We start from the raw sequence: 206,168 nt of genomic DNA on the forward strand, positions 1-206,168 counted from the left end.
ATAGGACTCTTCTTGTGAACATGTAAGTGACCATCTTGAGTTGAATCAAGGATGGGTTTGTTCACACAACACCGGACTTTTTGTGAACTCATCATGGCTTTCACTCTGTTACCCACCACCCTGCCTTCTTATCAGGTTGGATGGTGGTAATTAAAGTCAGGCCAGTGGTTTAGGAGTGGTTCCAAGTTTTGGGTCTACCAACTAAGGATTGGGGGGATCTTGAAGTCGGTGGAGCAAAAGCAGCTTCCTATTACAGGGGAACATGCTCTCACTGACTATTGTGTTCGTGTGCAAGGACAAACAATCAGCCATGTCATAATTGACCTGGTGCCACCTCTGATTGGAGCATTGACACCATTCAGTGTGTATGTGGTGCTTTCATGTAGCTCAGGCATTAAGACTGTCGCGAGACTTCGATGAATCGTTGTCCATGCGGCCTGTGTGCAAAGCCTTGAATGCACTAAATGCCACCGGAGAACTTCAGTCAGTTAAAGGTATGATGATGGTGATGACAACCATGTCATGACACAATTCATTGAATAGTCACATGCTATTGGAAATCACATGAGAAGTAAAAGTAATATAAACACATTTTTCCCACGCAATTGTGGGTTTGGAAGTGACCTTGCAAGCAAGGTAATTGTATGGTCACGTTCATTTTGAATTCTTCCTGAGTTCTCGCTCTGGAGACTGAGTCGCTCTTTTAGACATTTTATCAGAGAGAATCTCTGTGAGAGCTTGAGACCAAAGGCAGATCCGATAGCAATTTTGCGGATTGTATCTGGCATGCCCACGCGAGTCAACTGTGAGAGATCGAAACTGTGTTTACACTTGTTTGTGCCGATGATATGATCGTCTGGACTACCACACCATAGTACCTGAAACGGCACGTCACTGTGCCTAGAGCTTACGCCCTCATGACTCGCAACTTCCATACACCCATGACTATCCTGCGCTTAGAGAAGTCCTCCATATTTCACTTCGGAGAAGCATCTAAGCCATTTCTCAAGGGTGTGAGCTTAGAAATGCAGCAAAACCAGTCTTGGGCTATTCTAGGACTACAAAAAACATCGCTCCTCCGGGTTCGTTATTAGGAAAATCCTCTTGGATGATGATTGGCGCATCTCACTGATAGTGATACTAATGGCGGTATGAAGGCGTTTCTTGGACAACATCGAGTTGTTCCAGCGCTTCCATCAGGAATATGGCCATTCCTGTCAAATTTAGAGCCCCCAAAAGCTCCCGACTCAGGAATTGCATTTGTTTCTTTCGCTTACCAACAACGGAGGACAATCCCGACAGGAGGGGCGTTTTATGATTACTCCGCCCGTTATGGGGCAGTAAGAGAGGAGGATAAAGTCACGCTTCGAGAGAGTATCCCCATTTGTCACCCTAGGACTGGAGCAGCCTTGGATACGAATCTACTAGAAACTCTCGCAAAGAGTTTGGCGATTGATCATTTGCTGGATCTCCCATTAGTCGTATTAAGCAATGGTCAGACGAGGCGCGCAGCAATTATGCGGCAACTTCTGCTTGAGCCGGAAGTCCTTATTTTGGATGAGCCGTTAAGTTAGTCACATATTTCGATGTCAGTTGAACTCCGACACACGATAGTGATTATTTTAGCTGGCCTTGATATAAAGCAGAGGCCCTCGTTGCTGGAATTCTTGCATGGATTGCATCGGAGAAAAGATCCGTGGATTTTACTTGGTCTCAGACGTCAGGATCCTTTGCCCGATTGGGTGACACATGTTGCTTACGCCCAAGATAACAATGTCATCTCTGGTCACCGGACAAGTGATTCTGTACGCCCGTTTTTTAGAGCTGACCGGTCGTCGACCAAACGAGTGCCGGATGCCCTAGCACCGGAGCGTCCTACAAAACACTTTTCCCCTCCCGGTGCCGCTGTTACTGGGAATCCTCTTATTCAAATCCGCGGTCTGAACATACAATATGAAAACAGGAAGGTATGATGACAGACCCAAGCATCTCGTTTAATTTCGATCTCTAGACTGATTCGCCATCACTGTCACAGATCCTCAGTGAGCTTGACTGGACAATTAGAGAAGGTGAACGATGGCATCTCACGGGTCCTAATGGTTCGTGAATCTCTACTTTCCAGAAACCCAAAATCCCGTGACTATCCACAAAATCGATTATTCCCCCTTCCAACCACCTTGACCTTTTAGGCTCTGGAAAAACGACCCTCCTGTCGGTCCTCACAGGCGACCATCCACAGTCCTACACTCAAAAGAATCTGGTGCTCTTTGGCAAGCCTCGAAGGCAATTGGCCCTCTCCCAGATTCACAGCCGCATCGGGATCTGTTCCCCAGAAATTTTCAATGCTTTCCCTAGACGGTCGGGGCCAGAGGGTTTAACTGTCCGCGATGCCATCGGAACAGGGTTTGAAAGCATATTTTCATTTAGGCCGAGAACCCCCGAGCAAGAACGACGAATCGATGAAGTCCTGCAAAAATTCAAAGGCGCACTAAGCAACGATTTTGATGCTGATGTACACTTTGGTTCATTAAGCCATGGGGAACAGAGTTTCGTGCTTTTTTTAAGGGCAATCATTAATGAACCTCCACTCCTGATTTTGGACGAGGTGTTTTCTGGGATGCCGGGGGAAATGATCACCGTTACGAAAGAATTCCTTCGGACGGGGCTTAAACATGAACAGAGTGTGGTATTCGTCTCTCACTGGGATGAAGAGCTACCATGGCCGACGGAGGTTCGGCGGTTGGTTTTGGGGGATAATAATTGTGATCATCGCTAGGATACGTCAGCCCCTTTCCAGCTATGATCGATTGAATCCCTCTACCCTCATTCCCCCTTTCTTCTGACGTAACGTGATATCCTCACGGTACCTAGGATTACGTCGGGTTCAGGACATTGGTCACACGCGCTTCACCATAGCTGCGTAATTAAAAAATATTCTCCGAAATCTGCAGGCAGTTTGGCTCGAGGAACGACAAGATGCATCACGTAATGTTATCTCAACTATGATGTTGAGTCTGTCTCATCACCCCCAGGGGGATTCGGTGGTTGGGTGATCGGGGGAGGCTGGGTAGGTGTTTAGCTGTACAGTGACCCCAGGGACGCCTTTGGCAGAGCAATGTCGAAACAGAGAAAAGTTTTGAGTGGCCCCTCTTCCTCACCTGCTTCGAATCATTTCTGCATTCGGGCCGTCTTCGATCCTCGTGGTTGGTGCTCCCTCGGGTTACGTTTGTCCAGGTTATAATAGTTTTCAGGTGATAGTGACCTTAAATCAGTGCCTGCAGTTGGCTATGTTATATTGTAAACGAGCACAAGCAATTGCATGCAATGAGGGCGGCTGGCAGTGTGCTGCCGCGTCAAGCTTATCAATCATCTGCCTGCGGAAATGAAATCCTTGTCTCCGCCGTCCTAACGTTAGAACTCGCAGTATGCAGATAGACTTGAACTCGTAAACGAGGATCGAAAGGGCGGGGGACGTACGGTAACGTACAGGCTTCAGCTGTATGTAACGGAGCACAAGTGTCGGTCATGCCAACAATAAAACTTTATCAGCCAAAATTAAATGGAAAATTGGGATCGGCAGCAAGCCACTTGAGGCACACTGAATACATAAGCGGTCTGCCCACGGGAAGATCGTACCCTGAACTTCATATACCTGCTCCCTCTGCATCAAATGGCGCTCTCCCGACTCATGCATTGAAGCTAGCCAGTTTGCGGAAGAGAGTGGTACCGCCTAGGCATATATTTCCCAAAATTTAGTTATCCACGATGGAGCTGCGAGGTGGTTTGTATATCATAACCAAAGATTCATCACAGCACTCACGAATTATCCACTACAGCTCGTTCAATGTCCATGACAACATGCAAAATGGCATCACATTACATGACGATGCAATCGGTTTCTGGGATCTGAAAGCCCATTTCGCGTAGCTCTTCTTCAGTTGATTCACGTTCGTTCGCCTTCTGCTTTGCCTTCGCTTCGTCTGGGAACCATTGCATCATGAATCGCTTCAATGCAAGATCCACGTTGGCTAGAAGGAAAGGGGAGCCGTTAAGTACGTCACCGTGGGTACTTGTGCAAGTCACAAAAGGAAGAAGAAAACATACATTTATCTGCGAAGCCAACACAAGGCGAACGGCATAATGGACATTCGTCCTGTTGTCGTTTTTGCATCTGAAACATCCCATCAAGCTACTCTGGCGGTAGCAAGGGAGATATCCCAACCTTACCTTCGCTAAGCAACGAACGCAGAACAAGTGGCCGCATTGCAGCCGAATAGGAATGAAAGCGATTGAGGTGCAGATTAAGCACTCGTAATCTGGCCACGTGGAGGATAAAGGGTGAGTGATAGTTTCCCCTGCTCTAAGGGAGGATCACACCGTCAATAGTAGGTATCACCGGCAACAATGTGCTCGTGAGTTGCGTGAGAAGAATATGCGCAAGACTAATTCCATGGGGGCCAGATGCAGAATCTGCCATCAAGGCGCCTAGCATTGGGAACATCCTTCGCTGAGTCGATTGCGGCAACATGAGAGCCGTCCGTTTCTCGTGCTTCTTTAGGATTTTCCGGGCAGCTTCTGCGTTGGCATGTTGGAACTTGTAGATCAATAAATTAATTAGAGGTTGCTAGTACATCACTCGACGGACACGTACTTTCTTGATATCCAGTAAGAGCATATTGAGCTGCAGGAAACGATCTAAAGCCGCTCGGCTGTCTTTTCCTCTCCGTGAACGACGATCCTCAAGGTGTCTGGTTGCATTGGCGAAGGTTGCCAATCTTCGCTCAGCCTCTTCGGTGTCATGCTCCCCCCTATCCTTCTCGATTGTGCCTTCAAAGATCTGCGCCTCGACCCAAAGACGAAAGATCTCCCTCCAGGCATACAAGTTAGAGTGACCACGCGAAGAAGGGCCCGGAAGTTGAGATATGTCGTTACTTAGGGAGTCGACAGTATTAGTGAAGCTTTCTTGTGTACGGGCTTGATGCTCAGCAAAGGACCTAAGTTTGGCTGCAAAAAGTCCATAGAACTCCGTGTCAGCAGTGAGCTGTATGGTCACTTCTTTCAGTTTGCTATAATGTAGCAATAGTTTAGTTCTCTAGCGATATGCTAAGAAGCAGGACCAAAGCTAACAGTGTATGTGTACGCCCAACATGTGACGGAACTGGTTGCGTGGTCCCAGTGAGCGCGAAACCTTCGTCCTTCAGCGGGTCGGTCGGGGCATGAGACCTATCTGCGTGCGAAAAATTGTCCAAATCCGAGTCACTTGCGGCGCAGAACTCTGCATAACGTTTCTGAAGGGCCCAAAGGACGCCGTGCTTCAAACGGAATGTTCTCGTTGAAGCCTTTGTTGGCGCCTCATCTCCCTCCCCTGCCACAACGCTGTTGGTGACTTGGGATAACATCTGATCCTCTTCATCTATCTCCAAAAACTGCACCATACTCGGTGCAATTCGGACTCGGAGGTGGGGCGACGGGTTTCCATGCTCGTCTGAACATTTGTTAGTACGAGTTCATAATTTGGCGAGGAGTTTGGTATACCTGAGGGCTCGTACGTGACGAAAGAGCCGCGCTGTGCGCTTACGCTTGAATCATTTCCCTCGATATTCTCATCACTCCTGAGATGGTGACCGGCTTGATCGTCCTTACTCGCGGTGAGCTGAAAAATTATTTGAGTGCTCGACGGATCCTCCGGCTCCTCCACGGGGTGAAGGATTTGATGCAATGTATTAGGATCCAAGCCGATTTCCTCAAGCTCTTTGACCGTATTACCGATTATCTTCTTTAGCTGGAAAGAGGGCTAGATACAAAGCTAAGGACGTCCCCAAGGAGTTAGCACTCCTACCTTTATATATTCAATGGCGCTTTCTCGCCATGCTTCAGGCAATGAGGCTAACAGCGTAGTGTAGGTCTTTCCAAACTTCATTGTAGATGTGGCGAATAGGCGTCGTCTCGCGTTAATTGAAGGTGTGAGAGTTGGTCGGGTGGGATACGAGACAGACGAGCATAACACGCCAGACACATATGCAGGGGCCAAGAAAGACAGGAGAAAAGGGGTTTTGGCGTTCGTCGGGGTTACTTAAGTGCTTGGCTATTGAATTAATGCACAACTGACGAACTGAATTGTAATGATAACCAATTGAATCTTATTTGTTGCTCACACGAGCTGGAATAGCGGTTCCATCGGAGTAAAGCGATCAAGGGGCGTAACTATTGGCTATCGACGGGAAACTGTGGATGTTGATAATCTCCTGCATGTCCATGCCCACCTCTGCTAGGTTAGGAACGTGTCACACTTATACAGAAGCAAAGATCTCGTTCGTTCTGCGAAAATTGGCTTACAGCTTGGTATCAAAAAACCGCGCGCCTGATTTTGGGTCGTTTGGTCATCCAAACATACCAGACAATAAATGGTGAGCGCCCACCATTTTCCTAGATAGCCAATTAGCTGGCCGTTCGTCCAGATCGGGCGCGCGGTTTTTTGCTGTATGTCAGTGACTATCGTTCCGTACGAGCCTGTCCAGGGGAATGACACACAGCCATTTGTTTATCGTTTATCCAACAGCGGGATTAAAGCTTGATCGGGTAAGTTCAGCTTCAGTGCAATACATTATATAATGGATGAGTCCACGTACTGCTAGACGTGCTGCCCAACTGCCCAACGACTGGAAAATTCGCGCGCATCGCGCGTGGCTCTGCACCATCGATGAAGCGCATCAGCTAGCACTGGATTGGGGAGGATTCGGCTGGAAGTATGAACCTTCTGAAAATCTAGTCTCACGTTGGACCCCTTTTTACTGCAGTCCCAGAGCCTTGGATTCTTCGCTTGCTTTTAAATTTGTCCTCGCTGCTACTTGCCCGAGCGCCCCTTTTGATTCTCCCCAACCATTCAAACACGTCGTCAGATCAAAGGCCTTTGGGAAATGGGCCATTCATTGTGAGGGATCAGTTTGAGCCTTTTTCCCTTGTTGAGGGTTCGGATTCATTTGTGGACAGGTTAACATCTAGTTTCGCTGCGAGTTTCAAACTGGATCCCACCTAGGTGGGATATAGGCAAGTGACCAGCCTCTATAGTATAGAGGCTGGATACCGGTCTTCATGACTGGCCAACTACCTCTGCACATGTGTTGGTAGTCCGTGCATCCCAAATGGGAAGGAGGGTTATCGGAATTTAACGATAGGGATTAGGGCGGAGCAGCTGTAGCCACTTAGGTAAGGAAATTTCAATAGAGGCTGGTATCCTGCCTAGGTAAGGAACGCCAGCCAGGCTACCATGATTACCAGGTAAATGCTTCCAGTCGTCTTTGCTCAGGATCGAGTAGGGGTGGCATCACGATGGGGGAAGCGAAGGCATCATGTGTGTTGGGAATGCGAGTCACCGGACGCATGTGGAGAATAATGACAACGTGGAGGATTTTACTAAGCGCGCAGTCCGCACAGGAGTTGCCTTACGTAGATTTTCCTCTCGTTGTGCACATATACGCACGGACATTGGCCCTAAATCATTAGTTATATTTCTCCTCTATTTTACATCTACGCTACGAGTGAGCCGCTGGGAGATGGGTTGCCATACTTGGAATGCCGTTTACAACAATGTGGTGAACATGGTCAGGCCTAGGCAACGTGAGTGGAGTCCTTCGGTGGACCGCTTCTACGAATGAAAGTGATTTATAGCTTCTGTGATGCGAGGGACTCATGCCGGATGATCGCAGTATTCGCCACTCCGAGACCAAGGATCGATATCCAGTCAGAGCATAGGGGAAATCGGCTGGTCCTTTATTAACGCTAGAATCTCATATCCAGTGGCGCCAGGATCTTGGAACTGACATAAAGGGTGTCGTAACGTCAGAAGGATGAACTAGGTTGGCGAGGGCAAGTCGCGATTTTTTACGGTTTCCAAAGCGAGGTGGGATCGGTGACTGAGCACAAAGAGCCAATGGAGCGATTAACGAGCCGTTCTATTTATGGTTGTTTGTACAGTATGTATTTGTATGTACAGAACTGGAAATTGGGTGGAGAAGTTATCTGGGTCCACGAGTGTTGTTTCGCCGTGACGCCAAGCTGTGCGACTTGGACGCGACTCGACCAACGCGGACGCAGCGCTTTTGACACCATTTACGCTTCAAACAATGTGACATGCATGTTGAAAGGGTTGAGTGTTCCCACTTGTGACGAAACGTACGTCGCGTGCAGTGCAGTGGCGACGCACGCACTCTATCCTGGAGGAGAGCCTGAAAACTTTCATCCTCTATCACCCCTTATAACCACTAATAAAGGAACGCCAGGAACTTCCTTCATTAGACCCCCCCCCCGGCAGATAAGATCGTAGTTTCTCCCGCAACGCCTCCAATTCTGCGTCCTTCTGTGCCAATCGACTCCGGAACGAAGGTATGACCCGCCTCCGAAGCGAATGCATAAGCTCCGCAACGCGCCCCCATTCCACCTCAGAATCCCGAAAAGTGTTGTGATGTGGCCCATCCCAGATGAAATGGTCATAGAAATTAAACGCTGGTGCCATTATTGTTGGTGTGCGTTGGGCGTCCTGGAACATAGCGCACAGATACATTGCCACCTCGGAGTGATTCCGAACTTGGGACGGCGCAAAGCATAGTGTGGAAAGTGGATGATTCGAAGGAAGGGGAGGGTCGTCGAGGGAGAATTGGGAGCCCGAGACGTCCGTATCGATGTATAGTGAAGCACGCTCAAGACGAGGGCATACGTTCGCGATCGATCGTATCACTTCCAGCGTTAGACCCGGAGGATAATTATTATCTTCGAGGTGTATCTGAACCTCTGTCGGGATCAACCCCAAAACTTCAAGGTTGGGCATCTTAGAGCATAGATTCACCAAATCAGTATTGTTAATCGTCTCAACGCCGTCGGTGCAGACTACCAAATGGGTGAGATTAGGCGATAGTGGAAGTTTCAGCACAGGGAACTTGAGACCAGGGGTGACGAGGAGCAATCCATGTAAGCCTGTACACATTGTGACTATTTGGACCAGCGACTGCTCTGTTGACGGATCATCCTCGTCTGTCAGTAGCATCCTGAGAAAACGCACGCCACCCAAGGGATAATACCCTAGGACAATGACTGCTAACTGGGACGGAATCGCTATCTCGATAGTGTGAAGGGAGGGGAATGGAGTCTCCAATGTAGGGGGTTCGAAACCGTCCCAAGCCGAAGAACCGAATATGTCGAGGCGGAATCCCTTCTGGAGGAATGGTGAGTTGATTTCCCTTAAGCTAGGGAGTTGGGCAATGCATGTCCATACTATTGGGGTAAAAAGAAATTTCCAGTCTGCACTCAAGCAAACAAGGTTAACCAGCTGCTTCAATACGCTCGAAAAGCAATCATTGAAGGCTTCACTAAATCCTGAAGTTTCGCCGATGTGTAGACTGAGGGATGTCAAGGAGGCACCGTGATGATAAAGCGATCGGATGACTGGAAGATAGACGGCTTCGGTAGAGTCAAGGATCGATAGTGTGATGTTGGAAGGGCGTGTAACAAGCCAAACGCCGGAACTCCTGGTTGCATCTGGTCCATAGAGGACGCAATCCAAAGAAACGAGGTGCGGAAAAAGTGGCGAATGCAAAAACTGTACTGCCTGAGTAAACTCGCTGATCAGTCCAGGATGAATGCAGTGGGTTCGGACCCCGGTATGGACAACAATGGATTGAACAAATTTTGCATAAAATTGGAGCCTTGGTAGTGCCCTAAGATCCATGCTGGTGATCATGGTCTGCATATCAAAGTAGATACCGTTTATGCTCACTCATGAGCAGTGGTGTCACGAGACACTCACATAGGGACCTGATTACGGTGTTAATCTCCCCAACCCTCCCCAGCAGCCGAAGGAGAGGTAACGGAGTCTTGAGCTCTCGCCACAGGCTTCGCAGAGCAGGGAGGGATCCTCCATAATTTGCAAGTTCGCGCTGCCGATGCCAGAATTGCGTTAGGGCAACCGTCGAAGAAAACCGTCAAAATGTCCAAGAGCCGTAATGCACGAGGCATTACAGCCATTTGGCCCTCCTCCAATGGAGCACCGTGTGTCTCATAGGCGGCATTCATAGAAAAGCGGCCTATAGTAATCTAGTTGTTTAGATGTTTAGATCCAAGGTACGCCTGAAAGGGGTGCTCAGGTGGTGTTGTGCCCACAGCACCGTAGCCTCAAGGCTTGTCTTTCGAGGACGAGAGGTACTCTCGGGGCCAAAAAATTCTGACGCTAAGAAACGTGACTTTTTCCTTTAGACCGAGGTGCACCATTCCTTGTTAACTGCACCTCCGCTCACGGAGACGATGTTTCCTCCGTCCACCGATCGCAATTTATCCAAGCTATTCCCTCCATTTTTTCTGACGCTTCATCAATGCTGTTCTGGTCACACGAGTCAAATACCTACTTATTGAAATGGTTTCTTGGATACACCCCGATTCTGATTCATTGTGACTCTGTGACTATTCAGTTGTTTGAAACCAAAGGTTTGCTCCATACACTCTGCCCTCTCAAGTGGACGCATTTTAGCCTCACTTTCTTCATGATCAGTCTAACCTGTTGTAGTGAGTGTCGTGCGTGCCGTACAGGGTAGACCCTGTGAGCACTCTGGTTCAAACCCTGTGCTGTGGCAAACTGGCAGTACCGTTCAAGGGTTGCTACGCTGGGGACTTCGCTGTGTGTTTGATCCAGGTCAATTGCATTCCGATCCTAAACCGTAGGGACTCTCTCCTCCGGATGAGCGCTGTTCTTGCCGTTCCACTAGCCATTTGTCCGAGCAGACTCTTTCCATCGGAAAAATTCCCCCCATTTCCAAGTCGCGCTAGCCTCCATTTAACAGACTAGGGCTTTACATGCAAGTCAAAAGAGCCCTTCGCTGCAATTTCAGTCAACAATACTCCTACCGCTGCACAGGCTCCACAACTTTCACCATGCAGCAATACCTTGTTGCCATTGGTAACCCCATGTTCTCCACTTCTGGGTCAGTGCCTCCCGAGGATCCCTAACGGTGCTTTTTTCCCATCGAGTTCTTGGTCGCTGGACCAGGTGATTCTCAAGTAACATAGTTGAACGACGAAATCATATTAATCCAATAATTTGGCACTTATGTAAGGGCGGTGATACAAGAATGGTCATCCGAAACCTCCATTTATAAGCTTAGCTAGAGCATCTGTTGAGACCGGCACCACAGAACTGAGCAACTATGATATAAAGCAGCAACTGTAGAGGGTTCCATGATGCTTTCAGGCGATATCTATCACGGAAGTCAAGTTGATCCTCACCAATCCAACGAATATGCTGAGAGCCAAGATTCTCTGGTTTTTCCAAAACTCACGCCGACGGACATCCCTTGCCCTAAAACCCCTTGGATGCTTAGCGAGCACAAACCGATGATCGAGGCGCAGATTCCACCTACCCTCTTCTAAACGCCCACGCTTGACCGCTTAGGTTATCCGTCTTATCGACCAGCAACTCTATCCTCTCTCCACGACTCAAAATTTGCTCAACATTATGCACCATAATATCTCGGACCTGGTTCAACTCTTCTCGAGTTTGAGTAAGGACATCGGTAGGAGGGGATGTGGTAAACTGATGCATAAGCTCGCCAATTCGAGGGGAGAATTCATTTAACCCATACGGGGGGGCATCAAAAATAGTATCTTGCGAATAGGCCGCATTGAACTATGAGGTCGAAGTTAGAAGGGGCGTGGAAATGTCCATTATTTGAGAACTAACCCACCTGGTGCTGCAGCTCGGCTAAGAAGGAAAATGGCATCCTACGGCCAACAGAATCATCCGCCATTACCATGTAGGTGAGGCCACCTTCCGACACATAATGAAATAGGTACTGCTCCCAAACATCTGAAGTTCGAATTGGAGGAGTCAATCGAGAGTATAAGAACAAATCAACGAACAAGTCAGCTTCGAGTTGTTTGGAGGTATCTTATTAAGGATTGTCTGAACCGCTATAGTGATGAGGGATCTGTAGATGTCCCATAGAAGCTGCGGAGTTGTAAAGGCTGACCATTCGAGAAGTTGTGTGCGCCAGCACTGTGCTCAGCGAGAATAACAGAGCCGCGAGCAGCCAATGCATGTATGAGACTCTAATAAGATGCAATTGTGAGCACCTGGGTGGAATCGGAAGAAGCGTGCAGCTGCTCACCATGTTTGATGGAGTGAAGCAACACCGCCACGAGCCCTGGCAGACCGGCAATTCCCAGCTCAACCGCTGGCACTTTAATAATTCAATATCTGCGTCGCTCCTTCATCACTAAAAGGCCATGGTATGCATGTCCAAGCTCGTGTGGGGGGTAGTAAAGGCTAAACACCATATTTATGCACCTCTTTCTGTGGAAATAATTTACTTAGTCATCTGACGAGTCAAGACCTACTTCCCCGTTGCTGTCTGGGCCTGCACCTCGACCTAGTGCAGCTTCTGCGGCCGTTGCTCGTCCACCCGGTGCCGGACAAGTCAGGTCTGTTAACTACCGCGTCAAAGGAAAGATTAATTTCTTATTGACGAATGCTTTCAACTTCTCCCAGACGCCGCGCTCAGAATACTGTTCAAAAGCCCAACTCAGCACGCGCCGCTGGTGCAGGAGGGTCGAGCGGGACGATGTTGAGACTGTATACGGACGATTCACAAGGGCTCAGAGTGTGAGTCCCTAAATGTGCTTGTTGATACATGCTGGACCTTTGACATGGACATCTTGTTTCCCCCAGCGACCCATTCGTCGTAATGGTCCTTTCAATTGTTTTCATCTTCTCAATATTCTTCCTCCATCTGGCTGCCAAAGTTGTGAAATACTTCACGAAGTGAATTCTGATATATTCACTGTTCTTTATGGTGACAAATGGATGAAAACCTCGCCTCACGACCAAATCCTTTCCATCAGACCCTCTGTCTATGATTCTGACTAAAGATCCACAAAAGCTCCCCACCATCACAGTGACGACTAGGGCCCAACCCTAGTTTTTCCTGTGATTCTGCCCTGATGCTTCAAGAGTCAGCCGTGGCAAGGGTCAATGCCCAGCATAGCTATACGGCAGCGAACGGGAATCGCACCAAACACTGAGCAAATTGATTGAATTATACTGCACAACGAGATCAAAATGTGTCCATCGAGACAGCGCAAGGTGTTGATTGCAAGGAAGACATCATACGAATCGAGAAGGGGGTAAAAAGGAAGGCTCGGCGGCGCTCAGTAGTTTACGCTGATGAGGTAGTCGGCGAGTTTTTCGACGACATTTATGGCCTCTGGGCCTTGGATAGGAGCGAGATAGATAGCGACCAGAATTGCCTGGCTCGTTTGTACAAGCACAATTCCGTCGGGCTAGGGAAGAGAGAATCGGGTAGCCACGTGGAGGGCGAGAGCGTAATAAGGGGTTAACCGACACCACGGTATGAGCCTGTCAGCAAACAGCAAGATCGGATTGTCGTGAAGGAGAGCACTGACCCCCTTTTTCCCATAAATGCTCCGTTCAGTGGCATCCGTGTAGAAGTACTTGACCCCTGCCGCTCGGATGCCCTTTGACTGCACCGACTCCTTGTTAGCTAATGCCTGTATAATCTCGGTTTGCTCTTGCGCCGAGAGCTACATGAGGTCTTCAGCGGGTATTCTGTAAGCATTAAGAAGTGGCTTCGTACATCAAATCCCGCTGAACTGGCCCAGACACCCCCCTGTCTGCCAATAATGGCGGCTCTAGAAACTTTGCCACTCCCGATGAGATGGGTGTCGACGTAAGCTAATTCGATCCAGGCACATCCGTCAGTACGTGCTAAATTTGCCACTCGGGCGGTCAGATATGCAATATCGCCTCACTTTGCCAGGACATCGTGCTTGACTACGGTGTTGAACAGCTGAAGAGGAAACTCCGATCTCGGCTGGATCCGAATCGCAGCCCCTGAAGTTTTTTGGATCATATCGCTGCATTTACACATTCTAGTACTCATTTTCCACGCCATGGCTCGCAAGTTTTTCGTTGGAGGTAATGTTTTGGTGTTTCGCTAGGGGTTGAGTTCTTTGGGATTGAGATCGGCACATCAAGGCAATTTTAAAATGAACGGAACGCTTGCGTCCCTTCAGAAGCTGGTCGCGGATTTAAACAGTGCCCAGCTATCGAGCGACAGTGGTCAGTTTCCCGTCGCCGCCCCTCAGTAATTCCAGACACTCAAAGTGTATAATCTAACGTATCAAGAGGTGGTCATTGCCCCTCCTTCTCTCTACGTCCTTCCACTCAAGGAGCTAGTCCGCAAAGACGTCGCAGTCGGGGCCCAGAATGCACACATCGAAGTTAGCGGAGCATTCACGGGGGAGATATCCCCGAAACAGCTTCACGAAGAGGGCGTCCCATGGGTTATCCTTGGACACTCAGAGCGGCGCTCGCTTTTCCACGAGTCGCACGAAATTGTGGGAAAGAAAACCAAAGCTGCATTGGATGTTGGTCTCAATGTTATTTTGTGCGTTGGAGAGACTTTACAAGAGCGCGAGGCTGGGAGGACTATTCAGGTAGTTGAAAGCCAGCTTGTTGCCGTTGCGAAGGAAATCAAGGATTGGAGGTGGGTGGGGGCTCATATCTGAATCCAATTCACTTATCATTTCATCAGTAAAATTGTCATTGCATATGAACCTGTATGGGCTATTGGTACAGGGAAAGTCGCCACTCCTGAACAGGTACGCATGCGTTGTTTCTAGCTCGGTTTGTGTTTGAAGCTCTGTCTGTGGCGTGCGTCTTAGGCCCAGGAAGTTCACAAGGATATTCGATCTTGGATTGTTCAGAACATCGGGGAAACCGTAGCTGAAAGCATTCGCGTCATCTACGGTGGGAGTGTGACTGCGGCGAACTCCATCGAACTCGGTACGAGGACCCCAAGGATCCTTCATTACCGCCAGCTCACGCCTAAGCCATTTTAGCAAAACAACTCGACATTGATGGATTTCTTGTTGGCGGCGCATCCCTCAAGCCCGAATTCGTCGACATCATCAACTCCAAAAATAAGACAAATAAGCTATGAGTCCTCGGCTGAATGCCATGAGCATTACAGAATTTTAGAGACAAATAAAACACAAATGTAAACTAGGTATTGTAATGTCATAGGTAGTACAGAATGCATACGAACGGAAGAGATTCTAAAGACACCGCCACTGGTTGCCCAAATGCCTCGGTACCCGCGGCCGCTGACAACCTTACCCTGAATCATGAATCATCGGAATGTGGCTGTTTCTGCGGCTCCGCAAGGACACTTTTACTTTGAGCCTCAGCTCGCTTTTCTTCTTTTAATTCACGATACCGCCGTATTACTCTTTCTCGCTCCTCTTCTATGTCTTGCTTATCCTTGAGTGAAAGGACGTCCTTTGCAATATTGTCCCGCTGGGGGGCTTTTCGAGTAGCTGGCTTCAAAGTTGGTGGAGCCAAGACGACATCGTTTAGTCGCGTGAATTTCGGCAGAGTATCAAATTCAGTTTTTCGAGGTGTTTGTGAGGGAAGGGTGATTTGGGGATTTGAAGGTGGGGTCGATGTCGTTGACTCAAGTTTAGAGTTCGAGTTCTTGGATTTTTTGGAAACTTCTTTTTTCGTTTTTATCTCTGTCCTTTTGGCTTTACGCACAGCCTGAAAATCACCGCTCCTAAACGAATCTTCTACCCGTCTGTGGTGCGTTCATATCAGATATCGGTACCCTGAGAAGCAATAAACCTACGAACCGGTCAAACGATTCTAAGGACTCTCCAGGCTGGATTGGAAGTATGATTCCAATATGGGTTAGTACATCACAGGGAAAGTCTATGAACGCACCCGGATTTTGAGCTCATTCGAAGTGTCTTCTTCCTTCCGACGTTTACTCTTCATAGATTCCTCAGCCTCTCGTCCCCTTTTTTGCCTTTCTCGACGCTCTTGCATCATTTTCTCGGCTCCAAAGATCCACGCGGCACGCTTAGGTATGTCGTTCACGTCATTGCGTGGCGGCAAGTCCGTGCCCCTATTGATAGGTTTCATAATAAGCACTGGCGAGTAAGATACTCAATGCTGATGCTACCTTTTCTTTCTTTCCAGCTCCCTTTGAGACCTTTTCGGCCGTTTGTGGGGCATTCTTCAACGCTGAGGAAACTCCAAAAAAATAATTGGGCATAGCCACAGCAGAATTCACACGCCCATGATGACAACCGACTTGAGCATGCTGGCTTGTCAACCCCAATTTTAATTTTAATTTTATCTGGGCTCGGGTTCAAATTCCGAGCCCCGCCTGGGGTATGGCTTGGCGATATACAGAGATGCAAAGAGTGTTAGGATTAAGAACCAGCTAGGAATGTTAGTAAAAAATACCTCAGTTCAAGACTTCAGATAACACGAATTGGGAAAGCGTTTCCGTTTATGAGGCTGCGCTTACAAGTGCGCATAAGGCAAGGGATTTGGAAACGTAGGAGGCGCCACACTTCACGGCGAGACTTGTTTTAGCGTCGCCATCGGGAGCCTGACTTCGAACAAGTCATCCACCTGCTACATGAAGTTGCGAGACTGTCAAGTTGATAGCATTGTGAATTTGGGATGTATATTCCATTATGTAATGTGGGACTTTAGTAAGATTCTACATTAGATAGCGTTCATACGGGGCGAATATGGCGTTTCGTTAGGTGTTTAAAATCTAGGAAGTTTCAGTATTCCACCGTTCGAGCACCAAGCTTCTAACTCCTTCGTAGAGGTGATCTGGCATCCAAGCCTACTCCTCTTGTCGTCGCGAAACAGGGCATATTCAAGCATATCCTCTTCTGTTTCGGACATTGGAGGTATCGGTGCTTCAGGGCCGTTTGCAGGTGGTACAACGTAAAGATGACAGGTGGCGCACTTGACAGATGCAAAAAGATGAATGCTTCCCGGCTTTGCAGGAACTAGTTATAGACTAACCTCAAGGTTCCCTCCGCAAGTCCCTTCGATGCCGTCAACAGAGTTGGCCTTTGCTATTTGCATGATAGACTGCCCCTCCTGCGCCGAAATAGAGAATGTTTTTCCATCGTGGGTTTCAAACGTCAAGTTCAAGGTCACTGGATGGGCTGGTCGATGCCGTCCCATTGTGCCTTCCGTGCTTGTGCCTTCGGAAGAAAGGCGACCCAGAATTCGTGTCCGCTCAGCATGGAAAGCAAGTTGCTCTTCTTCCGTCAGACCTAGCCTTCCCCTCCATTTACTGAGCAAGAAACGCTCCTGATCGAGGCTTCGTCGACCAACACCGAGGGGTTCTACGGATGAAGTAAGTGCATCGAAAAACTTTGAGGCTTCATTGGGAGAGAGAGATCCATAGACATCTCCTGGAGGAAAGTCGAGAACATTTGCAGCGTATTTGTGACCGCCAGCGTGACCAATTTCTCGGACGGTAATTTCGGTGGGCGTTTCATCTGCATCGTATGCCGGTCGTAGAGATGAAGCCAATGAGCGGAGGGTTGTGAATACAGCCTTCCCCGTTGTCCCACAGCGACAATCCCTTGACCCATGGGTACACACATAAATATGCCGTTCCCTTACGGGCGGCTTGGCTCGTGGTATTGATGCGTCCAGCAGTTTGCCCAACGAATTTGCACCCCCAACGACTTGCGGCTGATGACCAGAACGGTACAACGTCGCAAGAAACGTTGAGGAGCCATCCGATCCATCCCTCAGCTCATTCAATGGATCAAAGAAATCCACTTTATTGTTTGGGTCGTGGGATACATTGACCACTACCCCATGAGGCTTGAGCTTTATTGAAAGATCTCGCATGAAACGTGAATGTACCAGAGGGTGTGCTGGCCAAGTGGATGAGGGCGAAGGTGTACGTAGTACTAACAAGTATGGATTGGAAGGTGCTGTCCCTGGCCGAGCTCCAGTTTCGTTACTGGATGTCGTGGGCCTTAATGAAGACTGGCAAAACCTCCGTGCGCACACTGGGGTAAATGAGGTCGGGTGATACACACTCCAAAAACGCCATGATCCAGAGGCACGGATAAATGGCGCCAAATTCTACATTTCCAAAAGATTGGGGACTTCGATTGTAATTTGGTCGAGGCACACACATACCATTGATGTGGGACGCGAATCTTTCGGGGTCAACAAACCGCAACACAGTCTCCGGCGCGACTTTCATGAACTCGCCGCGCTAGATTCCTTTATTCTAGCTGCTGAGGGGTTCAGATCCTTGCGCTCGAAGACATTCTCCTACTTGATTCAGGCTTTTCATCTCATCGATGTCAGCTGCCCGTCTTTCGTCCATATCCGCCCAAACTCTTTCAGCTCTCCTCGAACGAACCCGCCTTCGGGAGCTGGGAAAGACCCCCCCGTCATCACAACTTAGTAATATTAAGAGAAATTTGGAGGTACTTAGACTTGGTATACTTCAGCTCGAACAAAATCAGGAAGGAGAGAACGCCGCAGCCAATGCCCTTAGGGGACAATGGGAGAGAGCAAAAAGAATGCTCGGGGAAGACGCAAGTGGCATACCTGAGTACGTATACTGCATGAAAACCCCATGCTCCCCGGCACCGATGTGATTCCATGCCGTCATTTAGTCTTCCTCCACCCCAGCAACAGCACACCCACCCGTCTCCGACGGTACAATTGCGTGACGCGATGTCTGGTAGCGATCCCGTCGCCACCCCGTACCGGGATGACCCTCTAGAGGCGCCAACGCCCGAGTTGAACTCGGTGGAGGAGGTTCAAGCACAAAGACAGATGATGGACGGTATGGCTTTGCTCCATATACTCATGCCAGTTGTGTATGTGGCCGGTGATGCTGATTTTATTCCCTTACTAGACCAAGATACCCAGCTTGAATCGCTATCGCACTCCATACGGCGTCAACAGGAGCTTTCTGAACAGATAGGAGAGGAGTTGGATGTTCATCATGGTCTTTTAGAGGACCTTGAGGCAGGTATAGATAGGACGACATTGGGTCTAGGAAGCGCAAGAAGGAGACTAGGCCATTTTGCGCGAGGCGCTAGGGAAAATTGTGAGCATGACGTTTACTCTGATTTCGGTTGCGGTCATGAACTGAGCCCACCGGAAGGTTCTGCATTCACCATAGGGACTCTCATAGTTTTGCTACTTATGCTAATAATCATCATCAAGACATAGGCTGGCTCATTGTTGGTCATGTATTTTTGCTGTCCTGTTGGCGGTCTTCCCGACTCTATTTTGCGGATCAAACATGATTCGCCCTGGTCTGCTTTTCAAAGTTATGGCGGTCAACAATTCTATGGCATCACAACTATGCAGCGTTAGCCATATATGCTCTCTATGCTTTAAACGGCAGTCCTCTTCATAGGAATTCGCTTCACGCTGCTATAGCCTTTTATGCTCGTTACCATGGTTCGACTCAGCAGTATTGAGCACCTTGGCGTTAGCACACCCTAGACTCCTCCACGTTCATCTCTTGAGGCGGAACTTCAATAGAAGGTCGGGTATGGGATGTAGATTAAAACAGGAGGTGCGATGCTCGGTGGGAGGGATAGTGACGAGTACACCTGTGAACTCGTACCATGACCTTGGTGTCTCCACTTAAGGAGAATACACCTGAAAGGCGGGGAACCTCACAAATCGCACGGCTCTGGTGACATGGTTCGTCTGATCAGTGCTCTCGCTCAATTGCACTTCCACCCCGCTGACATCTGCATCTCCATGGAGCCGTGCACCCGACGTCCATGCTACGAGTGGATTCCAGCATTTGATCTCTCTTACGCAGTATAAAGAATTGGAGGGCAGGATCCTGAGTTCACACCGGTATGCCCTGATTCTTCTTTTTATTCACGCCTTACCCCTGCAGATGTCTGTTGGGGGGATATCGAGTGCCACACATGGGAGACTGCTGACATCGCACGACAAAACACCCTCCTGTGGCTCATTTCTCTCGAATCCCTTAGATTGGTGCGTTTGGTTTAAGTATCCCGGGCGCAATGCTTCGTAGCATCTCTAATTGGTCTAGAGATGTTGTGGCCTCCAGTGCTCTCTTAGAATATGTGTGCTATACACACGGACATCGTATAGACCTGACACTTCTCGAGCGGGGTTGTTCAGGAGTTTGACACCGGAAATAAAAGACTAGTTCCCAGCGAGGGGACTAGAATACTCTACTTAATGTCACTGACAGAAAGTGAGTGTGAGCTTGATAGTATGCGTCCCGTCGGTTGTTCTCGATCGCTTACATGACCTGCGCAGTCATTGGTGATGTCACTCCGGACATGATCTCCATATTTGGACCCTCTGGTGGGTCTCAGATGCTTCCGCCTCCCGTCTCGCCCCCTTCTTTATTGGTAGGGTATGGCATCCCAACAAGTTATGACCTAGGAGGAGAGGGAGAAAAGAAGAAAAGATTGAAATGTTCCTCGTGTAGGCGTAAGCTGTCAGCTCTCCAGATGAAGTGGAGGGGATCGCAGTGATTATGGTTATCTCCCCAATCACCAACAGAGATGAGCGCTCGTTTCACTCAATAGTTTGACTGTCCACCAGAATCTACCACCCTGCCAAGCAAGCCCGTGGAGGCCAAGCCTACGGCTGAGGCCACCTGCCCCAGAGTTCGACCTTAATATCTAATTCAATGTATTGTTACCTGGGTTGAAAAATGCAGTTTGTATCGAAAATCAGATTGCAGAACTATGAAATTGATACCCTAATGCCACGCATCCTTGCGTACACGCTTAATTTTCCCTCTGACCGCGACCAGCTGCTTCGCCAGCCTTTCGCGGCGTTTAAGGTCGGCTCCGGTTGTCCCCGTAGTAAAGTCCGCCGTGTAGATCTCTCGCCTTTTATGGCTTCCCAGAGTGCCTCCAATTGTGCCCATTCATTTCCCCTCGTGTTCTCCAAGTTTCTCCACCAATCAGTACCGGTTAACATAGGGTGGGTACAATATTTTGTTTGTTTTCCGTGATTTCCTTATCGATCGATCGTTGTCTATCAAGGACATCTCCAACTGTGGCGGGCACTCCATTTTCAGATGCAAGTGTCTCTTATTTTTCACAATAATTGCAGTGTTGAATTGTTCCTGTGTCGCCAATTGTAGGAGTCAAGTAGAAACGTCGCGTCGTTTCCTTTGGGAAGGGCAACGGGATATCTTGTTCACCGAATTTCCCGCATACAGCATTACCAATAGATCAGTCAAGAGGTTTTTGTCCAAGATTCCAAAGGGCGATTATGGTTGGTGTCCTCGTTGCCTCCATGCTCTAACTCTCTGCCGTTCTAACGTGTCTCGCAATTAGTTGGGGTTGCTGGCGCTTACTCTCCTGGAGATCGTAAACTCACGCATCTGGCTTTGTCGTCGTTCGATTTGGTGGTCTGCATTTCACTTAATCCCAAGGATGGGGATTCCTCCCAAAGAGTCCCCGAAGAGACAACTAGAATCCTTTCTGAAGTCTTGAACGACACTTTCGGCGAGCACTCGAAATTCAAATTTCTCGCTTTCGATGGCGAGAGGATAGCCGTGGGACTCTGGAATGACTGGGGCGTCCGCACCAACCTAATGTTACATCTTCAGACACTGGCGGGGGGAGGTGGGAAGAAGACGTTCGTTCGAACTATTTTCCACCTCTTTGAGCCTGGAGGCTACGTAGAAGCCGACCGCGATGATCTAACAGATGCTTTCGAAGACGATAATAGTCTTCCTGATTGGAAGAAGAGATTGAAGTTTCGGGCATCTTCATCGTATTACATGCAGCGATTGCATGCTGAAGCGATTTGTGGTGCGTTTTTAACATGTTAACCGGGTTGAGTTCTTCACTGTTCAATTCAGAAGCGTTCGAGGGAGATATGTACATTCGAACAGCAGGCGTATCCGACGCGGTAAGTGGTGCCATGTATCTGCTTTATTCTGCCGGCTGGAGGAGATTTCCCAGAACTTGAGCAACGTTGCTACTTCCGCCAGAACGACGGAGCGCATCGGCTCTTTGCAGCCTGCTTTTGTCGCTAACGACCACCGTTCTGCCGACATAGACCGTGCGACTGGGGAGGTCAAAATTGAGTTGGATCGCTTCAAGACCCGAACTCACTCCAAGGAGGACGATCAGGTCAGCTATGCGCTTTGATATGTTCGTTGTGTTGGAAATGTGTCTGACACCTCGTCAGCGAGTTGTACTTGGGTACAAAGATGCGTCTGGAAAAGTCAAGCAAGCAGTAGGGAGGATCGTGACTCAGATGGGTCGCAACGCCACATTCAAAGCGTCAAAGGCGACCGACACAGCCAAATTGAAGGATGCGAAGGAGATCACATCAATTGTTACATATGGCAAGGCAGCGCCTACTCATGCTGACCAGCGATTGCAAAACATCGTTTCCAAAGTCTTGCGCGGAATTGACGCGAAAGTGGTCGAATCCAGCGTCATTCTACAAATCATACTGGCCCAGTCTCGACTCGGATCGCAGGTAGATGACTCATCAGCGGACTATGATCCTCTTTCCCATAGCATCATTGACCCGTTGCCTGCTGCCGTCTCTGTCCTGCTTAATCCATCCCAGACTGAAGCAGTACAGTCTTTTTGTGGTGGTGAAGCTACACCTAAGAAACCCGTAATTCGAATTGTGCAGGGACCTCCAGGATCGGGAAAAACGACAATGATCGCCGCCATGGTTCAATGGTTTACCTTCCTCCATTCTGCCCAGGGCCCCAAAAACAGGAGTGGCATATATCTCGTCTGCCAATCAAATGTCGGCGTCAAGAACATCGCAGAGAAGCTGGAGTCGATCGGATTTACTGATTGGCGCCTCATAGTTTCGAATGAGTTCAAATTTGAATGGTAAGTTAGGCTCTAATTCTCCATCCTTCAAGTTCATAACTCTCCCACAGGCATGAGCACTTATATGAGAAGATTAAAGAATACGTCATCGAATCGACTGATCTGCCCAGAAGTATGGTAGCAACGAAGAAGCTTCTGGGCGAAGCGCGAGTCATTCTATGTACTTTGAGCATGTTCACTTCAGAGAAAATGGACAGATGTGGAATTACCCGGGCTCTCGCTGTACCCGAGGTTCTCATTGTTGATGAGGCTTCTCAGGTACTGGTGAATGAGTACATGACGTGCTTCACTAACTTTTGCGCGACGCTGAGACGAGTTTGTTTTGTCGGGGATGATAAACAACGCAAGTGGGCCAAACTACTAAGGCGTGCTTGCTGATGTCAATCTGTAGTTCCACCTTTCGGCGAAAACCAGCTTAAAGATATCGAAAGTATATTTGAGATTCACCATCTTCGCGAGAAGGCAATGTTCCTGAACACCCAATGTAGGTTAAGTCAAATCTCGAAACTTATTTCATCTCTGAACGTGCACAATCGTAGATCGTATGCCAGTACCTATTGGTGACTTCTTGTCTCGCGAAGTTTATAACAATGAGCTACATTCCTGCCACGGGATCACGTCGGTCAACTCTGTCCGCTTTATAGACGTTTCCGATGGCGCAGAGGCAATATCGAGCGATAGCACACAAGTTAGTCCAAATATCCTACCACTGAAGGGATTGTACTAATTGTTGGCAGAATGTCAAAGAAATTGACGCCGTTGTGTATTGCGTTCGCCAGCTGTCTGCTGAGAATAAGGACCTACGTGTCATTACGCCTTATGATGCCCAACGGAATGAGGTTTGTCAATTCACTCAACTTTTCCGAACTGCTCTAACATACAGGCTACCAGATTGAAAAAAGACTCAGGGAAGAGAATCTTAAATGGGAAGAGACGGTTTTCAACGTGGATTCCTTTCAAGGTAAGTGGGCATCTCCGCCGGTTAGCATCACCTTTTGACAGTTTGCAGGCAATGAATGCGATTTCATTATCATCTCCATCGTTAGAACTATTCTTCCCGGCTTTCTGGAAGATCAGAGGCGTATGAACGTCATGTTATCCCGGGCTCGGAAGGGCATGATCATCACCGCCAATAAATCATTTCTGCTGAGGCATCCTGACCTATTGGTTACGAAGCTCGCAGCAAGCTTGGAGACTGAGTGGATCCCGGCTCGTGATTTGCAGACAGGAATCAAGATGTTCAATGATGAGGTACGACCATGAATGAGGTAGGACTAGTTGCGGGCGGCCTAAGCGTGGATTGTCACAGGACCTGATTGCTCGGCAACCGGAACCTGGTTCTCAAGAAGCAAGCGAATCTCAAGGAGCAAACGAATCTCAAGAAGGAAGCGAATCTCAGGAAGGAAGCGAATCTCAGGAAGGGATTTCTCCTGCAACTTCGCTCATTTCTGACCCCGTAACAGCTGGAGGACCTCTTGACCAGGCTCCTGACCTCCCGAACGGTGCATCAACGACAACTAACGAATACTTGGGCGCCTCCGCGGATCCTCCTGGTTCACTTGTAAATGTGGCTAGCTTTTCCGAATTGGACTTATCCAAGATCAGGTTTTTGAATGCGTCGAAGTCAAATGATGTGGAAGAACTTCCAGTCAGTCATTCAGATAAACCGCTTCGCGGAGTTATTGACCCTCCTGCTGTGCGTTGGTACTACAGGGAACCCATGAGCTCCTGAAGGTTTGCGGGATGTTCGAACAAGCCTGGTCAACCTTCCATGTCGCAGTTATGAGTCAGGACAGGAAGAAATCATTGGAAGCATCGCTTCAGCGCACTGGGCGGACGTATGATATCCATGTTATATCGGCCTCCCTCGGTGTGTAATTCAGGTTCATAATTTCACTCATAATTTCTCCCGAACCGTACTCCGTTTAGCACAAGAGGAATATTCAGTCTTGTTCCTTCCCATGGAAGCAGATCTGAATTCCACCTTGGACGAAGGGGTACTTCGAAATGCGCTCAAATCTGGGAGGGATGGTGTGGTTGTGGTCATGGATAAAGACTGCCTAAATGGCAATGCCAACACTCCATCACCGTTGGTGCAGTTAGCTGCCCTTCATGCAGATAGGTGGCTTGTTCTCGATCGCACTATAACCCTAGTTCAGGAATTGTTTTCAACCGACGTACGTTATGTCCAATGATAAGTCAACTGACACCAACCTCTGCCTTCTTCCTCGGACACCTAGGCTTGCTCCTATCCCCCGACTCTCGGAGTGGACGATGTGATGACTATGAATACTCCGTCATCGTGGGGCCAGGAAGTCGCTGGATCTGAGCAACACCGTGACCCAGGTCCTGCCAGCACCCCCGCTCCCAAAAAGCGCAAGACGGTACCGAAGAACGTAAAAAATAAATCTGGTAAAAACGCGCGTTTTGAACGACCTGTTGAAACCAACACACAGCCGAAGGTTGCTTCTGTCCCGTCATCTGTTCCCTTGCCCGAACCACCAGCAAGAACGAGGGTAGCACCTCCTAGACCCACGTCCTCTCCGACTCATTCCCCTAAACCTCCCACTCTTGTTCGTCCCGCTGATGCGTCCACCGTTGTTCGTTATCTCATAGATCCTGAACAATCTGCGGGTGCGCAGCCTAATGCATCTCCCCTTGGACGGGAATTACCTTCTTCGATACGAGTTGCACTTGATCACGACCAGTCTGTTGCTGTTACTAGCATTTGCAATGGTGATGCAACGCCGTCAACTCCCGTTGTTCGCATGGTCGCTGGTCCCGCAGGTTCAGGTAAAAGCAGGGTGATAACCGCAGCAGTGCAATGGCTTTGTTCCGGGAGCAGCTCAGAGCCTTCAACTTGCTACATTGTAACCCGAGACGACTCAGGAATTTTCGGGCTGGCTAGAAACTTTCAATTAAATGGGTTCGAAGATTTCAAGGCTATTATATCTGGAGAAACAGATTTGGTCAAGTTCGTTTTTCAGTGGCGGATCATGACTGTGGTTTTGACTTTCAGTCCGCACCAAATAGATCCACCCCCTAGAGGACAAGTTCCTGAGACGTACCATTTTGGAAGAAGGTCTGCCTAAGCTGCGCTCGACATTCGGCGCTGTTTGTGTGGTTTTATGCACACTCGAAGTCTTCACAAAATTGGGGATGTCCAAGTTGCTGCAGCTCATTCCCCCAGAAATTGTTGTTTGCGAGGACTCGAATCAAATTCCCATTGACGGCCTGTATGAACCATTAGAAGCGTATCGAGATTCGATAACACGTCTGTGCTTCGTTGGGGACGACAGGCAAGGTACGGTCCTGTTTCAATCCAACTTTGATGTGGAGCTGACAAAAAACTTTGACAGGTCTCCCCAGAGGGGAGTATCATACCCCTTTGTACACTGCTTTCGACATCCCACATGTACGGGAAAATGCTGTCAGACTTTCTACACAGCGTATGTTCCCTGTTCGTGACTCGGTATAGGTGTTGATGACCATTGCCCCAGATCGACTACCCCCGGCCGTGTCGGAATTCTTTAGTGCGGCCATCTACGATGATTCCTTAGCCTTCTCAGCTGGCAAGGAGAAGTACTCATCACGTCCGATACGCTTCGTTGATGTTTCGAAAGGAACTCAAGTCGGGACCGGACACAGTTTCCTGGTGCGACAACATTTCCTGTTCGTATTGCACCTGCACTCAGCCACCACACCTAGAACAAGGCGGAAGTTGATACAGCGCTCCAATGCGCCATCTCATTCACGAGAGAGTCCTTGCCATTTAAGATTGTTACTCCGTTTGAAGCCCAGAGATTGGCTATTCAACGGGGTTTGGAAGCCGCAGGATTGGCGTGGAAAGACGTTTGTTACACGGTGAAGACTATACAAGGTAGTCTATTTCAAATCCTGTGAACAAGATACTCAATATCATTGGAACCTCGCCTCTACAGGACTTGACGCACCTTATATCATTTTGAGCGTGGTGCAAACATACTCGCCGGGCTTTTTGAATGACTTCGGTTCCACTGTTACCGCTCTGACACGGTTTAGCAAAGGCATGCTCGTCATTGCGAACAGGTTCTTTCTAACGGAGGACTCAGTGGCCAAGTCTTCTCTGTTGGCGGACATGGCCAAAGTGTTCCGTCAGGGAGGGTGGATTGACCCTAGCGTGCTTACGGGACCCGCTTTCTCAGCCGGAAGCCTTTTTGACGGAGACGACTTGGAGAGTGAAATTACTGACCCCGATTCAGAGTCATCTGTAATTGAACCGACAGTTTGGGGAGAAGAGCCAACCAACACTGGGCAGGACGACTTCGGTTGGGATGATTCGCCTGGTGCCACTTGGGGCTGACCGAACCCCTTTCCTTTCAAGTCCCATTTCACTTCAATATTTCATCCTTACATTGCTACACATCTTGCATCCATTTTGGCACCCCCCGTTGGACATATCCTATACACTATATCGTCCAGAAGGCGATTTTCCTTGGTACCATAATACTATAATTTGATACGCGCATCACATCATTATACCAACTACAGCTGTGATTGGAGCGGCGCTATGCACCAGTGGTCACTAGGCCATCCAATGTTCACGAGCATGATTTTCTTCAGCGTCAGCGGGCGGCTAGCTCAGACATGAAGTTCTAGCTGTGCGGCGCATATTGGCACTTTTGGTTATATTGGCATGGTCATGTCCGCTGAGATCCATGCGCGATTGGGGAACAACCATGAACACTGCTTACAGCGCACAAGTCACCTGCCAATACCCGCGTCCACGCCGTCTCCCGCGCGGGCTTCTATCGGAATATCCGCCCGTCTGTCAAGAACCTGCCATGTTATGCTTTGCGAGCTTCACGGACTTGAATCCAACGCAGCAGGGTCGTAATATCCAATTATTATTCGGATCTAGGAACACGAGGCGTCATGATCAGCGCCCTTCGAAGAAGGGTTTCATGGAGCCCCCAGCAAATCTGCATGAGCGCGCGGGTCGATTAGAGATCAGCGGGTCACGTAACCCGCCAAGCGCCAACTCATCGTGCAACCCGCCGTGGGCGCGGCATTATGGTAATCTCGCCTGCCAGCCAAATGCAAAGCCGGGCCCCTCCCCCTATAATCAATCTTTAGGCGCCCATGTTTGCGAAGATGCGCATGACAGCGCTTCGATACACGCGCATTAAATTGGCGAGAAGCAACATTTGCTGTCAGCCGGGGGATCGGTCCATCAGTTTATGGTTGTCAGCAAGCTAGTAAATGGATAATTACATACACGATAATATTAACATTGTCCTATTAAACAATTAGTCTACAGGATACAAATGATTCCAGAAGATGTGTTCTATAAGCAAATTGTGTTGAGTGTGGCGCGAGCGTTTATATCTGTATCTGAACGTGCGGCATGCGGAAATGTGAAAAAATAACAGTCAAAAAAGTGATGGGGAACGCGCAAGGACCTGCTTCGCGTTCGTCTTCATAATGTCATAATGATCAGCTCTGAGTCTTGGCCATCCTCCTCGTTCTCCTATTTTTCATTGGAGTAATCAGCTTATTTTACTGATAGCGACCAAGGCAGAAAGTACAGCCCACCTTTATACACAATACATGTTCATCATCAATCATGACACCACGACCGAAAAGATCATCGGGCACCTCGAAGCCAAAACTCCTCCTCGAATACGTATACGGCAGTGAAGTTCTAACGTCCGCCGCAAGATGCACGCCTTGCTTCACGATATTATCTCTCTTTTCCCGTATCATTTCCCTTCGTTCCGCCACAAATCCATGGCTACCTGCACTCGCGCATCTCCGGCGCTCCCACTCCGCACGGTAGGGCGTGAAATCTAGCATAATGAAACCGTTCGTTTCAGGGCAAATGCGAGCATAGCGGTTTCCATAGATATGTCTCTGAAAGACGTTCCGTTCGCTCAACGGAAGCTCCACAAATCGGGTATTCTCTGGGCCCCACGCTTCCCACTCATAGGTTTTGTTCAATGTATCTTGAAGTACTATGAGGTTATCGAATGGGTGAACGTCAAATCGTTGGTCAGGCGCGACATCCGGCGTAAGAAGAGAAAATTTGCGCGTAGGACCGTCAAAGTCTCGAAATACGCGCAAGGGAACGAAAAGGTCGAAGGATCGATCGAACGTGTGGAGACTTGGCCCATTCGGCTCGGGACCCACTGCGCGTTCTGGCCGAACTCGAACGGAACGCAGTGTCTGCCAATGAATGCGAATCAGCCGGTCGTCCTTTGAAGCATCGAAGAGCTTCGGACTGGTTAGGTCTGCATCGTCACCCTCCGCCATCGCTGAGTAAGTCCCCGCAGCGGATTCGACATGCCCTGGGTGTCTATACGGTAAAGGCTCGGCAAGGATCTCCATGGAGCCATTTACGGAAGGAGCAGTAGGTGGAAGTAGAAAGGTGGCTCGTGGATGAGCAATGAAATCATCTTCACCACTCGGCGAAAAGTCGTACACTTCAATCTTTCCCGAATCGCGCGGTAGGATAAACGATGTTGGACCGATGAAGGAGAAGGACGAGAAAGTCCCAAAGAAATGACCATATCTTTCTGGGAATTCTCCAGTTCCTGTAGTCAAACGGAGTGAGAACCAGGAATCGGCTCTGATGGAAGTGACGCAATGAATAAACGCTTACAACAATAAGTCTCCCTTCTCTCCAATCCCATATTTCGAGCTGTGAGTTGGCTCCTAGTGTATCATAGTAGGCTATTCCCAATAACTTTCCCATGATTTGGATCTGAAATCGAACCCTGTGCGAGAAATTCTCGATGCCATACAAGATAGGCCCAAGAGCCTCGTCGTGTGGACCATTATCAGACAAGGAACGCAGATGCAGCCTCACTGCATGAATCATTCCAGGTTTGTCATCCGGCTCCGGCCGCCGTTCTTGTCTTGAATTGTCCCAAGGAACAAAACAGGTAAGAAATCGGTCACACCACAAGCGAAAGGTCCGGTTAGATCCCAGCATACACTCACAATTGGACGAGCACCAATAGGTCCTGCTGAGGATCCATAGCGATATCCTTAGGCCGAAAGCCCAGATTATGAGTCCATTTACAGGCGGGTGTACCCTTCACGTGTGATGGTAACCGAACACATGTCAAAAATTCTTCATATACCGAGGCGAAGACGCCCCCGGAAAGCTCGTAGATCTCAGCCGGTGGGACTCGCACACGCGACATTTGCCAATCAAGGTCGTTCCATGAATCAATATGTTTCGTCAGGCGCTTCAAGCGGGTTGCCGTTGTTGAAGAGGTAGCAAGATGACGAGGCGATCGGGTTCCATCCGAATATCCACATAGAGTAAGCTTGATGTGATACTGGAGCACTAAGGAGGAGTCTATAACCCTTTTGAGCTTTTTATTGACCTGAGGGCAGACCGAAGAACGTGTTGCAGAAAGGCACGACGTAGAGCGAAAGCGAAAAGACGAGTTAGGAATAGGCGAGATAGAAGCACAACTCAGAATACGAAATGGGACAAACTGACCACGGTGCATCTGACGAGCTGTCTTGCAGGCAAATTTTGGAGAACGTGAATGATGATTTCTTGCGGAAGACGGAAGAGATTGCTCTGAGACCGGAAGGAGTACATGATGGTCAGTGAAGAGTGAGGGGAAAAGGAGAAGGGAGCTCTGTCTCCTGGCGGGTAGTGCTTGTATATATGGTAAGTCAATTGATTTATCAGAGAACGCCTTATCAGGGTCGTTCGGATGCAACTCAAGAGAAAGGCGAGACTGTGGATGAAAAATAAACATAATTAATCTGTCCTCGTAGCGATGAAACAATCTTGTGCGCGCAACGGCAGCAAGTTGAACAAAGGGAGTCTCGTCGCAAGATATATATATTACTCATTCCGGGCAAAAGCAACTAGTTAGAAGAGGCAAGGGATCACGTTTTTGCTGTGGGAAATCTATAGCAGAAATACACATGGCATCGAGGCCAACTCAAATCGAGCAAAAAGAGAAACTGTAGGCATACAATTTCAATTTGACCAACCCGAATCCATTCAGGTATAAAGGATGTGTGGGTAGGTTTTCATAACGAAAGAAGGGAAAAAATGGAGGGCAATCTCAAGCACTCATAACCGCGAGAAATGTAATCCGATAACGACGTAGAGAAGCGTGAGAGGCGGTGTGAGGACGCAATATGCCCAAAAGATAGTTCGGCTAACAAGCCTTTCAAATGCGTCCCCTGCGGCTGCTTGCGTGATCTGTGCAAGTGTGAGTGCAGGGGGAGCCGATATGAGCAAGACGCTTGATACCACGAATACGGGGCTTGCAGGAAATGAAGTAATGTCAGTGACTGCATAGTCAACCCATTTCGGGACCCAAAACAAAAGGCCTTTACGTACTCTTCGAACAAAGGATATACTTCATACAATGCCAATGCACCCATTGCCGGGAGCACAACCATCGGCGTCACGACCATCCTGGCCAAGCACGACACGATCACAGTCGTCGTCTCACCCGACCGGATTTCGCTTTCCGACGAAATTTCCTTTGTGCTTTGGAACCCCCGTCGCAACGTATCCATCTTGAGCGCACTCTTTACAGAACCCGCCAGAGTAGTAATACTAAGCTGCGATGCGTCAAGCCGGGCGCGCAGCGATCTGGGCGATTCACGCCCCTGTTCGATATCTCGATCTTCCCGCACAAGAATCGATGAGCGCTCGTCTTCACTTTCCGAAGCATCCATGGTGCGCGACACCCTGGTCACGGCGGGAGAGGGGGGCGGCTCGGTTGCTTTCAGCGGGGGTGGAAGTTGGTAAAAGTACGCCCCCAAGACGACCATTGTGATAGGAATTGAACAGGCGCCTGCACTAACTAGGAATCCTTTAACGGGTGCGACATGTTCCATCATCACGTGTTGTAAGGGTGGAATGAGCGCGACGACGAATGAAGCCAATGCCGCGTACAGTGGAACAGTCATAAACCGGTGCACCGCTTTAACCGTCTTCAGCAGGGCATTTTTTGTTCGGCGGGCCCGCGACTGCAGTCTGCTTGAGGAGGGGGGTGTGATAGTGGAGAACGACAAATAAGTAGACTCGTTGCCCCATTCATCATCCTCGCGCTCTTGTACAGATGCGTCATCATTTCTTGTTGGGGTTGCCGCCGGGCTCAATGATCGAACTGGTGTGTTCGGAAATGAGTGATAGGACAAATTTGTGCCTTTGCGAGGACCTATAAAGAATCGGCGGGGAATGCTTTGATTTCGCGGGAGGCTCGGAACATCTCGCGCCGGAAGAATCGTGTTTTCCGCCAGAGTAGCCTGAGAATGTGAACGATGGAATACATCGCTGAACGACCGATCGGACTGTCGGATGCCAAACCCTGGCGGTTCAGTTGCCTCCAGGGATCCCCCTCCAGCCTGGACATCGAGGACGGGGGCCTCATCAGTGGCAGGAAGACTGACTTCTTCGTCGGCCTGCGACAGCAGATGAACTCCGTACGACCACCGAAGCTGGCAGAAAGGCACAGAAGTGATAACGGGAAAATATTAAGTGAGCGGAAGATAAGAAGCTGATGGCACGCGCACCATCATACCGAGCGTTGAATAGAGAACCAGATATCCTAACGCTCTTCCAAGCATAGCATCTTTAGTATCGTCGTCTCCCCATTTCAGGCCTTTGACGGTAACTACCATACTTTGCATGAGGGCAATCGGAAGCGAGTTACTGTTATTGAACATGGCAGCCGCCATGCAAAAGTTGCGCTGGGACCTTTTGAGGTGAAGGAATGTGGCCATAACCCATGCAACTATAGCGGATATGACAGTGACAATCACGAAGAATATTGGGATGATCCACAACTCCTTCAGTTTCTGGGGAGACAGAGAGAATGCAACTTTCGAGAAAAGGAGACAGGGAGTGAATAGGGATACGTTTATTATGTTGAGCTTTCTTTGAGTGGTTTTATCAAGTACTCCTCTACGGGCCAGCACCCTGTGGAGAGCGAGCAGTCAGTTCCACTAAGGGGTAAAAATTTGTCCGCAAAGACGCACCATCCCATAAAGCACATGATGAACACCTCGAAGATAGACTATCGCCGTCGGGAATACTCGGTGAGCATAATTGAGAGATGCGAAGATGCATGACTCACCTCGAGGACGGTGCGCAAGAGTGGGCCATACGCATTGTGAACCATCTTGCGCTGTTGTCGAACAGAGTGAAAGGGGATGGATTTGGTGAGAGTAGACTCAGGCCGGTTTATGAACTGCGGAGGCAAACAAAAAGAAGGGAAGGTTGCTCAGGTGTCGCACTGGGGCTCAGCCTTCGCGCATGAAGTTCAATGGCGTGTTAAGGGTTCGGAAACTGAATTGATGAACACGTGATGACTGGTTCCACAGCTGATCTGCGTGACTTGCACAGTGCCAAGACACAACCAAGACCAACACTCCTTCATTTCAGGTGTCGTCGATTCCGGAGCAAACGTGTGAAGGATATCTAAGCCCATGGGACCTGCGATCACTATCAGAACCGCGGCTTCCGTTCAGAACAAGCCTGACCAGGCTCCACTGCTGCCAAGCCATGTCCATCACACCTACGGACTTAAGTCTCCGCCTGTTCGTCTTCCAGCGATCCCTGCCCGGAGTTATGGATCTGTGTCTGAAGATGAAAGCGGAGAAACGCAAGAGGCCACCCATCACACCTCCAGAACTGGAACTGACTCGCGGCTCCCAAGCCTACCTAAACTGAGCCGTGAATGTCTCATTTCCGAGACCAAATGCTACGGGCGGTATATACTCGCGTGCCTTATAGTATTCGCTCTGGGAGGAGTGCTTCTTGCCTCTTATCTCTCTGCTATCCTCTCCAAGGGGCACTGAGGGATCCATCGCGTCTGTACGCTGAACGGTCCGCAACACCGTGAATGCGAAGCACGCGCCCCTGCTATAGGGGATGTTCGGTCTAGCCGAAAGTGGGTGTCATTCAAGAGAAAATATGATACAGAGTGTTGACGCAGAATGAGATACAGTAGTAGGAGCAGGATAAATGCCGTGCCAAGAGGAACAGCAATCAGATCAAGACAAACGCAAAAGCCGCACGGAGACACGAGGTTGCAGGGCGATTAGAGTTGTGATAGAGTTGGAAAGGTGATACGCTAATAAAGGGTTTTCACGGTCAGATTGTGCCCTCCGCGAATGAGCCTGGAACTTACTGTAATAGCGGCTATTGTCAGAGCGTGTGCTTCACCGGTAACCACGGGACTTGTCTTGGATGTAACCATTCCCTGCAACGACGTCCGTTACCCGGAGGACAGTATGACCAGATGTCCTGAAACGGTTCGATCAGCCGGCTGTATAACACTTCCTGCCGCAAACGTCATGCGGTACTCACCAAGGTGCAGGTCCGAACTTGGCGTCAGCTGGACCTCGAGGATATCCTCCCTGCTGGGGCGCAAACGTGCCCATCTGATGAGAAGACGGAATGGGTTGGTAGCCAGCCTGGTCGGGGCGGCTGAAGACGTTTTTGGTGCCAAATTGAAGCGTCATCGTGTATTTCTTTTATTGGAAAGAGTGCCTCAGGTTAAATTCAAACTGGTCATCCGGGTGCGCAACTTACGACGAAGGAAAGCGACGTTTGAGCTGAAGGCTGAATTGTGGAAAGTAGGCGAGAGCGAAGACGAAGATACGAAGGGAAGATAACTGCACAAAGCAGAAAGGAGTAGAGGAATTTGATGCCCAGAGGGATGGAGAACGGTGGTGGCAGCTTTCGACGCCGACTTTTATAGCTTGCGCATTGCTGCGTGAGCCGCTCATACTCCGGTAGAGTGAATCATACGGTCTCCTTAGCCTAGCACTCTCGCTCCCATCATCCGCGGAACCCCAATCACATTCCGAACGTTTTTGTGCCCAAAAATTCTTGAGGTCCAATTTCGGCGTTAGAGAGCGGGTAAGCAAGGTGACAGCTTGCCAATTGAATTTCACGAATCCCTCAAGAACCAGACCAAAATGGCGATATTAAATAAGTCACTACCTCAAACTGCCGCAAAATTGACAGTGTCGATTACGATTTTGCGCAAGGTTTCTCAGCTGTTCAGCCTAGTAGAGAGCGCGCGGGCGCTAGTCCGGGGCGGAGAGCTCTGGAGTTTGATCGTCTATTTGAACCATTGCGGCTACTACCGAGCATCTCGTTGCCACCGCCCCTTAAACTAGATGGGATTCCCCAACGCCCTCGGCGCTACGATTCTCCCCTGAGGGCCCTCGGACTTTGAGAGGACCAGCGTTATGGGTAGCTACGGTACCGCAGAAAGATTTGATCTCCCAATTCAGTCAGTGCCTACCGGACCTGGCCCCTCCTTGCCGCCCTCACGTTAAGTAATGATGTTTAAGTTCAAACCGAATCAATCGCGCTCCTCTGTCAACGTCGGACTTTGTGAGGTCTTCCCGTTTTACAGGGCCATTCCTGCCCGCTTACTGGTCAGCTTCTTGCTGAGTGTTCAGACGTGATGTTACAACCGTTCAGTTAACAAGGTGACCATTCACTTGGCGTTGCTCCCAGCCAGCACCTGGGCCCTGTAGCAGCTTTCACTCTGTTCCCAATGCCCTTGCATGGGATGTATGGATTCATGCGATTGTGATTCCTGATGAATGGAGACGCGGGAATATGCTCACGCATGTGTGGACCCCCTTTCTTTTCTGTGCACCGCCATAGTTGGCCCCGCGGAGGTAGATGTGATGTCTAGCCTGATTCGTGTTATGCGCTACCAGCGTAGTTGAAGACCATCCTATCACAGATAACGGCAACGCTCGTTGTCCAAATTGGTGGACTCTGAAATGGCAAATGACAGCTCGTTATGTGATACGCTGGATGTGTCCTATCGGTTCCACCCCTAAGTCATGCGCTGTGCCGCATGACCAGAGGATGCGGCTGTTGTTTGTTTCTCGACGTATCCGGACATGCGAGGAGAGTGATCAGGAGAGTCTGGCTACTTTTGATCGTAATGAGCCAAGACCTATCACGTTGCGGAAACATCCCTGACAGCGAAAAACATCGACTTCAGGAGATCATCTCAGGGCCTTAATACCTTCATATGCCATTCCTTGGCGGTTTCAAGTGCATCGTCGCATGCGGTTACGTTCATCCACAATCGCCTGAGTGCTTGGCAGGTGGGACTTCTCCAAGATTCGGGTCTCTCCACAACTCGTCCGAGGATATGACCTTGTTACATAACATGTTAAGTAGGGGTTTCTATGATAGGCTGATGGGGCCCCAATACCTAATCTGAATTGACGCAACTGATTGACTTTATGCGAGTTTTTGGTGGCCTGGGGGCCCCTCAGTATTGTTGCTCATCACGAGACGCGCCCTTCCTCTGTTCATTCGCAGTCTAATGCCTGCCTGTGGTATTGCTGGTCCACAATATTCAGTTGCGCCCACCCCTTCGGAAAGAGCAGTGGCTTGAGAGGTAGATCCGTGCTTCCTTGGCATAAACGAAAACGAAAGGCGTGGCGGCCTCAGTGATTTTGGAAGTGCAAACGCAAGAAACATATGTAATGGGGAACTGGGTATCGAAAAGAGAAATCCAAATTTCGCAACTCTTCTGAAGCTGAAGAGCCAGTACACACGTATTCTCCGAAGATCACAGCTATCTACATCAGCCCCCGCCACTTCTGCCGTGGAAGTTGGAAGGGGGGCATTTATGGTAGTTCGGCCGATCGCTTGTAGGATCCGAGAGGACTCGATTTAGCCATTAGCATGCAATCGCAATTGAATCGGTTTTTTGTTTATGACAAGATGTTATCGGGCCCACGGCGCCTCTCATTATCGCGCTACATCTGTGCATGGCGTTGTAGTCGGAAATCCTCCGCGCAAACAAGCCTACAGCAGTCGAATCGCAAAGTTAACAATGAACAACCTGCGCCCGGTCCGATGGTTCTACTCCAATAGAAGCTGGTAGCCTCAGGCTGCCCGTCCGATGGTTCGCCTTTACAGTCTAGTTCTGTCTTCATATGGCGGTGGACGAACAGCAAAGTCCAACACAGTGTTAACTTCCCGCACACGCAAGCATTAAGCTTTCCACTATTTTTATTTTTTCAACCTAGAATGGACCATGCAATTCATATCTTCCCATCGCTAAGGTTAGAATCTTCTTAGGACCCTTATACCGAATCCTCACGGATTCTGCTGCGGCCCCATACCGAGGTGGTACGATAGGTCGGTGCCAACACTTCCAGGGCTGGTCATAATATTGCTTGTGGAGATGGATGTGCTAAGCTTATGTGTTTCTTCAATTGCATGGATAGCGATGTAACTGGATATCTTGTTCTCCGGAGCACAGCGTGCGTTAACCTCCCTGCAGCTAACCTTGGGCCACAGGGTTGACGGATGCTCCCCTTCCTATTGGCATTCCTGGCCGAGGACTCTGGATGGTCCCCTTTCCGCCGGTGGTCAATGCCAGCTTAGCATGTTATTATCCTCCCTCCCCTGCTAAGTTTACTGTAGTTCTATGGGGACGGAACCTCATGCACAAGATTAAGCATTGTCACGACACCAATGATTGTTTTATCACGTCCAATAAGTACTCCTAGTCCCGAAAAATGTTCGCCCGACATTATTTGAAAGCCGAAATGAGCCGAAAGTTAAAATCGTGGCCTTGAAGCCGCGGAAACTACATTATTACACCAGCATCACAGCCAGACCCAGTAAAATAAGGACTACGATTAAAATAGCGATGCACCACCCAGATCTCGTCTCTGGTCAGAGGGAATAATTATCATTCGATCATCGAAATATTTCAATTGTGGTGCTGACCTTCAGTATCCCGTATAAATTTCTGTATCCTCTTCATTGCTCCTCCTAGCTTAGTATCTGTACGATCGACGTTCTGTCCAAGGTCGTCCAACAATCTGAAATCGAAACATCAACTACGGATACATTGAATGGCGCAGTGAGCTAACTCGTTCTGCTCCTCGGTTTCCTGCCCAATGAGCCCTGCCTGTTGAGCTAGGGTGTTGAGGGATCCTGATATCGATGATAGTGTTTTGTCTTGTTGGTGCAACATCATCTTTGCGCAGCATTGGTAAATTTAGTTGTGATGCAGACTTTTCATACCTGTTGTTCCTCTCTAGACCACGTCGATTCTTCATCTATCGGAGTGCTGGGAGTATCCTGGCTCGGAGGGACCCCATAGTTTGGCGTTCGTTGGGGCCCAGATCTTCTAGCTGTCGCATGTTGCTGCCATGCCGTCAGTTATGTAGAGAAGACAACCAAGTGAACCCACCTGAGGGGGAAGCAGCTCAGACCGAATATTCTGGAAACAATGGACGTTCGATTTAACCCAATCTACCGAAAAAGAAGACTGCATTGACGCACCTCGAGCTCTTGCTTAACTTGATTTACATATCGTCGCCTGGACATCACTTCTTCTTCTTCCAGACCGAACAACCGAGGACCAGTTTCCTCCACCATTCTATATTTCCGGGAAATGTGAGCAAAGACGGATGGGATGGGAGGAAGGGGTGAGTCAGAAGAGACATGTAGGGATAACATGATGACAAACTTGACGGATCCTTCCAAGTCCTCAAGGTCAGCCTCGAGAGCAGCCAAAGTCCCTTTGAGCTAACGACCAGGGAAATATCGTAAATAGGTGTAATCATAGTGGGTTGAGACAAGCGAAATGTCCAGTTGGTAGGAAAGGAGAGCGCTGCGCACCTCGTCTCTCGTCCATATCACTTCTTCAGTTTCCCTTCCGCCAGCAGTGCTGCGAATTCTAATGTAGGAGGCCCTCAAATTGGAAGCAGTTTGCAATGAACTCTGTATTTCTGCCTGCACAGCGTGATATGGGTCCTTTGACATGGTTTCCGAGACAAGAGGGGCTCAAAGTGATGAGATTATAGGTGGCTAATGTAGAGCTTAGGACCCCTTATAGTCCCTTGTGGGCGCAAGTGCGAACCAACCAACCAGGGCGTTCTATATCTTCTACGATGTTGAGAAGCAGAAAGCACAGCCACTGTCGTCGCTTCGCACGAGCCAGACAGTGGGAACATATGTGTCCAATAGCAAGCCCAGACGCATCGTCTAGCCCTCCAGGCACTCTTCAAGGAGTGATGATCTCTCGCCCCGTGACATCCCCTATCCACGGTTCGTTGCCCCATACTATGCGGGTCCCCAGAATGACAGTTTTCCTTCAGCAGAATCAATGGTTCAGAAAGGAAAGCGAAAGCATGACGATGACGATGGTCCTGGCGAGGGACTCAGAGGCATGGGGGATAAACTATTAGTTCAGCGGCAAAGAGGGAAGAGGCGTAGGTCCTCGTTCTATCATCACAGAAATCCGATCTTCCCTCCCCACTTGCCCCGGCCTTCCCTTCTTACTTTACCGGGGCTCCCATTCGAACTTCTTGCTGAGATTTTCTCGTATCTGCACCCTCGAGACATTCTATCTGTTGCGAGGACAAATGCCTGGCTGTGTTACACACTCGTTCATCCTTCTGCTTCCTTCATCTGGCGTTTTGCACGCGCGGAAAATTGCTGGAGAGTTGAGGATGGGTCGGTTACATGGGACGCAGAGCCGGTCCCACCACCAGACCCACTGCCAGACCCTCTGCCCGACCCTCCGCCACAACTCACCGAGCCAGCTTATGCTGCTCTTGTCTTCGACGTTGGCAAATGTGATGTTAGTTAATTGTCTCATCGGCGAGTTTGGATTCTTTAAAAGCGTCCATTTCCACTAGGTCTGCAAGGAGAAGACGCACCGTCCACACGTTTCCTATGCCATCAGGAGGCGTGTTTGTTTCAAGGTGAGAGTGCAATTCCTCACTCCCATTCGGAAGTTCATGCAAGTGGCGTGTTGCTTAGGCTCCCTGCCGATCGTCTGCAGAGGGGTGTGTTGCAATGCGACGGGAAATGACATTGACATTCATTACTCTTTCAATTCAGGTTGCGTACAAAGCCAGAGATAAGGTTCCCTCCTTCGACCCTGCCTTTACAGAAAATTTGGGGAACCGTGCCTCATTATGCCGACTTCCTCGGGAAATTTAGGCCCTTCGGTTAGCGTGTGACTTCGAGCCAAGGGTTTTCATTGCAACTAAGCCTCTATTAAAGGCAGACCATCTTTCGAACATGGGAAATGGGTTACCGATGAGACGTACAGGAGGATCGTGGGGCAGATTTCAGAAGCGGAGGGGAATCCAGAACTCGCCGAATTCTTGCGATCTGTATGGTTCATTCCCTGGATCGTATTGTTCCGATTCACATTGGTCTTCCTCCGCTTCGCAGGATGCTGATGGCCAAGGCCAAATACGTTTTCAGAGAATAATGGCTGTATGCCCTTGCATTTAGATCGAGGCTTATTGTTGACTGACAATTTGTCGTTTTCAGTGGGACGTCATCCTCCAGGATTGGAGGAATAGATACGACGATTACCGAGTAGGTATCAAGTCGTTTAACGACACGTTGTGAGCACGTTATTCTAAACGCATTGCTTTGGTACCTGATATTTCCCATCGCTTGGAATTAGCTGGAAAAACAAAGCGGACGAATTGAATGTGGACCGTCGAGATATTGTTAATTCCCCAACACTCTTAGAACTTCGATCACGCGCATTAAGACTGGGAATCAAGCTCACAAACAAGTGTATGTGTACCTTCATTGAAAATCCGGAACGTGAATTTTATGGTTATTTCTGCAGTGTGGAACGACAATGTAGCAGAAATCCTGATTGAGACTGCAAAATTAAACAAACGTCGGATGAACGAGGCAGCTGAGCACACTCGCCAGACGATGCGGATGGAGCTGGAGAAGTATCACAATTGGCTCATCGCTGAGGCGACAAGCGGACACCGATCGACAGGCGCTGGTGAAGGGAGTACGTCTCTCCCAGAATATTGCTCCGACACCCAAATTGTTCCACCGCTCTCAGAGTTCCTTTCCCTACCGGTGATCTCAGCTTTTCTCTCCAAAAGCTTCTCGATGAGCACAAGCGAGTCGTGTGAGAGGGACTTTGCAAGGATCAAGAGAGACCTTTATGACAAGCTTGGAACCGTGAGGCGATTGGTAGATCAACAAATCGAGTCCTGGGTTACCAAAACAAAAGATCGATTAGCTCTCATCCTCAGCGAAGATAACAAGACTCTGGTCAAGAACCTCAGGAACAATACCGTGAACGCGCTTCATCCAGCTGATAACCCTACTGCTCTCTTTGCTTGCGCGTGTGCGAAGGAAGAGCCAGCAGCAGTCGTGTCGGAAGCAGGCGGCCGCCTTTCACTCGAAGCCTTTGCACCAACGTTCGGCTCCGAATGCGTTGGGATGGATTTGCGTGCAGTTTGCGCACACCGGTGCCGGCATAAATCAAAAACTTGGAGCATTGACAGGTTCTTTCCTGATTCTCAAGCGACCCGAGTAATGCATTTGGCTTTGGATGCTGCAGGGATAGAGGCTTCAAAGCCCTCTGTAAAGAACCAACTGGAAGAACGAAGAAAGAGGTTAATTTTCGAATGTTTAACTTGCAATGCTGGCCAACCAATATATCTCTCTATTCGGGATGTGGTGAGTCAGACCGCTCTGTGGGGTACACGGTACCTTAAGGTGCTTTATATCGTCAGATACAGCATGGTCGTCGTCATCCGGACGATCTCAAATTGGTGCTTGTCACTGACTTGGATGTGCTGAGCCAAGTAATCCCTACTTTCTCCAATGCTAATCGGGGCACAGTTGCACGTCTCATCAAGGGACGTCGTGACGGTGCTCTGAAGAAGCAAGCTGATATGAAGAAGTACGAATGCAAGCACTGTTCACTATTTCTCCGAAGAAAGAACCGGATGCTCCTCTCTTTCAATGGTCTCAGATCTCACTTGAAAGCGAAGTAAGCGAACCAAGTGCTCTTGACCGCTGCGGGCTTACTCATGCATCATTGAACAGGCACAGCATTCAGTACGTCCGTGATGAAGATCTTATCGTTCGGACTTGGGATGCGGACAATGGCAAGGCAGGGAGAAATGCCAAGAAAGGAACCAGTCTTAGAGCGGGAAAACTTAGCTTGGAAACCCCTAGATGATGGGTGTGCACGATTGGCCGTTCAGATGCTATGGAGATTGTTTACGAACCATCCAAAACTTAACCACGACTATTTTGTGATGTACTAAACTTGGAACTTCGTGAAGTGTGAGTACTGCTTGTAGTCTGAGGAGTACCTTGGTCTCGACCGTGATACGCCTGGAAGACCGAGGAGAAAGGCAAAAAGAAAGGGGAGGAAGGGATGAGGCTCTGCATAATGTCACGGAGTCATAGAGGCTGGATCGAGTCCTGCCTAGAATAATGGAGCAGCAGACAAAATATGCCCGCTGGCCTCACACGGGCTCACACTGCCATTCCATCACTTTAAGGCAACACGTATGCTTCTGTGTTTCCAATACTAGTTTAATCATTCACTTCCCAAGTGCCAGTAGAAGGCCAGTTAGCGGATGACTCGCGGATGTCATGGCATTAACCACAAACCATCACGACGGATTTTTCCGGCCCAGTTTTTTTTTTTTGCTTTCCCCCAAATTATTTGCAGCTTCTTTTCGTGATTACCGGCCTCGCCATACTCCCCCCACCACATCTTTTTCCCGTCGTAGTTTTTTCATTCCGTACCTTCTCTCCTGTTTCCTTCCTCCACCCCCTCCCAGGTTCTATACTAATAGAGGCTGGTGACGTGCCTACTCCCGGGTCAGGAGTATTTTGCTCGGTGCTATAAAGCGATACAGCAACGAGCGCTGTATATGTACTGAATAACTGGGGAACCAGCATAGCCTGCTACTCTTTTCGCCTTGCATGCCGCGCAGACCAAAGTGGAGAGCCAGTGGGAGTAGTATTGTTGGCAAGCATCAACTTTAGGCGTTGGGCCAGATTGCGATGCCAGGTGAAGAATGCTGCGACGAATTGTACATCCGCGTCAGATTCAACAAGCAAATTGTACTGTGCTACGGACCTACGAAGACATGCGCTGCGGAGATCGGCGGATGCAACAGCGGAAAGGGATTTGGTTTGATGGACGTTTAGTTGTGCAGCAGATAAGGGAAGCGCGCGACAGCGTGGTCGGGCAGGATCCGGAGAGTCAGCGTCAAGGCCAAAGTCACAGGGAGAATCGGCGACGATGTGAGTGAACAAACGAGCACGTAATTGATCTCAACTTAGGTGTTGTGCGGCGGCAAGAAAGGACAATATGCTGCATCAAACGCAAGTATGTAAGGAAGCAAAGTCCAATCTGTGTAGGTATGCATAATCAAAGAGATTGCGCTGAAGGCCGAAGTGAGAAATGAGTGGATCGGTTAGAAGTTAATTATGCATATCTTTGCGAAGGCAACATAACAGCAATCGTTCGATACGACATAGCAAGTAATATTTATTCTTTAAATCGGACAAAGCGTGTAGTGGAATGTAGGAAAGCATTGGGTAAGGGTCAATGGGCCATACACAATTAACGTAGCGTGTCCATGGCGGCCAAAAGGAAGGGGAAAGAACACCCGCAATGGCTTAATAAAGGTGCGCGACGGTAGAACAAACCTTGGAGTAGAAAGACATTACCAATTTGATGAAACGATCGACGGTTAACCTCACATACAAATCTGGACCTGACACGTGCTCAGACCGCAACTCGGAAGATCTTGACTGGTTTTCCCCAAACCACCCCCAACCCCCTTCGCTCGGGCTCGGCCTAGTGTATGGACTTGTCAATTCCTAGAATCCATTTCATCGTCTGCTGACACGGTTCGCTCCTCTACCAATCCCTCTCATAGACCTCTCGTGATTCTGATTCTGATTCTGGTTCTGGTTCTGGTTCAGCGGCGCCTGCACCCGTATTGAATAATGTCCGACATTCGAAAGCGCCCAAGAGAGAAAGTACGGATGAGAGGGTCTGGCGGACGCTTTATTACGCGTTTGGCTACAATTTTCACCTCAAGCCGGCGAGGGATAATCTACATTGCGGTCCTCCTCGGGCTCGCATATTGGCTCTTCGTAGGAGGAGACGAGACCGAGTCTAACACAACATCTCTCAGCGACAAAACATTTCGTCTAACAACCTCCGTTACTGACGAGGAGGTTTATGGGCCACCTGTTCAAGATTCTCAAGTTACGTTCAAGGCACCTGAGACGTCTGCAATTCAGTCACTGCGCATATGGGGTGAAGATATTCCTCTGACACAGAAAATTGCGCAGGCTGGTGGTATGTTTCTCTCGTTTTTCCTTTGTCAATTGTGCTCATGATACCTTCCACAGGATGGTCGTTGTTAGACAACGTCATAATAAGGAACGGCACACTATATATTGTCACGGAAGACCCGTCTTCCTTCTTAGATCCCTACCATATGTTCTCGACAGGTGCACCAATGTTGAGTGATCCAGCCAGTTGGGCAGCCAAGGATCCTACCTCGAAAGAGATTCGAATCGTCACCCCAGCCGAAGCGCTGAGAATCATTGGCCCTCATGCCAGCCGTCTAGAAGGGGTTACCTTTCTGTGTAATGATAATCCACAATGTTCGTATTTACATTCCGGACGTGTTTGTTATGTTGACCAACAACGGATTGCTAGTCGTTTCGCACTATTATCACTTCGTCGCAGAAATCCTCTTTGGCTTGTGGAGGACATATTCTGTCCTCGACCTCAACATCCAGGCAGACGGCAATACAACTCTGGCCGCACCCCGTCGGTTCTTGTTCCCTAGAGTGAAGAAATTGGAGTTCGATGATTATAGCGGACTCAGTTCTCTCATACCTCAAACCATATTTCCCACTATGAGTTTCGAGTTTTCTGACACTTGGGCTGATCGCAGCCAGACCGACCGACCCTTCATTTTTGATCGGGTCGTGATCGCCGATCGTGTCTCTGCTGAACATGCACCCGAGTGGAATGGACTTTACAAGTACGTTGCTCCCGCGTTCACGCTCCCCGGCAGCCCAGGCCCGCTGTGGTGGTCGCCGGTGCGACGAGCGTTGCTCCAGTTCCTTGGCAAATTTCGCGCTATGGAGTCGCCAACTGCGTCAACCGTCCCCGTGATCACCTATATTTCACGGCAAGATTGGAATCGGCGTATGCTTCATCCCGATGATCACAAGGTTCTGGTCAAAGCACTCGGGGATTTGCATCGAAACCATGGATATGAAGTTAATATTGTGAATGTGGAAGAACTCAGCGAGAGGGAGCAACTTTCGCTTGCCGTTCGAACGACCGTATGCACATCGTCTTTTCTTCGGAGTCCTGAAGTCAATTCGGATTTTCCTAGGTGATGCTCGGTGTTCATGGCAACGGTTTGACCCATGCGGTCTGGATGGACCCCCGACGAAAACCCGTGCTAATGGAGTTCTTTGCTCAAGATGGGTTTTCCACTGATTATGAATATCCGAGTGCGTCCCTTCTTTACATACAATGACACTGATTGCTCAATCCGTCGCCTGCCACGCCACAGTGAGACAACTTGGCATTGAATATTATGGTTGGTGGGGCAACAAGTGAGTTCGTCTAAGCTTGAGCGTTAAGTTGGTTAACATCTGAGTTGCAGATACTTTGGGCATCGTGAATTGCCATCCGTGTATATGGGGGGTGGCTTCCAGGGGAACAATATTCGTATTGATGGCATGGCTGTCGCGGCGAAGATTGTGGAACATATCCAATCTTCCGAGACCTCATGAGTGTTACGTCAAGAGATGTGTGCGGAGATAACGATATCATTGCTCGTCCATCACTTTGGGTCTACTTATTTTGGAGAGAGGGGGCGCGCCAACGTTTATATATTACTTTGGGTTCTGGTTGTTGTAATATATCTTAATATGAAGCACTCGAAAGGTTGTTTCGCAACCCCGACCTTGCTTGTGGATCACATGGGCGCTGCTGACCAGTTGTTTTCTTATGGCGCTCACAGCTGGCAGATATAGACGTGAGTTGAACCAGTAATTAAATGACATAGATAAACATTCTAAGTCGAATCAAAGCATGCAAGAAAATTGTCAAGGATAACATGAACTGAGTGGAATGATGACGTGGAGTTGAATCATGTAAAAAATAGTTATCGTTTGCGCAAAACTATATGGCTGATAGAGAATACTCAGCGGTGAAGGTCATTGGATGGAGTGAACCATATATTCCCACCTTATTTTTGGTGCTTTACAGGCGAAAAAGCTGGACCGGAGAATAGGCACTTCGATGATGAACCACCATCTGTGCAGCTGCTGACAAGAGGGAGTTTATGGTTGTAAGTACTAGCGCGCGTCTGAGAAGTGGTGGGAAAAGCTAGAGGGTACCAGTATACGCCCAGAATGCTTTAGCGCGTGGGGAAGGACTAGGGCATGTTAACACTAGTTTCTAGGCGTGAACATACATGAATACCGCATGAGTATGGCCTAATCAACACAGGCGTGCATTTTGAGAGTTGCACACATGTGGGTTGCATGTGGGAAAGGTACCTAGAGCGTAAAAAACGCATCTGGTTGACTCATCTACCTCCCCACCCCTGACGAATCCGAGCTCTCCGTCATTGCCGAGCTCCAGATCACTAACGAAAACCGCACGCAGTGTGGGAACCCAGAAAGCAAGACCCAATTTACTTGGATCTTTCCAAACCAGAATATCAGCATCTTCCGCACCCCAAGATTTGGCAAAAGAGTCCACATCCCCTCTCCGTTCCTTCTTGTGACAACCCGAATGTTGGGCGCCAAGTCAGATAAATTGTCGAGGATCACGGAAATGTTGCGATAACGGCAGCAGGGGCATCTGGTACAACTTCAACGCACAAAGCAGAAGGCGTCCGAGTAAGATTATTGAATTGCATGCAGCGCGGGCTCCTCCAGAGAGGCTCAGGCTCCATAACTGCTTGAGTAACATGACCGACATCTATGGTTGGAGCGACAGTTGGGCGACTTGTTGACTCATGGCAGATCAGGAAGTCAGGTGGGGAGAAGTCCAGTGAACCGCTGTACGATATTTCTTGCACACAGAGGTTCCACTGCATTAAATTGGTAAGTTAGTTTTACTAACGGATGGTCCTCCAGTTGGAACTTCGATTCCAAGCACTGCGACGCTGTCGAAATACCGCATCGTTCTCGTATGTCTCTCCTCAACGAGGGACCCAAAGTCGAGCAATCGGTTAGCAAGGATGTCCTCCCAGAGGAAAGGGGGAAACTTTAGTCGCTCTTGGCAGCTCCGGATAGCGTGCTTGATATTCGCGTTGCAGGCATTGATGTGTCTTCTGAGCTGTTGAGATTCTGAGTTGGTCCAGGGTAATCCCCTCTAATTCAGTAAGTAGGTTCGTTCGGCACGTGAGCGAGCCGTTCGTGATGCAGACCGATCGTAATATAATGGCAGAATTCCCACGAATTGTGAGCATTGCGAGTAGTGCTAGTGACCTTGGAACAAGGTAATTAGTACTATCATATTATTGCAAGGTGCAAAAAAAAACGGCCCATCCAATTTGGATGAATGGCCAAGGGGTCATGTGACCATGCCTATTTAGGAAAATGGCGGACGAGTCTACTCAACACTCGATACGGACTTTGCCGCAAGTGACAACTCGCTGGCATCTGCTCTTCACCTCCGCTGTGCTTACCGAGTTATGAAAGGGCTTGGTCTGATCCGCTCCGGATGCCTCATTCTCCTGACCGGGAACTAGTCCTCGATTGTGATCTCGTCCACATTCAAATCTCGCCTAAAAGCCCTATGTCTAGTGTCAAAGGTTCAGTAGCTATAAATTAGCAGTGACACTCTACTGCATCTCTTCACGCCTCACAGTGCCTGCGCTTGCACTGTAACGACTTGAAATGTTTAACTCTATCACAACTTCGTTCTTCAAGACGTTGGGCAAGAGAAGTGGAGATGCTTCGGCTGAATCTAGGTCCCCCTCTTCCGCCCCTGGTAAAGGATTGAGTGTCTCCCCTTCCGCGCCAACAGTCGCTATCAGCGACGGCAAGGCATCACCTCACTGGACCGACACAAAGAGCACTGCTCAACTTCTCAGGATGATTCTTGAAGAAGCTTCCTCTTCACCAATCTCTCCCTCATCCTCTGATTTGTGCCCGACGCTTCCTCAATCCACTCCATCTACTCCCCGCGGCTGCAGCACCGTCTACGAAATGGGTCCTCCATCTCCTCCAATTTCATTCATTAAGAAGCATATGCCGGAAGACAGGTTTGAGGAAGCACTGGCGCACCAACAAGGCGTCAAACTTAAACAGTCCCGGGTCCCTTCTATCAAACTCGTCGTTAATCCCATGCTAGTTCCGCATTACGCGATGCCTTTTTTTGGCTTCGACGATGATGACGAGACTGAATTATCCGATTGCTCAGAAGAGGGATGGAGAGAATGCACCATTAACTCGGAGGTGAAGTCGAGAGACAATTCGCCGACATCGCAACCAGTTTCTGGCCTTGATAAGATCTCGCATGCGACCAAACCGAGACGAAAACGCTTTAATGGCAAGCCAAGTAATGGCAGAGGGAAGCGATCAAAATTCGCAAGAAAATGAGAGCCACTCAACTTAACCCTGCGCCTACCTTCCCCACATCCACTCCTACCAACGCTGCAATACGCTGCGCCGTGTTCAGCTTTGCATTTGTTTTGTACTCTGCTTCCTTCGTTTTATTGTTTCTGTTCAATCTGTTCTATTGGCAGGTCTCTACGTCCTCTTGGGTTCCCGGACTACTGTTGTAATTGTACCGGTTTATGTTTATTCTGTTTCGACTCCCAGTGCGCACCCAGTGCTTATCCACGCATATGGCAATATTATTTTGCGTGAGTATTGTTGTACGTTCGCCTACAGCAAGAGACAAAAAAAACGGCCGATCAAAATTTGCTAAACGTCACGGGTGGGTCTCGTGATGATCCAAATCGGGAGCAAAATCAGGGTCAAATTAGAATTAGAATACACCGCTGTTTTAGCACACATGACCTATATGGCAACTGCCTACTGCCCGTCTTCTGCTGGGGTCTCTTCCAGCGTTGAAGGTATTTTTACCCTGTTTCACGTGTGCCACTCAATAGTTTTGTAGCTCATGTGAAGCATGGCTGCTTCATCCGTTACATGACCACAGCGCATCCCATGATTTGTTGTATGTCGGCACTGTCGGCACTGTCGGCACTGTCGACGGCACTTCCGAGTTCAGAGGAATTCCACCCGGACACCGCTGCACCATTTGAGGTTTAGAATAATAATGCCACATAAATATTAGGATACTCACCGATCCTCACACATTTGTACAAGATGGTTGGATTTGTGAATAGGGGCATTGTCCATCACGAGGACCGAGTTTGGTTGAGGGAATGGATTCATTTTTGTAAGTAGTGCTTCGATAAAATGATCAAATGCTTCGCTTGTGTATGCTCCGACCTGAATGTCGCAATGCAGAATACCTTCCAGTGACATTGCTGGAAGGACAGAATATCTAGTATTGTGGTTGTTAATTCATAATATGCCATCTAAACCTTAGGATCACATACTTTATGCCGCGAATAAAGAAGTCGCGACGCCGGGCACGCTCTCCACGGGGTGACCAACCATGAGTCCGGGTTCCTGTCTGACGGCTAACACCTGTTTCATCTACAAATACTAGGTGTTCTGCTTGGTAGTTTCCCCCCATGTACTGTCTGAAGTCCGCGCGTCTTCCTTCATCACGCTCGGCAGCTATTCTCTGAACCTGAAATAGACATCAATGGTATTGCCATAGTTAGAAAGTGACTCAATACCTTCTTGTATGTTAGATCGCGACGCGTCATTTCACGGGAAATTGTGCGCTCACTGATTTCAATATGGAACTCATTGATGAGAGCAGTCCGGAGCTCAGAGAGCATGAGGTCGGGCTTCATTTCAATGAGGCTATCTAGAAACTACAGCAAAGAGTTAGAGGGCAGTGGAATCCAATATGTGGATAGCTACATTGATAGAATGGACATTCAGACAGCGATGTCGGCCGCGAGTTTCAGTGAGGGGGCCACGTTGATGTCTTTCCGGGTGTGCAAGAATCTTCCGGACAGTGCGTGCAGGCACTTGTATAGCTTCTGAAATTTGCGATGTGCTCATAGTCTCAGACATGGTAATCAAGAGCTCTCTGGCTGGGGGTTTAAGGTGTTTGCCCATTGTCGCACAACGGGAAATGCGGGCTAGCCATATTTGGCACGGAGGAGTGTCATTGGGACACAATATGTAATAAGTGCTCAAATTTTCCTAAAATAATCGAACAGCTGACTTGTTCCCGATATGTTTAACAAAATCTGATCGGCCGTTTTTTTTGTCTCTTGCTGTAAGTCACTTGAGCCAATATCTATGTCCAATCGCAACCAAAACATCTCTCAAGCGGTCCAATGAATATCGAATGCGATTCTAGTGTCGACCGGCAACACCATGGCACCAGAAAACTGTGCATGGACTGCTGATTGGTTCCGATTATATCAAGCCAACTTTATCTAGGAGTAAGCCACTGCGTCCTCCTCGGTGATAGTGCTTCAAAGGGAGGCCCACGATGGCTTCATTTTTCGCTTACCTTCCTCACCTCCATCTTGGACTATGCAAGCACCAACCTCCGTAAACGCCTCATTGCGGCAACCTCCAAATTATTCCATCAGTCCCTTCTACCGAGACCTACGAAGAAGACATTGGATTCGCGGCCTTTTCTATGCCTCAAAAGAAGCCGACCCGTTACCTTCAACACACTTCCATTCACGATGACACTAAAGTTGTCGGATTATATTCTAGCTGTGGTTCGCGAGCGCTCTGCCCCCCTACCGATTTCTATGTCCATATCCGAAAATCCGCGAGGCCGTGGACTGATTGACTCTAAAGGATTTGAAGTTACACACAGTTTCTCGGTGATGTGCACTTGGGCCTCTGGTTATGGGAGGAGCCAATGAAAGAAGATGAGAGAATGTCAGGTTCAGATGAATCGGCAGGATCTCAACGGACTCTATGTAGGCAGTTGAATACATGATGTCTATAAGGACACATCAGCAACGCTACAAAAACCATCCTTTCTCTGCAGCAGGCGCGCACATCCTATCGCGAGGTGCCCCGAAACAAATTAGGCTCCTTGACGCGGACGCCTTCACACGACACGCCAAGCAAAGAAGTTTATTGATCCGTAATGTACGTGAGGGTGTTATATCCACTAGACATGCTTCAGGTACATTTTGTTATCAGTGCTTTAGGTTCTCCAGTACACGGGTTCTTGCTAATTGATCAGCAGTGCAATGATAGGAACCTAGCGTAGCTTAAGCCCCCCTGGCCAGCTGAAACTCCGTGTAGTAGGAAACAATGATTAATCACTGGTACCAGCAGCAACTCCTCGTAAAGTTTGAACCAATATCGTCATATCACGCAGGTGCTAACCAGTGGGAAGCACAATCCCACCTAAATTGATAAACGCAATCATCCCTCTTTCTCCACCAATGCTTACATGGTTACCGTGTTGCGCGATGGGAGAGGTGGTCTTGAAGTAGTCGGGTAGCCAACAAATGTGCAGGGAAAGATTCCCCCGCTTGGTGCAGAGAGCGTTGTGATCAAGATAAAGAGCGGAGGACGGAGCTTTGCGGAAGGATGTTGAAATTGGATCAGACATGTCACTTAAGTTGGGGATGCTAAGATATTTCGTCCCGTTCCAACCTTGGATGCGGAGCGTTGGGGCGTTGGTGGAAAATGAAATTTCAAGGGGATGAAATGCCCAACCAAGCTCCTCCTGCCCAATACACCTCCTTTCTGCAGCATCCCAGACACATACAGTGCCATGCCGGGAGGCCGAGGCAAGATGACGTCCATCGGGTGAAAATTCCACCAAGAAGACCGACTCAATATGGCCTCTTGTTGCCTCCAGTCCTCCAAGTGGGACTTCCATTGTCCCATCCCAAACATGCACAGTGCCATCCCAGGATGCCGAGGCCAGGTAACAACTATCTGACGCAAAACTCACAGACTGGACGCCACCAGCATGCCCTCTCAGTTCTCGAAGGAGCCTTCCCGATGCTGCATCCCAGATACACACGGTGTGATCCTGTGAGGCCGAGGCCAGGAAACGGCTGTCTGGTGAGAATCCACGGAGTTGACAAAACTGGTATGTCCCTTCAGCTTTCGAAGAAGCACCCCTGACACTGCATCCCAGACATATATGGTGGGTTCCCATGAGGTGGAGGCCAGATAACGGCCATCAAATGAAAATTTCACAGACAGAACACCTTTAAGATGTCCTTTCAGCCTCCGAAAAGTTGTTCCTGTCCCCACATCCCAGATACGCACGTCGCGATCATCTGCGGCCAGGTAACGGCCATCTGACGAAAAGGAAACAGAGAAGACGCGAGCAGCACGATCCCCCAATACCCGAAGAGGCATGCCTGTTGCCACATCCCAAATACGCACGGTCTGGTCGTTCGAGGCCGACGCCAAGTATAGACCATCAGGGGAAAATGCCACAAACCGGATCGAATCGGTATGTCCCTTCAGTTCTTGAAGGTGTGCTCCTGTCACTGCGTCCCAGACACGCACAGTGTGATCATCCGAGGACGATGCCAAATGAAGGCCATCTGGCGGATATGCAACAGACCAGACCTGTTAGGTATGTCCCTTCAGTTCTGGAAGAGGTGTCCTCGTCGCTACGTCCCATATGCGTACAACACCATCCATCCAAGCCGAGGCCAAATGACGGCCATCTGGCGAAAATGCCGCAGAGCAAGCGCCACCTGGGTTGTGGATTATGCACACTTGCGATGGCCATGATTGGCTGCTATCCATTCCACGAGCAACAATCCGGCATTCGACAGGCCGATCCTTCGGAAATACTTCATTCAGCGCACTACCTGAAGGAATAAATGGATGGGTGCCACCAAGGATGGATAAAGGCGAAGCTGCTAAGGCATCTTGGGATCGCTCGACTAGATGATACAAGTCACGAATTACGTGACTAATATTGTTTACAGCTGCATTATCAGATCCCTTCAAAACACCAAAGTAAGTCACAGGCCAATGTTCGAATTTTTGACATACAAGCCATCGTTCCAGTTCTCTCAGGCGTCGACATGCTTGATTGATTTCACCCATGACGCCCATTGCTGCAACCCAGTGAAGAAGCGCCGGGATAGTATGGGAGACAGCCTTCATTATTTCGTCGTCCTGCGAGTCCGACTCACAAAGGAGAGTGACCCAATGAGTGCACGCAAACTTCAGCTCCGTCGTCATTATCTTTCTGACTTCACTTGGGAGGTCGGGAATGTTCTTATCCGTTTGGTGTTGCCAGATTGTTGGCAGATCATCCAGTACCTTGCACTGTCTCACTAATTCCAGCACTGGCAGCACAACCCCGCGTAATATCTTCGGGAAAGGCTTGGGTGCATCAAGACTGGGCTTGAGTGAATCAAAGGTATCTGAGGAATGACCATGCACCATAGGACCACTCCGTAACTGGTGAGGAGATTAGACAGCTCACGGCTACAAACAACACGATCTACACACCGATGACTCCAAGAATTTAATAAGACTTGATATCCTGGTAATAATATCATCTTCTCGAAGTTGTTCTAATTGTGGGAGCATCCGACCCAATGCACTGGAAAGCATGATATTAAAGATAGTCATGCAAAAGCGCTAGTCATGGTGAATAATGGATTAATTTACTAACTCAGAAAAACTGCTCGAGAACGTCCGTGCCCCTTGAATTTCGTGGCATCCGTGAAGATGTTCATGTAGTGCACGGTGGAGTGCAACGAGGGGTCCTTCGGTAGTTGAGAAAGCTCGAAATGCATCGGATGGAGAAAGACTGTAATAAGCGGACCTCTGGTTTGAACCAGGTTAGTCCCCGTGACGAGCAACGACGCATAGACTGTTCTCTCACATTGCGTCTCTTTATGGGGTCGAGGACGGAGCTGAGCGCTTTCATTAGCGTCACATTCCCAATCAAATCGCCAAGTCTCAGAATTGTCTTCAATTTCCGATCCGTCTCCTTAGCGAAGTGCAAATACGTCAGGTGTTTGACACGGCCTCGGCTCCTAGTGCCAATTGCTGGATGGTTAAGGGACCCTTTCTCAAACCGTGCCCCGAACCTCCACGCTAACAATTCCTGAATGGTGGAGGCGAAAAACCAACAATTGTCCTACATGTTCATGTTGTTAGCGGATCGACTGATGATGATACTGCGGCCGATATTGACGCTTACCCTGGTCAACCTGTAACGGGGAGATTCTGCTTCCATTGCATATAGAATTTGCGCGGCTGCGATCAGAGGAGCGGGAGTTGGCAAGACCATGGTGGCTTCTACGCCGGATTTCGTATCGGTGTAGTCAAGAAGGTGGTCAAGTCTACCAGAAACAGCAGCCTATCGAGTGCTATTTTCTAGCTACGGTACAAACATCAAAGGGTCTCTTACATACCGTATCCATAGCGCTCGACGTTCCCAAATCCCGTACCCCAAACAACCACAACGGAACCGTGTGATCCCGTCTGCGATCCAACCGAAGGAAGAACTCCCTTCTGTCGGCCCGGGTGACATGAAGGATAAGAAATCGATGTGGCACCCCACGAATATCGCCATATCGTTGAACAGACATAATCTTAGCATTCACCGCACGACGACTATCGAACAAGCTTTCGCAAAATGTTCGTACAGAGAAAACTCGGTACGGCCGAGAGTCCAAAAATTCAGCGTAAAAAGCGTCTGCCGATGTGAGGCTTGCGATTCTACTCATAAGAGAAGGGCGAATGGACGGGACAGTTGTGGATGAAGTGGATAATGCTGATAATGAGATGGAAGAACGGGAAAAGGAGTTGCTGAGTCGACTGCGAAGCGATGGTGCTTTTATGGAGAACGCATCATTGTCGGGAGGGGGTTCGAGCGAAGGCTCGATGCCCTCATCAAGCTATCAAAGCTGAAATGAGCAAAATGCTGAGGCGTGTTAAGGCCGATCCTCACTTCGAAGAGGAAATCGTCAATGGAATCCGGTTGTGGAAACGAGGGAGAGGGGATGTCGGCAGGGGTTGAAGAGGTTGAGCTAGAAGCTACAATGGTATCCGGGTCATTAGAAGAGTCTCCAGCATTGGTGTGCGCGGACAGCGATGAAGTGGAGACCATTTCTAGCAAGGGCATCGGAGGATTGGACACGGAATATGGGAGGCTCCGGAGACAGCACTCACCGATGGCATCCACCGCATTTTCACCTGTATTCCTAGTCCCAGGAAAGTTTCGGAAGCCTGGTGTTGTTGCGGCAGGAGTGGCAGGGGTCGGGGTTGGATTTGGAAGACCCATGTCTCTGGATGGTGGCTAGATGACTAGGGAACGCTGAATGATCTTTTGGGACTTCCCCCAAGTTGCGAGGTGTTGCAATATCCAAAAGTCCTCTATATTATCGGCCACAGTAGGGGAGATCGGTGGCGTCTACAGAGGACAGAGAGGCGAGGATGCGAGATGTTGGGGACAGCACATTCAGGAAACGGAAAGATTCCTCATGTGCTAGGGATCGATGCGGCCAACTCCGATGCCCTTGGCGCTCCCACGAGCAGCCTAGACCAGAAAAGCTTTGAAAGCAACACTAAGGAGAAAACATTCAAATTGAACCAAGAACAAATCCTGGGTCCTAGGTTGTTTTGTTACATACATGTATTGCAATTTGTTTTTATATAGTTTTCTCTCTGTGTTTGTTGTTTTTTTTTCCCCGTTTCAATCTCGAACCGAAACGTCATTGAGCGCTGTCCTACCTCGAGGACTTTGGACTGCCTTTGATACCAACGACCCAGGCAGGGGGACTGGGTAGGGAGTACGGATGTGAGGCGGATGATGTTCGGAGGGCTGGCAATGTGGGAGATCATAAATTCTGGTTTGAACGAGAAGCAATGATGCCGTCATCACACCCTCCATGCTCTAACCCCATGGGGTCATCCCCAGCATGCAGACTTCAAGAGTGCATGAAAAACAATACATACGAGCCTCAGAAATGCGATTGGTAGATTGGAAAATGAGAAAACAGTATTTGCTTTACAGAGATATGTATGAGTCAGGTGGCGGAGTCTTGATTCCGAGGGTCGTTGAAAGATGGCTCATCCATCAATGTATCCATTGCAGATAACGAGGAGCTTGTTGACGGTTTGAGCCAGCAACCACTCATGGGCACGAGACCTCAACGTTGTCGGGTGATTGCGACCATACGAGCATAAGGAACTCTCCGTCAAGGGATTTCCATAACGGAGAACAACAGTGAGATAAGCCTCCAGACTCGTTTACATATCGCGGGTTCAATTCCAGTCCCCTCTGGAGATTTGCCCATTTTGCTGACGCTTGTTCCTCACAGGGATTATCAATTCATATCTCGCGTTCTGGTAAGAAAATGCATTAGAGTAACAAAGAACGCGTCGAAAAGTGAAACACTGGTTCCTACGCCTCACTGGGGAGGCGTCACGCTGACATGGAGATGGCTGCGCCTCAAACCAAAGAGTCTCAGTGATCTATCGATCTCGATCACTCAGCATGGTGGTCGGACTTTGCCATGCACGCCTCGGTGTTGGCGTCTCTTTTAATACATAGTAGTTCCCGCTTCGTCCCCACTGCACAACACCTCGTCCCCCCTAGCGGACTGTTACCTTCCTAGACCCATATTTACTTGTCTCATTGTCTAAATTTGTCGTCATGCCTAAACGCGCCGCATCCCCAACAGTCGCCAACGATGTGAGGGTGTTGGCAGTATATCGGTATGCGATCCGCCCCCCCTTCACGTCTTCACAGTTTTCTGTATCCACCTCCCCCAACAGCCCTTATCCGGTTTACGCCGATCTCCGATTCGAAAGTAAGGATGCTCCCGATTTTGTCTCCTGGATTGCCGCCTGCCTTGGCGATATCAAGTACCTGGTTGCGATTGGATGGAAGCCAAATGTAGGTGATCCCATGTTACAACAGCTTCCATCTGAGCCATGTTATATAGTCAGGCAGCATCGCCATCGTCGAAATTAGCAGGCGTTTCCAACAATGGGCGAACATTCTCGGGGAGCACAAATGGAAGGACTTCCTCCTTCACCCCGATGAAGCGGTTACCGGAAGGACTTCCAGGATTTACTTCTCATCACTTGCCGATCACCGAGCGTGCGAAAAGTCTGGCTGGAAGTTCAAGTACTTGGACGAAGCCTTTATCAGGACCAACGTGCAACTTGATCTTTTTCGCTATCCATATCCAAAGAGTACGTGGTGCCCCGAGCCCATTGTAGATCAGACAAATGAGAGTGTTTGTCGTCCCCTTCCGGAGAGTCTCTTCCCTGGCTCGGCACCAAAACCCAAACCTGTGCTTGTCCGTACGTACCCATTCTGCTATCTACTCGTCTGTCGACCTGACGAGTAGTGTATTGCTTTCAGCTGGATCTTTGAGCTGGGTCCAACGCGCTGAAACCGGAGGTACCAGCCGTAGTCACCCCAAGTCTCAGCGTGTCGAACCACCGCTTTCTCCTAATCTTGAGAAAGGCACTCCCACTAAACCCAAACCTCAGGTTACGAGTCCTTCTCGATCTTCTTCGATCTCCTCTATTTCTGGTGTTACGGGGCTTGTTCAAGAGTTCACAATTGCCGACACTCTGTCCGCGTATGATGTGTCTTCTTGGGACGAATTCGATGATACGACGGTTGTCGAATCTGAACCTGGTGATCGCAGAACTTATACATTGCCTCATAACCTCCAACTGATCGAGCTCATGCTCATTAGGTGCATTTTCTTCTCTGACTGATTCTATGTCTCAGTCCACATTGTTCGAGAAGAACCCACGCCCCGATATAATAACGAATGAAACGACGGTAGTTCAGCCACAACCTGAGGAAAATCCGCAGAACCTATGGGAGCAGGATAACCTTACGGAACGCAAGGTATACGATGACCTCGAGGTTTGCCCAACCCACAAGGTCCGATGCAAGCCCAATATCTGTGCCGACTTTTCCGATCACATGAAGAGACACGGGCTCGATCCAAAACACTTTCAACTGATAGGTGGACCCAGCAATGCATATACGTTACAGCGAGGTGAGAGCTTCTCGTCTTTGAAACATACGGGGGGGCATATCAAACCCTTTTCAAATAGAGAAAGAACTGCAAAAGCAGCAGGATGGCAGTCGGGAGCCTGCCAACCGTCGCGGACGCAGCCGTGGACGTGGTCGCGGTCGTGCCATGCCACGCGGTCCATTTGCCAACCCGTGGTAAAGCTCTCACAAAACACACTCCCATCGTTTACCTTGTGGGCTAGTGCTCACATACTTATCATTTTCTTGGTCCAGAATCTCTTTTACACACGCCATGTCTTCCCAGCTTTCCTTTTCTTGGTCCCCTCTATTTAGAGCGGGTACTTCACCCTGCATTCTTACTCCATATTTCATCGTTACCCTTCTTTATCAACGCTGTCATCAAACCGGCAATCGTTCGTGAAAGTTAGCTAAATGTGTGTCCTCCGCAATAACAATGTGCCTTCGAATCGCAAGCAGGAAAAATACGTAGATCGTCAATGAGGTCATCAATTTCAGGGCGGAAATTTGAGCAGGAGTTGATCATAATAAATAATACATGAGAGGGTCTTTGGTAGCCTAATCATCTTCGTCCCAGTTTGCGGATTGCTGAGGAACTTTGGGTCCGCCCGCCGGTTTCGACACGATAATGCTGTCGACCCGTAATACAGTGATAGCTGCCTCAGTGGCGAGCTCCAGCGCCCATGACTTCGCTGCCAGCGAGTCAAATATTTGCAATGGTGTGGTATCAAGGACGCCCTCCGATTCACCCTTTGGATTGTAATAAAAAAATCAATTGGAGGTGTTTGTTTTTTGAAAATCAGAAATCATACCTCTACGTCCACGCCCCATGTGTGGCCCTTCGGCTGCTCATGCCGAGCATACAGTTTGCTGATCACTTCCGTGGTGTTCAATCCCGCATTCTCTGCTAAAGTGGTAGGAACCACCTCAAGGGCACTAGCATATCGCTTTACAGCATGTTGATTCAGTCCACTGAGACTCGCACCATACGACTCTACACGCTTGGCGAGCTCTAGTTCTGTAGCGCCTGCCCCGGCCACCATCCGGTTGTCCTTGACGAGGGACTTGATGACGTTGACACCATCGTCTATAGCACGTTCAAGATCATCGAGAAGGTTGGCCGTAGCGCCACGAAGCACGATCGTTGCCATACGGGACTTTTCGCCGGATCCATCTTGGCTGAAGACGGTGACTCGATCCCCACCGATTTCGATGCATTCCATCAGGTCCACGGTACCCGCCTCTTCGGGTGTGGGAGCACCTAGACGAGCGAGAGGGGTGGCACCGATGACGCGACATAATCTACGGAGTTCAAACTTGGAGAGAACTTTGACGACGGCGATTGAGAAGCGATCAAGATAGTGGAGGGCTAGTTCACCGACACCAGATCCAGCAACGACGATTTTCACACCAGAGTCCGCAATTTCTTTCAGAATCTGTATAAACCGGTTAGCGATTACACAAGTTCCGAAACAAAACCTTTGCACCTTTTCCACGTGTTTCTCCTCTCCCGTCGTGAAGTCGAGCAATTCATCCGAACTCTTTAGCAGCACAGTCCCCTTTGTTTCTGTTTGAGATATATCGATGCCACTTGTGTATACGGCAACCTTAGCCTTTGTGGCCTTCTTGATCATCCCTTTAGACAAGCTCAGCGCGACTTTTGGACGGAAGTCACATTGTATTTCACCTTCAGGCTCTCTCCCAAAGACCATCCCATTCACTACTTTACTTGAACTCAAGCTGCCTCCCATTATCTTCACCACTCGGACGTTATCAACGTTAAAGTTTGCTGGTACAGGTGGCATCACAGCAACTGCAGCTTCTGCAACCAATGAAGACAATATTTCTTCGGATCCATAATGCTTCGAGGCGATCGCAGGTTTAAGGGCGGTCTTTAGGCTACCGACCGCAAGCTTTTGTGGGAGGGTGTAAACGGAGAGTTCTAGAGAAGAACGTTGTTGAGGTAGCAAATACTTCGGTCATAATCGTACGTACTCTCTAACTCTTCAGCTGCTCGAGTACGCGCCAATTCGTAACCCTGAATGACTTCACTTGGGTGAAGACCCATCGTTAACAAGCTTCCTGCCTTCTTCAATAATTCTCCGGCAAAAATCAGAACAAAATTCGTTGCATCACCCATCTAAATGCGATTAGTAATGGTACTTTGAAATCCATAATTCGTACTTACCTCCGCTTCCTGGGCCTGAGAAGCCATCACCAACAACTTTGCTGCGGGATGGACTACCTCGATCTCGCGAATAATGGTGGCTGCATCCGACGTCACGAATAACTTGCCGAGGTGATTGACGACGAGCTTATTCCGGCCTTTCCAATTGCACATCTATCAGCTGAAGAGCCACAGCGCTCAACGAGCAAACACACCATTTGGACCAAAGCTTGTTCGTATTAAATCCGATAATTCAGTCACTGCTTGGATGTTGCGCAGTACCGCGTCCTCCAACCCTGACGATTGCTAATACGCGTTGGTTTGAGAATGCTGCGCGGTCAGTAGTCAGTACCCAGGCTCACCTTGTACCCATCTTTGAATAGTTGCGGACCCGCTGCTGTAGGCACTTTTAATGACATCTTTCAAGCTCGAAAAACCTTTCGTCGATTCAATTCATTGCTCCAGTCATCTGATCAGAAACAGGCGTCGTCGAACCTTCGCACCATTTGTCCAACATTCGATCATTTGCGAGGGATGATTCGTACCAACCCTCCGGCGATTTGTCCTCTTGTTGGCGCGGGCTCAGATTCTGCTTCTGCTTCTCATCCCTGCCCTATTTTCCAGTCATTAGATTGCCCTGCTGTGTTCAGAGCTAGTGCATGTTCATCTTCATGTCACCCTGAGTACTGTCCCCGCTCTATTTTGTGTGTGGTATATGGCTTTTATTTTTGAGTAGTAAACATGATGGGTTCCACATTCATTTCCGTCCGATTTCGGCGTCTCGTTCGCACTTTTTATTTCATTCCTTTTGTTCGTTTTGATGTTGCTTGTGTACGTCTTTCGTTACGGACCAACGAAGAATGGGTTGTCAATCACATCTGACTTAGTGGAATTGTAGCGGACTTGGCCGAATGGCGTGTTATCGTGAACTGAGGAAAGAAAATCCCCAACGAAAAACCAGAATAGGAAAGAGCAGTCGCCACCTCCAGTCATTCAGTGACGGGAGTTGTCACAGCGTTAACTCAATAAATTCGACTCCAACGGGTTGACACTTTACTTATGCCTAAACCCAAGAAGCCTGAAGCAGATGGCTCCGTCCTTCTCACTATCTTCAACCCATATTGCATGCCATCAACTTACGGGTCTATCTTAGCAAGTCGCGAATCCTCAAAACAGAAGACCCATCGTTTGAAGGTGGGACCCCGTAATCTGAGAGACAGCCACGACTAATAGCCGTGGGCAAAGAGTGTGATTCGATGGTTGGGTGCTATGGGGGTTACTATATCCGAGCTGTTTGCAAAGCGTACAGTGTGTGGACTTCCCCCGAGAGCCAAAAGGGGTTCCGTCACAATGTGTGATTTACAATGGATACATAGGAGATTGCAATCGTTGTTAATGCTCAGGACACTGAAGACAAGTCCGTCATAGAAGCCGTCATTGGGATGCATAAATGGGCCGAGTTTCTGCAACCCTGTCCTTCTAATTACAAGGACGAAATATCGCACATTTTTCGATGCACCTCCGATTCCATTGATCATCTTGAATCAACGCTCGGTGAGTGTCGAACGATTAAGTAGCAAAATTTAAACCCGCTAAAGAACTTAAGGGTTTGAGATGGTTGATGTAGACGAGTGGACCGACGGCAAAGATGACCACAAACTCATCGCTAATCCATACCCTCCCCCAGTGCTCCCGACGAGTAATTGGCCACGGCCACAAGGGCCCATTCCCACTTATATTCGACCCAAGATGCAAATCCCTCGTCCAGTGACTGAAGTTGAACTTGATGATTTCCTCGCTGGAATCGCTCCAGCACCAGAAACGCTTCCAAAGCCGGAGATATCAGCAACGAAAGAAGGCACGTCAGGATATCACAATGCCACCCTGGCTCATGCGTGATAAACACATGCCCTTCGATCTAGAACCCAATGACGAGCTGACTTCAGCTGATATCGAGTTCGAGTCGCAAGAGGATAGGTTCTTCGAAGGTAGGTGTTCACTCTTACTGCCTGATTTTTACTGACCTCAGGTTAATTCATAGGATTGAATGCGAATGTTTCCAGATTGCTTCGGGAGAAGAGTATCTCACAATTGCCATTGTCGGACGTGCAGGGGTCAGGTATGACACAAGATCGTCAACTCATAAGTCCTTCATGCCATCTCCCATAGACTCAAACGGAAATCCCTCAAATTCAACTACTCAAACCAACGTGGAACACAATGCTAATCAATCTGGATCGAAGATGAACCACAACATAGACAGGAAACCTCTGAAGAGCGAACTCGAAGACCTGAACGTCAAATATGGGAAGACCTATACTGCGGGGCGTAAGCTTGAGTCTGCTACCGCATGAAGAATGCTGCCGCGCGCGGTGTGCTGAATCCCTATCATATATGGCAGAAGAGGAACAAGAAACCAAGCTTTTCGCCCTGAAGCGAGAGCATGAAGGAGAAGACACGCGTGGTAAGTCCCTGGTGGCGCAGTTTCCACCGTTCCCAGTTTATGGGGGTGAACTTACCTCAAGCAGACAGCAAAAAGCATCGAAGGTCACTAAAATAGAGAGCATTCCAGCTATCATTTTACATTTTCAGCAGTACCTGGCCTCCAAATTCCCACCATCGTTATAATCGTACCATTTGTATACATATCTTTCACTCGCATGCCTCATGAAATGAAGCCTTTTTCACTTGGCTTGTCCGAGCATGTGGCTGTGCCGCCTACTTGTGTGTGCGTCCATGCTCTTCGAGCTTCTTTCCCTCCTTGGTGGTGCTGCCAGTCGCCCGTATGCTGTGCCTTTCATTTTAATTTGTTTCATACTTTATGCTATCCGACTTTGGAGCAACGGACCCAGGAACCCTCGGAATCGTAACATGCACGGCCGTGTCGTCGTGATCACCGTAAGTTTCATCCTCCGTGAGACTCTATCAGATTTACAGTCATGACATTTTAGGGTGGCTTCTCGCCTCTGGGTTTGAGACTGATAACCGAACTGGCCAAGCGTGGAGCACAAGTTATTGGGCTTACACCTTCGCTGGACGACCCTGTGATTGACGAGCTCATCCATGCGATTCGGGCGATGACGAAAAATGAGCTTGTGTATGCAGAGGAGTGTGACCTAGATTCGCCGGCGTCTATCCATTCCTTCTGCAAGCAGCTAGTTCAGCTGAAACCGAGCCTTGACGGTGGTTCGCCGGCTGAGCCTCAGCGCGTAGACGCGCTTATTTTTGCTCATGAATATTCTTACATTGCCCGAAGCGGATCGTCGCCGCTGGCTGATTCAGCTGTGTCAGCTGAAAAAGCGGACGAGAGGCGCCTTCGACCCTCTCTAGCTTCATTCCTGCTAACAGCTTCTATCCTGCCCAGCTTGCTGCGCGCCCCTAAGGACCGTGACATACGTATCATACACGTCGTTAATCCATTTTACGCTGCTGCCGTGCCATTTTTCAACCCGTCATCCCCATCGCCCGCTTTGGAGCTCTCCGTTTTTGCCAAAGAAGGTTATCGCTCACTTCGTACTGTCATCTACGGGCGGCATCTGCAGCGCGTTCTAGATGCAATAGCCAGACCAAAAAAGGACTCGGCCCCGGCCGGTAAAGGTGGGCTTGTTGTTCCGCCAAAAATACCAGGCGCATCAAACATCTTGTCCATAACGGTATCTCCTGGCTTTATTGCCAGAGAAGCTGGTGACCCCCTTTTGTCCAGGTTTTGGAACTCACCCCTATCCCCCTTATGGTTAATGCGAGTCATCTTGTAAGTTTGCATCTCGACCGAGGTCGATCATTCATTGTGTGAACATCCCGTTGTTAGGTACTACGTGTTGGTCTATCCAATTGTAGTCATCCTCACCAAATCAACGTTTTTCGCAGTGGAATCCATTCTCTATATGGTGTTTCTCCCACATCCACGCAAGATGCTACCCGCTGTTGACGACGCCGTTGGGGCTCATTCGAATCGCGAAGGGGATGCTGACCGTACGGTGGAAGGTGGGAAGCTGTACCGAGATTATACGGTTGTGCGGCTTCCCGGAGGGGCAGAAGAATCCATAATGGACAATGAAGGCATCGGACGAGCTGTATGGGAACACCTCGAGGCCGGGGTCCAGAGGTGGGAGACGGAGGAGGCGGAGATCCTTGCTCAGGCCGTAAAGAATGCAACCGCTGGCAGTTCAACTCTCGATCCTAGGGTCAGAAATGATCCCGATCACTGAAGTCACTTCTGACTGCTTCATGGATTGCCCGCCGTCTGATCACCATCGTTTGCAATGTGTAATCCGCCCCGTATGCGTGCTCCTCTGATGCTTGTTTGCTCCTGTCCAGGTATCGAGCCGCTAGCTGAAACCGTTTCTATTTCGTAAATTGTCATCAAGTAGTCCAGCTGACCAAGGGTCGTAGCAGGACCTCCGCATGGCTTATTGGACGACGATAAGGGACTCAGTTTGACGTCACATTGCTTTTTACCCGGTATCGGCGTAATGTAGTTGTAATGTGAGGCGCACAGCCGTATAGCGAGCGCATTCACCATGAGCGCTTCCTATGCAATTTCTTATGTTTGGGAATGATCAGCGGCTGGGGCTGATCTGAATTTCATACTACTGGGCGCTAAGCTGGAAAAGCGCCATGATCTTAAGAGGGAATGCCCGGTGGACAAACGTTCTTGTGCGATGACTTGACTTCATTGTTCCGCAATGCCCCATCATACTTCGGAGTATTTCAACCGGCGCTCGTGGATTAAACAGTCAGCCTGAACATCAGTAGAATATCTGAAGGCCATAGTTGCAATGGATTCGCAGAAGTTTGAGGGGTTTAGTGGGCTATTTCCTTATCCGTACATTCCCACAGCCACTAGCCACTGGATCCGTAAGAGCTGCATCTGTTTGTTGAACTTTGTTGAAGGGCCGCGGGCTGCTACCATACACGATACAACATCGCATAAAAGCACCCTAGTTCCCAACAAGACAAGTCCCTCCCCCCAAAAAGTTGCACATAGAGGCTTGAATCCAACCTGAGTCGTTGGCCTGGCCATTTTAACATCGCAATAGCGTGCATTCACACCGTGAATTTACCGCATCAATGCGTCTGTCAACGTCCATGCCCCCTTCGAGCCGCTCTTCTGGTTCTACTAGCAGAAGCAGCCGGAGCGATTCTCCCTCCCCTATTCGGGCTGTTCATGAATATCTGCACCAGCCTCGTGGTTTGCACGAACATACCGAGAGGCCAACTGCACAGTCATCAGCCTCGGCTGACGACACTCTCGATCTCTTCGACATCCGACAACTACTCTTATCTATCCAATCGCAGGTAACGTCCATCAAGGAGGATCAACGAGTGCTCCGTAAGCAAATACTCGAAGAAGTCGTCGCTGTCCGCGAGGACGTTCAACTTGTTCACTGCCTGGTGGACTCCCTTGCGTCCAAAGTGGAAGAGGCCCCAAGAGGGAGATCGCCCCACGTCAGACGATCGGTATCAATCGGGACCAGCTCGTCGGACATTCCTTCTTTGCACGACTCCCCCGCCTTACGATTCCATTCTCCGAGGTTGGTCGTGTTGTGTGCAAAAGTAGAGCCAAGCTGATTCACTTCAGGTCTGTTAACACTTCAATTAGTTTGGACTCGCCTCAGCAGCCCGCACACATCTCCGAGGCGAGCCTCAGGTACGTTTCTTGATCTGGTTATGATGGTCCTCAACCACGTTCTCAAATCCTCCCGTCTGCTTATTGCATCATTGCCATGCTGTCCACACCCTGCCGTTCTTATCTACCTGATGACCAACCGCCAGCCCTCGACCTCAAATTTCTTCGCCAATTCGCTTCTGTGGTGTTCCGTCACCCACACCGTCGCATCCCGACTCTTCCGGAAGGTATTTGAACGCTCACCTTGACTCGACGCATATCTGATCTTTTCTGCTGTCTTTTATATCCGGGTCAGTTCTCCAACTTTTACACACAGGCCATCCACGCCTTTCCTGCGATTCGTCACTCGGTCAGCGTCGCCACGTCCTCGCTTGTCTATTGATTTGGCCAAGACGCCCTCGCCTCTAAGTACTCCTTGCAAACACCCTCTCTTCCTTCCTCAAACTCCCCCCACGCCGTTTGGTGTCGCACTGAGAAATCCGGTCGTGATGCTAGCCTACGCACCCGATTACACGCCTCCAGTCAAGCCCGCATCAGAACCAGTTAGGGTTTATGACATGTCCCCTGATGTAAGCGTGGGACACAAGTCTCCCGCATTCCCCCCTTCGCCAGAATTGCGGGAAACCCCACCTCCAGCGCTGTTAACAGAACGCCCAAGGCGTGGGGTGGTCACTCCCTATGCATCGTCTCCGTATTTGTCCCATGCTTCAACGACGTCTACAGAACCATCCAGTTCGTGCAATCGATGACATTGCTTGTGCGGCTACTGAATCTATCTTAGGCCCGCAGACCATCAGTGATCCTGGATCAGTCGTGCTTGCGTCTCCTGATCCCCCACGACTTGTGATATCTCCAGTAAATTCTTTGGGCTTAGAAGATTACCCCCTTGCACCGAGTTCGTATGCCCCAGTTCATCTCTCAATTTCAACACTAATATGAATTCCCAGGGCCAGATTCCAAAATTGATACGGGGGAGCTGTTGCAAGAAATGAAAGCAATGTTCAATGCGTTCAAAGTGGATGTCGAGAAAGATTCAGAAGCATTGCGTGACAGAATCAAGGATCTCGAAGAGCAGCTATCCCGCGACAAGACGAAATCTAAAGGAGAAACAGACAACTCACAACCGGCTCCGGCTGCAGCGGATATCATTATACCTTCCATCCCACCCTCGATAAGGCTTGATCCACACCGTGGTCCTAACGCAGTCACACCGCGTCCAACGATAACCGTTGGTTCCACAGGGCCTAATCCCTGGATGCCTAATTCACAGTCCTCGCCTAGTGCACTAGGCCCAGGTGCCTTTACGCCTTGGGTTTCCACGCATCCTGTGGACACTGCCGTCCACACTGTCCACCCTTCTGCTCCGCCCTTTCCGCCTTCCCCTTCCTCTAAGATACCTCCGTTTGCCCCCGGAGCAGTTCCTGGTGGGTGGAAGGCTGTGAAGCCCCAAGGTTTGTCAAGGTCTCGCACCACGGGGAACTTGGGGGGCGCTTCATATCCACCCCTATCGCCAGCGCTATATTCCAATATCTATGCGGGCTGCCCGCCTTCAAATTCCACTCCAGAATATTTCGAGCGGATGAATGATCCGATGACAAACCTAGGTTATACCACTCCAGTGTTCGCTTCACCACCATACGGGTACCCCAACCAGGGCCCGCTGAGAAGGAGTCATACAGAGGCAACTATGCTTCCCCCAATGCCGCACTATTCTGCACCGCCCACCACTCAACCATACCCTTCTCAACCGGCGTGGCGCACTTATCTCCCAGCGCCTACCACGGTGCAACCTGCCCCGGCGCATCGCTTTTCCATTAATCACAGCATCCCGGTCACTGGTGCGCAGGAGCCCTCATATCCAATAACCTATGGTGGTGCACACCTTGGCGTCTAAGGTCATGTGGGTTTATATATCGGGCTTATGCCAGCCTTTGCGAACACCGCTTTGTGTTCGCATGGCATCATTCACCCCATGTCGGCATCCTTTTTCGTCAGATCGCATACCATCCTCAAGGACTGTCCTGTTACGTGAAGGTCCACTGCGTGCTGCATCTTGCCGCCTTGATTCGCAATGGATGCCGACAGATCTTAATTTTCTCGGACTGCCTATTGTTTCGATTATCTGATACGGTTCTTCATCCCCGAATGCTTTTCACCCCCAATGGTGAATTTTAGCATATCCGACTGGTTTTTCTGTTACTTTCGACAAAAAATTTGAACTGAAAAATAAAACCTACTTGATTCTATGATTTGGGAGCTTGAAATGAGTGAGTGAGCTTGCGTTGGAAGTTGGCAAAAAGCGAAGCCATCCAACTTACCAAATTCAGGTTATGTCTGTGTCCCGAAATGGTTAGGATGAAATCACAGATGCAGGGACTTCCTGCACTGCAAGACGTGACACACATAATGGGACATAGTAGCCATTGAGACACTGAATTCGCGTCCCTCTTTCCTCCTTCATCCTTGTGCTCCTCAACCAACTAGCTGGGGTAGCAGCTGGACCCTCGAGCAAATAAGCGCTCAGGAGTTTCCAAATAAATACAGCATATCTGACCACGAGCCAATCGAGCATTTGGAATCGTTCGTGGGTATATTCAACCGGGCTCGATTGCTTTCTTGCCAGGTGATTCTTTTTTTTTTTGGTAACAACATGTCCATTCACATGTCCCTTCTGGGAGGTACTGTAGGAACACTCGCACTAATAAGGGGGGCGTTGTGGGTTTGCCACTACTTATGGCCTCACTCGGACACGGGAGGATTTCGGTAGGTCCTAAGCTTGCAGCCTTTTCCAAAAAACGTCCTACAAACCGTACTGGGTGGTGTTGTGATTTAAGCTCCGAAGGGCCCTGTTGGCAGCTGGCGTCGTGTTTTTGGCTTTTTATGTCCGTCGCTTGCCCGATGTCGATTCGGTGGCGGCTGGGAAGATCCAAGCACCTGGGCTTACACTCCCACCTGATGCTGCTGCGAATGCTGCTAGCGTAAAGGCGGCGTTCAAGTCTGCCTTTAGAGATTATGCGAGTGAGTGTTTTTTGGTCGCCACCTCATGGGTGAGCGCCTAGGTCTTGCGGGTTCCAGTGGGTGTTCAGCTGGAGACGTCTTTGTTCTCTTTTTTGGTCAGCGTACGCATATGGACACGATGATCTTGCTCCCCTGTCCAAGTCGTATGTAGACTCAAGAAATGGTTGGGGAGCCACAATTGTGGATGCTTTGGGCACTATGAAAATTATGGGTTTAGATGTGGGTTCTATGAACCATGCAATGGCTTGACATGTGTTGAAAATTATCGTATTGGCTGTTTTTGGACACCATATAGGAGGAATTTGCGTACTCTGTGAATTACACTTCGCATATCGACTTCAGTAGGTCGAAAACCTACGACTTTGTCTCTCTATTCGAAACAAACATCAGGTATGAAGTCGACTTTGCCGCTTTTACATGACCGATTAAGCCGATGATCTGGATAGATACCTTGGAGGAATGCTCTCGGCGTATGAGCTCAATGGCAAGCAAGACGCAGCTTTATTGGAGCAGGCCATCACTCTTGGTGATAAGCTTTCCTATGGCTGGGTGAGTGGCCGTCTCGTTCGGGTTACCGGTTCTGATCAACGTACTAAGTGAGCTTGATTTTCAGGTTGGGAATAACACCATTCCCTTCAACAGGTTGGATTTCACTTCAAATACACCGCTTCCTGACATCGTGCGTTGGGAGTCTTGAGTCTGTTCACCGTTATGCCTCCGACATTTTTGCTACAGAATAATATCGCTCAAGCTGGGACTCTCGTTCTTGAATTTGGCAAACTTTCGCAGCATTCTGGAAACCCTAAATATAAGAACCTTGCAGAGCAGGCCATGCGGCAGATCGCGACATTGGTATGCGGCGATCCACTTAGCTTTGCTAGTGACTCGGTCTTAGTTGCTGTAGACCCCTCCTTTGCCCGGCTTGGCCTCTCAAGGCATCGACCCCAGCACCAATCGATTCGTTGGCGATTACATTGTATGTGCTGACCTTGGGCGCCCTCGCCACTACTAGGTTGAATGTTGACACTGACATTGATTGACGCGACGCAGTCGTGGGGAGGAGGCTCTGATTCGTACTTTGAATACCTTATCAAGTACAGCCGTTTGACAAACTTTGCCGACCCGCTTTGGGTCGAAACCTGGAAGACCGCGGTCGATTCGTCGATCAAATACCTCCTAACCACTTCCAGTGTCGGCAACTGGACTTACCTTACCGATCATACTGGAGGGAGGAACAGGTTTATTGGATCTCACCTAGGATGCTTCGTTGGTGTGTTTTAATTGCCTATCTCCATCCAACTACCCCGTGTATCAATGGGGTGCTGACTTGCGGCAATTGGATTTTTTCATTAGGTGGTAATTGGATCATGGGCGGAAAACTTCTGAATAATAAAACGATTCTTGATTACGGACTAAGTCTTACCGATGCTTGCATCAATACCTACACCAGTGATGTGACAGGCATTGGTCCCGAAGTGTTTGCTTACACCGGAGTCGGCACGGTTTCTGGGAATTGGACTGGCGGAGGTGAACCGTCTGCATTCGACCAGGCATTTTATAATGAGCATGGTTTCTACGTGTACAACAACTACAGTTTTTACGATCTTCGGCCTGAGGTCTTAGAGGTGTGTTTCATTCCGTTCGTAGGCAAAGAAAGAAGCTCCTCATCCGATGATTTCCGCAGAGCAACTTCTATGCCTGGCGTGCGACTGGTGACGTCAAGTATCAGAAAAACGCAGCGGCTGCGTTGCAGTCTATCCTGAAGAACTGCAAGGCACCCCTTGCTTTTGCTCCCATCATCAACGTCCAGAAGCTAGATTCTGTGCGTGATGGTTGTCCTGGGGTGAAATCGGGTCTAACTCGCGTTCCTTAGGGTTTCATCGACGACACTGAAAGCTTCTTCTTTGCCGAAGTGATGAAATACCTGTTAGTACTAAAAATGGAGATACCTTCCTCAATAAAAGATACTCAGAAGGCAGCGGTCGGATAGATATCTCACTTTCGATGACCCGAACCACATCTCCCTAGACAAATGGGTTTTCAACACAGAAGGTCCCTCAGGTTTCCGTCTCGCATCGTATTTTGATGCTGATGTCAAGTGGCTTTCTTTCTCACAGCTCACCCCTTACTTGCTCCGGCTGGACTCCCAGCCTACAAAGTTTCCCAAGGAGCTAAGCAATCTCCACTCTTGACACGTGCAGCAGATGAGGGCAATCTTCCTCAAATTAGCGAAAACCCTCGTCTGCCCAAGCCGCTGCGAGATGTCATCGAGGAAGCCGCCACCTAGTTGTAGAGGCTTACCGATTGGCTGATCGCTGTCATCCATCAAGTGGGGCATGACTCTATCTGGTTTACAAGGGATTAAGTACAGTGTATCTATAGTTTTGCAATTCTCGTGTAGAAACATATACCGCTTGGATTTCCTACCCTTGGTGGTCCCTGTACGTGAAAGTGACAGTTACTCAGCCATGGATCCACACGCGAGACTTAAAAGATTGGAACCCCGAGGTAATCACACGAACATGCTGATGCATCCGAGGCCCGTTCAAAAACCACTTTCCATCTTCTTCAGTAGTGAATGCACAAGAGCAGAGGTCTTGGCTTTCTCAGTCCTGATGGGATCAAAGTGCCGAGTGTCTGAACGTGCAAGCGTTTTCGGTTTGCGAGGAGGGATCTGGGATGCCGGCGTACCATCAATCGTCCTAGAGGGCTGAGACTGGGGCTGAGTTCTGGGAAAGGGGAGGGAGGAGGGAGAGGAGGGAAATGAGGAGGGCGATGATGATGAAATGATAGGGAATTTTTGTGCGGTTTGCTTTCGTACAGGAAGCTTTTCGGCTCTGAGTATCATGCCGCCCATTTTTTGTACCCACTGGTGGTCTTCTTCATTGAATTCCCATTCGCCTTCTGTTAAGGGGTTGGCAGGAATGGTAACATCAGGGAATTTGATATGTGACGCTCCATATCGCGAGGGATCGATAACCGTATGGCTGGCTCGTCTAAGCGACGAGAGTTTCTTCAGCGAAGCGCCCTTGGAAACAGCATAACCTCCCTAAAGGCGGGATTCACGGCTTTCATCTGGGGGTCCATAGATGGATTTGTAACAGCACTGGAAGCGCGAATTAGAGCTGGTTCCGATGAAGGGATTGATGAAGCACGAGGGAGAGGACGAGAAGGGCGCATGCGAAGGGGATAAATGAGAGTACCATCTTTGGTTATACGCCACCCCTGCCGAGGACAAGCAAAGATCAGGCAAGGAGGATAACATACTAGCGAGGAAAGATTACCTTCTTACTCTTGGCACTCCTTTCGGTAACGAGGGCCATATCCGCGGCCTCTCTCGATGCAAAGCGTAACCACTTCCTCTCTCTCTTTGCTTTCAACAGTTCCTTTCGCTCGATCGCACTTCCACGTCGCTTAACAGAAAGCCGTCCTGAGTCTTTTCCAGACCCATCGAGGGGGTGTCCCATTCCTATGGCTTGGTTCTCTGACAGAATGCTGGGCACAAAAATGGTGGGCGTGTTGGCACCCAGATGATGAATTATCTCACCTGTGTTTATAGTCTGGTCGAGCTTCGCCAACACGCAACTTAGCTCCTTTCCAGTACGCGCTAGCCAAAACAGTCGCGCCTAGCCTATAATTTCAGCTCAAAATATGCGAAAGACACTGAAAGTTGCTTACACCTCGCAATTTTCGGCTTCGGGGCTTCCAATGTCACAAAGGCAAACTTCCTCACATCACCTGTTTTTGTCGAACGACCCAGTAGTAATCGCACGTACGGATGAGAATCACGCCGCTCCAAGTATTTGTCGAACTTCGACCGGATTCGCACTCACCGTTTCCATCAAGAGCTCCGACTCCATCCAAACTGTGGACGGTTCCGAAACTTGAAAACCGAGACTTCAACATATCGGAAGTAATTTCAGGCGTTAGACCCGAAATTATAAGCCTTTTTGTCACCACCTCCATTGCACCCAAAGTTCAGCTGTCATTCAATCGGGGTACTCCGGAGTCAGTGAACGCATCGTTTGCCTTATTTATATGCTGCTCTCGGTGGCCTGTATATTTCGGGAGTCTGACATAAACTCGATTGAGCAGCACGATTATTGGTGAACGATCGCAAGCAAATAGGTGGTTTGGGCGTTCATCTGATGTAACGAAGCATGAACAAATCACAATCTGTGTTAGCCAAGCCTCCCTTTTGATCCGCTTGATCATCTCGGAGACGCCTGAGCCCATCGCAAGACTATGGTCCGTCTCCGCGTTCTCGCCAGCCCCCTACCGAATGAAATGACGCCTAAACATGCAAATACTGGTCAATTCGTTGACATCAAAACGATGCAGTTCGAAGGCAAGATTGCAATGTTCGAGGACTTTTCATGAGACAATCCCCCCCCGACGGATCATCCGGAGAGAGAAGAAAAGACATGGATGATTCAAGTGCGGGGGGGTGTCACAGCGAGAATGACAGAACGACGATTCGAGAAAAGTGCGGAGTGTTCATGACGTCGCATGCTATAGCAAGGAGATTTCTGAAGCCAATTTTACCCAACGATATCATGTTTGGGAACGTGTTTAGTCATCCCGTGAAGCTGCAAGTGGGCTCCAGGTAAGGAAATGTCACTTGCACTATGTTGCTGATTCAGTCCAACTATTATTGACTGGGTTCAACTGGATTTGGCTATGTAGCGCTGCGCCAAGTTCATAAAGTCTATAGATCCTCCTTCGGAGTATGACTTAATTGATATAGATAAACCTTGGATGCTATGAATATCCTTTCTGAATCATCTTAGGACGACCTTCCTTTCCACGATGCCCTTCTTGTCTCGTGAGTCATGCTCATGGGAAGTCTGCGCACCCGCGAAAACAGTGCCAGTGAAAGGAAACCACCAGGGACTTGTCCACGAGGAGCAAGCGCCGTAAGCCACACTTCGCCATTATAGGAGGGCTCCCTAAGCTTATTAATCTCGAGACTCGGATAGAATACACAGGATCTTACTTGGCATCTGTAGAACATCGTAAAGCCAAGTTCTGAAGACTGGATCAGCGCGATTGGAATCACGGCTTTCTAACATTCCATGGTGGTCGTTACCGTTTGACGGTCACTTTGACTTGATGAAGTGTTATAATAACAGCATCGCAATCCGACATCCTAAGCACGATCTGAACACGGTATCGTATTATCATTGGGTATCGTGCTCAGCCCACGCATCATACTTATATACCTTTCTGTGCAGTACAAAGGAACAAAGGCTAAAGCGTTAGACAACATAATAACCGCGACAACAAAGGGCATCGGAATGCCACTTTAACATGAAGTATTGGAATGACGAATGGGGCAAGGATGGGGGTTCTGGCAAGCCGGTCAAGAGAGGCTGAATATGATACGGAGGAGCGGTCCTGGTCCTGGCCCGATAGACGACAAATGTGCACCTGGGCATTCTTCCACCAGATCCAGGATATCGCATAAGATTGACGCGGACTTCAAGACTACATAATACCGTATTTTTCATTCAGAGAACTGACGCGGTTTCAGCCAGGCACGAGGATGATGAGTCATTTTTACCTTCGTGACAGTGACAGTCGGGAAAATCGGGAGTGACGTAGTGACAGAGCGGATGTTTTGCTCACCTCGTCCAACTGAACCCACTTATGAACTAGAATGCCTCGCCTTCGTGTCCTCGCTGGGTCATCATTAGACTCTCTTGAAACTCTCTATGCGAACACTGGGCAATTGTTTGAGGTCAATTCCGATGCGTTCGAAGGGAGGATTGCTGTTTTCTTGAAGGATTTCGTAAATGAGAATGGGCAGAAGGTGCACACCGACTATTTTGAATACCCCGATAGACAAGATCGCACTGGTCCATTCAAGTTCGAGGCATGTCCGATATTTACTTGATATGCACTGGGGAGAACACTAATATGGTTTATAATGAGTAGGTAGATTCTTAAAGCCCGTCTCAGCGAACGATGTCTTGTTGGAAACGTGTTTGATCGCAAGCTTCCTCTACCTTACGGCTCAGGGTAAGTCAGTGACTTGCTTGCGAGTGAGACTCAGAGATAAAGTTTCTGAGTGTAGCGTGGCATTGAAATTCATCCAGTATATAGACCCGAGTTTAGATCATGACCTCTATTCAGACAAGCCGTGGGCACTGTGAGTCCTCTCATTTTTCGTCTTGGAGAATTGACCTAACATCCAGTGAGAAAAAGATCGCCCTTAGTGACGACGATGCCCTTTATGGCTCATTCAGAGTGGCCGAAAGCTAGTAACAAACCATCGAGGGCAAGCCCGATCAATGAAGATGTAGCGGACTGGATTCCTGAGGGTGAAAAGCGCCGTGAGCATGCTGCAATTAAGAAACACGAAGGTCGCCCACTCACTCAGAAAGCAGAGTCGTATTTCGCAAACCCAGAGCATAGGAAAGCTCTCACGTTCGGTCCAGACGATTTGATTGAAGCGGACTTCTGTCAAGGATACTTATCCTTTGAGAGCGGATTGGCTTTGAGCTTCCCCGGAGGCATTCACTTTGACTTAATGAGTCACTGGGATGGGAGGCCGTGCAATATGTTTGCGTTGAGCGAGGCAAAGACGGCAGAGGTCCCGGAAAGGTATTCTGGTGTGTATCATTTGAGATAGCCGAGGAGTATAAAGGGGAAGAGACAAAGGATGAAAAAAGCGCTGGCGACTTAGGAGACATCTCCGGGGACGTAGATTAGGGCAGACGCATAAACTCAGTCCTCGTTAAATGATTTCACGACAGTATCCCGGCTCCCCGTCGTTTCTCCTCTGCTTTCCGTTCTAGCCGCTTCCTCCGATCAAGAATAGCGCGTCTATTGAAATGAAAAGTAAGAATTTTACGGATAGGCCAGCCGGCAACGCGCCGCACCTCTTCTGATCATGTTCGACCTTAAAATCATGCAGAGCTTGTTCGCGTGCAGGCAGTTCTCTCTCCCACTTGTGGCCCTTAAACATAAATCTTCTCCCTTCGTACAACCCGTTTGGCTTATCAGGGATAGGCTTCACTTCCCCGACCCACTCGATAGGACATGCTGCGAATACACGCTGAAGGGGTGTTTTCGGAGATGGTGGGGACATCGGAGTGGATTTGGGTCCTGGAGGAAGGTATGCTTCAACCCCTGCAAGGCGGGCTGCCTTTATGAGTTCGGCTTGTCGGCGTCCTGAATAACGCGGGGGATGCCATCGTCCCGTCTCTTCTACGAATCGAGGGAGGAACGGATTGTGGATTTTGGGATACTGGCACCTCTATTTATCTTTATCTCCCTGTTCAAAAAATCAGATAGAAGTTTGGTAAACCTGACGCGCGAAGCGGTCGCCGACATGGAGTTTGATTCCGAGTTGTGGGAACGTGATCTCTCCTCTCGACACGTCGACCCTTTGCGAAGAACTCGAATTTCTCAGTTCGTTTGAATATTGCGACCATGAGCTTTGAGGATGTTGAGGAGCGCGATGGTGAGTTAATTATAGTTTGTAGGATGTCGGTGTGTAGCCTGGGTCTCAGATTACCCGTGATTAGGCGTTCGATTGTCTTGGAATGTATGGCCTTCGTCGCGCATAGAAGCAACTCGGACTGTGGTTCCCATCTCCGCACTGTACACTCCACTGAAAGTCAGAGAGGATCTTCCGCCTGTCCTTTACGAGCCTGTTTCATGCAAAAGCTCGTGCAGAGCAATTCTTAACCCTTATTGGTACTACATCCAACTTTTTCCTAAACCCCCGTATCCTGCTTCTGATGACAATCACTGGTAGTCAAATTGATGTCCGCGGGAAATTATGGATATGTCCGTTCTGCTTGCAACGAAATGCTTTCCCAGCGCACTACAAAGACATTTCCAATACCAACCTGCCAGCGGAGCTCCTCCCCAAGTACACCACTATAGAATACACTCTATCCAGACCCGCACCCGCACCCCCGATCTTCCTCTTTGTTGTTGATACTTGCCTTGATGAAGCTGATCTCAAAGCTCTTCGTGACACCATTGTTGTTAGCCTGAGCTTACTTCCTCCACACGCATTGGTCGGGCTGATCACTTATGGAACAATGGTCTGTCTCCGCATTTCAGTGACCCGATTCACATTCCGGTGTTGATTATCATCCTGTTAGACTCAAGTGCATGAGCTAGGTTACGCGGAATGCTCCAAGTCATACGTTTTCCGTGGAGGAAAAGACTACACGTCAAAACAAATTCAGGATATGCTTAGCTTGGGTGCCCAGAACAGAGCAGCACCTCGATCTGGGCAGCCCGTGCCTCCTCCGAGCTTTGGAGCCTCGCGCTTCTTGTTACCAGTTTCGCAAATTGAGTTCCAATTGACGGGACTTCTCGAGGCACTCCCTCGCGATCCCTGGCCTGTTGCAAACGATAAGCGTCCGCTGCGATCCACAGGGAATGCACTGAATGTTGCTGTTAGCTTGTTAGAGGTACGATGGGAACTCTTTGCTCCGAACTCGGAAACCCGAGCTCACACGGTCCGCAGGGGACTTTCGCGAATTCTGGTGCCCGCATACTACTGTTCACTGGAGGTGCATGTACGGAGGGGCCTGGGATGATTGTTGGGCAGCAATTGAAAGAAGCTATCCGTTCGCATCACGATATTGACCGCGAGACCGTCAAACACTTCAAGAGAGCATCTAAGGTCAGATATATGCGTTTCTCTTCGCGTGTTTAGCGGGGATTCACCAGTTCTTTAGTTCTATGAAGGTCTTGCAAAACGTGCTTCTGATAATGGCCATGCAGTTGACCTCTTCGCTGGCTGCTTGGACCAAGTTGGTCTTCTGGAGATGAAATCACTTGCAAACTCGACGAACGGTGTTATGGTCATTTCTGACTCATTTACTACTTCCATCTTCAAGCAAAGCCTCCTCCGCATGTTCTCAAAGGATGCGGAGGGGCATTTGCAAATGGGCTTCAATGCGACGTTTGACGTCCAGGTGAGCACCAATGCCTTGCTATTATTAAATTGTCCAACCTGACATCGCGTCCAGACAACGAAGGAACTAAAGGTTTCGGGCTTGATTGGTCATGCTGTCTCTGCGCAGAAAAAATCTGCCTGTGTAGGCGAAACTGAAATTGGCATTGCTCAAACCTCTGCTTGGAAGATTGCCACGCTCTCCCCGAAAACGTCTACTGCGGTATACTTCGAAGTAGTGACTCCCGCTGGACAACCTCTTCAAACTGGCTCCCGGGGTTTGATTCAGTTCGTGACTCATTATCAACACTCCAGCGGACAGATGCGTTTGCGTGTTACAACCATCGCTAGGAACTTTGCTGAGGCTGGCGCCCCGAGCATACCTGCTGCATTTGATCAAGAAGCCGCCGCAGTTCTGATGGCTCGAATCTCCGTTTTCAAGGCGGAGATTGATGACTCGCCCGATGTCCTTCGCTGGCTTGATCGCATGCTTATCCGATTATGCCAGAAATTCGCTGATTATAGGAAAGAGGATCCATCGAGCTTTAGACTCACAGATAACTTTAGCATATATCCGCAATTCATGTTCCACCTTCGACGGAGTCAGTTCTTACAAGTATTCAACAACAGTCCCGATGAGACAGCTTTCTATCGGTACGTAGCTCCAACTGATGCCAAGAAGCAGCCTCATTCATTTTCTTGCAGACATGTGCTCAATGAAGAGGACGTCAATGATTCGCTAATCATGATGCAACCCACCCTTATGTCTTACGCAATCGATACCCCTCCGCAACCCGTGCTCCTAGACAGTGTGTCGATCAAACCGGATGTTATCCTATTATTGGACACCTTCTTTCACATCCTCATCTTCCATGGCGCAACAATCGCCGAATGGCGTAAAGCTGGATACCAAGACCAGGAGGGGTACGAAAATTTTAATGAACTTCTGCAGGCGCCCGTAACGGATGCTCAGGTACGTGCACTAGTACCTGCTCCTGGGCCTAATCTTAAGCTCCAAGCTCATTTTTTTAGGAACTTCTTGCCGACCGGGCCCCAATTCCCCGCTATATCGTTTGTGACCAAGGAGGGAGTCAAGCACGGTTCCTGTTATCGAAGCTGAATCCATCTACAACACACATGTCAGGTGGAGTGTATGGGTCGAATGCTGGGTCAGGGCAGGCCATCTTTACCGATGATGTCAGTCTGCAAGTGTTCATGGAGCACCTGAAGAGACTGGTCCGTGACCTCTATCATTCTCATAACCTGAACCGCACTAATCACTCGTCGGATCTAGGCCGTTGGCGCATCGACAACTTAATTAAAGGTTCAATTAGACGTTAATACATGTATATATCATCAACTTTCCTTGGGTGCTTGTGCCGATATCTGAAGCAACATGATTAATGCCTTGCTACTGCCAAATTTGGAAAGTGCTCATGCCAGGCCGTCCCGAGGGGTTTGCCTGATGAGTATACTCCGCACCAGGTGCCTGATTCCCTTTCGCGATGCCGAGCTATACTGAGCAAAGGGGACCCCAATCTCCATCTAGACCTAGCGGTCCACGTCCCAAACCTCCTGTGCGAAACAATCCTACGATCACATTCTCCTTGCCCTATTACTAGTGCAGTTACTGAGGCGCCTCACGACTTGCCCTCAGAGCCATCCGGCGAGACATTCCCGAGAGGGAATCTCTTGCACAAAGGGTTTTATGATTTGTTAAATCTCATACCATCCGTCCTGCAACGTGCCGCTTGGCTCGGAGGCGGTGACAATGGACGCAATGAAATCGAAGAAGATATTGGGGGCCCCAAATACGATGACATACCTATAACAGCCGCTCCCCAACGAGACGACTGTTCGTGGCGCCCATTCCAATGCGTCGAGCCACTTACTTTAAAAGCCTCTTCCCACAGTTGCTCAAGAACTTCATACAGTTGGACTAGTGGGTGCTACGATATCCTCCTTCTCCTCTCCCACTCCGCCGCCTAAACTGTCGCGTCCCATCACGAAAGATATGCCATCCTTGCCAACTGACTTTGTGTGCGCGGTTCGTGAGTCTTAACGACCAATCATGCTGGACCCTATTGTTTGACTAGCTACGCTGTACTGGGCTGAGTCTGTTAAAAACATTCTGCGAAAGCAAGCCGCCATCCGAGATGTGATAATGAACCGACATTTCACTGCTGAGAGCAATGTTGACTTGCAAGTTGGACCAAGCAATCTGCGTGTTGTGAACGGTGGAAGTGCCTTATAATAACGTCCTCCACAGCGGCTTCTAAGCCTTCGAACTATGGAGGCACGAGATTAAATGAGACTTGTGTGGCCCCGGGTCTTGGCACTCGTATCTTTCTCTCGCGTCCGCCGTACACCTGCGATTCTGTCTAACCTCGCGCACGCCATACATGCTTATGGTTCCTCATATACTGATCATTCGTGTACGTTCAGTTTGTACCTTCTTATGATCTCACACGCTCCTTTCTCTAGTTTTTTGTCCTCTTTTTGTCGGTACGTTATCTTCCTCCTTTACTCGCGTTCCGCTGAACGCTTCGGCCTCCGTGCATTCTTTGCGCCCGCTGTTGCGTGTCGGCCCCTGTCCCTTCTTCGCGCCCGCTGTTGCGCAGTGCACGTCCCCTTTTCTGACATCCGCCATTCTTAGCCTCATGCTTTTTCTTCATTTTTTTAATTTTCGATTTTTCTTGCTAGTTCAACCGTGCGACCTTCGAGTACGGTTCCGATTGTAAGTATTTTGGTTTTACCAAGGGTGAAGGTGTTGTGACCTTCGGTTACCGTTGGTGGGTAGGATTTGTACCTTCTGTTACCCTTCACCATCCCCTTCGCCTAAGTGTACTCATTTTGTACTTAACCAGGTCGCTCGATATTTCAGAGGCTTCAACGTTTGTTGGGGTCGTCGCCACGCTACTTCGCTGCTCACCTGCCGCACACAAGACATTCATCATGTCCAAGAGCCCACGAAGATATCCACGGGCGCCGTTCGGATCAGGGATTCATCGAGATTCTGAAAATTTCCCGCTGAGTGTCAACACTTGTGCGCAACGAGTTGTAGTACACTTAGGTGGAGATGGGGATGGTGGGTAACACTGAAAAAACAGGTAGCAGCAACAGATGAGCAGAGAACAAAGCGAAGTTGCAAAGGCCAGAAGGATCCGAAGGATCTTAAGGGAGACCAAAGGGCTAGCGCCAAAGGTAATTGAAGGTCACAACATCTTCACCCTTAGCAAGACCGAATATTTACAACCGGAACCGCGCTCGAAGGTAGCTGGCAACAAAAAACCGAAAATCAGAACATGTCATAAAAAAGTAGACAGAATACAAGACCGAGTATGAAGGCATACGGCGGAGGCCAGGCAAAGAATTGATAGAGAAGGCACAAAAGGCTGATGCGAAGCGTGCAGCAGACCCAAGAAGAGAAAAGATGTGTAGGATCATAAGAGCTGCAAACTGAACATATGTGGATGATCAGCATGCGAAAAGCCATCAGTGGGCATGGCGCACGAGAGGTCAGGCAGATTTCATAGGCGTGCAGCGGACGCGAGGGAAAGGGTATGAGTGCTATGACTCGAGGGTACACAAGTTCTCGTGAACAAGGCAGAAGTCTGGACGCTCTCGAGGCTGACTTGATACGGCTGGTGGACTTCGGCTTCTTAGCGGTTGCAGGCCTACTTTTCGGGTCTTACGGATTCTGCATCAAGGGCCCCTTCGCCTGCACCCTCTGCACTTGCTAGCAGGGGGCTTAAGAACACCGTCAAGCTTCACGACATTCCGGAAGACTCGGACTACACCCCGGGCCAGACTAACTTTGACTTCTCCATCTTAACTCTTGATCGCGCGGTGTCTTGCAAAATCCATTTTGAGAAACCATTCTTCGAAAACCCCTACCTCGTGGCCGAGGGTGTCTCGCCCTGGAGCGCGATCTTGCTACAATGCTATCCCTGCTAAAGAGAAAAATGGAGAAGAAACGAATCGGATTATTTGAGAGACAAGAGGCAGAGGGTAAGTGAGTGCTGAAGCATTCGTTCACTTAAAAATCATTCGCGAGCCTAAAAGACATCCGGCTCTACATCATGAAACAGGTCTGTTCCCACTCCACAAAGTCAATATGTTACGGAAGGGGCAGGAGGGTCACACAACAACTCCATCGCTTCGCGAGGAGCGTCTGCTCCTTGGTCATCGAAGGCTTGCAGGCCGATGTGATGCTTGAACTTTTTCTGGACGGAAGGCGACGTCAAAAATGGTGCTCAGGGTCCCAGTCCGGGTGCGAGGACCACCTGAGCGACTTGTCTATGATCCAATTGCAGTCGGACGACACGAACGTCGCAAAGGCGCGGGGACACGAGGTGGGACCATCCTCGGAGAATGTCTAAACGCGCTGTAACTTATTCCCTAAAACACGGAAGGCACAGCCCCTTCTTCTGTCACACTATTGCCCTCTTCACTTTGGGTGGAGCCGTTGGGGGCATGCCCACCTGAATTTGATACTTAACTCTGGTGCGCTGCCGGACATTGTAAGTGATGAATCGAAGAATGCAAGAGGGGAAAGAGGACAAACTCCTTGCTCGTGCCATGCATTAAGAGGCGCGGCACGCTGATTACCGTAAGGACCAACGTCGGCCATGGTGGTCACTCCCAAAAGTCGTATTTGGCCGGTGCGTTGCGATCATTGTGTGTTGTCCAAGTACCACATATAGACTGACCATTTGACATCGCTGCACTGCAGTAAGCCACCGACCCAGGGTGAACAGCACCCAAGAAGTTAGCAGAGTCAATATGAGCGAGAACACAAGCAACGATGCAGACAGTTAGTTTTCAGTGTCCTCACGCTCTTTATTAGCGATCTTGACTTGGGCATGAAAAGCAGAATCCCCTACCCGACCTGGTGGGGTTTGGGGTTTGGAAGCAAACAGAAGCAAATGGAATCGAGGGCGATATAAATAGATGAAGGTGACACTAGAACTTGGTTAGGAACAGAATGTAGGGACGCGAAAGTGGAGGCAAATTCAGCCGCAAATAAGGAGGATCCTACAGTGTAGGTAGATTATTTTTGACATCTCACTTTGCTTCTGAAGAACTTTCCTTTCTCAGCTTGCAACACATGCCTAAACTGCATGTAAACTAGCGGAAAAGCAGTGTTTTTGGATACTTCATTGATGTATCAGAGCAGTTTTATGTACTTTTGAGTAACGAAAAAATTTGCTCAAAAAAATTGGCAGTGAATTAGAATGTGATCACGTGCCACCCAAACGCCGTCCCTCCGAAATGCCTGCCCTAAATGTTCGCAAGCACCAAGCCTATGAACAGAGAACAGGAAGCTCAAGGACATTTGGGAAGCATCTAAGACTTTGAGGCCGACTCCATATCTGAATGTTCCACCACAAATTGGGATCTCTCAACTGATGTGGGCTCTGAGGAATCTGAAGAGGAAGACTATGTAAGGAGCTTGGAGACATTTTATGATGTTTTTGAGAAGCCAAGCTGCTGAGGAAAAGGAGTTCAGAAGTACAAATCTCATACACGAGTGAAACAACTCTGTTTGACAAGTAATCTTCCTTACCTCCACCTTCCAAAAAAGGAAATCGATTTCCGAAAAAAAATTGGCAGTCTTGCCAAATTTCAAAAACTTGTAGAATAATGCGTTATATGCTTTCTTTATAGTACAATTTTCATTTGAGACAAAGTTGACTAGTAGGATTTTTTGCTGTGGAGTTGTCATGGATAATCTACCTACACTGTAGTAACCTAGCGGTGAGTATTGAGCTTACATAACCCGATCTCTGTGTTTACACCCCCTCTGTGTAAATCGAGTTTGATCTTTGGTCCAGCGACTTTCTGATTGTTTTAAGATTTCGTGAGTCTCTTAACCATCTGAACTCAATCGCCAGCCCAGGAGAGGGTCGACTGGTGAAACCCAGCTCCACAAACCCAGGATGTTTTCATTCCATACCCGGTACAACGTGAATCTGGGTTTCACCTTCGCGGTAAATCCTCTCCTAGGTGGAATGATAGTGTGTGAATGGGGAGTGAACATTGTAGCATGTGTGGTTAGGGTTGATATGAGGGGTTTGGTCGAGCTGGGAGCAAGACCTATCGATATTGGATGTCCTTTTATACGCCCAGGTTACGTCTGACATTGGGGTATTTTCGTAAACCTAGGACATTAGCAATGATAGAGGGCCTCTTGCACGGCCATAGGTTTTTCGCGTTTGCAGGACCCGCTACGGAGTAGTGGGAATAACTGATGAAATCCTCGGATAATCAAACCTTCAGAATGAAACGCTATTCAGTCCATGAGGTACCAACAGATGATACCAGACAATTTGATGATAACATTCCAGCCGAGGTAGGTATTGTCCTCTTGTCGATCCAATCTTTATTTTGTCATGTGTGGTAAGACACTCCTGCCGGCGAACTCCCAGCAAGCTCCAATCCTCAGTGGCCAACTCTATGGAAATGAGGTTCTCGAAGGGCGTAAAAAGCTTGCGTTCATGGGTTTAACACACAAAGCAATCGCTTACCCAGTGTACCAAAACGGTTTGCGTGTAATCGAAAGACCCCTTTACCGCGATGCATCGACCAGGTTAACCTACAGTCAAAACCGTGCGCCGTCATTATAACTTACGTCCTCTCATTGATGCACTCAGTACGATCTGTTAGCCTCACGATTTCTTATGATCGCTCTCATGTGTATCTTTATTACCTCCCAATGTATCATGCTGTTCTAATCTATAGCCAACCACTGCCTTCGATAAGCTTCCGACCTCGTTCTCTCTCGACAACCTCTTTTGGCCGTATCCCTTCCTTTGCCTCGAGGCGCGTAATTTTGCCGCCTACACCGTCGCCAAAGCCTAACGGTGCACTACCCCCTTGTAGCATCATCATCGTTGTCTTCACAACTTGCATTGGATTCCTACTTCCAATGACCTTCGCACTGAGATCGCGAATTCCCGCTGCCTTGCATATCCGGTGGATATAGGGATTGACTGCAAGACCAAACCCGGCAGGACGTGGCCACATAGTTACCTGAGTAGCTCCTAGCTTGTGATGGATCTCAGTGAATATGGTTCGATTTTCGAATCGTTCGACAGTGTCTAGCGATTTGAACGCATCCGCATATGCTTTCGTTTGCGCGGCACCGATATTTTCCGAGTCTTTCCCTTGCCCAACTCCCATTACACCATCACCGTTGCCGACAACAACGAGTGCAAAGAATGAAGCTTGTCGACCTTTGGGTGTTTGCTGTACGACCCTTTTAACGATCAATGGGTATCGATGAAGCTTCTGGAGGAATTGTTTGGGGTAGAGCATACGCGCATTAGCTATTTCCTGTCTTTGCGCGTCGATTTTATGGTCTCCATCTTGCTTTGACCGCCGCTTGCGGCCTCGAATGTTTTCTTTCTCCCAACCCTCCTCAATGGATTTCGAGCTGTCACCGTCTTCAGATTTAGTTATGGATTGTTCTACAGATGTGGAAGGAAAGGGCTCTATGGACGATCCAAATCGGGGCGTGTGATGAATGATTGTAGCTGAGTATGGGTGTTTGACAGTGGGAGAGACGTGTGACACGACTTTGGTGTCAAGAATAGGGTCAGGTTTCGTAAGATCAGGAAAACGCGTCATTTCCTCAGCTGCAGGAAGCAGCTTCGGTTTCGAGTGTTTTGGGGCTATGGTGCGCCATCGGGTGGGGGTGCGAGGGGGGAGGTAGATGAACTGGTGGATGTTGCAGAAGAGGAAGAGGACCGCACCCCATTACCCAAACCTATAACACCTTTCGAGGAGAATAGATTTGCATCGGTAATTAAACGCTGGGGTTTACTGTTAAAGGCGAGGAGCTGTCCCCAAGATGCTCTGTACATTTTGGAAACAGGGCGGAAACTGCCGGTGCCGAATCTATTTCCCACGCATCTTCGATTCAATCTTAATGGCTGACGTTGCCCAAACTGACCAAGAGACGGAAGAGTATGACCTTGGGCTTGATACTTCAACCCTATACACCGTGATTGATAGGGACAAAGTGTTCGGGCTCAACTTAACTGTGCCCGAGGATGCGAAGGAAGTTATTAAAACCTGGAACGATCGAGACTCCGTAGACAAATGGGTAGACAGTGGAGTGGACGATCAAGTGCGTGTGCGCCTTGGATGTGACCGTTTTATTTAGTTCTGTGAGTCCTAACTCCTGGTATATTCTTCGGTCTAGCTTATAATACACGTTCCATTCATCGAGAGCGTCAAGGTACGGAGTGTGCTCCTCAAACCCGGTACGTGTTGGTTCTGTGCACCTGATTGTATTCACTGCCTCGGAATATACATGGCATACTCAGACACTCTTTCGAAACAGCTCGAGGCGAGACGTGTCCGCAAAGACTTCGGATCTATGCGAACCAGCCCTCAGGCGTGGACTTTGCGGACGCTGAAAACATCAAACCTCATCTTGACATGTCAATTCTAGAAGGTGATACAGGCGTCACGGAGTACCCTCTCAAGGTGGCAGCATTCACAAACGTTAGCTCGCTAACGCTCTTCTTTGCAAGTCATGTGCACTTCGTTATTCCCATGTGATAGCTCACCCATTTCCCATATGGCAGTCGGAGTCAGCGTCTGAAGAATGCACAAGGATTTACTTCATCGGGTTCAAAGGCGATACTCGCAGAACAAAGAAAGACACTCGAACGAAACTCGATCTCGCTGCTGCGAATGCGGCTGATGCAACAGTCACCAAGCTCGCAGAGAAAGCCGGACCTTCACAGACAACCATTCGTTGACGGCTTACCATTTGGACTACTATCCTGGACTTTCCCCAAATACTTTTGACAGCGATCGAAATAGAAATTGTTTGTGACATGTGCAGCAGCCAAATCCTGAAACCCCGAGCAGTGTCGCGCGTTCGATGTCATAATATGGTTGATTTTACTCGAGGGGTGAATAGAATGATTGAGATACGAAAGTCTGTAGAAATGACTTTAATGGAAGAGAAGCCGTAGTGAAGAGAAACAGCGAGGATAAGCGAGAAAACCTAAGAGACAAGCACTATATGTCCACCGTTGCAGCTTTGATAACGGAGTACCGGGTCGACGATGGGGGGATGCGAAATTGCGATGGGGCACGACAGAAGTCGATATGACCGAGTGGAGTGGGCGTTTGCTAAGTGGTGCAATGAATCAGAGGAGGTCGTGAAGCAATCCGCATGGAAGACGGGCTGTGAGAGACAGATAAGGGAGCAAACAAGGGGCGTGTGCGGAGTGTTGAACATCCGGAATTGGCATGCAGTTTGTTGGAACGAGGGTAGTATTGGTGTCGGAATGGTCCAGTGCATGACTCTGCATGTCCATTGGAAACATGCATGGCCGGGCGCAACGATCCACGAGGAGCCCAGCGTAAACGCAGAGAGATGGAAGCGACCAGAGGATACCGAGCTAACCCATTGATAATTATAACGAGGGTACGGGTCTTTATTAAGGGAAATGGTAAAGGGGATAGGCTTGGGACCAGATACGTCCAAACCTCGAACTCCGCACCACGGGCAAGCATTCCACTCCACCACGGTCACGCAAACATCAATCAGGCCGACGACCATCCGCAATCTCATGACCGTTGGCAAGGATACACATTCAACACACCCACATCACGAACGTTCGCTGCATCCAGGGTGCCATCGATCCATCCCTTGGCACTGGCCCAACTACGCGCCGATATCAATCCTGAGATTTAAATGTTTCAGCGCGGCAATCCCCTAATTTCCAGAGGTGGCGGATATACCTTGCCGTCCTTCTTCTTTTGTTTACGAGGTGGTGTCATTTGTCGTCCAGCGCCCATTCCACCGTAAGGGTACTTTGCTTTCTTCTCTGCAGGTTTCAGAATCTTCGGGAAAAAAGCGTGAGCGTGTCAGGGGGATTCAAGGGCACCCAGGATGCAACATACCTGGAACGAGCACAACAAAGTCTCATCGACACTCATCATCGCCCCTGCATTATCAAATTCGCCACAATAATTTGGAGCTGAGAAGAGCGTGACCAGCTGCCGCTTTGCGAAGAACTCGTATCCATCCTCAACAACCTGGTGTGCTCTGCAGATGAGATCCATGTCGTGCTTCTGTAAGAATCTCGACACAACGTCGGGTCCGAAAGTGAAAGAAACACCACGATCGTTTTCGCTCCACCCAGTAATGTCTTTGTCCGGATCTGACCACAGAAGATCACAAAGGAGACCTATGTGTCAGTTAGCAGAATGATGCATGTGGAGACGTCGAGATAAATTAGATCTTCGATGAAGTACGCTCAAACAAAGAACTTACCAGTGTCAGGCACGTCCGTCGGTCGCATGACTCGACGTATCTGCTCCATGCTCTGCAAATCAGGACTCAGGCCTCCGTGCATGGTGAATATTTTCTCGTCTATGATAGCAGCAATTGGCAAACAGTTAAAACAATCTGTGAAAGTTTTCCACAGCTTGATATTGTACCGCCGTTTACCTAGTAGAGCGCATAAACTGGAACATCAATGCATACTGAACGACGCTGGCTCACATTCATCATAGAATCCGTATATACGGTTGATGCTTGCACACTCATGATTCCCGCGAAGGATAAAAAAGTTCTCCGGATATTTGATCTTGTACGCAAGAAGCAGACATATTGTCTCCAAGCTCTGCTTCCCTCTATCGACATAATCACCTAGGAACAAGTAGTTGGCCTCCGGAGGGAAACCGCCATATTCAAACAAGCGAAGGAGATCGTAATACTGTCCGTGTATATCGCCTGCACATGGGTTTGTGATAGTCAGAGGTCGTTGGAGTGTGAGGCGTAAAGGAGCCCTGGGAACTTGCCGCAAATCTTTATGGGGGCCTCCAATTCCAACAGGATGGGCTGATTAATGAAAATTTCCCGTGCTTTAGTGCAGAGATACTTGATCTCAAACTCCTGTAGCTGGACGGCTTTCCCAGGCCGATTGCCGCGTACTGCAAAATGATAAGGGTGGAAGATCGGCGATACGAACCGACAGAGTAACAAGATCAGCGAACGAAAGCAACCAAGGACAAAACGCTGCAAAGAGATGGGACAATAATAATGATCTCACCTTCCAGTAACCGATCTATAACGGAGTCAAGGTCGATTTCGCCCGTAGGGTCCGCCATGTGTTATCGTGCTATTGAGATGCGGGCGAGGAATTAAGCGATGAGGATCGGAATGAGCGTTCACGCCTAAGAAGGAGCATCAACCATACCAGATGTATAAATGGGTCAATGAATGCGAGATGGTATCACTTTGCTTCGTTGAAGAGCGGTAAGATGTGCGATGAAGATGCTGGGCCGGGGGGCCGCTGTCGTATCCACTCGTCAAAGTAGTTTCCTATCAGTTAGTAGGGTGAAAAATGTAAGAGGTGTCAGCATGGCGCAATACAATTCCAGGGGTGCCAAAACGAGAAAGTTGGAGGAAGGGTTGCGTGATGACATGGGTTTTCAGTCGGGATCTGGGCTCAAAGATCCATGGAAAAAACGGAGGTCTGCCATGACAGGAACGTAGCGCCCGTTCGTCCTAGAGGCTACCATAGTAGAGGGGAAAAAAAAAATAGGACTGACCAGGAAGCGGAGATGGAAGAAACTTGGAAGATTGTCCCACAAATACGTGCAAGACAAACGCGGGCAGATGTGAAAATATGACGCGTGACTTGCAATGTGGTCGGTCCCGTGACCCCTCTCAGGAAACTCAGTCTTCACGTCCGGATCAGATAACGCCCCCGCGCCCCTGAGGATTATCGCCCCACGATGGTTGATACCTTCCAGCGATCTCCCGGTGCTCATTAGGAGTGAGGTGTTAATGGGAAAGTTCCCTTACCCGTTGAGGCTCACTTATCGACTGATGCGATTAATTCACCGGAGACCCTACAGCTACATTGCCAACATAGCATTTACCCGTTAAAGAAATATGCTCAAGTGCCGGGCACAGGCAACCATTGGTTAAGCTACTATTGTAACTCTATTGGGACCAAACTTTTAGCATCTCAGCGCACCCAACTCCTGGCTCCTGCTGTGGCTTGGCGTTCATGGTTATCTGGCCCAAGCTTAGGTGTCCGAAGATAATACTAGTATATTACACAGGTGGAAAATCATGAAACAAATAGGGGGAGCTGAGCTCACGGGCCGCACCAATGCCCTTTACACGTTCCCTCACCACCGTGTTTAACAACGTGACTTCTAAACCCGCTAAATCGACATTTGCCGCCATATCCGTGGCATAGTAGCAATGTCTCGAGTACTATACTGTGACTTCTGATTCGTTGGCTTTAGAATCTGGAAACGAACGGTCATCTCCTCCGTTCAGGGCGATCGAAAAACATAGATTACTCACTTGGAAAGAACATACCAGCAGCTCATCGACATTCATGATCGCCCCCGCATTATCGAATTCGCCACAGTAATTTGGCGCGGAAAAGATAGTCACAAGCCGCTTTCTCGCAAAGAATTCGTATCCATCTTCGACTACTTGATGGGCACGACAAATGAGATCTAGGCTGTGCCGTTGGAGAAACCCCGAAACAATGTCGGCTCCGAACGTGAAGGAAACGCCACGATCATTCCTGCACCATCCCAATGTGCCCTTTTCGGGATCAGCCCACAGCAGGTCGCAGCACAATCCTGCAGTGTTTCCAGATTAACAGTATGCCTCAATAATTGGACTTTACTGTGAGCTGCTGACCTGCATCCGGGATATCCATCGGGCGCGTCATCCGCCGTATTTGCTCCATGTTATAAAGGTCCGGGCTTAGTCCTCCATGCATGCAGAATATCTTGTCATCGACAACTGCCGCGAGTGGAAGGCAGTTGAAACAATCGGTGAACATCTTCCACAACTTGATGCTGTATCGCCTCTTGCCTATATCATAACGCAGGAAGCACAAAGTGGGGGGTTTCGTCGACCAAGTCCAACCGCCTTTCTATACCAATCACTCTCACATTCATCGTAGAACCCGTATATGCGGTTGGTATTAGCACATTCATGATTGCCCCGGAGAATAAAGAAGTTTTCGGGATACTTTATTTTATAAGCAAGCAAGAGACAAATCGTCTCAAGACTCTGCTTCCCCCTGTCCACGTAATCCCCCAAGAATAGATAATTCGACTCTGGTGGGAACCCACCTTTTTCGAATAATCGGAGAAGGTCGTGGTACTGACCATGAATATCGCCTGAACGGAGAACATCCCGGACGTTGGCATGCGCGAGTTACCCATACACATACGCATACGAAATAAGAGGTCTTATCCAAACAGATCCTATTCCTTACTTACCACATATTTTGATAGGTGCCTCCAGTTCAAGAAGGGTGGGCTGACTGATGAGAATCTCCCGCCCCTTCTGTATCAAATTCTGTATTTCCCATTCCCGCAGGTGGACAGCTTTTCCTGGTCGAAGGCCTCGGACTTTACGACGAGAAAAAGGAGGTGCAACGCGCGGTCGAGGGTTGGAAACTGAGGACCGGAATTGAAGGGGGGAGAACAATATGACGATTCGTACCTTCCAGCAATCGACCAATGATAGAGTCTACGTCGAACTTCAGGGGATCGATGATACGTTGTGCATTCATACGGGTACGAACTGACGCGGGGGAACGAGCTGTACGTCCGGTGTTTGATTCGAAAAAAAAAAAAAAGGGAAACGACGTGAAAGTTGGAGACACAGAGTGATCGTCAACTTGGAAAGACCCCTTCAACGCGGGGGGAATGCAATGGAGGAAGGAAGATATATTGCAGTGAGGATTCGCCGGGTGTAAAGAACCATATATTCATATCACGATCGCACAACGTTTTTGCTCGCGCGCCGCTAGCAATGAAAAATGGCCATATCAGGAACAACTGCTCGATTTTCACCCTATCCCTCAGTTCAATGATCTTGATCTGTGACTTCCACGCGTCAATAGTATAAACATCATTAGGTGCCAAGCATGCATGCCGTGAAGTCGGTGGCCATGTTAGATAACACAGGCTCCCCCTCCCCCCTTCCCTTCCCCCCACCGGATCCGCACACGCACACCTCACGACATCTAGTACAAACGGGTCCCTCTTCGCCTTGCAACATCGTGCAAACCTCACGGCTCTCGCGCTTAAGTAATCCGGAGTTCAACGATGAATTGACGAACCTATATATATCCGCCTTGTCGAATTGCGCCACATACTTACACGCGTCATTCTCATACTCCAAATAACCATGAACCGGCGAAAAAAATAATTTCGATTCGTCCGCTGCAATCGATCCCAAGTTGAATTGAACAAAGAATATTGACAGGTTCTGGAGGGACTTCCTCCGCATTACGGATACTTGATAGCACGCCCCCTGGACGAGGGGACAACATTAAGTTGGAATTGGACCAGGTTCCGGATTACCAAAAAATCGACTTCATGAACATGTGAGGGCTCCCAGCTCACGGTCGACCACCTGATGGAACGGTCACCAAAGTACCAAAGCGGCGGCACTTAAAACGCCCTAGTCGTTGAGTTCCAACAAGCCAAGTTGAAGTATCAATTTACTCCAGAATTTCAGTGAGTAATAGTTCAAGGCAGATATGAGATGTGCATGTAGAGTCTCCAGTGGCGAGATGAAGCGGGGACTGCAACAGAGCTAGCAGTGAGTAAAGCATGCGCACCCATTCTAACTATCGTACGGGCTTACAATTCGGACGTATCCTATCTCCTATCGCCCGGCCCTGCCTGTGCTAAATATAGGGGTGTCACGGTTCGCTTCGGGAGCGATTATTTGGTCCTGGAACGATTCGAACCAACTTTGTAAAAAAATCCACTAATCCAGCAGCACAAAGCTCAGGCTCAGAATAATATTTAAATTACCCAGCGATATGTCACTTGTATGCATCATGAGTCAGATTCGAGGTATCAGGATACAAGACGGGGGTGGGGATTGTCGTATTTCCTCTACTTTTTTGTATGTTGTGGCTCATGCCTTGCAGTTTGTTTTTGTTTGATCTCTTCTGACGTTTGGATTGCTGAACTGTTGTTTTTGTTTGTCCAATGCGACTTGTTCCTTCCTTGCAATCCATGGCCCGGGTTCCGGCCGTTCCCACTAGATGCTTACACCATCTGATTAGACAAACAAATTAGCAAACAAATAATATTGCCATGTATCCAGACATTGCTAGACACTAAACATGGCAAGAAGACTACTAGATATTGCAGATCACGCAACACCAGTGAATGATGAAGAGTAGCGAAGGAGAAAGGGAAAAGGGATGAGGGGGAAAGGGGTGTGGTAGTGCTGAGTGCGCAGATACCGAAATGTTTGATTGTGCACGTATACGATACAGTCAGTTAGTTCAGTTCAGTTCAATGAAGAGGATCGTTAATCGTCGGGGACATTAATCGTACGAAGTGGGGTATCGGTAGGAACTTTGCCGAGGCACAGCGAAACACAAAGGCAAAAAAAAAACCAAGCCAAGAATTCACGAATGACGTGAAAACGGTTAGCAGACCATCTGGAGTCCGTTATTTTTTGTTCCAATAAATAAAATCCATGGGGGTGATAATACGTAGATGATGCAGCCAAGCAAGGAAGAAAGCGATCAAGCTCCGGACGCCTGTTCAGTGACCTCGCCATCCGCAGGTCTTCTTCTTCGCCTACGTCGCCTCGGTAATGGAGGCAATTTCGGCATAGGCCTCTCATCCAAATCGAGAGCCACATTTGTCGCAGCTTGGAACGCCTGATGCAAGCACATGCCAAAAAAAAAAAAGTAATCAGCCAAATGACCCAGAGAGTGGAGAGACACAAAAGAAAAGGAACTCACCTCAACCCAATTCACGACCTCCATCATACTGCTCGCCTGTAAAAGGAACTGTTCCCCGCCAGCCCTAACTCGCATTACATTCCTCCTCTTCAAGTAATCACTTCCCAATCCACTCTCAGCATTTTGAAGCGAATAGACTTTCAACAGCATATTGCTTGGTTTAAAATGACTTGAGAATCCACCTCCACTGCATTGGCGGACCTGTCGTGATCCACTCGAGGATGAGAACGATGACACACGAGTGTGGGGTGTTCGGGTTGATGATGCAGATGATGATGATGAAGGTTGGGGCAGAGGGACGGAGGAAGTAAATGGTGATGCGATAGCATTTGCTACAGAGAGCAACTCGCTCGTGTTTGGTTTATCAAAATTCGGACCCAAGCTATATCCGAATCCCGCCGAAGGAGCCAGCTCCAGCGAAGTAGGCAACGAGGCGGGTGAGGAAGCGGAAGCGATAGCGCTGGATCCCGACGATCGAGACGACGCCTCATCACCGTCCAGCCTGAGTCGACCAGACCCAGACCCTGTAGTAGACGACATCTGACTACTGCTACCAGTCGCAGACCCGGTCCTCCTCCTCGCAGCCGCCCGTTCCCTCTCCTGCATCGCCAACCGCCGCTGATGCTCCTCCTCGATGTGCCTCTGAATCAAAACTTGTTGATTCTGAGTCCGAGCAATAGAGCGGCTCAACTCTATCTCTCTCAACATCTGCTGCGCCTCCGGCGACGTAGCTTCCGCAGGAAAGTGAACATGACGGGCCGTTAACTCAACGTCATATTCTGTCTCTATCCGCCCTTGCTCGATCGTCAAATCATAAGCACCAGCACCAGCACCTTTCATCCCTTGTCGAATCGGGCACTTGAACAGGACCTTCCTCGGATCATGCTTATACACCCTTAGGCTCGTTCCATTCAGCACAAAGAACAATTTCTTCCATCCTCTATCCCTCGCCTGGATACCAGGCGCTGAGAATTCCATCTTCCGGTTGAGCCACCCTTCGACATGGACTTCACAGGAATAAGCCGGCAATTTCTCCTTCCCTTCATCATCTCGTGGCCGTGCCGGGAAAAGTGTCCGATACATTGGAGGCGCAAGGGGGAGGTCAGGCATCGAACGTCGTCGCTTAACCGTAGCCGCAGTGGCAGGTACGTTTTTGCGAGCCGACGCCGAATCGGCAGTGCCTATTGTGGCTGTAGCAGCAGTAGCGGCAACATTCTTATGGGGCGCCCTGTGTAATTCCTCTTTAAGATCCGCTTCCGCCACGGTGTCGGGTCGAACATCAGGGATTCGGTGGGAACCAAGTGTAACCATGCTCTTTGATGCATGACGAGAAAGACCGGGCATTAACCGGGCGCGCGCCCCGTGGCCGAGCGGAGGGGAGATGCCCGCAGCATATTTTTCTGCCGCAGCACCAGCACTGCTATCGCGATCGTTCATCCTGGATGTATGGTTAACAAAGTCGCTGGGCCGAGGTGTGTTTGACGCCACACTACTCCCGGCGCCACTATGATTGTGGAAGGGTGAAGATGAGAAAGAGCAGGACGAAAAATAATCATGCTGTCCCCTATCCACATCACCCGCTCTAGGAGTTCGCGCCCCTATGGAATTGACGCCCTTAATTGCAACTCCAAAGCCACCCACATCCAAACCCCCGATCAGGAACTCTTCCGGTATGGAAAGCCGTGAAGGTACCCAGGCTGCTGGTTCACGGGTTCGAGATTGATCACCAGCTACATCTCGCAACGTTGAAGACGATGGGGGAAAGCACATTGACACAGAGTCAATTCCCCCTGAGGGATGGTGTTCAGAAGAGGTATTATCGCTATCAATATCGTTATCCTCATCCTCGGCGGGGCTGGAAGCTCGGGGAGAAGCAAACCCCTCTTCGTCTTCTCCATCATCATCTGAGCCGGCGACTTCTTCACCCTCGACGCTCCCGACCGACGGACGACCGGTGGTACGATACAGGGGAGGCACCGAACGCCGAACCGACTGTAAGTCTGGTGGTTGCTGTTGAGGATTAACCTGTGAAAGTCACGTGTGAGAAAAATTTGATTGGTCAACGCAATAATTTGAATGCAAGAAGGCAAACTGTGCCATCCACGGTTGGAAGTTTTGGATTAAGAGAGAAGAGGGGCGAAGAGGAGCAAATAGAAACATACCTGTGTTGAGGAAGATGCAACAGGGGGTAGTGTTGGAAATAAGAATGGGTGAGGCCGGCGGAGAGTGAGAGATGGGGAAAGTCGCATGTCAGACTCGGTTCGATTGATAAGGCGCCTAGGTGTAGGTGGGCAAAGAATATCATTGTTAAACAACAAGTCAGATGGGCTATCTGCATGTCGTTTGTGGTCAGCCATAAGATCAGCTATAAGAATCGTCGGTGGGAGGGGCGCCATGGTTGGTGATGGGGTGGGGCCGGAACTATACCCCAAATGCTCATGTGATGACGCGGATGTAGGTCTAGGCGAACTTTGAAGTTGAACCTCCATGGAAGATCGAGAAAGAGATGAACAAGTTACACTCCGAGCGTGGCTCGGTGGTATGTTTTGAGGCAAGCAGGTGGGACCGTTTTCCGGCGATTCACCGTCGTCGTCGTTCAAGGAAGGAGATGTTGATAAAGAAGCAGCCCCGAGATTGGAATAGAGGATACGCTTGATCAGAGAAGAGGGAATGAGGGACTTGCGCTTTTTGGTGGTGGTAGCGGTGAAGGTATCGTCCTGAGAGGCGGTGGGGCCACGAATGATATTTCGGAGTGAAATGACGGACATAGCCAAAGTCGACCACACTTGCGAAACTGCGTGGATAAGTCTGAGCGTGCGTCAACCGGCGAGGGTGATGAAAGAAAGCAAGATCAGATTGATGCCCAATACGAGGATAGAAGGTGGCCGGGGAATTTTCATCTCAGTGGAAACTCTAATAAGGCTTGGGTGAACTTACGAAATGAGGAAATGTAGATTACGCTCTAGTCATTGGTAGAACGTCAAGTAGCACCGTCGTTGTCTGGTTCCACGGGAGGAACGTGTTTGATGGACACCTGTTGTAACAGGGCGAGGACCCTGGTATATATACTCATTTCTCAAGTGTAACATGGAGCGAGCAACGCACCAATGACACACGATTAATTTAGTTGGACCATTTCAAATTGACATCCGGACTGCTTATGAGACCCCAACTCTCAGTCCAAAACCGATCCTCACACTTCGGTCCACGATTGCGGACATAATCGCTGGGGACTAACTGCTGAATCACCTTCGTCTTCCAATCCAATATTGTAGTATTGACCGAAAAGTGTATTCAGGAGCAGCGACAAAACATGGATCTATGGCTGCTGACTTGTGTCCTACTCTAGGCCGGGCCAGATGACCGGGATTCTCGCCTTCATAAACAAAAAACACCATCTAAAAGTCCAAATGTAGCCGATGTCCGCGCCCGGCTCGCAATCTCAGGCAAGTGATATTAAAATAACTAGACGAACGCGTACTCAGACCCGCAAACAAGAACTAAGGAAGCGCAAAGCAAACAAGCGCTTTTATCTAGCGCAAGCGCTACTACTGGCTAAGCCTTGGCCGGTAATAAACATTATGTAGAGTGGAGGTGTAGTAATCGCATCAAGGAAACATATCAACGATCATATCAACAATATTTGACCAACTTCCAACAAGTGAAACTCTGTTTATGTGAACGTGGGGCGAATCTGCCTCAATTAGCCCGCAGCACTTCAACCCCATCTAAAATAATGTCTTCTTCCTGGCGCCATCCTATGTCATCGTCCAATTGTCAGCAACGTTTGGTCATCACACCCGGCATTGGCAGTGGCAATATCTCCACCCTCCAGGATCGAACAGACCCGATCGGAGCACCCTCTAGTGTCTACACCGTGATATTCTACAGGCAGGATCCTTCAAATATTGCCGCTGTTACTTGACACGCCCCTCAACAACTCCTCTTCCCACCACTCTTTAAAACCCTGGGTATCCAAGCTCATTCCCAACCCTCCCTCTTCCACGGGATCCTCAATACTCCGCACACTCAATTGACAATCCCTTGGTCGGCCCACCCTTCCGGGCATAATTATCGGTTCGGTCTCATCCGGGGTGATATGAGCGTGCGATAGAGGTGGGTTGGAAAGTGCAGCCAGAATGAGGCACATCTCGTATTTAGTATACGGCTCAGGTGCTGAATAGTGGAGTATGGGAGGTAGCCGGCGTTGGCTGCTGCCCCCATTTGGGAAGGTATCTGTTCGAGGCACGCCCGCCACGAGTCGGGAGCGAGGCGATGCGTTGTTGAGGACACAATCATGTTGTTTCGTTTTTCAAGAAACCGGGTCATAAGAAAGATGGTTAGTAAGCGCAGGTGCCATGCCAACTACAATCATGCATGGGATGTGCGTATCCCGATTGGAAGAAGCAAATTCATGCATGGCAAAGATTCCAAATGTAACGCACCTGCAAGCCGCACGAGAAAGTCTGCAATGTCGAGAACCTACATTGAAATAATCGTCGAAAATCCGCGGCCCATACGTTTAATAACCAATTGCCGGCAGAAGCAATCAGAATGGAAAACTCACATTCGTTGGATACCTTGTTTGATAGTGATCCATCGTGTACTGCTTTCCGGACTGATCCCTTACCACATCTAATAGAATGTTGATGGCCGAGTCTGAGTTTACTTTCACAGGTCCATAAAGTACGGGAACCCGCAAGACAACTCGTCTTCCGTATTCCGACGTCACGCCAAGGGTAGCCTGTTCACCACCATATTTCGTCTCTCCGTAAAACTGAAGTGGTTTGGGCTTTGCGTCGACTTCGTAGGGCGGTGAAGTTCCGTCGAAGACATAATCCGTGCTGATATAAATGAGCGTGAATGGGTGAGAAGGGGAAGCAGAGAAGGTTGAGAGGGTTAGGGGAACTAGGCCATTTATCTGGAACAACGTGCGAAACGTGGGTTTTTGTGTGCAATGTGACTATGGTGACGTTGAGTTACCGTTCTAGTTGCCTCGGGATTCTAGATTGGAGAGAGTTAATAAAAGGAGTTGCCCCTGAAGCTTGAGAAGAGGACTTTACTTTTGCTGCTACATCTGGCCGGCGTTCCGCCGCACAGTGTACCACCCAATCAGGCTCAAAGGATGAAATCAACTCCTTGACTTTAGCTTCATCCGTAAGATCGAGAGGAATTAGCTCATCGGTAGGACGGGAATGCGCGAGTCCTTTCACTGCGTCACCAACACGAACGGTAACACCACAATCCGGTCAATGCACATCAGGATGGCGCGGATTAAACGGACCTTCATAGTTCGTCGACGATTTCTTGAATGCATTATACACAGCATTGCCCAAAACCCCACTAGCACCTACCGATAATGAAGCTCAGTGTCCACCGCATCTTTCCGGGCCATCCATAAAGCTCACCAGTGACGAGTACCTTTGCCTTCATCGGGTCTGAACACGATCCTGTTTATCCCTATGTACGCCGGGATACGCCGTGATATAAACAAATCAATACAGCCTTCGGGAAGTGTCAGCCTTCAATCGCCAAAGGGCAAGGTTGATTACAACACCGTGTGGGCCTTTCTTCTTCTCTGACAACCATCAGGAGTGATCTTTTCGCGTTCTCTACTCGACCAAGCGTTCACCTACACGTATATTTATACTTTTTGAAAGCATAAATTTTCACATCTCTCTCCTCTGCACAACCATTGCACTTCCCTTGATCTTTGCTGAAACCACTTTTTTTTTCAAAACAAACAATCTTCGCACACACTACAGAAACAATGCCAACGAAAATTCACGTCTTCCGTGACGATGATATCACTTCTACCATCTCTTCTTCACGGGCACCCAGTTCATCTCGTGCATCAAGCAGAGCGCCAAGCATGACACCCGGTCCAACCTCTTCTTCAAGTCGCCGACCGTCCATATCATCGCGTCGCCTTTCTCTATCCAATGGTGGTGGCATCTCTCAAGTCCAAGTAGTCGGTAAAAGTCTCATCTCTACCAACGTTTCCACTGTCACGATGGCTCTCAACAAGGAAAATCGTGACCCCGTCACGGGTGTCTTACTTTCCGAACTTCTCAACTCTCTCGGATGTAGTGGCAAAACTGGCAAACAAACCAGTGGCGGAGGTGGTGGTACCTCATTGGAACCTGCATCAGTGACCACTACTCCATTAACAAAGCAAAAGTTCCTCGCAACCACGATCACGACCACGGTTCTTTCGCCCGTGTTGGACTCCTCGCCTCCGTCCTCAACCCGTGCCACGCCCGAACCCCATTCGGCCACACGCAAAGGAGAAGATGATGATGAGGGAAGTACTAATGATGCACTGGCAACGCCTCGTCCACCTCAACGTAAATCGCGGGTCGTTGTCTCAAGCATTGACTCTCCCGCTTCACGCACCCGTGCTAAAACTGGCTCTTCATCATCTGAACTCGTCATACGCAAAGGTCGTGTTCCCCTTGCTCAAAAAAGCACCATTTCGGGCCGTGGATTGAAGGGTTCTCCATTGAAGTCGAAATCTTCCATGCCTTTGTATTCAGATGACGCTGCCACTACCATGGCTGCGTCTAAACGGACCCGCTCATCACGTTCCGCGAAGAAGACAGCACTAAAAACCGATGTCGATCCATCGGACCTCTTATCCCTCCCACTCCCCTCGTCCGAGAAATCTTCATCCTCTAAGTCCGGAACGAAGTCTAATAAGAAATCGTCCTCATCCGCTTCAAACAAACGCGTAAAAAATACCGTCATGTCACAACACGCCTCCTTCGTTCGATCGACCATACCTTCATTCGCCGTTTTTCAGGATAATATCCCTGCTCCTGCTTCTGCTTCCGCTTTTCTTCCTTCATCTGCTCCTCATCTAGAGATGGATTACCTCCTTCAAGGATCATCCCCTTCAACAGACAATGAGGATGTGGAGATGCACGATGCGAATGAGGTATCAGCCATCGTACAACGGTTGGTTGATCAGAAGTGTCGAGAGTTGACCGTTCGACCTCTGGCGAACGTTAGTGAGGCGTATGGAGCGTCTTCCAGTGCATTTGGATCGTCGGTGGATGGGGAGGGGATATTTTAAGCTGTTTGTAAAGATTAGGGACTGGTTGTGGAGCGCATGCGTAATGGGTGAGTTGACTCGTTGGCTTATCTGCATATCAATTCTTATTGATGCGTGAGTTCGTGTTCGGGTTGTAGATCTCATTGGTTTTTGGGCGACTTGGATGCGAACTGGGGCTCGGATTGAATCAGCAATTGCAAACGACAAATCACAAAAAAAAATCATCGAGATAATGGACCAAGCCGGTACATAACGTACCCCTTACGACCTCATGATGTCTTTCACTTCACATATGCCTTCGATTTGTGTCTTCCGAAAATCTTCTCTCCTCGCCCATGGCGCGTCTACGGAAACACGAGATTGCGTTCGCCCTTTAACCTTATTCTTCTTATCTCTTACCCGCCTACGATATTCTATCCAAATCCGTATCTTTTGTTTATTCTTCATTGCATTTCAACTGATTAGTTCATTCTACTTTAACACACCCACACATCCACACAAAGATATAACCATCAACTTGTTTTCGTGCATTCTCCGCCTTGTCTGATACCTGGCTTAGATGGTTCCTGCATAGTTGGACTTGCATCGTCACCCACCCTCCTCTCAAACACGATATTGACTCGATCACATCCACATTCACATTAACTATTTCATTTACTTGTGGTTGTTGTCCTTTTTTTTATCCTTCAAATTGGTCGAATATTTTGGTTTTGCTATGGCTGGGTGAACGAATGTCTGAGGTCTCATACCTAAAAGGAAGAATGTCTTGTGCTGTGACACATCCTCATATGGCAAGTAGCATGACGTCAGGAAAGCCTCATCCGCACTTCCGCTTTACACCATGACACGTGGTACCGTTACGACTCCATCCGCGATGCCATTGGCAAGGCCATTCGATGAGACCCTCGCACGAATGCCCCGTGCAGAAGACATCAATGGGCCCTTTAAAGTCGAAGACTTTGTGGATCAGCATCTCTTCCAGATAGAGATTCAGAATCTGCCTAACTTTAATGCAATCTGCACCGCGATCCAAGGACTGAGTGGCAACGTTGGAGCCGATCGGTTGACCGAAGTCTTAAATAGCATTAGTGCCAATGTAGGGGGTATGTTAAGTTCCATATAGTTCATCAACTTTTACTGAGGGTCTACTCAGCCTATCTTCAGGTTCCGCCGGGAAACCACATCTGCTTCTTCGTTCACGAGCATGGGGCGGCTTTGAATGTCTCGGAGAGACCAGACATCCTTGGAACACTCCAGTCCATATTCGATGACTATTGCCTACAGGATTCTAACAGGTCCAGAACAGGGAATTTTATTCGTTTTTCTTATTCACAAGTAGAGACCTGCGTCGCAGTTGTTTCCGAAGGTATGACTCAAGAGGATGGCTTGAAGCAGGCGGCTCTCTACGCCACTAGTATACACCACGTTAGATTGGACAAGCCGTGTGTATACGGGCTTTACGCTGGGCGAACGCATTATTTTGTCATCTGGAGCGACCCAGTTGCCGCTTACCGATCAACGCAACAGTCGTACTCGGAGCCCCAAGCTCTCATAAAATACGTCGCGTCCTTATATAATCCACCCTCATTTCACCTCACGTCATCTCCTAACGCTACCCGCGATGGCTTTCTCTTGTTATCACATAACACCATTGACGCTGAACACTTGACGCCACGCAGTGATGACTCCGCCCCTTTATGGAGAATCGAAGGCTTAGAGGGACTTTATCGCTGCATATTCTCCGGAATTCCTCACACTCGCTGTACTCGCGTGTACAGGCAAGTGGATCCTCCCGGAGTCCAGGGAGCCCCCTTCATTTACAAACAGGTTATGGGTCGACTGGATGGAACAGATCCGGTCCACCACGAAATGAAGATGCTCCACCATATCCACGAGGATGGCTATGTCGCAGGGATTGTTCGAGGGGTCGAGTTCGATGGGGAACCCATCGACATTAGCATCTGGGACTCGGATGAATTGAACCAATGGAATGCCGATAAATCACATGGACAAGTGACCTCCCGAAGAAGTTCTGCAATGGTCTACTTAGACACCGGTGCGCCAATCTCGAAAGGAAAAACCGTTTTGGATCTGGTCGCGGGATTCTTCGATTTTGTGGAAGGTACAAAGGCGTCTGATTATCAGGATCTGATGCTGAAATTGATTTCGTTAGAGTTACGTTATATCGTTGAACGCCGTGAAGTTGTTCACCGTGACATCAGCCCCTCAAACATATATACATATGTAAAGAGTGTGACACCCCAGAACCCGACTGCTCTTGGGATTCCTGGGAACATGCTGAATCCTTCGGCCAACCAACCGACCTTCATAAACAAATACCTTCTGCCAGATAACAGGTGAGTGCCTTTGACTAAATAGAGGCGGATATTCAAATCTCGTGATTGCCTCAGAAATCTGCCTAGGGGGCTGGTTGGTGGTCTGCACATGGCCGCTAGCTACCAGCCCGATAATGATCAAGCAGCGGAGATTTTGAGACAGTTTACTGTACGTGATGTTGGTCTATGTCTGTATTTCACTGACGATGGATGTAGGGCACCCCACTTTACTCCCCTCGAGCAATTCTGTCAAGGACATGGATTCCCGCGCCCTACAGGTTCCCGTCCATGCCCGAGCTTCAAGGCGAGGCGCTCCAAGTGTACCATATGCTATTTGGACCTGTTGCATATGAAGCCGGTCATGAGGTTTATGACCGCAACAACACTCATACATCACGTCTTTCGTTACAAGACCCACCACTATATCGCCCGCGACACGATGTCGAGTCTCTCTATTGGGTCATTATCGACATTCTACTCCATGCAAAGCCTGAACGGAGTGAAGATTCCCCATCAAGGAAGCTAACCGAATTCGAAGACACACTCAATGGGAGGACGTACCGTGGTAGCGACCGAACGACATATTTATTCTATCAAGATTTGGATTGGTGGAGACAAACGCTTCATCCCGCATTGGGGCCAGTTCTTGGTGAACTGCTTCATAAAATGACCCAGCAGGTCGGTCCAGAATATGAATACCTAATCGACCCACCGCGCTCCACTCATCTACACGAGGCGTTCCGAAGATTGCTCCTTCAAGCAATAGTGGCCTTGAGGCAGCAACCTCCCATTGCTTTAGACTCGAGTCGGCGAGTCGGTCGGCGTTCCCCTTATGAACCCTTGTATTAAGGATCCGTGAGCCCGTGCCGTGGTGGCACCTATTACTCATCACAGGATCAATGCGACTAGGTGTCATAGTCGGAGGAGTTCTTTATTTGTCTTTATTCCTTGTTGTTATACAACTGTATTTACATATGTATGGCCCGGGGTCGGGTAAAGGGTCCTTTACTCTTCCAGCACCCCAACTGGCCTTACAGATACCTCCTTAGATACCTTTCCTGAGCATGCTCCAAATGCTCTCAGAGTCCCAGTTACATATAAAGATACTTCAATATGAAATCACCCATGCTCCGAATGTCCGCAACGGCTTCAGGTGAATAAATTGATTTCCTAAGTTGGTTACATCTCATTCGATTGTTGGAGCCTCAAGTGTTGTCACTGACACTATCCTTCAAATCGCGAAGCGATCCGCTCAAGCATAAGAGACCTAACAAGTAACGACATCCATGGGCGTAATCCTAGTAGGATATATATAATCATGCGAAGTCTCGAGGGACGTTGGTGGCGTCGACGATGTTGTACATGTATACATACTGAATGGGGCCTCATCAAGTGCTCGCAGCCCAGCCCACGCGCAACTAGATGGATGACCAAGCTTTAGTAAGCCAAGCCTACTCCGAATCCAAGTCGTTCGATTGAGTGTAGTAGAGCCAGCAAGCATATCGTGCGCGGGAGGCTGACGTGGTCTGTAGACGAGCGAGGAGCCTTCACTTCAAGGGTCCACCTGCTAGTCCCATCCATATCAAGCCAGGACATTCGACGCTTCCGCCTGCTAAAAATGTTTGCGTAACACCCAGCCTAAAACGCTAATAACAATAACTCATGAGAACAAAAGCTTTCTGATCTCCATCTTATAACACGCCCGTGTCGCGGGATAGTTCCAGTTGTTGTCGGAGCGTGTGATTGCGAGCTCGGTAGCAGAAGCAGGAAAAGGAAGGATCCATGTTAATGCCAAACTTGGCAATGCATGGCGGAACTGGCCTTCCCAGCAATGCCAGACCTTTACTTCGTTCGTTTTCTGTAATCGCAATATTGCAATGCGGATCCCAGCGTTTCCGGTCTTGATAGATGCAGCATTGCCCTGAATAGTTCTACGAAGATGCTGTTCCTTGTTGAAAGATACCTGTCGATGGCACAGGAGCATAATCTGAATCCTCCAGTGATCGGTTCTCGTCAATTTGTCAAGTCCAATATCAAATTCTGCTTCTAGACAAACCAAAAACCACGGACTCAAGTGGTCAACGATTCGAAGTTTTTTCAACAACGCGAACGGGAGGACAGCGATCCACTTGGGAGGCCCCGGTACGTACAAAAAAGACGAGTATGGGGGTGTCCCACTCGTAATAAAATGCGTTTTCGGGTTGGTGCACGAACCAAAGAAACGCAATTCCCTCACCCCCTTCATTTCCCCACTCCTTCTGATCTTACCGCCCTCTTCAACAAAACATCCGTACAAACAGCCAAAGCCTGGATTTCTTCCGGATTAGCATGACTGCACCCGGCCCACCTAATCTTCCCGTCTTGGTCCACAAGATACACATACCCAACATGTCTGTTCTCCATCCCCATCGGTTCTCGAAAGAGCTCCATGTTTTGATGGGAAAGAATGTAGGTCGATTGAAGATGCTCGGGAATTTGCTTACGGAGGGAACGGGCTGCTAAGGCGATGATGAATGATTTAAGGGGATTTTCTTGAAGGTTGATCTACGGAGTGCAGAATTTGTTAGAATGTTTGAAATGGAACATAGATTATCAGATAGGGAAATTTATCTCACACACCTGAACATATTGGAAGTGAGGATTGTCCTTGTTCTCGCTGATTGTCCGTATTGCGAACGACTCGACATGTTCCTTAATCATTCCCGGACCACAAGTCAGCAACGATATCACGAAAAAAGAAAAAGAAACCGGAAGTCACTCATGCATACCTGGGAAGCTTGTGTAGATAACATCGCAACGAGAGAAACCTTCCCTTCGAGTACCGACGTAGTATGAACAGGCTCTTTGGGTGTTAGCCTAGTCCCCTCCATGTTAGGGAAATATAAGGCTTGCTAATCGAGCGAAACATGATGCTATAACAAAGTCTTTATAATAGCTGGTGATCGTTACAAACCTCCGATTTAATGAGCGTCTTAGGTCCAATCCACGACTTCCCTTGTCGATCTCCTAACCGATGATAATCATTAAAATAACCCTGAGTTGCTTGCTGAATTCTAAAAGAAATAACATCATAAATAACAATAATAATAATAAAGACACTCCACCCAAAACGCCTGTCAGCTCCAAGCTAATGTCACTCATACAAAGCCCAGGCACGAAGAAATAGCAAAAAGCAAATTTTTACAAAGGGGACAGCAATAACGCAACTATAAAGTTTAAAGTTATAAACTACTCACAGAACTCGTCGCTGGTCCATCCTCTTGGACTGATCCATCATATCTTCCCTCAATTCCTCCCACGTGTTTGTATGTGCACTCGGCCTCTGCTTCACGCCCAATGGACGAGAAAGTGATGGTAAAGGCGTTCTGGCTCTAGTTCCTGTTGTTGTTGTTGTTGCTGCTGCCTCTATGCTGTTGGTGGGCTCCGCGCCAGAAAAAGTCCCACGCCTGCTGGAGGGGTCATTTGTTCTTGTTGCTGTCGTTGACACTATTGAAGAAGAGGAGGAAGAGGAACTTGATGCAAGGGCTGGGGTCGCAGCTAATCGTGAAGGACCAGCAGCAGCAGTGGCAGCAGCCTTCTTGGCACTCCGTGAGTTCGATATTCCTCTCGAGACAACAAGAGGCCCCAGAGATATATCATCCCCGTACCATGCACATGCCCTCCCTGTTGATGTTGAAGTCCTCGTTGCCGGCAGACATGATCGTCGAGCAGCAGCTGCAATGCGCACCGTACTCATTTTTTGGCGCTTTTTCCGAAATCCAATTCACTCGGGATCTGCCCTGATTTACTTCCCCCGGTGCAGTCACATCCCGATAGACCATCCCCCTGGATGGATTCTTCTCGGCCCCTGGCTTCCTCGCCTCCGGCTTTTGGAGCAGTGCTTGTTATGTACTTGCTGTGGGTGAAGGCGTTGCGGTGACTCCCCCATACCCGACGGTCAAAGCATTGGAAATTTTGCCGAGGCTTAAGAAAAGTGCTCATCTCATGTGTCAGGAATATTTATCGGTATAGGTTGCACACTGTCGCTCTCTCTCTGAAGTGACCCGTGGTGTGCTCGGTCCGTGGTGGTGTGCTGTAGTGGTATGACCAACAACCCCGTTGTCCGTATGGAGTGGGACGTTTGGTTGGTTTAGTTTGGAAGAGGGTAAGCTTTGCCCATACCACCCGTGTGACCAACTTACCTCGAAATTTGTTGGTGTGCGCTCGAGTTGTGGTGACGTTTTTGGGAGGGGAGAGTAGGGTCAAAAGCACTTCCCCTGACATGACCGTCTACAAGTCGCAACTGCCACGAGGGAGGGCCGTGCGTGGCCCGTTACTCTTGATGATACGGTCCATAACTGATGTCCCCACCCATCCCCTTCTTCTTTCCTTTTTTATTTACAGACACCCGCCCCGTCCGATTAATTATATGGTTTATAACCAGAGCACGTCACCCGCGAGCTGATCCCCTGTAAGATGACATTAACACTGCGTTTAAGCCCGAAATTTCCGTAGACCTTCCTGTATCGAAATCATAAGTTCGGTGTGTTATCCAACAGCTGGAACTAATAATAAGGACGGGGGAAGCTAGCACGAGTCCACAGCAATCGAATATCGTGCTTTCCCTCAGTTAGCTATATGTCGATCGACATGTAGCTTTATTGATACTTTGTTCTTCTAGCCATGACTAATACCGGAGTCTTCCTTTCTCTGCCAACGAATTATCGTCCGCGATCGCAGAATCCATGAATTAACAAGAAAAAAGCTGAACGGGAAAAAAGATGTATGTAGTTGCATGTAATGCTACAAAAACAACAGCTTCTATACACGAGAGATACGTCCAAAGTACCATGCGTACATCGTACAAGAATGATGATCGACAGTACCTTGGTTCTTCCTTTTCTTTTCTTTTTTTCATGGATGAGGGAAGCGATCGATCGATCGATCTGAGGGTATCGGAATGCGTAAAATTGGGGTGTGAATGATGACCCCACGATGAAAAGTTGGGCGCACGTCGGACGTATACACCACGATCGATCACCGTGAGAAGGGGGGAGGAAGTGACAACAATGATGGATTGGATGGTGAAAACAGGGTCCGTATGCGCACACGATCGATAGAAAAGTTATGAAAAAAAAAAAGTGGAGAACAAGTGACAGCGGGAACGGTGACAGGGGTAAGGAGAGAGCGCCCTTTACCCCGAACCTCCCGCAAGCTCTAATATCAGTCGGCAGGCACACTCTAAGAATATCAACGGATTTTGGAAATCGCCATTTTTCTCGTCTCGAGGGATGTCCGGACGGTCCGCAGGCTCGTACCCATCTGGACCATCCGGATCTGTGGATCGTGCACGGTAGTATCCAAGATCTCTGAAATCGACCTAACACACGAGGATTTCCAAGTCAATCCGGCCAATGTAAACACAAAAGGAAACAGTCCCAACTCACCAGATAGTTCATTGAATCCACCTGGTATAGTTGGAGGTCAAATATCAGCTGAAAAGATTGAACGATCCGTTTGTCAATACAACCACAATGGTCACCATGGAAAAAATGAAAATGAAAAAACTCACCACGACATTCCTAACCCTCCACCGACACTCAATAAAATAAATATCCATATCATCTTTCGTCTGTTGATCGTAGCTGTCGCTCGCATTCGAATCATCTGGCAGAGACTTTGACCTCCCCGCACCAGCACCACCCCGACCTCCATCATCCTCACCACCCAGACTCGCGCTCAACGACTCACAGGGACACTTACCGTCCACCAGCTCCTGACTGACAACCGGAATACCTTCCTCATCCCCAAACGAACACCAAACCCCTTGCTTCTCCCTCCATTCCAATCCAAGCACTTCCAACGTCCTATAAAGCTCCAACATGACTTCCATAGGCGGACTACTGGACCTAATACCAAAATGCCACTTGGAAGCTTTATGGTGCGAAGTCGCCGAATGATGACGACCCCCACCAGCAGCATGGTGATGAGAAGAAGAGGCATGGGCATGACGCCGATGGTGAGAACGTGGTTTGGATGAAGGAGTGTTAGAACGTGCTGGTGAACCCCGACCTTTTGAGGCATTCCGCATATTGGCATACGATGCCAGATGATGATCGGCTGGTAAGAAGACCGGAAGCGGAGCAACATTGTCATCACCTGTTGCTACCGTTGTCCCGCCGTTACCAAGAGCCGCCCCTACCATGCTTGTGTCCAACAGCCGAATGTCATGTGCCGAATTCCAATTGATAGTTTCGTCGAATCCGTCATCGTCTTCATCGTCTTCTGTTTCGTCTTCGGCTGGATGTGGTGGTGACCCATAGTCCCCAGGTCCCCGATTCTGAGTGATAAAGATCGTGAATTCGGCGGACACGCAAGTACTGACAGACGAGAGGAAGAAACAACACTCACCCGCGACGGCGGTATAGCGATCGGCCTTGCTGATGACGATGCCGAAGGATTCGAATCATCTTGTTCTTGAATAGGATCCACTGACGAAAAAAGAGCGAAAAAAAAAGCCAGAAACAACCCATCGTAAGTTCCCATCTGCACCCCAGAACGAAGAAAACAAAGAGGAATAACCAGAACAGAACAGAACACCATACCCCCAGCACAACCGAACGCCCCCCAACCAGTGCAGAATAGGGAACCGAAGAAAAAGAAGAACGAAAGAAATAATCGAAGTAAAGACCACCTACACGTCCTCCCCACCTTCCGATCCGCAAAAAGCTGATACGCAACCTTGACACAATTATCCTCGAACGCAGCCAACGCCGAGCTAATAATAGCAGGCTCGACACCCAACGCTGCTTGCAACTCTCCAAACACTCTCATATCCAGTTTCTTCCCTATCCCCGGGTAGAAATCCGCAGGCGGATCGTCGTCCCCCGCATCTTGTCCATCCAAGAAGGGCGCCTTTCCCCCTCCAATACCACCACCGAGGGTCGAACTCGGTGGTGTCAGCAACGACGTGAGCGAGTCTATAGTGGAATGTGCCAGTGGTTGTTGCGCATAGATTTCCCGAAGGTAAAGGGGCGTATCCTTCGCAACCCACGGATGGGATAAAACGTCCGGGATTGTGAACCGCTTGAGTGGATTCGTTTGCAGCATCTTTTCGATCAAGTGGGCCACTTCGGGTGAAAGATGTGATGGCTTGTGAAAGAGCTATATTCGTACAACGGATGTGGGTTTGTAAATAGATTATAATGCGCCAAGAGAAAACCTAGACTTACGCCAGCAGAGATCTTCTGGAAGAGCGTAGGAACGTGCTCATCCTCGAACGGTAACCTCCCACACACCATGACGTACAATATGACTCCTGAACGGCCAAAACGCATCCACCCCCAAATCAACGATCATGAGAATGAATGAAAGATCACCGTGGCAGAGAATCAACCCCAAAAAGTAGGTGAAATCAGTTCAGGACCAAACTGGGTGGATTCAGAAAAGGAAAGGATTTGCAACAAAAGCGCACAAGTAGAAAGAGCCCCGCTGAGCCCTCCTATTTCCCGCGCTGCTCTTCTTGGAAAAGAAAGACCACTCACCTAATGACCAAACATCAATCTCAGGACCAGCATACAATTGCCCCTAACACGATGAATAATCACCAATGCAAAAGTTATAAGAATACCATTTAGCCAGGAGTGCAAACGGAAAAAGGGGGGACGGCGAGCGGGCAGGCGAACGTCTGTGTGGATATGTGCGCGTGGACAAAACTCACCGATATAACTTCCGGAGCAGCATAATTCGGACTCCCACAACTCGTCGATAACCAGTTCCCATCTGTTATCTCATTTGACAACCTAAATTGATGAAAAGTCAGAAGGTCAGGCAATCAATCAAAAAGAAGGTTGTGACCACAAGGAACAAAGAAAGAAGAAGGGCAAGGGGATAGGGAAAAAAAAACGAGAAAACGTGTAGGACACCAAGATGAACTCAGTAAAAAAAAACCTCGATAACAAATACCAACGAGACCCAAAAAAAGGAGAGGGAATCAAAGGTCACGAGCAACCGTCAATAAGATCAGCCAATGGGAATGAAATAAAACGTAAAAACGTAACAATGACCCAACCAACCAACACAAGAAAAAGGACAGAGCACAGAGCAGATAAAATCAGGAAAGAAAAAGGAAAGAAGAAAAACACACCCAAAATCTGCAAGCTTCACATTGAGATTCTCATCCAAAAGGACGTTCTCCGGCTTAATATCCCGATGGACGATCCGATGTGCATGTGAGTACGCAAGGCAGTACCTGTGTGCAATATTCAGGAGGAGCACAAACGTGTTGGGGGGATAGATTTTGTAGACTTACGCGATTTGCTGGAAGAACTTGCGCGCCGCCGACTCGGACAAACGTCCATTATCAACAATATAATTGAACAATTCTCCTCCAGCATACTAAAAAAAAATAAAAGGAAAGGAAAGGCGCGTCAACAAGGAAGGAGAGAAGGAAACAGTGGATGGATACGATGGCTAAGCTTACCTCCATAACCTACATGAACGCGTATTACCACCAACGTCAGGTATTAAGATAATCTCATCAGCACAACGAACAATTGGACGCGAACTCGAGTAACCCTCCGGCATTCGGAAGAAAAAACACCCGCTTACCATTATGACTTCCCTAGGCGTATCTATAACTTCATATCTGGAAATCAAAACGAACAGATCATCACAGTATCAGTCAGTAAACGTTTCAACACCCCATATCAGAAACACCCAAACGTCCCAAAATTCAATGAGAAAGAAGGAAGGTAGGATTTGGGCCGGAACTAGGGTCCTCCAGAGTGGGAGATTACCCCTCCGCACCACTCGCACCACCCCAGCACAATACGACACGACACGACACGACACGATGCCCGAAGGTCATAACGCCATCAGCAACAACGGCGTCCGGGGGAACAAGATGAAATGCGTGCGCGTGCAGGTGCTAGCCAGTGGAAACGAGCGAGGCACGAGGGGAAATAATAAAAATGGATGGGTGCAATTGGAATCGAACGAGCGACGAAAGCAGCAAAGAATACGAGAAGGCAGGTGAATATATGTGGAAACAAAAAAAGTGAATGAGAGAGTGAATGGATGACGATGACGATGACGACGACGATGACGTCGATGTAAGACAAGGCACCACCCTAAAAACGTCAAAAAAGCAAGATGGAGAGGGAAAACGGGGGGAGTTGGATCGAGAAAAAGAAGAAAGGAAGGATAATTCCCCACATACAGTTTAATTATATGTGGATGTTTTAGGAGCTTAAGGTATTCGATTTCACGCTTCACTCGAGTTCGAACCTGGAAAAGGAACATATCAGATCGGCAAGGGTAAGGGGAGGAAGAAGATGAAAAGGAATGCAACACCAACACGACAGCGTCACCCCCCTTGGCAAGGAGAAGAAGAACCCCACCTTGTACGCATTAATGCTCCCTTTATTAATATGTTTCAAGGCGACCTTCTGTCCTGAGAGCGTATGGACGGCAACTAGAAATCAAGGGGGAGGTGAGGTGAAGTAAGCGACAAGAAGAGGAGAGAACGAAAGCGCCGGGATCGGGTTTGAGGCATAGGGGGCGGGAAGAGAGAGAAGTAAAAAGGAGTGACGGTATGGGAGAATAAGACAGAAACGCTCCGTCGTGGTGAATAATGAACGAAAGGAAAGGACAGAAACGAGGTAGCCAACACTACACTCTCCTGTCTTCTCCCCATGGAAAGAAAAGTTGGAAAACAAACATACGTTTAACTTTTCCAAACGTCCCTTCACCAAGACTCCTAATGACGATGTATTCCCCCAACTTTGAAAGACCCGATCTCGGCTTCTTCGCTGTCGCCGTCGCTATCGAGTTCGAGTTTGAAGTAACGTTGGAGGCCAAAGTGGAGGTTGAGGGAAGGGCGGTAGTAGTAGCAGTAGCAGTAGAAGTAGAAGTAGACGTCAAGGAAGCGTTGACCATTTTTGCTTGTCGCGATCCAAGTCAAGTTTGAAGTCGATGGGGGATGAGAATGGTGATGCGTGAAATACGAGACGAGATGGTGCTGGGATGTGTAGGACTAGGTTGTGTTGCAGCGATCACTGTTATTGTTATGGTTGTTCGATCCAGTTCTAGGGTACTTAGACGCGCGCGCGCTAAGATGAGTGTTTTCGTGGGTTGGGATAGTTGGGTGAGGGAGTGATCAAAGCAAGAGGTTGCGATTAAGAGAAGAGTCTCAGAGTGTAGCAAGTTATCCCCCCTTTTCTTCAAGAGTAGTCCCCCCCACCAGGTTCAAAAAGTTGGTAAAGTACTTTCGAAAGAAGAGGACCCTAAAAAAAACTAGTACGAAGGACCCCTCGCGTTATTGTCAGATGCTGTCGGCTCGTGTTCCTTCGAACAATAGTAGCAGCTTTTGTCCCTTTCTCCTTCGGTGTTCTTGTGTAAGGAAGGAGGGGGAGTGATCAAGTTTGCGGTTGCAGTCAGAACTTGATCGTGGGTTCCAATTGCAAATTACAAGCAGGAGGGAAGGACTGATTATCTCGAATGAATTGAACTTGAAAGTTTCCGTCGAAGGAGAGTCAATATTTTTTAAGTGGTAACCCCATACCACGTGGTCTTTTTCTTTTGGACTCTCGTAACACCAACTGGGTCGGACTTGGAAGCAAAAAAAAAGTTGAGCATGGGCCAATCTCAGGGCCCCACGGAACAACCCAAATGAGCAAACACTATAGTGCTATGGGAGAGTGTAACGCGCGTGTTGGATAGATTCCCCCCCCCCTCCCTTTCACGTGAATTCCATAAACTCCGATTCAATCAAGATCAATCCCAAAAAATGAAATTCAAATTATGGATTGAATAGTGGCGAGTCGTCATGAGGGCAGCAGACACGTGACATAGGCAAGTCCCTTCATTCATTCCATACAATTAATCGATTATGTAATCAGCGATCGTTTCCTTTTTTTTTTGGGCGAGGCCAGCGAAAGAGCTGCCAAGACATGATGCTAGTGCGAGACCAGTCGAGCAGTCACAACAATCCATGGACCTTCTAGCTTGTTCGCTTCGATGAACCGTCGACCTAGTAACGGTGTGAGCGGCGTGGAGTTGCCATGGGGCGAAAATAACCGACGACTCCAGCTAGTACAGTACTAGTGGTCCGTGATTGGTTCACCGGTAACTCACCCCACACGAGCAGTAGTACAGCCTCCACCCACATGCACATCTCTGTATATGCATGCATCTATCCATGCCGATATCATCGATCCAAGTACCGACACCCAGCCAGTAGTCGTCCGTCTCGCCTCTCAGCTTAGCTGCCAGAACTACTACGTACTATGTAGTAGCCTTAGCAACTGCTAACAATCCGGATATACGATAGACGATCAGTGGCTTTTGGAAAATCGATGAGGTTCTTGTTCTTGGACACGCGGGATCGTCTCACTCGCAAGCCATCCTTCCAGACATGGGGATCCTCATGCACTCATGACTTTCCACGATCCGTACAACCCCCCGTACCTGAGCTCTCGAAAATGAACTCATTTCCCACCTCTTCTTCTTCAACTTCTCATTTCCTGATCTCTTTTCCAGGCCGCTTCCTTCCTACCTTTCAACTCTTCATCGATCCCTGAATCCCCCAGCCACATCGATGGGGACCGCATGACTTCAATTTACTGTGCGTTTTCCGGATCTAGACCTCCCCCCCTCCCTTTAGACTCTGACAGACCTGCAGTTGTACGGGGCATGTGTGCACAACGACACGTTGCGTGCGCGCGCATATTAATGATGTTAAGAAGTCATTATTGGGTGCGCTACTTACTACTCGTGCGCACATGATCACGATCGATGACATTAATCTACTATGTACTCAAGGTCATGATATGATATCGATGATGGGAAAGGAACAATATCTGCGTCGAGTGAGCCCGGCGTCTCTAGGCATGTTTACGACCATCTAGTAATATTCACATCTCGCACGAGAACTTGCGATTAGATTTATACGCGAAACCTGCAACGAATCTCTATCATTAACTACACGAGTTCGCTTACACTAAGCTATAGCTATACATAGCTGGCGATCGATACTTCATCTCGTATATTACCAATCCAGTTTTACGTCGACACGCGGACTCGCGACTTTTCACAACAGGATATCCAGACTTCCAAGCTCAACGCCAATCCACCTCGCACTTTCCGGGCATGTGCACATTTCCCCGTACGGTAGTTAACTCACCGATCGATCGATCAGTTGTGCTACCACGACCCCAACCCATGCCATAACCCCGTCGCTTTTCAGCCAGTTCTCTGGGAGACTTCGTTCGTTATGAAGAGTGCTTTACTACCATATTTTTTTTTTGGAAAGAAGGCATTGGGTTGGAGAAAATGAACATCTGAATACGTTTTCAACGCTTTCTATTGTATCAAGCACTACCTCCCACCTCGACTTTCGTCCGTAACTGATTCTTCGAATCTCTAGTGATCAGAACTATGGCCAGGCGCAAGCACCGAACAACCGTGCTGACGCACAAGACCCCTCAGGCTGCGCCTCAGAACACAGCCGTCAACGAATCACGTCCTCCCCCCAGCAATGCTTACCTCTTCGATCAACTCGATAGCATTGTCATGGAATAATACGGTACATAACTCCTCCACCGGTTTACACGCTACCTACCAACAATTTCGCTCACTCCTCAATAATGCCTCCGAGCTTACCAACAAACAGTGGGACGAGCTTTCCGGTCGATACATTCGATCGGTCGACTCAATTCAGGGAAGAAGCGATCGCTCGAGGCTCCCGAGCCCGAGAAAACGCCGAACAAAGGCTACCTAACGCTCAGCCACACCCCCGATGATCGAGCCGCCGAAACCGCTGACCGAACCGGGGGCCTCTTCGCAGCCTTCGGAGTGCACCGACGGTGAGACGATGACGACAATGAAGCGTGAGGAGCCAAGCGCTTGCGAGAGGTTGAGGATGATCACGACCCTCGTTACGCCCGAAACTGGGACTACCCAGGAGACAACCGACCGTGGGACACTTACGGTGCACCCACCATACCACAGAACACTCAGCGCCTCCGCAACATCTGCAACCTCGACGCGAAAGCTACCTCCTCGCTCGAGGCCAACCGCCAGCGTTCCCCTACAATCAATGGCGTGACTTCGTTTGCGATAGACATATTGATCTTGCCGCTATCGTTCGAGGGCTATAATACCATCGCACCCCAATACCACGAGGCCATCGACCTCGGAAGTGGCACTGAACTCACACTTAACAAAACAAATGCCAAGGGGAAAACGAAGATCAGGACGCAGGGGGAATGGATGCTGGGTTTCGAGAAATATAAGTGTGCGTTTCTCTATGCCTACCCACACCGACGGCCCCGAGCCCGACATCCATTCCATACATCCTCGACCAAATTTTCGACCTGCGTCGATCACTCCTGTGTCATCAGCGACGACTCCACCGCGCAAGTTTGTCCAAGAACAATATCACCTTTGCTTTACCGACACGCTTTCAAGTATCTCCACAGTGGTGGCGCAGCCCGCAGCGCATATAAGACAAACCGAAGAGCAGAGGTAAACAAGGAAAAGGAGCAGTTCCCATCTGCGGAGAGTTCGACACAGGCGTGCAAGTTGAGTCATGAGTAGCCGTAAATCCGGAATTCGGCAGCGGTCCTGGATGGCGTTGTTAGGGCCCTTTTATAGGCAGGGCCTAAACAACGTGGGCACCTCCGCTTAAATGGTCCGCCCTGCGCATCCGCGCCGAAACATCCAGCCTGCGGGTGAGGCAAGCGTGCCTTGATGCATGCAAAAGCTAGGTTGTGCGAAAACCCACGAAGCGTCCGAGGGCGACAAGAGAAGGCATGTGAGAGCGGCGAGCGAAGGCCCGCGGTGAAATGAGAACATTATATTACAGCAAGGTCGCCTAAAGAGAGGTGTTGAAGCGGCCGGATAGAATGCAAGGTGGAGGGTTGCTCAGATAACTCAAGTGAAGCCTGGTGTGGGTGAAGGGGAGAGAGTGAGGCCCAACGGTGACACGTCGAGGTAACGTATGGCTGCCGGGAGTCAGTTTCCCCCCTCCCTCCGCCTTGGTCAGAATGTTCTAATTTGAAGCGTTTGACAAGCCCTAGACAGGTGAGGCACAAGCGATTCTATCGAGCTCTTGTGTTGGCTCGCGGGAGACTTTTAGTTTGACGCCGAGCCGCTCGTTCTACGCAAAGCCAGTAGGTGACTGGCAGCCTCTATAGTATAGGGTGCGCTTCACCGCGCCCGCAATATACCACTCACAATCACTGGTTACCATCTTCAAGCAATAGAAAGCCACCAGGGGGTTTTGGTGGTTGTCCTGTTCTTCGTTTCTTGAAGAGTTGGCTTACCAAAGGTCCATAGTTTGCCCAAAAACACTATTGATTCGCTCCTATCTGTGAATTTTGAATACGTAGTCCCTTTGTTCTTTATTCAGAGACAGGAAACGGGGGCCGCTACTGTTAGCGTTCTAACAAGCAGCCCTGCCACTTGCAGGCTGAATCTCATGAACATTTGATGACCTTCGCCTGCGACGATCATAATGAGCGGTTGATCACACCTGATGGAGTGACCCGTTCTCCCCCTGGTAAATCTTGTTCATGGCGTTGTTTATGTATTTGTGTACAGGACTTGGATACTCGATCTTGTGTGTCGCGCGTGTGTGCATGTGGGCAAGGTTGCCATGCCGCCTGATCTGTGGCACGCGTGAATAGCTAAAGTATCTTGCTACGATCTTGCTACTGGGAGTCAGCGCATCTCGTAGCTAGATATAAACCGCGTTTTGGGCAATTGGTTCAAGTTGTTGAGCTCTCAAATAGCGAGCTCTTTCATGTGCGCTCTGTCCCTTATGTGCACCCCCCCCGAGCGGGAATTAGGAAACTCGTGCTCGACACACAATTCCCACCAGGCCGAAAGCATGGACGATAGCAGATTCCTTTCAAATATAGTTTATCATGTTCAAGTCATGCTCCTTGACGACTGGGTTGTGCATTTGAGGGCACACCTGGAACGAGTCCGAAGTTTGCACGACCTAATGCATATGACTGCTCGCACCAGCGAGGCGTCGTGCGGCCTCATTGCGGTGGGCCGAATTCAAGTTTGGAGGTCGTTCTCCGAGCGCCTGTAATCAGTGTAAACGGACGAATAACAGCGGGCCGGGGTTGAGCGGCCAATTTCCAACATGCCGGCGGTGGGTGCGCATGACCGGTTCATCGGCCGTACATACATCACTCATTAGGAGGGGCCACACAGGAATGCATGGTGGCTGCATAGGTATCGAGGGAGATATCACAGGGTTATTTTCATGGATGAACCAGCGGGTTATCTTTACTCCTTCCTGTGTGGCTTCATACTGCGGTGTGTGTCACAGCCATCGGCATCGCCGCGCATCCGCAGTACAAGCGCTACATACGCATCAGGCCCAATGACCTCAGAAACGTATGTGGAGCTGTGCAGTTCGTAAGCTTGATGACGATGATCATGATCATTAATTCAAAGTACGTGTACGGTATCACGTGGATGCTTGGCGACCAATTAATTGGCTCCCATCACCATTATATATCACCAGCAATATTTAACCTCGAGCATTCAAGTTGAAAGCCCACACTCGCCATTAAGAGGTCACCTTTCTCTTTCACGATCAGTAACTATGCGTGTAACTCGATTCCTTTCCCTGTCTCTCTTGCCTCTCGCTGCTCTCTCCGCTCCCAACCCGGCTCCACGACCCCACCCTGGACTTGGAGTCGGCCAACCTGGACCTATTGGTGATGAACTCGACAGGCGTTTCGGTGCGTTTCCCCCTTTTTTTCGGTTGTTGAAAAGAAATGGAAAGTTAACTTCTTGGTTGTGCTTTGGCTGTCGTTGGGTTTTCAGATTTTTCGTCTATCTTTGGAGACATCACTTCTGTCTGTACGTTGAGAAAAACCCTCCCAATTTGATGAGAAAGGGCCTCATGGATTCGCTTTTAAATATTGGACATCGATCCCGCACGCCGAAAACACATGCCAACCTTGTTCTTTTGTCTTGATGTGACTGCGTGACTGCTTGTCATCCCTTCCTTGTTGGTCTGGTTGTCACTGTCAGATGGTGCCGTGACAAGCATTGGAGGGGAAGCGTTCACTGTGATCACCGTTGCCGGGGGAGGGGTTTACACTCTAGCTCAAAGTGAGTTTCTGGCGGCTCGTTTGTTAACGCAAGCGCTTCTAATCCACTTGCCTGTCATCGATTGATTGATTTAGGTGCTGGTGGATACGTGACGAGCTTTGGAGGGTCTGTTTTTACCCTTGCAACTGGAGCTGCCGGTGGTCTTTTCACCGATGTCACCAGTACGTAGATATCCATTTTATTCCTTTTATACTACAGCACATTCTATTTCCCATCGGAACTTAGGTATCGGTGGGAAAGCATACACAATCATCACCTCCAAGGGAGGTAAAGCAGTCACGATCGCCGAATCCGGTGTTGGTCTCGTCACGAGCTTTGGGGGATCAGTTTTTACTATTGCGACCAGTTTGGGAGGAGAGGTCTTTTCGGACGTGACAAGTAAGTGGATCAAGCCGTTTCCCCCTTCTTTCGCACTCATTTCCGCAAACCTCTCATTCTTTTTGCGCTTTTTTTTGCGTCTGAATGAAAGGTTTCGGAGGACAAGCGTATACGATCATAACCCAAGATGGAGGAAAAGCGATCACGCTTGCGAAAACCGGTGGTGGCATAGCTACTTCCTTTGCTGGGAGCGTTTATACGGCTGCAACGTCCGTACCGTAAGTCTTCCCCGCTTCTCTTGCTTCTCTTCCGAATTGCACTTAATACCGTGGCGGCTTCTCCCTCTTCAAAAAATCATAGCGGTGCGGGAACGTCGGTGTTCTATTCTGCGAATCCGTTGCTTTCGAGTCAGAACTTCCTTAGTTATTTGGCTGCTTTTTCAGCGATGCTTGTGGGCGCTTGTGCCGTGCTTTGAAGCACGAAGTGGACCATGATCGCAGGCACTGGGTCCAATATGTCTCTTCTCTCGCTTGATGCGGCTAGTGTTGTTGAGCACTGTTTTCCGCTGCTGTGGAAATTTTGTTTCTTTCCAACCTTCAAGCTTTCCTTCCATTTGTTTTTTTCGGTTCACTAGTATATTCCCAAGCCTCTGTTCACTTCGTTTCGTCATTCTTTTGTTTTTGCCATGGACGCTCGACATGCAGCGATGTTTGGCGTTAATTTATGCGGCTTGAGCAATATTATTGGCGTTAAACGATCGATACCTCTCCGCTATAAATTTTCCGGTCTCCAACTGAATGCGTTTGATGACAAGGTCCCGTACATCCTTATGCCGCCGCGGTTCTTGTTGCCGCGCCTGCGTAAGCACGATGTTTTGACAACACGCTCCCTCGAAAAAATCACCAACGGCCGCACAGGCAGTCTCAGGGAATGGTGGACACCGTAATGGTGCCAGCGCCATTAGAAATGCCTTGAACATGCCAACTCGAATTTTTACGAGCACCCCCAAACCACGTTCTAAGAAAGATGAACTTTATCGCAGCCACGATCTTCCTTGCCGTTACACTTGTTGTAGCCCTAATCCTTGTGGCGATCAGCCTGAAAAGAGCTACACAAGAATCAAGGGAGAAACAGGATGTGGTAAGGACATCAGACTTGAACGTAAAGATAAGCTCATAATCTAGCCACGAGAAGACCCTATGTCTCTTCGAACAGTCAAACGAACTATTCCAAGCGAAGTACCCTTATCAGTGAAGGAGTATGTAGAGGAGTTGTACAAGGAAATGGGGGATCTGTCTCTGGGTTCAAGCACGAAGTCAGGTTCCCCCTGGGTTCCAGCCATTGCAGGCTGGTGGACACCGGGACAGGGTGACCTTCTGCTTGACCCAGTCCACTTCTGGGTTGTGGTGTAGGAGCCATGAATGGCCAATTATCACTGTCTGGCGGCCCAATGAATTGCATCAGCATTTGCTCCGACTCTCTATAGTAGCCCAGGTTATGAGCCATTAACCACTTTAGCAGAACGCACCTCGAATTGGCTAACTACTTCAAGGAAACCGCCGATTGTGCCTTTGAGGCCAGGAACAGGGACACCATCCAGGCTTACATGCGCAATACGAAGCACACGTTCTGAACAGTCCCAGCACCTGCACCACCGGGTTCTACCGCGTCAGGTGCCTGCGATTATGCTGGGCGGCAGTCTCCGGCACTGCCACAAGATCACTGAAAAAGCAAACCCGTCGTGTGCGGATCACGACGCTGCCTGAAGCAGCTCCTCATGCACGAATCCCTGGCAGGACCAAGGATGGAGTACTGTATGCAGTGCAGATCAAGCATGCCCAGGTTGTAGGGCTGCAGGCATATACATATAAATCGGTGACTTGCGATTGTCTGACATGGGGGTGTGGGGCGCTTCAATGTCTGCTGCTGTGTATGCGCGTGAACGTTCTGGTCGAGCCCTCACGCTCAGGATGCGAATTCTCGGTCCTCAATGCCACTGCTTCTTGTGAGACACTCTGGAATCTCCTAGGCGAGCCATAATCGCGGGTTCAACCATACTCTGTTTAGTTTGAGTAGTTTTGGCCTACACAGTCCCCATGACGCCCTTTCTGTGTGCTCCATCTATGGGCCCTTGTATATTGATAAAGACTATGTAGTCGCCCGGGTTAGGCGGGGAGTACCTAGCACGCAATGCGCGGTGCTGATGACGCCTTTAATTTCGCGTCACGCGCTGTTGCTCGTACATAGTCATGTTTGGACAGGAGAAGTATCACTTATACATATCTTATCAGAGGAAAAAAGAAGCCCGGGGCTGGGGACGTACTGCTCTTACTCTTATGACAATAGTGGACCGTTTTCTATTGACTGTTGGGCTGGTGTTTCTTGGTATGTTGATCGATGTCTGGGAGGTTTGTCTTCCCGAGATGGGCTTGTGCTCTTTCGCTCTCCTAAATATGGTGGTACTAAGGGTCCACACGGCGGCGCTGCAGTTTGCCGCCGAACACACATCTTATGAATCGCCGTCGAATCCGCCGTTTGGGTCTTAACACCAATCCTCAAAGCAGATTGCCAAGGCTATAGCGTGAGCTCGCCCTTCATGGTACTGATAGTTGGCGAATTCGGAATATCGGTCTGGAGCGTTGCTGACATGTGTGGGGTGAGAAGATCTTGTCGCATGTTGTGATAAGGCCTCTCAGTCCTCACGTAGGGACGGCGGAATGATGGGATAGTAAGGTATGCCCATCAAAACTCGTCCCTGGCGAGCTTTGACTTTGTTCACCTCGATCGTCTCAATTGCGGAGCCTCCATGTCTTGGTGCCTGGACAAATACTTGTGAATAACATTATTACGGCACCAACTTTTTTGGCACATTTTTCATTGCTTCTCAGGTTGGGGATAGTGATCGCACCACCCCCCACTTACCAAAGGGGTTCCAATTTCACACGATGCGGGGGGTTGGCCTCCGTGTCAGCGGTGGCATTGTGACTGAGGAGCGAGTATGTCGCGTTGAATCCCCCTTTTCCAGCTTGTTGTGTCTTAGCCTGGATTATTTCGTTTGGAATGGATATGGACTCTGCGACGTCATGTCATCAATATCTGTGCGTCATGGTAATGTGGTGAGATCCTAGTACTATCATGGTGCCCACTAAACGTCTTTGGCTGATTCCTTCCTTTTTCACAAACATGTATGTAGCGCATCTACGCCGCGATTTCGAAAATAGGAATAACAACACGATCATTGAAATTGGTAGCATATCTTGTCATCTGGTATGATAAGGTTTGTTCGCATAGGCGAGTTATTATGGACGAAGTTCATGGGATTCAGGTTGAAATTCGAATCATGTTGATTATATCTATGAAGCAGTTGTACTTGAGGACAAATCATGTTGCAACTGGGTCGTTCACATGATGCACACATGGGCGCCATATCACACTCATGGAAGAAACTAAACCGAACAACGCGGCGGCGGGGTAGAGTTCATTATCATCCGAATAGCATCCGTGCATAGAGATACACATTCGCACCCAGTTCTATATTGGTGCCCTGCTACAGATCTAGAGTACGTGCAACACCAAGTACCGGTTGAGCTTGCTCGTAAGTGAATACGATTTACATGATTTGCAAATTTGGGAGTGATCAGCTACATCGGCCGATAAAGGCAACTCCCAATACAGGTTTGCTTAGATAAAACTAATCCACACCACGATAGTGCAAGCTCGTACCCTATCCTCCAACCCCTCCAACAACCCTAGCGCCAAGCAGTTGTTCGAATAACTACAAAATAGATGCCTGCTGTTGTGACTGCCCGCATCAAAACGGTCATGGGAGCACCGATCCCATCTCACTTGCCACATGGAATTTCAGTATCGTTGCCAACTTGGAAAGACAATATAGGGTACGAGGAGAGCGATCCTCGAGTTGTCAACCAAATGCAATCCGGCTATCCAAGATTTTTTATCAATCTTCACATTCGGCGTGTAAGTTGTTTCCCAGTGGTTCGATCCAGTGCTAAACACCTCGTCACGCTGTTACAGCTAGAAAGACTTTGCGAGAAAAAGTTTGGCCTTCCGGGAGAGCGCTGCCATCTCTTCCCCAGCTCGAGAATCGCCCAATCATGCAGGGCATTTATGCATGCCCATTCCCCTGGCCCAACCGCACCAATTCCTGTCAGAATTGCACAATTTATGTTACAACCGCCCCCCACTGCCCGGACCGCCCGAACTACTTCGTCTAATCAACCCTCCGTTGAGCTCCACATCGTTCTTTTTCCGCTTGAGCATGCTGCCCTGGCAAAGTCATACTGGCAGCATACAGGAAATGGTATCTCCAGCCGCCTTGCCGAATACTGTCTCTCTCTCCTTCCGGTCCCAGATTTGATCGACCAGTGTGAGGCTTTATCAGGAATACCGATTTCCCCCACTCCGCCAACTAGAAACAGGTTCGGAAAGCATTATGGGAATAAACGAGATTCGCTGCGAGGATCTGGAGCCAGCACTCCCGTCGGATCCGGCACGGTGACACCGAAAACGATAGACGATGGATTAACACCCGAATTCAACACGTACCTCGAAGAGAGATATGGGCGAAATTTAGCACTTTCAAATGCCGACTTGGCCAAGCGGGCTCTCAGGCGGCGAATTGCTGGCATCATTGCCCCCGATGAAAAGACCATGCTTCTGGCACCCGCGGAGGACTTACATGGTCCTCAGAGAAGCGTTAAAGTGACCGAACATGATGTCTTCCTCTTCCCCGCTGGAATGAGTGCAATATGGCATGCCCATCAACTTGCTCTTGCAGCACTTCCTCCTGCCAAAAGTGTCTGTTTCGGGTAAGACATATGCTCTCAGTGAAACGAAAATCTTAGTTGTACTTATAATCCGCGCGAACGGATTCAGGTTCCCTTACACAGACACCTACAAGATTCTCCAAAAGTGGGGACGTGGGTGCCACTTTTTTGGACATGGATTGGATTCGGACATCGATAGCTTAGCCGAGCTCCTCAAAACGGAGAGAGGCAATGGGAAGGAACCTCCTGTTTTGGCGTTGTTTTGCGAGTTCCCATCGAACCCTCTCCTCAGGTCACCAAACCTGCTGAGACTGCGAGAGCTTGCGGACGAATATGGCTTCCTCATTGTTGTCGACGAAACTCTTGGAAACTTTGCAAACGTCGAGGTCCTGCCATTGGCTGACATAGTCGTGAGCAGTTTGTCCAAAATTTTTTCAGGCGAGGTCAACGTGATGGGTGGAAGGTAAGACAACCATCACTTCTTAAAGTAGTCGCAATAATGCCCCCACTTTCACCTCATAGTCTCGTTCTAAACCCTTCTGGGAATCACTACCCAACTTTGAAAGAGACCCTTGCGTCTACGTACGAGGACAATTACTGGATCGAAGACGCCATATATATGGAACGCAACTCTCGCGACTTGCAGCCAAGAGTGGATAAGATTAATCTTAACACTGAGTATGTATGTGAACTGTTACGATCTAGGTCTCAGAAAGAAGCCGGTGAAGTGACCACGGGAATCAATGGGCAACCGATTGCGCCGGTCATAAAAGAAGTGTTTTATCCCAAGTGGGTGACACCGGAGAATTTCGAGGCATGTCGAATCGGCTCCAAGATGCAGGTGAAGAGGGCGGAGAAGCTTTGTTCAGGGCAGTTGCAGAAGGGCGGATGGGGTGGTCTGTTCTCGGTAACGTTTACATCAGATACAGCATCCGAAGCGTTTTTCGACGCTCTTTCGTGCGACAAAGGGCCGAGTCTCGGCACGAACTTCACACTGGCTTGCCCGTACACGATACTCGCTCACTACAATGAGTTGGATTGGGCTGCAGAATATGGGGTTGAAAGGGGCTTAGTCAGGGTCAGTATTGGATTGGAAGATGAGGAAGAGCTCGAATCCATGTTTATGGGGGCATTGGGAGCCGCAGAGAGGGCTGTTCGCGTTTTGGCGTAGACAGGGGTGTTCTGAATGAATTGAGGCCTTTGTGAACAGTGTCCTCAACGTTCGGGAACACGAAAGTTTTCGTTTCCTCTAGAGGTATAGGCCTATCGTATGTCTAGAGAATGTACAATGTAAAGGACCAGTGGAAGAGCGCTCTTTGTCGAAGTCGTCCGGCATGTTTTGGATGCATTACTAAATTTGGGAAGAACAAGGAACTTCCCGGGCAACCTCAATCTCAACCTCCCATCTTCTACATTCCTGGGTAGGCTTTCGCTTAACACCACGAGGACTATTGTCCTTTATAATTCTGAGCAGCCGGAGCTTGGTATATTATCGGAATAGCTACTGAGCGCTCTTAATCATTTAAAAAGCATCTTCACACTTGGAATAAGTTCAATGGGCGATTACTCCCGGGAATTGCGCTATAGCGATCACGACCGTGACCGCTCTGGTATTGACTCCTCCATGCGGAGAGCTTCTTATGCTACTCCTTATTCTCAGGTTCGTCCTAGGGAATACGATCATCTTGGGAGCATATTTTAACTTGGTCAACAACCACAATCATTGTATTGCATTATTCCCAATTCTCCTGTTAAACCTTTCAGCGCGCTTCATCTTACCATGGAGATGATAGATATAATTTGGACAGGAAGCCCCATGCTGCATATGCTATTGATCATAGGGATAGGTTGGCCGATAGTAAATGGGGTCAGCCATCTCATCATGACAGGGATTATCCTCCCACTACACATTCTGCGTCTTCTTGGGACAACACTAGGGTTTCAAACTACTCGCGATCCCCAAGCCCACCGTATTCTCGACGTGTAGGCCAGGCATCATGGTATCCGGATGACCATATGCGGCCGAGCACATACGAACGAGAACGAGCCCCACCTTTATCCCGTGTAGCATGGGATGATGATCGCTCATTCCAGCCACCGCCTACATATCCTCCGGATCGTATTCGGAATTGGAAAAGCGATGCGTACGTAATCGTGATCTTCCACGATTCGAACAACTGAGTTCAGTTTCCTGTCCCAGATATTCTCCACCACAAGATTATTACCGTTCTGGAACATCCAATAGAACGATGGATATTGTACCAACGGATTCTTCAATACACTCTGGGGGATACAATCGCTCTAGGGCTTCCTCTTTTTCTGAAAGACCGGATGGTCGTACGGTTTCCAGACAGCCCATGGACACTGACGTTTATGGGCCTCCGCATGCCTACGGTTGGTCACCTTCAGGCTCTCACACGCGACAGTATTCCATGGAGCCCCCAAGTGGTCACCATCGAAGACTATCGCCCCCCCCTGAGCCCATGTATGCTCGTTCAGATTATTCGGGGCTGCCCAGAACTATGCATCCAGCTATCCCAAGCCCTGTATCCCCCGTGCTATCGAGTGATTTGCATAAGCGCAATAGAGCATCCTCGGGAGCTTCGACGTCGCGGAACTCCTCTCGGTCAAATTCCTTGAGCTTTTTCGATGGCCCTCGCCAGAGACCAGTGGAACCAGTGTCAATGGTCCCACCTTCTCCTGTTATATCTCCAGATTACGTATCACCACGAGGAGACATTGATCAGCGAATGAATCCTCCCGATTCGGCACGTTCATGGCCACTGCCACCCAAAGCTCGAAGCGATTCCAGATCCTTTTCCCAGTCTGGAAATCGTCCACCATTTCCCAGCCCCCCAACCCCTCGTGCAGGTTCATACGAAAAACCAGAAGGTGTTCCGTCCACAGGATTTGTTGAGCCTTCCAACAGCAATCTCGGTGGATCCCGCAGCCGCGCTGGCTCAATACCGTCGTACGATTCAGGTGGACTGGGCAGAAATATCCCTCAAGCAATGTCGCTGGTCGGCGGCTCGAAAGCACCAGAAGTCAATCAAATGTCAATTAAGCCGTCACCAGGGAGTACTGTCGTCAAGCTCGAAGACGTTCCAATGAGTATATCATCTCGTGAGACCTCAACGGCAGTTCATGGTATTCAGAACCGTCATAAGTCGGCGTCGCTGTCGTCAATGGAACGGAGCGACAGTAGTCCGCCTGCCGAGAAATCGTCGCCTCATTCTTCTCAGGCCTACGCTATTCCCCTCAGGATTAGCATGACTGAAGCCAAGAAACGGTCTGCACCAGGTGACAAAGCAATAACTTCATTACCTGCTCCTTTACCTACAATTAACCGAGACTGGCCATCAGAAATGCCCAGGCTATTCCCATCAGATCTAAAAAGCCCTCCGAAGCCGGTTGCCTCGACAGCATCTGCAAAGTCCACTCCAAATTTGGGCTCGAAGCGGGCCGAGACCCCACAGACGCCTCTACACAGCTCGGTTACAAAAGTAAACTCTTCGGATGATGGTACTCCGATGTCGATTACACCTTCAGCAACTCTCTCAGATAATGTACGGCGGATAGTGCAAACCGATGGCGGAGGAGCTGAACACGCAGAGTCGATCTTGGCGTGGAATCAACAGATACCTCAGCCGCGCGAGATTGGAGGGAGGTCGTCAGATACCCAAGGTCACTATGATTCACGCCCTTTAATGAGCGTTTGTTCACATCTGATTGTTTTTTTCCCAGCCCCAGTTAGTGAGCATGATATGCAACTAGATGTGGCACCCCCTTTTTGTTCGGAAGTCGTCGCAGTTGAGCTCTTCCGTGGGGGAGCTATTCCCGAGTCACAAGATGACGACGTAGATCAGATTCTATCTCAGAACCGCAGATTACGCAATAGTCCCGAGCCTGGGCGCCTCCCGGCTCCTAAGTCCGCTGCACCAACAATTCGTAAGATTCCGTGCAGCACTCAACATACAGTTGCTAAAATGTCTCGCAATAGCAAAACAACCAAAACAACAGAAACAAGAAACTCCTACCCCAGCGCCACAGCAAGACCCTCAGACCGTGAACGTTGCGGCTCTCTTTCATCAATATGCAATAGATCTTTTCAGAAGCTGCTTTGAAAATCCACCCCCGCTACAGGAAAACCCCGTTGATCGTCAACCCCAGCCTCAACCCCAGCCTCAGCCTCAGCCTCAGCCCCAGTCTCAGCCTCGGCCCCAGCCCCAGCCCCAGCCCCAGCCCCAGCCTCAGCCTCAGTCTCAGTCTCAGCCTCAGCCTCAGCCTCGGCCCCAGTCTCAGCCTCGGCTCCAGCCCCAGCCCCAGCCTCATCCCCATCCCCAGCCTCAGCCTCAGCCTCAGCCCCTGTCGTCTGTTCCTTCGCTACCCGTTGTGCCTCCGCAAGTGCAACCGGAGTCTGCCCCGAAGCTTGTTTCTGCTGGTGCTGCGTTAACGCCACCTGTCCGCTCCCCCCCCCCTCCGTATGTTTTCTCGTCACCCGTACCAACAAGCGCGTTTCAAGATGCTCTTTGGAAATCGACTCATGAGCTGAACACTGTGGAGCCTGAGCCGCATGCGATTCGTAACATCATGAACCGCAATTGGTCACTACACGACCAAGAGTTCCGCCGAACAAAAGCCTCAATTTCGAGCAGCTTCGAGAATAATGAAGCTACACTGGCTAGCACGGAACTGGGGAGGGAACTTCTAGCCGACATGAACGCTTCGCAAAGAGCGCTTGAGTCAAAACTGGATGCGCTCCGTGATGAGTATAAGGCATTTCATGAGAGCTGGAACACCATCGACAACGGCTCGATCGATTGGCCGAAGTACGAAGTAGAAAGCAGAACCTCCTCAACGGTGATGACGGCCAAGGAAGGTCAAGTCGTCGTGGCGCCATCACCATGGGGGACATGGCGAGGTCCGATCTCGAGTTAGATCAAATAATGGCTTCGCTAGTCAACGAAGACATGACTAATCCGGATATTCTTGCCCGAAAGAATTTGGCTAATGTTCCTGACATGGTATCAGTCACTGATCCCAAGGCTCTGCGGTGTCAATATATCGACAATAATGGGTTGGTTCTAGACCCGGTTGCATTCGCGGACAGTACTCAAGATGTTGGAGATTGGTCCTTTGCTGAACGGGAGATTTTTATACGAGCGTACCTTGCTACCCCCAAGCAATTTGGAAGGATAGCTGAACAACTGCCTCATAAAACTAGGGAACAATGTGTCTTGTTTTATTACCTCAACAAACACTCCATAAACTTCAAGGGCCTTATCGCAAAGCAGAATGGAGGCAGAGGGAGGCGAGGCGGGCGGAGACCGGGTAGGCAGAAAACTAGCGCACTTCTCAAGGATCTCCGACGCCCCCAGGATGATTATGATGATGCCTCCCCCGCTGATTCATCTCCTGCCCCTCCATCTGAGAGCGATGCAGGACCCTCTCGACTTCGAAGAGAAACGGAACCTCGAAAAGCCGCGCTCATTTCCTACCAACAGATATCCACGGACTCTGACATTGATTCCGATGATAGCCAGTTAGCTCGCAAACCAGGAAGGGGACGCACAAAGGCCACCGAAACTGACCTCGATCCTACTTTCACCGGGAAGTCACGGCCGAAGCCCAAGTCTGGCAAAGGATCTTCGACCCAATGGACAGCTGTTGAAAAGAATATATTCATGACTCTGTTACCGAAATATGGGAAAAATTGGGCGTTGATCGCAGACTCACTACCCGACAAAACGCCGATGCAAGTTCGCAATTACTTCCAGAACCATTCTGTGGAGCTTGGGCTTCCTGCGATTGCGGCCCGGGCTGAGAAACCGCCTCGTGGTGCTGGTAACCCTAATAAGGTAGCCTCTCCTCGCGGTGATAAAGATTGCGTCGCGACTAATGTCACATCTCATAATGTGAAGATAATCAAGCCAGACGAATCTGCGCCCAATACTTCGCCCCTCCCCAACGCGTACGACCCACCAGTGTATCCTGTTGTGTCAGTTCAACCCCAACGATCCTTCACGGGCAATCCTAATCCAACCGACTCCAGGCGCGACGCAGTTAATGGCTCGTTCCAATCGCACTACGTTCAACCAGAAAAACCGGCAAAAGACATATTCATTCAACAACGTATTCCCTCCCAACCGTCGTCGTGATTTATTTCGATCAATCAACATTCACAATCGTTCCGGTGTCGACGCCCCACGTCTATCGTTATTCCATAACTACATGAATTTTAACCAGGTACTGATACCCCTCGCCATGTGTATTCTCTCCTCGATGGTGCATATATTCCTACAATAGAAAGGCATCGGATTTATTTTTAGGATTCCAGGAAGAAGTAGTTTCCAGTAGCTGACGCAAGGTAGACGAATCAGCAACAGTGAGGGACACAAACACATCATAGATCTCACTCTTCTGTTCCTTATCCTTCACACTATTGAGTTTATTGACACGGGGGCGATAATTTGTTGGATCACGGCGGAAGGTGATTTCCAAAGATGCCAAGAACTTGTTCATACCTGTCAAAAGTGATTGAGGGCTGTGGGAATTTGCTAAGTCAGCGGCGGTGCCGCCCTGAGGGCAACTGGACTGACGGAGTGGCGGTGGCGGCCACAGCAGGTTTTCCCCCAAAGACAATCACGCGATCAGCAAGGTAAGTTGCCATGATGAAGTCGTGCTCGATGACGAAAGCAGTTTTTTTGGCGTGAAGGATGTACCTGTGCCCAAAGTGTAAGTTCTAGGAGATATAACTGACGTGACGCACGATACGTACCGCTTGATGACCTTACTAGCTTGAATACGCTGTTCAACGTCGAGGAAACTGCCTGGGAGTCAGAGGGAACCCGGCTATGCATACAATAAGCAAGTACCTAGATGGCTCATCCAGAAGATACACATCCGCCTGCGTACTATTTATGAATGCCGATTTGCACCACTCGCAGTAAAGTTCCTTACCGGCTTGCCTAGAGCCAACACAATGGCAACTCGTTGGAGCTCACCACCAGACAAGGTTTGCACATCGTTGTCAAGGATAGGTTCGATGCTCATTGGTTTGACGACATCAGTTTGGAACTGAGGGTGCATGAAGGCCGTCTTGATCTGTTTCAATAACAATGCGCGCACGCTACCAGGGAACTTCGGAGCAATCTTCTGGGGCTTAAGCGATACAAGAAAAGTCTGCTTGTCGGTCTCAATATCAGGCGCATCACCAGCCAGGAGCTTGACAAAGGTGGTTTTCCCAGTCCCGTTCTCTCCCAGCATGACAATTATTTCAGAGTCGGTGAAGCTTCCGGGTTCGACGGTGAGTTTGAAGGTACCAATGGTCTTGGTCATTGCCGGGTAGCTGTATCGGCGCGACTTGTCCAAAATGAGCTCCTCAGCGTTTTCGCTCAGCTTGAATGATAGTGCGTCATCTCGAAATCGCAGATTTTCAGTAGGAATGAACCCGTCGAGGAAGATGTTAATACCTGGAAATCTTCAGTAAGTCTAACGTCACTAAAAGAGGTCAACACACCCTCCCGAACGGACGAAGGCATCGTCACAACGCCGTATGCCGAAGATTTCCCGTAGAGGCAACATATGAAGTCGGATAGATAATCAAGCACAGATAAGTCGTGTTCGACAGCAATGACATAGCGATCAGGACCCAACAAGTTGCGAATGACACGAGCAGCCTGTAGACGCTGCCTGATGTCGAGGTAACTTGACGGTTCATCAAACATGTACCTAAAGCTTGGCTTAAGATTCCCGTATCAGGATCAAGTTGTTAGCCCCCCTTACACGTCAGCTTCCTGGATACATGCAATCGCAATAGCAAAGCGCTGTAGTTCCCCACCAGAGAGTTGGGCAGGCTGCCGCTGGAGAACTTCATTCAGCTCGAGAAGGCCACAAATCTCGGCCTTGTTATCTCTCTGCTGCTTCCCATCCAACATCTGGTCGACGGTTTGGTCGCCTTTAATCGCGCGCGGTATTTGATCCACATACTGGGGCTTGATGAGCGCTTTCAAATTATCTTCCAAAATTTTTGTGAAGTAGTTCTGGAGCTCCGACCCACGAAAATACTTCAAAATTTCAGTCCAATCTGGAGGATCCTAGAGGATTCATAAGCAGAGACCTAATTACCCTGAAATGAAAGACATGCTTCGTATCGCCCCAAGTTTGGTTTCACTTTGCCTGCCAGGATATTGAGAGCCGTGCTTTTCCCGATACCATTGGTACCGACCAGCCCAAGCACCTGTCCGGGGCGAGGAGTAGGCAAACGATGCAATTTGAATGAGTTCGCTCGATAGCGATGCGTGACCTCATTCTGGAGGTTGGTTGGGAGGTTGATGATGGTGATGGCTTCGAAAGGGCACCTGAGGCAGATGTTGGCATAACAGAACAGAAATAGAGCTGATCAAGCTGCTAGCCTCTTGACGCAAATACCGCATCCTATGCACAATACTTCTGAAATGAAAGCGATCTTGTCCGATGGCTTGACCTCGATACACAGACGACCTGCACATCCACTTTAACGATATACCTCCAAAAATTACAAGAGACACACCCATCCTCACGACTGGACACGACTGAGAACACCGATGATGAGTGTTTATGACTCAGTCGACTGTCCATTGTCACTCACCTTTTTGCACTCCTGGGAGCATCGCTTGGGACGGCATTTATTAGAGTCAACGATGGCAATACGTGTGTTAGATTCAGCCATAAAGTTTAACACCTATTCTGGCTTTATCTCAAGCCCACAATGGCCCTCTTCAAAGAAGATGGACCGATCCCGGCAGTTCCCGTCCCCTGGGCCTCCACACTGATCCATGCCCAAGAAAGCTGACAACAAGAAAGGAGGCGAAAAGAAGCCTGCCGATAAGAAGGGCGCAGCGGCTTCTAAGAATAAGAATCTTGAAGATGGGTCAGGAAACAAGGACAAAGTAATGTCGCTTATCCCGCACCCGGGCTTACTGCAGTCGTTCATGGTCGAAATTTACAGCTAAAGGCAGCTACGGTATAACTACATGTTTTCTGAGCGTTAAGTTGGACGGGGAAATCCTCAATCATCATTGACAGGCGGTGAATGTGCGGCACATCTTGTGCGAAAAACATTCAAAGGCTACAGAAGCCCTGCAGAAGATCCAGGTAAGGGAATACTGGTATTCTACTCGTCAGCACTGAAATTACGTGAAAATTTGCGTTGTTTTAGGAGGGTGTGCGATTTGATAAAGTCGCTCAGGTCAGCAGCTGGTCACTGAAGGAGTTGTCATGAGGCTTCATATCGCGTGTAAATCCATTCCAGGAATACTCGGAAGACAAAGCAAAAGCTGGGGGCAGCTTGGGATGGATGGTTAGAGGCTCCATGGTTGTGAGTCCCAAGTTTACTCTGTCATCTTTTGTTGACCGAATTCGTCTGCGCCGCAAAGGGCGAGTTTCAAGACGCTGCCTTTTCCCTGACACCATCCACCACTGACAAGCCCATAACGACCGGGTTAGTCAAAACCAAGTTTGGCTACCATATCATAATGGTGGAAGGACGGCGGTAAAAGGGTAAGAATTACTCTCCATGCCAAATTGCCGCATGCTGCAGGCATTGTTGTTCCCCGGAACCGGCTATAAATGAAATCGAATTCCGTCGCCTTGTCGCTATGTCGGTGGGCCAATAGCAAGTTATGAAACCCCCTTGCAGTCTGTACGGATTCTTTATGCAATCGATCTTATCCATCTATCAGACAGGGCACGGACGAGAAATGGCTACATAGGTTATGCCATCACTGCGTTCCACAGCTCTACATCCCAACTAGGCCAACCCTGTTGTGAGGGTTTCCTTCAAGCGCAACGCTTATGGTGGGTTAAATCGGTGGGTTAAATGTCAGTTCGTTTTAGTCAAGCTGAAATGCAGCAGGGGTGCTGCCCCTTAACCCAAGGACCTCTTGCCGACGGCTAAAGTCTTTTCGCATTCTGGGGCACCATCTCAACGATAATACCTCCCCAGGCACGGCAACAAAGCGTCAATTGAGGCCACTGGCACCCAACTACTGCCAGAGTTTTATCGTAATGTGTGAAATTTGAGGTGGCTACGCCAGCAATCACACGAGCTGTACGCAAATAGACGGTAAATAGAACGGCCTCCCAAATTCGGCTAATTATTCCACCGGTGGCTACGGTTTGGTCATGACAACATCCTCTGTGGCCTTCTATCCTTAACTGTTGCCTGCAATTGGGAAGTCCGTGACGCCCAGCTCTAAATTACAGTTCGGTCAGTGGATATCCGAAACGGGCGTGCCACTCCTAATTACAGGCTTAACTGTACATCACCAAGTTACGTGAACAACCGGGATGCTGGGAATGGGCATCAATCCCGAATATATGGAGATCATATTTATATTTAATCACCCATGCTAAAATGGCCAGGAACAGTCCTCTATCAGTCAAGTGGGTTGAGTATTGAAAGGAACCCCGGTAGGAAATCTAAGGTGGCTAGCAGCGATTCCAGTAAAGAAGGGACTGAGGAGACAACGAATGATGGGAAAAGAAATGCAACCGGCGCGACGGCGCGACGTGGTATTAACGCCCCAAGAAATAGAAAGATAATGTCACCCGTATCAAGACGAAAAAGTTCGTAACAAAGACGTTGAATACAAACGCATCACGGAGTAATATCTCATCAGTTGGGGAAACCGAAGAGTCCCTGGGCATTGGTCGTAAACAGCTCGTTCTTAGCGGCGTCGTCAATCAAAGTGCTGGAAATAACTGCGTTTAGGTTGGCGCCCTGGGCACTGGCGGGTTGTGAGTAGGGAAAATCCTGACGACAAAATTCGAAATAAGTTAAGGCCAGTTCCACTAAGTCAGGGGTAATAGGTACTCACAGAACCAAAGCAGAGCTGCGTGGCTGGGATATCATAGCCTAATAAACCGCTGACTTGATGGAAGAAGGTCGGGCCAGCGGAGTCAAAGTAGAACCTGATTTACGCAATGCGTTCAGGATGTATTAGAGACAATCGCAAGATTCATGACATGCCTTGACTGGAATATCTCCATCGTTGCATCGTAAATTGTGGGGAATCGCTTCAACATGCGATCGATGATGGAGGGGAAAGCACCGCCCTCTACTCACAACGATTAGATGTATCCCAGAATAATGGAAATGCCCAAACCATGAGCCACCATGAATTTTATATTCGTAAAATTGTGAATCGTCTGGGTGATCGTCAGATCTGAATATGCGCGTGCGGTTTCGTAGCTATTTGAAGTCTTAATGCATTGCCTTCCGGACGTTCGTATTTCACTCACTAGAATTCGAAAAAGCCACAAGGAGTCAACGTGGGGTTAGCAGAAAACCATTGGCCATTGATCTCGATCCTGGGGTCGTGGGGATGGACCGAGACTATGTTTTTGTCTGCACGGTTATCCATATAGTTAAAGAAGTCCTTTAACGTGGGGTTACCCAGGTACAGGCCTTCGTGGTTCGTGAGGAGCATAACCCCAACTCCTCCTAACACATCCAAGCAGTAATCGGCCTCGGCTTTAGCAGCTGCCACGTACGGAAGAGGCATTGAGCAAAAGAACGAGAATTTATCAGAGTGGAGGTCGCGATATGCCGCTAGCTGGAGGTTCAGCAATCGAGCAAGAGCTGCGGTAAAAATTCTATTCCCATAAAAAACGTTCGATCCAGGAGTGGATATCGAGATGATGCTGTGGCCGATTCCTTCACCCGTCATGAAGTCCAAGTGTACAGGTAAGCTCCAGCCTATGGAAGTATGACTAGGAACGTTGATTGGCAGGGGAAACGGGAAAATCCGCACCAGTGGGAGTGGGGTTTTGCCCAGTGATGGGTACAAGGCTCAGATACCAGGGCGGAATGACATGACCTATGGTAAAGAATGCGCTGTGTATTTTGGGCGTGCATGTGCCCACTTACTATGGACATCAATGATGCCTGCTCGGCCGGCGCGCTTGTCGAAAACGGAACGTCGCTGCGAGAGAGAAGTGATGTTCGCTGCCAGGAGATCGGATACAATGGAGGACAGGGCAGCATTCGCAAAGCCAACAGCTGTTAGGTCAATACCATCTGTGAAGAGAGTATAGCTTAAACAATGCATGAAACACGCTGACTAAATGCCCCATGCCTCGTTTTGCCTCATCAATGAGCTGCGACGTTAAGTCGCCTTGAACAAGCACTAGGCGCAACAATGTGAGCACCAAAATGAGGAAGGAGGACCTCATGACAGAACAGATGACGCCGTTCCAAGGGAATTGAGGGAAAGCGTGGTTGATATGGGCTCAAGGACATTTCTCTAGGAATTTTAAGGTCGAGAGAGATAATCATATTTATTGCTTCCGGCAGGGACCCTTGCCGAGCAAAAATCTATCGCGGTGCCGAGGCAAGGTGAAGGCGCTTGCTTTGTTGTCAGCCTGAAATCCCCAGCTGATAAAAACCGCTCGTTGCTGGATCAATGAAAATCTTCCTATACTCCTCGGGGGCCGAACTCTGTGTTGGGTTATTGTCTAGGACCAGCCTATATTCGAACAAAGGATGGTCTCGCACCGCAAGAGCCAAAATGATTGGACAGTACCCTACCAGTGGATTACATAGACCGAGGATAGAAATTTGGAATAATTGCCAATAAATGCCGGCTGGTTGGTTATGGAATGTTGGTATACGCCAATGCTCGCTAACCCCATTTACGCATTGCATCTTTTTTCCGTACGCAATACACAGAGACCGCATATGTATGCAGGATTAAAGTATCCTTATTGCAAATTCTCACGAAGACATCCGAGATTGATCCCAGTTCTTTCAGTCTGGCGACCCAATTTTCAGGATACGTAGGGGTTGCTCTGTCTCAGTGGTAGCGTAGTTCTGGGCCGCGGTCTTAAAGGCCCTGTTACTTATAGTGTGCAACCATGTCAAGTGGCCGACACCAGTCCATTCCTTTTCGGCTTCTCCTCACTCCCCTCAGCCATGACCAATTGGGAGTCGCCGGCCGAGGTTCAAAAGGACACCAGTATGTGTGCCAAGCTTGAATGGGTCACATATTTCAGCCCTTGATATTCCTCTCCCACAAGAGGTCTGGGCTTGCTTCGTTGTCGCACTCTGCGGAGTCGCCACATGGGATGTTCTTGTCACATTCTGGTTCGACTGGCAAATTTTATCGGGAAAGCGAAACTGGAAATGGCCCATGGTATGCGCTCGTGGCTAGCCTTGAGCAGTAGCTTATTCGTGTGTTGTCCACTGGTTCGTTTTTAGGCCCTCTATTTCACCGCACGCCTATGTTTGCTATTTCATTTGTGGTTTCTTTCCATCAATCTCAACGCTGTCAGTGAGATCCCATGCCAGGCTTTCTTATACATTCTTAAGGGTATGTGCGCCCATCGCACATATATACATTAGCCACTTTGACCGATTCTGACACCTCACCCATGTAGTAGCCGACATGATTGGGACCACTTCTTCAAGTTCAATCTTGGCGCTTCGTACATATGCGATTTGGCATCAAGACAAACGTGTAGGGATACCCCTCGCTTTGGGGACGCTTGGTCAGCTTGTAGCTTGGTGCCAAAGTCAGTTATTCCAGGAGAGTTGTTTACATGGTGTCTGAAACAAGATACTCCACTATCTAGCCCTTCGCTTCTCCATCTCAAGGTGGGATCCTGTTCGGAAATTTTGTGCTCGCCTACAGACCGCTCCTCCTGCTGTCATGATCACTACCTTCTCATACAGTAAGTTTTAGGTGCCACCCGCTCCGAAACTTTGATTCACTGGTTCATACATAGCAATTGGTCTGGACCTTTGTATTGTGATCCTCGCTGCTTGGAAACTGGCACCTAGAGCTCATGGAGGGGGTATCGGCGTTGTTCTATTACGGGACGGAATTGTGGGTAGCCATGCTTTCCTTTTCGTTTACTGCCCTTTGATAACTGGCTCTCGCCAAACTCAAGATCTACTTCATTGCGGTTTTCTTGGGGAATACACTGGAGACTGTCATGGTAGCTTTGGACCTTAGCCCCGTCATGAACCTTATGGCCGTTCCCTTTGCGCTGACAGTTTCTGTGATTGCCAGCACAACCGTTTTTCGCCATGTATTCATGCACTGCGAATCTTCCTCCCACTTTGGCCCAAGCAATGGCGAGGGCAGAAAGGCATCCTCATTGCAGGTTAAAACCCCCGGTGGCAGCGGTCCTTACGGGCTCAAACGCTCTCAGCGATCTACGACAGACACATTCGCGCTCACCGATTTCAAAACTGCCCCCAACGGGATGGTCGAAATGCCTGTCATAGTCACTCAAACTATCGACATCGAGAGGGATCCGCACAAACCCACCGTAAGTACCTGTCGTTCCGGGCGCCTCCAAGCGACGAGCGACGATCTGAAATCCACTCGATTTATGAAGGACACCTTGGATTATGACCGGCGTGCAACCCGAGCGCAAGCCGTAGTAACACTGGGGGATAACGATATGGACGATGATTCCTTGGCCAGTAGAAATATTCTGTGATCTTACATGCGATGACACTGGGGATTTGGGAGGACTGCGTGCGCTGCTCAACTGCGTATCAGAGTCTGCAGACACCCAGGACCTTGTTACTACTAAGCATTTGCTGGTAACTGGTTTCCAGCTGTCGGCTTCAAGAAGTACTTGATTAGCCCAGATTGATTTGCACAATCATCTATTGTCTACTTATTATCTGCTTCTCTTCCAACACTTGTAGGCGAATCTTTTCTTATTTTGTATAGGATTACGATGTTGGTGTCCGTGTTATAATCGCGGCATTGCAGCCCGATCCTCTGAGTACAGTATCATTAGATATCGCACTCAGCTATACATTTCTGTGTGGCGCAAAGGAACAAAGGCAAAACCGTTAGAACAAGGAAACTTCCCATGAAAGGGAACAATAACCGCAACACAAGGGCATCGGAATGCCACTTCAACAGTCCGGACGAATTTCCAGCCTGCAGACACTTGTAAGTTGTATGTCATCGGGAGGGCCTAAAATTCTGTGAGGTGAAACCTCGTTCAAGTTGCACTGGAAATATGATGGCAGACTGTTCTCGAGACCTTTTCAAAATCCTCATTCCCACAAAAAAATTCGAGTTCCAAAAAGATTTTCAGAAGTGAGACAAAATTAGCATCTTCCTTTTGGAAGCACGACAAATATATTCGGCCAATTCAAAGTACCTAACTTGAGATCAAGTCACGGGATGGGTGCAAGCGCCAGTTACTGGCTTACGGACCGTTGGTACAATGCCCACACAGCAGACACGTACACTGCTGAGTTATGCGCCAAAAATCCCAGCATTTGACGGCAGAGCGGTGTCCGAGCATGAGGCCAAGCTTTATGGCGTCTGGATGAAGTTGAATGGGTCATCAGCAGACAATGTGCCAACTGTTGATGTTCTCCTCGATGCGTTGGAGATATTGGAAAGGTCACCTCCTTCTGTAGTGACCAGTTCTCAACCTTACGATGAGTCTTCGGAGCTGAGAGATGCTATTCTCACCAAGCTTGTATTTGGTGTATATACGCATTTCTCTGAGACATTGCTTAACGAATCAATTGAGGCTGAGGCTGAGGCTTATTGGTGGACGAATATTGAGCGCAATTCTTGGGGCTGCTGGTGCTATTTTGTCCAAAGTTAGTGATCATAATTTATGATATCCTACTTAATGAGTCTGAGAACGCTCGCATTCGTTTGATGATATTTAGCTCTTCCGTTGCGCCTTGTTCGTCTCGGACGCAAAGTCGCAGCAATTGCTAATGAGCAAAATATCCATACTTTCGGCGATACATTCAATCGGCTTGCTGTTCCACACGTTGAAATCTTTAATGCTCTCTTTCCTTCTCTCAAAAAACGATTCATCTTTCCTCGCTCGCCCCTCGCACTCATACGAGAGGAGTGTTCTGAACATCACAGAAAGCTCCAGCGGATAAGAGACAAGCGCGCTGAGCAGCTGGGCTGCCTAACGTTTCTTGGGGCCAATGTCCGTTCCCGATTCGAGACAAGAGCAACGCAGCCCTCAAATATACTGTGGAAAGATCCCAAATTTCTCCATGATCTCCAATTGATAATGGCAGGAGATACGTCGCAAGCGATTGAAACTTCCGACCTATCGGATACCCTGACCGTTCTCCACCAATTTCTTACCCAACTCCTGCCACGACATGTGGAAGCGCATCACACTTCTATACGGTCATACCAGCGCCCCCCAAGGTGGACACGGGCATGGCCGAAGGTCTTTTTCGGACCTCCTCTCTTTCTCCTCATATTCCGCTCGATATACAACAATCGGAGTTCAATTCGTGTGAGTCTCATTGATGCAAAGGAGACGATAAGAGGGTTTTGGGTTCAATGGGTGGTAGAACCTGTAAGGGAAATCCTGAACACCGTCCGAACAGGTGGCGAGAGTGGTCCAAGGGTGACATCGAAGGAAGGGCTTAAATCCGACATGGAGGTGGGTAGTGAAGATTTTCTCATGACAGTACCTGAGCCAGGTGGTAACCGGAATTTCATAGTCGCTAGAACGCATGGTGATCTCACTGGCTACAGAAAAGCAAAATTGGTCGAATGAAGAGCTCAAGGACCTCTCCCAGAAGATCCGGCAAGGGGACTTGACGCCTGTCCTGGAAATGTATGAAGACGACATCAAGAAGCCCCTGCGCTCTGCCGTGAGCGGAACACTGATACGTTCCCTTCTAATTCAGATACAAAAGGCAAAGGCAAGTGAATAGTCAACGCATAAGGCTTCCCTTACATAAATGGGACGTCAACAAGGTGGACATTGACTTCGCTTTGGAGGGCATCGATAAGCTCTTGCGTTCGCAAGAACTCACGTTCGGTTTCGTGGGTGTAGCCCCATCACTAACTGTGCTTTACGTCGTTGGTGGTTGGATTCGGAGTCTATTGGGAAACGGATCTCGATGGAGGCCCGGTGACAAGCGCAGACGAGAGGTGTCACTCCACCTCATTCGGTAAGTATTTGGTTTTAAGGCGAGCTTTTGACCAAACCAACGACGTTCCACAGCCGAATAGAGCGTCTCTTATTGAATGCGGGCATGCCCATACCCCCATCTGAATCGCCCTCTTCCGATGAACCATCAAGCAAACAGCTCCCAGCACTCACACAGGGCTTGCTCATCGTCTCCCTTACTCATCTAAGAAGGTATGCTGAATCCTCGCTCCCTAGGCGCTCAAGACTCCGTGAGGGTTTCCTTGAAGACCTGTCGGACTTAGAAGAATCTTCTTTCGACAAAGAGGAGAAATTTCTAATTGTGCAGCGAATGTGGAGGTCGTGGGGTCAAGACCTTGGTTGGGGATGCTCGGTGCACAGGTGATCCTGTCAGGTAGGTCTCGTCTTAACCGGCATCGCTTATGTAATTACTTCGGATTCAAGATAATCGACAAACTATGTTAGAGAATCACAACGCCAGTCCGTTGGAAAGCAGATACAAATGGAAGCTTGCCTATACGGTAATAATTTAATTTTTGCTCTCCCGATAAATACGAATATTGCACATCTACCACCTTCCCAAGAACCGACCTGCAGCCCAGGTCGTGGTAATGATTCCGAAAGGTAGCAGAACGAGCCAAACGCCAATGTCCCATAGGATTCTCCGCCCAAGTCGTCTTCGCTGCAGACTGCGTTCTTTCCGTCGTAGTAACGAGTCAGCGGAGTTAGGATCACTCGGGGAGACTACCTCGGCGCCATTCAGGTTTTGACGCTCACGATCGCTAGGATCCGCTGCTTCATCAGATATAAGGATGGATAATGGTGGATAAAAATTATGTTCGAAGATATGTAGCGTGGCGGGTAAAGGATACGTGAGGAATAGAATGGCTAGGATGAGAAGGCGAAGAAGAGGCTGGGAGAGTGTTGGTGGCATGCACGCGGCGACGACGATGAACCCCCATAGGCTGTATCGTAACGTGGAGGCACGAGGCGTCGTGCGGGCTGTTGGAAGGCGAGGTGATAGTGAGATGACCCATACGGGGGGTATACTGAAGAGGAAGCAAAGGGTGAATGGTAGCGGGTGCAAATTTCCTCCGGACGAAGGAACAAGGTACCAGGGAAGTAAAAAAAGGAAAGAGATGAATGCGGTCACAAGCATGTGTATCGAGTAGGGGTACACCCGGCGTTTTGGGATGAACGGTTGTGCGCTGGTGACTCGACCGGCGAGATGAGATGCATATAACGGGTATGTGAACAGCGGCGATGCCGAGGTGAAGGCAGTGGTCGCTAGTTGAAAATGTGGTCAGGGTCTGTCCCTTGATTCGGTCCAAACTACATACCAAAAGCACCCCAGTTGATTGTTGCGGAACTCGCGAAGGTAACAGCAGTTCTGCTTTCCGCCGCGCCTGTCCCGGAGTCAGGGCGATGTACCACCATGAGCACAATCAGGACGATGTACGCAGCCTCAGATAGCAGCACTGAGGCTGAGAGCCACTTGGATGTTATGGCGGTCGGGATGATGAAAGGGGTAACCAGTATCGAGCAAATGACTGTGACGACAACTCGGGAGAGAAGGGTGGCAGATTCAGAACTTCGCAGCAGCGCATCAACGGCACCTTCGTGCTGACATTTCAGTGCTGTTACGCCATGATATAACATGTCAGCATCCTCACCTTGAAGGTACATGACACAGATCAACGCGCATATAGACGCAACTGCCACACCAGACACTCTGGATATGCGCTTTCTCCACCGCTCCCTAAATCCGTGCCTCCTTCCATCCCCGCCAGTGAGAGCATGAGCGATAACGTCCTCAATACTATTGAAATGAATAAAAATAACCCATAAATGGCTTTGTAGGACCAGCGCACCTCCACTTGCGTACATAACGGCCAAGAAGTATCCAGATCTGGTTGGACGCTTGTGCAAGTACACACAACAATAGAATCCAAACGGCGCCAAGTGCTTTCGGCTCAAATCCGGAACCTTCCCCCTGTAAGCTTTCAGGCATGAGCATCGCTCCTAGCAGAGGGACAGGGGCAAGGAGGAACAATAGGACAGTTGGAGGAGAAAGAGGCGTCGACAGTCCTGGAGGAAGAGAACCAGATAGATGATACGTCCTTAAAAATGGTGTTGTAGTGCTTATGATATCTTCGGCTTCAGCATCAAAGAGAGACACATTGTCTGTGTCGTCCGGGACAAGTATCAATGCTGCGGACGGCTCGAATGCGGACTCATCACCAAAGTCGCTGGAGAAAGAAGGGCTATGAGACCTCTGGTGTATATTTATTCGACCCGGCTGGAGGCTCGAGGGAGCATCCTCGTGTGGTTGTGGCGTGTCGTTCAAGTTGGAAGACATGTTGATGGTCCCAAACGCAAGAACGTTGTGGCCGTTCAATTTGCTTCCGCCGAGCCCTTCCGCAGAAACAGAGAGAACTCGGATCGCTCATCGTCATCGTACATAGCTGCAGACTAGCAGTGAGATTGAGGGCTCGAAGAATGCATAGCCTCTGCGGGGTTAATGAAAAACAACATCATACCGTCCGGTGCCTTGGTCCGTTCATCGCAACTGTTATTCCAAATTGGCATATTTGAGCTACATGCAAAGCTGAAAATGGTCGAAAAGGATGAATCGTCAATCTAGAGTAGTGTTCCCCATATTCTTTGCAACGTAGGATCGTCGTTTTGTGCTTCTTATATCAGGCAATAGTTCCGCGCGGCATGTTGATCCCGTGCCTGGACTGTGTTGTTCGAGCTATTGGGGAGGCGCAGGGAATTCCGAGTGAATTTAAGTAAGCCTGCGAGGAGGGTTTGTTGCTGTCGGCGGTGAAAAGTGGCGTCATACTGTGGCCATCATCTTGGTGCTTTCACGGTGCCATGGATAAAAGTAAGCCTTTGAGCAATCAATGAACTGATATGAATGCCCCTTGTTCGTGATATCAGCACTAATATTATTGGCTTGGAGCGTGGATATCATACAGAACTATAGGTATATCGCTGGCACATCAACCAATAAGCACTGTGAGCATGGCAAACGCGTAGCAAGGGAAATTTGAAACAAGGCACCTGTCTTGATGTTAACGACGGGAGCGCAAATGGTGCGATCATGAATAAGCCCCGGAGCCGATCAGCAGATTACTGCTGTGCAAAGGAATCGTGTTCAATCGGGTCGGAATTTGTCCAGATGCAGCTGTTTGGTGTATGAAAATAAGCGCCGAGGGGGATGCCGAATTAGGCTAATTTCATTTTCTCGAGAACATTGTTGTTGTGCGTCACATTTGTTGTCAGCCTCGTTTTCTCATTCGCTGGGGCTGCGGGACTCCGCGTTACGTTCTTTCTCGAGTACATGAACGTGCATACTAGCACGGGTCTGCCCAAACTCAAGAATCAATCCATTCACTTTTCTGCCTCTCCTTTGAACCGTCCATCTCGTTTTAGGACACTAAGTTCTCAGTCCAAACCTGGAATAAGAGCACGCCTTTCATCTCTCCACTCCTTACGCCCAAGCCTTAACGTTCGGGTCTGTCTTCATCGTGGTGAAACGCCATCATTACAACTGCTTTCATCGCGTGTTGCCCGTCTTGTCAAACTTACTCGTGCTGAGCTCAAATTGGACAAGAAGTCTCCTGCTAGATTCCTGTACGTAGTCGAGCCAATCCCTCTGGCTCTTTTCAACTCACCCTTCCATCTTCGAATTTAGAGAATTAGCTCGTGCTCAACGTAGGCTGAAAAATCGAGTTGCAATGATCACACGGTACGTGCACCGTCGCCTAACTCCCTTCACGTTTAAAAGGGTATCTGCTCATTTTTCTGCAGCCAACTAGCGCATGTTATGGAAGAGACAAAAGAATCCTTTGCCAGGATTCGACTTGAGTCTGTCTGTAGGAGTAAACTGAATGCGGAAAACTCCCTACGAAGGCGAGTCCTCGCGGCTCGTTCATGTCTTCATGACGCATCTGATCAATCCCTCCGCTCAGGCTTGCAAAATTAAAAGCTGTTGCGGAGGCTGAGCATGAACGCACTCGCGTGTGAGTCGTATCCTTCCCCTTCCTTGTAAAATTGGTCCTGACGATCGTGTTTTCATTGAGTGAATTGCAAGAGACTCAGAGAGAGCTTACCTTATTGCGTTCAGCGAACGCCGTGTTGATCGCGGAAAACGAAAGATTGACGGAAGAACTCGAGAAAACGCGATCATCTTTCTCTCACAAACCGCTTTTCCATGTCCCAGAATTGGCATATGGCCAGTCCGTCCTGCCAGAATTTTGTGCAAGGTGTGTATGGGTTTTGGAACATGTTGCCTCTGTATTTGATCCTAGTTGGGTCCAAGTCACTCCAGACATCCTTCAACAAGCGAATCGGAGCACTCGCTGACTCTCACGCCGCGAAAGGTATGTTTTGCGCTTGTTGCGAACCATTTTGTCCTCATTATCCTTCCAGGCTAGATCCTACAAAAGCTTCGAAGCGTTGGTTCGCCCAACCCCGTGCGGAGTACATTTACCTGCTTTACCTGGTAGTTCACTTGAACCCATCCCCCAATCCCCCGCAGCCCGTGGCCCATATACTGCGCTTACTGTGCCCGCTAACCCAAATCTGGCCAGAAAGGGGTCGTTCCTTAGTGACCTCGAGGGTCATCCAGTCAAAGACATGAATCCACGACGTAACATGAAGGCACTGTATAGCGTTGAGAGCAACAATTCACTGGGAGACAGCTATCGGGCCCCACCTCGGAGGGCGACTTCGGTATCATTTTCGTCTGTAACAACTGAGGGATCTGCTCTATATGAGCCATTCGTTCCTCCACCGCCTCCGCTCCCCATAAACGGATTGTTATTTGACGGTCCTCCGCGTCAGAGGAAGAGGAGCAATGACACGTGGGTAAATTTGATGCCTTCGTCGACGTCTCCAAAGCCTTGTGCTGTTCCTGCCCGGAGATCCAACTCTGCACCTCCATCCAGCCCGCCCTTAGTGCAAGTTCATGAAATTAAGCCAATTCCTCGCCGTCTGCCCCCTCCAATTCCTATTCCTCCCAGAAACCCTAATCGTCCGCTGTCCGCGATTATTTCTGTGGATTCACGTCAAGATGTTTCTGCGAATTCTACCCAAGATGCCACCGTCACAACATCCGACACGTACCATTCCGCGTCCTCAAACTCTACCCCTAATGATTCTCCTGTTGTCCGACCCCTCACCCCACTGAGCCCCGCTCGCAGCGCTGGCAAGCTAGACGAGATGCCATCTACTGCATCATAGGGGCTTTGTGTAGCACAGCTTATTTGCAATTCTCATTTGTGGTTTATTCATTTACGCTCCTGCTTTTCACCCTATCTATTCTGAACCCCCCTTACTTATTTCCTGTTGCATTACCTACTCGACTTGGATCTCTCGCTTCTGAGTGATATCCTTCTTCTAACATTATCTCTCGGTGACCGCCATCTCGGCGATCCTATGTAAATACCCGTCGTACCATATATACCGAGCCTCTGGACTTTTGCTGCTTTCATTTTTCCAACGTGGCTTGGATTGTTTGCACTTATCTTTGCACAATCCGAACGGAAATCGTGTTTAGACGCCGGCCCGGAAACAAGTCGAACGTGTCTAACCAACTGTCCAATAGGAATGTGTTCAGGTTGACACGCTCCCGACACAAACACAAATAACACCCTATTCTTTCGACTCAGTCTCTCGCCCCTTGCAGAAGATAGCTCATATAGGGTGAGACGATCGCGATGGACAACATTCTCCCGTTCCCCCGACTTCTCTGTACTCATCACTGGCCCCATCAATAGCCCTTTGACGCCTCGCGATGTCCCCAGCCACTGTCTCCAATGTCGAGCGAAGTGTCTTGATAGTGGCTTTTGCTACATTTGTAGCTCTATTCGCTCGCATCTCTCCCAGATACCCCTCGACGAAACAGCGATCCTGGATCCTGACGGCATTAGCTAGCTCGGTCATGTCATTGGCCAGCTTGCCCTTTCTCCTTGACTTTGTGAAGGGTGGCAAAGTGTCTTCCCTTGTAGAACGGCGATGGTTGTCTGAGAGTGCTTGTCGATTTTTCCAGGTTTATCTATTCTCGTAAGTCTTATTACTCTTTGATATCCCCCACACCCCCAGCCCCTCACCTCGTGCTACAGCGACCTATCTATCGGATCCTTATACTACCGTGACCGCATCAATCTCCTGACCGGCTGGGTACATCACATAGTTTATATCATCCTAATGCAAGTTCTACTCTCGTGGCAATGGACGCACTTGTTCCTCTTAGCTGCCATAATGGAGCTCCCTACGTTCATTCTATCTATTTCCTACCTCTTCCCACAGACGCGGAATGACATCTTCTTCGCTGCCGTCTTCTTTATAACTCGAATCGCATTCCACATCGTTGTTATCATACAATTACTCAACCCAGGAATTAGAAGGGCCACAGTTAATGGCTCGTTCTGGGCTCCCGCATTGTATATCGTCGCTTTGCCGATGCATGTCCATTGGTTCATTGGATGTGTTCGTGGAATTCTCAAGCGATCCAAGGCTGATAATTCCCCCTCCCCCGTCCATTCGGCCCTTCCACCAGCGGGCGTTGAGATCAACACGAGCATTAGCGCCAGTCAGGCATCATGGGAAAACACTTCAGTGTGGACCAAACCCTATCCACCATCGACCCAATCCCTCCCCACCCGTACCAGTAACGGTCACCGATTCCGTAAGGCACTTGTCGAAATTCGCTTCGAGCCGGTATTCAATCGTCCCATTCAACCTCAACGCCCTCAGTCCTTTGTGGATGCCGATGACGAGGAAGCAATCGGACGGTTGGTCCAACTGGTACATACCGCTCTTGAGTCACGTCCCGCGCGGGTTTCAATTATCGTTGTAAGGAAGGCTGTGGAGATGGGTAAAGGTGTTCGAAACCTGTATCGAGAATTACGAGGATACGGGGCTGATGCCGGAGATGGATTGATGAAAGCCTCTCAGGAGGTCTGGGCATTTTGACTAGACTGAGATTTAGTTTTGTAGAGTTATGCAGAGTCAGATAGGCTCATGCAGTTGCTTTTTCTCGGGCTTCTATAGTTTCTCGGAGTGCTGGTTTGACTGCTTCTCGGATGACTACGACTATCCCTTGGTTTGCTGTTGCTTGTGTTACGAATTTCAAGGCACATACCCAACCCATGTAACATATAACTACCACATGAATCTACCTACCCCGGGACGGTACTTATACAGGAAAACGTACATCGTTCCCCAATTGATCACCGCATTCCACACACCCTCGCCTAGGAGACTCCAGTGGAGACTTTCGAATGACCTGATTTGTGGAGGGTCAATTTGCAGCCGTAGGAGAAGCCATGGTATCAGGAAGTAGCGAGGTTCCAAAAGAGGAGTAGGTAGAAGGGTCGGCAAGAGACATATCGGAAGGAGCAGAGCTTCTAGCAATGATTTCTCACTACGATGAACAATTTGTTTGCTGTGTACCGGTTGCTCGTCGTTGAGGGTCATGGAAGGGGGATAATAGAGGCGGATGAACCATGCGTAATAGCATGTAACATAGACCGGTGATAATATGTACGGGACCAGTGAATGTCTGCGGTAGAGCCGATTCCAAACGTAAAATGTGTAATGTCTATTATCAGACAGAAGGAACGGATGGTGAATTCTAGAGGAAAAAAGAGGTCAGTTCTCTTTCAAGCATATGCTGTTGAATGCATGGCTTACGTGAAGAAGTGAATAATTGTCCCAGTGAGAACGCAGAAGGTGACGTATAACAATAATCGCCTGTAGAGGGTGTCATCACTGGTATCGTAACTCGTAGTTGGAAGTTGAATACCTCCAAGTTCCAGCAATCAAGGACACAATGGCCTTCACAAGATGAATTAAACCCCCAGGCCCCCCAATAAGGACTGGGAACCCCAGGGCCGTACAAAATCCAACAAAGTAGAATAATTGAGGGATATGCATTTGGGGGATATGGTTGGATTTGTCGCCTAATACAATGCCGCCGTTCCAGACCACGAATACAGTAAAAACAAGAGCGAGCAGGGCGTAAGGAATAATGAACGGAAGTAAAGGTAGTATCGCCCTTGGCAGCGACATCACGCTCTTAGCGAAGTCCTCTAAAAAAGATGGCATCGTTCAGGAGTGCCTCTGAAGTGATGCAGTGCGAAATTTACCGATTTTCGCGTCCACCACTACGGGATCGTGTAAATGTTTCGAATGTCCCACCCTTCTCAAGTGTAGCGTCTTGAGCAAGCTCAGCCCAAGCGCATAGAATACCCAAACTATATTGGTCTGCCGGAAAGTACAACTTATCAATCCTAGCTTGAAGAGGACATGAGCTCGACATTCGCATCTAGCACATAATCCAGACTCACAAGTGCAGCCAACCAATGCTTCTGATGGAGCGCAGCAAGCAGGCATGCAAGTACGAAGAAGACACTCCCTGTCTCTGTATAGTACAGAAACGCGAAAAACCAAGTGATGGGAAATGCTGATATGACAATCGATTCCAAGGTCGGTTCCAGCCATGATTGAGGTGCGTCGATACGTCGCAACTTTGCTTGCAGCGATGAAATTAGCGGAGGAAAGAAGGACAATAACAGGATGTTCGTGAGCCTAAGCGTTCCAATGGTGCATTTGAAGAGGAAGATCTTCTTTAGGATCACGGACAGCAAGTACCTAGCTACCACGTAGGAAGTGAGCGGAGTGAAGCAGAAAGTATTGAAGAAGTTCGGAGGCTTACAGGCCTGGTGGTGTTGTTATCTTGGGGTCCCAGGAGTCCCACTCCCCCCTACAGTAAGCCTGGGCTTGAGGGATGTGGAAAGGTTCATCCTGTGATGGGTGATTGTGAAATCGTCCAATGACGTCTTGGAACCGTCTTACCATGTATGGCTCATTAACCACAGTATTCACCTCTTTGGCAACCAAAATGTTGAATGCAGCGAACGCCGCGTAACGAATAGTCTCTTGAGCAATGTCACTCATCGAAGTGGCTAAGCGCCGTGCGCAAATACCTGTCAATAGAAACAGGAAACTCATTTGGCGTCTAAACTGTTGCCTCTTCGTAATAATGAGCGATCTTGCTTTCTTTGACATCGTAGACCGATTTTCGGCACTTTCTCAAACTCTTCTGTCGAAGGCGTCACATCCTTCCCAGACTCAGACAAACTACACACGCGCTGTTCTGACAGACCCACTTATCAAGTCGGTTCGCGATGTGGACGACATCGAAGCGGCTCTATTTGTTGTCCAAGCTCCATCTCCTGGTGTTGAACCGTCTGGGCCGGCATTAGATCTGAAACGAAGAGAGTCGGTCAATGCCACCCCTCTCAGAAAAGCGCGCGAGGCACCACTTCAACTTTGGGACGCTGAGGAGTGCCTTGAATCGGTCCTCAAACTGGGGGAGAAATAGTTAGTTGCCTTAGGCTTATGCTGTTTACCGGTAGTCGTGTGACGCGTCCTCCTGACAGTCAAATCATGCCCAGAGCCCAAGGGCATGCGAAAGAACTGATGAAATATGTTGGAACATTGAGCCAATCTATCTCAATTTTGGAACATGAAGTACGTCACTAACACGCTCTGGAGCACAATATTTACGAAATGAAGCTGGAAAAAGCTAATGCTAGCAAAAAAACCTCTTAAACCAGTAAATCCGATCAGCTCAGCCAAGCAAGAGGAGAAACTTACTAGGGAAATGGAGGCGCGTGTCGCGGCTGCCCGTAGGAAGGTGAAGTCGTCCTCGAACTTCTCCAATATCCTCGTTTAAACTCGATGGATCATTTAGCGCGATGAGCTACTGGGTAAAATCCGTAAACCGAGTGCTCGGGAGACTGGTCACACGACCGAGTCTGATGCATCAATATTCACGTCGCCTTCTACAATTCGAACACTTTTGAATTCAAGCCAGACCGGCGATCCACCACCCGCCCCTCCACCACAGAGGAAGCTCACCACCGCCGAAGCAATCGCCCAACGAAGGGCGGCCCGTCAGGCTACGAGAGATGCCAAGCGTCCTCAGAAGTCCTCGCAGCCCCCGAGCGAAGATGAAGTTGCCTTCTGGAGCGCCACCCCCCGCCCAGTATCGTCGCAATCTAAAGGCCCTAAGGGTGAAAGTGGGGGCGAGGAAACAGAAGAAACATCATCCGCGGGTGGTTCCCCCGTAATGAGCGTCCCAAATCCCTCCCTACGATGGTCACTTGCAGGCCGTAAAGTGGCCCAACCAGAGGAAACAGAGACAGAGCTGGAAAGTAAAGATGAAGAAGAGACTGAAGGGGACGGCGATGCGACCGTGATTCTGGGGGCTGAACCGAAGACGACGCAGCAAGAAGTTGCCCTTCCCCAACGGCGGGCTTTCTCGCTACTCCGCAATCCACGAAACCCACATTCCCGACTCACAGTTGAAGTGCAAGCAAGGATACCTTCGGAAGTGGCCTCAAAAGTCCAGAGCAAACTGCCCACTCAGCAACAAGTCGAATCATCAGAACCCTCAAGTCAAAAGGACCAGGTTGAAACGTTCATCAAGGTGCTGCCCGAGCCGGGGATTCCCTCGCAGCCGTCGACTGGCGTCTCTCCCGAAGGAACGAGTGACAGTCTTCCTCTCCCTGTTACCCCCGAGGTCGAGTCGCAGATAGTATGTATTCCTAGCCTATCTTCTTAGCATCAAAAGCCGACACGCCAGTAGTCTCGAGTTTGGAAAACGGCAGGAGACATTTTAATACCTGACCACAAATACGGTGTTGGACAGCAACGAGTTGGACCGCCGCCACCGGGAAGTCGGGAGACAATGTCAGGAGTACTTTACCAGTCAATTAGGTTGCATGCTGACTCCCCTCCCCCCTCGCAGTAAACTCCTCGTTGCACTGGAAGAAACACCGATATCCTCGAGTAAGAGCACAGACCTGGCGTTGCGATCCGTTTTGTCAGAACACACGGCTACGCCTTCACCAAGTGTCACCACCGTCCAAGTTTTCACAGCGAAGATAATACTTCTGCTGCTCGCTGCTCTCCCGAACAAGGTAGATCAAGTGCGACTCAAAGAAGCGCTGAAGGCCCACCCATGGGCCGCAGTGGGCATCGAGGGAACTGCAGACGCAAGTACCAAAGTGCTTTATACGTGTATGGGAAAAAAGCTGATTGTTATTGAGCGGAGAGAAGGAACGGTGCGTTTCGCATCATGAATAAGTAAACATGTTGTATCCTCAGTCTGTGTCGTCCTCGATATTTTTATGTCCTGTAACTGTCCTTGAACATGGCAAAACATGCCCCCTTTTTGAGTCGCCAGGAAAATTCGTTCATTTACTTGTAATCGCCCGCAATCATCTCGGACGCGAGCTCCGCAATTGCGTAGACTGGAATCTGAAGGTGAGCCGCTGGTATGATTGGCTAACAAAAACCACAACTGGCTAAGCGACGTGACCCAGCAAAGGACGAAAAAGTGTACGGACGAAAACACTAGCATCGACGACGCGAAGCTTCTTAATACCCTTCACGGTTAGATCAGGATTGACAACACCTTTGGTGCTGTTCTTGGCCGAGATGGCAAGACTGCCTGATGGAGGGCAAACCAATCAAATTGACCATCCGCTACCTTGATAATCAGCACGTACAAGAGGGATGGAAAATGGATACTGGAAGGTGAAAGCAAGATATCAGCATCTCCCATATCAATCCGCTGTTCGCACACGTACCCGTATTGTTGCGAATATACTGGATGATCTCTTCGTCAGTTTGCGCTGGAGTTAATGGACCCCACTCCCCCAAAACGTAGCCGTTGAAGATGGGTGCAGTCGCGAATTCTCGCGCGTGCTTGAGGGCTATGGAATCAATAGACGTTCAACCCCAGGCACGCCCTCTGTTGAGGTTGATGTTTGTAAGTGAAACTCACCAGCCACAGAGATGTGGAGGTCGGGCTCCTCTGTGAGGAGTCCAAGATCGATCAGGGGCGTGTCAAAGGGATTGCTTGATCGTAGTTTCACGCTTCCCCTGGAACTAGGAGACAAATTTACTGTCGCGATGCTCATAAAATTCCCCTTCGAGGGTCGAGGATAGAGTGTATTCGTGAATCCATCATCCATGATAAATTCAAAATGGGGTGAGTTTGGACCTGGGGAATTGTCAACGACGCCAGGTTGCGACCAGATGGAGTCATCAGGAGGCAAACGAAAGAATCCAATTGATTGAGCGATCGTGTTGGACAAGCGGCCTAGATGGAATTTAGTGTGCAAGTGCTTGGGACAACCTGGGAGGGAATGACCCACCAGTTCTGTTTGTGTCATACAACCCTTGTTGTTGTTGAGCGAAGGCGGGGTTATTGTAGAGCTCGTCCCTTGTACCATTGTCGTTTATATACCACTGTCATTCCGAAGATTAGAAGTGCGATCTTCCACCCTGCAGAACCCCCAAACACTCCCGTAACTCACATTATTCAGAAGTAATGTGTGATCTTGTAAGTTCTTGCCTACTTCGGGGTGATCTTTAACCACTTTAATCCCCAATGCCTCGAGTTCCGATTTTGGACCAACGCCCGAGAGCATCAAGATCTGGGGAGAGTTGATGGAACCAGCAGAAAGAATGACTTCTTTGGAGGCCTTGACAACGGTCCTTGGGCCTAGAATCCAAAATCACATCATCAGGCGATCAACTCAAACATCTCCTGATGTGGCAATCCAAAGGATCACCTACCATCGGGGCTTCGGGTAAACTCAACGCCGGTGACAACTGGTATTTTGTCGTTAGAGAACAATATTCTTGTAACCTGGGCGTTCCGTATCAAATCCAAGTTCCGTCGAGCTCCAGCTGCTTTGAAGTAGTTGTTTGCACCATTTCTAACACCTGTTCCTATGGTTCCAAATAGTTTGCCAACGCCGAGAGGTTTCCCAGAGTTAGTGTCCGAATTCCAGCTAAAGTCCGGGAGCTCGTGCGCGGCTGTTGGAGGTATAAACATCCATCGACGCTGACTTTCGCATGGCATACCTTGTTTAACCCTTTCGTGGAAAGGACTTCCATCATTAGCGAGGGAGATGAGTATAGGGCCTTTGTTTCCATATATGCTGGGATCATAATCCCCAGGGAAGTCGTGACCACTGGTAGGAAGCTTGCGCGTTTCAGACTGGGGAGAGACCGGTCAGTTCAAATAACGGGTTAAGGCGGATGCAACTCGAACTTTTTTGGAAAACGGGAGGATATTATTCCACGACCAACGTTGATCGCCTGTGATATTAGCTATCCGGTCATACTCTTCAAACGATCCACGAGTGTAGAACATGAAGTTGAACTATGGACATATTGAAAGTGCTCAGCGTAAATCGAGTCTAATTGGGCAAACTCGTAAACTCACAAGTGATGACCCGCCGACTACTTTTCCACGTGGGACTGGGACTGTTCTGTTGTTGAGCCCAATTTGAGGCTCGCTCTGATATTGCCACAAGGCCTCTGTACCAAATGCTGGTTGCGTGGCATATACAGGGACAGAGAATGCTGGAGTTCTCGGCACGCTTTTTACAAGGATGCTGAGAGTGCAGCTTTCCACATAAAACTAGCCAACCCACTCTGTACCAGCTTCAAGTACGAGGACTTTGAAATTGGGATTCTCCGATAGACGGGTTCCAACGACAGAGCCAGCGGTGCCAGCTGCACGGATCATAAACGCGGAGTCTGACAGTGGTAGTGCTGAAGCATACCTCCGATGATAATGAAATCGTAGAAGGTTTTCAGAACACTATATGTTGGGGACATGTTGGCTCGAACCACAGAGCGACGGTTTGTCTCTTGGGGACCTTAAGTATGAAAGAACGAGGTGCTGACCCTGTACATTTTCGGCTGCTACACGCGGCTGATTTGTACAGGAGTAAACGGCATTGAGAGTGATCGCGGACCCACGCGCGTCTGCCAGCCAACAGTGGCACGTATGACAAATCGTTTCAGAAAGGTCAATAGGGCGTCTAAACATATCCCTCGGGCCAGCACTCCGCACCGCCCTCCACAAACAGGAGGGTGGGAAGGTAGATATGTATCATTTGTCATGATATTCCGGCCAATTCCACACACCGCTAGATTTCATGTCATTTTAGAACCCATGCGAATGGTATACAATGAAGGTGAGGAGGGGGGAGGAAGGAGCCCGCCGCCTCGCGCCGTCGAGATTTATCCGACTTCCATGGCCCCTTCTTCCAAAACTGCACCATCGGATTCACGTCAGACATCCCATGGGAAGTAATGCGCGAAGTAATGCCAGATCGCGTAACACAAGAATGAAGAGGACCAATGTCGCATTGCATCACAATGTTCCGAGTGAGGCTTCATAACCACGACAATCAATGACATCTGGCGAGCTCCATAATGGGGGTGCTGTCAAAGTCGTGAACAAATATGCAGACCAGCCACACTTAGTCACAGCGGGGCGGTCTTTTCCGCAGTCCCCTCATCGACACCGAGCTACAGCCACAAGTCACCGATATGCGTTAATAACGCTAAGTATAAATGGCTCTCTAGCTGAGTTTGCAAAGGTACAGATGATATGCTGAGAAACCAATTAGACGCCGGCGGGCGGCGGCCTTGAGCTGCAGATGCAAGAAGCCGAGAATGCCGGGATAATTGTTTGTCGTCAAAGCGATGTGTCTCCGCAGTGATACCGTGAACAAATGATGGGTAGGAGTCTGCGGTTTTATTGCAGTTACCTTGCTCTTCAATTCGTGGGGATCTTAACTTTCCCACCCTGTTGACATTGCTTTAGGGTACAAGCAAGGTCGAGGCAATGCAGCAGCCTTTCTAGTGGAAGCGGCCGGCCAGAAACGCAAGTTCGGCGGGATCGACCTTTGATTGACCCAGGAGATGAGACACGATAAATTCGGCCGACTCCGCTACAATACGACTAAGGTGCTCAAGCCATGCTCGTTCGGAGGTTCAAACACAATATTCAAAAGAAAAACAAAGCTACCCCAGGAACACTAGCAACTGGGGGAGCCAGACATACCAGCATGTAAATCCGAAGGCAATCAGGGGCTAATATAATGACCATATGGCATGCCTTGTATGTAAGCCGGCTGCAATAACAAAAGTTGTTTCGCATCGGCCAGAACTCCGCACCAGTTTCGGCACCCCTATGGTACACTTGGACCGCTTGTGCTCGCGCTCGCCAACCATTCTTCAATCATCCGTGCGTTTAATTTTACAGCTTCGGAATAATTGTACGGAAACATAAAAGGAACGGAGTCCGATTTGGGAATGGTCATCCACTTTCGTCCAAGTAATGGCCAGATTATACCCCGCTGACAAGTGCTACGTCCGACTCAACTTCGGTCTTCGGACTTCGCGAACGATGAGGACTTCGTGCAGATGGAGGCGGTCGGCACAGTGTTCAGGCAGGGCGGAGTGCGCTACAAGCACCCTCTCAAGTATCTCGCCTTCGAGAAGTCGGTTCGTGACTGTTGCAATGTACCGGAAATTTCTTTGTACCACAAGTTTCCTATCATTCAATGTATTCTTGAGGTTTGTCATATCCTTACACAGAAACGTTGCAAGGAACACCAATTCGCGCTCCAAGTGCAGGCAACAATGCGGATGCGGGGCGATGGTGTGCAGGTGACCAACATCAAGTAGACACTCAGAGACGGGATGTGAAAAGAGGACATCACCGACTGAGCTCGCTCCGTGAAGAGACCTAGACAACCGATCACAAAAATGTCCCTTTTCTGCGGTTCGCAGTGTGGGCACTCCTTCGGTTTTCCAACAGCGAGAGTCATCTCAGGGGATGCTGGATCATGGCAAGGAAAATGCCGACGCACAGTGTTCAACAAACAACTTCCCATAGTTCAACCGTTCCCTGTGTTGCACTGGGATCACGCAACCGCCGCTCGTTGCGTCAGAGCCTAACAACATCATATAATCGCTGAGAGGAAAGGGATGCCAAAGAATCGCTGCAAGATTTGTCGAGGTGCTGTTTGCTCGTTTCGAGATGAGGTGGGTAACTCGAGGGATGCAATCACTTGGCACCACTCCCAACACAGCTGACGTATATTGGCTCCAGACACACTCTCCTTCAGGCTCTCAGCCACAAGAGGCTGATTCCGCATTTGTTGTATCATACCAAAGGCAAAGACTTCAGGACCGGGGAATCATCCGAGCCATCCTCACTGGAAGGCCTCAGCCAGTTGGCCAACACGAACCATGTGGCCGACTTCAGCATCATGGAATCCTACCGGTGGGATCCTCGGCGCCTCGCCCCATAGCGCACAATGGGTACCCAACTGGCCCAATGGCCGTGGCTATTTCGGGAGAGCCTGCACCATCCTACCCTCAATTTTCTATGGGACTTGCCTCCGAACCTCATTCATCCTCCGCTGCCATCTTCCCTCATGCTCAGCCGGAGCCATCGGCTCCCGCAACACAGGATGGTGGATGGTTGCATACTCCTACCGAAACCTCGGCGGCTCGAAACTCTGTGGGGAACTCTTTGTTTGTGTACGGTTTCGATTGAACTAACGAGCCATTGCATTGATCAGGTTATTGAGCTAGCTCCGACCATCAGTGGTCGGCGGCCCAACCACAATGGTGCCACAGGCACGCATTTCCCCAGAGGGTAAGCGCCGGCACGTTGGGGCTAGGCCATCAGCCATTGAGCAAGGAGCGCTCTCCCTCCTGGCCAATGATGCGCTTATGCCAGCCATCACACACATGCTGCCGTTACATTCTCTAGCATATCCCGCTTCTCCCTTCAGCGACTGGTATTCTATGAGGATGCATCACTTGCGCACCTATTTGGGACGTTCTTGTCATTGTACTGTATGTTTTCATGCTTGTATGCACCAAAAAACTTACCTCTTCGTCTAATACCATTTTCGTTTGCCCGTCATCTGTGTGTTGAGGACCCGCACCAACGCTGAGGCGTTGCTCGTGGTCGTTGCAAGAGAGTAAGAGATCCTTCCGATTATATTCTGGCGAAATTGCCGCCGACGCCCCCCGATGGATCGTTGCTTCTCGGGCCATTTCGTTCCGGAGGTATATATTCGTCAACGGGTGATTATTGTCACAGACCACTGGTCCTGAGGCTTCCGCAACTGCGATATACATCAAGATCGCTTTGATTAGGTTCATGCATAAGGTGACACACGTAGTTACCATGCGCGCTCTCGACTTTTGTTCGTTCCTGCGATGACCGATTCAGCCACTTACGCATACAACACCCACATATGATTATTGAAGTGGGACCATCACCAACTAGCCAACCTTCCTGAGGAGAACTCTGCGGACTTCAATGCTTCCTTCCACCATTCACGAGAATGTACATACATCATCCGTCTCGACTTCTGGATATCTGTCACGACTCGAATTGTATCATCAATCAACAAGTGGCGAGGTATTCATCCTAACCAATTCCAATGCCATGGGTAACGCTGGCGCTGATTTGTACGGCAGCGAAAGTCACTGGAATCAGTGACCCATGATGCACCGCTATAGTGTAGAATCATTGATCTGGACACTCTCCTTTGCAGTCTAACAAACAAAATGTGCGAGACACACTGCGAGAATGGTACAAGTTGTTCAGCGGGAATCAAACGAATCAAGACTTTCGTTCCCGTGCCGAGGCTTATTGCGTTCACCATAGTAACGGTGTCAAATGTAAGGTGTAAATCTGACCTCTAGGGCCCTCGACTGAGTCCCAATTTTTTCAGGCTCCAGTATACACCCACAACTGAGTTCAGAATCAGATGTTCAGCTCCAACCCCACAATTACGCGGCAAATTTTCAAAAGATGTTGCGCCCGCTGTGTCCCCGTTACTGCATCTTGGAGGCTGGCGAATGCCAAGTATCCTACGACATCAAACCGTAGCTGAAAAAAGTGTGCGAATTCCTATCCTGAGTGTATGTTTGTCCACATGCCATGCAGAGGACCTGACACAATGACAGTTTCCCAACTGGATGCGACGGAACTTCGAATTATATCAAAGGCATGACTTGCGCAAATGAAGAAGGCTTTCATTTCGACGTTGAGATGCGCGGAACGCTTCATTAGGACGGATCTTGACCTTCGAATTCTCAGGCGGAACACAGGCAGTGAAATTTCTCAGGGGGTCATGTCCATGCATGAAGGGCGGCGGCGGGCGAACCATCTCCATGGCTTCTCAAGAAATTTTACATGGAGGCGACTAACCATCGGTAAACCAACGCTTCACCAAATTTGAGGAATAGGGTTCTCGCTCGACGAACCGGTGCGCTCACTTGGACAACGATCGCGTCAATAATATCTTTGAAAGGTTCATTCAGGTCAGTTGCTTGTCATCCCAGCACTTGTAGTTTTTAGGATTCAAATTGCGGACCCCTCCGTAGTCGCTAAGTAATTGCCCAAACGAACGTGCGGCCCATCAAGCGGCAATTCAAGCTTTCACAGGACCTCAATATATGAACATGAAGCTTAGGACTCGTGAGTCAGGGGAGCAACGTTGAAATAGTCACCGAGCTAGGCCGCTGCCGAACCGGGTGTTTCTTCGCGACCGTCAACTAACGCCGAATATTGTCTCCTAGGGGAAAGATCTGTTACTGCTGAGACAGAGTCGTGGATACCAGCATCGCCAGCAATCTTTTTTTGGAACGTGATAGGCGACGTCCGCGCTTCACTAGAGCAGTGTAGGACAGTGGTGAAGGTGGATACCGGTAAGCCGAGAGACAGCGTCAAATATCCCTTCGCATGCCCTTCCCGTGCACCTATCTTCATTTTACAATTCCCATTTCTAACAGATAGATAATATTCTCAAAACCGAAATCTGCTTTGAGCCCAACAGGGATAGATACAGGTACCAAGAAAAAGACTGTTATTGATGATGCGTTTCGCACCATGAATTAGATACACACTCCATACTTCCCACTATATTGTGATCAATATTTTTCCTCGAACCCCCCTAACTGTCCTTGGATACATGACACGTATCCCTCCCATTTAACCCAAGCAAATCGAAGTTTCATCTATTGGTAATCACTGGTGATAATCTCTGAAGCGAGCTCCGCCATTGCGTAGATTGGAACTTGAAGGTGAGCCGCAGGTACGAATGGCTAAATAAGACCATAGCTGGTGAGCCCACGGGGACGAGAAGATAAAAAAAGAGCACGCACGAAAATACTAGCGTCGACAACGCGGAGTTTCTTGATACCCTTCATAGTTAGATCGGGGTTGACAACGCCATGGGGGCTGTTCCAGGCTGACATGGCGAGGGTGCCTGGTGAACAATAAAACAAAATTAACATAACCGTTCGCTACCCTTGATTTTGATGAATGACACGTACTAGTAGGATGGAAAATGGACACTGTGAAAGGTGAAAACGAGCGTCAGTTTCTCAGATCACAACCCCTGTGTCGTGTACGCACCCGTAGTGTTCCGAATATACTGTATGATCTCTTCATCAGTGTGCGCTTGAGATAGTGGGCCCCACTCTCCCAAGATGTAGTCCTTGAAGGCGGGTGCAGTCACGAACTCTCGTGCGCGTTTGAGAGCTATGGAAATAAATAAGCGTTTAGCCCCAGGGCACGCTGACGTTGAAAGCAAACTTACCGGTTACACCAATGTGAAGATCGAGCTCCTTTGTGAGGATTCCAAGATCGATCACGGGTGCGTCAAAAGGGTTGCTTGATCTGAGCGTCAAGGTTCCCCTGGAACTAGGAGCCAAGTTGACTGTCGCAATGCTCATGAAATTCCCCGTCGAAGGGTGGGGATAGATTGTACTCGTGAATTCGTCATCCAAGAGAAATTCGAATTGAGGCGAGTTGGGACCTGCGGAAGTGTCGACGACGCCGGGTTGCGACCAGATGGGATCATCGGAAGGCAAACGGAAGAATCCAATGGTTTGGCTGATCGTGTTGGACATACGACCTGAATGGATGAGTCAGTTTCACAGTGTTTGGGACAGCTCGAGGGGAGGAAGGGTGGGTGATTTACCAGTTTTGTTAGTGTTGTACAATACGCGCTGTTGTTGAGCAAAGACAGGATTGGTGTAGAACGCGTCCACTGAGGTGTTATCATTTATATACCACTGTTATCCCAAATGTTAGGAATGTGCTCCTGCGGACGCCAAAGCTCGGGGATCCCGGAACTCACACTGTTCACAAGCACTGTGTGGTCCTGCAAGTTCTTGCCTACTTGGGGGTGATCTTTAACCACTTTGATCCCCAATGCCTGCAGTTCCGTTTTTGGACCGACGCCCGAGAGCATAAGGATCTGGGGAGAGTTGATGGTACCAGCGGAAAGAATGACTTCCTTGGAAGCCTTGACGACGGTCTTTGTGCCTGGAATACAAAATCAAGCGGTTAATCCGATCATCCCCTGATGCGATCCAAGGATCATTTACCATTTGTGCCTTGTACAAACTCCACGCCAGTAACAACCGGTATTTTGTCGTTAGAGAACAATATTCTCGTAACGTGAGCGTTCCGTATCAAGTCCAAGTTCCGTCGACGTCCAGCCGTGTTGAAGTAGTTGTTCGCACCATTTCTAACTCCAGTCCCTATGGTTCCCCACATTCTGCTCATGCCGAGAGGTGTCCCAGAGTTAGTGTCCGGGTTCCAGCTGAAGTCAGAGAGCTCGTGCGCGGCTATTGGGTACTGGTATAAACATCCATACAACATAGATTTGACCTTCGCATTAGCGTACCTTGTTTGACTCTTTCGTGGAAAGGACTTCCGTCATTAGGAAGGGAGATGCGTATAGGTCCACTGGTTCCGTATCCCTCGGGATTGTAATCCCCGGGGAAGTCGTGACCACTGGTAGGGAGTTCGCGCGTTTCGGACTGGGAAAAGTCAAAATGAGATCAAAAACAGAGGTTTCGATGATATGAGTCCAAAACCTTTTTGGAAAGTGAGAGGATATTGTCCCACGACCAACGCTGATCGCCTGTGACGTTCGCAATTCGGTCATACTCTTCGATCGACCCACGAGTATAGACCATGAAGTTGACCTATAGAGATCAAAGTGTTGAGCCAAAATGGAGATTGGAAGCCGTAAAATAATAGTGCACTCACAAGTGATGAACCGCCAACCACTTTTCCACGCGGGACAGGAACTGTCCTGTTGTTAAGCCCAATTTGAGGCTCGCTTATATATCGCCACAGCCCCTCTGTACCGGATACTGGTCCCGTAGCGAACAAGGGCACAGACCACGTCTGAGTCTTTGGTACACTGTTTGGAAGATTGAGACTGGAATTCAACACGCATCACCTGCCAACCTACTCGGTACCGGCTTCAAGTACGAGAACATTAAAGTTGGGATTCTCCGATAGACGGGCCCCAACAACAGAGCCAGCGGTGCCGGCTACACGCAAGATAAGTAAGCGTTGGCTCCCCCTCCCCCCCTAATTCCGGCATCATTAAGACATACCTCCGATGATAATGAAATCGTAAAAAGTCTTCAGAACACTGTACGTGGGGGACATGCTGGCTTGGACTGTAGAACGACGGTTCGTTTCTTGAGCACCTTTAAATATGCAAAACGAAAAAAGAAACAAGGCACTGACCCCGCACATCTTGGAGGCTTTGGAGTCAGAGTCAATGGTGTGGCGCGGCCCAATAGTCTGAGAGATGGAAGCTCCGTTGGAATTTGCTCGATGTAATCGTCAACTGCCCGTTTCGATGAGGTTAGACAAACTCGGGTTCGCACACCGCCCTTTGATATGGCCGAGGATCAGGGGCATAGAAACACATATAGTTTGTCATGACAAGTCTGCTCAATTAATTAATTGATGTTGTATGGCCCCAAGTCGGCCCGCAAGCAGAGCGGTGCGCCCACCAGAGCCGGGTCCATGACATCGCCCCCGCACGGAACTTGGGTCTTTTGATAAAGTCATAACCAGCAAGGCCGCGTGATCACAGCCGGTTGAACCCGAGTTCATGGTTTCGTCTGATTTTGACGCTGCGTAACTACTCGCCTCGCTTCAGTAGGCATTTGCTGTGTTGTGACCGTCTGCCGTACGGTATCTATCCCCATCAGGTACCCAGGTGAACTGGTTGTTGCACACACACCCAACCTTGGGCTCCCTTGCGTTGTCTCTACCTCTGGCAGGTTACTGCTTGACGTCGCGCCACTTGGCTAGCCTCACTCCGCGGTCTTTGGACTTCTTTATCTCTTTTCACGCTGATGGACGACCATCACTCTGCGATCAATATCACAGGGTCTGACCTTGGTAGCAACAATCAACAGACTCCTGTTCTCCATCTTCGCCACCTACTTTTACTTTAGTCACGGCTTCGGACGCCCGCCTTGTTGAGGCACTGTAACAGTGTCGTAAGGGGCTACTGACCCGAGCCCATTCATATGAGGCAGGCGCCCCATCTCCTGCTCCTGAAAAACTGATTCGCCTTCGACTCAGAGTTTAACCCCCATCCCCGCCCCACAGTGATCCGACATCGGAGGATGAAGCTAGATCTTTCAGGCACCGAGGGATGCACGGACGGGTCAACAATATGATTTTCAGGTCCTTTGAAATCCGTTCATATTTTGAAATGATCGGATCCCCTACCACCCATCCTGAGCTCCATGTTCCGCCAGAAAGACATATGGGAGTGTATGAGGTCAGATGGAGGAATTAAGCACAGTCATGACCAATATATGGGACACAGTGCTGAGTTCCTCCGCGTTAAAAAAGTTGATGCCGCAGGTTCGGCATCGGGGATTTCGCCTTTTTGATGTATTCATATCCTGCTGACGCAAGATTTGTTGCCCCCTTTGAGAAGGGCACCCTAGCAGCCACATCGCGAACGGCGTGGTGTCGTGATGTACGATCCCCAGGGTTTGGGCGCAGTTTGAAGCCAAGGGAAGGTTGAGAGTGGTCAGTAATTCAGTGGCGCAGGCACATACATTAGCATTATCTTCGTCTACGTCATTTCATACATACAAGGTAATCAACAGTGAAATAAGAATGCTCGTATTACGACCTTTGAAACCAGTTGTCGCTCTGAGAGCTGGGGAGGGAACGGTTGGTGCTTGAAAGTAGTGATGGAACAGACGCTAGCGCTGAAGTTTGTAGAATGTATCCTGAAACAGGCGAACGTCCAGATGATAATTGTTTCTTGGAGACGGAATCAAGAAACCTGACACACTGATGCGATAGCTCCGGGTCTCACTGAATCGAAGTGCCCCCTCGTACCTATCTTCAACCTATCTTCCTAGTCTACACCATCAGGCTCACGCCACAAGTATCGCCGAACAACGATGGGGAAGGGGGGCTTTACCCGCGCTCGGCTAGGCCTCATAATAGCACCAATCACTGGCACAGTACTGTTTCAAAAGCCATTCATGCGAATGAGTCAGAGTCATAGCCAGAGTCAACAGTTTCAAGTTTGCAATCTCCGCGTCCCGTGATTACGAGAATTTCTGACGCCGAAATCACATGTCGTGCCTTTCTTTTTTGTCACGTTACTCCGTTCAACTTTCATGACGTCCAGACAGTTTCTGCGGCATCGGCGGCCAGTAGCATTTTATAGGTGCCATTTTCCTTACACAGGTGCCTTTCCCAACTCGCCATGGCTTCTACCTTTCCCATCGTTTTTGCGGTCTTTCTCTCAGCCGCAATCATCCAGTTCGTCAACCAGTTTAGGGGGCTCTGGAGCTCTCGAACCAACGCAGAAGTCTTCTCCCACAAAACCTGCCTCCCCCAGAATCATTGACGCAAACACTGTCGAATTAAGCTCATCTGTTCGTCGTGCGAGCACTCATAAGGCCCTGTTCCTCGTCAAGTGGTCGCTCACCAGGATGCGATGAAACGTTTGTTCCCCGATGGCTGGTCACCTCCACGCAAAATTTCTCGAGAGGCCATGGATGGTTTACGGACCTTTCACCGACACGACCCTGAGACGTTTACCACACCTGTTCTAGCTGAAAAGTTCAAGATCAGTCCCGAAGCCGTTCGGCGTATCCTCAAATCTAAATGGCAGCCTGATGAAAAGCGGAAGGCGCGGATGATTGAAAAGGAAGTGGAATCGAAGAACAATTGGCGAGCGTGGAAGCGGCAGGAAGGGGCCTCTAAGCGTGCGGTGAAGGGGCCGAAATTGGTGGAGATGTACGCGGACGAAGAGAGTGATAAGGAGTTCCTGGCCGATGCTGAGAAATTGAATGGTTCATAATATAAAGTATGGGATGCTGTCATTCTATAACTTGGTAACTCGGGTACTGAAAATGCCTCTTTCCCAGTCCACAGCGAAGCCCTAGACACATCATGGCCTGTATTTATGCCTAAGTTATCACTGCATCGGTGCAAGTATCGCTCTATTAAGTGGCAAATGCAGCTGGGTCTTTGTCTTGGGCTCGGGCCGCTATGATTGTCCGCTTGCACCTAGATTCTACAGTGGACACACATACGCCCTCGACATGTTACACGCGCCTTTACCAGACAGCTTAGTTTGGAGATATCTGTAACTTGGGACTTGGGCTTTGTTCGAGTTGAAGAAATAGGTTTCTTATACCTCTTTCTTCCTGTTTCTTTCTTGAGAAAGGAACAGACGAGTTTTGGATTCAGCAACCGGTGGAAGCCTTAGAGCAGCAGTTCGATTCCGATCAAGAGAGCGTAGTTGCGACACCCTCCTCCACTGGAGCTCGAACAGTGCATCAGTATGCGGTTCAATCCCACGACTTCAGCCCGATCTCAATGATCAGGTGTGGGCGTTTATACGGGCTTTGTCATCTTGGTATTGCTGGGGGTGGAAGGGACGAAACATCGATCCTAAAGTTACCTGCACTGCAGGTCACTCTGCCTCCCCCATAATTATGTAAAACGTGCCACTTTTGCTTACGTGTTGTATTCCGCATTGTATTACCGGCACAGCCGTCCGGGTGAAATTACGCCATTTCTGCCACTTGTGCTGACGTGTTCATTTTCCATTTAGGTTTCATGAACTTGTGACTTTTATATTTATAACGTACAATTGGTAGACAAATCAAGAGAGTCACGCTGAAAATCCAGTGAGATTGGCAAAACCCAATGTGAGCGTCACCTACGAATCTCTGAGGCTTGATTTTGGGCTCTTCTGGTAGAGGAGAATTAGATCTATCCACGTACCGAATTTAGGGGTGAATGCCCAACTACTTCAGGAGTTAATATGAAGAACTCTGCGCTTCGCAATGTCAGCGCTTAGTCCAAGCACACCTGAATGCGCGCCCAGCACTTACCTGGCCAAAATTCCCCTTGTATCTGCACCCCTACCTGCCTTACTCGTCCTGCTGGGCTGCGTCCGATGATACAGCCACAGCCTGCATCTGCTAAAATACTGTGTCGTACTCATGAATTGGCATGTCAGCCTGCGATGCGGCCCCTTCTTGAAGTGATGCAGCAGACACATGCCCAACTGCGCAGCTCTTGGTCCGACCCCCCCACTGCTGCTGCACCCCCGCTTGCCCTGCCGCATGGGCGCTTTGGGCAAGGGAAGGAGATTTATTAGTCGATACTATTGACCAATTTTCAGTGCGCTTGTCTTATCCTCATTTGTACACTTGTCCCCCCCCCCAAGTCGCTGTCCTGATGTCCTCTTTCTGCTCCCCATTTTCCTATTTGTTTCCTATTATCCGGAACACTTCCGCTATTGTCTCCACACACTTGACATAGCCCGATGCCATGATTCGGGATCTCTCCTGAGCATATGCACTCTTTTTGTGTGGAATAATGATTTAATCATGGTTCACTTTTTTCTGTACAACTGACTAGGGTGTTGAAAAGCAGTGCAGGTCAGCGCGTGCGAAGGCACGCACTCTAGTCTCAAATGATCACATGCATTCGTGACAATGCATGGATTTCAGGTGCTAAGCAGGCCATCGGAAATGGACTGCCGATTTGAAATTCGTCTTTGTCCTGGCACGTCGTCCGACGGACAGTATAGTCCGCCGGATGATTTGCCAGAATTGGACTACTTGGGTCTGATGACCATAATTGAAGGAAACCCTTTTGAATAAAGGCATCCCGGAGCCGCCGCGCCGACATTATCACAAGCTAGGAGCCAGGAACTAATGACATTATATTAATGTCGCCATCTCGCGTGCGAACACCCCCACAACGCTGAATTGCGGGGGTGAATACCTCAAGTGTCTAAGAAACAGATTGTTATCCTGTCGTGTGAACTCCGTAGCATGTCCCTTCAGCCTGCACATACATTCTATCACTGGGTTCGTGCAGTCGGGCCTGAGACATTCTAGCTGCGCTAGATCGCTTTCGTACAGGCTAATTGTGAACACTGAAATAAATTGCGATTAGACACTTGCACAATATAGGGATGAGTTGCAAAGCCTAATCATATGATAAACAACGTGTTCGATGACAACTAGTACAGGACCCTGCGGGCTCACAGCGAATGGAATGTCATCGATTTTGGCCCGAAATCTAGGAAATCATTCGTGAAGTTCTGAAGAAGGTAATAGCTATTCTCATCTGCAAATTACTTAAAAAATACCATTCAAGTATGATATTGCATAGCAAGAAATTGTTAGTTGTCTTCCTCAATCTTTGGAGTGACTTTTGGCTTAGGCTTCGCAAGTGCTTCGATAGCACCTTGGATTGCATGGACATCATTAATGCTACTCCCAAGATAGTAACAATAGTAACAATTGAATTCAACACAAAGCGATGAGCACAAATAAAACGGTGGTGGTGGTGACACATCTGATTTATTACCCCGCAGTCCCGAAATGATCTGGCAGTTGCAGCTCTGCCATCGAGTTGCACTGCAGCGTCCATGGGGGGAGGGGTGAATAAGGTATGCTGGTGTGCGATTCTGGTAAATGATCAATCCCCAAAGCGCCCACATGCCAATCATGTGAGGTGGAGGCTTTTCATCCAATTCCGAATTTGATTGCACGGGTTCTGGCTGATTCTAGGGCAGGATTATTCCTTATGTAAAGCCGGGGGGGCAAGTGAACGGTCAAGGTCAAGTCACATGCCAGACGCGGAAACTATGTCAGCTTTGTCATTCCCACGTCGATCACTTACGGGAATGGCCTAGGAAGCGTTGCGGGATCGCAACTGCCAGGCATATGGAGGCCGTCCCTTTTGGTCTAACTCCGCCGCAACACCAGGCGGGATCCGAGCCTCTACTACAACACCGCTAAGCCATGATTCCAAGTTCGGCCAGCATTGTTTGGGCATTTATGTGCAAGCAAATGTAATAGAGGCTGGATTATGCCATGTCGTCAAACAAAGGCCAACCGCCTGCTTACGTTATTCCCTGAGGCTGTCATCAAATAGACGAATAGACGAATAAATCCGGCCAACTCCCTCAGCCTGTCATGGGGGTGTCTGTTACATAACCGCGTGACCAGGCGATCTGATATCGTGGGTGCCAGGGTCCATGCAGCCTCTCGGAACAGCTGCGCCGAGGTTGTAGGGAGGGACCTCACGGGGTCATCGCCCCCGCTCCCCCATATTTAAAGTGCCCAACAAGCAAAGCCCTCATTCTCCAGTATCAACCAGTATGTCCCCGACATACAGTGTCCTGAAGACCTTTTACGATTTCATTATCATCGGAGGTATGTCTCAATGCTCCCGGAGACAGGCTCAGTTATTCATGATGCGCCACAGCTGGCAACGCTGGCGCCGCTGTTGGGGCGCGTCTAGCGGAGAACCCTAAATACAGCGTTCTCGTACTTGAAGCTGGTCCCCCGTAGGTTACATAGCTTTAGCGAGAATCGCACTCTTAGTGTTTTCTAGCCTTCCCACCCAGCCAGCGCCAGGCAGTCAATATTGGAGCACTCCCATATATGCTTCAGGGCCGTCAAAGCTGCCACAGTATATATGGAACTATACGAGCATACCTCAAGTTGAGCTTGCCAACAACAGGGTTGTCTCAATGCTGAGTGGAAAAGTAGTCGGTGGGACGTCAAACGTGAGTGGCGATTTATCGGCCATTCGATTAGGCTCGATTGTGCTGAACTGAACGCTTTCGTGCAGGTCAACTTCATGCTCTATACTCGTGGAACTAAGGAAGAATATGATCGAATCGCGAGGATCGCGGGTGATCAACGTTGGTCATGGGATAATATCATCCCATTTGCCAAGAAGGTTCGACCCCCCCCCCCCCCCCGGGATTGTTATTTTTGAGCTAATATCACTTTGACTTTGCCCAGTCCGAAACGCGTAAGAATACCACCAGCGGTCGCAACTTTGACGGGGATTTTAATCCTGACGCGTACGGAGACAGTGGTCCCATACTCATCTCCCTTCCTAATGATGGAAGTCCTTTCCATGACAAGGTTAAGCAAGGTATGCCATGCGGACGCCGGTTTTTTTTTGTTGTGTGTTTCGTGGACACTTATACCAGTGCCCAACAGCTTCGCACGAGCTCGGAGGTGATTTCGAGTGGTCGTCTGACACTAACTCTGGCAGATCTCTTGGTCTGGCTAGATTGGTCGGAACCATAGGGACAGGAGTTCGAAGTGGATCAAGTAACTACCTTAAAAAACCTCGGCGGAACTTGGAGGTGGTGACGGGTGCCCGTGTTACCAAGATATTGTTCTCCGATGGCCCAAACCCCGCTGTCACTGGCGTCGAGTTCACTAAAGGCACAGATCGTAATGGTAAGTGATTCCTTGGTGGTCGACGTAATCGCTTGATGCTGACAATGTGGTTGTTTCCCTTGGGTTCCAGCCCCAAGGACTATCGTACGGCCTTTCAAGGAAGTGATTCTTTCTGCTGGTGCCATTGGCTCCCCGAAGATCCTTCTACAGTCAGGCGTTGGTCCAAAATCGGAACTGGAGAAATTGGGAATTAAAGTGGTTAAAGATCACCCTGATGTCGGCAGGAACTTGCAAGATCATGCACTGATTACGAATAGCGTAAGCTTTGGTGTCTGCAGGCGAAGGGTCATCTTTCTGATATTTGAGAGAGACAGTGGTATATAAATTCCAACATTTCCAGGGACGAGCTCTTCCCACCTCCTGGCCGTCCTCTCAGTGCCTGGGCACAAGGACAATGGGATCTGTATGATAAAAACAAGACTGGTAGATCACACCCTGTCGGATCACTCAAGTACTGTATACTGAACCATCCATCTAGGGCGTCCATCGAACACGATCGGCCAAACCATTGCCTTCTTCCGTTTGCCTTCCGATGATCCCATTTATAAGAAACCTGGCGTCGTTGATGATTCCCCAGGTCCAAATTCACCTCAATTCGAATTCTTCATAGATGATGGATGGTCGAACTTGCTTACCAATCGGCCCGACGTTGGGAGATTTATAACTATAGCAACGATTGTCTTGTCTCCTAGTTCTAGGGGAAGCGTGACATTGAAGTCAAGCGATCCCTTCGATGATCCTTTGATCGATCCTGCGCTTCTCACAAAGGAGATCGATTTTCACATCCTGAAGACCGGTGAGTCCGCCTACATCATTCCTCTCATCAGAAGGCATGCCCAAGGCTGAACATCTGCCCATTCCATAGCCATCAAGCGGGCACGAGAGCTAGTTCGGGCACCTGTTTTCGAGGGCTACATTCAGGGGGAGTGGGAAAAGTTGGCTGAAGCAAAAACCGATGAACAACTTGACAAATATATCCGCGAAAACACCGGTACGTGTGCGACATTGCATGGTTGTGATCCAGGATGCTGACGTTTTCTTTGCCTTTCAGTTGCTCATTTGCATCCTTCTTGTGTGTGCTGATCATTTAGACACTGAATTTTTTTGATTGGTTTTTCACTTAATTAGCTACTCTGGCTATTGGACCCAAGGGTAGCGACAAAGGCGTTGTCAACCCTGATCTCACCGTGAAGGGTATCAGGAGGCTCCGTGTCGTCGATGCTAGCATTTTCGTGAGTGTTCTCTTTGTACCTTGCCGGGTTTCGTTGCTTAACCAGCTCCGGTCTTGTTAGCCAAATGTCGTCGCGGCTCATCCTCAGATTCCAGTCTATGCGATCGCGGAGCGTGCTTCGGATATCATTAAGAAGCATTATCAGTGGCCTTACTATTTCGACAGTGTGTGGGAAGGCAGTGCATCTGTGACCGATTTTGTTGGGAAGATCATTTTGTCACTTTTCGAATGATGCTTGGACACTAGGATCTCTCTCTCTTATCTGAACATTTTGATGTTCATTCTCTTCCTTGTCCCTGCTTTTCTCTCTTCAGTTCTCTAAGCATGTATGCACGAGACTGAGATCAGTGCTTAAGTTTACAGCTACTCTTGTGTACGCTGCCCAAACCGTGGTGGCCTCAATAGTATTTGGAAGCCCTGTTAACCGCGTGACCAGGTGATCTGACACCGTGGGAGTCAGGGTTCATGCGGGCTCCCGGAATGGCTGCGCCGAGGTTGCAGGAAGCAAAGCTGACAATTGCAGGGGCCCTTACACCTTCGTCACCATTCAATTCCGTTCGAACGGTCCCACAGAGAACCCGAAATGCAGGAGTCATCACCCCCTTCCCCCCATATTTAAGCTGCCCAAGAGACAGAGCCCTCGTTCTCCAGCGTCGACCAGTATGTCCCCGACATACAGTGTCCTGAAGACCTTTTACGATTTCATCATCATTGGAGGTATGTCTCAATGCTCTCGGGAATACGCTTAGTTATTCATGGTGCGCAACAGCCGGCAATGCTGGCGCCGTTGTTGGGGCGCGCCTATCGGAGAACCCTAAATACAGCGTTCTCGTACTTGAGGCTGGTCCCGCGTAGGTTACATAGGTTTAGCGAGAATCGCCACTATAGTCATCCCAATAGGCTGCCAGACGATTCAATTTGGAGCATCCCCGTACTTGCTGCGGGGCCATCCCAGACGCAGAATATATGGAACTATACGAGCGTACCTCAAGCGCAGCTTGCCAACAACAGGGTTGTCTCAATGCTGAGTGGGAAAGTAGTCGGTGGGACGTCAAACGTGAGTGGATGATTTATCCGCCATTCCATCAGGTTCGATTGTGCTGAACACTTTCATGCAGGTCAACTTCATGCTTTATACTCGTGGAACTAGAGAAGAATATGACCGAGTCGCAAGGATCGCGGCCGATACACGTTGGTCATGGGATAGCATTATCCCATTTGCCAAGAAGGTTCGACCCTTCCTCCCTTCATATCTAATCGAGGATTTTTGAGCTAATATGACTTTACCCAGTCCGAAACGCGTAAGAATACCACCAGTGGTCGTAACTTTGACGGGGATTTTAATCCCGACGCGTACGGAGACAGCGGCCCTGTACTCATCTCCCTTCCTAATGATGGAAGTCCTTTCCACGACAAGGTTAAGCAAGGTATGCCACGCGAATGTCGGGTTTTGTGTTGTATGGATGCTGATACCAATGCTCAACAGCTTCGTACGAGCTCGGGGGTGATTTCGAGTGGTCCTCTGACACTAACTCTGGCAGGTCTCTTGGTCTGGCTAGATTGGTCGGAACCATAGGGACAGGAGTTAGAAGTGGATCAAGTAACTACTTTAAAGGGACTGGACGTCGACGGAACTTGGAGGTGGTGGCGAATGCCCGTGTTACCAAGATATTGTTCTCTGATGGCCCAAACCCCGCTGTCACTGGCGTCGAGTTCATTCGAGGCGCAGATCGTAATGGTAAGTGATTCCTGGGCGATCGATGCAATCGCTTGATGATGATGATGATGATGTGATTTTTTTGGGTTCCAGCCCCAAAGGTCGTCGTACAGCCTTACAAGGAAGTCATTCTTTCTGCTGGTGCCATTGGTTCCCCGAAGATCCTTCTGCAGTCAGGTGTTGGTCCAAAATCGGAACTGGAGGAATTGGGAATTAAAGTGGTTAAGGATCACCCTGATGTCGGCAAGCACTTGCAAGACCATGCACTGATTACGAATAACGTAAGCTTTAGTCTATGCAAGCGAAAGGTCATATTTTCTAACATTTGAGAGACAGTGGCATATAAATTCCAACATTTCCAGGGACGAGCTCTTCCGTCAACCTTACGATGCCTGGGCTCAAGGACAATGGAACCTGTATAGCATAAATAAGACTGGTAGATCGCACCCTATTAGACTATCTCAAGTATTGCAAACTGAACCATCCATTTAGGGCGCCCATCGAACACGATCGGCCAGACCATTGCCTTCTTCCGTTTGCCTTCCGATGATCCCATTTATAAGAAACCCGGCGTCGTTGATGATTCCCCAGGCCCAAATTCACCTCAATACGAATTCTTTATAGATGATGGATTCTCGAACTTGCTCTACCCGGCGCCCGGGGGTGACTATGCAACTATTGCGACGATTGTCTTGTCTCCTAGTTCTAGGGGAAGTGTGACATTGAAGTCAAGCGATCCCTTTGATGATCCTTTGATCGATCCTGCGCTTCTCACAAAGGAGATCGATTTCCACATCATGAAGACTGGTGAGTTCGCCTCCCAATACTCATGTCAAGGCGTGTCCGAGGCTGAGCATCTGCTCATTTCGTAGCCATTAAGAAGGCACGAGAGTTAGTTAAGGCACCCGTTTGGAAGGACTACATCTTGGGTGAATGGGGTCCGTTGGCTAAAGCACAAACCGACGCAGAAATCGATCAGTATATCCGTGAAAACACCAGTGCGTGTTGGACAGCCTATATTTGTAGTACGAGATGCTAACACTTTTTTCACCTTTTTCAGTTGCTCATTTGCATCCTTCTTGTGCGTGTTAATCATTTGAACACAGAATGGTTGGTTTTATGATTCGTGTTTCACTTAATTAGCTACTCTGGCTATTGGACCCAAGGATAGCGAAAAGGGTGTTGTCAACCCTGATCTTACCGTGAAGGGTATCGGGAAGCTCCGTGTCGTCGATGCTAGCGTTTTCGTGAGTGTTCCCTTTGTACCTTGCCGGGTTTCGTTGCTTAACCAGCTCCGGTCTTGTTAGCCGCATGTCGTTGCGGCTCATCCTCAGATTCCAGTCTATGCGATCGCGGAGCGTGCTTCGGACATCATTAAGAAGCATTACGAGCCATCCAACTATTTCTACAGTGTGTGGGAAGGCAGTGCATCCGTGACCGATTTTGTTGGAAAGATCATTTTGTCTCTTTTCAAGTGATGCTTGGACGGAGAATCTCTCTCTCATCTGATTCATTCTTTTTTCTTCAGTTCTCTAAGCATATATGCACGAGACTGAGGCAAGTGCCTGAGCGGTATTCCGATTGCAATTACTTTTGTGTATGCCACATAAACTTTGGTGGCCTCAAAAATACAGTTTTTGACATGTGTACCGAGTTGCAGTTGGAAATTTGATGGTGCTTAGCGTAACTTGGGCCGCTTACCATTCTATATCTACAAGGTGGCACTTTTCCTGCTCAGTATGTACTAATAAAACAACCCCAAACCTGCTGTTAATGTCTGTGGTTACGACGTCTGTAAAACTGTATGAACCACGCGTTGTCCCACGCCTCTCCCCTTTTCCTGCACCAAGAACGAGAATGGTAGAATGGTCTATATCTATAACATCGTGGGCTCAGTGACCTTGAATAGGTTTTAGCGCCCCCCACGCTGTGAATAGATCCGAGTGCGGCTATCTCGTTTTCCAAGCTTTTGAGTAACTTCTTCTGGCGTTTACCTGCGAAAACTTGGTAATTTACCAGGGTTTACTTCCTACAGTGCATCTCCATGTGAAACGATACGACACACACACCTTAAGACGCATGAGTAATTAATATAATTGGTTAGACGCGCCAAAACAATCATGATGTTGTTTGTTGCAAATTGAATTGAATCGAACCCCGTCAATGATTAAAGCCACCAGCAAACCCGCATACTACGCTGATGATACAAACATGTGCGTGCGCCCCAATTCTTTCCCAACATATATCCATCAAACAAAAATGAGCGTGGCGGGGCAAAAAAGGCGAGCTGCATGGGGGAATTATTCTGCGTGATTCTAGCTAGCTGGTCACTCCCACGTCCTCGGGCCACGTCCGCGGTATTAAGAAAACGTACCCCCAGAAGCTAACCAGTTGGTCTAGGTAGCAGCTGAGAATCCGAATTAAATCTCTTCGGAGCCATGTGTATGGGAATCGACGAGCTTTCTCGGTGGTGTTAAATTGGATGGGAAAAGCGCTAGTCTCGAGCGAGAGGTGGTTCGGGTCCCTAATTGGATCCTGGATGCGGTTGTACCTGTCGTGATGCCGGAATCGCGATGGCCGAAATGTGAACTAAACTTGCTCTCAATGGGTTGCGCAACATTGCGAATTAACCATGATTGGTCAAGGGACAATCTGTTTGTAGGGCCATTGTGGCATGCAGGGCTAGCACTTGAGAAAGTTCAATCCCCACTCTATTGCCTTGCAAATGCTCTTCTGAGAAGTCCGTTGTGCACGGACGCTCGATTCGATTGATCGAAGATCGGGGTATTTATGGATCCACTTCTGATCGTGACTCCAACCTATCATGAGCCAACAACGCATCCTCCGACGAACCACGCCTGCTTTATTTTCTTTCTGGGGATCGCAGTTCTCCAGGCACTTGTTGTTGACGGCCACAAGAATACAACCCCCATGAGTCGATCGAGCAAAACCCGGTCCGCTAGCTTAACGATTCATTCATCGCTCCAAGCATCGATCCAGGAGAGCTAGGAATCACGGCTCTCGACATATTCTTCATTGGCCCCCCAAGGAATCACAGCGGTACAGGGAATTCGCTATTTGTGAAGAAGCTTTGGCCTACAGCCCGGAGTGGACAGCACGCCTAGCCGAGCCGCAGAGGGGTCGAATGATTCAGAGCGGGTGTATTGGCGATCGTCTTGTTCACCTCCAAAGTGAGTTCACCGACAAATCGGACTGGCGAGGTGGAGGATCAACACGGCGTAGTCAGGGTGGCGGATAATGAGTAGCCGCCGCCGTGGACCGCAATATTTTCGTCTACTTGAAGCGGAGAATTCAGAAGATTGTCGGTAGCGAGGCGAGCATTAAAAACATATATTCCAGTGGGGAAAAGGCTATTACTATTGTCGGTGAGGCCTACTAAGTTGTTGTTGTTGTTGTTGTACTCTGATTTGTTACCCCGCGGTCGCGTGACGACGCAACAGTGCGGCTACCTCTACTGTAATCTACATCGAGTTTACATGTGAGGTCATCGGGACGGGAAAATAGGAAGGGCGGGTGGGTGATGTCAGGTTAAAGCATAATCCTCTGGTTTGTGGCGTCAGGGGGTGGGTGTCATATAAGGAAGGAAAAGAAAGAAGGGGCAGAGGTCCAATCATGGGCTGTCTCTCATTGAGACTTCGACAGCAGGGGGTCCGGAGGTCTTTCCCATGTTTGTTACCAATAGTTTAGGCGTGATCTGTGCCTTCTTGCAATATACCGGGCAGATGCGACTGGTTGACGGGTGGTCCTCCTTACAGTTGATGCATTTCGGTGGACGGTCTTCAGGGTGGTCATTTGTCATATGGTCCTCATCACCGCATACGTGGCAGAGGTCGGCGGACTTGCACTGATGTGACATGTGGTGAAGAGACGCACATTTTTCAGTGAACTGGGTGGGGCCGGTCTTTGTAGTCAGAGACTGTAGCCAATGTACCTGATATATAGAAAGATTTGGCGCTCTGGAATTGCTGCGCCTTTTCGAAGCTGTCAAACGTAAATACAAGTGACGCTCTTTGACTTGTTCATAGTTTCACATTGCTGGCCAACCAAGATGGTGGTGCTGTGGGGCTGAATTGGTCCCAGAGCGGGCTGTACCCATCTCGAAGTTGAGTAAGAATTTGTTCGGGGTTGTATGGGTCGCTTCCTGGCGTCTCCCTGGTGGGGACACCATCAAGCTTTTTCCGATATAGGGCTTTGTCTTGCCAGGCAGTTGTTCGGTAGGGCTGGCCATCATCGATAATGCTGACTATTTCCTCTTTGAGGGGTGTTAAGTCTACTGCGTGTGTTCCAACTGCTCCAACAACAACGATGTTGCCTCGCGCAGAGGAGTATGCAGCCAAGATTTGCTTGTTCGCCATGGGTTGCTTCTCCTTCAGTAGCATATTAATACGTCGGACTGTGTCGGGCTGTATGTTACGCTTGTGAATAGGAAGCGGCAGGTCGGTGGCAATGATCAGGCGGCTAGGGTGGTTCTTTTGGGAGGGTAGTGTTGGCTGGGGCGGTTTATTATTTGGTTTCTTGGTTGGTTTGATTGGGATGGGGTTTGCTGAGTGTATGATGGTGTGGTGGTTGTTGTTCTGGGATGTGGGGGATTGTACTGAGGGCGCTGGCGCAGAATGCGTGGTGTTCACTGTTTTCGGCATGTTAGCTGCAGGTTCCTGTGTCTGCATTATTTTCTCATTCACCTTCGCTAGCTCCGCTGTAAGGGTAGCGTTCATTTGAGCCAAGCTCTTACATGTGGCAGTAGCGTGTTCAAGGGCAATGGACAGGGGAGTTATGTCTGGGAACTTTGGGAGGGGTGCACCGAACATGACATAGATATCCTCGATTTTCTTTTTGACCGATTCATCTAGCGCTGGTGGCGAGAGTTCCGTTTTTAATCTAGTGGCGGCTTCCCAAGCAGAGTTGATCAATGTTACAAAATTTTCGACAGTCGCACTTTGCAATACGCGGTTGGGTTTCTGGGGTGGTGTCTTCGGCACTGAGGGTGCTGCGTGATTCGGTGGGGGCGAAGAGTCCGACGCCCTCTTTTTTGAGCCGTTAATACTAGTTGCTTCTGAATTTTGGGTGTTGCGCATAAAATTAGCCCATGCTTCATTGGTCACGTTCTCGAGCCCCCCAGGTTCACGAGAGGACCTGTGGGGGGTCTTGTGGCCCTTCATTTTGGGGCATAAGACGGTTATGGCGTCGGTATGGCACTTTGAGATACTCAAGCGAGATTTCGACAGTTTTTTGTTGTGGCGGTGAGGCCTACTAAGCACAGGCGAGAGGGTGATCACAGCAATATGAGAAGGACTTTCATTGGTGTTTAGGAGATTATGTGACGATAGGGGGACGTTAAGCAACGATTCACAAATCTCCCTTTCCTCCAGCATCTAGGATTAAAACCCCAGAATGAGCTTTAGGCCCGGCCCAGACTCCTTCCCAGTCGCTCACATGATTTCTCCGAGGTTTAGCTGCAACTTACGTTGCCCTCCGAAATCTGTCGAGCAACTGGTACAACTTGCAACACGTGATGTTCCCACGCTAAGTTGTAATGAGTTGTACATAGGTTACGGAATATAATTTTTAGTATTTACGCATGCAGTCATTGCACCCAACCCAACCCGTGGAGGCTAAGGGAGCACATCCAAGGTTGTGGAGTCAACATCCGGGGGTGCGCGAAGTTTAACAGTTTATATATTACTTAGTTACGAGTCACTTGTTTGTGCCCAGTGGCATAAGTGGTATGGCGTTAGCTGAGGCTATGCAGTCTTTTTAAGTGGCACATGTTCAATTCTCACTTAGGCAAACTTTTTTTGGGCCCTCCCATGGAATAATTGTTTGAAATGGTTGTTTTCTGTACACTAAGGAATGGAGGGTATGAAAAAAAAAAGTTTCCTAAGTGAGAATTGAACATGTGCCACTTAAAAAGACTGCATAGCCTCAGCTAATGCCATACCACTTATGCCACTGGGCACAAACAAGTGACTCGTAACTAAGTAATATATAAACTGTTAAACTTCGTGCACCCCCGGATGTTGACTCCACAACCTTGGATGTGCTCCCTTAGCCTCCACGGGTTGGGTTGGGTGCAATGACCACATGCATAAATACTAAAAATTATATTCCATAACCTATGTACAACTCATTACAACTTAGCGTGGGAACATCACGTGTTGCAAGTTGTACCAATCGCTCGACAGATTTCGGAGGGCAACGTAAGTTGCAGCTAAACCTCGGAGAAATCATGTGAGCGACTGGGAAGGAGTCTGGGCCCGGCCCTGCTTCCGCCACTTCTCCACAACGAAGACCGTGGGGAGAATATATTCGATCCCCGGCAATTCGAAACGTTAGCTATCGATTCATCGTCATCAGAAATTAATGGACCCACATCACTACAAGCAATTGGGAGCTGGCGGTCGATATCTGACAGCTCGGTTGCGACAGGCAAAACCGAAAAGCTCATCTGGTCTCTAAATATGAGGGATGAGATGCTAACTGAGGGATTCAGTGCAGAGACACACACATGTAAATAATATGAGCGAATGCAATTGGGGGACGACGGTGGTGCGTGAAGAACATAACAGGAGTGGAGAAAGGGTTTGAGTACGTAGTCATACGGCTTACCCAATTAGAATTCGACTTGTTCAACTCCCGAATCAGTTTGTTTTCCCACGAATGTCGCCTGGGTTACATATAAGCACTAGCTACGTCATTCACCACCCAATGTATATAATCGAAAAGGCCCAGAAGGCCATAGTAAGTGTCGATCCCTTACAACTTACCCTACGATTTCAAGCCTGATTTCCAGCACATTCAATGCGCCTGTGAATGGGGGGGTTGGACATGCACCTGAGTGAGCTCTAGCTATCGCATTGCGCATGGGGGATGCAAATGGTATGATCCAATGTGAAATATGAGACCCTCTTTCCGCAGACTTGAATGCATCCATGATCCATGGGGTCTAGGACGAGAACAACTACATGCAGGGAAAAGAGCAACAAGTGTGGGTAATTCACTTGATAGAGACAATCAAGACAATCGTCACTCGGAGCGGAGCCAAAAGCTTATGCATGCAGTCTCAGCACTAACTAGCTGTCTTATGAAATTTCCCATGTCAAGTGATTAGATGTTGAACCACTTGTTTTAGCTCCACTCTTGGCTCGCGTCATATGTGTAATTCACGCTACTCCGTAGTGGGTCCTATGTTTTTTTCTCCCAAAGTCCTATGCACAGGGTCCATTCTTTGCCCCACACAGTTCTATTCCGCTTGCTGCATGGCTGCAGTGTAAACTACGTGGAAATCAGAGTACGCAGTGGGTTTACAGAGCGAGAGCGAATCTCGGACTTCGTCTCAGCCAATAGCAACGTTGAGAGTGAACATGCATGCGAGGTAAGAGTAGCGGGATCTGCCGCTTCAGGCGGACCATTTTGTTAAAATGTTTAGGTACCACAAAGGAAATTAAGCGGAAAGTGAGCCTTCATCGCTAGCTGGAAATACTACATATCATGGCATGGCCTCATTGACCGCAGAAGTTACATGATGACCCAAGTTGTATGAAAACAAGCGAGGAGAAGAGTCATCGTGCAAATCTCTTGGTGCGACGTCAGTATCTCTTCACTCAAAGTAACAAAGTAAAGATCCCGGAGCTCTGGGGGAATCGTACCGAAAAAACAAATCATTTGTCACCGCTGCACCCGTCATCAGGCAAACAATGGTGTTTTAGGCATACTTTGCAGATTCAGAATCATGAGGGCAGATCGAGTTGGTGAGGGAGAAGAACGCCAATCGAGGACATGAAGAGCAGGTGAATGCGATAATGTCCTTGACATTGTAACGTTGAGATCCAACCGGTTGTGACCGTATCGCATAGCACAGTTTCTGCTTCGGCATAGACGACACAGAGGGGCGATCCAGTGGCAAAGATTGAGTTAGACTTTTCTGTCAGGGCCCAGCCCTTGTTCCGTGATGGGCCCAAGGGGATCCTCCGAGTTGCTGGGGTATCTAGTCCCAGTCCAAGGTCTTCAAACTCACTGAGGGGGCTGGCCCCAGCCTTCACAGGAAATGAGTTGCTACGCATTTAGGGAGTAGCTTAGTTACACTTGCCTTCACAGGAAATGAGTTGAGAAGAAGGGTAACCTTCTCAACCTCCTGTGAAGCCGCTACAAATGGGAGCCGGGAACTATACAGTTTTCGGCTCTTTGCCGACTTTCCATAATTGGCACCCCCCCGTGGGAAGATTCTGGGCGAGCAGCTCGCCCAGAAAGTTCCCACGGTCTGCATGCACGCGGGATTGTGGAACAGTGAAGGGAAAAATAGGAGAAAATGGGGGAAGGGTACCTGAGGGTGTGTGGGGTCAGGGGCTGTGCCCTGACATCACCCCCCCTCTATGCCGCTTCGCCTCGAAGCGGCTGTGGTTCTTGGTTGGCAGGGTTCTTTTGTCCTTGCTGGTTTGGGGGCTTCCGGGTGGGTCTGGTGGAATTCCTTTATGAGGTCTGGGGAGTTCTCCAGGTTTTCCCTGGGGAGCCATTCGTTTTCCGAGTTTGGCCAGCCCAAAAATTTGACAAAGTACCAGAGCCGTCCATATCGGTACCTGGAGTCCATGATTTTCTCCACCTCATACTCCTCTTCCCCATTTACAATGTCCGGGCCTGGGGGTGGGTCTGTCTGGCGTTCAGCAATCCTGTCGGGGGCATAGGGGCGGATGTTCGTGACCGAGACCACCGGGTGGATTCCCCTCTGCTGGGCTGTGAGCTGTAACTTTACCGCTGCCGGGGATACTACCTTAACAATCTGGAAGGGGCCAATCCACTTGTGGTCAAGTTTCTTGGTTGGCCGGTCTGTTGTGTAGTTCTGGGTGTTGAGCCAGACCTTGTCCCCAACTTGGTATGCTGGTGCTGCTCTCCGGTTCCTATCGTAATACCGTGCCATTTCATCCGCTGCGTGCTCCAGTGCCGCTTTTGCCTCCTCCTGCATTTTCATCATCCGAGAGGCAAAGTCGTTAGCCCCTTCAACTTCGGATGTGCGGGTCGGCTCGGTTCCCATGCGTGGATGTTGCCCGGAGTCAAGCTCAAAAGGGGTGCGACGGGTGGAGGAATGGATGCGATTGTTGTAGGCGAACTCAGCAAGTGGCAGCCAGTCAGCCCAGTCATCCTGTCTGTGGTTGACGAAGACCCGGAGGTAGGTTTCTATCTCCTGGTTGACTCACTCGGTCTGGCCATCAGTTTGCAGGTGGTAGGCTGTTGAGGGGGCGAGTTTGATTCCTAGGAGGGCTGCCAGCTCCCTGGAGAAGTGGGAGACGAATGCACTGCCTCGGTCGCTGAGCACCTCTTCTGGAAGGCCGTGGTGTCTCCAGACGTGCTCGAGGAAGAGCCGGGCTATGCCTGCTGAATCTGCTGTGGTAACGGTAGGGATTGCGTGGATGCGCTTGGAGAGCCGGTCCACCACCACCAGGATTGCATTGTACCCCTTGGAGTCTGGGAGCTCGCCAATCGTGTCTACTGAGATCACTTGCCACCTGCGGGATGGGACTTTGTTTGGGATGAGCTTCCCAACCTTTCGGGAGGGGAACGTCTTCACCCAGTTACAGGTGTTGCATCCTGAGACGTACTGGGCTATGTATCAGGGCATCTTGGGCCACCAGTAGTTGCGGGAGACGAGCTCTAGGGTCTTCCAGCGCCCTGGGTGTCCCGTTGTTGCCGAGTCATGGTGGAGTCGGACCAGGTCATGGCGGAGTTTCAGGTCCCTTGGGATGTACACCCATCCTCGGTAGAGGATCAACTCTCCCTCCTTTCCCCACTCGTCTGAGCGTAGGGTCCCCTTCTCTAGCTCCCTCAGTGCCTTCACCACCCCCTCGTCATGGTCCCTCCCTCTGCGTATTCTGTCGAGGATGTCTGCTTCCTCTCCCTCCACCGTAACCCCTTCTGTAGCTCTTACCTCGAACCAGTCCGGGCGCAGGAGGGTCATGTCCATATTGTCCTCCTTTCCATTTGGGTGGTCCGGGCGGCAGGACAGTGCATCTGGCTTCCCCATGAGCCTTCCCGGTCTATGAACCAACAAGAAGTGGAAGCAGGAGAGGTAGAGGGACCACCGGGCCTGGCGTCGATTCAACCTCTGGGCTGAGCGGAAGTAGGAGAGGTTCCTATGGTCAGTGAATATGTCAAAGGTCTCTGGGGTGCCTTCGAGGAAGTGGCGCCACTCCTCTAGGGCCCGGACTATGGCCAGCATCTCTTTGTCGTAAATCTCATAGTTTCTCTCTGCATCCGAGAAGCCTTTGGACATGAAGGCCACTGGGTGGAACTCTCCATCCTCTTGGAGCTGAGAGAGTACCGCTCCTGTGGCGAAGTTTGAGGCATCACATTCTAGCCTGAAGCGGCCGGAGTCGGAGGGGAAGGTGAGGACTGGCGCTGAGGTGACGGCTTCCTTCAATCCATCAAACGCTCTTTGTTCCTCCCTGCCCCAGGTCCACTGCTTGGACTTCCTGGTGAGTGTGTGGAGAGGTCGGGCTTTCTCAGAGAAGTCCCGGATGAACCGGCGATGGGGGTTTACGAACCCAAGGAAGGACTGGACTTCCTTGACCTTGGTGGGCACTGGCCAATCAGTTACTCCTCGCACCTTCACTGGGTCCATGGCAACGTGGTTCTCCGAGATGACTAGCCCCAGATAGTTGATCTTTTGCTGTTCAAACTTGCACTTTTCCGGTTTGAGGAATAGTCTCCAGTTCCTCAGGGTGGTAAGTGTTGGAATTTGTACACATGGTCTCAGGAACCTTAATGCATAAAATATGGACATTCTGGGAGTCGAACCGCAGAGCCCTGCATAGGTACCTTGAGTGTGTTACCATTACACTAAATGCCCGCATTAGGTGGAGGTGGTTTCTAACACACCCCCTTCACATTGGATTGAGCCCGTGATCCACATGTGACCCTAACCACCGGGCTTCCAACAGCCCATGAGCCGTCACCCCCTGAATTCATATTCAGGCCGGACTTACTGCTAATCTCCTACATGTCCACGTCATGTGGTCTGAAGCAGCCGGATTTGGGTCCTTAGTGCTCTGAGCTACACCCCCTGAAACTTTGTCAGGCCGGCTAATTTAATGCTTGACTTCACGTGCCCATCTCACGTGGCAGCAACCGGATTTGGGTGTGCTCGGTGACTTCCGTAGAATGTCCACCATGTTGGAATTTGTACACGTGGTCTCAGGAACCTTAATGCATAAAATATGGACATTCTGGGAGTCGAACCGCAGAGCCCTGCATAGGTACCTTGAGTGTGTTACCATTACACTAAATGCCCGCATTAGGCGGAGGTGGTTTCTAACAGTAAGGACCTCTCGGACAACCTTCCGGTGCTCTTCCAGGGTAGATGTGAACACTAGGATGTCATCCATGTAGCAGATGACAACCCCTCGGTCTATGAAGTCTCGGAGAATATCATTCATCATTGTTTGGAAGGTGGCCAGGGAGTTGCACAGTCCAAAGAACATTACCATCAGCTCAAACAACCCTCAGTTAGTGGTGAAGGCAGCTTTCCACTCGTCCCCTTCTTTGATGCGGACGTTGTTGAATCCCCATCTCAGATCGAGGGCTGAGAACCACTTGGCTGTGCGGAGTCGGGTGAGGATGTTGGAGATGAGGGGGAGGGGGTAGGAGTTCTTGACCGTAATTTCGTTCAGTTTCCAGCAGTCCTGGACCAGCCTCAGGTGTCAGGGACGCGTCCGGGGTCGAGAGGGCCCGGGGGTAATGCCCGGCACTGAGGCCGTCGCGGGGTGTGGAGCGGGCGTGCGTACTGGCGGGCCCGATCCGGGACAGTGGTCCCTGGCCACTCAGACTGAAGTGGAGAATGTGTTATTATTATTAAAGAGGAAAACTATACTACTTACCTGAAGTGGAGAATGTGAGAAGAAGGTTACTTCTTCGGTTCCCACTTCAGGTACATTTATGTACATGCGGCTTGAGTCACATGACAGGTGCCACGTCATCCTCGGAGGCAGCCGCAGGCATCCGGGTGTCCCCGTGGGGGATCCCGAGAGCGTCCGCTACATGCGCGCGTGCTGGGCACAGCGGGAGGCCGTCCGGGGTGTGTGGGCCGGACGGGTCAATAGTACATCGATACAAGGGAAGGTGGTCTGTGTAGATAGAAAGAAATAAACAGGAAGAGGAACATGAGAAGAATGAAATAAAGAAAGGGGAAAGAAAAGGGAAAAGAGGGGGGAGGAGAGGGAGGAAGGAGGGGGGAGGGGGATAGACAGCGGGGAGCGGGTGTGGTGTGGCCGGGTGGGCCCGGGTGGGCCCGGGTCAGGCGGGTGTGCCCTGACATCACCCCCTCCTTAAGCCGCTTCGCCTCGAAGCGGCCAGGGGGTTCGTTCTCTCCCTTCCTGGGGCGAGGGGGTGTGTTTGGTGGAACTCCTCGATCCGGTCAGGGGCATGGATTAGTTGGTCTCGGGGGAGCCATTCATTCTCTGAGTTCGGCCAACCCGCGAACTTTACTAAATACCAGAGCTTCCGGCGTAACCACTTAGAGTCCAGTATTTTTTCCACTTCATATTCCTCCTCTCCATCTACGAGTTCTGGGCCCGGGCGGGGGTCAGGGGGTCATTCTGCGATCTCGTCCGGGCGGTAGGGTCTTACGTTCGTCACAGATACGACTGGGTGAATTCCCTTTTGCCATGCGGTGAGTTGGAGCTTGACGGCAGCCGGGGAGACGACCTTGACAACTTTGAAGGGGCCTAACCACTTATGGTCTAGCTTCTTGGTCGGGCGATCAGTCGTATAGTTTTGGGCGCTGAGCCAGACTCGGTCACCCTCCTGGTACTTGGGGGCTGTCTCTCGACCTCGGTCGTAGTAGCGGGCCATCTCGTCCGCTGCGTGTTCCAGGGCCGCCTTCGCCTCTTCCTGCATCTTCATCATCCTGGACGAGAAGGCGTCGGCGGCTTCTACCTCGGACGTACGTGTGGGCTCTGTCCCCATCCTGGGATGCTGCCCGGTGTCAAGCTTGAAGGGGGTTCGACGGGTGGACGAGTGGACGCGGTTGTTGTAGGCAAATTCTGCCAGTGGGAGCCAGTCCGCCCAGTCGTCCTGGCGGTGGTTGACGAACACCCGAAGGTAGGCCTCGATTTCCTGGTTAACCCGCTCTGTCTGTCCGTCGGTCTGGGGGTGGTAGGGCGTTGAGGGGGTTAGCTTGACCCCCAGGAGATCTGCAAGTTCTTTTGAGAAGCGCGAGACGAAGGCGCTCCCTCTGTCGCTAAGAATCTCTTCCGGGAGCCCGTGGTGCTTCCAGACGTGCTCTAGGAAGAGCCGGGCGATACCAGCCGAGTCCACGGATGTCACGGTGGGGATCGCGTGGATGCGTTTGGACAGACGGTCCACTACAACTAGGATGGCGTTATAACCTTTCGACTCTGGGAGCTCTCCCACCATGTCTACCGAGATCACCTGCCAACGGTGGGTGGGAACTTTATTTGGGGTGAGCTTCCCAACCTTCCGTGTGGGGAAGGGTTTGACGCGGTTACAGGTGTCGCATCCACGTACGTATCGCCCGACATATTCTGCCATCCGAGGCCACCAGTAGTCGCGGGAGACGAGCTCTAGGGTTTTCCATCGCCCTGGATGTCCCATCGCCTGCGCGTCGTGGTGTAGCCGTACCAGATCGTGGCGGAGTTGTGGGTCTTTTGGAACGTACACCCTGCCCCGGTAGAGGACCAACTCTCCCTGTCTCTCCCACTCGTCCGACCTCAACGTTCCTTCTCCCAGTTCCCTCATGGCTTTTACCACCTGTTCGTCATGATCTCTCGCTCCTCGTACCCTCTCTAGGATGTCCGCCTCCTCACCCTCCATTGAGACTGCTTCCGTCGCACGGGCCTCGAACCAGGCCGGTTGGAGGAGGGTCAGCCCCTCATTGTCGTCCCTTCCCTTCGGGTGGTCAGCGCGGCGGGAGAGTGCGTCTGGTTTCCCCATGAGCTTCCCTGGGCGGTGGACGAGGGTGAAATGGAAGCGGGAGAGGAAAAGGGACCATCTGGCCTGGCGTCGATTTAACCTCTGGGCCGTCCGGAAGTAGCCCAGGTTACGGTGGTCGGTGTAGATCTCGACTTTCTCCTCAGCACCCTCCATGAAGTGTCGCCATTCCTCGAGGGCTCGGACGATTGCAAGCATCTCTTTATCGTACACTTCGTAGTTGCGCTCTACATCCGTGAAACTTTTGGACATGAACGCTACCGGGTGGAACTCTCCATCCGGTTGGAGCTGGGAGAGGACCGCACCGGTTGCAAAGTTGGATGCGTCGCACTCGAGCCTGAAGCGGCCGTGGTCGGTAGGGAAAGAGAGGACAGGGGCTGTGGTGACGGCTTCCTTGAGGGCACGGAAGGCATCGTCTTCATCCGGGCCCCAGTTCCAGGTTTGGGTCTTCTGGGTCAGCCTGTGAAGGGGCGGGCCTTCTCAGAGAAGTCTCTGATGAACCGGCGATAGAAGTTTACGAATCCTAGGAAGGATTGTACTTCTTTCACCTTGGTTGGGGGGGGCCAGTTGAGGACACCCTGGATCTTCACCGGGTCCATCGCAACGTTACCCTCCGAGATAATGAGGCCCAGGTACTCGATCCGGGTTCGCTCAAACTTACACTTCTCTGGCTTGAGGAAGAGCCTCCTTCTCCTCAGCGTCTCTAGGACTTCTCGGACGACCCTTCGGTGTTCCTCCAGGGTGGCCGTGAAGATCAGGATGTCGTCCATGTAACAGATGACAACCTCCCGGTCGATGAAATCCCTCAGGATGTCGTTCATCATGGTCTGGAAGGTTGCCGGGGAGTTACACAGGCCGAAAAACATCACCATGGGCTCGAACAGCCCCCGGTTGGTCGCGAATGCCGCCTTCCACTCGTCTCCGTCCTTGATCCGGACGTTGTTAAACCCCCAGCGTAGGTCCAAGGCTGAGAAGTATTTGGCGTTGCGGAGGTGGGCGAGGACGTCTGAGATGAGGGGGAGCGGGTACGAGTTCTTCACCGTAATCTCATTCAGCTTCCTGTAGTCCTGGACCAGGCGTAGGGACCCGTCCTTCTTCTTGACGAAGAAGACTGGTGCTCCCATGGGGGATTTGGACGGCCGTATGCGCCCGTTCTGTAGGTTCTCGCGTAGGAACTCGTCTAGTTCTTTCTGTTCCGGACACGAGAGTGGGAAGGTCTTCCCCCTGGGCAGTTTGGCGTCCGGTACCAGGTCTATAGCGTGGTCCCAGGGCTTCCGGGGGGCAATTGGTCAAAGGCTTCTTTGGAGAACACATCCCGGAAGTCCTGGTAGTGCTCTGGTACTAGCGTCTCAAACGACGCGGGCTCAGCCTCCGGGTCGCGGGCCTCTTGGGCCATCCGCTGCGAGGGGGTCGTGGTGGCTCTCAGGTCATGGCCCCAGCTTGGGGGAATGATGGCAGCGTAGATCCCATCCCCAGGCTCCAGTACCGGGTCCTGATCATTTTGTATTCGCGGTTGTCTGCAGGAGGACGGGCAGCGGGACATGACGACTCTCTGTCGTACCCAGTCCACTTCTGGGTTGTGGTGCAGCAACCATGAGTGTCCTATGATGAGGGACTGGCGCCCGAGATTTGCAACCGCGAAGCGTGCCCGCTCTGTGTGTCGCCCGAAGGTCAGGAGGGCTTCTAGCTCTTCTGTTATAGCTCCATTTTCGTTCGGGGTTCCATCGACATTACGGACGGGAATGGGTTGGGGAAGGGGGTTGTCTCTAGGTTGTGCTTTCGGATGAACTCGGGGCTTACGAAGTTCCCGGTGGCTCCTGAGTCCAGGAGGGCTGACACAGATACCGACGCGAGGGAGGTTAGGGCGGTCAGTTTCACTGTGAGGTTAAGAGATCTGGGGGACTGCTTGGAAAGGACGTAAATGGCGGGGGGGGAGACTGCTACCTCGGGCGTTGCTGCCCTTGGGGTCTTCTCGTTCTCACGGGTGGAGGATGCGTTTCTCCTCTTTTTCTTCGCGATGACTTGGTGAAACTTTGGCATTGGCGTTGGCTTACGCGCGCTGCGGTATTTACACGAGCTATCTTCTACGGGCGGCCGGGACGCATCCCTTACCGGTCGCCTGCCTGAAAATCCCTCTGAGGTTCTTCCTCTGGTTCCCCCTCCACCGTCTCTGTCCCTTCGGTCAACTGCCTCTTCAGCCCTTCCATCAACGTCCTCAGGTCTTCCGGGTGGAGACGTCGTACTCGGCTGACCCTGGGGTGTGGGCATTCTCGCGCGAGATGACCCGGGGTGTTACAGTTGTAGCACCGTCTCTGGTCAGTCCTCGACCTGTCGAGATCCATCGGCTGGGGGCCCGTCCCTGGTGTAGGACGGGCTGCTGGGGTGGGGGGCGGAGGTGCAGGAGCAGGTCGTGGGGGGTTCTGCGCGGGTCGGGTCTGGGATGGGGTCACGGTCAGCGGAGGTCGGGCTGGCGGGAATGGGGGTCTAGGTGGGGGTGCGCGTGGTTGGGTGGCTTGGAAACGTCGCCACTGGTTGTCCAGAAGCGTGGCTTCGCGCTTCCACTCAGTCCAAGTGGTGGGCATGGGGCGGAGGCGGTATATACTCTCCCTGAGCCGCGAGTTAATCGCTTGCTCAAACCGGTCGACCAGCCCGACATCGCCTAGCCTCGAGGCGGGTCCCAATATCTCGAACTCCTGGATGACCTTATCCACGGAGTCAGTCCCTTGGCAGATGACTGCCAACTTCTGCCGAGCTGTGGCCTCCCGGTTCGGGTCTTGAAACATGGCATCGAGTTCCGTGTTGAACTCGTCCATGGTTATGGTGGGGGAGGTGGCTGTCAACAGGGTGATCGTCCGTTGTGTCGCCCACGCCCCTGCGGGTCCTCCCTTCATGTAGGAGAGGACGAAGAGGATCTGGGATAGTTCGGTAGGGAACTCGGCTGCGCGGACATGGAAGTAGATCCCGCACTCGGCTTTGAAGCGATCGAGGTCTTCACTGGCTCCTGAGAAGGGAGTGGGGGCAGCGACCTTCGGTGGTTTGGGTCTGGGCGCGAGTGTGGGTACGGGCGCGGGTGCAGGGGCGGGTGCGGGTGCAGGTGCGGGTGGGGGGTGGTTGCGGGTTTGGCTCTCCACGATGGCTTGGAGCTCCTGGAAGCGGGCCAGCAGGTCATCATACTGTTCTTCTGACACCATGGCTGGGGAGATGGGTGAGGTGGGGGAAATAAGGTTAAAACCTTCTTCTGCTGTCAGGGACGCGTCCGGGGTCGAGAGGGCCCGGGGTAATGCCCGGCACTGAGGCCGTCGCGGGGTGTGGAGCGGGCGTGCGTACTGGCGGGCCTGATCCGGGACAGTGGTCCCTGGCCACTCAGACTGAAGTGGAGAATGTGTTATTATTATTAAAGAGGAAAACTATACTACTTACCTGAAGTGGAGAATGTGAGAAGAAGGTTACTTCTTCAGTTCCCACTTCAGGTACATTTATGTACATGCGGCTTGAGTCACATGACAGGTGCCACGTCATCCTCGGAGGCAGCCGCAGGCATCCGGGTGTCCCCGTGGGGGATCCCGAGAGCGTCCGCTACATGCGCGCGTGCTGGGCACAGCGGGAGGCCGTCCGGGGTGTGTGGGCCGGACGGGTCAATAGTACATCGATACAAGGGAAGGTGGTCCGTGTAGATAGAAAGAAATAAACAGGAAGAGGAACATGAGAAGAATGAAATAAAGAAAGGGGAAAGAAAAGGGAAAAGAGGGGGGAGGAGAGGGAGGAAGGAGGGGGAGGGGGATAGACAGCGGGGAGCGGGTGTGGTGTGGCCGGGTGGGCCCGGGTCAGGCGGGTGTGCCCTGACATCAGGGAGCCATCCTTCTTTTTTACGAAGAACACCGGAGTCCCCATGGGGGACTTAGACAGTGTAGGAGAAATAATATTCAAAGAATAAAACAATGATCTATCAGAATAGTCAACGAACAGGTGACAAGTTCAGACGTTTAACAGATCTCATGATCTTTATGAGACTGGACAGACATTAGAAGATCATTATAAAATATCTACACCCATGTAGTATGAGATTTAATCTACTACAATCATGCCTAGAACTTGACATAGGTGTAATATTCAAAGAATATATCCCTACAACAAGAAAATAGCACATAGACGGCAGAATAAGAAGGAACATTGGGAAAGAAATGTAAATATCTCGGGAACCAGTAAACTTTTGACTGTAATCTTTTTACCATCTGGAAGGACTGTTTCTTAACTTTATCCACGGTTTTGTTTCATTCTAAAAGCTTCAAAACTGACGGAGATATCGCTCAAACGGCGAAACACCTTATAATTCATATATATTTATTTGCTAATTCTTACAAAAGGTAATGTGACTCAAGGGAAATATATTGGCGCCTGGAAGTCTGGCGGACCGAATACCATATGATAGAGTATTCCCCGGCGCAGGCGGACAGTTTTTGATCGCATCAGAAGAGGAGAAAATGCTAAAAAACCGGATCTTGTATATTTTCCCATGATTCATCAAAACTTTTTGATTTTAAGCCCAAATAAATCGGAACAAAGGAATGATTGATGATCTGGATCTCGGATCATAAGCATGAAGTGATTCAGAAGTCCGCGGATCAGTTAATTAATTGGGAAGGCTCTAGAACATTAGTAATGATGTGGCTTCACAGAAAGGGGTCAATTAGAGAACAGTCTAGAAAGTTCCTTTATAGCCGAGTCATTTCTAAAGATAACCGTTCGTAATTAAGGCGGTGTAGAGCATAGCTTCAGCGCTACAAGATCCCGCTGAGATCGGCCCAAAAGACAAAGAAATGAATTACTTATTGCTGAGTCATGTCCTAAGTCCATTATTAAGCTTACACAGCCCAACCCCCTATATCATTCTAGAACTATCTATAATACAAATGTAGCACATGTAACTAGTGCGAGGCGTGGGAGTAGAGAGGCCTCTGAAAAGCATAAAAGGTTACCACTTCTGCCCCCTCTCAAACCTCAGGTAGAAATAAAAGTTTAATTCTCCTCACCAGTGGTTGGTTCGTTTGCTCCAAAAGATAAAAGCAAATATTAGTTGTTAGCTAATATAAAACTAACACGTCACTCTAAGCGTGAGTTAGGGTCAGTTAGACACAGCTGAACAAAAGTGTCATAGTGAGAATTAGTGAGAATTTGGTGGAGGGACTTCTTAATTGAATAATCTCTCAGCAATACTTGGTTATCACACCACAGGAGAAAAGTGAGCGATCCTGAACCTGCTAGATAACTAGCACGCACTCTAAGCGATAGAAAGAGCAGTTTGGTCACTCCTGTATTGAGTAACATTTATTGCGGAATTATTTTATTAGCAGTTTTCCTTCAGTAAATTATCAGGAAAATCACATCCTACTGAAAAGTGGTAAATATAGGTGTAATATTGACTAGAAATCATAGTAAAGTCAATATAGAATTTTATCTGTAGACGATCTATACATCAGGTGAGATCGTTGGGGGGTGTTTATTGTTGTTTAGACAGTGAACAATCATATATTTGGCAACCAAAACACGGTCAGTACGCAAATCAGCACAAACTCTAATATCGTTATTGGACGTAGGAAACTGGTTACATAAGGTGATCCAGCTCCACTCCTTCAACGGGCAGATCCATCCATTGGCCAGATTTTCCCTAAGGAAGTCATCGAGTTCTCTCTGCTCTGTGGGCGACAACGGGAACGTCTTTCCCCGTGGTAGCTTGGCCTCAGGGATAAGGTCAATGGCATGGTCCCAGGGTTTCCGAAGGGGTAGTTCGTCAAAGGCCTCCTTTGAGAACACATCCCCAAAGTCCCGGTAGCGTCGCGGCACCATCTCTTCGAAGGGTTGTTCCCCTGAGGTGGCGTCCTGAGCCTCCTGGGCTAGCCGCTGCGATGGGGTGGTAGTCGCTCTCAGGTCGTGCCCCCACCCGGGGGGGATTACCGCAGCGTATACCCCATCCCCAGGTTCCAGTGTGAGGTCTGGGTCCTTTGGGGTCACCGGCTGTGGCCTGAGGCCTCAGCAGGCAGGCGGGCATTGGGACATGGTGACTCTCTGCCGGGCCCAGTCCACTTCCGGGTTGTGGTGCAGGAGCCACGAGTGACCAATGATGACCGACTGACGGCCTAGGTTGGTTACTGCAAATCGGGCCCGCTCTGCGTGCCGACCGAAGCTAAGGAGCGCTCCTACCTCTTCCGTGATGGACCTGTTCTCGTTTAGGGTGCCATCCACATTGTGGACTGGGACCGGCTGGGGGAGGGGGATGGTCTCCAGGTTGTGTTTTCGGACAAATGTCAGGGTTCAGCACCCTGCCTTAGGGTGCCCCGGACTCCCCACCTACTTTACCCCCTTTTATTCTTTGACTGTTGCCTTGTTGTTGCCTTTGTGTGTTGTGTACACGCGCATGCACGGGATAGCGTGGGAACTTTCTGAGCGAGCAGCTCGCCCAGAATGTTCCCACGGGTCACAGCCACAGTTCTGGGTGAGCAACTTTGCCCAGAACGTTCCCACGCTTACTGGGCACTGCCACCTGGATGTTCCCTCCGGGTCACACTACACAACTCTAGGAGCTGTATAGTTGTGGGCATGTGACCCATTCCTTTATATAGCAACCATGCGGGGAGATGAGACCTTTACCCTTCTTCTCATCTCATGCCCCGCATAGGCAAGTGTATATATTCCCTTTCTTTTACTATACATCTCATGCCCCGCATAGTGTGAGGACAGGCCAGATGGGGGTTGAGGTCAGGGAGCCTCCGAGTCCGAGGCCGGGCCCTGACAACAAAGTCATGACTTATGAACATCCCTGTAGCTCCCGAGTCTAGCAGGGCAGAGGTGGTGACTGAGGCCAGGGACGTGGTGGCTGTCAGCTTCACCAGGAGGTTAAGGGATCGGGGGGGCGCTTGGACAACACGTAGATCGCAGGTGGGGGGATGGCCACTTCGGCTACTGCATCTGGGGAGCTGTTCCTTGTGGGGTTAGTGGGTGTGGCTTTTCTTTTCTTAGCAATCACTCGGTGTAGTTTAGGTCGCGCAGTAGTTTTGGGATTACCATGGTATCTACATGCAGATACAGTGATGCTGGGGGGCGGCCAGGGCACATCCTTCACCGGTCGCCTTCTCAAAAATCCTCAGCTAGTTCCTCCCCCACTTCCTCCACTTTTGCCTGATCCGGTCCTTGAGGGTGGTCCCTTAGTAGGTCCGCAATCGCCTGGAGGTCTTCCAGGGCCAGGCGAGCTCGCTGGGGTCTCGGTTTCGGGCAGTGTCGGGCCACATGCCCTGGTTGGTTGCAGTTGAAGCAGAGACCCGCTCGTCTCTGCTCCTCCCGGGGAGGGCACATGCGGTCCAGGTCCATAGGCTGGGGACCTGGCTTTGGGGTCGGGGTCGGGGTCGGGATGGTGGCTGGGGTGGCGGGGTGCACGGGTGCTGGAGCAGGTTGGGAGTGGAAGGGGGATGGCTTGGTGGCCGGGAGGCAAGGTTGGGTGGCTTGGAATCGCCGCCATTGGTTGTCGAGAACTGAGGCCTCGCGCTTCCACTCAGCCCAGGTTGTGGGCATGGGCCGGAGGCGGTAGATGCTCTCATGGAGCCGGGGGTGGAGGGCGTGCTCGAAGCGGTCCACCAGGGCAACATCTCCCATCCACGAAACAGGGCCGTACAGCTCGAACTGCTGGATCAGTTTGTCCACTGGTTCATTCCCCTGTCGGAGCGAGACAAGTTTCTGGCGGGCAGTGGCTTGGCGGTTGGGGTCGGCAAACATAGAGTCCAGCTCCGCAGCAAAGTCATCGAAGGTAGTGGCTGGGGCCCCTGGGGCCAGGAGGGTATTGATTCGTTGAGTAGCCCATGGCCCTGCCATGCCTCCTTTCATGTAGGAGAGGACAAATAGGACTTGGCTGCGTTCATCTGGGAACTCCGTGTGCCGCATGCTCATGTAGAGCCCGCACTCGGCCTTGAAACGGTCTAGGTCATCTTGGGACCCGGAGAATGGGGTGGGGGCGGCCACTTTAGGCGGTTTTGGGACTGGGGCATGATGGAGGGGTGGAGGGGCTATGGCTGCGGGTTGCCCTTGAGTGGTCAGCTGGGTCTGGAGGTCCCGGAGCTGGCGTGTCAGCTCTGCAATCTGTTCCTCTAATGACATCGGGGTGGGGGGTGCAACTAGGTTTAACCCTTCTTCTGCTGTCAGGGCCCGGCCCTCGTTCCGTGACGGGCCCAAGGGGATCCTCCGAGTTGCTGGGGTATCTAGTCCCAGTCCGAGGTCTTCAAACTCACTGAGGGGGCTGGCCCCAGCCTTCACAGGAAATGAGTTGAGAAGAAGGGTAACCTTCTCAACCTCCTGTGAAGCCGCTACAAATGGGAGCCGGGAACTATACAGTTTTCGGCTCTTTGCCGACTTTCCATAATTGGCACCCCCCCGTGGGAAGATTCTGGGCGAGCAGCTCGCCCAGAAAGTTCCCACGGTTGTGGCTGTGATGGTTTCTGGGCGAGTAACTCGCCCAGAACGTTCCCACGGTCTGCATGCACGCGGGATTGTGGAACAGTGAAGGGAAAAATAGGAGAAAATGGGGGAAGGGTACCTGAGGGTGTGTGGGGTCAGGGGCTGTGCCCTGACATTTTCCAACTGAAAGTGTCTTGGAAAAAAAATCTCAGGCCAGCGACAGACACAAGATAAAGAAGAGAGAGAGAGAGAGAGAGAGAGAGCGGCGGGGCTGTGCTTCTCAGAATGGACAGCAGGTCGAAGACACGACACATACTGTACTAACATGACCAACAACCTGTCACGCGTCACGCTGGGAAAAAGGTTGAGTTAGTTGTGTCACGCTGTAAACCTGGTTTCAGGGTGGCTGTGCAAATTGTAATTCAAATTTCCCTTTTTCGGAAGTAAATACATTCAAAAAATGGCCACTTCCTTGTCCAAATGGTGCACCTGTCTGGCCCGCTTTCTGCGGCCAAAGTCACACTTGAGGGGGTATCCTCAGCACAGGTTGATGCAACTTGTAAGGTGCCATTGCAGCCTAATCAGCCAGGATCCAGGCCCAATAGGCCTACAAACTACCTCTTAGGTAGGCTTAGCAAGGATATTATTTCTGTATGAAATAGGTTCATTTGTGCAAGAACAAATCAAAACCATCCATATGTGATATCCGGGTGCAGGAAATTTTTCTAAGCACATTTTCAAATTCTTTTGCATTTAGTTACTTTTATGGCAATATCCGATAGTATTGCATTCCTTTTATGGTAAGTTTGCCGGTTGGGTGTCACGCATCAACATGAGCTGCCGGTTCAGTACTTTTTGTCACGCTCCGGATGCAACTGGTAGTTGGTCGTGTGAGTACAGTATGTTTGCTGAGGATCCAAATGTTGGAATATCAACGCTCATCGACAACAGCCGAGCTGCAGCGTGGATTGGGGAGTCTTTATTTTAACTTAATATCGTCGTGACTAACAACGACTATACCTTTTTGTTTCAGAGTCGCGGTACCACGCGCTCCCAATTTACTTTGTCTTATATCGCTAGTTGTCACAGACAATCGCTTTAAGCGATATTGGCTCCAGTCATATAAGTTACGCTGGACGCCGTAATTTTTCTCCCTCCCTCAGTTCTCTATTTCGAGACTGAGGTGATACCATTTCTTTCCTATCTGTGTTTGCGCATAACTCATTGTATTTTCATGTTATAGTTACGCGCGATAGGTAAACATCTTAATACTAGTTCTCTATTTCGAGACTGAGTTACGCGCGATAGCTCCTATTTCATTACCAAATGGCAAGAGTTGGAAGTGTGAGTTACATTTGTCCGATCACGCACAACCCCCACACTGGGGCAATCTCAACGAGTATGTAACAGCCGCGCAATATTATGTAGAGCACGGCCATACGTATGGGAGACGTTCGCGGGAATGAATTGACATTGAGGAACACGTGTCTCCTGGACAGCTTAGTCACCCAAGTATAGCATTAATCTCCGGTGGGCAACTCCTTTGAATACGTCCTGTCACTTCCGGAGATCCGGATCTCCGGTCTGTTCCAAAGGCCTGAAACGGTAACTCGTGAGCCATCGCACGGTGAATGTAAACACAAACCCGAGTGTGTTTGCTTGAGTAGAGGCCAGTGGGATCGCGCAGCAGATCGCGCGCGCCAGGCCGTCGATCGTAAGTTGGTGCTCTAGGACTGCCGTGGTTCGATTCCGAGAGTGGAATCGAAGGTCCTAAATCGCAAACGCGATGACAGGTTGGCTCATACTCTGGTACAGTTTGACGAGGGGGGGGGTGAGACCATTGCATTCAGGCTCGGTATTGAACTGAACACCGGACCTTGGTCGGGTTGACCAATTCGGATTCGGCTCGGAATCGAATCACAGCAACCCTTACCCCTATTGGTGCTTCCTCATAGCTTCGCAGCCCCTCCCTTGTCCAGGTCCAGGAACAACATTGATCAGGGCTACCTCAACGCGGGTGCGGCGATAGAAGCTGCGCGTCCCACTGTATGAAAGATGTCTGGCAGATCGGAGGCTTCTATCCAAACTGCTCACAAAGAGCAACAAGATGCTGACAAAGAAAAGACTGCCATCACACCAACACGAGGAGCTCAGCTCCTACCCCCAAACCCCCGGGTCAACAGACCAGCGAAAGCTACGTGGGGTTCCACCAAAAAAAAAGAAAAGAAAAGACTGCCATGGAGTACCCATTGGGACCAAGGCCAACAGTCCCGTCACGGCCGTCATATTCTGTGAACCCCTCCACTTAACTTGGGCATACCATTTAGCCCTTAAATATCTCACTTACATGCATAAACCGCAATGAACGAAAGCGGAAGATCCTTTCTCATACAATTGATAGGCACTCACATTCCGCTCCGTTACATTCCGCGGACACGGAGTCTAGCTCCATGGTCAACCTAGTGGAACCATTTTGCGTCGAGAAGCTGTTTCCCTCATTTCCGAGAGTGGGGGCTTGAGCAGTGATGATGATCAAGATATCATGGCGCACTCAGGACCCTTCAACACGTTTTAGCTTTTGCTTGGTCAATGTGTTCAAGGGCGAATTGACATTGAGCTAATTATGCTATGTAAAAAGCCATGCGAGGGCAGGAGCGGGCTTGTTGTGTGTGTACCGGAGATTAAGATCGATAGATCTATAATGAACTGTCCATTTGGTGTCTAGGAGGTGTCGGACCCCAACGTCCCTGGGCTGAGCAAGCCGAGACACGCGCTGGCGTTCATACGCTCAGCACGCCCGCAGCGCGCAGTTGGCTGGACAGCGATGGACAGCGGGGGTTGACACTACTGTATTGCGGGATCTAGATCTAGAAATGGCCCCTTTTGTGTATTGTAATCAGGTAATACTAGATCGAGGAAAAAGCGGGGATTCGTTTTCTTTGCTGGAACATGGTCGCTCATCCGATCCGCTCGCATTTGAGGATCTGGGCCGTCGACTAAAAAAGAGAGAAGTGGCACTTTTGTGACTGAATACTATAATGATTTGCCCAGGCCGAGGTTGAGCCGCCTGCTTGCTTACCACGCTACATACACCCATCAGAACGCATCGGCGCAAAATAGTTGCACAACCGCGTTTCTTTGAAGGGTATCCCTTGTCAGCTTTCGGAGAAATGTCTGCGAGATGAGCTCTTTGTGCACATACTTAAATCATGGCAAAGGGGGGGTTCCCGTCTATTGACGTTGGCCGTTTTCCTCGCCAAACACTAGCCAAACACCGTTCTCCCCCTTTCTAAAGCCTCGAAATGGTCTTTACTCTAATTTTACAAACTCTTGCCTACTTTGGCATCATCTCCAACGTCCCTACACCACCATGGGGCGTTGACCAAGCTCCTGCCTCCTTGCCACCGTTTCCAAACCCTCCGAGTGAACTTTGGGGCTACGCAAATGGCATCTACGAGGCGAATGTTGGCCATGGTCTCAACGTTACTAACGGGCGTAGAGTCAACGTCAAGGTACTCGGGTATGTGTCTTTAGGATGACGAAAACTCTCTCTTATTAGCGATTGCTGACTCGTATCCCTTTGATGCGCGCCCCGACAGAGGGAATTGGACGAATCCGGATGGATCATTACTTGCTCACATTCTTCCTGGCATCGGAGGAGATCAAGGGTACAAGGATGCTGCCACATTCCATCAAGGTTAGTCGTTGCTTCTCGGGGGTTTTTTTTTTTTGTTACTTGGTATCTCGTATCCCAAAAAAATATTTTATCCCCAATGAACCTATGTTGATGAAAATGTCTTGCATTAGATATTCGGCAAACCATGCAATTCGTGAGCGATAACAAGTACGGTTACGTGCGGTTAAAAGGCTACAGAAGTGGTGTTAACGTCTGGGTCATCATGTACGTTCGCACACGCACGTCATCTTCTTTTGAACCTCATCCTGAGGTGTTTTCGTTGTGTTAACTCACTTCTACCGTGGTGGCGGCGTCGCGTTCCACACGCCAATTTCTTTTTTTTTTTTTCAGAACGGTCGAGACGGACTCAGTCGCTAACCTCAAATTCAATAACCGACTATTGTACTCCGTTGCTATGTTCAAGGGTGACACCGTGATGGCTCCTATATGGGCACTGGTGAGTTGAAGATCAAAATCATCTCAATCATTGGTCCCCCGCACTTCTACATTTCCTTTGCTCATGACAAACTACCACGCCCCCAAATCATTTCTCTTTGTTACAGGGACCTTCTGAGCACACCCCCACGCTTTAATAATGATGTTGAAGTGGCTTAGTGAACCCCTTCCTTGATTTTTTTCCCCTCCCGCCACGGCAATTTTGGCTCCCCTTATTCCACGACCCCCCCTGTGATGCCTCGTTCCAAATGAACCGCTCTTGTTGTATCCTAAATATCCGTCAGACTTTGGCTTACTAAATTCTTGTATTGAGGGGATTTGAGTCGGTAAAGGGTAATCCCCTGCTTCAGCGGCGCGGAGATCAAGTACGTCTGTGCATATTTGGGTACATATTACAATGAGAAAATCCCTAGCTGCGCAACGTAGTATGGGTGCACAATGCACGCATGCAAGCGCTGAGTAAGCTGGAAATATATAATCCGGCACTGAGTCCGCCGGATGGTGATAACTTCAATTCACAGTCATCACGATTAAAACTTCCGAACTCCCTGGTAAAAAAAATATTAGCGAGCTGTCACATTTCAACCCTTCAACATTGAGTGTCGCGCACGCATCCACGAGCAACAACGACTGGGTGCGAGTCTGGGTCTACCCTTAAGGGTCAATGGGCTTCTTCCCCGGCTGTTTGCTTCCGATACCCACCGAAGATCAGAGGCTGGGATCCTGCCGATACCGAAGCCACTATCCATATACGTCCAATACGATCGGTCAGCCATTGGGTTCTTCCGTCCGGCACCCATATTGTTGTTATGACTAGCCCGATATGGACGTAGCGCTTCAGCGGCTACACTCGCGAGGGATAAATGCAACACCAAAAAGATTCTGGTTTACTGCCGAGTTTTATAGTACATATATCAGGCCTATGCTACGGATCGGGAAATGCACAGACGCGTCGGAGAGGCAGTGCTGGTGTTGGGTAAGTTGTGGATGCTGCGGGCACAGCGCCATGACCTTTATTCCAACACATATCCGGTCGTAAAGGTACCTGGCGTCGTAGTACACCACGATTTGAATTCTCTTGGATGATGAATTCTCGAATTTACTCGGTCCCCTACGCAAGGCGAGGGGGGATTCCATGGCTAATCTCGACAATCGATCTGTTCTCCTAAGTTTCCAAAGGGTGAAATTGGAATCAAGTTATTTTTGTTTGCTGGCTGCACAACTGATTGTTCCTGCACTTCCTCACGAAGGGGCCCGATCTCCACCCGAGGAGTTCACTTGCAATGTCCGTATCAAGAATCTCCCCAAGCTGGAGCCTGATTGAAAATACATCAATTCGTTTGTTTAAACCAAGGATCACCTCAATCACTCAATTTGGCTCTTGGGGGGATCGATCAGTGACCACTCTAATGGTCCAAAGGCAGGCGTGCCCGAGGTTGAGGGTCTATCCAGGCTATCCATTCGATCTACAGAGACTTCCGTGACTGTACCCGTGTTCAAGGGCCGCGTTTCGAAGGAGTGAAGTCCATTCGCTAAAGCACGCATGGACGAAGATATCGTTTACAGCCACATAGGTGCGTCGTGTGCAACAGGGGTTGTACTACTGACATTTGTTTTCATCTTAATCCAGTCGCCCATCTTGTGTGTGCGGAGGGCGCCTGAGAATGGATGGTCCATCTGATTCGTTAGCCCCATATACATACGGATCCTGAGATTCCAATCTATGCAGTCGCAGAAGACCATAGGTTGGATGGATGAATTTTTGCCTGCTCCCATGTCCACAATGCCTGAACACTCCAGTCCCTTGACATACGTGCATTCGAGACTAGGAACATTCTACACTAGAGAATCCATGAATAAGGATGGTGTATAAGGTACGAACTAACCAAATGTGATGATGACCTGTATATACATACAACTATTGTGCCCATGTCGCAAATTTGTGCAAAGATTGAATATGAACTTCTGGTCCGATTGACTGACTGACTGATCCTTTCATGGAAAATACCAATATCTATAAATCACCCGCGCGTTCCCATGCACTTTTCCTTGGCCAAAGACCCCGCGCCCACTTTTGATACATGCCCAAAACCCAACTCGCATGCATCGACAAATCATCGTTCACACACACCATCGCAACCGGGTGAGAACTCTTCTCCTTGATCATCAAACGGAGGCTTTCTAGCTGACGGGAAACTGAGACAAGAGATCTTAACTGGATGAACTCCGTCCTTGTGTTGCCTTAACACAACGGGATCCCATTCAAATCAGTCGGGCCGCAGTTGTGCTGAATACGATACAGGGCCCAACCACTTACCTATGACAAAACGATACCGTTCAAGTGCCCGCATTACCCATATCCGGAGATTGACACTGGCTTCTCCTTCCCGATGACGCGTCCAGTGTGCAAGGACAGTTTCAAGCGAGAAATCCAGTTCTTCCCATGTTGAACCCAAGGGGAGATGAGGATCCTCCTGAAATGTGTGCTCCACGTCCTCCTCAGTTTCCATCCGTGCAGGTACAACACGGTCTCGAGTGGGTAGGAACGCTTTCAACCCCGACGATCCACTTCTTATAATCAACGCTCGAATGACTGGTCACCACCTCACGTCAATAAAAGACACGAATGAACGCGTAAACACGTACTGCAATCCCCGCAGTCGAGATTGGAGAAAGCCACATGCTTGAACAACCCACTTGCAGAATTTAAGTTATTCGGAAAGCATGTCCCATAGGTAATTTTGCAGTCTATGTGTAGGTTGCTGTGTTTCAGGGCCCATATTGAGTCTTGGGTATACTGAGGGAACTGCTTGGTATGTTCGAGCCCCGAATACGGGTATCCGTCCATAGATGCTAACACAAGAAACCATCAACGATCACGTCGATGAGTGAAAACAACCCCGACTCACAGAAAACATACTCTGTAGCAGAAGTCCTGCGGGTCCCAAGTGCATTATCGACGACCTCTTTCCGAAGCGTAGTCCGTCCCGCTAACCCGATATTGAGAACTGGTTCGGATTCCCTCGTCGCTGAAGTGTTACCCGCCAGCTCCTGCCAAGCTTGGACACCTTCGACGTCGCGCCTCCACTCATCGTTCAATCCGCCAATCCGTCCAACAAGCCAGGACCACAACAAAAGTTCTCTCCACCTCTCAACAACGTGGCTACATCGATCGCTATTAATACAATCATTATGATCCCATGTTAAAACCAGTCAACTCACTGCCCAAAGAAGAAGATCAAGTACGCATCGTCATGGTCAACTGTCCCCGAAAACTGTCCACGGAATAAATGGTGGGATGTGCGCAGGAGTGCTTCCCGTATCGAAATGAAGGGATGGGCATTCGATGAATTCGGGTGTGACATCAACGATATCTCGCTGAGAATGGGAAGTGAGAGTGACTTGGCCATGTGAGTTAAATACGGACGGCTTCGCACTCCATAACGTTGGTCTGTATAATTTTTACACCGAGGGAATGAAACCAAAATTCTGTCAGTCCAGATTGATAAAAGAGGTGAAGAAAGTACCTAAAAGCCAGTTCGTGTAGCGCAACGGCCTCCATTCTCCATCCGGATTATCAAGAGATGGATTGGACGACGTAACAAGCAAGTCTGGTTGCACTCGAAGCACAACACCATATTCTGTTGTAAACATGCCGCAGATTGGTTCCGTAACCCGGGTCAATTGAATTAATTGACGCAGGGATGACAGGAACTATTAGCAGTGTCACGTACGTGGAGTGTAGAAGTCGGCTGCACCCAGAGGGCTCGTTAGGAAGTAGTCGTCGTTCTGTTGACGAACGGAATTAAGGTTTATGGCACCCCCCGAATCAGTTGAGTCTCACCATATAGATGCTGTAGGTAGTATCAATGGTCATTGGTTTTGACGCATGGGCAAAGAAGCTCACTTACAAATGCTCTGAAATATCAGGAATACGACTCAATTGCGACTCAATCGCAAAACTGAAATGAAGTGACAGAGTAATTACAAGGCCCAAACCGCCAGTCAGCCACTGCTGGTTCTACGGATAGCACATCGAGGAAGAGCGATGAAGACCCACCTATCGAACACAGTACCCTTGTAATCCTCGAAAAACTGACTGTGATGAAGAACATTGAGATGGGCGCCAGCCCCTGCATCGTCCCATTCTTCTCTGATCTCGCCATTCACTACCTTCCCAGGCCTGAGCCACTGAGGGATCTGTCCGAGGCGATATTGATGAAAAGATCTGAGAAGTTCTGGGGAAAGCGACAATGTCCGGTTCACGGCCTCTGGCGGCATGGCGAAATCGCCCGCAACAACATGTAGCTTCCTGAGATGTCCATGAAGCGCCTGTATCGCCGAACGTATCGAAAAGCGCAGTTCATCATGATCTCTAACAAGGCAACTCATCAGTCAAACGGACAGCCTTCACAAAGCTATACGGAGGATTTCTTACCGATACAATTTTGAGCCTCCAGGCCACGAACTTGGTCCTGAGGAATGTACAGCTCCGTATAGCGGTGATCGACGATAATGGGATTCAAAATCACTTTCAGAGAGGTCACCAGGCGGAAGGCTTCGATTCCTCAGCGTCACCTTCATGTTCTTCGATGCTGCCAGAGTTTTCCAATGTAATGGGTCAGATCCATTTACCCAAGTCCAGACCATGTCAAACTTTGGAGGAGACACGCCAGCAGCAGGATGGGTGTGGCTACGGCTCTCGCTATCTGGAGGATCGAATAAAGCATCTAAGACCTTTCCCGGGAGCTTCCTCTCAAAAGAGGGGAATCTAGAAGATGATTTCATGGAATGTTGTGCGTGGTATGCAACATAGCGGGTGGGTGGATCAGACCCTTGAGAACTTGAGGAATCCAGTGGCCAATACAAGTAAAATGAGGAATGCGGCCCGATGGCGTTGGTTACTTCTAATTCATCAATCTCTTGTGCCCTGCCCCACAACCGTTGTGGGGGGAAAATTATGAAGGATAGGACGAAAACACAAAAAAACAGGAGGAAAAGGGAGAAGGCTAAGTTTGAAGGTCCGAGTTGGAGACATGAGAATAAGCGCGAACGCCAGGTGAACCCCATGTATTTTGAGCGAGGCATCAGCGGATCCATGGACACCGAACGCAACTCGTAGTTGTGTGGGAGGAGTGTATCTGATGAGTCAAGGACGGCCTCGATGTCATCATCAGGTCGGTCACCTGGCGGCGAAAGAGCTCGCATGAATGAGCGCAAGATGCAGCGTCAGAGAGGAAGTGAAGCAACCAGTGAGAAGGAAGGTTGGTGGGAGATAAAGGAGAAGAAATGGGCAGGCGTGTTTTGCCAGAAAGTGGCGGCAGAAAAGTTATTTCTGGTTGATGAAAACCGCTGAAGGTCGTCGCGTTCAAGCCGAGCTGTAGGGATTACTTAGCCTAGCAGGTGCATATAACTAACGATTTAGTGCATCCAGGAAGCCGTTGGCGCAACTGGCTGACAGAAAGCGTTGCGACGACGAGGAGACGTCCACTATTTTTGATTAGCACAGCGCCAAGAATAACATGCATAAAAATAAGCAACACACGCTACGTACAGCCACGGGTTGTTTTCACACCGATTTTATGTATTATGTAATCAGGGCTATTCCGAATAGCTATTTTTGACAAACCTGCGCTGCCGCGAGGATGCCGAACCCCGTGAACAAAGCTGCGCACAACTGGACAAACCAAACTCCGCCACAATACAGCTCAGGCATGTCAGATTTTGTTGTAAATCCGGAGTTCCATATATGGCAACCCGCTTCAGCGGTTCACTCGCAATCCAGGTGTAATATAGAAATGAGAAGAGAAACTGTAACTAAAGAACATACGGTGCTAAAGCACCCATATTTATACTATGCATCGGCAATCCGGAGCTTCCTATGCGCGGTATTTACGCAAGCGCTTAGTCACATCCTCCACATTATCCTCCACATATGTCCCGGATATCTCCGGTGACTCGCCATTTCCAATATTCCCCCTCGAGTCACATACTCCATGGGTTCCTTGATCGGGAAGGGTCCTGCCCTGTATGACAAACTCGAAGCGCCTGAGATCCATCCCATCCTCCGATGTTTTCCAGTCCTATACAGTCTTACCACATCCGGATCCCCCCCATTCCCGAAGTCACATGACGGCACTCCTGTTTCCATTTCGGGGCCCTTCCTATTATTCTCTCGGCTGGGATGCCGGTATCCTCCTTCAACATATCGGCCTCTCTTTGGTCTGCTTTCCCCCTGCATCAAATGTCCCCCATCTCCATCCTTGCTCCCTGCCCTCTGAGAATGTCCATCCCTTCTGGGTTAATTGCGTGGGAAGTCGGGGAAAATGATATGGTAATTGATCTTCGGGTTCAAACACGTGATCGGTCCGTCGGCCAGATCCGAATCGTCGATATTCATTCCGATTCCGAGCATTCTGGTTCCGGGGTACAAGGGAAATGCTGAGGTCATTACTTTCAGCACTGTCCCAGGGAGTTATACGCAGTTTCCACATATTACATAAGCGACGGATGCAGTGATTGAGTATTCCGGTTAGACCCAGGGCTGGGCTCATAACCTGTTGTTAATCCGGAGTTCCATATATGGCAACCCGCTTCAGCGGTTCACTCGCAATCCAGGTGTAATATAGAAATGAGAAGAGAAACTGTAACTAAAGAACATACGGTGCTAAAGCACCCATATTTATACTATGCATCGGCAATCCGGAGCTTCCTATGCGCGGTATTTACGCAAGCGCTTAGTCACATCCTCCACATTATCCTCCACATATGTCCCGGATATCTCCGGTGACTCGCCATTTCCAATAGATTTCCTTTCCGTGGGAAAGTGCAATCCCACCCCTGTCACCTGCGGGACATTAATGATGACCGAAGACCTCGACTTCAGCCGACAGGACCATGGGAAAAATGTTTTCCATTGCCATGCGACCAATTGTGACCATGTCTAGCTGTCGTGTGCACAATTGCTTCAACAAGCAAATTGGTCATTCGGTTTGAGGGGAACACTCATAACAAAAGTAACCTGGTTAATCAGTATATTATATGTACCTACGTCCCTCTCAACACCGGCATTAGTGACCTAGGGGTACCGTGGTTCGGTTCGGTTCAGTTCAGAGGCGAACCTGAACCCGATCACACCGGTTCAAGACTGCGCTCCTGCTGCGGTTTGACATCTTTGGAGTCTCCACATGGCGCATTGAAATGCAAGGTTGAAATAACATGCCGTCTGCAGTAAATACGGTGTACTGCTTCGCGATGACAGTTGGTTCAAATTGACAGGCAAAACCTCTACTGCGGAAAAACCCGCTGGTTTCTATACAGTGCAGTTGATGTGTTCCTGCCGATTGCGCAGCAGGAAGAAATTCCGGAAGGCGAGAGTTGCATCGGACAATCTCCTGCGATGCATCAAATCGTTGTGATCGAGAAGATACAGC

At 49.5% G+C, this 206,168-nt stretch overlaps 73 protein-coding genes and 2 non-coding genes across 76 annotated transcripts; 43 read left to right on the forward strand and 32 right to left on the reverse strand.

Annotated features, from left to right (window-relative positions):
• The first annotated feature begins 943 nt into the window (after nucleotides 1-943).
• Nucleotides 944-3,156, forward strand: EI90DRAFT_3030002 (P-loop containing nucleoside triphosphate hydrolase protein). Its single transcript, XM_039058177.1, has 5 exons — nucleotides 944-1,082; nucleotides 1,158-1,569; nucleotides 1,627-1,967; nucleotides 2,036-2,099; nucleotides 2,190-3,156. The coding sequence occupies exons 1-5, from the start codon at nucleotides 1,026-1,028 to the stop codon at nucleotides 2,774-2,776; spliced, it is 1,461 nt and encodes a 486-aa protein (XP_038923164.1). The 5' UTR covers nucleotides 944-1,025; the 3' UTR covers nucleotides 2,777-3,156.
• Nucleotides 3,157-3,876: 720 nt separating this feature from the next.
• On the reverse strand, nucleotides 3,877-5,920 carry EI90DRAFT_3011215 (SPX domain-containing protein; the record flags this gene model as incomplete). The annotated part of the gene is made up of 8 exons (XM_039056452.1): nucleotides 3,877-4,028; nucleotides 4,105-4,171; nucleotides 4,228-4,316; nucleotides 4,378-4,594; nucleotides 4,652-5,066; nucleotides 5,128-5,485; nucleotides 5,536-5,782; nucleotides 5,840-5,920. The coding sequence occupies 8 exons, from the start codon at nucleotides 5,918-5,920 to the stop codon at nucleotides 3,877-3,879; spliced, it is 1,626 nt and encodes a 541-aa protein (XP_038923165.1).
• Nucleotides 5,921-8,063: 2,143 nt separating this feature from the next.
• EI90DRAFT_3030012 (uncharacterized protein) lies at nucleotides 8,064-10,213 on the reverse strand (the record flags this gene model as incomplete). The annotated part of the gene is made up of 2 exons (XM_039058178.1): nucleotides 8,258-10,213; nucleotides 8,064-8,113 (listed from the first exon to the last, which is right to left on the reverse strand). A coding segment is annotated over exon 1 (1,481 nt), but the record flags the coding sequence as incomplete, so codon positions are not given.
• Nucleotides 10,214-11,143: 930 nt separating this feature from the next.
• EI90DRAFT_3190627 (vesicle-associated membrane protein) lies at nucleotides 11,144-12,190 on the reverse strand (the record flags this gene model as incomplete). Its single annotated transcript, XM_039066389.1, has 7 exons — nucleotides 12,150-12,190; nucleotides 12,012-12,090; nucleotides 11,902-11,952; nucleotides 11,727-11,848; nucleotides 11,403-11,668; nucleotides 11,269-11,341; nucleotides 11,144-11,206 (listed from the first exon to the last, which is right to left on the reverse strand). The coding sequence occupies exons 1-7, from the start codon at nucleotides 12,150-12,152 to the stop codon at nucleotides 11,144-11,146; spliced, it is 657 nt and encodes a 218-aa protein (XP_038923167.1). The 5' UTR covers nucleotides 12,153-12,190.
• Nucleotides 12,191-13,188: 998 nt separating this feature from the next.
• On the reverse strand, nucleotides 13,189-13,733 carry EI90DRAFT_2902698 (profilin; the record flags this gene model as incomplete). The annotated part of the gene is made up of 3 exons (XM_039054106.1): nucleotides 13,189-13,320; nucleotides 13,444-13,581; nucleotides 13,635-13,733. Coding segments are annotated over 3 exons (369 nt in total), but the record flags the coding sequence as incomplete, so codon positions are not given.
• Nucleotides 13,734-13,907: 174 nt separating this feature from the next.
• On the forward strand, nucleotides 13,908-15,129 carry EI90DRAFT_2964485 (Triosephosphate isomerase). The gene is made up of 6 exons (XM_039055493.1): nucleotides 13,908-13,975; nucleotides 14,036-14,119; nucleotides 14,186-14,546; nucleotides 14,595-14,661; nucleotides 14,725-14,845; nucleotides 14,902-15,129. Exons 1-6 carry the CDS (start codon nucleotides 13,951-13,953, stop codon nucleotides 15,000-15,002), a joined length of 759 nt encoding a protein of 252 aa, XP_038923169.1. The 5' UTR covers nucleotides 13,908-13,950; the 3' UTR covers nucleotides 15,003-15,129.
• Nucleotides 15,000-16,193, reverse strand: EI90DRAFT_3030021 (uncharacterized protein). Its single transcript, XM_039058179.1, has 5 exons — nucleotides 16,023-16,193; nucleotides 15,782-15,965; nucleotides 15,691-15,719; nucleotides 15,179-15,635; nucleotides 15,000-15,131 (listed from the first exon to the last, which is right to left on the reverse strand). The coding sequence occupies exons 1-4, from the start codon at nucleotides 16,073-16,075 to the stop codon at nucleotides 15,185-15,187; spliced, it is 717 nt and encodes a 238-aa protein (XP_038923170.1). The 5' UTR covers nucleotides 16,076-16,193; the 3' UTR covers nucleotides 15,000-15,131; nucleotides 15,179-15,184.
• Nucleotides 16,194-16,515: 322 nt separating this feature from the next.
• Nucleotides 16,516-18,051, reverse strand: EI90DRAFT_2987906 (uncharacterized protein). The gene is made up of 4 exons (XM_039056027.1): nucleotides 18,032-18,051; nucleotides 17,997-18,000; nucleotides 16,889-17,970; nucleotides 16,516-16,828 (listed from the first exon to the last, which is right to left on the reverse strand). Exons 1-4 carry the CDS (start codon nucleotides 18,032-18,034, stop codon nucleotides 16,622-16,624), a joined length of 1,296 nt encoding a protein of 431 aa, XP_038923171.1. The 5' UTR covers nucleotides 18,035-18,051; the 3' UTR covers nucleotides 16,516-16,621.
• A 147-nt stretch (nucleotides 18,052-18,198) lies between these two features.
• Nucleotides 18,199-19,084, forward strand: EI90DRAFT_2903067 (uncharacterized protein; the record flags this gene model as incomplete). The annotated part of the gene is made up of 4 exons (XM_039054122.1): nucleotides 18,199-18,455; nucleotides 18,520-18,692; nucleotides 18,765-18,959; nucleotides 19,017-19,084. 4 exons carry the CDS (start codon nucleotides 18,199-18,201, stop codon nucleotides 19,082-19,084), a joined length of 693 nt encoding a protein of 230 aa, XP_038923172.1.
• Nucleotides 19,085-20,688: 1,604 nt separating this feature from the next.
• EI90DRAFT_780602 (uncharacterized protein) lies at nucleotides 20,689-22,107 on the forward strand. Its single transcript, XM_039068035.1, has 7 exons — nucleotides 20,689-20,842; nucleotides 20,905-20,941; nucleotides 21,006-21,020; nucleotides 21,084-21,139; nucleotides 21,202-21,681; nucleotides 21,732-21,781; nucleotides 21,835-22,107. Coding segments are annotated over exons 2-7 (792 nt in total). The 5' UTR covers nucleotides 20,689-20,842; nucleotides 20,905-20,939; the 3' UTR covers nucleotides 22,024-22,107.
• Nucleotides 22,108-22,561: 454 nt separating this feature from the next.
• Nucleotides 22,562-23,994, forward strand: EI90DRAFT_2903474 (P-loop containing nucleoside triphosphate hydrolase protein; the record flags this gene model as incomplete). The annotated part of the gene is made up of 6 exons (XM_039054139.1): nucleotides 22,562-22,731; nucleotides 22,782-23,098; nucleotides 23,283-23,419; nucleotides 23,469-23,570; nucleotides 23,623-23,692; nucleotides 23,741-23,994. The coding sequence occupies 6 exons, from the start codon at nucleotides 22,562-22,564 to the stop codon at nucleotides 23,992-23,994; spliced, it is 1,050 nt and encodes a 349-aa protein (XP_038923174.1).
• Nucleotides 23,995-24,960: 966 nt separating this feature from the next.
• EI90DRAFT_780048 (uncharacterized protein) lies at nucleotides 24,961-25,996 on the forward strand. The gene is made up of 2 exons (XM_039068033.1): nucleotides 24,961-25,705; nucleotides 25,765-25,996. The coding sequence occupies exons 1-2, from the start codon at nucleotides 25,011-25,013 to the stop codon at nucleotides 25,775-25,777; spliced, it is 708 nt and encodes a 235-aa protein (XP_038923175.1). The 5' UTR covers nucleotides 24,961-25,010; the 3' UTR covers nucleotides 25,778-25,996.
• EI90DRAFT_779319 (uncharacterized protein) lies at nucleotides 25,997-27,247 on the forward strand. The gene is made up of 3 exons (XM_039068030.1): nucleotides 25,997-26,386; nucleotides 26,440-26,611; nucleotides 26,673-27,247. The coding sequence occupies exons 1-3, from the start codon at nucleotides 26,216-26,218 to the stop codon at nucleotides 27,071-27,073; spliced, it is 744 nt and encodes a 247-aa protein (XP_038923176.1). The 5' UTR covers nucleotides 25,997-26,215; the 3' UTR covers nucleotides 27,074-27,247.
• Nucleotide 27,248: 1 nt separating this feature from the next.
• On the forward strand, nucleotides 27,249-27,930 carry EI90DRAFT_779236 (uncharacterized protein). The gene has a single exon (XM_039068029.1). The coding sequence runs from the start codon at nucleotides 27,429-27,431 to the stop codon at nucleotides 27,897-27,899; it is 471 nt and encodes a 156-aa protein (XP_038923177.1). The 5' UTR covers nucleotides 27,249-27,428; the 3' UTR covers nucleotides 27,900-27,930.
• A 1-nt stretch (nucleotide 27,931) lies between these two features.
• EI90DRAFT_779321 (uncharacterized protein) lies at nucleotides 27,932-29,310 on the reverse strand. The gene has a single exon (XM_039068031.1). The coding sequence runs from the start codon at nucleotides 29,095-29,097 to the stop codon at nucleotides 28,270-28,272; it is 828 nt and encodes a 275-aa protein (XP_038923178.1). The 5' UTR covers nucleotides 29,098-29,310; the 3' UTR covers nucleotides 27,932-28,269.
• On the reverse strand, nucleotides 29,023-30,548 carry EI90DRAFT_779613 (uncharacterized protein). The gene is made up of 3 exons (XM_039068032.1): nucleotides 29,713-30,548; nucleotides 29,372-29,627; nucleotides 29,023-29,303 (listed from the first exon to the last, which is right to left on the reverse strand). Exons 1-3 carry the CDS (start codon nucleotides 30,489-30,491, stop codon nucleotides 29,106-29,108), a joined length of 1,233 nt encoding a protein of 410 aa, XP_038923179.1. The 5' UTR covers nucleotides 30,492-30,548; the 3' UTR covers nucleotides 29,023-29,105.
• A 7-nt stretch (nucleotides 30,549-30,555) lies between these two features.
• Nucleotides 30,556-33,319, reverse strand: EI90DRAFT_2964499 (membrane transport protein-domain-containing protein). The gene is made up of 5 exons (XM_039055494.1): nucleotides 32,835-33,319; nucleotides 32,737-32,774; nucleotides 32,272-32,677; nucleotides 31,088-32,196; nucleotides 30,556-31,010 (listed from the first exon to the last, which is right to left on the reverse strand). The coding sequence occupies exons 1-5, from the start codon at nucleotides 32,877-32,879 to the stop codon at nucleotides 30,815-30,817; spliced, it is 1,794 nt and encodes a 597-aa protein (XP_038923180.1). The 5' UTR covers nucleotides 32,880-33,319; the 3' UTR covers nucleotides 30,556-30,814.
• EI90DRAFT_3030036 (uncharacterized protein) lies at nucleotides 33,078-33,813 on the forward strand. The gene is made up of 2 exons (XM_039058180.1): nucleotides 33,078-33,650; nucleotides 33,708-33,813. The coding sequence occupies exon 1, from the start codon at nucleotides 33,187-33,189 to the stop codon at nucleotides 33,556-33,558; it is 372 nt and encodes a 123-aa protein (XP_038923181.1). The 5' UTR covers nucleotides 33,078-33,186; the 3' UTR covers nucleotides 33,559-33,650; nucleotides 33,708-33,813.
• Nucleotides 33,625-34,407, reverse strand: EI90DRAFT_3149824 (uncharacterized protein; the record flags this gene model as incomplete). Its single annotated transcript, XM_039065618.1, has 3 exons — nucleotides 33,625-34,006; nucleotides 34,070-34,233; nucleotides 34,295-34,407. Coding segments are annotated over 2 exons (253 nt in total), but the record flags the coding sequence as incomplete, so codon positions are not given.
• A 3,225-nt stretch (nucleotides 34,408-37,632) lies between these two features.
• Nucleotides 37,633-38,649, reverse strand: EI90DRAFT_3030042 (t-SNARE). The gene is made up of 6 exons (XM_039058181.1): nucleotides 38,628-38,649; nucleotides 38,387-38,575; nucleotides 38,235-38,293; nucleotides 38,048-38,144; nucleotides 37,956-37,985; nucleotides 37,633-37,909 (listed from the first exon to the last, which is right to left on the reverse strand). The coding sequence occupies exons 2-6, from the start codon at nucleotides 38,528-38,530 to the stop codon at nucleotides 37,781-37,783; spliced, it is 459 nt and encodes a 152-aa protein (XP_038923183.1). The 5' UTR covers nucleotides 38,531-38,575; nucleotides 38,628-38,649; the 3' UTR covers nucleotides 37,633-37,780.
• Nucleotides 38,650-38,822: 173 nt separating this feature from the next.
• EI90DRAFT_780959 (uncharacterized protein) lies at nucleotides 38,823-41,975 on the forward strand. 2 transcript variants are annotated; one of them, XM_039068036.1, is made up of 7 exons: nucleotides 38,823-39,350; nucleotides 39,409-39,474; nucleotides 39,533-39,558; nucleotides 39,614-39,723; nucleotides 39,779-39,891; nucleotides 39,953-40,131; nucleotides 40,194-40,223. In XM_039068036.1, the coding sequence occupies exons 1-6, from the start codon at nucleotides 38,874-38,876 to the stop codon at nucleotides 40,013-40,015; spliced, it is 855 nt and encodes a 284-aa protein (XP_038923184.1). In that variant the 5' UTR covers nucleotides 38,823-38,873; the 3' UTR covers nucleotides 40,016-40,131; nucleotides 40,194-40,223. The 2 variants fall into 2 exon arrangements, with proteins under 2 accessions (XP_038923184.1, XP_038923185.1); XM_039068037.1 differs by lacking the exons at nucleotides 38,823-39,350; nucleotides 39,409-39,474; nucleotides 39,533-39,558; nucleotides 39,614-39,723 and adding exons at nucleotides 40,365-41,221; nucleotides 41,278-41,537; nucleotides 41,594-41,975 and having other exon boundaries at nucleotides 39,851-39,891; nucleotides 39,953-39,997; nucleotides 40,055-40,131; nucleotides 40,194-40,309.
• Nucleotides 41,976-43,917: 1,942 nt separating this feature from the next.
• Nucleotides 43,918-45,343, forward strand: EI90DRAFT_2902602 (uncharacterized protein; the record flags this gene model as incomplete). The annotated part of the gene is made up of 5 exons (XM_039054099.1): nucleotides 43,918-44,191; nucleotides 44,247-44,884; nucleotides 44,938-45,058; nucleotides 45,121-45,163; nucleotides 45,214-45,343. 5 exons carry the CDS (start codon nucleotides 43,918-43,920, stop codon nucleotides 45,341-45,343), a joined length of 1,206 nt encoding a protein of 401 aa, XP_038923186.1.
• Nucleotides 45,344-47,198: 1,855 nt separating this feature from the next.
• On the forward strand, nucleotides 47,199-48,420 carry EI90DRAFT_3030054 (uncharacterized protein; the record flags this gene model as incomplete). The annotated part of the gene is made up of 1 exon (XM_039058182.1): nucleotides 47,199-48,420. A coding segment is annotated over exon 1 (697 nt), but the record flags the coding sequence as incomplete, so codon positions are not given.
• Nucleotides 48,421-53,958: 5,538 nt separating this feature from the next.
• Nucleotides 53,959-55,191, forward strand: EI90DRAFT_3030065 (uncharacterized protein). The gene is made up of 4 exons (XM_039058183.1): nucleotides 53,959-53,990; nucleotides 54,046-54,531; nucleotides 54,585-54,745; nucleotides 54,806-55,191. Exons 2-4 carry the CDS (start codon nucleotides 54,374-54,376, stop codon nucleotides 54,934-54,936), a joined length of 450 nt encoding a protein of 149 aa, XP_038923188.1. The 5' UTR covers nucleotides 53,959-53,990; nucleotides 54,046-54,373; the 3' UTR covers nucleotides 54,937-55,191.
• A 1,100-nt stretch (nucleotides 55,192-56,291) lies between these two features.
• EI90DRAFT_3011230 (uncharacterized protein) lies at nucleotides 56,292-57,840 on the forward strand (the record flags this gene model as incomplete). Its single annotated transcript, XM_039056453.1, has 6 exons — nucleotides 56,292-56,353; nucleotides 56,414-56,534; nucleotides 56,584-56,947; nucleotides 57,009-57,271; nucleotides 57,387-57,663; nucleotides 57,722-57,840. The coding sequence occupies 6 exons, from the start codon at nucleotides 56,292-56,294 to the stop codon at nucleotides 57,838-57,840; spliced, it is 1,206 nt and encodes a 401-aa protein (XP_038923189.1).
• On the reverse strand, nucleotides 57,720-60,283 carry EI90DRAFT_2987926 (chaperonin Cpn60/TCP-1 family). The gene is made up of 8 exons (XM_039056028.1): nucleotides 60,189-60,283; nucleotides 60,042-60,132; nucleotides 59,848-59,984; nucleotides 59,655-59,799; nucleotides 59,347-59,601; nucleotides 59,147-59,295; nucleotides 58,472-59,095; nucleotides 57,720-58,409 (listed from the first exon to the last, which is right to left on the reverse strand). The coding sequence occupies exons 1-8, from the start codon at nucleotides 60,243-60,245 to the stop codon at nucleotides 58,218-58,220; spliced, it is 1,650 nt and encodes a 549-aa protein (XP_038923190.1). The 5' UTR covers nucleotides 60,246-60,283; the 3' UTR covers nucleotides 57,720-58,217.
• A 1,156-nt stretch (nucleotides 60,284-61,439) lies between these two features.
• EI90DRAFT_3030075 (uncharacterized protein) lies at nucleotides 61,440-62,396 on the forward strand (the record flags this gene model as incomplete). Its single annotated transcript, XM_039058184.1, is given in 6 exon segments — nucleotides 61,440-61,684; nucleotides 61,749-61,814; nucleotides 61,868-61,940; nucleotides 61,974-61,976; nucleotides 61,994-62,290; nucleotides 62,355-62,396. Coding segments are annotated over 5 exon segments (574 nt in total), but the record flags the coding sequence as incomplete, so codon positions are not given.
• A 166-nt stretch (nucleotides 62,397-62,562) lies between these two features.
• Nucleotides 62,563-64,034, forward strand: EI90DRAFT_3115297 (uncharacterized protein; the record flags this gene model as incomplete). The annotated part of the gene is made up of 3 exons (XM_039062765.1): nucleotides 62,563-62,724; nucleotides 62,778-63,577; nucleotides 63,635-64,034. 3 exons carry the CDS (start codon nucleotides 62,563-62,565, stop codon nucleotides 64,032-64,034), a joined length of 1,362 nt encoding a protein of 453 aa, XP_038923192.1.
• Nucleotides 64,035-64,647: 613 nt separating this feature from the next.
• Nucleotides 64,648-66,105, forward strand: EI90DRAFT_781852 (uncharacterized protein). Its single transcript, XM_039068038.1, has 5 exons — nucleotides 64,648-65,124; nucleotides 65,180-65,360; nucleotides 65,408-65,476; nucleotides 65,602-65,682; nucleotides 65,751-66,105. Exons 1-5 carry the CDS (start codon nucleotides 64,897-64,899, stop codon nucleotides 65,861-65,863), a joined length of 672 nt encoding a protein of 223 aa, XP_038923193.1. The 5' UTR covers nucleotides 64,648-64,896; the 3' UTR covers nucleotides 65,864-66,105.
• Nucleotides 66,106-66,241: 136 nt separating this feature from the next.
• EI90DRAFT_3030081 (uncharacterized protein) lies at nucleotides 66,242-67,722 on the forward strand. The gene is made up of 2 exons (XM_039058185.1): nucleotides 66,242-66,350; nucleotides 66,403-67,722. The coding sequence occupies exon 2, from the start codon at nucleotides 66,444-66,446 to the stop codon at nucleotides 67,347-67,349; it is 906 nt and encodes a 301-aa protein (XP_038923194.1). The 5' UTR covers nucleotides 66,242-66,350; nucleotides 66,403-66,443; the 3' UTR covers nucleotides 67,350-67,722.
• A 127-nt stretch (nucleotides 67,723-67,849) lies between these two features.
• Nucleotides 67,850-70,893, forward strand: EI90DRAFT_3030083 (glycoside hydrolase family 47 protein). The gene is made up of 15 exons (XM_039058186.1): nucleotides 67,850-68,078; nucleotides 68,143-68,218; nucleotides 68,290-68,473; nucleotides 68,574-68,692; nucleotides 68,769-68,863; nucleotides 68,920-69,022; nucleotides 69,087-69,152; nucleotides 69,209-69,325; nucleotides 69,378-69,449; nucleotides 69,524-69,743; nucleotides 69,827-70,098; nucleotides 70,158-70,295; nucleotides 70,347-70,399; nucleotides 70,464-70,525; nucleotides 70,591-70,893. The coding sequence occupies exons 2-15, from the start codon at nucleotides 68,189-68,191 to the stop codon at nucleotides 70,758-70,760; spliced, it is 1,701 nt and encodes a 566-aa protein (XP_038923195.1). The 5' UTR covers nucleotides 67,850-68,078; nucleotides 68,143-68,188; the 3' UTR covers nucleotides 70,761-70,893.
• Nucleotides 70,874-72,471, reverse strand: EI90DRAFT_3030092 (uncharacterized protein). The gene is made up of 6 exons (XM_039058187.1): nucleotides 72,307-72,471; nucleotides 72,152-72,211; nucleotides 72,021-72,099; nucleotides 71,758-71,968; nucleotides 71,576-71,698; nucleotides 70,874-71,522 (listed from the first exon to the last, which is right to left on the reverse strand). The coding sequence occupies exons 1-6, from the start codon at nucleotides 72,437-72,439 to the stop codon at nucleotides 71,019-71,021; spliced, it is 1,110 nt and encodes a 369-aa protein (XP_038923196.1). The 5' UTR covers nucleotides 72,440-72,471; the 3' UTR covers nucleotides 70,874-71,018.
• Nucleotides 72,472-72,530: 59 nt separating this feature from the next.
• Nucleotides 72,531-73,736, forward strand: EI90DRAFT_3030094 (uncharacterized protein). Its single transcript, XM_039058188.1, has 5 exons — nucleotides 72,531-72,834; nucleotides 72,886-72,928; nucleotides 73,160-73,389; nucleotides 73,443-73,642; nucleotides 73,708-73,736. The coding sequence occupies exons 1-3, from the start codon at nucleotides 72,719-72,721 to the stop codon at nucleotides 73,238-73,240; spliced, it is 240 nt and encodes a 79-aa protein (XP_038923197.1). The 5' UTR covers nucleotides 72,531-72,718; the 3' UTR covers nucleotides 73,241-73,389; nucleotides 73,443-73,642; nucleotides 73,708-73,736.
• On the forward strand, nucleotides 73,639-75,187 carry EI90DRAFT_3190738 (uncharacterized protein; the record flags this gene model as incomplete). Its single annotated transcript, XM_039066390.1, has 7 exons — nucleotides 73,639-74,285; nucleotides 74,318-74,341; nucleotides 74,415-74,494; nucleotides 74,550-74,624; nucleotides 74,681-74,774; nucleotides 74,856-75,028; nucleotides 75,067-75,187. The coding sequence occupies exons 1-7, from the start codon at nucleotides 74,133-74,135 to the stop codon at nucleotides 75,185-75,187; spliced, it is 720 nt and encodes a 239-aa protein (XP_038923198.1). The 5' UTR covers nucleotides 73,639-74,132.
• EI90DRAFT_3149838 (uncharacterized protein) lies at nucleotides 74,915-75,694 on the reverse strand. The gene is made up of 2 exons (XM_039065619.1): nucleotides 75,358-75,694; nucleotides 74,915-75,301 (listed from the first exon to the last, which is right to left on the reverse strand). Exons 1-2 carry the CDS (start codon nucleotides 75,564-75,566, stop codon nucleotides 75,223-75,225), a joined length of 288 nt encoding a protein of 95 aa, XP_038923199.1. The 5' UTR covers nucleotides 75,567-75,694; the 3' UTR covers nucleotides 74,915-75,222.
• A 216-nt stretch (nucleotides 75,695-75,910) lies between these two features.
• EI90DRAFT_3143425 (uncharacterized protein) lies at nucleotides 75,911-78,714 on the forward strand (the record flags this gene model as incomplete). The annotated part of the gene is made up of 10 exons (XM_039065019.1): nucleotides 75,911-75,941; nucleotides 76,006-76,177; nucleotides 76,239-76,533; nucleotides 76,594-76,908; nucleotides 76,965-77,123; nucleotides 77,179-77,418; nucleotides 77,473-78,050; nucleotides 78,102-78,369; nucleotides 78,429-78,632; nucleotides 78,691-78,714. 10 exons carry the CDS (start codon nucleotides 75,911-75,913, stop codon nucleotides 78,712-78,714), a joined length of 2,286 nt encoding a protein of 761 aa, XP_038923200.1.
• Nucleotides 78,715-81,333: 2,619 nt separating this feature from the next.
• EI90DRAFT_783023 (uncharacterized protein) lies at nucleotides 81,334-82,646 on the forward strand. The gene is made up of 7 exons (XM_039068040.1): nucleotides 81,334-81,407; nucleotides 81,488-81,751; nucleotides 81,812-81,919; nucleotides 81,988-82,060; nucleotides 82,132-82,212; nucleotides 82,270-82,440; nucleotides 82,497-82,646. Exons 2-6 carry the CDS (start codon nucleotides 81,608-81,610, stop codon nucleotides 82,347-82,349), a joined length of 486 nt encoding a protein of 161 aa, XP_038923201.1. The 5' UTR covers nucleotides 81,334-81,407; nucleotides 81,488-81,607; the 3' UTR covers nucleotides 82,350-82,440; nucleotides 82,497-82,646.
• Nucleotides 82,647-83,665: 1,019 nt separating this feature from the next.
• On the forward strand, nucleotides 83,666-84,080 carry EI90DRAFT_783263 (uncharacterized protein). The gene has a single exon (XM_039068041.1). The coding sequence runs from the start codon at nucleotides 83,792-83,794 to the stop codon at nucleotides 84,023-84,025; it is 234 nt and encodes a 77-aa protein (XP_038923202.1). The 5' UTR covers nucleotides 83,666-83,791; the 3' UTR covers nucleotides 84,026-84,080.
• Nucleotide 84,081: 1 nt separating this feature from the next.
• On the reverse strand, nucleotides 84,082-85,290 carry EI90DRAFT_3030105 (uncharacterized protein). Its single transcript, XM_039058189.1, has 2 exons — nucleotides 85,120-85,290; nucleotides 84,082-85,072 (listed from the first exon to the last, which is right to left on the reverse strand). The coding sequence occupies exons 1-2, from the start codon at nucleotides 85,262-85,264 to the stop codon at nucleotides 84,135-84,137; spliced, it is 1,083 nt and encodes a 360-aa protein (XP_038923203.1). The 5' UTR covers nucleotides 85,265-85,290; the 3' UTR covers nucleotides 84,082-84,134.
• Nucleotides 85,291-85,329: 39 nt separating this feature from the next.
• EI90DRAFT_2903591 (PITH domain-containing protein) lies at nucleotides 85,330-86,170 on the forward strand (the record flags this gene model as incomplete). Its single annotated transcript, XM_039054146.1, has 4 exons — nucleotides 85,330-85,530; nucleotides 85,606-85,666; nucleotides 85,747-85,938; nucleotides 85,971-86,170. The coding sequence occupies 4 exons, from the start codon at nucleotides 85,330-85,332 to the stop codon at nucleotides 86,168-86,170; spliced, it is 654 nt and encodes a 217-aa protein (XP_038923204.1).
• On the reverse strand, nucleotides 85,999-87,108 carry EI90DRAFT_3030107 (uncharacterized protein). The gene has a single exon (XM_039058190.1). The coding sequence runs from the start codon at nucleotides 86,992-86,994 to the stop codon at nucleotides 86,422-86,424; it is 573 nt and encodes a 190-aa protein (XP_038923205.1). The 5' UTR covers nucleotides 86,995-87,108; the 3' UTR covers nucleotides 85,999-86,421.
• EI90DRAFT_3143428 (serine threonine-protein phosphatase PP1) lies at nucleotides 87,031-88,538 on the reverse strand (the record flags this gene model as incomplete). Its single annotated transcript, XM_039065020.1, has 7 exons — nucleotides 87,031-87,087; nucleotides 87,165-87,266; nucleotides 87,327-87,613; nucleotides 87,700-87,876; nucleotides 87,931-88,161; nucleotides 88,230-88,361; nucleotides 88,481-88,538. The coding sequence occupies 7 exons, from the start codon at nucleotides 88,536-88,538 to the stop codon at nucleotides 87,031-87,033; spliced, it is 1,044 nt and encodes a 347-aa protein (XP_038923206.1).
• Nucleotides 88,539-89,345: 807 nt separating this feature from the next.
• EI90DRAFT_3030111 (Metallo-dependent phosphatase-like protein) lies at nucleotides 89,346-90,404 on the reverse strand. Its single transcript, XM_039058191.1, has 3 exons — nucleotides 90,100-90,404; nucleotides 89,752-90,038; nucleotides 89,346-89,693 (listed from the first exon to the last, which is right to left on the reverse strand). Exons 1-3 carry the CDS (start codon nucleotides 90,242-90,244, stop codon nucleotides 89,607-89,609), a joined length of 519 nt encoding a protein of 172 aa, XP_038923207.1. The 5' UTR covers nucleotides 90,245-90,404; the 3' UTR covers nucleotides 89,346-89,606.
• A 2,627-nt stretch (nucleotides 90,405-93,031) lies between these two features.
• Nucleotides 93,032-93,349, reverse strand: EI90DRAFT_2831623 (uncharacterized protein; the record flags this gene model as incomplete). Its single annotated transcript, XM_039053622.1, has 2 exons — nucleotides 93,032-93,106; nucleotides 93,191-93,349. Coding segments are annotated over 2 exons (234 nt in total), but the record flags the coding sequence as incomplete, so codon positions are not given.
• A 3,742-nt stretch (nucleotides 93,350-97,091) lies between these two features.
• On the reverse strand, nucleotides 97,092-98,623 carry EI90DRAFT_3143430 (NAD-P-binding protein; the record flags this gene model as incomplete). Its single annotated transcript, XM_039065021.1, has 7 exons — nucleotides 97,092-97,426; nucleotides 97,636-97,672; nucleotides 97,758-98,111; nucleotides 98,174-98,194; nucleotides 98,254-98,402; nucleotides 98,475-98,540; nucleotides 98,599-98,623. The coding sequence occupies 7 exons, from the start codon at nucleotides 98,621-98,623 to the stop codon at nucleotides 97,092-97,094; spliced, it is 987 nt and encodes a 328-aa protein (XP_038923209.1).
• On the forward strand, nucleotides 98,601-100,425 carry EI90DRAFT_784074 (uncharacterized protein). The gene is made up of 2 exons (XM_039068042.1): nucleotides 98,601-100,312; nucleotides 100,382-100,425. The coding sequence occupies exon 1, from the start codon at nucleotides 98,961-98,963 to the stop codon at nucleotides 100,263-100,265; it is 1,305 nt and encodes a 434-aa protein (XP_038923210.1). The 5' UTR covers nucleotides 98,601-98,960; the 3' UTR covers nucleotides 100,266-100,312; nucleotides 100,382-100,425.
• A 693-nt stretch (nucleotides 100,426-101,118) lies between these two features.
• EI90DRAFT_3115309 (uncharacterized protein) lies at nucleotides 101,119-103,429 on the forward strand (the record flags this gene model as incomplete). Its single annotated transcript, XM_039062766.1, has 5 exons — nucleotides 101,119-101,347; nucleotides 101,398-102,366; nucleotides 102,418-102,601; nucleotides 102,656-102,749; nucleotides 102,797-103,429. 5 exons carry the CDS (start codon nucleotides 101,119-101,121, stop codon nucleotides 103,427-103,429), a joined length of 2,109 nt encoding a protein of 702 aa, XP_038923211.1.
• Nucleotides 103,430-104,649: 1,220 nt separating this feature from the next.
• On the reverse strand, nucleotides 104,650-106,319 carry EI90DRAFT_3030136 (ATP10 protein-domain-containing protein; the record flags this gene model as incomplete). Its single annotated transcript, XM_039058192.1, has 5 exons — nucleotides 104,650-105,124; nucleotides 105,200-105,271; nucleotides 105,349-105,471; nucleotides 105,534-105,633; nucleotides 105,817-106,319. 5 exons carry the CDS (start codon nucleotides 106,314-106,316, stop codon nucleotides 104,822-104,824), a joined length of 1,098 nt encoding a protein of 365 aa, XP_038923212.1. The 3' UTR covers nucleotides 104,650-104,821.
• Nucleotides 106,320-107,753: 1,434 nt separating this feature from the next.
• EI90DRAFT_2821018 (kinase-like domain-containing protein) lies at nucleotides 107,754-112,345 on the reverse strand (the record flags this gene model as incomplete). Its single annotated transcript, XM_039053573.1, has 19 exons — nucleotides 107,754-107,939; nucleotides 108,007-108,054; nucleotides 108,132-108,278; nucleotides 108,384-108,493; nucleotides 108,626-108,679; nucleotides 108,746-108,899; nucleotides 108,965-109,050; nucleotides 109,258-109,452; nucleotides 109,510-109,723; nucleotides 109,792-109,877; nucleotides 110,104-110,146; nucleotides 110,280-110,361; nucleotides 110,706-110,810; nucleotides 110,871-110,956; nucleotides 111,042-111,050; nucleotides 111,170-111,206; nucleotides 111,780-111,847; nucleotides 111,961-112,034; nucleotides 112,285-112,345. Coding segments are annotated over 19 exons (1,845 nt in total), but the record flags the coding sequence as incomplete, so codon positions are not given.
• Nucleotides 112,346-117,985: 5,640 nt separating this feature from the next.
• On the forward strand, nucleotides 117,986-119,501 carry EI90DRAFT_2987958 (uncharacterized protein). Its single transcript, XM_039056029.1, has 7 exons — nucleotides 117,986-118,029; nucleotides 118,101-118,323; nucleotides 118,409-118,444; nucleotides 118,619-118,699; nucleotides 118,774-118,860; nucleotides 118,925-119,077; nucleotides 119,169-119,501. The coding sequence occupies exons 2-7, from the start codon at nucleotides 118,185-118,187 to the stop codon at nucleotides 119,297-119,299; spliced, it is 627 nt and encodes a 208-aa protein (XP_038923214.1). The 5' UTR covers nucleotides 117,986-118,029; nucleotides 118,101-118,184; the 3' UTR covers nucleotides 119,300-119,501.
• A 3,338-nt stretch (nucleotides 119,502-122,839) lies between these two features.
• On the forward strand, nucleotides 122,840-124,975 carry EI90DRAFT_2902752 (pyridoxal phosphate-dependent transferase; the record flags this gene model as incomplete). Its single annotated transcript, XM_039054109.1, has 4 exons — nucleotides 122,840-122,995; nucleotides 123,053-123,846; nucleotides 123,914-124,267; nucleotides 124,327-124,975. The coding sequence occupies 4 exons, from the start codon at nucleotides 122,840-122,842 to the stop codon at nucleotides 124,973-124,975; spliced, it is 1,953 nt and encodes a 650-aa protein (XP_038923215.1).
• A 1,001-nt stretch (nucleotides 124,976-125,976) lies between these two features.
• EI90DRAFT_786265 (uncharacterized protein) lies at nucleotides 125,977-128,125 on the forward strand. The gene has a single exon (XM_039068044.1). It carries the CDS (start codon nucleotides 126,054-126,056, stop codon nucleotides 127,926-127,928), a length of 1,875 nt encoding a protein of 624 aa, XP_038923216.1. The 5' UTR covers nucleotides 125,977-126,053; the 3' UTR covers nucleotides 127,929-128,125.
• A 78-nt stretch (nucleotides 128,126-128,203) lies between these two features.
• On the forward strand, nucleotides 128,204-130,120 carry EI90DRAFT_3030169 (uncharacterized protein). Its single transcript, XM_039058193.1, has 3 exons — nucleotides 128,204-128,566; nucleotides 128,593-129,662; nucleotides 129,726-130,120. The coding sequence occupies exons 1-3, from the start codon at nucleotides 128,395-128,397 to the stop codon at nucleotides 129,960-129,962; spliced, it is 1,479 nt and encodes a 492-aa protein (XP_038923217.1). The 5' UTR covers nucleotides 128,204-128,394; the 3' UTR covers nucleotides 129,963-130,120.
• Nucleotides 130,121-130,225: 105 nt separating this feature from the next.
• EI90DRAFT_785807 (P-loop containing nucleoside triphosphate hydrolase protein) lies at nucleotides 130,226-132,042 on the reverse strand. Its single transcript, XM_039068043.1, has 10 exons — nucleotides 131,951-132,042; nucleotides 131,794-131,900; nucleotides 131,590-131,741; nucleotides 131,324-131,535; nucleotides 130,933-131,276; nucleotides 130,765-130,881; nucleotides 130,680-130,711; nucleotides 130,583-130,630; nucleotides 130,404-130,526; nucleotides 130,226-130,328 (listed from the first exon to the last, which is right to left on the reverse strand). The coding sequence occupies exons 3-10, from the start codon at nucleotides 131,739-131,741 to the stop codon at nucleotides 130,283-130,285; spliced, it is 1,074 nt and encodes a 357-aa protein (XP_038923218.1). The 5' UTR covers nucleotides 131,794-131,900; nucleotides 131,951-132,042; the 3' UTR covers nucleotides 130,226-130,282.
• Nucleotides 132,043-132,620: 578 nt separating this feature from the next.
• Nucleotides 132,621-133,657, forward strand: EI90DRAFT_3149852 (uncharacterized protein; the record flags this gene model as incomplete). The annotated part of the gene is made up of 6 exons (XM_039065620.1): nucleotides 132,621-132,734; nucleotides 132,794-132,808; nucleotides 132,871-132,939; nucleotides 133,004-133,033; nucleotides 133,097-133,162; nucleotides 133,221-133,657. The coding sequence occupies 6 exons, from the start codon at nucleotides 132,621-132,623 to the stop codon at nucleotides 133,338-133,340; spliced, it is 414 nt and encodes a 137-aa protein (XP_038923219.1). The 3' UTR covers nucleotides 133,341-133,657.
• An 804-nt stretch (nucleotides 133,658-134,461) lies between these two features.
• On the reverse strand, nucleotides 134,462-135,896 carry EI90DRAFT_2903036 (uncharacterized protein; the record flags this gene model as incomplete). The annotated part of the gene is made up of 7 exons (XM_039054119.1): nucleotides 134,462-134,599; nucleotides 134,664-134,757; nucleotides 134,822-134,903; nucleotides 134,952-135,037; nucleotides 135,088-135,544; nucleotides 135,600-135,665; nucleotides 135,716-135,896. 7 exons carry the CDS (start codon nucleotides 135,894-135,896, stop codon nucleotides 134,462-134,464), a joined length of 1,104 nt encoding a protein of 367 aa, XP_038923220.1.
• Nucleotides 135,897-136,609: 713 nt separating this feature from the next.
• On the forward strand, nucleotides 136,610-138,493 carry EI90DRAFT_3030186 (uncharacterized protein). The gene is made up of 9 exons (XM_039058194.1): nucleotides 136,610-136,802; nucleotides 136,864-136,979; nucleotides 137,045-137,156; nucleotides 137,224-137,358; nucleotides 137,419-137,517; nucleotides 137,572-137,672; nucleotides 137,737-138,120; nucleotides 138,163-138,165; nucleotides 138,193-138,493. The coding sequence occupies exons 1-9, from the start codon at nucleotides 136,760-136,762 to the stop codon at nucleotides 138,292-138,294; spliced, it is 1,095 nt and encodes a 364-aa protein (XP_038923221.1). The 5' UTR covers nucleotides 136,610-136,759; the 3' UTR covers nucleotides 138,295-138,493.
• A 548-nt stretch (nucleotides 138,494-139,041) lies between these two features.
• EI90DRAFT_3115319 (ATP synthase regulation protein NCA2-domain-containing protein) lies at nucleotides 139,042-141,127 on the forward strand (the record flags this gene model as incomplete). Its single annotated transcript, XM_039062767.1, has 5 exons — nucleotides 139,042-139,429; nucleotides 139,502-140,247; nucleotides 140,309-140,461; nucleotides 140,568-140,764; nucleotides 140,818-141,127. The coding sequence occupies 5 exons, from the start codon at nucleotides 139,042-139,044 to the stop codon at nucleotides 141,125-141,127; spliced, it is 1,794 nt and encodes a 597-aa protein (XP_038923222.1).
• On the reverse strand, nucleotides 140,866-142,917 carry EI90DRAFT_3030192 (uncharacterized protein; the record flags this gene model as incomplete). The annotated part of the gene is made up of 5 exons (XM_039058195.1): nucleotides 142,614-142,917; nucleotides 142,416-142,561; nucleotides 142,083-142,358; nucleotides 141,191-142,029; nucleotides 140,866-141,140 (listed from the first exon to the last, which is right to left on the reverse strand). Coding segments are annotated over exons 1-4 (1,278 nt in total), but the record flags the coding sequence as incomplete, so codon positions are not given.
• Nucleotides 142,918-143,988: 1,071 nt separating this feature from the next.
• On the forward strand, nucleotides 143,989-145,154 carry EI90DRAFT_786780 (uncharacterized protein). Its single transcript, XM_039068045.1, has 6 exons — nucleotides 143,989-144,381; nucleotides 144,443-144,496; nucleotides 144,559-144,660; nucleotides 144,720-144,760; nucleotides 144,831-145,013; nucleotides 145,070-145,154. The coding sequence occupies exons 1-5, from the start codon at nucleotides 144,089-144,091 to the stop codon at nucleotides 144,887-144,889; spliced, it is 549 nt and encodes a 182-aa protein (XP_038923224.1). The 5' UTR covers nucleotides 143,989-144,088; the 3' UTR covers nucleotides 144,890-145,013; nucleotides 145,070-145,154.
• A 1-nt stretch (nucleotide 145,155) lies between these two features.
• On the forward strand, nucleotides 145,156-146,361 carry EI90DRAFT_786781 (uncharacterized protein). The gene has a single exon (XM_039068046.1). It carries the CDS (start codon nucleotides 145,387-145,389, stop codon nucleotides 145,990-145,992), a length of 606 nt encoding a protein of 201 aa, XP_038923225.1. The 5' UTR covers nucleotides 145,156-145,386; the 3' UTR covers nucleotides 145,993-146,361.
• Nucleotides 146,362-146,578: 217 nt separating this feature from the next.
• EI90DRAFT_2821183 (uncharacterized protein) lies at nucleotides 146,579-147,288 on the forward strand (the record flags this gene model as incomplete). The annotated part of the gene is made up of 2 exons (XM_039053574.1): nucleotides 146,579-146,814; nucleotides 146,874-147,288. Coding segments are annotated over 2 exons (651 nt in total), but the record flags the coding sequence as incomplete, so codon positions are not given.
• Nucleotides 147,289-147,915: 627 nt separating this feature from the next.
• On the reverse strand, nucleotides 147,916-149,712 carry EI90DRAFT_3143437 (glucosyltransferase; the record flags this gene model as incomplete). Its single annotated transcript, XM_039065022.1, has 7 exons — nucleotides 147,916-148,387; nucleotides 148,447-148,506; nucleotides 148,559-148,844; nucleotides 148,902-149,049; nucleotides 149,103-149,406; nucleotides 149,471-149,559; nucleotides 149,611-149,712. 7 exons carry the CDS (start codon nucleotides 149,710-149,712, stop codon nucleotides 147,916-147,918), a joined length of 1,461 nt encoding a protein of 486 aa, XP_038923227.1.
• An 85-nt stretch (nucleotides 149,713-149,797) lies between these two features.
• Nucleotides 149,798-151,980, forward strand: EI90DRAFT_3149860 (uncharacterized protein; the record flags this gene model as incomplete). The annotated part of the gene is made up of 6 exons (XM_039065621.1): nucleotides 149,798-150,138; nucleotides 150,198-150,288; nucleotides 150,344-150,454; nucleotides 150,512-151,357; nucleotides 151,409-151,512; nucleotides 151,571-151,980. 6 exons carry the CDS (start codon nucleotides 149,798-149,800, stop codon nucleotides 151,902-151,904), a joined length of 1,827 nt encoding a protein of 608 aa, XP_038923228.1. The 3' UTR covers nucleotides 151,905-151,980.
• Nucleotides 151,964-154,624, reverse strand: EI90DRAFT_786954 (aryl-alcohol oxidase-like protein). Its single transcript, XM_039068047.1, has 13 exons — nucleotides 154,407-154,624; nucleotides 154,275-154,356; nucleotides 154,064-154,220; nucleotides 153,890-154,000; nucleotides 153,700-153,835; nucleotides 153,409-153,651; nucleotides 153,147-153,334; nucleotides 152,985-153,078; nucleotides 152,612-152,929; nucleotides 152,415-152,540; nucleotides 152,334-152,354; nucleotides 152,172-152,275; nucleotides 151,964-152,109 (listed from the first exon to the last, which is right to left on the reverse strand). The coding sequence occupies exons 1-13, from the start codon at nucleotides 154,459-154,461 to the stop codon at nucleotides 152,023-152,025; spliced, it is 1,722 nt and encodes a 573-aa protein (XP_038923229.1). The 5' UTR covers nucleotides 154,462-154,624; the 3' UTR covers nucleotides 151,964-152,022.
• A 1,966-nt stretch (nucleotides 154,625-156,590) lies between these two features.
• Nucleotides 156,591-157,228, forward strand: EI90DRAFT_3030213 (uncharacterized protein). Its single transcript, XM_039058196.1, has one exon. The coding sequence runs from the start codon at nucleotides 156,680-156,682 to the stop codon at nucleotides 157,199-157,201; it is 522 nt and encodes a 173-aa protein (XP_038923230.1). The 5' UTR covers nucleotides 156,591-156,679; the 3' UTR covers nucleotides 157,202-157,228.
• A 2,257-nt stretch (nucleotides 157,229-159,485) lies between these two features.
• Nucleotides 159,486-162,481, reverse strand: EI90DRAFT_3030222 (aryl-alcohol oxidase-like protein). Its single transcript, XM_039058197.1, has 14 exons — nucleotides 162,224-162,481; nucleotides 162,088-162,153; nucleotides 161,940-162,021; nucleotides 161,732-161,888; nucleotides 161,557-161,667; nucleotides 161,364-161,499; nucleotides 161,062-161,304; nucleotides 160,812-160,999; nucleotides 160,653-160,746; nucleotides 160,269-160,586; nucleotides 160,085-160,210; nucleotides 160,003-160,023; nucleotides 159,832-159,935; nucleotides 159,486-159,771 (listed from the first exon to the last, which is right to left on the reverse strand). Exons 2-14 carry the CDS (start codon nucleotides 162,140-162,142, stop codon nucleotides 159,685-159,687), a joined length of 1,722 nt encoding a protein of 573 aa, XP_038923231.1. The 5' UTR covers nucleotides 162,143-162,153; nucleotides 162,224-162,481; the 3' UTR covers nucleotides 159,486-159,684.
• Nucleotides 162,482-164,432: 1,951 nt separating this feature from the next.
• Nucleotides 164,433-164,690, forward strand: EI90DRAFT_2832614 (uncharacterized protein; the record flags this gene model as incomplete). Its single annotated transcript, XM_039053630.1, has 1 exon — nucleotides 164,433-164,690. A coding segment is annotated over one exon (258 nt), but the record flags the coding sequence as incomplete, so codon positions are not given.
• A 3,468-nt stretch (nucleotides 164,691-168,158) lies between these two features.
• EI90DRAFT_3115329 (uncharacterized protein) lies at nucleotides 168,159-170,723 on the forward strand (the record flags this gene model as incomplete). The annotated part of the gene is made up of 13 exons (XM_039062768.1): nucleotides 168,159-168,213; nucleotides 168,266-168,347; nucleotides 168,395-168,569; nucleotides 168,635-168,745; nucleotides 168,811-168,946; nucleotides 169,015-169,260; nucleotides 169,331-169,518; nucleotides 169,575-169,683; nucleotides 169,739-170,056; nucleotides 170,126-170,251; nucleotides 170,312-170,332; nucleotides 170,389-170,492; nucleotides 170,553-170,723. The coding sequence occupies 13 exons, from the start codon at nucleotides 168,159-168,161 to the stop codon at nucleotides 170,721-170,723; spliced, it is 1,842 nt and encodes a 613-aa protein (XP_038923233.1).
• Nucleotides 170,724-171,153: 430 nt separating this feature from the next.
• Nucleotides 171,154-173,686, forward strand: EI90DRAFT_3115330 (uncharacterized protein; the record flags this gene model as incomplete). The annotated part of the gene is made up of 13 exons (XM_039062769.1): nucleotides 171,154-171,208; nucleotides 171,261-171,342; nucleotides 171,392-171,548; nucleotides 171,610-171,720; nucleotides 171,783-171,918; nucleotides 171,978-172,229; nucleotides 172,302-172,489; nucleotides 172,545-172,644; nucleotides 172,701-173,015; nucleotides 173,081-173,206; nucleotides 173,269-173,289; nucleotides 173,352-173,455; nucleotides 173,516-173,686. The coding sequence occupies 13 exons, from the start codon at nucleotides 171,154-171,156 to the stop codon at nucleotides 173,684-173,686; spliced, it is 1,818 nt and encodes a 605-aa protein (XP_038923234.1).
• A 2,562-nt stretch (nucleotides 173,687-176,248) lies between these two features.
• On the reverse strand, nucleotides 176,249-177,601 carry EI90DRAFT_3115331 (uncharacterized protein; the record flags this gene model as incomplete). Its single annotated transcript, XM_039062770.1, has 1 exon — nucleotides 176,249-177,601. The coding sequence occupies one exon, from the start codon at nucleotides 177,599-177,601 to the stop codon at nucleotides 176,249-176,251; it is 1,353 nt and encodes a 450-aa protein (XP_038923235.1).
• Nucleotides 177,602-182,993: 5,392 nt separating this feature from the next.
• On the reverse strand, nucleotides 182,994-183,066 carry EI90DRAFT_t27. Its single transcript has one exon. It is a non-coding gene; the product is annotated as a tRNA-Tyr (tRNA).
• A 368-nt stretch (nucleotides 183,067-183,434) lies between these two features.
• Nucleotides 183,435-183,507, reverse strand: EI90DRAFT_t26. Its single transcript has one exon. It is a non-coding gene; the product is annotated as a tRNA-Tyr (tRNA).
• Nucleotides 183,508-197,905: 14,398 nt separating this feature from the next.
• On the forward strand, nucleotides 197,906-198,872 carry EI90DRAFT_3115336 (uncharacterized protein; the record flags this gene model as incomplete). Its single annotated transcript, XM_039062771.1, has 5 exons — nucleotides 197,906-198,123; nucleotides 198,203-198,300; nucleotides 198,411-198,504; nucleotides 198,631-198,736; nucleotides 198,843-198,872. The coding sequence occupies 5 exons, from the start codon at nucleotides 197,906-197,908 to the stop codon at nucleotides 198,870-198,872; spliced, it is 546 nt and encodes a 181-aa protein (XP_038923236.1).
• A 1,877-nt stretch (nucleotides 198,873-200,749) lies between these two features.
• EI90DRAFT_3115337 (uncharacterized protein) lies at nucleotides 200,750-203,523 on the reverse strand (the record flags this gene model as incomplete). The annotated part of the gene is made up of 11 exons (XM_039062772.1): nucleotides 200,750-200,976; nucleotides 201,053-201,328; nucleotides 201,382-201,588; nucleotides 201,645-201,898; nucleotides 201,958-202,186; nucleotides 202,263-202,376; nucleotides 202,470-202,524; nucleotides 202,580-202,589; nucleotides 202,647-202,697; nucleotides 202,796-203,110; nucleotides 203,174-203,523. 11 exons carry the CDS (start codon nucleotides 203,521-203,523, stop codon nucleotides 200,750-200,752), a joined length of 2,088 nt encoding a protein of 695 aa, XP_038923237.1.
• Nucleotides 203,524-206,168: the final 2,645 nt, after the last annotated feature.

The sequence above is a fragment of the Cantharellus anzutake genome (assembly GCF_015039405.1).
Source record: "Cantharellus anzutake strain C23 chromosome Unknown EI90scaffold_2, whole genome shotgun sequence".
NCBI lineage: Eukaryota > Fungi > Basidiomycota > Agaricomycetes > Cantharellales > Hydnaceae > Cantharellus > Cantharellus anzutake.

What these genes read in the sequence shown, in the direction of transcription:
- EI90DRAFT_779613 (XM_039068032.1), bottom strand. Translation starts at nt 30,491, where the DNA reads ATGTTTATTTTTCATCCACAGTCTCGCCTTTCTCTTGAGTTGCATCCG. An exon ending in CTATTGGTGCTCGTCCAATT is followed by an intron (nt 29,628 to 29,712) that starts GTGAGTGTATGC and finishes GGACAATTCAAG; the next exon opens with ACAAGAACGGCGGCCGGAGC. An exon ending in GAGAAGGGAGACTTATTGTT is followed by an intron (nt 29,304 to 29,371) that starts GTAAGCGTTTAT and finishes GTTTGACTACAG; the next exon opens with GAACTGGAGAATTCCCAGAA.
- EI90DRAFT_780602 (XM_039068035.1), top strand. An exon ending in GCATGCTGAAGCGATTTGTG is followed by an intron (nt 21,682 to 21,731) that starts GTGCGTTTTTAA and finishes TGTTCAATTCAG; the next exon opens with AAGCGTTCGAGGGAGATATG. An exon ending in CAGCAGGCGTATCCGACGCG is followed by an intron (nt 21,782 to 21,834) that starts GTAAGTGGTGCC and finishes GAGATTTCCCAG; the next exon opens with AACTTGAGCAACGTTGCTAC.
- EI90DRAFT_780959 (XM_039068037.1), top strand. An exon ending in AAGTCGTTTAACGACACGTT is followed by an intron (nt 40,132 to 40,193) that starts GTGAGCACGTTA and finishes GCTTGGAATTAG; the next exon opens with CTGGAAAAACAAAGCGGACG. An exon ending in ATCTCTCTATTCGGGATGTG is followed by an intron (nt 41,222 to 41,277) that starts GTGAGTCAGACC and finishes TTATATCGTCAG; the next exon opens with ATACAGCATGGTCGTCGTCA.
- EI90DRAFT_3030002 (XM_039058177.1), top strand. Translation starts at nt 1,026, where the DNA reads ATGCAGCAAAACCAGTCTTGGGCTATTCTAGGACTACAAAAAACATCG. An exon ending in TATTTTGGATGAGCCGTTAA is followed by an intron (nt 1,570 to 1,626) that starts GTTAGTCACATA and finishes TGATTATTTTAG; the next exon opens with CTGGCCTTGATATAAAGCAG. An exon ending in GCATCTCACGGGTCCTAATG is followed by an intron (nt 2,100 to 2,189) that starts GTTCGTGAATCT and finishes TTGACCTTTTAG; the next exon opens with GCTCTGGAAAAACGACCCTC.
- EI90DRAFT_3030092 (XM_039058187.1), bottom strand. Translation starts at nt 72,439, where the DNA reads ATGGAGGTGGTGACAAAAAGGCTTATAATTTCGGGTCTAACGCCTGAA. An exon ending in CGGAGCTCTTGATGGAAACG is followed by an intron (nt 72,212 to 72,306) that starts GTGAGTGCGAAT and finishes CGACAAAAACAG; the next exon opens with GTGATGTGAGGAAGTTTGCC. An exon ending in GAAGCCGAAAATTGCGAGGT is followed by an intron (nt 72,100 to 72,151) that starts GTAAGCAACTTT and finishes ATTATAGGCTAG; the next exon opens with GCGCGACTGTTTTGGCTAGC.
- EI90DRAFT_3030042 (XM_039058181.1), bottom strand. Translation starts at nt 38,530, where the DNA reads ATGTCAAAGGACCCATATCACGCTGTGCAGGCAGAAATACAGAGTTCA. An exon ending in TGATATGGACGAGAGACGAG is followed by an intron (nt 38,294 to 38,386) that starts GTGCGCAGCGCT and finishes CCTGGTCGTTAG; the next exon opens with CTCAAAGGGACTTTGGCTGC. An exon ending in GACTTGGAAGGATCCGTCAA is followed by an intron (nt 38,145 to 38,234) that starts GTTTGTCATCAT and finishes CCGGAAATATAG; the next exon opens with AATGGTGGAGGAAACTGGTC.
- EI90DRAFT_2964485 (XM_039055493.1), top strand. Translation starts at nt 13,951, where the DNA reads ATGGCTCGCAAGTTTTTCGTTGGAG. An exon ending in CCAGCTATCGAGCGACAGTG is followed by an intron (nt 14,120 to 14,185) that starts GTCAGTTTCCCG and finishes TAACGTATCAAG; the next exon opens with AGGTGGTCATTGCCCCTCCT. An exon ending in GGCGAACTCCATCGAACTCG is followed by an intron (nt 14,846 to 14,901) that starts GTACGAGGACCC and finishes AAGCCATTTTAG; the next exon opens with CAAAACAACTCGACATTGAT.
- EI90DRAFT_3030107 (XM_039058190.1), bottom strand. Translation starts at nt 86,994, where the DNA reads ATGAGATTGCGGATGGTCGTCGGCCTGATTGATGTTTGCGTGACCGTG.
- EI90DRAFT_3030169 (XM_039058193.1), top strand. Translation starts at nt 128,395, where the DNA reads ATGAACCGCAATTGGTCACTACACGACCAAGAGTTCCGCCGAACAAAA. An exon ending in GTCAAAACTGGATGCGCTCC is followed by an intron (nt 128,567 to 128,592) that starts GTGATGAGTATA and finishes GCATTTCATGAG; the next exon opens with AGCTGGAACACCATCGACAA. An exon ending in GTGCTGGTAACCCTAATAAG is followed by an intron (nt 129,663 to 129,725) that starts GTAGCCTCTCCT and finishes CATAATGTGAAG; the next exon opens with ATAATCAAGCCAGACGAATC.
- EI90DRAFT_3030111 (XM_039058191.1), bottom strand. Translation starts at nt 90,244, where the DNA reads ATGTTCACCGATTGTTTCAACTGCCTTCCACTCGCGGCAGTTGTCGAT. An exon ending in GATGGATATCCCGGATGCAG is followed by an intron (nt 90,039 to 90,099) that starts GTCAGCAGCTCA and finishes GAAACACTGCAG; the next exon opens with GATTGTGCTGCGACCTGCTG. An exon ending in TGCTGGTATGTTCTTTCCAA is followed by an intron (nt 89,694 to 89,751) that starts GTGAGTAATCTA and finishes GTTCGTTTCCAG; the next exon opens with ATTCTAAAGCCAACGAATCA.
- EI90DRAFT_2987906 (XM_039056027.1), bottom strand. An exon ending in CTTGCGGAGGGAACCTTGAG is followed by an intron (nt 16,829 to 16,888) that starts GTTAGTCTATAA and finishes GCATCTGTCAAG; the next exon opens with TGCGCCACCTGTCATCTTTA.
- EI90DRAFT_783263 (XM_039068041.1), top strand. Translation starts at nt 83,792, where the DNA reads ATGTGTGGTAAGACACTCCTGCCGGCGAACTCCCAGCAAGCTCCAATC.
- EI90DRAFT_3030094 (XM_039058188.1), top strand. Translation starts at nt 72,719, where the DNA reads ATGGTCCGTCTCCGCGTTCTCGCCAGCCCCCTACCGAATGAAATGACG. An exon ending in TTCGAAGGCAAGATTGCAAT is followed by an intron (nt 72,835 to 72,885) that starts GTTCGAGGACTT and finishes TCATCCGGAGAG; the next exon opens with AGAAGAAAAGACATGGATGA. An exon ending in AAGTGCGGGGGGGTGTCACA is followed by an intron (nt 72,929 to 73,159) that starts GCGAGAATGACA and finishes TTGGCTATGTAG; the next exon opens with CGCTGCGCCAAGTTCATAAA.
- EI90DRAFT_786954 (XM_039068047.1), bottom strand. Translation starts at nt 154,461, where the DNA reads ATGTCCCCAACATATAGTGTTCTGAAAACCTTCTACGATTTCATTATC. An exon ending in TCCTCCCGTTTTCCAAAAAA is followed by an intron (nt 153,836 to 153,889) that starts GTTCGAGTTGCA and finishes GTCTCTCCCCAG; the next exon opens with TCTGAAACGCGCAAGCTTCC. An exon ending in GTATGACACAAACAGAACTG is followed by an intron (nt 152,930 to 152,984) that starts GTGGGTCATTCC and finishes AATTCCATCTAG; the next exon opens with GCCGCTTGTCCAACACGATC.
- EI90DRAFT_783023 (XM_039068040.1), top strand. Translation starts at nt 81,608, where the DNA reads ATGCTTGAACTTTTTCTGGACGGAAGGCGACGTCAAAAATGGTGCTCA. An exon ending in CAAAGGCGCGGGGACACGAG is followed by an intron (nt 81,752 to 81,811) that starts GTGGGACCATCC and finishes AAAACACGGAAG; the next exon opens with GCACAGCCCCTTCTTCTGTC. An exon ending in CACAAGCAACGATGCAGACA is followed by an intron (nt 82,213 to 82,269) that starts GTTAGTTTTCAG and finishes GGGCATGAAAAG; the next exon opens with CAGAATCCCCTACCCGACCT.
- EI90DRAFT_3030036 (XM_039058180.1), top strand. Translation starts at nt 33,187, where the DNA reads ATGGGACCTGCGATCACTATCAGAACCGCGGCTTCCGTTCAGAACAAG.
- EI90DRAFT_786781 (XM_039068046.1), top strand. Translation starts at nt 145,387, where the DNA reads ATGAATCCACGACGTAACATGAAGGCACTGTATAGCGTTGAGAGCAAC.
- EI90DRAFT_779319 (XM_039068030.1), top strand. Translation starts at nt 26,216, where the DNA reads ATGACCATTGCCCCAGATCGACTACCCCCGGCCGTGTCGGAATTCTTT. An exon ending in GGACCGGACACAGTTTCCTG is followed by an intron (nt 26,387 to 26,439) that starts GTGCGACAACAT and finishes CACCACACCTAG; the next exon opens with AACAAGGCGGAAGTTGATAC. An exon ending in CACGGTGAAGACTATACAAG is followed by an intron (nt 26,612 to 26,672) that starts GTAGTCTATTTC and finishes TCGCCTCTACAG; the next exon opens with GACTTGACGCACCTTATATC.
- EI90DRAFT_3149838 (XM_039065619.1), bottom strand. Translation starts at nt 75,566, where the DNA reads ATGTCCCCACCATCTCCGAAAACACCCCTTCAGCGTGTATTCGCAGCA. An exon ending in GTCGAACATGATCAGAAGAG is followed by an intron (nt 75,302 to 75,357) that starts GTGCGGCGCGTT and finishes TCATTTCAATAG; the next exon opens with ACGCGCTATTCTTGATCGGA.
- EI90DRAFT_779321 (XM_039068031.1), bottom strand. Translation starts at nt 29,097, where the DNA reads ATGGAGATCCTTGCCGAGCCTTTACCGTATAGACACCCAGGGCATGTC.
- EI90DRAFT_781852 (XM_039068038.1), top strand. Translation starts at nt 64,897, where the DNA reads ATGCGTCTGTCAACGTCCATGCCCCCTTCGAGCCGCTCTTCTGGTTCT. An exon ending in TTACGATTCCATTCTCCGAG is followed by an intron (nt 65,361 to 65,407) that starts GTTGGTCGTGTT and finishes GATTCACTTCAG; the next exon opens with GTCTGTTAACACTTCAATTA. An exon ending in ATCTCCGAGGCGAGCCTCAG is followed by an intron (nt 65,477 to 65,601) that starts GTACGTTTCTTG and finishes ACCAACCGCCAG; the next exon opens with CCCTCGACCTCAAATTTCTT.
- EI90DRAFT_3030105 (XM_039058189.1), bottom strand. Translation starts at nt 85,264, where the DNA reads ATGTACAGAGCATCTTGGGGACAGCTCCTCGCCTTTAACAGTAAACCC. An exon ending in CTCTTCTGCAACATCCACCA is followed by an intron (nt 85,073 to 85,119) that starts GTTCATCTACCT and finishes GGCGCACCATAG; the next exon opens with CCCCAAAACACTCGAAACCG.
- EI90DRAFT_3030186 (XM_039058194.1), top strand. Translation starts at nt 136,760, where the DNA reads ATGACCAATTGGGAGTCGCCGGCCGAGGTTCAAAAGGACACCA. An exon ending in GAAACTGGAAATGGCCCATG is followed by an intron (nt 136,980 to 137,044) that starts GTATGCGCTCGT and finishes GTTCGTTTTTAG; the next exon opens with GCCCTCTATTTCACCGCACG. An exon ending in GATCACTACCTTCTCATACA is followed by an intron (nt 137,518 to 137,571) that starts GTAAGTTTTAGG and finishes GTTCATACATAG; the next exon opens with CAATTGGTCTGGACCTTTGT.
- EI90DRAFT_3030222 (XM_039058197.1), bottom strand. Translation starts at nt 162,142, where the DNA reads ATGTCCCCCACGTACAGTGTTCTGAAGACTTTTTACGATTTCATTATC. An exon ending in TGGTTGGCGGTTCATCACTT is followed by an intron (nt 161,668 to 161,731) that starts GTGAGTGCACTA and finishes TGATCTCTATAG; the next exon opens with GTCAACTTCATGGTCTATAC. An exon ending in GTTTGTACAAGGCACAAATG is followed by an intron (nt 161,000 to 161,061) that starts GTAAATGATCCT and finishes TTTGTATTCCAG; the next exon opens with GCACAAAGACCGTCGTCAAG.
- EI90DRAFT_779236 (XM_039068029.1), top strand. Translation starts at nt 27,429, where the DNA reads ATGCGCGATTGGGGAACAACCATGAACACTGCTTACAGCGCACAAGTC.
- EI90DRAFT_3030021 (XM_039058179.1), bottom strand. Translation starts at nt 16,075, where the DNA reads ATGCCCCACAAACGGCCGAAAAGGTCTCAAAGGGAGCTGGAAAGAAAG. An exon ending in GAGCTGGAAAGAAAGAAAAG is followed by an intron (nt 15,966 to 16,022) that starts GTAGCATCAGCA and finishes ACCTATCAATAG; the next exon opens with GGGCACGGACTTGCCGCCAC. An exon ending in TCCTTAGAATCGTTTGACCG is followed by an intron (nt 15,636 to 15,690) that starts GTTCGTAGGTTT and finishes AACGCACCACAG; the next exon opens with ACGGGTAGAAGATTCGTTTA.
- EI90DRAFT_2987958 (XM_039056029.1), top strand. Translation starts at nt 118,185, where the DNA reads ATGCGTGTAACTCGATTCCTTTCCCTGTCTCTCTTGCCTCTCGCTGCT. An exon ending in TGGAGACATCACTTCTGTCT is followed by an intron (nt 118,445 to 118,618) that starts GTACGTTGAGAA and finishes TGTCACTGTCAG; the next exon opens with ATGGTGCCGTGACAAGCATT. An exon ending in TCTTTTCACCGATGTCACCA is followed by an intron (nt 118,861 to 118,924) that starts GTACGTAGATAT and finishes ATCGGAACTTAG; the next exon opens with GTATCGGTGGGAAAGCATAC.
- EI90DRAFT_780048 (XM_039068033.1), top strand. Translation starts at nt 25,011, where the DNA reads ATGACTATGAATACTCCGTCATCGTGGGGCCAGGAAGTCGCTGGATCT.
- EI90DRAFT_784074 (XM_039068042.1), top strand. Translation starts at nt 98,961, where the DNA reads ATGCCAACGAAAATTCACGTCTTCCGTGACGATGATATCACTTCTACC.
- EI90DRAFT_786265 (XM_039068044.1), top strand. Translation starts at nt 126,054, where the DNA reads ATGGATATTGTACCAACGGATTCTTCAATACACTCTGGGGGATACAAT.
- EI90DRAFT_3030213 (XM_039058196.1), top strand. Translation starts at nt 156,680, where the DNA reads ATGAGGTGGGTAACTCGAGGGATGCAATCACTTGGCACCACTCCCAAC.
- EI90DRAFT_785807 (XM_039068043.1), bottom strand. Translation starts at nt 131,741, where the DNA reads ATGTTGGATGGGAAGCAGCAGAGAGATAACAAGGCCGAGATTTGTGGC. An exon ending in GCCTTCGTCCGTTCGGGAGG is followed by an intron (nt 131,277 to 131,323) that starts GTGTGTTGACCT and finishes GAAGATTTCCAG; the next exon opens with GTATTAACATCTTCCTCGAC. An exon ending in GTGGCCGCCACCGCCACTCC is followed by an intron (nt 130,329 to 130,403) that starts GTCAGTCCAGTT and finishes CACTTTTGACAG; the next exon opens with GTATGAACAAGTTCTTGGCA.
- EI90DRAFT_2964499 (XM_039055494.1), bottom strand. Translation starts at nt 32,879, where the DNA reads ATGGTTCACAATGCGTATGGCCCACTCTTGCGCACCGTCCTCGAG. An exon ending in ATTCAACGCTCGGTATGATG is followed by an intron (nt 32,197 to 32,271) that starts GTGCGCGTGCCA and finishes CCTTTCTGCCAG; the next exon opens with CTTCGGTGGTCGTACGGAGT. An exon ending in GTATATCCTTTGTTCGAAGA is followed by an intron (nt 31,011 to 31,087) that starts GTACGTAAAGGC and finishes ATTTCCTGCAAG; the next exon opens with CCCCGTATTCGTGGTATCAA.
- EI90DRAFT_3030065 (XM_039058183.1), top strand. Translation starts at nt 54,374, where the DNA reads ATGGACGGGACAGTTGTGGATGAAGTGGATAATGCTGATAATGAGATG. An exon ending in GGCTCGATGCCCTCATCAAG is followed by an intron (nt 54,532 to 54,584) that starts CTATCAAAGCTG and finishes GCCGATCCTCAC; the next exon opens with TTCGAAGAGGAAATCGTCAA. An exon ending in CGATGAAGTGGAGACCATTT is followed by an intron (nt 54,746 to 54,805) that starts CTAGCAAGGGCA and finishes GACAGCACTCAC; the next exon opens with CGATGGCATCCACCGCATTT.
- EI90DRAFT_3030083 (XM_039058186.1), top strand. Translation starts at nt 68,189, where the DNA reads ATGGCCTCACTCGGACACGGGAGGATTTCG. An exon ending in TCACCTAGGATGCTTCGTTG is followed by an intron (nt 69,744 to 69,826) that starts GTGTGTTTTAAT and finishes TTTTTTCATTAG; the next exon opens with GTGGTAATTGGATCATGGGC. An exon ending in ACGTCCAGAAGCTAGATTCT is followed by an intron (nt 70,296 to 70,346) that starts GTGCGTGATGGT and finishes CGCGTTCCTTAG; the next exon opens with GGTTTCATCGACGACACTGA.
- EI90DRAFT_2987926 (XM_039056028.1), bottom strand. Translation starts at nt 60,245, where the DNA reads ATGTCATTAAAAGTGCCTACAGCAGCGGGTCCGCAACTATTCAAAGAT. An exon ending in AACAAGCTTTGGTCCAAATG is followed by an intron (nt 59,985 to 60,041) that starts GTGTGTTTGCTC and finishes GCAATTGGAAAG; the next exon opens with GCCGGAATAAGCTCGTCGTC. An exon ending in CATGGGGCGTGGACGTAGAG is followed by an intron (nt 58,410 to 58,471) that starts GTATGATTTCTG and finishes TACAATCCAAAG; the next exon opens with GGTGAATCGGAGGGCGTCCT.
- EI90DRAFT_3030081 (XM_039058185.1), top strand. Translation starts at nt 66,444, where the DNA reads ATGAAAGCAATGTTCAATGCGTTCAAAGTGGATGTCGAGAAAGATTCA.
- EI90DRAFT_786780 (XM_039068045.1), top strand. Translation starts at nt 144,089, where the DNA reads ATGAACGTGCATACTAGCACGGGTCTGCCCAAACTCAAGAATCAATCC. An exon ending in AAGTCTCCTGCTAGATTCCT is followed by an intron (nt 144,382 to 144,442) that starts GTACGTAGTCGA and finishes CTTCGAATTTAG; the next exon opens with AGAATTAGCTCGTGCTCAAC. An exon ending in CGAGTTGCAATGATCACACG is followed by an intron (nt 144,497 to 144,558) that starts GTACGTGCACCG and finishes ATTTTTCTGCAG; the next exon opens with CCAACTAGCGCATGTTATGG.